The sequence below is a fragment of the Maylandia zebra genome, linkage group LG15, assembly GCF_041146795.1.
Source record: "Maylandia zebra isolate NMK-2024a linkage group LG15, Mzebra_GT3a, whole genome shotgun sequence".
NCBI classification, from domain to species: domain Eukaryota; kingdom Metazoa; phylum Chordata; class Actinopteri; order Cichliformes; family Cichlidae; genus Maylandia; species Maylandia zebra.
In genome coordinates this window covers 41760877-42028956 of record NC_135181.1, presented here as the reverse complement: position 1 = coordinate 42028956, position 268080 = coordinate 41760877, and the positions used below count along the sequence as shown (strand labels likewise).

The 268080-nt window shown below is 43.1% G+C and overlaps 4 protein-coding genes, 1 long non-coding RNA gene and 1 pseudogene across 16 annotated transcripts; 3 read left to right on the top strand and 3 right to left on the bottom strand.

Annotated features, from left to right (window-relative positions):
* Nucleotides 1-52321: 52321 nt before the first annotated feature.
* Nucleotides 52322-109344, bottom strand: LOC143412737 (interferon-induced very large GTPase 1-like). Of its 7 annotated transcripts, none has more exons than XM_076874505.1 (13): nucleotides 109162-109340; nucleotides 108004-108170; nucleotides 107398-107543; nucleotides 106820-106994; nucleotides 103784-105946; nucleotides 101860-101915; nucleotides 98817-98902; nucleotides 78356-78387; nucleotides 75675-78263; nucleotides 55631-55709; nucleotides 55380-55475; nucleotides 53940-54173; nucleotides 52322-53608 (listed from the first exon to the last, which is right to left on the bottom strand). In XM_076874505.1, the coding sequence occupies exons 7-13, from the start codon at nucleotides 98884-98886 to the stop codon at nucleotides 53364-53366; spliced, it is 3345 nt and encodes a 1114-aa protein (XP_076730620.1). In that variant the 5' UTR covers nucleotides 98887-98902; nucleotides 101860-101915; nucleotides 103784-105946; nucleotides 106820-106994; nucleotides 107398-107543; nucleotides 108004-108170; nucleotides 109162-109340; the 3' UTR covers nucleotides 52322-53363. The 7 variants fall into 7 exon arrangements, 6 of the variants coding, with proteins under 6 accessions (XP_076730620.1, XP_076730621.1, XP_076730622.1 ...); XM_076874506.1 differs by lacking the exon at nucleotides 109162-109340 and adding an exon at nucleotides 108587-109139; XM_076874507.1 differs by lacking the exon at nucleotides 109162-109340 and adding an exon at nucleotides 108626-109139 and having other exon boundaries at nucleotides 107411-107543.
* Nucleotides 109345-110097: 753 nt separating this feature from the next.
* LOC143412739 (uncharacterized) lies at nucleotides 110098-114502 on the top strand. Its single transcript, XR_013093282.1, has 4 exons — nucleotides 110098-110257; nucleotides 110544-110623; nucleotides 111066-111176; nucleotides 113186-114502. It is a non-coding gene; the product is annotated as an uncharacterized LOC143412739 (long non-coding RNA).
* A 16585-nt stretch (nucleotides 114503-131087) lies between these two features.
* Nucleotides 131088-163363, bottom strand: LOC143412736 (interferon-induced protein 44-like). Its single transcript, XM_076874503.1, has 9 exons — nucleotides 163255-163363; nucleotides 161637-161666; nucleotides 161289-161306; nucleotides 161151-161184; nucleotides 133597-133798; nucleotides 133045-133203; nucleotides 132450-132618; nucleotides 131824-131924; nucleotides 131088-131744 (listed from the first exon to the last, which is right to left on the bottom strand). Exons 1-9 carry the CDS (start codon nucleotides 163256-163258, stop codon nucleotides 131583-131585), a joined length of 879 nt encoding a protein of 292 aa, XP_076730618.1. The 5' UTR covers nucleotides 163259-163363; the 3' UTR covers nucleotides 131088-131582.
* A 226-nt stretch (nucleotides 163364-163589) lies between these two features.
* LOC143412735 (interferon-induced very large GTPase 1-like) lies at nucleotides 163590-233325 on the top strand. 3 transcript variants are annotated; one of them, XM_076874500.1, is made up of 8 exons: nucleotides 163590-163658; nucleotides 166588-166673; nucleotides 222991-223022; nucleotides 223114-225702; nucleotides 230696-230765; nucleotides 230919-231014; nucleotides 232335-232568; nucleotides 232775-233325. In XM_076874500.1, exons 2-8 carry the CDS (start codon nucleotides 166604-166606, stop codon nucleotides 233005-233007), a joined length of 3324 nt encoding a protein of 1107 aa, XP_076730615.1. In that variant the 5' UTR covers nucleotides 163590-163658; nucleotides 166588-166603; the 3' UTR covers nucleotides 233008-233325. The 3 variants fall into 3 exon arrangements, with proteins under 3 accessions (XP_076730615.1, XP_076730617.1, XP_076730616.1); XM_076874501.1 differs by lacking the exon at nucleotides 163590-163658 and adding an exon at nucleotides 163678-165164; XM_076874502.1 differs by lacking the exon at nucleotides 166588-166673 and having other exon boundaries at nucleotides 163641-163658.
* LOC143412752 (uncharacterized) lies at nucleotides 193092-194287 on the bottom strand (annotated as a pseudogene).
* Nucleotides 233326-239569: 6244 nt separating the features above from the next.
* LOC143412738 (uncharacterized) lies at nucleotides 239570-258106 on the top strand. Of its 4 annotated transcripts, XM_076874511.1 has the most exons (4): nucleotides 239570-239671; nucleotides 247935-248011; nucleotides 248983-249202; nucleotides 255238-258106. In XM_076874511.1, exon 4 carries the CDS (start codon nucleotides 255529-255531, stop codon nucleotides 257089-257091), a length of 1563 nt encoding a protein of 520 aa, XP_076730626.1. In that variant the 5' UTR covers nucleotides 239570-239671; nucleotides 247935-248011; nucleotides 248983-249202; nucleotides 255238-255528; the 3' UTR covers nucleotides 257092-258106. The 4 variants fall into 4 exon arrangements, 3 of the variants coding, with proteins under 3 accessions (XP_076730626.1, XP_076730627.1, XP_076730625.1); XR_013093281.1 differs by lacking the exons at nucleotides 239570-239671; nucleotides 247935-248011 and having other exon boundaries at nucleotides 248597-249202; nucleotides 255238-257366; nucleotides 257413-258106; XM_076874512.1 differs by lacking the exons at nucleotides 239570-239671; nucleotides 248983-249202.
* The last annotated feature ends 9974 nt before the right edge of the window (nucleotides 258107-268080 follow it).

The following is a 268080-nucleotide window of genomic DNA, read 5'->3' as shown; positions in this document are numbered from 1 at the left end:
TAGTTAATACGTCATTTTTTCTTAACATAATTGGTGATATAGGTTACAAGCAAGTCTGGCGCTGAACAGAAATTGTTGCGCTATGCTCCTTTGTTTATTGTGCACAAATAGTGAATTGTCCTGACACAATATTGTGTTTCGCTTCTGTTATTATGGTACATTGACAAAAACATATACTTTTATTCACAGGATAAAACAGATTTTTTTTGTATCACTAATTGCCCAGTATGATTACAGCATACAATATTATTGTCACTGCTACATTTCTGTAATGCGTACCAGAAATTATTTCCACTACTAATTAATTACCGTTGAGCTTAAAGGTCCTATTAATAAACGGTTAACGAATGTGTATTTATGAAGACGATTTGTGAGACTGGTGAACTTACTTTTGTTTGTACGATGGTCTTTTGTTCTACACAGTGCATTTCAAGGTCCTGTACCCATTCGTCGGTAAACTGTACCTGGGCTTGTTGCAGTGACCTGAAGTTACTAAAAACTTCATGAGTGTATGCACTCACTCCAAGAACCGTATAATTATAAATATGAGCGTGGTAAAAGTTGGGCAGCACGCTAACGTCTTTTGTCCACTCTGTGTGCTCGTAAGGGTCTAACCCTTTCACTCGTTTGATTTTTTCCTCGTATCTTTTCTTTGGCTTTTCATCAAGTCTGTCTTTGTACAGACCGGCATTGTTGTCCTTCGTTTTGTACATAACTTTTTTGGGGGACAAAGAAAAAGCAAGAAGGTATTGGAACCGGAGAATGAACGTTTTGCGGTGCTGCAAATGCTTGCGTTTGAATGCATTGCTTTGATTGTTTTGCCACGAGTACCCGGCATGCAATGCGCGAAAGTCACGTGGTCTGTCAATCTCTATACACACTCAACGAAAGGCTCCAGCCTGTCTCTCTCAACCACCCAGGTTAGGAGGGAACTGAGGAGGATTAAAGCCAAGAAGCCAGCGGGCCCAGATGGCATCAGCTCAAGGGTCGTCAGGTCCTGCGCGGACCAACTGTGTGGGGTGATGGACCACATTTTCAACCTGAGGCTGAGGAGAGTCCCACAGCTCTGGAAAATCTCCTGTGTTGTACCAGTGCCAAAGACTTCACGCCCCAAAGACCTCAACAGCTATAGGCTGGTGGCTCTGACATCCAACCCGATGAAGACCCTGGAGCGGCTGGTCCTGGCTCAGCTTCGGCACCTGGTGAGCTCATCATTGGACCCACTTCAATTTGCCTACCAGCCTGGCATTGGAGCGGATGATGCCGTCATTCACCTCCTACATCGTTCCCTCACTCACCTGGAGACTGCTGGGAGCACTTTGAGAATTATGTACTGTATTAAAACACATTGCCTTTGACACTTTGACTACGATGACCTGGATGACTGAGAACCTTCACAGACGTGTTTATTAAACCCACTTCAAATCAAGCTCACTGGGTATAGCAGAATAGCAGGTATGCGGTGACTGGCCATCCTGGGGGAAAATTGCCCCAATCCCACTGTTCTTTTGTTTTCAAAAAAGGAGGAACCGCTAGAGGCCTACAGTGACTCACACATGCAGGAATTTAACGAACTATGAAGAAAGAAATGGGAAACGAATCTGCAACGGTGAGCTGTTTTGATTTGGGGGGAGTTTTCAAGCGGACCAGAAAAAGGGAAAACCTCAAAAAAATGACGCCTAAATTATGGATTGTCGTGGGAAGGACTTTTCTGTCCTTGGGAAGCACTCTTCTGTCCTTGGGTTTATGGTTTTTAGCACTTTGTACCGAAGCAAAGGCTGCAGAGGGGACGCCCGGCTGCAATGGGTGGTGAGCTCAGCAAAGCGGCTACAGAAGCCGTGGGGAGGTTGTGTCCCTGGAGGTGGTCTGGGTGAAAACTCCAAATGGGTGAAGTATGTGTTGTGTAAGAGAAAGATGTTGACAGGGATAAGAGTTTTTTTGTTTGTTTGTTTGTAGTTTTTTTTAACCCTTGTATGGTGTTTGGGTCTGTGAGACCCGTTTTCAGTTTTTTTCAAAAGAAAAATTAAACAATTAATTATTTTTTCAACCTGAAATTCATTGGCTTTGGCTTATTTTCTGTGAAGAACATAAATCCGAACTAATTTTCAATGACCTCATACTGTACCTCCCCCCCACGCATTTACATTACATACAAGGTGTTCGGGTCCACTGGACCCAGGTCTAGTAAAAGTGTTGAAAGTGTAGGTCCTGTGTTCCCACACTCTGTCTTCCTCCTTTCTGGTGCTGCTGATAGTGTTTTCTTCCCCTCCTGCTCCGCACAAAGTTGCAACATTGTTGAAAATTCAACTATCAACACCGTCTGCTCTTACATTCCCACACATTTTACCCTCTTTCTTGAGGGATCCAAATTTTATTTTCTCATACCCTGTCCCACCTGCAAATTAGGGGCATAATACTATAAATAAGATTTTGCCAGTGTGGTTCTCTATCACTACTGATCAAGATGGCAAAAGATTATCTGCTGCGAGGGCCATCCAATTGATTTTGGAAGAGAGAGGGGCTTCGGATGATGATGTTGGCTGATGATGTTGGCAAAGAGGTTTCAGAATATTTCACATTTCTGAAAATTCAGAGTCTGACAGTGACTTTGAAGAAGAGGATGAGGTTGAGCACCATTTAGTAACAAAACGAAGACGAGTACCCCATCTGCAGCCAGCTCCAGGACCAGAACAAGCCCACCAGACAGCAAGTGAAGAAATATGGATGTCAATAACTGGTGAAATTGAATGGTCTTCTTGCCCAAGAAATGAGCCACCCTGCAGAGCTGTTACTGTGATAAGCCAGGGCCAACACGGCTGGCAGTTACTCATGTGCAGGACATCAAGTCTTCATTTGAGCTTTTCATCCCAGATTCCATCCAGAAAATTATGCTGGATTGCAGTAATCTAGAAAGGAAGGTGTGTTTTTGGAGAGAGGTGGAAGGAGATGAACCAAATTCATCTAAGAACCCCAAAGGCCTACTTTGGAGTTCTTATCCTTACGGGAATTTTCAGGTCCAAAGGGGAATCCACAGAATCCCTGTGGTATGAAGAAACCGGCAAGAACCTTTCCGTGCATCAATGTCTCTGGAAAACTTCCACAAAATTTCCAGGATTATCCGTTTTGATAACCGAGACGACAGACCAGCTCGACGGCAGAGAGACAAGCAAGCTTCCATCAGGACAGTGTGGGATAAGTGTTTGCACCACCACCCCCTGTTTTACAACCCTGGGCCTAATGTCACCATTGATGAGCAGCTGATGCCTGTCATGGTCCTGGGCCATGTTGGCCCAGTATTCTTAGTTTTTGTGTGTTTTGTATTTTGTTCCCTATTTATGCCTTGGTTCCTAGGTTATTTAGTTAAGATGTTCCTTATTTGGTTACCTCCTGTGTATCTGTGAGCCCTCGTCTCTCCTTGTGTTTTATTCCATGTTTTCCCCAGCCCGTTATGTCTGTGTTCTCCCCGTGCTCTCTCTCCTCCTGTCTGAACCTCCGTGTACTTCTTGTTTTACTTTGACAGTCTCTCGTCAGTATGCGTCATGTTGTGTTCACACCTGCCCTGTCTCGTTATGGTTATCTGTGTCAGCTGTGTTCCCCGTGTGTTCCCACTTCCCTCGTTAACCCTCTGTGTATTTCTGTCTGCATCTCCCTCAGTTCGGTGTCGCGTTCTCCCTCATGACTGTGTGCCCCTCCGTGTGTTTCCTCGTAAGTCCGTTCCTTAGTACTTCCCAGTTTAGTTTCATGTTACTTTGTATCACTGTTATCTTTTGTCATCTTTTGTCAGCAATAAAGCTGTATTTTGAGTTCAGTTCAGTTTTCCCGTGAGTTTACATTTGGGTCCTATTTCCTGCCTGCCACACAGCCAGTACATGACAGAAGAACGCGACCACGACATGGACCCAGCAACTCACAACCCCTCCGCTGAGCTCCGTGAGGATTTAATCTACACAGTGGAGTATCACTGTCAGGAGTGGGTAGCGCTGCCAGGGGAAGAGTATCGGGAGACTGTAGCCATCCGTTTACAGAGGATGGTGTCTGGACTCCCATGGCTATTCGGCACGCTACACCCCCACATCCAGGACTTCCTCGTCTCCACCGTAGGCATTTGCCCGGAGCTGCCTCTCCAGTATGAAGGGTCGGAGCATGTTCAGCCCGGTCCGCTGGAGGATTCGCGGCCCGGCTCGTCTCCTCCCCCTTCCCGGAGAAAACGGCGTTCACGTCGCCGGCGTTCCCGAGCAGCGGAGCAGCTTTCATCCTTTGGTGAGAGTGATCGTGTTTCTCACATTCCGCTTGAGCGTTCAGGTCCCAGGCTCCCTGACATTGCATCCTCTGTGAGTAAGACTGTGCTTCCCTCCGTGGACTTTGTTAAGCCTGAATCCGTAGATTGTGACTCAGCAGATTTAAAGTTTCAGGATTTCGAGGCAGTTAACTCAATAGCTTCTGTTTCTGTGCCTGTTGGTCCTCTGAGTAAACCCAGTGTTTATGAGTGAGCAAGTGACTCTTCTGTTCTGCCTAAACCTGGTAATATGGAGACGATTAGCCATGTAGCTATTTAGAGTGACTGTCTTACCTGCTCACCTGCTCTGTCACCAGAAATCCATGACAGTAACCAAATGGGCTCGGTTAAGTGTTGTGTTCCACGGTCTGACCATTTGAACTCTGTGCACCAGGCATCTAGCTCAGTCTCCGCAAATAATGTTCAGAAAGCGCCTCACGAAACAACTTTTTGTGTTGTTTCCTATGGGACTGCCACTCAAACCCGGGATGGTGCTGCACCTCAGCTGGTAAATGTAAATGGCAACATAGTTAAACCAGCTAAAAGGTTTGGACTGAGTGCTTCAGGACTTCTGACTCAGGTTGAGGTTTGTGTTCCGCAGTCGTTCATATGTAAACCAGCTCACCATGCCTGTGTGCCAGTCCCTGTTAACACTGAGTTTACACCTCTGGACTGTGCAGCCCACCAGCCAGTTCATTCTGAGTTGGTCAGTGAAAATATACCTGCTTTTGTAATCACCCATTCTGAGCTGAGGGTTACTGACCCAGAGTTTGCTAAGTCTGAATCCCTCCCTATAATGACTGTTTTAAAGGCTGCTAATTATGACATGGACAACTTGTGTACAGCAGAGTTGCTAGAACCAGCCCACCGTAAGTCGTGGTTTGCTGACACTATGTTTAACTCCACTAACTTGGTTCACCCAGTGACTGTTACTGTTCCTGTGCTTCGCTCTCCACCTCCAGTTCCTCTACCCAGGGCAGCGCGGGCCCAGCTTTCCCTTGCACCCGTATCAGCTCCTCGGGTGAGGGTGGCTGAGGTCCAGCTGGTCCCTGCTTCTGTCCCCAGCCTGGCAGAGGCTCCGTTCATCCCGGCACCCATACCTGCTCCTCGGGTGGGGTTGATGGACACCCAGCCATTGCCTGCAACTGTTCCGGTTCCCCGGGTGAGGTCAGCCGTGACCCTGCCGACTCCTGCACCTGTCTCAGTTCCTCGGGTGGGAGCGGCAGAGGTCCAGCTAGCTCCTGCACCTACACCGGCCCCCAGGGTAAAGGCAGCCAGAGCCCAGCTCGTACCTGCACCCGTATCTGTTCCTCGGGTGGGGACAGCTGGTGTTCGGCCAGGCCCAGCACCCGTTCCTGTTCCTCGGAGGAGAGCAGCCAAGAGTCAGTCACCTGTTCAGTCACCAGTTCAACTACCTGCTGTTCCACCATCACTACAACCACAACTACAACTTGCACTTCTGTCCATAGCACAGTCATTAGCTCAGTTATCAGCCCAGTCCCTGTTTGGTCACCAGCTCAGTCTCTAGTTCAGTTAGCTCAGTCACCAGCCGAGTTAATAGCTCAGCAACCCGTTCAGACACTGCCAACCTCAGCTGGAAGCCTTTGTGAGCTTTCTCTGCCAGCTGAGGACTGCGTGGTGCTGACAAACTTTGGACAGACTGTTTGCCCTGCACAGCCCCAACCGTTGCATCCCAAGCCGACTGCGTGCCCTGTGCAGCTACAGTTAGCGTCCCCTCAGCCAGAAGTCTCTACACCTGCTGGCTCTGCATCTGTTCTCGCTGGGGGTTCAGGCGAACCTCTCCAGCCTCTCCTCGTCTCCGCTGGGGGTTCAGGGGAACCTCTCCAGCCTCTCCTCGTCTCCGCTGGCGGCTCTGGTCAGCCCGGCCAGCACCTCCTCGTCTCCGCTGGCGGCTCTGGTCAGCCCGGCCAGCACCTCCTCGTCTCCGCTGGCGGCTCAGGTCAGCCCGGCCAGCACCTCCTCGTCTCCGCTGGCGGCTCAGGTCAGCCCGGCTAGCACCTCCTCATCTCCGCTGGAGGGTCCGAGGGGCCTGTTCAGCCATTGCTTGGTCCGGCCTCTGCATCAGCTGCACCCACGACCGGTCCGGCCTCTGCATTGCCTTCAACGTCGCCTGGTCCAGCGTCAGCCTCGGCTTCAGCTTCGCCTGGTCCGGCCCCCGCTTCGGCTTCAACTTCGCCTGGTCCGGCCCCCGCTTCAGCTTCGCCTGGTCCGGCCCCCACATCGCCTTCGCCTGGTCCGGCTCCGTCACCTGTGGCTGCCACGCCACCGTCTGGTCCTGCCTCGTCTGGTCCTGCCTCGTCTGGTCCTGTGCCCACCAAGCCTCAACCAGTACGCCCGACGCTCTGTAGCCGCCGCCGTCTTCCACGCAGCCGGCCCCCGGACCCGCTCTGTTGCCGCCGCCGTCTTCCATGCGGCCGGCCTCCAGATCTGTTCTGTCGCCACTGCCACTTTTCACGTGGCCTGCCCCGGAAACGCTGAACTGTGTACTTTTGTGCTGTCGCCCCCCGGGTTGACCTTCTGGCCTCTTTGGACATTTGCCTCCCTGTTTTGAACTCTTTTTGTGTATTGGTGGACTCAGTTTTGTTCTTGTGCTCCTTGTCTTTTGTTTGGTTTGGTTCCCTCCATCCTGGTCCCCCGGGGGGGGGGGGGGGGGGGGTGGTGATGTCATGGTCCTGGGCCATGTTGGCCCAGTATTTTTAGTTTTTGTGTGTTTTGTATTTTGTTCCCTATTTATGCCTTGGTTCCTAGGTTATTTAGTTAAGATGTTCCTTATTTGGTTACCTCCTGTGTATCTGTGAGCCCTCGTCTCTCCTTGTGTTTTATTCCATGTTTTCCCCAGCCCGTTATGTCTGTGTTCTCCCCGTGCTCTCTCTCCTCCTGTCTGAACCTCAGTGTACTTCCTGTTTTACTTTGACAGTCTCTCGTCAGTATGCGTCATGTTGTGTTCACTCCTGCCCTGTCTCGTTATGGTTATCTGTGTCAGCTTTGTTCCCCGTGTGTTCCCACTTCCCTCGTTAACCCTCTGTGTATTTCTGTCTGCGTCTCCATCTGTTCGGTGTCGCGTTCTCCCTCATGACTGTGTGCCCCTCCGTGTGTTTCCTCGTAAGTCCGTTCCTTAGTACTTCCCAGTTTAGTTTCATGTTACTTTGTATCGCTGTTATCTTTTGTTAGCAATAAAGCTGTATTTTGAGTTCAGTCCTGTTTTCCCGTGAGTTTGCGTTTGGGTCCTATTTCCTGCCTGCCACACAGCCAGTACATGACAATGCCATTTAGTTGTGAAACATATTGCTTCACGTGTAAACGTGTTGTGTATTTCCACTCACTCCACTTGATTATAACTGATTTTTTTTTCTAACATTTTATAAAAAAAAGAAAAAAAAACAAAAAAACGAGAAGCATATTAATTCATAAATGTGATCTATCAAAGGTAAAGGGAAAAAATTAACCATGTTTGCTGTTCATATGGCTTGTAATTGGGATGAAGTAAACATCTGTTGAGTACTTGAACATAAAATTGTTTGATAGTGTTAATTTGGAAAGCCAAAACTCTAGCGGGTCCACCAGACCCATGAACACTGGCTGAGTAACAAAAATATGAACACCACACACGGGCTAAGTTGTTGCTGGTTTTGTTGTTTTTTTGTTTTCTGTTTTGGATGGACCACTGGGAGGGAAACCTCAGGATTACGACGCCTGATTTCAGGACTGTTGTGGGAAGGACTCTGTCCTTAGTTTATGGTGTTTAACACTTTTGCACCACAAGGAAAAGGCTGGACAGCGAACGCGCTTGTCCACAAAGCTGAGGTCAGCAGTACGCCACCTCCGGGTGGTCCGGGCAAATCCAGGTTTTGATTGCATGATATTTTTTTTCTCTTTCAGAAATATGGGAAAGAATACATGCAGTATGGAGTATGTAGAAACTGAGGAATGCAGTAAAGAGAAGTGTGTGTGTGTGTGTGAGAAGTGCTGTTGGTGTGTGTATAACCGAGAGTGATGGAAAGAGATGTGTTAAAATGTGGATAGAAGAATAAGAGATGGAAAGTGTTAATGAGCAGTGATGAAAATTATATTAAACAAATGTTTTAGTGTGTTTGTACAGGTGGCTATGGAACTGGATCGACGTCCTGCACAAGCACAGCGGCCGGAGCAAAATGTTAGATTAACATAATTGGAACCACACCCAGCCCGTGTTTTGGCTGAATATTACACAGCTTCACTCCATGTACACCTTACATGGAAGAACAAGCTTCGAGGACAATCAATCTCTCCCTGAAGACAAAAGTTCGAGAGCAACAACGTCGACTTCAAGAGTCAACAAGGTGAACCGAACGCAACACTGCCCTAAACCCTAAACCTTAAAGGGTTCAGCAGCATGTACAAATACCATGGGTGGATGGAAGTATGCGCTCCCAATCAGAAGCTGGGAGGTTCGCCAGTGACATCACTGTGTGTGAATGGACTTGAGAAGACTGTCTGAGTTTCACATTTGCCATACTGGGAGCTGGAATGGCAAAGGAAGCGACTGAAAAGAGTGAAAAACAAAAGGCAAAGCTGAAGAAGAACGGCCCACTGGGCCCCTGACACGCCACAACTGTGAACTGCTGCAGATGTGGGAGAGAGACAGAAGCTGTGAGAAGTGGAGAGAAGAGAGCATGGAGGAAAAATGAAGGCTGTTGTTAATGTGAGAACACATGAAAATTGGGTTGGAAAACTGTGGCCGGCTGCTTGTGGAGGTTTGATAAAAAGTCCGTAGATCGCAACAAGGGTAAAAGTAAAACACACACAAACACACGTAAACAGAGAAATGTGAAGGAAAGGCAGTTCTAAGGACATGCCCTGCTGAATCTGCAGCTCCACTGCACACACAGCCATTAAACCTGCCTACTAACACACACACATGCAATGAAGATCAGCTTGTTATCTGTCATCAGTGTTAAAATTGTGTAAATTTAACAGACACTTGTTATCAAACGCTGAGTGTATCCACTGCTGACAATTAACTCTCTAGGTTGCAGGACAAGAGTTTAACTTTTGTGAAGGGGAAAAAAAAAAAGAGATTCTGGTTTGACCAACCAGTGATCAGAAAATAAATTTAGTTGTTAATATAGTAAATTGTGAAATGCTTTCTGCTTGATTGGTGCAGCACAAGTAATTTACTGTATGAAGGAAATTCTCTTTTGTGATAATATTTTGAACATGCATTTCTGTTGTCCTGTCAACTTAGTGATATGCAAATTAGTTGATTGTTACTAGATCAGGGAAGGATGACTGGATTATAAAACAGGTGAATAAGATTTAGCAGAGGGTTGAGTTTCCTGTTTCTGATGTATGGGTGAAGCTTGCACCCAGATATGCACTGTATACATGAGAACAAACTTGTTTGTGACATACATGACAACATATCACATGTTTTATGTTGGGGGGAAAAATTAAATAAAATTAGGTCTGTGAAAATGAAAAATAAGTTAAAAAAAAAAAAGAAAAAAGAAAGCACAGACCTGGGGAAGAAATTCACATTCCAGTGATAAAATGTTGATATGAAGTGTTTAGGAAGTGTTTAATGGTGAACATTAGTGTTGTGTGAACTGTGCAGCTGCTAATAAAAAAGGGGGCACATTTCTCTGTGTATTTAGCAGGTGGAACTATGTTGGTTGGCCCCAGATTTTCCAGAATTGTGTGATATTCTGAAGCACTTGTTGGCAACCGGTAAATATTATGTGGGGAAAATCATCAAAGGTAAGTGACTCTTAAGTCTGATTTGAGACCATGTAAGCATCAGTTATTAATTAAAGCCAGAATCAGTGACTGCAGATCTGCATGGCAGGTTCTATTCCCTACAGCATGTTGTTTCACCTGAAGGCAAAACTTTTCCTGTGATTTTTCCGGCAGATTTTGGGGTTTTGTTTTAGTACCAGGCTGATTCTGCCAGTTAGGTTTGGGTCATTTTCTTTTTCTAAGAGAAAGACGGGGTTTTGGGTTTGTTTTTTTTTAACACTTAGACATGTCTGGAACTATGCCTAATATGGTTTTTTTTCGTAAGAGTGCACTTAGGAAAAAACCTGCCAGATATCGCCCCTCTGGGGGCAATATTTTGTGTGTTGATGACTTAAAAGCAGGCCTGCAAGATTGGGAGTAAAAGCACTATAAAATACCTTAATTGAGAGCAAATATAAGGTGAGCTTCTCTAGATTACAATTGGCTTCTGAGGAAATTCCCCTACTTAGGACGCTGACCATATTAGATGGTAAATCCTGTGTTTAAAAGGATTGTAGCGATTCAATCCATTTCAAAAGCAATAAGAATTACTTTTGTTTTTGGAACGACGAAATATTGCTGTCAGTGGACATTTAAATTCGTGCGCGGTTTTCCACTATCAGCAATGATCGTAATGAATGCATGTGACTAGATGAATGCATGTGATTGGTATAAATGCAAATGCAGAGGACTGTGGCTGGACTGATGATGTGGACTAAATGTGTCTGACTTGAAATTGAGAAGACGGTAACTATTTTAGGATTATTCGCTTCTAATGCCTAATCCAAATCCCTAACCCTAACAAACCTGAGGAGTGTAGACGACCACACTCACAAGATGACGACAGGGTGGATGCATCTATGCGTTTGTTTTGTCTGTTTTTAAAGGAGTGGAAAGATGACAGCAACATCCTAGGTTGCGTGCTGATTTAACCTTTTAAATGCCACTTTCTGTGTCTGTGAATTTACCAGCGGAGTGTTATTTGTGACCTAGTATTGCCAAATGCAGAGGTCACTGTGAGAATTGTGTATACGCCTGCACAGCGCTAACATTTACATTCTCTTTTCTACAGCAGAGGGTTAATCATGTGATCTGATTCTGTGATTTATAGGACATACAACAGGTTAATTTTTTTTCTCACAGGATTACTGGGTTTATGTGTGAAGGGAAGTGTGATTACAGGTTATATGTTGGTTATGCAATTACACTATATTGTTGAGAAAATGTTGGAGAACATGTGAAAACAGTGTCAAACATACTGTGTTTGAAACCAGTATTACTTTTTTTTACAGCAGAGTGTTAAGTTTATGATCTTTTTGCAGCACCTCTGGAATCTGTTGATCCAGGACTGACCTCCAGGATGCTTCATATGTTTTGCTAATGTTTGTTTCTCTCTAAGAGTGCTTGTGAAGGATTCACCACAGACAGACAAGTGATGTTAGAGTAGAGGTGCAGTGATTGAGTGACATTTTTAGTGTTGGGCTCATTATCTGTCATGTAACGCTGTGCGGCAGGCAGGAGTTGGACCCAAAATGCAGGACTCACAGACTCGGGGGAATAAACTCAAAGCGCAGCTTTATTGGCTGGTAGAACAAACATACAAACTAAACTAAACTGGGAAACCACAAACTGAGAATTCATAGAGAGACACAGGGAGATCCACGCAGCATGAGGGAGAACGCGACACAGAACTGAGGGAGACGCAGACATAAATACACAGAGGGTTAACGAGGGAAGTGGGAGCACACGGGAAACACAGGTGACACTGATAATCATAACAAGACACGGCAGGAGTGAACACCACACTGATGGGAGACGGGCAAAGTAAAACAGGAAGTACACGGAGGTTCAGACAGGAGGAGAGAGAGAGCACGGGGAGAACACAGACATAACGGGCTGGGGAAAACATAGAATAAAACACGAGGAGAGACGAGGGCTCACAGTTACACAGGGGCACACAGGGGGTAAGAGTCATGAAGGGAAAACACTTAGGGAACAACACAACAGGACAACTCAGGAAACATGGCCTAAATAAGGAATGAAATACAGAAATACAAGAAACTAGGAATACTAGGCCAACATGGCCCAGGACCATGACATTATCTGATTACTGTTGAGCTCATAGTGATGAAAAGTGTGAGTGACATTGCTTAAGGAATGTCACTGGTTACAGTAATGTTGAATAAACACATGGGATGATCCATGTCTGGGGCGAATTATAGCAATAATTGTGGTTTGATGATTTGAGAAAACCTGCACATGATACTTGTCTTTGATGCTGAATACTTTATTACTCTTATGATCTACAATTGTTTGCAAGTGTGAAGTTTGATTTACCTTCCAGATCTTGTCGTGTGTATGCAGGCTCCTGGCGGAGCCAGGTGTTAAGCAAACTTAATATGCAAACCACACTGACATCTTTTATTGCAGGTTTACAGATCTACTCCGGAGGAGACGCCCTGATGTTGCATTGGAATTGATCTAACTAACCTTTTTCTTTAATAAAGGAGCCTAGTTCTGATGAGTTGACTCAAGGGAGTGTCCATGCGTCAAGAGGAGGAATTCCAGGTTTAACATGAAACAATGCTTTCTTTGTTTTCCATGAGTTTTTCATGACGATTTTCTCCATGGCTTTTTACTGTGACTTGTGGGATTAACATGTTATGGACAGGTATTAAACCTCTACAGGTGGTACACCCATGTTCAGATGAGGGTTTGAAAACCTATAAGTGAACTTCACTAAACTGAAAGGAAAACTGTGGATTGATGTTGGTTGATATGTTTTCCAAATGGTTAGATGTTTTCCTTCCAGTAAGGAGATACAGGTGCAGTGGCCAGAGTATTGCTGGAAGAAATCATCCCAAGGGTGGAATCTCCAGACTAAGATTGCTGATCAGAAGTCTTCAGAGACCCAGCGAGAACTAGGAAACACTCATGGCATAGCTGACAGCCCATGCAGTGGTTGAGGTCAAAGGTCGTGCGGTTTGGGGACCTACTAGTCATTATGAGAAGATTCCAGTACCACAGCAAAAACCATAAAGCTGCATTGGAACGAGCGGGTGAGGGGTGAAAAGAGCGCCCTCCTCCAACAAGAGCGTGCCAAGCTCCAACTCAGCGACTGCAGAGCGAGTCTCTGTGCCACCCAAGAGGGATCAGCGAATGAATGCGGATGACACCTGATTAAACAATCAGGCAGTTTTGCCTGAAGTAGTTCAGTGTGTTTTTGTGTTAAGGGGGTCGTTGGTGTGACATTTCTAATCATCTTATAAATGATATGCATTTACAAGACTCTCTGAACATCACAAACTCTATTAGAGTCCTGAGCCTGACTAGAAGTGACTGGAGTAGTTATAGTATGCAAGTTTTACAGCAACCTAACTAATAATTGTGCATATTTTGTAGGGTAGCTAGACTGATTTTCTAGTATGTCAGTTCCTGATGGGTAAGTGCATTAGGTCCTTATTGTCTGAGTAAACATAGTAACAACAGTTGTGAGTTCTTTTGACATGTGTACTCAGCTTTGACACATTGTTTGACACCGTAAAGACAGAATTTTGAGTTCATCACATTTTATTGAGGGATTTTGATAGGCCTCGAACATGCTGGAAGCACCTAAAGAATGAGGTTGTTCTTCCAGAGTTAAGTGTGGTTGTTTTGGTTTCCCCAGTCACTCATGTGGGGACAGTAAAGATAATTGTAAATGCCTTTGAGAGGGTTTACACCGTCTAAATGGGTCGATTGCCCTACAATAGTAAAGAGTACAGTGCACTGCATAGATAGGGAGGAAAAATCGATCTCTTTGCTGAAAATGTAGCTCAGAAGTGTTTGATATATGTTGGCTGTGTGGAAATTCATGGCTACTTCTTGGTTTTACCCCAGACTTTGGGAAGCACTAACATTGAAGTTAGTTTATGTTTGTGGTATTCACTTACCTATAGGTACAAATATAGTCACTGTCCTTTATGGCGAACATCTGGACAGGGCAAAGTAAATGGCACAAAGGAGTGTGTGTGATGTTTGATGAGGCATGTGTGCCTCAATCCCTAATAACACTGGGGATGAGGGTCTTTTGCAGAAACATTTAACAAACTGGGAAACATGGGTTGATGAATTTAATGATAAAGTGGAAAATATATCACACACTGAAAGATTTCCTTATCTAAACAGCAGGGTTCTTACGAAAGAGCAGCTTGATGCAACTAAGGTTGAACTTTTCTTTTGCAGAAGAACAACGAAGGCTGTTTCATTTCTGTATATGGTCTCATATTATGTTTTCTTTTATGACTGCCATCCTTTGGAGAAAGGGTAGAGATTCAGATGGAGCGAAGATGACCATAAAGTGTGAATTTGTTGGGTTTTTTTTTACTTCTAATTATAGGGAACATGCACATTATGGAATTTCTTTGAGTACACAATTGTGCTGATGTTATATTCAGTAGTTAGAAAAGAAATCCCCATGTTTTTATGTGATTCTTAATTGTGGTATCACAAAGGGTGGGAATGTGGTGGCAGATTTCTTTTGTCATATATTAATCACATATTTAATTATATCACATTAGTTATAGTAATATCACTTTCTCACTTTACTATAGTAAGAGCACTCCTGCCACTACTTTACATGCATGTGGAAAGTTAACACAGTGAGGCCATTGTAATCAATCAATCAATCAATCAATCAATCAATCAATCAATCAATCAATCAATCAATCAATCTTTATTCATAAAGCACTTTTCATACAAAAAAAATGTAGCACAAAGTGCTTTACATGGTTAAAAGCAGCCCACCCACCCCACCCCACCCTCCAACTCACTCCCCACACTCTCATTAACATAAACAATGTGAATACACGCATATCCCCCCCCCACCACACGCACACTTAAAGAGTAAAATTGGGCTGGGTACGCATGAGCCAAGTGAGGAAACACTATAACAGGGAGCCGTCTGCACCGGGAGCCGGTCACAGACCGCAGCCTCCGGGCTGGGCACACAGCAGGAGGGAGGCAAAGGAGCCCCCCAGCCAGGCTGAGAGGACCCCAGAGCCCCAGCAGCCATGGTCGATAACAGCCCCGGTGCAGAGAGCGCCCTCTGAGGAAACACTGGAGATATGACACAATAGGATATTTACAGGGTAAAATAAATAAGAACGGGATACAATATAAATATAAATATAAATAGAGTAAGAAGATTAAAAAATGAATAAGAATAAAATCAAAAAATACTAGGTAAATCCTAAATTAATAATAGAATAACAGGATAGAATAAATAAGCATAAAATAAATAAACGCTAAGTAAAAGCTAAATTAAAAAGGTGGGTCTTGAGCCTGTTCTTAAAAACATGTACGTTCTCTGCGGCCCTGAGCTCCTCCGGCAGGCTGTTCCACAGATGAGGACCATACCACTGAAAAGCTGCCGCTCCGTGAGTATGTGTCCTGACTTTAGGGACAATCAAAAGGCCAGTACCAGAGGACCTCAGGGTCCGCGAGGGTTCATATGGTAAAAGCAGATCTGAGAGATAAGAAGGCATTAAGACATTTAAAAACCAATAAAAGACTTTAAAATCGATCCTGAAACACACGGGGAGCCAATGCAGCAATTCTAAAACCGGTGTAATGTGGGCCCGCCCTCTGGTCTTCGTCCACACACGAGCTGCCGAGTTTTGTAAAAGTTGTAAAGTTGAAATATTCTTCTTAGGAAGACCAGAGAGCAGGGCAGTAATCAATGCGACTGGTAATAAAAGCATGCATCAGCATCTCCGTGTTAGCCCGAGAGAGAACAGGGCGGACTCTGGCTATATTTTTTAGATGATAAAATCCAATTTTGGTTACATGTTTAATATGTGGGATAAAACCAAGCTCAGAGTCAAAAATAACACCCAGGTTTTTCACTTGTAGCGAAGGACATAGTGAAAATGCCTCTAATTTAGACAAGAGTTTCTCTCTCTGAGCCTCAGGACCGATGATTAAAACTTCAGTTTTGTCCTGGTTAAGCTGTAAAAAGTTTTCTGACATCCAAGATCTTATATCTAAAATATGGTTAAAAAGAGCATCCATTGGTCTGGTGTCATCAGGAGACACGGAGATGTACAGCTGCGTGTCATCAGCGTAACTGTGAAAGTTCACTCCATGCCTCCTGATGACACCGCCGAGAGGGAGCATATACAAATTAAAAAGTACAGGGCCTAGAACCGACCCTTGAGGCACACCACATGTCATTTTATGGATCTTAGAGGAGCATGTATCCATACTCACCATAAAAGTTCTGTCTGAGAGATAGGAAGTGAACCAGTTGTGTACAGCACCAGAGAGGCCCACCATGTGTTTCAGTCTGTTTAAAAGAACAGCGTGGTCTACTGTATCAAAGGCTGCGCTTAGATCCAGTAGCACCAGGACTGAGAGCTTTTGGGCGTCCCAGTTACATCTAAGATCATTTAAAACCTTTAGGAGAGCCGTCTCTGTGCTGTGGTTCACCCTAAATCCAGACTGGAATATCTCCAGGATCTGTCTATCATTCAAAAAGTCATTAATCTGAGTAAAAACAAGTTTTTCTAAGATTTTACTTAAAAATGGTGAGTTGGATACAGGTCTGTAGTTATTAAAATCATTACAATCCAAATTGCTCTTCTTCAGAAGGGGCCTCACCACCGCCGTTTTAAAGGCAGCAGGGAAGACACCCAACTGAAGAGAGCAATTCATCATGTATAAAAGCTCAGCTTCAAAAAATCCATAAAGTGTTTTAAGGAGTGAAGAGGGGATTGGATCTAAAAGACATGTGGTGGGTCTCACTGTGGAGAAAACTTTCTTAAGGTTCTCAGCATTAACCAGGACAAAGCTGTCCAGTGTCTCCTCAGGTACAATCGAGCCCTCAGATGTGTTTAAAATCATATCGCGATTAGATAAAATATCAGATCTGATGGCGCTGATCTTTCCCCTGAAGTGGTCTGCAAACTGCTCACAGAGTGAGTCTGTGGGCTTCTTTGGGAGCTGTTAAAATCAGGGTTAAATAAATGATCTATGGTGGAAAAGAGGACCTTGGGATTATTTTTGTTATTATTGATTATTTTGGCGAAGTATGAATTTCTTGAATTCCTTAATGTATTATTATAAATTTTAAGTTGCTCGCAAAATATTTGACGGTTGATAGTATTTTTATTTTTCCTCCATCTCCTTTCTGCTGCCCTGCATTTTCTTTTGAGTTTTTTGACTTCTTCGTTTCTCCAGGGTGATGCATGTTTTACGTTAATCTTTTTGGTGGTGAGTGGAGCAACGGAGTCAATGCTTTTCTTCAGTTTGCTGTTAAAATGATTAAAAATCAAATCACAGGGTGCAGGTTGAGACGACCAGGCCCCCAGCTGCCACACCACTTCCACCCGCCCCCAGCACTGGCACACTAACACTCAGGGAGCATCAAGTGAGGTGTGTTCTAAGGTCAGTGAATCCCAGGAAGGCGGCAGGTCCTGATGGAATACATGGAAAGGTTCTCAGAGCATGTGCTGACGAACTGACCGGAGTCTTCACTAAAATCTTCAACCTTTCCTTGTCATTAAACACCGTCCCGCCCTGCCTCAAAACCTCCACCATCATCCCCATCGCCAAGAAGACAGCTGTGGCCAGCCCAAATGACTACAGGCCTGTTGCACTTACGCCTGTAGTGATGAAGTGCTTTGAGAGACTGGTCTGTCAGCACATCAGGGCCGGTCTGCCTCCCACTCTGGACCCCCACCAATTTGCCTACAGGACAAATCGATCCACCGAGGACACTATCACCATAGCGCTCCACACTGCGCTGAGTCACCTGGAGCACCGAGGAAGCTATGTGAGAATGCTCTTCCTGGACTTTAGCTCAGCATTCAATCATATCATCCCGGAGATCCTGGTCCAGAAACTGTCTCACCTGGGACTCTCCACCCCCATCTGCCTCTGGATCAAGGACTTCCTGACAAATAGACCACAGTCTGTCAGACTCGGCCCCCTCGGCCCCCACCGGTCCAGCACCATCACACTCAGCACCGGGTCTCCACAAGGATGTGTTTTGAGTCCCCTCCTGTTTACGCTCTACACATCCGACTGCTCCCCTACCCATCTCTCAAACACCATCATAAAGTTCGCGGATGACACCACAGTGGTTGGACTCATCTCAAGGGGGGATGAGTCGGACTACAGAGATGAGGTCAACAGACTGACTGAGTGGTGTTCAGTTAACAACCTCCAACTGAACACCACGAAAACTAAAGAACTTATCTTGGACTTCAGGAAGGGCAGAGCAGACCCGGCCCCACTCTACATCCACGGGAACTGTGTGGAGAGGGTACACTCCATGAGGTTTCTGGGCATGCAGATCTCTGATGACCTCTCCTGGACTGCAAATACCACGGCGGTGGTTAAAAAGGCCCAGCAGCGTCTCGACTTTCTGAGAGTGCTCAGGAGGAACAACCTGGAGGAGAGGCTGCTGGTGACATTTTACAGAGCCACCATAGAGAGCATCCTAACATACGGCATAACAACATGGTATGCAGGGTGCTCAGCTGCGGACAGGAAAGTACTGCAGAGGGTCATCAACACAGCCCAGAAGATCACTGGCTGCTCTCTGCCCAGCCTGGAGGTCACTGCAAACTCTCGGTACCTCAGCAGAGCTGGCAATATCATCAAGGACCACTCTCACCCCAGCAACCAACTGTTTGAACTATTACCGTCAGGCCGACGGTACAGGTCACATAAAACCAGGACAAACAGATTCAGGGATAGCTTCTTTCCCAGAGCTATCACCGTAGTAAATAAGCACAAAAACAATTGAACCTATTCCATACCGTCACTGTCATTATATTATGCTGCTATTCATACTGTCATTATATTATGCTGCTATCCTGTACATATTGTACATACTATTGTTTGAATACTTACGATTGGTTTTTTTTTTGTACTTTTTATATTTTACATTTATATTTATTATTGAAACTTGCACCAAGGGAGTGGTACTCCAATTTCGTTGTACTCTGTACAATGACAATAAAGGCTATTCTATAAAGGCTATTCTAGGTAAAATCACAGGGGAGCATTCGTCTAAAACCCTGGTAAAATTTGCAGCCACTTCAGAGGTTAGATAACGCCTCCTCACAGTTCGCACCGAGGTCTCCCGATGAATAAAACCGGTGATGTTAAAAAACACACAGTAGTGGTCAGAGACAGCCAAGTCAACAACAGAGGACACACTGGTGCTGTCAGAGTAATGGCAGATATTAAACAGATAGTGAGGCTCCTTCTGCTTATCAGGGATGTAAATCCTTAGGTGAAGGCTAAGCAAAAAACAAGGTCATAATTCTCTCTGTGTGGGAGGAGGTATAGCCCCCCCCCCCCGAGAGGGGCCAACATATAAGAGTTTGAGGAATGTTCTTTGTCTGTGTCTCTGTATATAAGATGTAAAGGCGGCGGCCACAATGCAGAGATGGTCCTGGTGTTTCACTGGGATGCTCTCTCCACATTGCAGTGTGTTTCCATCCATCCATTCGCTTCCGCTTATCCTTTTCAGGGTCGCGGGGGGCGCTGGAGCCTATCCCAGCTGTCATAGGGCGAGAGGCAGGGTACACCCTGGACAGGTCGCCAGGCCAACACACAGGGACAAACAACCATTCGCACTCACATTCATTCGCACATTCACACCTAGTGGCAATTTGGATTACCCAATTAACCTATCCCCACTAACTGCATGTCTTTGGACGGTGGGAGGAAGCCGGAGTACCCGGAGGGAACCCACGCAAACACAGGGAGAACATGCAAACTCCACACAGAAAGACCCCGGCCTGATGGTGGAATTGAACTCAGGACCTTCTTGCTGTGCGGCAACAGTGCTAACCACCGTGCCACTGTGCTGCCTGCAAATCAGTGTGTTTATTAAACCCAAATTGAGGGTTTTGTTAGTTAATTTATGTCACAGTAAATTGGATTGTGTGTGAAGTAGCTCAACAGTCTAAATCATTAAACAGTGATCTGATGTACAGGGTGGGCCATTTATATGGATACACCGTAATAAAATGGGAATGGTTGGTGATATTAAAGTCCTGTTTGTGGCACATTAGTATATGTGAGAGGGCAAACTCCTCAAGATGGGTGGTGACCATGGTGGCCATTTAGAAGTCAGCCATCTTGGATACAACTTTTGTTTTTTCAATAGGAAGAGGGCCATGTGACACATCAAACTTATTGGTAATGTCACAAGAAAAACAATGGTGTGCTTGGTTTCAACGTAACTTTATTATTTCATGAGTTATTTACAAGTTTCTCTTTGTTCACAGCCATTGACATCTCGAAGAGGTTAACACGTGAGGAGTGGATCGAAATTTTGTTGATATCTGGTGAACGCAATAACTGGGTCATTGCAGCAGATTTAAATGCAAGACACCCTACGAGACCACCCATATCCCATGCTACAGTTAGAAAACTACAGGGAGTGCAGAATTATTAGGCAAATGAGTATTTTGTCCACATCATCCTCTTCATGCATGCTGTCTTACTCCAAGCTGTAAAGGCTCGAAAGCCTACTACCAATTAAGCATATTAGGTGATGTGCATCTTTGTAATGAGAAGGGGTGTGGTCTAATGACATCAACACCCTATATCAGGTGTGCATAATTATTAGGCAACGTCCTTTCCTTTGGCAAAATGGGTCAAAAGAAGGACTTGACAGGCTCAGAAATGTCAAAAATAGTGAGATATCTTGCAGAGGGATGCAGCAGTCTCAAAATTGCAAAGCTTCTGAAGCGTGATCATCGAACAATCAAGTGTTTCATTCAAAATAGTCAACAGGGTCGCAAGAAGCGTGTGGAAAAACCAAGGCGCAAAATAACTGCCCATGAACTAAGAAAAGTCAAGCGTCCATCTAGGTACCCTCCAGGGGCAAGGGTACCTAGACCCGGTTCGTAGAGTACGCTTGGGGAGTGTGATCGTGTGTACAGCGTCTCTTCATGTCTGTCTCCACGTTGGTTGAGTGTGGAGTAAGTGCATATGAGAGCATGAGGGTGGGAATGGATGTTTGTATCTGTGTGTGTCTGTATGTCTGTGTCTATATGTCAGGTTGGGTATCAGACGCCACCTCTCTGGGGACATCTCAGGCCCTCCAAGGTTTGGAGGTCTATCTCCCCCCAGCACCACTTCCCCTGCCAGTGGCGGACTCCCTCAGACATCGGTGCGTTGGTGGTTCTTTGTGTCTGGGGATGGGCATCCAGGTACACACCGGCTCACTCCTTGGCGGCCGCTTATCACGGCCTGGAGCCTGGGGCTCGCTCGGGCCACTTCGGAGGTGGGGTGCCCCCGGCCTCTCGGCCTGGGGCTCGGTCACTCAGGCACAGCTGGCTGCCAGCGGAACTCACGGGCGCGTCACTGCAACCCCCCTGGCTTCTGCTCCGCGGCTGCTGAGTGAACCCTCATCTGGGACTCTCCTCAGCTCTTTCTGGGACAGTGGCGCGGCTGCCCCTCTGTTAGTCTTCCTTGGTCTCTTGTGTTCTGGGGGCCTCTGGATGTCTGGAGTTTTGATCTCCTCCATACCTGCTTCATGCCCTGGAGGACGGGGCTGTGGCCCCCCCACACCCTCTAGCAGATCATTACATGAAGGAACCTTTAAAAAAAAACAAAAAAAACAAGAGCGTCCATGCTCACAGGTGTACACACGGGTGATCACACCCACAAACTACACCCTTTTTGGCTCCTACCTCAAAGCACACTGTGTTCTGTTGATCTTATGAGCTGCACAATAATGTTTAATATTTAGTATTTACTGTCATATTCCCATATATCATTGTGATGTTGTTTATTCTATTACTCTTGTTCTCTTCTGCTTGTTTTCTTTTTTCTTTCTCAACAGGTGATCCAGGTGATCGATATATGCATTTTTTTTTTCCTGCCCATTCTGTTGGTTTTTGTTTTTTGCCCTTCTCCCCGTCCCTCTTCTCAGCTGTTTCTCTTCCCCTCTTTCTTTCTCCCCTTCTTTCCCCCAGTCAACTCTGTCCCATATTCAGCAAGTGAAAATAAAATAAACAATAAAAGTTGAATCAAATGGACCATTATGGCAAGGCTGGGATGGTCAATTTGGTAAAGTAAATCCGTTGGGCATCTTTCTTTGCCTTTAGACAATAATTCTGATGGCAAAAGAGCCAAACGAGACAGGCAAAAAAAAAAAGAAAAAAAAAAGAGAAAAGTCAAGTGTGCAGCTGCCAAGATGCCACTTGCCACCAGTTTGGCCATATTTCAGAGCTGCAACATCACTGGAGTGCCCAAAAGCACAAGGTGTGCAATACTCAGAGACATGGCCAAGGTAAGAAAGGCTGAAAGACGACCACCACTGAACAAGACACACAAGCTGAAACGTCAAGACTGGGCCAAGAAATATCTCAAGACTGGTTTTTCTAAGGTTTTATGGACTGATGAAATGAGAGTGAGTCTTGATGGGCCAGATGGATGGGCCCGTGGCTGGATTGGTAAAGGGCAGAGAGCTCCAGTCCGACTCAGACGCCAGCAAGGTGGAGGTGGAGTACTGGTTTGGGCTGGTATCATCAAAGATGAGCTTGTGGGGCCTTTTCGGGTTGAGGATGGAGTCAAGCTCAACTCCCAGTCCTACTGCCAGTTCCTGGAAGACACCTTCTTCAAGCAGTGGTACAGGAAGAAGTCTGCATCCTTCAAGAAAAACATGATTTTCATGCAGGACAATGCTCCATCACACGCGTCCAAGTACTCCACAGCGTGGCTGGCAAGAAAGGGTATAAAAGAAGAAAAACTAATGACATGGCCACCTTGTTCACCTGATCTGAACCCCATTGAGAACCTGTGGTCCATCATCAAATGTGAGATTTACAAGGAGGGAAAACAGTACACCTCTCTGAACAGTGTCTGGGAGGCTGTGGTTGCTGCTGCACGCAATGTTGATGGTGAACAGATCAAAACACTGACAGAATCCATGGATGGCAGGCTTTTGAGTGTCCTTACAAAGAAAGGTGGCTATATTGGTCGCTGATTTGTTTTTTGTTTTGTTTTTGAATGTCAGAAATGTATATTTGTGAATGTGGAGATGTTATATTGGTGTCACTGGTAAAAATAAATAATTGAAATGGGTATATATTTGTTTTTTGTTAAGTTGCCTAATAATTCTGCACAGTAATAGTCACCTGCACACACAGATATCCCCCTAAAATAGCTAAAACTAAAAACAAACTAAAAACTACTTCCAAAAAACATTCAGCTTTGATATTAATGAGTTTTTTGGGTTCATTGAGAACATGGTTGTTGTTCAATAATAACATTATTCCTCAAAAATACAACTTGCCTAATAATTCTGCACTCCCTGTACTTGCTAAGTTTCGTGAAACTGGTTCAGTGTTGGATTTGCCAAAATGTGGATGCAATAAAACTGTCACTAATGAAGAAACATCAGTGGCTGTCCTAGCATCATTCAGCAATGACATGCGGCATAGCACTCGCCGCATGTCACTGGAGAGTGGCATTAGTTGAACATCCCTTCGGCGGATATTAGCTACTCACAAATGGCACCCTTACAAACTCCAGCTACTGCAGCATCTCAATGAGGATGACACAGATCGGCACACAGAATTTGCAGAACAAAAATTGGAACAGGACCCTCAGTTCACGCAGAAGATTTTGTTCAGTGATGAGGCAAAATTTTATGTGAATGGTGAAGTTAACAAACAAAACCACCGCTATTGGTCTGACACTAACCCACATTGGTTGGATCCCTCCAAGACTGTTGGAACAACAAAAGTGATGGTTTGGTGTGGTATATGGGGTACAACGATAGTGGGTCCATTCTTCATCAATGGAAACCTCAAGGCCTCTGGATATTTGAAATTGCTACATGATGATGTGTTTCCCTCTTTATGCACTGAAGCTGGCGCGTTCCCTGAGTTTTTCCAGCAAGATGGTGCACCACCACATTATGGGTGCCAGGTCCGAGCATTCCTAGATGAACAGTTTCCTGGAAAGTTGATTGGTCATTGTAGGCCAGTTGAATGGCCCACAAGGTCTCCTGATCTGACCCCCTTAGACTTTTATCTTTGGGGTCATCTGAAGGCAATTGTCCATGGTGTGAAGATACGAGATGTTGTGGAACAGGGAAATTATTTTACTGCTATTGTTAAATAATTATCATCATTACCATTGCATTAATAATATAATCTGTAGTTTATATTGCATTCAGAGGTTGAACAGTGTGTGTCTTTCAGAAAGGCTAAAAGTCACAGGCTGACAGGAAACTGCAGGCTTGCAGAAAGTTTGCAGAAGTGAAAGCAGAGTCTTAAGTTATTTTGAGGAGCAGGCTAGACGAGGCTATTTGAATTACTAGGTTATTCAAATTGATCATTGCTTTAACAAACAGATAGCTTTAAGAAGGCCTTAAGGTTTTTATGCATACAGGTATTATATTAACCTTGTATTCCAGGTGCAGTTATAACTATTTTATACACAATGCATATCTGTGCTTATTTTGAGTTAATGTTCAGTTCTTTAAGGGTCTTAAGCTTCACTGGTGAGAGTGTCCAGATGATCCATGCTGAGGGAAAACTAGAACATAGAAGGATTGCAATACATGCTTACAAAACACTTATATCAGGTCATTTTATATTAAGCTTTTAGTAGAGGTTCTTGATTAAAACATTTATTCAACATAGTACATGTAGTTTCAGTTAGGTTATTGTACCTAAGGATGAGCCTCTGTTCTGGTAAAAGGTCAGAAGTGCGAGAGGTGACATAGAGGCTGAGTGAGGTCAACACACACACACACACACACACATTAGTTAGACTCATTTATAGGTGAGAGATTAGTCATGTCTGGTTGTAACTGCGAAATTGTCTCGGTAAAAGAGGAACCGTTCCTTGTTGTCTCGGCAAGAAAGAGGAACAATTCACTTTAAGACAAGAACAGAAAGGTAGACAGGAAGTGCCGGCCATGAAAATAGAAGATGATGTTCTTTCGAACTGTGTTAAAAGTCATTGTGGTTTTGATTTGACGTATGTATAAAATGTATCTGTGACGTATGAAGGGGCGTCATTAATTCAAACCCTGATGCTATAAAAATCTGTGTATGCTTTGAGTAAGTCGAAGATCAGTTCCTGTCTGCGAACAGGGTTGGCTTCCCACGCGTGCATTCGTTAAAATCATTGTTTGACCAAGATCTTCTGGACCATGGGTGTTTGTACTCTCCTTCCTCAATTTTTGAACCTTAACATTTTGGGGGCTCGTCCGGTGGTTGAGGAGGGAGAATTGGAGGTGTAGACGGAGAAATTCGGTGGTCTGAGGTGGTCTGACGGGCAGACATGAGTGCCAGTGGTCGAAGTGAGTGGGCATAAGCCGGCTTATCCAAAGGTAAGGCACTACCTGTTGAATTATTTCCAAAGTGTGCCAAATTGGATATGATAAAATTTAAGTCTACTCACTGAAATTACTGGTGGATGTCTGTTTTGATTTTGATGAAAAATCTCATGAGTAGAAGCAGTAGAGTCTTCTAAGAAGAAAGAAATGAAAGCAGTTAGAGTCTGCTAACAAGAAAGAAATGAAAGCAGTTTGAGTCTGCTAAGAAAGACTGGGTTGAAGTCCCAAAGAAATTGAGTTAGAGTCTCAAGTAGTTTGGTAGGGAATTTGGTCATTTTGTGGGTTAAAGTCCCGGTTGGTCATTAGGTCAGACCTTTGTTGGTCATTTTGTGGGTTAGAGTCCCCATTGTCCATCAGGGTAGATCTGCCTCAGTCATACACTTGTTTTGGGTGTTGATTGTTGTTTCAAAGTATTATAAATTATTCTAGAACGGCAGTTAGAGTCTGCTAGGAAGCGCAGAGCCCGGAGGTTATGCTCCCTCCTTGTCGTGGACGCGCGACATTGACCTCTCGGCGAAGAGGGATAGTTCAGTGTGGCTTAACTGTGGGGTACAGGGCATCCTGGAATTAAGCTAGGAGTTAGAGTCTCCTTACCGTTTGGAACGGTAGTCTGCACTTTTTTGGCCAGCAGAAACCGGGTTTCGGGCGTGAAACCTTAACTTAAAACTTCGGGGAAAGCCTTGGCTGTGTAATGCCAAAAATAGAGCTTCAGGCAAAGTTTGGGTTGGTTAACGCTTATAAATTTATTTAGGAAATAGAAATCGGGCCACGGTCCGGGACCGAGACTGGTTAATTGGTCGCAAAAAACTCAGGGAGTTTATCGGTTGGACCGTTATGTTAAATTTGTCGAAATTCGGTAGGTGTTAAAAGGCCTAAAATCTGTGCAGTTGTAAATATAAGACGTCTTTGTAATATAAAATAAGAGAGTTTGGTGTCAGAGGAGGCTGTGTGTCGAGTCAGTAATGCACTGACTGCCTGCTGCTATTTTTAGACGGAGTGTGTGTGAGTGTGAAAATGCAAATGAGTAAGTAGTGAACTGTTTAAACCATAGCTGGTTTTAAAAAATACTGCTGCAAACATTGTTGAATGTGTGTTTAAGATGCCATTTATGTTTATTAGAGGACTATAAATAAAGTTTTGAGTTGCCGTAGTGGATGTATAGTAATTGACTGAGTTTGGATGTAGATATATAAACATATTGAGCGCACTGTATATACTTAAGATTAACATATTACTTTCAGTAGCAACTTCTCTCCAGCAATAGTTGCTGGTGTGTTTTATTTTTTCAATTACTTGTGTGTGCGGTGAGAATTAATGGAGGTTTCAATTTTTCGTTTGTTTGTTTTTGACTTGCTCTTTCTGATTATGACAAGCATGTCTAAAATACTCTTAGGAAAGCGTGTTTTGAGTATATTCCTGAACTCCTGTCACAGTTTAAGTGTGAATGCTGTGAGTAGTAGGCTTTGAGGGATTGGGTGCGATGGGTACAAAATAATAAATAATAATAACACTATGAAAGTTGATAGTAGAGTGAGTGCAAGAGGAAGTGTGAGAGGAAAAGGCGGTGTGTGTGAGACGATTCCTGAAGTCTGAAGGAGCTCTGCTGAGCACGCTGAAGACTGTGATGTGAATGCTGACAAATGCAAAGAATTTAGTATATTTAAAAGAGTGTGTGCGTGAAAGAGGGGGTATTGTTTTTACATGAAGGTTTAGGAGAACTAAAGTAGAACGTCACAAACAAACAGATAAAAAAAGTAAAATGAAGAGAGAAAATAACTGACAATTACATTAATGAATAGAAAACACACATACACAAAGTGCCATATGTGAAATTATTCTAGGAAAGAATCAGAAGTGAGATAGTTTAATATAAGATGCAATGAAGGAAGCAGCTTACACTCCTTTAATTTCCAGAGCCAGTGTGTTCCCTCCCCTCATAGCACCCCTGCCCACTTGGCCCCCGTATCAGGCGAGTATGGAAGGCTGGATAGCCCATGACGGGTAAGATCCCACCTCGAAACCCTGGGACAACCTAAGGCAGGCACAGTCACGATTACTCGGCCTCACTCAGTCCCTGTGAGCTCAGACTCACTTGTGAGATGAAGTGAAGAAGACGGGACCTCAAGGGTAAAGCCGCTGGGCTGAGGAAGAGGGGGAAAGTGGCAAGTGGAGCCCTAACTTCTGGCTGAGGACAAGGAATGCTGTTATTCAAGGTGGGAAATCAGAATTTGGGTTAGCAAATTTGGGAAGGAGTCTGACACACTGCAAAAGCAACATATGCAAATTCACATACACAAACAGAAAATGCATTAACCTTATAAAGACAAGACAAGCTCATGATGATTAATGCATAGACACAGATTAAACCTGGCTTAGAACACAAAGATACGCAATGAAGATCAGCTTGCTACTTGTATGTGTGGTAGAATGGTGTGAATGGTTAATAGAATACACTTGGGTTTGAAGCTGAGGAAAGGGAGTTATGAAAACAAAAAGTGATTAAAGTAGTTTTAGAAAAGAGTGACTTAGGAGTGCCCTGGTACTAAGTGATCAACAGTAGTGATCACTGTAGAAAGAAATAAAATAATTTAATAAGGTGGTAATGTTTAAACATATGTTTCTCTTGTTACAGCAACTCATTGAGATATGACTCAGTATGCAAATTAGCTGAAGTGAGTGGTGACGAAGAAGCTTCCTGTGTGTGTGTGACTGAGGCTTTCAGGAGAGGAAGCATAGCAGAGAAGAGAAGTGCAGATTTGGATAGGAAATTTATAGTTTAGTGATTATATGTTGTCGTAAGGGGGTTATGTTTTATGTTGAATCTAAGTATGTTAAGGTGCATAAAGGGAGTGATTGTTGTGTGCAAATTGTGTGGTTTTAATGAGACTTTCTGTGTATTGAGGAGGTGAAATTATGTGAGTTGACCTGCGAGTGTCAGGACCCTGGTGGCAAAACTTTTGTGTTTAAGGTTGTTGAGGTTGTTGTGGTGATGGGTTGATTCTGTCAGTTAGGTTCGGGTTGTTGTTGTTTTTGTTTTTAATAGAGGGAGTTTTAGGAAACATGGACATGTCTGAAAGGGGCCCATTATTTTGTAACAGTGCACTTAAAGAAAACCTGTCAGGTGATTTTGTTTTGTGTTTTGTGAGCTAATAATCAGCTCTATTTTTTCTCATTTCTGTTCTAAGCAGGCCTGCAACAGCACTGACAAATTCTCGGGGAGAGCAAATATAAGGTGGGCTTTCCAGATTACAACTGGCCGAGGAGAAAGCTACCTGTGGGGACTGATCAGGTCGTAAGTCCCTGTTTAAAAGGATTGTAGCGAGTCAATCCAGTCCAAAAGCATAAAGAAATATTTTCCTATGGAAAATAAAAAAATGACTGAGCTCATTTTGCTGAGGGTGGAGAATCTGACGCGGGAAGCTCCACTATTAGCAAAAAATATGGTGTGACTGCATGTGAGTGAATGTGTGTGACTGGATGAAGGTGGGGATGCATAAATGTGGACAAACAATTGGCTTTTACCAGAGAAAATTTCTGTTTTGGTGACTGGGGTTAGATTATGGTATTATAGTATATTGTTGGGAGAATGCCAAATGTTAAAGGGGAAAAATTTTCTGATATAACTCAGTTACCATTAATTGAAGAAACACATGACTGATAATTGTTCTGTTTTAAGTTTATTTTTAAGACATAGATTGGATCATGAGTGGGGAAAACTGAGCATTTTAAGTTTTGTATAGTATTGTGACACATGAAATGTGTCAAAATAAAGGGGGAATTTAGGGTTTAATTGTTTAATAATTTAGGATCATTTTAGGACTTTTTTGGTTCTTATTATGCGTAATTAGGTTTGGGGGTTTGTTGGTCATTTGGGTATGGTAAAACTGAAACTGTTATTTTTATGTTAAGGTTAAAGGATTAAAGTGAACTGAATCCTGTTTAGAAGATACAATGCCGGTTTTTCAATGCTGTGAATAAATCTTAGAGGGAAAATTAGTGAGGGTTGAAGGAGGAAAACAGGTTTGATTTCTTTTTGATGTCTAGAAGAAGTGGTTATAATGTAGGCTTACACATACAGATATTACATAGATTTATTTTTAGGATAAAGGGGAGAGCTGATAAGTAGAAATGATTTTTATACATATTGCATTTTGTGCCTTTAAAGGAGTTGTGGCTCAATTCGTCTCTTGAGGGTCACGAGCCTTTGGCTAGCGCTATGATTAGCCAATCTACTGTGAGGATGATATGAGTTATTAAAGGATTGCACGCGCTTACAGACACAGAGTCCAGAAACACACATGACAGTATTGATTCCAGGCAAAAGGCCTTAAATTTATTTAGCTTTTAACTGAACTTAAAGAAGGACCAAAGAGGAAGGAAAGCATATATTTTGGTTAAGTCTGATAAAGTAGAATTAGAAGGTATTGTTACATTAAAAGGAGCAAAATGAAATAAAAAGGCTATACCAAAAACAGGTTATAACATAGAAAATGTGAGGTTAAAATGAAGTTAGTGTTAACACACAGGAGTTGTTTCAAGGCAGCATTTAGCTATGATGAAATTTATGCAGGAGTAATTGCTTATATGCTTAAACTTAATTGATTAAAGTGGTTGTTTTCTTTTGGAGCTTTTAGTAGAATAGGCGCTTATAATGATTTTCTTGTTAAAAAGGTGGCTTTAGGTCAGAGTAGAGGAACTTGCAGCAGCGACAAGTCGTGTACAGGATGTTGATGATCAGATAAGGGGAAATAGAGCAAGCAACCGGACGTGAAAGCAGCGCTTTAAGAATTTCAAAGTAATGAGTAACATTGAAGAATATATATAAATACAAGTCAATAAGTTAAGAACATAATTAGGATAAGGCTTTTGATTAAAGAGTCCCAAATAGGATAAGTTAGGGAGGTGCAGGAAAAGGTGTTTTGTTTCCTTTGCAGAAGATCTCGGCGACCACAGGGGGGTGAGGATCCTGGAGGCCCGAGGCCTGATGGACCACAAGGGAGGGACCGAGGAAACCTAAGCTTACACACGGAGTGTTCTCGAAGGGGAGCTGGTGTTTATTACCGGACCAATTAGATGACATGAGGTTGTCTGATTTGCTGAGCCAGGACACAATGTATTGCGACCTCTGGTGTTCCAGAGGTCGAGAGAGGGAATGTGAAGCAGGGAAATTATTTTACTGCTATTGTTAAATAATTATCATCATTACCATTGCATTAATAATATAATCTGTAGTTTATATTGCATTCAGAGGTTGAACAGTGTGTGTCTTTCAGAAAGGCTACAAGTCACAGGCTGACAGGAAACTGCAGGCTTGCAGAAAGTTTGCAGAAGTGAAAGCAGAGTCTTAAGTTATTTTGAGGTGCAGGCTAGACGAGGCTATTTGAATTACTAGGTTATTCAAATTGATCATTGCTTTAACAAAGTAACAGATAGCTTTAAGAAGGCCTTAAGGTTTTTATGCATACAGGTATTATATTGACCTTGTATTCCAGGTGCAGTTATAACTATTTTATACACAATGCATATCTGTGCTTATTTTGAGTTAATGTTCAGTTCTTTAAGGGTCTTAAGCTTCACTGGTGAGAGTGTCCAGATGATCCATGCTGAGGGAAAACTAGAACATAGAAGGATTGCAATACATGCTTACAAAACACTTATATCAGGTCATTTTATATTAAGCTTTTAGTAGAGGTTCTTGATTAAAACATTTATTCAACATAGTACATGTAGTTTCAGTTAGGTTATTGTACCTAAGGATGAGCCTCTGTTCTGGTAAAAGGTCAGAAGTGCGAGAGGTGACATAGAGGCTGAGTGAGGTCAACACACACACACACACACACACATTAGTTAGACTCATTTATAGGTGAGAGATTAGTCATGTCTGGTTGTAACTGCGAAATTGTCTCGGTAAAAGAGGAACCGTTCCTTGTTGTCTCGGCAAGAAAGAGGAACAATTCACTTTAAGACAAGAACAGAAAGGTAGACAGGAAGTGCCGGCCATGAAAATAGAAGATGATGTTCTTTCGAACTGTGTTAAAAGTCATTGTGGTTTTGATTTGACGTATGTATAAAATGTATCTGTGACGTATGAAGGGGCGTCATTAATTCAAACCCTGATGCTATAAAAATCTGTGTAAGTCGAAGATCAGTTCCTGTCTGCGAACAGGGTTGGCTTCCCACGCGTGTATTCATTAAAATCATTGTTTGACCAAGATCTTCTGGACCATGGGTGTTTGTACTCTCCTTCCTCAATTTTTGAACCTTAACACCTGAAACTACGGATACTGGATGCCTGTGCTGGCATTTCACCTGTGGTGTTGCTATCAGTGTGTGAAGAGTGGGAGAAGAGGGTTGCATTGACAATCCAACACAATGGGAAACACATTGAACACATTTTATAAGTGGTCAGTAACTTGTAAATAACGCATGAAATAATAAAGTTACATTGAAACCAAGCACACCATTGTTTCTCTTGTGACATTACCAATAAGTTTGATGTGTCACATGGCCCTCTTCCTATTGAAAAAACAAAAGTTGTATCCAAGATGGCCGACTTCTAAATGGCCACCATGGTCACCACCCATCTTGAGGAGTTTGCCCCCTCACATATACTAATGTGCCACAAACAGGACTTTAATATCACCAACCATTCCCATTTTATTACGGTGTATCCATATAAATGGCCCACCCTGTACATCAGATCACTGTTTAATGATTTAGACTGTTGAGCTACTTCACACACAATCCAATTTACTGTGACATAACTTTGCAGGCAGCACAGTGGCACGGTGGTTAGCACTGTTGCCGCACAGCAAGAAGGTCCTGAGTTCAATTCCACCATCAGGCCGGGGTCTTTCTGTGTGGAGTTTGCATGTTCTCCCTGTGTTTGCGTGGGTTCCCTCCGGGTACTCCGGCTTCCTCCCACCGTCCAAAGACATGCAGTTAGTGGGGATAGGTTAATTGGATAATCCAAATTGTCACTAGGTGTGAATGTGCGAATGAATGTGAGTGCGAATGGTTGTTTGTCCCTGTGTGTTGGCCCTGCGACAGACTGGCGACCTGTCCAGGGTGTACCCTGCCTCTCGCCCTATGACAGCTGGGATAGGCTCCCGCGACCCTGAAAAGGATAAGCAGAAGCGAATGGATGGATGGAAACACACTGCAATGTGGAGAGAGCATCCCAGTGAAACACCAGGACCATCTCTGCATTGTGGCCGCCGCCTTTACATCTTATATACAGAGACACAGACAAAGAACATTCCTCAAACTCTTATATGTTGGCCCCTCTCGGGGGGGGGGGGGGGCTATACCTCCTCCCGCACAGAGAGAATTATGACCTTGTTTTTTGCTTAGCCTTCACCTAAGGATTTACATCCCTGATAAGCAGAAGGAGCCTCACTATCTGTTTAATATCTGCCATTACTCTGACAGCACCAGTGTGTCCTCTGTTGTTGACTTGGCTGTCTCTGACCACTACTGTGTGTTTTTTAACATCACCGGTTTTATTCATCGGGAGACCTCGGTGCGAACTGTGAGGAGGCGTTATCTAACCTCTGAAGTGGCTGCAAATTTTACCAGGGTTTTAGACGAATGCTCCCCTGTGATTTTACCTAGAATAGCCTTTATAGAATAGCCTTTATTGTCATTGTACAGAGTACAACGAAATTGGAGTACCACTCCCTTGGTGCAAGTTTCAATAATAAATATAAATGTAAAATATAAAAAGTACAAAAAAAAAACCAATCGTAAGTATTCAAACAATAGTATGTACAATATGTACAGGATAGCAGCATAATATAATGACAGTATGAATAGCAGCATAATATAATGACAGTGACGGTATGGAATAGGTTCAATTGTTTTTGTGCTTATTTACTACGGTGATAGCTCTGGGAAAGAAGCTATCCCTGAATCTGTTTGTCCTGGTTTTATGTGACCTGTACCGTCGGCCTGACGGTAATAGTTCAAACAGTTGGTTGCTGGGGTGAGAGTGGTCCTTGATGATATTGCCAGCTCTGCTGAGGTACCGAGAGTTTGCAGTGACCTCCAGGCTGGGCAGAGAGCAGCCAGTGATCTTCTGGGCTGTGTTGATGACCCTCTGCAGTACTTTCCTGTCCGCAGCTGAGCACCCTGCATACCATGTTGTTATGCCGTATGTTAGGATGCTCTCTATGGTGGCTCTGTAAAATGTCACCAGCAGCCTCTCCTCCAGGTTGTTCCTCCTGAGCACTCTCAGAAAGTCGAGACGCTGCTGGGCCTTTTTAACCACCGCCGTGGTATTTGCAGTCCAGGAGAGGTCATCAGAGATCTGCATGCCCAGAAACCTCATGGAGTGTACCCTCTCCACACAGTTCCCGTGGATGTAGAGTGGGGCCGGGTCTGCTCTGCCCTTCCTGAAGTCCAAGATAAGTTCTTTAGTTTTCGTGGTGTTCAGTTGGAGGTTGTTAACTGAACACCACTCAGTCAGTCTGTTGACCTCATCTCTGTAGTCCGACTCATCCCCCCTTGAGATGAGTCCAACCACTGTGGTGTCATCCGCGAACTTTATGATGGTGTTTGAGAGATGGGTAGGGGAGCAGTCGGATGTGTAGAGCGTAAACAGGAGGGGACTCAAAACACATCCTTGTGGAGACCCGGTGCTGAGTGTGATGGTGCTGGACCGGTGGGGGCCGAGGGGGCCGAGTCTGACAGACTGTGGTCTATTTGTCAGGAAGTCCTTGATCCAGAGGCAGATGGGGGTGGAGAGTCCCAGGTGAGACAGTTTCTGGACCAGGATCTCCGGGATGATATGATTGAATGCTGAGCTAAAGTCCAGGAAGAGCATTCTCACATAGCTTCCTCGGTGCTCCAGGTGACTCAGCGCAGTGTGGAGCGCTATGGTGATAGTGTCCTCGGTGGATCGATTTGTCCTGTAGGCAAATTGGTGGGGGTCCAGAGTGGGAGGCAGACCGGCCCTGATGTGCTGACAGACCAGTCTCTCAAAGCACTTCATCACTACAGGCGTAAGTGCAACAGGCCTGTAGTCATTTGGGCTGGCCACAGCTGTCTTCTTGGCGATGGGGATGATGGTGGAGGTTTTGAGGCAGGGCGGGACGGTGTTTGATGACAAGGAAAGGTTGAAGATTTTAGTGAAGACTCCGGTCAGTTCGTCAGCACATGCTCTGAGAACCTTTCCATGTATTCCATCAGGACCTGCCGCCTTCCTGGGATTCACTGACCTTAGAACACACCTCACTTGATGCTCCCTGAGTGTTAGTGTGCCAGTGCTGGGGGCGGGTGGAAGTGGTGTGGCAGCTGGGGGCCTGGTCGTCTCAACCTGCACCCTGTGATTTGATTTTTAATCATTTTAACAGCAAACTGAAGAAAAGCATTGACTCCGTTGCTCCACTCACCACCAAAAAGATTAACGTAAAACATGCATCACCCTGGAGAAACGAAGAAGTCAAAAAACTCAAAAGAAAATGCAGGGCAGCAGAAAGGAGATGGAGGAAAAATAAAAATACTATCAACCGTCAAATATTTTGCGAGCAACTTAAAATTTATAATAATACATTAAGGAATTCAAGAAATTCATACTTCGCCAAAATAATCAATAATAACAAAAATAATCCCAAGGTCCTCTTTTCCACCATAGATCATTTATTTAACCCTGATTTTAACAGCTCCCAAAGAAGCCCACAGACTCACTCTGTGAGCAGTTTGCAGACCACTTCAGGGGAAAGATCAGCGCCATCAGATCTGATATTTTATCTAATCGCGATATGATTTTAAACACATCTGAGGGCTCGATTGTACCTGAGGAGACACTGGACAGCTTTGTCCTGGTTAATGCTGAGAACCTTAAGAAAGTTTTCTCCACAGTGAGACCCACCACATGTCTTTTAGATCCAATCCCCTCTTCACTCCTTAAAACACTTTATGGATTTTTTGAAGCTGAGCTTTTATACATGATGAATTGCTCTCTTCAGTTGGGTGTCTTCCCTGCTGCCTTTAAAATGGCGGTGGTGAGGCCCCTTCTGAAGAAGAGCAATTTGGATTGTAATGATTTTAATAACTACAGACCTGTATCCAACTCACCATTTTTAAGTAAAATCTTAGAAAAACTTGTTTTTACTCAGATTAATGACTTTTTGAATGATAGACAGATCCTGGAGATATTCCAGTCTGGATTTAGGGTGAACCACAGCACAGAGACGGCTCTCCTAAAGGTTTTAAATGATCTTAGATGTAACTGGGACGCCCAAAAGCTCTCAGTCCTGGTGCTACTGGATCTAAGCGCAGCCTTTGATACAGTAGACCACGCTGTTCTTTTAAACAGACTGAAACACATGGTGGGCCTCTCTGGTGCTGTACACAACTGGTTCACTTCCTATCTCTCAGACAGAACTTTTATGGTGAGTATGGATACATGCTCCTCTAAGATCCATAAAATGACATGTGGTGTGCCTCAAGGGTCGGTTCTAGGCCCTGTACTTTTTAATTTGTATATGCTCCCTCTCGGCGGTGTCATCAGGAGGCATGGAGTGAACTTTCACAGTTACGCTGATGACACGCAGCTGTACATCTCCGTGTCTCCTGATGACACCAGACCAATGGATGCTCTTTTTAACCATATTTTAGATATAAGATCTTGGATGTCAGAAAACTTTTTACAGCTTAACCAGGACAAAACTGAAGTTTTAATCATCGGTCCTGAGGCTCAGAGAGAGAAACTCTTGTCTAAATTAGAGGCATTTTCACTATGTCCTTCGCTACAAGTGAAAAACCTGGGTGTTATTTTTGACTCTGAGCTTGGTTTTATCCCACATATTAAACATGTAACCAAAATTGGATTTTATCATCTAAAAAATATAGCCAGAGTCCGCCCTGTTCTCTCTCGGGCTAACACGGAGATGCTGATGCATGCTTTTATTACCAGTCGCATTGATTACTGCCCTGCTCTCTGGTCTTCCTAAGAAGAATATTTCAACTTTACAACTTTTACAAAACTCGGCAGCTCGTGTGTGGACGAAGACCAGAGGGCGGGCCCACATTACACCGGTTTTAGAATTGCTGCATTGGCTCCCCGTGTGTTTCAGGATCGATTTTAAAGTCTTTTATTGGTTTTTAAATGTCTTAATGCCTTCTTATCTCTCAGATCTGCTTTTACCATATGAACCCTCGCGGACCCTGAGGTCCTCTGGTACTGGCCTTTTGATTGTCCCTAAAGTCAGGACACATACTCACGGAGCGGCAGCTTTTCAGTGGTATGGTCCTCGTCTGTGGAACAGCCTGCCGGAGGAGCTCAGGGCCGCAGAGAACGTACATGTTTTTAAGAACAGGCTCAAGACCCACCTTTTTAATTTAGCTTTTACTTAGCGTTTATTTATTTTATGCTTATTTATTCTATCCTGTTATTCTATTATTAATTTAGGATTTACCTAGTATTTTTTGATTTTATTCTTATTCATTTTTTAATCTTCTTACTCTATTTATATTTATATTTATATTGTATCCCGTTCTTATTTATTTTACCCTGTAAATATCCTATTGTGTCATATCTCCAGTGTTTCCTCAGAGGGCGCTCTCTGCACCGGGGCTGTTATCGACCATGGCTGCTGGGGCTCTGGGGTCCTCTCAGCCTGGCTGGGGGGCTCCTTTGCCTCCCTCCTGCTGTGTGCCCAGCCCGGAGGCTGCGGTCTGTGACCGGCTCCCGGTGCAGACGGCTCCCTGTTATAGTGTTTCCTCACTTGGCTCATGCGTACCCAGCCCAATTTTACTCTTTAAGTGTGCGTGTGGTGGGGGGGGGGATATGCGTGTATTCACATTGTTTATGTTAATGAGAGTGTGGGGAGTGAGTTGGAGGGTGGGGTGGGGTGGGTGGGCTGCTTTTAACCATGTAAAGCACTTTGTGCTACATTTTTTTTGTATGAAAAGTGCTTTATGAATAAAGATTGATTGATTGATTGATTGATTGATTGATTGATTGATTGATTGATTGATTGATTACAATGGCCTCACTGTGTTAACTTTCCACATGCATGTAAAGTAGTGGCAGGAGTGCTCTTACTATAGTAAAGTGAGAAAGTGATATTACTATAACTAATGTGATATAATTAAATATGTGATTAATATATGACAAAAGAAATCTGCCACCACATTCCCACCCTTTGTGATACCACAATTAAGAATCACATAAAAACATGGGGATTTCTTTTCTAACTACTGAATATAACATCAGCACAATTGTGTACTCAAAGAAATTCCATAATGTGCATGTTCCCTATAATTAGAAGTAAAAAAAAACCCAACAAATTCACACTTTATGGTCATCTTCGCTCCATCTGAATCTCTACCCTTTCTCCAAAGGATGGCAGTCATAAAAGAAAACATAATATGAGACCATATACAGAAATGAAACAGCCTTCGTTGTTCTTCTGCAAAAGAAAAGTTCAACCTTAGTTGCATCAAGCTGCTCTTTCGTAAGAACCCTGCTGTTTAGATAAGGAAATCTTTCAGTGTGTGATATATTTTCCACTTTATCATTAAATTCATCAACCCATGTTTCCCAGTTTGTTAAATGTTTCTGCAAAAGACCCTCATCCCCAGTGTTATTAGGGATTGAGGCACACATGCCTCATCAAACATCACACACACTCCTTTGTGCCATTTACTTTGCCCTGTCCAGATGTTCGCCATAAAGGACAGTGACTATATTTGTACCTATAGGTAAGTGAATACCACAAACATAAACTAACTTCAATGTTAGTGCTTCCCAAAGTCTGGGGTAAAACCAAGAAGTAGCCATGAATTTCCACACAGCCAACATATATCAAACACTTCTGAGCTACATTTTCAGCAAAGAGATCGATTTTTCCTCCCTATCTATGCAGTGCACTGTACTCTTTACTATTGTAGGGCAATCGACCCATTTAGACGGTGTAAACCCTCTCAAAGGCATTTACAATTATCTTTACTGTCCCCACATGAGTGACTGGGGAAACCAAAACAACCACACTTAACTCTGGAAGAACAACCTCATTCTTTAGGTGCTTCCAGCATGTTCGAGGCCTATCAAAATCCCTCAATAAAATGCGATGAACTCAAAATTCTGTCTTTACGGTGTCAAACAATGTGTCAAAGCTGAGTACACATGTCAAAAGAACTCACAACTGTTGTTACTATGTTTACTCAGACAATAAGGACCTAATGCACTTACCCATCAGGAACTGACATACTAGAAAATCAGTCTAGCTACCCTACAAAATATGCACAATTATTAGTTAGGTTGCTGTAAAACTTGCATACTATAACTACTCCAGTCACTTCTAGTCAGGCTCAGGACTCTAATAGAGTTTGTGATGTTCAGAGAGTCTTGTAAATGCATATCATTTATAAGATGATTAGAAATGTCACACCAACGACCCCCTTAACACAAAAACACACTGAACTACTTCAGGCAAAACTGCCTGATTGTTTAATCAGGTGTCATCCGCATTCATTCGCTGATCCCTCTTGGGTGGCACAGAGACTCGCTCTGCAGTCGCTGAGTTGGAGCTTGGCACGCTCTTGTTGGAGGAGGGCGCTCTTTTCACCCCTCACCCGCTCGTTCCAATGCAGCTTTATGGTTTTTGCTGTGGTACTGGAATCTTCTCATAATGACTAGTAGGTCCCCAAACCGCACGACCTTTGACCTCAACCACTGCATGGGCTGTCAGCTATGCCATGAGTGTTTCCTAGTTCTCGCTGGGTCTCTGAAGACTTCTGATCAGCAATCTTAGTCTGGAGATTCCACCCTTGGGATGATTTCTTCCAGCAATACTCTGGCCACTGCACCTGTATCTCCTTACTGGAAGGAAAACATCTAACCATTTGGAAAACATATCAACCAACATCAATCCACAGTTTTCCTTTCAGTTTAGTGAAGTTCACTTATAGGTTTTCAAACCCTCATCTGAACATGGGTGTACCACCTGTAGAGGTTTAATACCTGTCCATAACATGTTAATCCCACAAGTCACAGTAAAAAGCCATGGAGAAAATCGTCATGAAAAACTCATGGAAAACAAAGAAAGCATTGTTTCATGTTAAACCTGGAATTCCTCCTCTTGACGCATAGACACTCCCTTGAGTCAACTCATCAGAACTAGGCTCCTTTATTAAAGAAAAAGGTTAGATCTGTAAACCTGCAAACCTGCAATAAAAGATGTCAGTGTGGTTTGCATATTAAGTTTGCTTAACACCTGGCTCCGCCAGGAGCCTGCATACACACAACAAGATCTGGAAGGTAAATCAAACTTCACACTTGCAAACAATTGTAGATCATAAGAGTAATAAAGTATTCAGCATCAAAGACAAGTATCATGTGCAGGTTTTCTCAAATCATCAAACCACAATTATTGCTATAATTCGCCCCAGACATGGATCATCCCATGTGTTTATTCAACATTACTGTAACCAGTGACATTCCTTAAGCAATGTCACTCACACTTTTCATCACTATGAGCTCAACAGTAATCAGATAATGTCATGGTCCTGGGCCATGTTGGCCTAGTATTCCTAGTTTCTTGTATTTCTGTATTTCATTCCTTATTTAGGCCATGTTTCCTGAGTTGTCCTGTTGTGTTGTTCCCTAAGTGTTTTCCCTTCATGACTCTTACCCCCTGTGTGCCCCTGTGTAACTGTGAGCCCTCGTCTCTCCTCGTGTTTTATTCTATGTTTTCCCCAGCCCGTTATGTCTGTGTTCTCCCCGTGCTCTCTCTCTCCTCCTGTCTGAACCTCCGTGTACTTCCTGTTTTACTTTGCCCGTCTCCCATCAGTGTGGTGTTCACTCCTGCCGTGTCTTGTTATGATTATCAGTGTCACCTGTGTTTCCCGTGTGCTCCCACTTCCCTCGTTAACCCTCTGTGTATTTATGTCTGCGTCTCCCTCAGTTCTGTGTCGCGTTCTCCCTCATGCTGCGTGGATCTCCCTGTGTCTCTCTATGAATTCTCAGTTTGTGGTTTCCCAGTTTAGTTTAGTTTGTATGTTTGTTCTACCAGCCAATAAAGCTGCGCTTTGAGTTTATTCCCCCGAGTCTGTGAGTCCTGCATTTTGGGTCCAACTCCTGCCTGCCGCACAGCGTTACATGACAGATAATGAGCCCAACACTAAAAATGTCACTCAATCACTGCACCTCTACTCTAACATCACTTGTCTGTCTGTGGTGAATCCTTCACAAGCATTCTTAGAGAGAAACAAACATTAGCAAAACATATGAAGCATCCTGGAGGTCAGTCCTGGATCAACAGATTCCAGAGGTGCTGCAAAAAGATCATAAACTTAACACTCTGCTGTAAAAAAAAGTAATACTGGTTTCAAACACAGTATGTTTGACACTGTTTTCACATGTTCTCCAACATTTTCTCAACAATATAGTGTAATTGCATGACCAACATATAACCTGTAATCACACTTCCCTTCACACATAAACCCAGTAATCCTGTGAGAAAAAAAAATTAACCTGTTGTATGTCCTATAAATCACAGAATCAGATCACATGATTAACCCTCTGCTGTAGAAAAGAGAATGTAAATGTTAGCGCTGTGCAGGCGTATACACAATTCTCACAGTGACCTCTGCATTTGGCAATACTAGGTCACAAATAACACTCCGCTGGTAAATTCACAGACACAGAAAGTGGCATTTAAAAGGTTAAATCAGCACGCAACCTAGGATGTTGCTGTCATCTTTCCACTCCTTTAAAAACAGACAAAACAAACGCATAGATGCATCCACCCTGTCGTCATCTTGTGAGTGTGGTCGTCTACACTCCTCAGGTTTGTTAGGGTTAGGGATTTGGATTAGGCATTAGAAGCGAATAATCCTAAAATAGTTACCGTCTTCTCAATTTCAAGTCAGACACATTTAGTCCACATCATCAGTCCAGCCACAGTCCTCTGCATTTGCATTTATACCAATCACATGCATTCATCTAGTCACATGCATTCATTACGATCATTGCTGATAGTGGAAAACCGCGCACGAATTTAAATGTCCACTGACAGCAATATTTTGTCGTTCCAAAAACAAAAGTAATTCTTATTGCTTTTGAAATGGATTGAATCGCTACAATCCTTTTAAACACAGGATTTACCATCTAATATGGTCAGCGTCCTAAGTAGGGGAATTTCCTCAGAAGCCAATTGTAATCTAGAGAAGCTCACCTTATATTTGCTCTCAATTAAGGTATTTTATAGTGCTTTTACTCCCAATCTTGCAGGCCTGCTTTTAAGTCATCAACACACAAAATATTGCCCCCAGAGGGGCGATATCTGGCAGGTTTTTTCCTAAGTGCACTCTTACGAAAAAAAAAACCATATTAGGCATAGTTCCAGACATGTCTAAGTGTTAAAAAAAAACAAACCCAAAACCCAGTCTTTCTCTTAGAAAAAGAAAATGACCCAAACCTAACTGGCAGAATCAGCCTGGTACTAAAACAAAACCCCAAAATCTGCCGGAAAAATCACAGGAAAAGTTTTGCCTTCAGGTGAAACAACATGCTGTAGGGAATAGAATCAGAATCAGAATCAGAATCAGAATGGGTTTATTGCCAGATGTTGAGGTTTACAACATTAGGAATTTGCTGCGGTGCTTGAGTGGAAACAATAAGAATTAAAAGTGCTATGTAGAAAGAAAGATATGTGCATGAGATATACATGAGATATATACATGAGAATAAGAATTAAGAGTGCTACGTAGAAGGATATATACATGAGTGCAGGTGGTGATCAGTGCCAGACATGAGATGATGCAGTGACACAGCGTAGGGTCATGTGTGAGTGGCGGGGACAGTCATGTGGTTATTGTTCATGTGTCCAACAGCAGAGGGGAAGAAACTGTTCTTGTGGCGAGAGGTTCTGGTGCGAATGGACCGGAGCCTCCTGCCTGAGGGGAGCAGGTCAAACAGACTGTGTCCAGGGTGAGAAGGGTCAGCTGAGATCCGGGCTGCACGCCGCAGTGTCCTGGAGGTGTACAGGTCCTGCAGAGATGGGAGTCTGCAGCCAATCACCTTCTCAGCAGAGCGCACAACACGCTGCAGTCTCTGTTTGTCCCTGATAGTGGCTCCAGCGTACCACACGGTGATGGAGGAGGTGAGGATGGACTCGATGATTGCAGTGTAGAATTGCATCATCGTCCGTGTTGGCAGGTTGAATTTCTTCAGCTGCCTCAGGAAGTACATCCTCTGCTGGGCTTTCTTGATGACGGAGGTGATGGTGGGCTCCCACTTCAGGTCCCGGGTGATGGTGGTACCCAGGAAGCGGAATGAGTCCACACAGGTGATGGGGGTGTCAGTCAGGATGATGGGGGGGAGTGGGGCTGTGTGCTTCCTGAAGTCCACAATAATCTCCACTGTCTTCTGGGCATTCAGCACCAGGTTGTTGTGGCTGCACCAGGACACCAGACGTTCAACCTCCCTCCTGTAGGCAGACTCATCCCCGTCAGAGATGAGCCCAATGACGGTGGTGTCATCTGCGAACTTGATTAGCTTGACAGACTGGTGGGTGGAGGTGCAGCAGTTGGTGTACAGGGAGAAGAGCAGAGGAGAAAGAGCACAGCCCTGAGGGGAGCCGGTGCTGATGGTCCGGGAGTCCGAGACATTCTTCCCCAGCCACACGTGCTGCTTCCTGTCCGTCAGGAAGTCAGTGATCCACCGGCAGATGGGATCAGGCACATTCATCTGGGAAAGCTTGCCTCGGAGATGGTCTGGAAGGATGGTGTTGAAGGCAGAGCTGAAGTCCACAAACAGGATCCTGGCGTAGGTTCCTGGGGAGTCCAGATGCTGCAGGATGAAGTGTAGGGCCATGTTGATGGCGTCGTCTACAGACCTGTTGGCTCTATATGCAAACTGCAGGGGGTCCAGGAGGGGGGCCGTGAGGGTCTTGAGATGGGAGAGAACTAGGCGCTCAAATGACTTCATGACCACAGATGTCAGAGCCACGGGTCTGTAGTCATTTAGTCCAGTGATCCTAGGTTTCTTGGGGACAGGGATTATGGTAGAGGACTTGAAGCAGGCAGGCACATGACATGCCTGCAGTGAGGAGTTGAAGATGCCAGAAAACACTGGGGCCAGCTCGTTTGCACAGTGTCTGAGGGTGGCAGGAGACACACCGTCTGGGCCGGGAGCTTTCCGAGCATTCAGATTCTTAAACTGCTTCCTCACATCTGCTTCATGAATATGAAGAGTTGTGGTCGGAGGAGGTGGTGTGAAATCCTCTTTTGTGTGGGGTGAGGAGGGGGGTGTTGTAGGTGAACAGTTTGAAGGTGGTGATGGCTCTATGGAGGGGGGAGAGGTGGGGGAATGAGTGTCCAAAGTGCCTCTATTGTTGGGGTCGTTGGAGGTGTGAAGGCTGCCTGATGGCTCGTCAAAACGACAGTAGAAGTCGTTGAGGGTGTTGGCTAAGAGCAAGTCATCAGTGGAGTGGGGGGTTTTAGGCTTGTAGTTTGTAATATTCCTAAAACCTTTCCACACAGAGGCCGAGTCATTCTCTGAGATCTGCTGCTGCATCTTCCTTAGTGAACTTGTACTTGGCCTCTCTGTAGCAGTCCCTGTCTCCGCTTCTGAACGCCTTACTCTTTTCCAGCCACAGCTTTTTGAGTTTAGGGGTAAACCAGGGTTTGTCATTGTTATAACTCACCCTGGTGCGTGATGGCACAATGCTGTCCTCACAGAAGTGGATATAGGAGGTGACAGTGTCCGTAAACTCGTCCAAGCTGTTAGAAGCAGCCTTCAATGTGTCCCAGTCTGTGGTCTCCAAACACGTGCGAAGCTCCTCCACAGCCTCGTTGCTCCACAGTTTTTTGGTCCTCACGACAGGTTTGGAGAGCTTCAGCCTCTGTCTGTACGCGGGGATTAGGTGGATCATGACGTGATCAGAAAGTCCGAGTGAAGCGCGCGGCACCGCGCGATAGGCCCCGCTGATCGTGCTGTAGCAGTGGTCCAATGTCCTCTCCTCTCTGGTCGGGCATTTAATATACTGTTTGTATTTCGGAAGCTCATGGCTCAGATTGGCTTTGTTAAAGTCCCCAAGAGCAATGATGAGAGAGTCCGGGTATGTCCGCTCCGTGTGGAGAATCTGCTCTGCGAGTGCGCACTGAGCTGCTCGCGCATCCGCGTCTGGCGGGATGTAAGCAGCGGCCAGGATGAATGAAGCAAACTCCCGCGGAGAATAAAACGGTTTGCAGTGAATAAAAAGATATTCCAGAGAGGGAGAGCAGTGCTGAGCAATCACTGTTACATCTGTGCACCAGCCACTATTGATGTAGAAGCAGACACCTCCACCTTTGGTTTTACCGGAGAGAGCGGCCTGCCGGTCCGCGCACAGCAGATGAAAGCCCTCCAGCTTGAGCGCGCAGTCCGGGATGTCCTCACTGAGCCACAACTCCGTAAAACATAAGACACAGGAGGAGGCAAAGTCTCTGTTCATGCTTCTCATCAGGGCCAGTTCGTCTATCTTATTCCAGAGTGAGCGTACATTAGAAAGGAAGATCCCAGGAAGGGCCGTTCTCAGTCCGCGTTTCCTCAAACGCACGAGTACGCCGGCTCACTTACCTCTCTTTCGACGTCTCACTTTCCTGATCAGAGTCAGCAGTAAATCTGCCGCAGATGCGACAAATATTGGAAATAAATCCACAGGCGTTGTAGTCCTGCAGTTAAGGAGCTCTTCTCTGGTGTAAGAATATCCAGAGGAGTGCCCAGACACAGAAGAAATGCACAAAAACAAGACAAAAGTAACGCACTGAAGCACCAGGGCATCCATACGCGGCGCCATCTTGGATAAAGATAGAACCTGCCATGCAGATCTGCAGTCACTGATTCTGGCTTTAATTAATAACTGATGCTTACATGGTCTCAAATCAGACTTAAGAGTCACTTACCTTTGATGATTTTCCCCACATAATATTTACCGGTTGCCAACAAGTGCTTCAGAATATCACACAATTCTGGAAAATCTGGGGCCAACCAACATAGTTCCACCTGCTAAATACACAGAGAAATGTGCCCCCTTTTTTATTAGCAGCTGCACAGTTCACACAACACTAATGTTCACCATTAAACACTTCCTAAACACTTCATATCAACATTTTATCACTGGAATGTGAATTTCTTCCCCAGGTCTGTGCTTTCTTTTTTCTTTTTTTTTTTAACTTATTTTTCATTTTCACAGACCTAATTTTATTTAATTTTTCCCCCCAACATAAAACATGTGATATGTTGTCATGTATGTCACAAACAAGTTTGTTCTCATGTATACAGTGCATATCTGGGTGCAAGCTTCACCCATACATCAGAAACAGGAAACTCAACCCTCTGCTAAATCTTATTCACCTGTTTTATAATCCAGTCATCCTTCCCTGATCTAGTAACAATCAACTAATTTGCATATCACTAAGTTGACAGGACAACAGAAATGCATGTTCAAAATATTATCACAAAAGAGAATTTCCTTCATACAGTAAATTACTTGTGCTGCACCAATCAAGCAGAAAGCATTTCACAATTTACTATATTAACAACTAAATTTATTTTCTGATCACTGGTTGGTCAAACCAGAATCTCTTTTTTTTTTTCCCTTCACAAAAGTTAAACTCTTGTCCTGCAACCTAGAGAGTTAATTGTCAGCAGTGGATACACTCAGCGTTTGATAACAAGTGTCTGTTAAATTTACACAATTTTAACACTGATGACAGATAACAAGCTGATCTTCATTGCATGTGTGTGTGTTAGTAGGCAGGTTTAATGGCTGTGTGTGCAGTGGAGCTGCAGATTCAGCAGGGCATGTCCTTAGAACTGCCTTTCCTTCACATTTCTCTGTTTACGTGTGTTTGTGTGTGTTTTACTTTTACCCTTGTTGCGATCTACGGACTTTTTATCAAACCTCCACAAGCAGCCGGCCACAGTTTTCCAACCCAATTTTCATGTGTTCTCACATTAACAACAGCCTTCATTTTTCCTCCATGCTCTCTTCTCTCCACTTCTCACAGCTTCTGTCTCTCTCCCACATCTGCAGCAGTTCACAGTTGTGGCGTGTCAGGGGCCCAGTGGGCCGTTCTTCTTCAGCTTTGCCTTTTGTTTTTCACTCTTTTCAGTCGCTTCCTTTGCCATTCCAGCTCCCAGTATGGCAAATGTGAAACTCAGACAGTCTTCTCAAGTCCATTCACACACAGTGATGTCACTGGCGAACCTCCCAGCTTCTGATTGGGAGCGCATACTTCCATCCACCCATGGTATTTGTACATGCTGCTGAACCCTTTAAGGTTTAGGGTTTAGGGCAGTGTTGCGTTCGGTTCACCTTGTTGACTCTTGAAGTCGACGTTGTTGCTCTCGAACTTTTGTCTTCAGGGAGAGATTGATTGTCCTCGAAGCTTGTTCTTCCATGTAAGGTGTACATGGAGTGAAGCTGTGTAATATTCAGCCAAAACACGGGCTGGGTGTGGTTCCAATTATGTTAATCTAACATTTTGCTCCGGCCGCTGTGCTTGTGCAGGACGTCGATCCAGTTCCATAGCCACCTGTACAAACACACTAAAACATTTGTTTAATATAATTTTCATCACTGCTCATTAACACTTTCCATCTCTTATTCTTCTATCCACATTTTAACACATCTCTTTCCATCACTCTCGGTTATACACACACCAACAGCACTTCTCACACACACACACTTCTCTTTACTGCATTCCTCAGTTTCTACATACTCCATACTGCATGTATTCTTTCCCATATTTCTGAAAGAGAAAAAAAATATCATGCAATCAAAACCTGGATTTGCCCGGACCACCCGGAGGTGGCGTACTGCTGACCTCAGCTTTGTGGACAAGCGCGTTCGCTGTCCAGCCTTTTCCTTGTGGTGCAAAAGTGTTAAACACCATAAACTAAGGACAGAGTCCTTCCCACAACAGTCCTGAAATCAGGCGTCGTAATCCTGAGGTTTCCCTCCCAGTGGTCCATCCAAAACAGAAAACAAAAAAACAACAAAACCAGCAACAACTTAGCCCGTGTGTGGTGTTCATATTTTTGTTACTCAGCCAGTGTTCATGGGTCTGGTGGACCCGCTAGAGTTTTGGCTTTCCAAATTAACACTATCAAACAATTTTATGTTCAAGTACTCAACAGATGTTTACTTCATCCCAATTACAAGCCATATGAACAGCAAACATGGTTAATTTTTTCCCTTTACCTTTGATAGATCACATTTATGAATTAATATGCTTCTCGTTTTTTTGTTTTTTTTTCTTTTTTTTATAAAATGTTAGAAAAAAAAATCAGTTATAATCAAGTGGAGTGAGTGGAAATACACAACACGTTTACACGTGAAGCAATATGTTTCACAACTAAATGGCATCAGCTGCTCATCAATGGTGACATTAGGCCCAGGGTTGTAAAACAGGGGGAGGTGGTGCAAACACTTATCCCACACTGTCCTGATGGCAGCTAGCTTGTCTCTCTGCCGTCGAGCTGGTCTGTCGTCTCGGTTATCAAAACGGATAATCCTGGAAATTTTGTGGAAGTTTTCCAGAGACATTGATGCACGGAAAGGTTCTTGCCGGTTTCTGCATCCCACAGGGATTCTGTGGATTCCCCTTTGGACCTGAAAATTCCCGTAAGGATAAGAACTCCAAAGTAGGCCTTTGGGGTTCTTAGATGAATTTGGTCCATCTCCTTCCACCTCTTTCCAAAAACACACCTTCCTTCTAGATTACTGCAATCCAGCATAATTTTCTGGATGGAATCTGGGATGAAAAGCTCAAATGAAGACTTGATGTCCTGCACATGAGTAACTGCCAGCCGTGTTGGCCCCAGCTCTGCAGGGTGGCTCATTTCTTAGGCAAGAAGACCATTCAATTTCACCAGTTATTGACATCCATATTTCTTCACTTGCTGTCTGGTGGGCTTGTTCTGGTCCTGGAGCTGGCTGCAGATGGGGTACTCATCTTCGTTTTGTTACTAAATGGTGCTCAACCTCATCCTCTTCTTCAAAGTCACTGTCAGACTCTGAATTTTCAGAAATGTGAAATATTCTGAAACCTCTTTGTCAACATCATCATCCGAAGCCCCTCTCTCTTCCAAAATCAATTGGATGGCCCTCGCAGCAGATAATCTTTTGCCATCTTGATCAGTAGTGATAGAGAACCACACTGGCAAAGTCTTATTTATAGTATTATGCCCCTAATTTGCAGGAGGGACAGGGTATGAGAAAATAAAATTTGGATCCCTCAAGAAAGAGGGTAAAATGTGTGGGAATGTCAGAGCAGACGGTGTTGATAGTTGAATTTTCAACAATGTTGCAACTTTGTGCGGGAGCAGGAGGGGAAGAAAACACTATCAGCAGCACCAGAAAGGAGGAAGACAGAGTATGGGAACACAGGACCTACACTTTCAACACTTTTATTAGACCTGGGTCCAGTGGACCCGAACACCTTGTATGTAATGTAAATGCGTGGGGGGAGGTACAGTATGAGGTCATTGAAAATTAGTTCGGATTTATGTTCTTCACAGAAAATAAGCCAAAGCCAATGAATTTCAGGTTGAAAAAATAATTAATTGTTTAATTTTTCTTTTGAAAAACACTGAAAACGGGTCTCACAGACCCAAACACCATACAAGGGTTAAAAAAAACTACAAACAAACAAACAAAAAAACTCTTATCCCTGTCAACATCTTTCTCTTACACAACACATACTTCACCCATTTGGAGTTTTCACCCAGACCACCTCCAGGGACACAACCTCCCCACGGCTCCTGTAGCCGCTTTGCTGAGCTCACCACCCATTGCAGCCGGGCGTCCCCTCTGCAGCCTTTGCTTCGGTACAAAGTGCTAAAAACCATAAACCCAAGGACAGAAGAGTGCTTCCCAAGGACAGAAAAGTCCTTCCCACGACAATCCATAATTTAGGCGTCATTTTTTTGAGGTTTTCCCTTTTTCTGGTCCGCTTGAAAACTCCCCCCAAATCAAAACAGCTCACCGTTGCAGATTCGTTTCCCATTTCTTTCCTCATAGTTCGTTAAATTCCTGCATGTGTGAGTCACTGTAGGCCTCTAGCGGTTCCTCCTTTTTTGAAAACAAAAGAACAGTGGGATTGGGGCAATTTTCCCCCAGGATGGCCAGTCACCGCATACCTGCTATTCTGCTATACCCAGTGAGCTTGATTTGAAGTGGGTTTAATAAACACGTCTGTGAAGGTTCTCAGTCATCCAGGTCATCGTAGTCAAAGTGTCAAAGGCAATGTGTTTTAATACAGTACATAATTCTCAAAGTGCTCCCAGCAGTCTCCAGGTGAGTGAGGGAACGATGTAGGAGGTGAATGACGGCATCATCCGCTCCAATGCCAGGCTGGTAGGCAAATTGAAGTGGGTCCAATGATGAGCTCACCAGGTGCCGAAGCTGAGCCAGGACCAGCCGCTCCAGGGTCTTCATCGGGTTGGATGTCAGAGCCACCAGCCTATAGCTGTTGAGGTCTTTGGGGCGTGAAGTCTTTGGCACTGGTACAACACAGGAGATTTTCCAGAGCTGTGGGACTCTCCTCAGCCTCAGGTTGAAAATGTGGTCCATCACCCCACACAGTTGGTCCGCGCAGGACCTGACGACCCTTGAGCTGATGCCATCTGGGCCCGCTGGCTTCTTGGCTTTAATCCTCCTCAGTTCCCTCCTAACCTGGGTGGTTGAGAGAGACAGGCTGGAGCCTTTCGTTGAGTGTGTATAGAGATTGACAGACCACGTGACTTTCGCGCATTGCATGCCGGGTACTCGTGGCAAAACAATCAAAGCAATGCATTCAAACGCAAGCATTTGCAGCACCGCAAAACGTTCATTCTCCGGTTCCAATACCTTCTTGCTTTTTCTTTGTCCCCCAAAAAAGTTATGTACAAAACGAAGGACAACAATGCCGGTCTGTACAAAGACAGACTTGATGAAAAGCCAAAGAAAAGATACGAGGAAAAAATCAAACGAGTGAAAGGGTTAGACCCTTACGAGCACACAGAGTGGACAAAAGACGTTAGCGTGCTGCCCAACTTTTACCACGCTCATATTTATAATTATACGGTTCTTGGAGTGAGTGCATACACTCATGAAGTTTTTAGTAACTTCAGGTCACTGCAACAAGCCCAGGTACAGTTTACCGACGAATGGGTACAGGACCTTGAAATGCACTGTGTAGAACAAAAGACCATCGTACAAACAAAAGTAAGTTCACCAGTCTCACAAATCGTCTTCATAAATACACATTCGTTAACCGTTTATTAATAGGACCTTTAAGCTCAACGGTAATTAATTAGTAGTGGAAATAATTTCTGGTACGCATTACAGAAATGTAGCAGTGACAATAATATTGTATGCTGTAATCATACTGGGCAATTAGTGATACAAAAAAAATCTGTTTTATCCTGTGAATAAAAGTATATGTTTTTGTCAATGTACCATAATAACAGAAGCGAAACACAATATTGTGTCAGGACAATTCACTATTTGTGCACAATAAACAAAGGAGCATAGCGCAACAATTTCTGTTCAGCGCCAGACTTGCTTGTAACCTATATCACCAATTATGTTAAGAAAAAATGACGTATTAACTACTACAAAACACTTACCTTTGTGGAAATGCTTGGAGCAGACTAACATGTGAGCTGGAGTGTTCTGGGACGTTATATTTAGTCTTCGAATGGCTGCAATCCAGGCCATCCGTCGCCTCTTTGTTACTTCGGAAACATAGCTTGAACAGTTTCTCTTCAATGACGTAATCCGATAACAACCGATCTCTTTACCCGTCGGCTTCCCGTGGCTGTCATGTGACCAGCTATTGCACTTAATAATAAAACAGCTTGTGTTTATTTTTATCGCTGTGTACTGTAATTTCAATTGAAAGCCTGCGTGCACTAGTACCTCTTGCCACGAGTTCCCAGAATACTTTGCGGTTTTACCCCTGTATGACGTCACATTTTCAATCTCTATTGGATGGTGTTGTTGGGGATGGGGAGGAGTGAGCAGGGTCAGTAGAGGAGGTGTGAAGTGTCTGAGGTGTCAGAGGTGGAACAGCAGCAGCAGGGGTGGGTGTGTCCGCAGCCGATGTTGGAGAGTGCCTCATGGATGAATCAAATCAAAGAGGACAAAATGTATTTTTTAGGTCTCAGCCGTTATTATGTGTAATAAAACGCATTTATTACTACATAAGTGCAAAGTACAGGCACCAATAGCTGTTGGCACAGATCTTAGCTTTGTTGCTCCAACATTTTCTATCACAAGTCAGTGCTAAAAAAGTGTGAAAAATACAACTTTTAATGAAATTTCAGATTAAAATTTTTGGAGAGAAAATTATTTAAATCACAAATAACAGAAAACCTCATGTTTTAGTTAGTGTGGTCTGAATATGTAAACCCTAAAATACATGTAAATATTGACATGTTATAGTAATAACAGTGGGACACCATGTATTGTAATTAAAATGAAAATTTCTTAAAATATTACACTACAAAGTCCTTCCATTGTACTCATTGCTAGGAATATTTATGTATTCTACAAATATCCTTCTTTTTTTTGCAAAATTTATATTTAATTTTAAAATATTATATTCACCAAATAAACTAATTAAACGCACTGGCTTTAATATACCAAAGATTGTCCGATAACAACTCTGGTTCTCTTAGTTTTTTATTATTGCCTGTTTAAGCTACCACTGATATTCAATCAGGCAATATATTTCTATAGAGTTTTGACTTTAATGCAATACATAAGCAGAATAAGAGAGACAATTTAAATCAATAGCTCTGGTGCTCTTAAGTGTTTAAGCTACGACTTATACTTATGCTTATACTCACCTAAAACACTTTCATTGTTTTGTCTGCTACTTAAATCCACAAACATAAGTAGAACATGAACAACAAAGACATCTGACATTTAGCAATGTTTGGATTTAATAAGCCATCAAAAACAATAAACAGACATAAATGGTCTATTAAACTTCAGGAACTTTTTCGGGGACAGTCAGAGGTCCTGTGTGGGGACTTTGCTGCTACAGATTATAAATTCAGGCTTTGTGTATTTGCCCATCAGTCAATGGATGTCACAAAAAGCCCCTACTTTATGTAAATTGCTAAACACGTTACAAAATTGCAATGTCAAATTGCTTCAGTCCAGCAAAGGCAATACCAAAGATCTATTTAACTCAGTATAACAAAAGACAAAGAACAAAAAGACAGAATGAGACAACTCAAATCACCATCAGATTCAATACTGCATCACTCTATGTAGTCAAAAAGATTCAGTAAACTTCTGTTTACAACAGCTGTAATACAAGCAACTCTCCTTTCTTCTTTTTTCGACACCTTATTAAAGATTGCCGTCATAATTAAGGTAATGTAATATTAGTAATGTCATATAGGTTATATTTATCTATTTGCAATAAGCCACACAAGTTTCATGTAAAGCTCTAATACTTTGGTGCTAGATTAGAACACAGTGGATATCATAACCAATGATTTGCTACACCTAGCACTGCACACTGTATCAAAAGGTGACATAACAATTTGAAAGCATGCAAGACTTTTTGCAGTGGATTTTTTAAACTGAGTATTCCCCTCAAACAAATGGCCATAATTTCCTAACCATAGGTGCTAGGACGGTCATTCTTAGACCGTTTTGTTCAGAAGAGATGGGGGACACTGATATTATATGTTTCTGATTTCTTAACTGTTGTGTGTTTCTCCAAATCATTTATTTAAAATAAGACACCTAAGGGGGTCAGAGGGCTGGGTCAGAGGGCCCGGTGGCGCCAGTGTCCGGCAGCCTCACCTCTGTCAGTGCGCCGCAGTGCATCTGTGGCTACAATGTAGCTTGCCATCACCAGTGTGTGAATGGGTGGATGACTGAATGTAGTGTAAAGCGCTTTGGGGTCCATAGGGACTAAGTCAAGCGCTATACAAATACAGGCCATTTACCATTTAAAAAAATTACTCCATGCATATTTACTGTGTTTGTATAACTCGTTCTGTATCTCTTTGACAGCCCATTCGTTTCTGTCACACTTCAGTAATCCATGCTGACTGTCATGGAAGAAAACATGAACCTCCAGTTTAACGGTTGGATAATTTTCAGCCCAGTTTCTTCCTCCAGTTGAGTACTCAACATTGCGTGTATGATGCATTAGGACCAGAATGGCAGGTTTTTCACTGGATGACACTGAAAAAAGGAGATAAAAGACAAAGTTTATGAATTTATTTCTTGGAAAATGGAGCTGAAAACACCGTTCTGCTTAACACACGCATGTATTACATGTTCAGTTCATTTTATGACTTCGTTTTCAAGTTCAGAATTTCAGTAAACAACAATAAAATTTTCCTAAAGGGGAGACAGACTTCTAGACAGAGGAAGATGTCCAGCTGGAAACAGACTGAGAAACAGTGAGAAGAACATCTACAGAAGCAGAGGTCAGTTTGCACATAGAAGTAAATCTTCCTGCAGAGTCCACAGTGAACGTTGTTCCTTCAAGAAACTAAAATCACATTATTACCTTCCTCTCTACTCAGCGCTGCCGCCACATCTGATCCAATACGGGCTGTGATTGGACAGAAAACAATGATGATGTCACAGTCCTGTGGGCTGGTGATCTGAACCTCCAGTAACGCTGAGTTCACTTGTTCCAGTATGGATGCATGAGCATGAAAGGTCTCACCAGTAACAACAGTGCAGACCTTCGCTGTGCATCGAATCCATGAACGTGATGAAGATGACCTGTGTTTATTTGCTAAGAAAAACAATAAAAATTCAGGGTAATTTATCACTGAATAAATATTCAGGAACATGATGAAAAAACCCTGATATCTGACCCTGGGATCTGCAGGGTTTTACATTTTTGGACTTTTAAATTTTGTTCATTAATAAATATCCTCTATTTGATTTTTAGTTTGATGCTTTATATTATTATCCATTAATTTTCTTTCCAGTTGTTTGTATTAAAGTTTCTTCTTTCTGTGTTTCCTGTTTCGTCCTGTGCCATATGCCAGTATGTTAAGCTTATTCTTGCGTCTGCATTTGCTGGTTTAGTTATTGCTTTACACTTCCTGTTTCAATTCATTAGTTGTTTATCTCCTGTGCTTTGAGTTTAGTTTTAGTTCTCCTCCTGTGTCATTGTCTTTGAATATTATCATCTGCATCATTTTGCCATGCTGTGTCCATCCATCCATGTTCTTCTGTTTATACCAGATTTATTAGGTTCAGGTGGCGTGTGGGAGATCACGCATACATTGGGAGAACATAGAGACTCCACCCAGAAAGGCCCTGGCCAGATGGTGGAGTCAAACCCAGGACCTTCCTGCTGTGAGGCAACAGTGCTAAACGTCACGCTGCGTCCACTTCTCCTAGTTACTCTCATATGTACAAATAAATAGTAAATGCACTAGTTCCTGTATAGCACTTTTCTACTCTAACTGAGCACTCAAAGTGTTTTTTTAGATCTTGCGTCATTCACACAAACACTTTTTTCTTCATAAGTGCCTTATCTCTAATATTCATGCTCCAATTGATGCATCTGAGAGCAACTTTGGTTTTAGTATCTTACCCAAGGATATTTGGCATGCAGACTGGAACAGACAGGGATCAAACCACCAACCTTCTTAATAGCAGGTGACCTGGTCGACCTCCAACCAGTGCTGTCTTTCCTGATAAACCTAATTACAACTGTCTTTTTGTTAAATCCTGCCAGCCTTTTGTATCTTAAACTTTATTTGCAAAATTTCATTTAGGATTTAAGATTTATCCTTAATTACGTATTGTGACACCACTAATGTGTTGCTGTTTTTCCTTCAACAAACAGTTTCATTTTCTCACAATTTGAGTGAAACACGGTGCCATCAGCTAAATGTACCCAACGTTTCAAAAGTAAATATTCATATTTTGGAATATTTGTGCTAGAATGTTAATGGTAACTTCATAATGGTCAAACTTTGATCACCTTCGCAGGATTGGTCCAGTTCATCCATAAAAAGACTGCAGACCATCAGTAGTTCTTTCTGGCTAACTGACTTTTGCTTCAGCAAACCTTCAACATCTACAAAGAAAACACACACAGACAGAACATTACACGTGTTAAACACACACACACACACAAACACACAAATATATATTAACAGTATTTGTAAAATAAATTGGAAAAGTGTTTTTAAAGTGTTTTTCAAGTCATTAAATGTGAGTAGCTGTACATACACTGCTGACTTTCTGGTGTTGCATGCCTCAGTCTTTTAAGGACTTCCTGTTTTTTCTCTTCGATCACTTGTCCAACCATCTGCATTTAAAACACATGAAAACATAAACATGAATTTTTTAAAAACAATTTTCATGGCTCTTGAGCTCACAGCTCATTCAAGGCCACCCGCGTCGACCAAAGACTGTTGACTTTTGTCTAACCGGGTGAAGGGACACTTTCTCTCGGTTGAACACAGAACACACACACACACTCACACAAACAGATACACGTGTTCCCCATGTGATGTTTGTGTAATGTATGTATAGTCGGAAGGGAAAGATGGCGCTGGCACGGCTGGCAGCCTTAACCCAATTATCAATCAATCAATCAATTAGTCAATCAATTCAGAAACAAGCAGAAACCTCTTGCAGCAGTGCAAGTCGTTTGGCGGAGTCTTTCTTTTTTGTTTATCATTTTATAGGTAAAGTTTGATCGTGCTTGAGAGTTGTGATGCTCGACCCTGGCTGATCCTTCTTACACTTTCAGTACGAACTGCAGATCGGTTTTATTCTCTAAGATTTCTGATGATAAAACTTTGGAGGTAACACTGAATACACAAAGACTAAAGTGTTTTTAAACATTTAAATCCTTTATTACAAAGTTATTATGGCAGCATGACATAATTTGATAGAACATATAAGGGCTGTTATCATGTTATTAGGAAAGAATGGGTAAATTTGTGACAGTGGCAGTAAACCTTGAATTTAAACTTCATATGAACATAAACTAAAATTCATTGTTCTTGAATAATTAGAATTTTAAAGTTCGTGTATTTAGACACGTACAAAAGAAAAGACTTGCCAATTTCAGATGTCATTTACTTTCAACAAACACACAGTTATTCGTCTTTCAAGAGTTATTTGTCCAAATATTCATTAGTTAATAAATTGTAAAGTGCAGCGTCTCAGTGGAAAACAAGTTTCTTCAATTAAATGTAACCAGAAACAAAAGGGTAAAACCACACACAGCTCTGTTTGCTTCACTCGCACATGTCCAGACACTTGGACGCATGCTCAATCATCCAGGTAAGGAAATCCCCAAAGGTTGATTCTCTTCATCTGGACATAGCGTTTTCAGTGGGAGAAATGTTTCATGTGACTTCTTCAGTGTCAGCTGACTGCAGATTTTTCCAACCTTATAAACAGTACATTTGCATAATGACTAAAACTAGCCCACTAGTTATGTCTGTGAAGGTTCTTAGTCATCCAGGTCATCGTAGTTTAAGGAGCTTGGAAAGAAAAGCATCTGGACTGCTTTAAGTTTTCTTGAAGGTGTTTCACCTTTCAGCTTCTTCAGTTCTAAGAGCAGTTCTGGATTGCTCTCAGAGCTATTTTAAAGGGAGAGTGCCTAGCCACTGGTACAGATATGTTGATGACACCTGGGTCAAAATCAAAACCCAGGAAGTAGAATCCTTCACTGCTCACATCAGCGCTATGGATAAAAACATAGTCATGTGACTGCATGGCCACATCTCATGGCCATGAGTTCACCAGGGAAGACACAGAGGATAACTGTTTGCTATTCCTGGACTGTGCAATGCACATTGAAGGGAATGGAAACCTCAACAATTAGGTTTACCTGAGGCCCACACAAATAGACTAGTACCTCCTCTTTGACTCCCACCACCATCTGGAACACAAACTTTGAGTAATCAGGACCCTACAACACCTCGCAGAAAATGTTCTCTCTAAGCCTGAAGGGAAAAAGAGGGAAGACACAGATGTAAAGGAGGCTCTTAAAACATGTGGATATCAAGTTTAGCAAGTCAGCAAAGATGCACAGAAAAGAAGATCAGACACCAGCCAGGGGGGATCAGAAAGACAAACACAACAACACTGTCATCCTGTTATTGCTGGTTTATCAGAAAAACTCAGGGGAGTCTTCTCCAAGCATGACATCTCAGTGTACTTCAGACCCAGCCACACACTCATACTGTCACTTCTAGCAGGGCAAGCCGTGTGGGTTTTAATACCAAAAATGAAGGTAGCTGCTGAAGTGAGTGAGCTTTATTAATATAATAAGAGAAACAAACAGGAACGTTTTGTTAGAACAATAAACTTTTAACGTTATAATGTGATATAGCTCTATTTTTCTTTTGCCTGGGTGGCAGCTCTACGTTTACGTACTCAGATGAGCTTGTCAAAGTTCTACAAGTTGTGCCTCCATCTCTTGTGTCCAGATCACACGCTGCACTGCCGTGCTGCTCCACCTTTTCACTTTCATTTCTGTGCGTGCGCAGTGTGAGAGGCTGCGTTGAGGGGCAACAGGATTTCAAACAGGTTTGATTATCTTGCGACCATACGATTGATGATTGGGAGCTGGTCGTGAGGTGTTTAACTGCTTTTCGTTACCCCATGTGTACTACACGATGCGCACACAATTAAGGGAAAACTCCGGCCGATCCCCAAAACGGTTGCGCGACTGAAAAATCGGCTCAAAATGGGCCAAAAATTGCACAGTGTATGCCCAGCTTTTGGAGGCTAGCTCCAAACAAACATCCGCAGCTTGGCAGTGTATACAGCACTATAATGACCTGACCTAATTCTTTTGAAAACCATACATCTTTCCACAGGTCTCCACTTCATCAGACATCACCTAGACACAGAGCTGGATGAGGCCAGCACAAACAGCAGCCTAACCGACGAAGATCATGGATCCATGGGGTCAGGAAAGCCAGAAGCAGGGGAGCTGGAGAGGTACCATCCATCCATCCATCCATCCATCTTCATCCGCTTTATCCGAGGCCGGGTCGCGGGGGCTGCAGCCTAAGCAAAGAGGCCCAGACCTCCCTCTCCCCAGCCACCTCCTCCAGCTTATCCGGGGGAATACCAAGGCGTTCCCAGGCCAGCCGAGAGATATAATCTCTCCAGCGTGTCCTGGGTCTGCCCCGGGGCCTCCTCCTGGTGGGACATGCCTGGAACACCTCACCCAGGAGGCGCCCAGGGGGCATCCTTGTCAGATGCCCGAACCACCTCAGCTGGCTCCTTTCGATGTGGAGCAGCAGCTGCTCTACTCTGAGCCCCTCCCGGATGGCCGAACTTCTCACCCTATCTCTAAGGGAGAGGCCAGCCACCCTTTGGAGGAAGCTCATTTCTGCCGCTTGTATCCGCGATCTCGTTCTTTCGGTCACTACCCACAGCTCGTGGCCATAGGTGAGGGTAGGGACGTAGATCGACCGGTAAATTGAGAGCTTCGCTTTTACACTCAGCTCCCTCTTCACCACGACGGACCGGTGCAGCGTCTGCATTACTGCAGCTGCAGCCCCAATCCGTCTGTCGATCTCCGGCTCCCTTCTCCCATCACTCGCGAACAAGACCCCGAGATACTTGAACTCCTCCACTTGGGGCAGGAACTCATCCCCGACCCGGAGTGGGCACTCCACCCTTTTCTGGCTGAGAACCATGGCCTCAGATTTGGAGGTGCTGATCCTCATTCCCGCTGCTTCACACTCAGCTGTGAACCGTTCCAGTGCGAGCTGGAGGCCCTCACCCGATGAAGCCAACAGAACCACATCATCTGCAAAAATCAGAGATGAGATTCTGAGACCACCAAAGCGAAAGCCCTCCGCCACTTGGCTGCGCCTAGAAATCCTGTCCATAAAAATTATGAACAGAACCGGAGACAAAGGGCAGCCCTGGCGGAGCCCATCACCCACCGGAAACGAGTCCGACTTATTGCCGGCAATGCGAACCAAGCTCTTGCAACGGTTGTATAGGGATCGAATGGCCCGTAGCAATGGGCCAGACACCCCATACTCCCGCAACACCTCCCACAGGACACCCCGAGGGACACAGTCGAATGCCTTCTCCAAGTCCACAAAACACATGTAGACTGGTTGGGCAAACTCCCATGCACCCTCAAGTATCCTCGAGAGGATAAAGAGTTGGTCCAGTGTTCCGCGACCAGGATGAAAACCGCATTGTTCCTCCTGTATCCGAGGTTCGACTAGCGGACGAACTCTCCTTTCCAGCACCCTGGCATAGACTTTCCCAGGGAGGCTGAGGAGTGTGATCCCCCTGTAGTTGGAACACACCCTCCGGTCCCCCTTCTTAAAGATGGGGACCACCACCCCGGTCTCATGTCCACAGGTACTGCCCCTGATCTCCATGCAACATTGCAGAGGCGTGTCAACCAGGACAGCCCTACAACATCCAGAGCCTTCAGGAACTCGGGGCGGACCTCATCAACACCAGGGGCTCTGCCACCAAGGAGTTGTTTAACTGCCTCAGTGACCTCGCCCCCGGAAATTGGCGGGTCATTCCCCTCATCCCCAGACTCTGCTTCCTCCTCTGAAGACGTGTCAGTGGGATTAAGGAGGTCCTCGAAGTATTCCTTCCACCGCCTGACAATTTTCTCAGTTGACGTCAGCAGCGCTCCGCCAGCACTATACACAGTGCAGGTAGAGAACCGCTTTCCCCTCCTGAGACGCCTGACGGTTTGCCAAAATCTCTTCGAGGCAGTCCGAAAGTCTTTTTCCATGGCCTCTCTGAACTCCTCCCACACCCGAGTTTTTGCTTCAGCCACTGCCCGAGCCGCATTCCGCTTGGTCTGTCGATACCTGTCGGCTGCCTCCGGAGTCCCACAGGCTAACCAAGCCCGATAGGACTGTCCCACAGGCTAACCAAGCCCGATAGGACTCCTTCTTCAGCCTGGTGGCTCCCTTCACCTCTGGTGTCCACCATTTGGTTCGGGGATTACCACCACGGCAGGCACCAACCACCTTGCGGCCGCAGCTCAATGCAGCAGCTTCGGCAATGGAGACGCTGAACATGGTCCATTCGGACTCAATGTCTCCAGTCTCCCTCGGAATGCTGTTGAAGCTCTGCCGGAGGTGTGCGTTGAAGATCTTGCGGACTGGGGCCTCTGCTAGAAGGACCGGTTACGAATCAATCAGAAGTTTGTGTTCTAGCAGACCTATGGAGGGAGCTCTGTGCGGTCTGCACCAGTTTTTGTATATAGTTTTTTCCTCCCCTGTCCCCTCCCTTGCAGACATATCTCTATGCAAAGTTAAAATTCCAGTAGCACTAGTGAAACATTGCAGTACTTGGCAGGGGTATGGTGGCCTTATATTTTACTACACATTGACGTTCCTCTCTTGCTATCTTCACATTGGGACCATTCTTGGGCACTTGCCGTACCGATGCTACCATTGATTATTCTGTCACTTAACGTTAATGGTCTTAACTCCGCTATTAAGCGGACACGTGTCCTTGAGTACCTAAACCGTAAAAAGGCTGACATTGCTTTAATCCAAGAAACACATCTGAAACAAGGTGATGTGGCACGTTTTCAAAACAAACACTACAAACTAATAGCTTCGTCCTCAGCCCCAAATAAAACCAAGGGTGTCTGTATCTTGCTGAAGAGAAAATTCGACCTTACTACCAGGTATAACACGAGTGATGAAAACGGCCGGCTGGCACTTGTAACTGGCAGTATCTTAAACCATAAACTGGTATTCGTATCTGTATACTGTCCAAATGAGCCAGACAGGGACTTTTTTACTTATATTGCCAATACACTATTAGAATACAATGATTATTCCATAGTGTTGGGTGGAGACTTCAATGCTGTCGTCAACCCCGTTTTAGATAAATCTCATCCAGATGCAGTAGCTAATCTCTCATCTTCTCTGTTGAATACACTTATAAAAGATCTTAATCTCATCGACCTTTGGCGGATGCAGAATTTCGACATTAGGGATTATACATTCTTTTCTAATAGACATAAGACATTCTCTAGGATAGATTACGTTTTTGTTAGTCCTTCCTTAGTTTCAGGTGATACATCTATTTCTATTCAGCCAATCTTGATATCGGATCATTCAGCTTTGTTATGCTCTGTCGATCTGCCCAATTTAAAGAATAGGGCCCCCAGGTGGCGCTTTAATACGTCCCTATTAACTAACTCTACCTTTCTCAGCCTGCTTAAGCTCCAGCTGAAGGAATTTTTAGATATCAACGCTAATGAGGATATCGACCCACAAGTCTTATGGGAGACTACAAAATGTTTCATTCGTGGCTTTTCCATCTCATTCTCCTCCATGTTGGCAAAAACAAAACTTGCTCAGGTGTCCAATCTAGAAAATCAGATGGAATCTTTACAGAATCTGCAAAAACTTATTCACTAGAAGAAGAATATGATGCAATAACCTTGTCCAAAGCAGAGTTCATCTTGCATAGAACTAGACAGAAGTACTATTTCGAATCAGAGCGTCCTAGTCATTTGTTGGCACTTATGCTTAAAGAATGTGAAACAAGGGCACATATTCCAGCTATAACAGCTGCAAACGGTAAAATTACGACAAATCCTCAGTCCATTAACACCACTTTCTCGTCATTTTTTGTAAATCTGTATTATAAAGACACATCTCCTGGATGCACTGGTACGCATCTTCAGTGATGTATCCTAGGGTCATCAGGTGTTTCGGGTCTCACAACATCATACACCCTCGCCCAGGCGACCCAGCCGGGGGTGATCAAGCCCCGACTTGCGTACCAGTAGCTACCCACGGATCAGCCCTCTTGATCCACAGCCACCTTGTGGCTTTCTCTGCCGCTTCACTCACAGCCTGGATGGCCCTCTTCTTGGCTGGCCGGAGTGATGTTTTTACAATGTTCTGAGGGAACTTTAGTTGTTTACCCAGGTCAGCCTGTAGCTGCCAATCAGAGGCTGTGTTGAGGAGGCCAGTTGTCAAATGTGGGCGCACCTGGGGTTTCTCTCCAGCCTTAATAAAAGAGATTGCCTTCCTCGGAGCATGATGATGCTTGCTGGTGCTGATTGCTGAGGCAATCTTTTCAGCAACTACTCTGAGCACCTGGTCGTGCCGCCAACAATACCGACCATCGGCCAGGGCCCTTGGGCAGCTGCTAAGGAGGTGTTCTAGGGTCCCTCTTCCAGAGCACAGGGAACAGGCAGGTGTCTCGCTCTTTCCCCACAGATGGAGGTTTGCTGGGCTTGGCAGAGTGTCATATACTGCCTGCACTAGGAATCGGATCCGGTGGAAGTCTGCCTGCATGATGTTTGCCCAGGTGACCTTGCGCTGCAAGGTGCTCTCCCACCTTGTCCATGCTCCCTGCCGCTTAAGGCCTACAGCTCTACTTACTCGCTCCTCCTCCACACCTGCTCGGACCTCTTCCTGGAGTAGCTGGCGTCTCTCCTTTCCCTGTGCCCTGCTGACCTGGGCCTTTGGGACATACCCCAAGCCTGCTCCCCCTGTTGCTAAGACCCCCATCAGTGTTTTCTGCCTTAGGCGTGACTCCGCCACCTCAACTGCCTTCTCAGCCTTCCACTTTCTTCCTGTCCTTACCTCAATACCTGCTAATGCCACCTTGCAGTCTTTTGAATCTCTGTACTGTAGGGCTTCTCGTGTGCGAGCCACCTTGAACTCTTCTGTGAGACCACTGAAGGGTAACTGCACGCTGTTGCTTGTCCCATACAAGGCAGCGCTGGTGAGACTGCGGGGAAGTCCCAGCCACTTACGAAGAAAGCCACTGATCTTTCTTTCAAGGGATTCCACAGTAGTTATTGGAACTGTATAGACAAGCAAGGGCCACAGGATTCGGGGCAGGATTGAATGCTGGTAGATCCAGGCTTTAAATCTTCCAGGCAGGCTGGACTTATCCACCTTAATAAGCCACGCTCCCAGCTCCTCATTTGCCTTCTGAATAGCAGTAGAGTCTTACAGGCTGGAGTCAAAGAGTTTCCCCAAGCTCTTAACTGGTTGTTCCGTTATGGATGGAATAATGGTTCCTGAAATTGAGAACCGGAACTTGTCCGTCACCTTGCCCTTCTTCAGTACCATCGATCTTGACTTGGAAGGTTTAAAACTCATCCTTGCCCATGAGATGAGTCTCTCAAGACCTTGCAAGATCCACCTACACCCGGGAACTGATGATGTTGTAATGGTGAGGTCATCCATATAGGCTCTGATAGGGGGCTGACGAACACCTGACCTTGTTAACGGCCCTCTGCACTCCACCTCCGCAGCCTTTACCACCATGTTCATTGCCAGGGCAAAGAGCGTAACTGAGATGGTACAGCCTGTTATTATACCTTTCCCGAGTCGGTGCCAGTCTGAAGTAACTGCCTTAGAAGTGACCCTAAGCCTGAAATTGGCGTAATAGTCCAGGATCAGGTCCTTGATCTTGCTGGGAACATGGTGGAGGTGTAAAGCATGCTCAACCAGTTTGTGTGGGATCGACCCATACGCATTAGTCAGGTCCAGCCACAATACAGCTAGGTCGCCTCTGTTCTCATGGGCTTCTCTTATAAGGTGTGTAACTACACCAGTGTGCTCTAGGCAACCAGGAACTCCTGGGATCCCCCCCTTCTGAACTGATGGATCAATGTAATTGTTTCTAAGGAGAAACTCGGTCAATCTCCGGGAGACAACGCTAAAAAACACCTTCCCCTCCACGCTCAATAGCGAGATGCTCCGAAACTGGTTTATGTTTTTCGAATCCTCCTCTTTGGGAATCCACACTCCCTCTGCGCACCTCCACTGATCAGCAACTCTCCCTCTCCGCCATATCACCTTTAAGATCTTCCACAGGTGGCGAAGCAGCTCTGGGCAGCGCTTATAGACAAGGTAGGGTACGCCACTGGGACCTGGGGAGGATGCTGAGCGGGCTGCTTTGATGACCTCACACACCTCCTTCAAACTTGGCTCCGTCAACTTGAACTCTGCTGATGGTGGGGCAGGGTTGATGAGAGCTTTGTTTGGTCCCAAATCTTGTTCCCTCAATGGGTCACTCATTGTCTCATGAAGGAAGTTATTCACCTCCTCTGCTGAGCACTCCAACTGCCCACTTCGCTTAACCCCAAGCAATTGTTTGGAAAAGCGAAAGGGATCAGCAATAAAAGCTGCATGTTTCCTGGCTCTCTCTCTTCCTCGCCTCCTGTGCCATTCTGCTCTACGGAGGGTAATCAACTTCTTCCGCAAGATGTTATGCAGTTCCTCTAAAGCTTGCTTCTCCTCCGCATCAGCGTTCTTGAACTGCTTCTTAAGGCTCCTGAGCTCCTGGCGTAGTTGATGAATCTTCATGGCCCTGCGGTTCATGGTGTAAGGGGTCTTGTTGTTACACTTCTCGATCAGGCCGAACCTTTCTGAGGCGTAGCTGACTATGATGGTGGTCATTGTTTTAAGCCTGCTGTCGGCATCTCTTTTGGCCACAGCTTGTATGATGTTGGAGACATCCTCATCAAACTTCTGCCACTCGCTCCGGCTGCTGGCTGGGGGCCACTTAATCCGCTGTTGTGGAACTACACTGCTTGGATTGGAAGAGTCCAGTGCATGGAGGGACTGGGCTCTGTGGGGTGCCTCCTGGCCGGGCTCCTCCTGCGTCTCACCAGGTTCAGGACCTGTGCGTTGCACCTCACTCTCCCGCTCCAAACATTTCATTCTAGCCTGGTGGACCTTTAGGCCATGCTGGTTCTTACACAGCTTGCCGCAGATACATGTCTTACTCGTAGTCCTTTCCATTGCGTTGGTCGTTAACCTTAAGTCCGTCCGATTGTATAAATCAGATATCAATTTTAAGGATACTATCTGTAATAGCTTTCTTGAAAATCTGGATCTACCTCATATTCCACAAGCAGATCAGGATGAGCTAGAGGCCCCATTAACTCTAGATGAGCTGCATAGAGCGCTGAAAGACCTTAACAAAGGTAAATCACCTGGTTTGGATGGCCTTCCGCCAGAACTATTTCTAGAACTTTGGGATACAATAGGCTCGCTCATGCTCGGCTCATTTAATTTTGCAATCCGGAACGGGTCTTTCCATAGAGACCAGAAAACAGCACTTATTACCCTTCTCTTAAAAAAGGGAAAGGACCCTCTTGAGTGCTCTAGTTTCAGACCGATATCTCTGCTCACAACTGATCTCAAAGTATTTGCAAAAGCTCTCGCATTGCGCTTGGAAAGAGTTATCCATGTTTTGGTCAATGCAGACCAGACAGGATTTATCCGAGGGCGGCTTGCATCTGATAACATAAGACGGCTGTTGCACATCATAGATGCCGCTAACAGCTATCAAAATCCATGTGCAGTATTTTCACTTGATGCAGAAAAAGCCTTTGATAGGCTAGAGTGGGACTATATGTGGATGGTATTGAACCACTTTGGGTTTAAGCAGAAATTTGTTGCTATGATTCAAACACTATATCACTCACCTCTTGCTAGTGTCTTAACAGGGGACCTGGTCTCTCCCCCTTTCACGCTGCAGCGTGGAACGAGGCAGGGTTGCCCTCTCTCTCCTCTCCTGTTCTGCCTCTCTCTAGAGCCCCTAGCACAAGCCATCAGACAGTCCACAATTTCTCCCATAAGAATTGGTGGTCAAGATCATATCATATCTCTATATGCGGATGATATTATTCTGTTTTTGGACAACTATGAGACGTCCATCCATCCATTAATTAAAAACTTTGACCATTTCGGCTCTCTATCTGGCTACAAAATAAACTGGTCGAAATCTGCTCTGATGCCTTTGAACATTAAAGCTACGAAAGTTTCCTTACCCGGTTGTGTTCAGATCAAAAGCACTTTTACTTATCTGGGTATTTCAATTCATAATAGTATTCCAAAGATAATCAAGGACAATTTTACTACTATGCTAAATAAGATCAAATCCGATTTTCAAAGATGGGACAATTTAAAAACTTTGCTTCAGGGTAAAATCAACACAGTAAAGATGAACATACTGCCACGGCTTAATTTCCTTTTTTTTTATGTTGCCACTCTCTCCTCTAACTTATTTTAAAGACATACACTCTGCGGTGTCTAAATTTATTTGGAATGGCAAAAGGCCTAGGATACGTTTGTCAACATTGCAGCGGCCCAAATTGTTTGGTGGCCTGGCAGTGCCAAACTTCGAGTTTTTTTACTGGTCGTTCCAAATCAGGGCGCTTAGTACGTGGGTCAACCCAGAGGCTACTACTGCGTGGAAAATGATCGAATCCGCCAAGGCAGCACCGCATAGACTGCAAGATCTTCTGTTTGCTAATGTTCCCGCCAATACGCTCTACAACAACAACAAATTCAGACCTATTATTGCCAACTCTATACAGGTATGGAGGAAAATAGAAAGGCGGCTGGGTGCTCCAGTTAAATTTTGTAAAAGCTCACCACTCTGGCATAATTTAAAGTTACTATGTGGCAGCCGACCATTTGTTCAACCCTCTTGGTTCTCACTCGGGATAAACCTTTTTGATGATCTATTCAACGCCCAAGGCCTCTGCTCATTTCAGGACTTAAGGACACGTTTTTCTCTTCCTGCATCTTCTTACTTTGTGTATGTTACAGGAAAAATGATTCTATGTTTCTTTACCTTCTTTTAAATGTACAAAGATTCCCTTTGTCTATGGTTAGATTAGTTTAGAATTATCCTTTTAGACTTTCCCAGCGAAGACATATTGTTTTGGGACATATTGTTTTAGATTGTTTTATCTCTCACAGCTTTCTCCCAGCTCTCTGCTGACGAGACTAGCGCCACATATGGAGTTGTTTATTTTATGTTTATTATTTTCTTATCCTGTTCTCACTGTCTTTCCTATAAAAAGTGCCAAGCCTCTGTTCACGGTGTGAGTTGTTCTTGCAGCTCACCCGTGTGCACGTTAAAGCATAAAAAGTAACCTTGTCTCATTGTGTCTTTATTTCTCCTGAGTCTTTAACAGAGTTTTCCCCCAACATTTCTTGGTCCTTCGGAGCCGGAGCGCCTCCATCGTGTCCCATCTCCGTGACCAGTCCACGTTGTTCGCCTGTCGACAGCTCACACACCAGGTGTGTGGTAAAAGACCAAGAGCGTTAAATTCGAGTCTTGGCCAACGTCTTAGAAAGCGACCCACGGTGGTGGGGCCCGATCGAGGTGGACCAGACCCGGCAACACTGACCAGGTAGATACAGACACACTGACACAATTTTGCGTAAAAGCGTATTTTGAATTCAGGGAATTTAAAATAGCGGAAGTAGCTCGTCGACTGGTAGCTTGGAGCTCGTCGACTGGAAGCTCCCCACTTCTGTGGGTTAGGTTTGGAGCTCTGGGTAGCTCCCCCAGCTGGGTCTAGACTGGGTCTAGGGAGTAAGTAGCTCTGGGAGCTCCCCTTATCATAAGGGTTCCGGTCGCGCGCGCGTCGAAGCTGTGAATGTGAATGTGTGTGTATTGTTTTAATTAACGGAGCAAGCTGAATTTTCACGGTCCAATAAGAGACTGAGCTGCTCCTACTGTGTTTTTCTTTTACTGCTGTTCACTGACGTGCTGGTGAGTTGAGAGAACGGTCGAGTTCCGTCTCGTAAAGTTCACACCGCTTTCGGAACTAGTCCGAAAGTCGAAGGGCGTGTGAGCAACCACTCTCGTCTCTAATACCAGCGAAGGTGATAGCAGCTGTATCGTGTATATATTACTTAAACAAAAATAAGTAAATACATAAATAAGATGGGTAATCAAGCAAGTGAAATTAAAACTCACTCCTGCTGACGAGCAGTGGTGAGAAAAGAAAAGTCCAGACGCCGGACAAAAACAGAGAGAGATTTAAGAAAACAAAATATAAACAGTCAGAAGAATAGAACTCAACTGCCAGTTTAGTAAAACCAGAAGACGAGACACTGTGCAGTGCCCACAATCCTTTTAGTAAACCATCACTCATTCCTGCAGCCGCATCTGCAGCAACACCCATATCAGGAAGAACATAATAATCCCTTATTAAGTGAAAACTAGAGATCAAAGTAGTTTGAAGTAGTTTAAAAGGGTTGAAAACAGACCCCACTGAGTAGATATAAATATAAAAAGTACGAAATAAAGATAAACAAAGGGAAAATTACAGTAGAAATTATCTTTAGAGTATTTGAAATTAATAATAGCAAGGATAACAACCTGTAAAGTGATATTAACAATGAAACACAGTTGGCATGATGACCATGCCCAGCATGTATAAAATGAATATAAAGCAAATAATTCACACGAAAATATTTTAATAAAATAAATAAGGTATATTAAGGCTGTGCCACTGTTCAGCCAAGGACAGTGTGTGAAAAGGTAACTGTCTCCACCTTGGGAAAATGGTGATAACTGCAGATCACCTGAAGCCCTTGATGGATACAAAATAAAATATAAATAATACATTATAATAGAACTGCCTGGTCCGCCATGCAACAGAGAGAACAAATGTGACCGCAGATTGGATGAATTCTAAATTATCTGTTTGCTGAATAAGATGATCCTAACTATCAAATTGGCTCAGTAGTAGTATAGTGGTACACACTGATAAAATATTATAATATGCTATTGCTGTTATATAAGACAGAGGATAATATTAACAATGACATAATATTAATATGAAGAGGCACCTTAATCGGTTATGATGTGAGGTGGATAATTGTTAAGCAGTAGTCTGCATCAAGCTTAAAGTTTGCTGAAACTCAGTGTAATGACATGTGAGAAAAAGACAATACAGAGAATAACCAAACTAATGAAGTGCATAGAGGCACTTGACCAGCTTGAAACTTATCATTCTAGAATGACACATTGCTGAGATATAGAGCACACCTATAATAACAACCAATAAGCAAAACCCTGTAGACAACAGCTAAAACTACAGGATTGAGAAGCTGAATTAAATATGTAGACACTGCTAAGCTGATGAGCATGTTACACATTTTCTTTTCTTTTTATTTATTTGTTTCTTTTAGAGCAGAAGCTGCTGTAACACACCCAAAGAAAGACTCTAGGTCTGACCAACCGTTTCAGTCATGGGCAAAAAGATGACAGTCAATAAAATTCTAAAAGATAATTTATTGACGGAAAATATATCAAGAGATAAAAGATAAAACAGTCCAGTGTCCCACTTATGAATTGTATAAAAACACACAGTCCCAAGGCCAGAGCCAGCTATGCCACACGGCCAAGTTGCACTCCACATGTTGCCTTTAACAGGGTTAGAAGTTGTCCTTGGAGACCCACCACCCTGCAAGCATATAGTCAGTGGTCACTCAAGCCTCTGCAACCCTGTTGCCTTTAGGCTGTGGCATATAATAGGCCCTGGACTGCACAGAGAGACAAAACGACACACTTAATATAAAATTCATAGCGCAAAACCCATCCATCCCAAACATATCTGATTTCATCACATTACATACCTGCACAGAGAGACAAAACGACACAGCAGTGTTTGTAGTGTGGGCTATAAGTAGACCAGTGTATCAGTGCAATCAAGTACACCTGCCTCTAATTAGTCCAACCTCATTCCAGCCATTGGCTCACCAAAAATGTGACACACACAAAACCACTCCCAACCCAGTGCAACTTCACACAATAATATGGAGCTGAATTAACACAGGCACATTAGTCTACCATGTTACAAGCTGCATGCTATTAAAAGCCAACATATGCAGACTTCTGCCTTGTTCGGGTGGCAGCATTTTTTCTTTTTTCTTTTGTGTCCTGACACGTTTATGTTTTTGTTTTTGTTTGATTATTTTGTTGGTTTTGGAAACGAATTTAAACGAACTTGTGACAATACTTGAGAGTCACAGTGACACATAGTGATTAGGCATATGATTGAAAAATGCCTAGGTTTAGAGCTGTGAGCTATGAGCTGTGAGCAATGCAAAGTTAATATATATATATATATATATATATATATATATATATATATATATATATATATGTATAAATGGGAAACAACCCTACCTTGAAAGTTTGAAATGTGTGAGATCCACGAATTGTTTGAAAAACTAGAAATTATTTAAAACTGCCTTAAGTGAAAATGTAGTGTTGCATCTATTCTCCCAAACCAAGACAAAAAAAGAAGAAGCATTCTGTAACTTAGAAATAAGGCTGACGTGTTGACAACAGACTAAAACACTAATTCGCAGGTGGCTATCAGGAACAGAGAGGCGAGCAAAGTCACAAACACCAAGGCTGCAGACAGCCACGCAGAAACAGCAGATAACATAGAGACAACGCCTGCTAGAACCGTGGAGAGGAAGGTCACTTCACACGAGATTGTAGGAGTAGGCCACAGAGAAATAATGCAAAACAGTTTTGAGGCAGCCACTTAAGAACTTACAGTTTTCAAAGGACAAATTAGTTGTAAAGTCAGCATTCAGGCCACACAACTGTACAACAATTAACTGCCCCTTTAGAACTAGTACATACAGCAAGTGGCCGCAGGTGCTTTATTAAATGCATATGACCCGTCGTGTCCAGTAAATTTGCTAGGTAGAGACGCTCTGACAAAACTTAAGATAGCAGTCATGCCATTCTTTTCTGGTATTACACCTGAGTGCATGCTAAATGACACCCGCCACATCCACTTTCCAGAAACCGACCGAGTATCACAACATTCTGAGATTTAAACAAACTCCAGGCCCAGATCCACCTTATGATCAGCAAGTGTGGAAGCTAGGAGAACAGCATTTGACCTTACAGCACAGGCCGAAATTGTGTAGGTTACGCAGTAACCACAGATAGTAAAATAATAGAAGCAAAACCACTTTCTTCTTCATGTTCTGCACAGAGCGCTGAGCTGATAGCTGTGATACGCGAAAGCTAAATACACAAAGACAAACTAATAAACATACATACAGACAGCCAGTATGTTTTCTCTGCTGTGCATCATTTTGCAAAAATTTGGCAAAACAGAGGAATGATTACACCAACCGGAAAACCGGTTCAGCATGCTAACCTCTTACAACGCCTACTGACTCTTTCATTACTACAGGCAACAATTTTGCTGACAGAGCAGCAAAATAGGCGGCACAAATGAGAAACATCACATTGATGGCAGTAAACACACATCAGATTCCACTGGATGTGTTGAAAAATGAACAAAAAACAGCAAGCACAGCAGAGCGGGCAAAATGGCTAAAACATGGTGCAGTTCTGAAAAACGACTTAATGATGCGTTATGGCAAGCCAGTGTTGCCAAAATCCCTCCACAAAACGGCCGCATTTGTCAACGGGGGGACTGACCAGTATTGTCAACTCTCATTTCTACAGTGGTTATAGATGTATTCTCAAAGTGGCCAGAAATCTACCCAGTGAAAAAGGCAGATGAAATGTCAGTAGCAAAATGTATGTCTAAGTTGTAGGAAAATAAAGAGATGATTGTAAATAACGAAGAATGTAATGATGTCTATCAAGTGTCTTGCAGATTACAGCCCGGTGACTGGGTTCTGATCAAGGTGCTCCAAAGGAAAAACTGGAGCGCACCCAGGTGGGAGGGACCACATCAGGTTCTCCTCACCACGCCCACCGCTTGCAAAATTGCGGAACGACCATCCTGGATCCATCAGAAGTGAAGCCATCTAAACTCAGCCGACACAGGCTCGCCCAATTGTTGTGATCTCGCCCGGTGGAGGGGTCAGCCTTCCTGGCCGGGGGGTCTACTCACGACAGGAGGGTGTGTCCTGTCGTCATGAGGTGGTGGCTCCTAATAACTGCAGCGGCCCTGACCCTGGCCGGGCTCCTCATCTTTGCTTCCGTGAGGGACAACAAGTCACGCTATATGAAGAAAAGGCAGACACTGTATGACAAAGGAAAGTACACCAAGTTTCCCCATGGCTACGCCACTAATTTCTGGTGGCAGTTTATGAACACTACAGCTCACTTGAATAATAAAACTGACTGCTATGCATGTACCCATATGCCCCTATCCTCGCAGACGTCTGGCCTGTGGCCGTACAGCATACCTGAAGATCGCAGTTGGTGCCTGTTGGGCCTGGCAACACATCCAGGCTACGGTACTCTTTGGTCCAAGGCCAACTACAGCATCCCAGCAAAAGCAACCTGGAGGTCATCATCACCCACAAATGTGAACTGTTCCGGACAGACCAACCTGCTGACCTGGCCCCAAGTCTCAGACCCACTGCCTGATGTAATTCTACTGAACAAGCTGAAGGCAGCGCAACTGCCAGTATGTGTGATGAACAATGGATCGCGGGCAGTGGGGGAGCTGCCTACTCACCTATCTACCGGATGCCACTACAAACAAAGACTCAGTACCAGACAGGATGTGCACGGACGGCACCAAGCAGTAAAGGAACCAGAGTTTCGCATCTGAGGAGGAGTGAAACTCTTACAGAGCTTGATCCCCGGCATTGGAGCTGCCGAGGTGCGGGATCATGTGGAGATCAACCAATATGCTCTGCTACGACACATCAACTTTGCCAAAGACCCTGGGACCGGCTTTAGCAGGAGAACAGAAGGCCATCAGAACGATGGTGCTGCAGAACAGACTGACACTAGACCTGCTAACAGCATCACAAGGAGGAGTTTGTAAGCGGAGACATTTATGAAGCTTTGCAGAATTTGACCATTCTGCAGAAATATGTCACTGACCACACATCTGGAGCAGCTACACCGCCATGTCTAAGAGTAATGATTTCAAAGATGATAACAACTACAATGACTGCTTATGTTGCCGTGCCTCAAGAAGAACAGCATCCCGTTGCAATTCTGTTAGAGGAGAACTTGTAATAGCTACTAATAAATGACGTGGTGATTAAAAATGACGGAGCTCACGGGCGCGTCACTGCAACTCCCCCTGACTTCTGCTCCGCGGCTGCTGGGCGAGCCCTCATCTGGGACTCTCCTCAGCTCTTACTGGAACAGTGGCGCGGCTGCCCCTCTGTTGGTCTTCCATGGTCTCTTGTGTTCTGGGGGCCTCTGGATGTCTGGAGTTTTGATCTCCTCCATACCCGCTTCACACCCTGGAGGACGGGGCTGTGGCCCCCCCACACTCCCTAGCAGATCATTACATGGAGAAACCTTTGGAATGCAAGCATGCTGATCCACACATGGATATTCACAGACGCGGACTAAAGCTTTCTTGGCTGCTGCCTCAAAGCACACTGTGCGCTGTCTATCTTGCGTGCTGCACAATATCGTTTATTATTTAGTAAATATTGATATCTATGACTAGCTAGTTTATTGTGATGGTGCTTTGTTTTCTCTATTATTATGTTGCTCTTTGTTGTTTGCTGTCTCCTCTGTTTGTTTTTTTTGTTTGTTTTTTTTTTTTCTCCATACAGGTGACCCAGGAGTTCTTTTTTTTTTTTTTCTCTCTCTCTTCCCCCCCCCCTTCTCACCGTCTCTTCTCCCCTTTGGTTTTCTTTCTTTCTCTCCCCCTCTTTCTCTCATTCATTCCCCCTGTCCTATTTATTAAAAAAAAAAAAAAATGACAAAGGATGAACTGAAGCTCTGCCATCACGTAATGTCGCATACTGCTGTTTCTGATGTCATTTAAAAAAAAAAAAAAAAAAAAAAAAAAAAAAATGACTTGTCAAGTGATCATGCACTGATTAACACATTAGTAGTTATACAGGTACAACATGAGGTTTATATTCTTTTCTTTTTATTATTTTATTTTTGTAGTTTTAGTTTTATTGTTTTCTCTTGATTATTCCTTTTGTTATTTCATTTACCATGCTTTTCTTTGTTCTTTTTATTATTTTATTATTTGTTTTATTCTTTAGACCACATGATTTACATTTCTGCTATGCTGACATTTTGAAAATTAAAAATTGCTTAAGATACTTAATAAATAACCTTCACAGACAATTGTTGTATACATTTAAAATAAGTTAAAACAGGAGGGAATGTTACAGGAAAAATGATTCTATGTTTCTTTACCTTCTTTTAAATGTACAAAGATGCCCTTTGTCTATGGTTAGATTAGTTTAGAATTATCCTTTTAGACTTTCCCAGCGAAGACATATTGTTTTGGGACATATTGTTTTAGATTGTTTTATCTCTCACAGCTTTCTCCCAGCTCTCTGCTGACGAGACTAGCGCCACATATGGAGTTGTTTATTTTATCTGTTTATTATTTTCTTATCCTGTTCTCACTGTCTTTCCTATAAAAAGTGCCAAGCCTCTGTTCACGGTGTGAGTTGTTCTTGCAGCTCACCCGTGTGCACGTTAAAGCATAAAAAGTAACCTTGTCTCATTGTGTCTTTATTTCTCCTGAGTCTTTAACAGAGTTTTCCCCCAACAGTGTATCTGCAGCTCAGATCAGCTTTAAAAGCATATGGTGTCCCCTGGGATTCTCCTCTTCCCTCTCATCCCATGTTGGACTGGATCCTGCCTAAATCTGGCAGACCCTCTGTTTCCAAAATCTACAACAAATTAGCCGAACATGGTATGAAGTCCCTGCCCACTGAATCTATTTGGGTCAGGGAACTGGGAGAACTACAGGTTAATATAGACTGGGATACAGTTTGGTCTAATCTGAGTTTGACTTCTAAGAACCTGGCACATCAATTAATTCATTTCAAAACCATACACAGAACATACATTACACCCTATAGGAGGTTCCAGATGAAACTACAGGCTACGTATCACTGTCACATCTGCAATGATTCATCACCTGGCACGTTTTTGCACATGTTTTGGGACTGTCCTGTGGTATCCAATTTTTGGGTCTTTGTGAACTCTGTGTTATCTGAGATACTGGAAGTTTTTTATGTTCCCAATCCTGGTCTTTGTCTCCTTAATGATACCTCTGAAATCTCCTTAAAACAAATGCAATGAAAAATGTTGTTCGCTGGATTCACATCTGCAAAGAAGACTATTACAAAGCAATGGTTCTGTCCTGACATTTGTATGGAATCATTCTGGAGGCGATGTCTTATCCGTGTTATTGGTTTTGAACATACCACAGCAAAATTAAATAAAGCTCGACCCACGACTGTTGACGCTTGGAAAATCTTCTCATCCAGAGTTATCTCCTGGAAGAGGCAATAATTGGTTTTAACTTTGTGTTTTTGTGTCTTTTCTTTGCTGTCCCTATGCCTTGTTTGCTAATGTTTGCTTTGCTACTGCAGTTTAGAGTTGTGCTGTATATGTCTGTACCTACCCCCCCCCCCCCAACCCCGTTTTAAATCAATAAAATGTTGATCACAAAAAAAAAAAAAAAACAATGCTTTTAACTGACTTTTTTAAAATTTAATTTCATTCCCACATTTCTTCATAGCTTTTACTAATTTCCTTAGAAAAAAGAACTTACCACTGCCTCGGTAGATTCTTTCAGAAGGGTGGTCCACACGTTCTCAACATTGGTTCTGAGCTGTGAGAGAGTGATCACACCAGACTGAAGAGAGAGGATGGTGTCCTTCACTTCTTGGAGGCTCTCACTGTAATCTGGATTTGGAGGACCCATGGGTGAACTGCTCTCCCAAAGCTGGGCACAGTATTTCACATCATTCTGCACATCAAATTCAGTGACATCACTGAAGCACTCTGCATCACAAAGCTCCTCTCTGGCTGCTAATTTGGTCATGTGGTCCAGTTGTTCCTGCAGGCATCTCATTCTATCCATCTTGTTCTGTGGTACAACATCTGTAACATTGTGGTAAGCAAACACACATCTGGGAGAAAGCTGGGCTTTCTTCAGCCTCATGAAAGCCTGAACAACAATCTGCAGAATGCCTTGATTCATCAATAGATTATCGCCAAAGAGGTTGATCAGCGTCAGGTTTCCCAGACCAACAACAAATGTGGCCAGTTTGTCGTCATGGTGATGAGTTGTGTTACTGTCCATAGCTTGCAGTCCTTCGGTGTGGACTACTAGAACATAGTCAGACTTTAAGTCCTTTTTCATCTCCTCTGAGAATTTGATCAGCTGCATGAAGGCACCCTTGGTGCACCTGTCAGCACTCACTGCAGACTGCAGTCCAAACATGGCATTCAGCATGGTAGATTTCCCACTGCTCTGTAGGCCCAAAACTGACAACACAAAAACTTTCTGGTCCCCCAGTGTCTTCATGACTTCCTCTAAAAGACTCGAGATCCATTTTAAAGGCAGGTGACCTGCATCACCATCCATTAGTTCCACTGGGTGTCCTGATATCATCAGCTGTGCAGCCAGCTTTGGGTATTCACACCAGCCAGTGGGTCTGCTCTCTCTCTCTGTTGTACTTGTTTGGGCTTCGTAGATCTGTCCCATTTCTCTGAAGATGTGCTCCAAGCCAAAGGATGCAGACTGCAGTTTTTTGACCAAGCTTACAAGCTCCGTTTGTTTCATTAATAAAGGACCTGACTTGTCACATTTGACCTCAGACCACTTGTCATCAAAACTCTGGAGAAGAGAAGAAATATTCTCTGTGGAGAGGTCATCCATGAAGATCTGAGTCCATTTCAGGAAATAATCTCTGTCTTTTGGTGGCAGTTCCCACAGGTTTTTAATGAACAGCTCAATCAGTTTACTGCAGGAAGCAGCAGGTTGTTTTTGACATATACCCATCAGTTGCTGCTGATTTTTCTGCTGCTTTTCAGCAGCAGGAACTGATAGACACTGATGGCGCAGACAGGCTTGGAAGGGGAGGAATTTATCTTTGGTCTCTGAGATATCCACGTTATCCTTTTTGATCATATCTACTATTTCCAAAGCAGCAGATCTGCCTTTCTGACAGGCTAGGTCACTTTCATCCACTCTGACTCCAGGGAGCTCAGCCATGCTTTCAAGCTGGAATAATGGTTTTGAGCTGGAAACTTCTAGAGAAGATAAAATTTCTCTAATGATCTTTGTCAGTTCTTCAGATACATCTGACTGGTGTCTGCATTTGAGGCCCATTTTGTGTTTTCCCTCTTTTGTCATTGCAGCATCACCACTTTCATCTTCAATCAGACAAATGAGAGGCTTATGAGACTGAGAGAGGGTGGATATAAGTGATTTACTTTCTTCATCATTTTGAAGAGATGGAACAAGAAAAATGTTGATGGAGGATCTTTCAATCAGTATATCACACTGTGTTTTATAGTTCAGAGCATCACCGTGTAGATTACAAAAAGCAATGCAATCACTGAATGCATCAGTGGGTTTCCCAGCAGGGCAGTACCAGGCTATCTCTGCCACACCATCCATCAGGTGGCGAGCCCTGGTGCTTCCTGGGCAGTTTCTGTGGAAGAAGGTGCTGTGACGGTTGTTGATCAAAGCGTTCAACAGCTGAGATTTAGACACTGACGGAGAACCCAGGCGGAAAAAGGACACCAAGGGTGTCTGAGCTTTGCAAACCGAAATACTCTTCATGTTGACGATGCGTGAGCCATCTTGGATCTGAGTCACCTTCCAGGGTTTTCTTATTTGTCTGAAAGTCCACAGAGGACACTGAATCTCCTTTGTGACTGGGTCAGGGACCAGCAAAGGTAAGGCATACTGACACTGAGAGAGCTTTGTGACCATCATCTGTTTAAGGAAGTTGTCTGAGCAGTGAAACACTGCCATCTGAACATCCATTGGATGCACATGAGACTGTTCTGTGTCCACACTGGAATTCAAAAAAGTTTCCCATTCACTGTTTTCTTTTTCAATGATGTGAGTTATTGTCCCCTCAGGGCTGTCTTGTCTTACGGGAATATATCTAGCTCTGTAGTCCAACATCATAAGCCTGTGGAGAAATACATGAGCCAGATTTTTCTCAGATGAGACATGATGCTCTGTCACAGATGGACGGATTTGAAGCAAGTCTTCTGGTGACAGCTTCTGTTGATGTTGTTTCTGAATTGTTAGGGTTGGAAGGTGAAGTCTATGAAGCAGTGCCTCAATTGGTCTTTGACATGACCTCTTCTTTTTAATTTCATCAGAAATCTTTACTGACTGCAAGAAAAAAGCAAGTAAACACACAGTATGTTAAGAAGTGATACTGTCACAGAAATAGTAAGATCTTTCGCCAATTTGAAATTTCCTACCCTCTTTCCACTCATATCCTTCTCTGAGGGACCTGGAATATAAAAGAGAGATCATGTGACTGAGTGAACCAGAAAAACAACATTCAACCCCCTACAGGTGAAATTAATGACTTAGTTACAATGCAACTTCATAACTGAGCCAGTGGTTAGCAAGGATCATTCTAAATGTAAAGAAGTGCTTATTGTTTCTGCTGCTTGTGAGTCAAAAGAAAGATCTAACAGACAGTGATTATGTGGAACATACAGGACATCAATCTGTTTATTATTATTATTATTATTATACTATTATTTTATATAGCAGCTTTCTAGACAAAAGATCACAAAGTGCTTGAATTCGGAAATAACAACGTATAGGACAAAAACTGACAAAAACTTAACCAAATGCAATTCTAAAAAGATTAGTTTTTAGTTGTTTTTTAAAAGAGACTACATCTCTAATCTTAAGCTCAGAGGGAGAGAGTTCCACAGTCTGGGGGCCACAGTGGCAAATACTTTCTCCCTTAGTTCTGTGTCCTGTGTCTCTGTCAAGAATGTACTTGATAATGAGGGTGGGAATCTGCAGTGATGCCCCCCTGAAGCCTGGAGGCAGACAGAGATGGAACAAGGACAACTGCACCATCCGCAGCCCCCAAGAGCACTGAAGACCCAAGGCCACACATCTCTATGACATCTGCGAGTCAACACAAGCAGGAAAAGAAGGGAGGCCCCAGATGCTCAGGAACTCAGTTTTAGGGTCAAAGTGAGTTCAAAAGTTTTACTGATGATTGTTCCCAGCTGTCGTCAGTAAAAATGATCAACCCTCTCGAAACTCTTAACACCCTTAGAGACCAAGGGACCACCCTTTTTAAGACCAAGATGGCAGCGAGTGCATCACGCGAAGGTCTGCATGTCTTCAGATATTATTCCTGCTCATTTCAGGTCTATTCATTCAGAACAGCTTTGCTTTTACATCTTTAACCTGACAAGAGCTTTTGGATTTAGGATTACACAACTTCGACTACTTTATCAGCAACCTTCCATTCATCCCGGAAATAAGAAGAACACCCGACGATTTGCAGGCTGCTCGGCCGACAGGAAGTGCTCGAAGATGGTGCAGGGACAATAAAGAAAGGCGTGGGAAACGCAGAGGGCTAACAGCTAAGCTAAGGCTAACACTGCACCGGCTTTCTTTACCCAGCATTTTCCTTGCTAAATTGAAATATCTGGTGAATAAAATGGATGAGTTACAACTGTGGATCACTGGCAACAGGATATTTATGGATTGTAATGTCATGATACTAATGGAAACATGGCTGCACAGCGGAATAGCAGACAATGCTATCGAGCTAGTTGGATGCCACACTCTCCGGGCAGAAAGAACAGCAGGTGATTCTGTGCATTTATGTAAACAAGGCTTGGTGTACAAACCCTGTCATTGTTGGAAAGTACTGTTCAGCTGACCTAGAGTATCTCATAGTTAAGTGTAGACTGTTCTATCTGCCGAGGGAGTTCACCTCCACCATAATAACAGCTGCCTATATCCCATCAAATGCTAATGATAAGCTTGCTATGAACGAACCCCATGCAGCCATTAGCAAACAACAATCTGCACACCCTGAGACTGCATTTATTGTAGCGGGTGACTTCAACCACTCCAATCTAAAGACAGTATTACCTAAATTTCATCAACATGCCTCCTGCCACACCTGAGGGGATAAAACCCTGGACCATGTGTATACAAAGATTCTTGGAGCCTACATTGCAACACCTCTGCCCCATCTGGGAGAGTCTGATCACCTTTCTTTGTTTCTCACCCCCAAGTACTCACCGCTCATCAAGAGTGTGAAACCATCAGTCAAGACAATCAAAGTGTGGTCAGCGGGAGTAGATTCTGTATTCCAGGACAGGTTTAAAAACACAGACTGGAGCATGTTTACCTCTCAGGTCACATTTGGCTCTCACGTCCAGGGCAGAACTGAAGAGGCCAACAGTACGTCCAGGGGCATCTGCCTTACAGAAACCTGGTTGCAGCCGGATGATTATGTTAGTTTAAATGAATCAACACCCCCGAGTCATTCAAACTACCAGAAATCTCGAAGCACAGGCCGAGGGGCAGCAATTTTTCACACCAGCCTATTAAAGACCAAGCGAAAGACCAAGACAGACTTTTAATTCATTTGAAAGCCTGATGCTTAGCCTTGTCCACCCCAGCTGTAAAACTCAGAAACCAGTCTTACTTGTTACCATTTATTGTCCACCTGGGCCTTACACAGAGTTTCTGTCTGATTTCTCAGAATTTTTATCTGATTTAGTTCTGAGCTCAGATAAAATAATTATTGTGGGTGATTTTAACATCCATGTAGATGCTAAAAATGACAGCCTCAACATGGCATTTAATCTGTTATTAGACTCAACTGGCTTCTCTCAAAATGTAAAAGAATCCACCCACCACTTTAATCAAACTCTAGATCTTGTTTTAACATATGGCATAGAAACTGAACATTTAACAGTGTTTCCTGAAAACCCTCTCCTGTCTGATCATTTCCTGATAACATTTACATTTACAATAAGTGATTACACAGCAGTGGAGAGTAGACTTTACCACAGTAGATGTCTTTCTGAAAGCGCTGTAACTAAGTTTAAGAATATAATCCACCCACTGTTATCATCTTCAATGCCCTGTACCAACATAGAGCAGAGCAGCTACCTGATCGCTACTCTAACAGAGGTCGATCATCTTGTTAATAATTTTACCTCCTCACTACGTACGACTCTGGATACTGTAGCTCCGGTGAAAACTAAAGCGTCAAATCAGAAGTACCTGGCTCCGTGGTATAATTCTCAAACACGTAGCCTAAAGCAGATAACTCGTAAGCTGGAGAGGAAATAGTTTGCTGCTTTATAAGAAAGCCCTCCGCGAAGCCAGAACATCTTACTATTCATCACTGATTGAAGAAAATAAGAACAACCCCAGGTTTCTCTTCAGCACTGTAGCCAGGCTGACAAACAGTCAGAGCTCTATTGAGCCAACCATCCCTTTAACGTTAACTAGTAATGACTTCATGAACTTCTTCACAAATAAAATTTTAATCATTAGAGAAAAAATTACCAATAATCATCCCACAAATGTAACATTATCTACATCTACTTACAGTACCACTGATATTCATTTAGACTCTTTTTCTCCAATTGATCTTTCTGAGTTAACTTCAATAATTACTTCCTCCAAACCATCAACGTGTCTTTTAGACCCCATTCCTACAAAACTGCTAAAAGAAGTCCTGCTATTAATTAATGCTTCAATCTTAAATCTGATCAGCCTATCTCTAATAATCGGCTATGTATCACAGGCCTTCAAGCTGGCTGTAGTTAAACCTTTACTTAAAAAGCCATCCCTAGACCCAGCAGTCTTAGCTAATTATAGGCCAATTTCCAACCTGGCTAGAATGTAGCATGCCATCGCCAGTGTGTGAATGTGTGTGTGAATGGGTAGATGACTGGATGTGTAAAGCACTTTGGGGTCCTTACGGACTAGTAAAGCACTATAAAATACAGGCCATTTACCATTTACCATTTGAAAGAGTAGTTGTGAAATAGCTAATAGATCATCTGCAGAGGAATGGCTTATTTGAAGAGTTTCAGCCAGGTTTCAGAGCTCATCACAGCACAGTAACAGCTTTAGTGAAAGTTACAAATGATCGTCTTATGGCCTCTGACAGTGGACTCGTCCTTCTGCTTGTCCTGCTAGACCTTAGTGCAGAGTTCGATACTGTTGATCATAATATTCTATTAGCGCGATTAGAGCACTCTTTAGGTATTACAGGTACTGCGCTGCAGAGGTTTGTATCATATCAATCTAATAGACTCCAATTTGTGCATGTAAATGGAGAGTCCTCTTCACACACTGAGGTTAATTATGGAGTTCCACAGGGTTCAGTGCTAGGACCAATTCTGTTTACATTATACATGCTTCCCTTAGGCAGTATGATTAGAGGACATGGCATGCATTTTCACTGCTATGCAGATGACACCCAGCTCTATCTGTCCATGAAGCCAGATAACACACACCAATTAGTTAAACTGCAGGAATGTCTTAAAGACATAAAGACCTGGATGGCCGCTAACTTTCTGCTTCTTAATTCAGATCAAACTGAGGTTATTGTACTCGGCCCTGAAAATCTTAGAAATATGGTATCTAACCAGATTCTGGGTTGCATTACCTTGGCCTCCAGTAACACTGTGAGGAACCTTGGAGTCATTTTTGACCAGGACATGTCCTTCAACGCACATATTAAACAAATATGTAAGACTGCTTTCTTCCATTTGTGCAACATCTCTAAAATTAGAAATATCCTGTCTCAGAGTGATGCTGACAAACTAGTTCATGCATTTATTACTTCCAGGCTGGACTACTTTAATTCATTATTATCATGTTGTCCTAAAACCTCCCTGAAAAGCCTTCAGTTAATCCAAAATGCTGCAGCAAGAGTACTGACAGGGACTAGAAAGAGAGAACATACTTCTCCAGTTTTGGCTTCCCTTCATTGGCTTCCTGTTAAATCCAGAATTGAATTCAAAATCCTGCTCCTCACATACAAGGTCTTAAATAATCAGGTCCCATCTTATCTTAATGACCTTGTAGTAGCATATCACCCTATTAGAGCACTTCGCTCTTGCACTGCAGGCTTACTTGTTGTTCCTAGAGTATTTAAAAGTAGAATGGGAGGCAGAGCCTTCATTTTCAGGCCCCTCTTCTGTGGAACCAGCTTCCTGTTTGGATTCGGGAGACAGACACTATCTCTACTTTTAAGATTAGGCTTAAGACTTTCCTTTTTGGCAAACTATATAGTTAGGGCTGGACCAGGTGACCCTGAATCCTCCCTTAGTTATGCTGCAATAGACGTAGGCTGCCGGGATTCCCATGATGCATTGAGTTTTTCCTTTCCAGTCACCTTTCTCACTCACTATGTGTTAATAGACCTCTGTGCATTGAATCATATCTGTTATTAATCTCTGTCTCTCTTCCACAGCATGATGTTATCCTGTTTTCCTTCTCTCACCCCAACCTGTGGCAGCAGATGGCCGCCCCTCCCTGAGCCTGGTCCTGCCGGAGGTTTCTTCCTGCTAAAAGGGAGTTTTTCCTTCCCACTTCCGCCAAGTGCTTGCTCATAGGGGGTCATATGATTGTTGGGTTTTTCTCTGTACCTATAAAGCGCCTTGAGTCGACTTTTGTTGTGATTTGGCGCTATATAAATAAAATTGAATTGAATTGAATTGAATCAAATTACTTTGTAATATTGCTGTCTATTTTCTTGATATTTATTTTTAATCACATCTGTCATTTTTGGATATTTATTATTTGATGATCTATGGTCTAGTCTGTTTTTGTTTTTGTTTTTCTTAATGTGACTGTACTAGAGAAACCGTAACCCACATAATTTTTCTAAAGGATTAATAAAGTATTCTGATTCTTCTGAATTCTATTACCATCTCCTTGGTCTTGGCTGTGTTCAGGTGTTAATTGTTGTTGTCACACATTTGCTTCAGATTCTGAAGATCTCTGTAGGCTGAATCGTTGTTGTCGATCAATCCATAATAGTCCGTATAGTCCCTAATGCAGGTCACAGGGCTGTCGATTTCCTCTCTTTAGTCATCACAGATCACCTCCCACACAGTAGACTCAAAACAGTCCTTCAGACTGTGTGAAAACTAGAGTGCTGTAACATCCGGGGCAGCAAAGGGAGGTGAGGGACACAACACAGGCACCCTGCTGTGATCACCCACCTTTCCCTTCTCCCCCACGGCCCTCAATGTCTAACTTGCAGATAAAATTAAGGGGCAAATAGCACCTGGTATCAGATATTAAAATAGTACCTGCTCAACAGGGGTTCCAACCAATCCAAGCAGGTACTAAAATGTGACATCATCAGACTGCATGCCACCAATTGGCAGGTCAGCGACATCACTCGATGAGTCATCACAACGTCTCGTTCAAGAAAAATCAAAACGCCATTTTTGAAACTCTGCTACGAGGGAAATGGCTACCAAAAACAATACTGTGGTCCCTGAATCTGACGAAAATTCACAGACTGAGGAGCCAGTATATCGTTGCTTCGGCATCCAGCTTAGTTGTAGTGTTTGTGTCGCTGCTCAACAGCATTGCTGTGACAACAACCAGATGGTACTTGATTGTATAGAAAACCAATTGATTTGAGTCATGGAGATCCGTAGAGAGTTGAACCAAAACAGATATTAATGGAAAAGGGGCTTATGGTAAATGGCCTGTATTTATATAGCGCTTTACTAGTCCCTAAGAACCCCAAAGCGCTTTACATATCCAGTCATCCACCCATTCACACACACACACTCACACACTGGTGATGGCAAGCTACATTGTAGCCACAGCCACCCTGGGGCGCACTGACAGAGGCGAGGCTGCCGGACACTGGCGCCACCGGGCCCTCTGACCACCACCAGTAGGCAACGGGTGAAGTGTCTTGCCCAAGGACACAACGACCGAGACTGTCCAAGCCGGGGCTCGAACCGGCAACCTTCCGATTACAAGGGGAACTCCCAACTCTTGAGCCACGATCGCCCCTTATGTGTGTGGCGATATGACAAGAGCGCAATTAAAAATGTTTACCCACTTTTTTGAGTACACATGCTCAACTTGCCATTAACAAAAATAAATTATATGAATAAAAGTACTGATTCATCTAAAAATTATTGCTACAGGTGCTGCATAGCCAGCCAAACCCCTGCATGATGCCAGGGGATGTTTGGAGCTCTGCAGCTACTGAGTTTGCAGAACATCGATGGTTTGAATGCACTGTGGACTTCAGCACTTACTGACTCCACTGACACCTGAACCCTAACCTTATATCCTCTGACACTTCATGGCTGAGTTGCTGTGGTTAAGGTCCATCCATTGTTATCCAGTGTAGGATAACACAGCATGTCTTAAAGCTAACATCATCTCAAACTGGTTTCTTGATGCTGACAGTAAGTTCACTGCACTCAGACGATCTCCACAGTCCCAGTCCAACAGAGCACCCTTGGGATGTGGTGGAGTGGGACATTCTCAACATGGATGCAGCAGCTGTGTGATGATGTCATGATTATGTCATGTCGACATGGACCACATTCCCTGAGGAATACTTCCAGCAGCTTGTTGAATCTGAGCCAAAGAGGTAAGGCAGCTCTGAAGGAAAAACAGCATCTAACCCTGAACTAGTGAGGTAGACAGAGGACAGAAAGCACAAAAAATTATTTATCTGCAAATGCAAAGTCAACATTTGAACATTATTTAATTGCTGGATCCTGCAAAACAAATGCAGAAAAATGGGCAGGCAGAGAGCATTCTGATTGCACAATAATATTTATCCGTCAGTGTATTCTTAACTTTTAACTATTTTTATACTAGTCTTTCAAATTTTTTTTTCACTTTCCTCTAGTTATTCTACTTTCTACCTCTTAGATATATCATACGAGATGGATGGTTCACTTTTTAAAACTTCTGGAACCAGCTCCTTTGTCTATCGGAGAGCAGTGCTCCTGGCACTAAAGACAAAGACACAGACTGGCATGCGACACAACATCCCGGCCTAGCTAAAGAGGAGCTACAGAGGGTGCAAGGCTGGAGCGAGGAAAGCGGATCAAGGGACGTAATTCAAACCATCAATCCAGTCACTGATAATGGGCAATGTGAACTTGCTACATAATAAGTTTGATGAACTGTCTGCTCTGAACAACCACCGACTCTACCGTGAGTGCAGTTTGTTTATCTTCATGGAGACGTTGCTAACCAAGCTAACGCCGGAGGCTAACGTAGACCTATGCGGTTTCACATCGGTGAGAGCTGATAGGGACACACAAACCAGCGGAAAAAGCAGAGGTGGGGGACTCATTGTCTACGTTAACAAGAGATAATGTAACTATTCTGTACATCCTACACAGAGCCCACTCACACCTGGACAAGGAAAAAGGCACAGTCAGGAACCTGTTCCTAGACTTTTCTAGTGCCATTAACACAATCCAGCCCTGTTTGCTCCAGGAAAAACTGAACAGGATGCATGTGGGCCCCTGCCTGGTTGCTTGGATCTCCAACTACCTCACTGAAAGACCACAGTACTTCAGGCTAGATAAGAAGGACTCATCTAGGCTGGAGAAACAAATCAGGAAGGCTGGCTCTGTGGTCGGCTTGAAGCTGGACGCTCTGGTGACAGTGGCAGAGAAAAGGAAACGAAAGAACCTGCTAGACATTATGGACAATGTCCAGCAGTTTCTGGACATTGTCCATAATGTCCAGAAACTGCATCCTCTGCACACGGTCGTAAACAACTAGATGACTCTGTTCAGCAACAGGTTGCTTCTTTTTATATATATATATATATATATATATATATTTTTTTTTTTAATATTCAACTGTGCAATAGACTGTGCAATAATAACTGTGTGATGGACTCATAATAGTTATAATGTGCAATTCACTGGTATTCCTATTTATCCCTATTATATATTCTGTTTTTATATATGTCTCTGTATTTATATGTGTGTACATGTGCATACAGTGGGGCAAAAAAGTATTTAGTCAGCCACTGATTGTGTAAGTTCCCCCACTTAAAATGATGACAGAGGTCAGTAATTTGCACCAGAGGTACACTTTAACTGTGAGAGACAGAATGTGAAAAAAAAATCCATGAATTCACATGGTAGGATTTGTAAAGAATTTATTCGTAAATTAGGGTGGAAAATAAGTATTTGGTCACCTCAAACAAGGAAAATCTCTGGCTCTCACAGACCTGTAACGTCTTCTGTAAGAAGCTTTTCTGTCCCCCACTCGTTACCTGTATGAATGGCACCTGTTTGAACTCATCATCTGTATAAAAGACACCTGTCCACAGCCTCAAACAGTCAGACTCCAAACTCCGCCATGGCCAAGACCAAAGAGCTTTCGAAGGACACCAGGAAAAGTATTGTAGACCTGCACCAGACTGGGAAGAGTGAATCTACAATAGGCAAGCAGCTTGGTGTGAAAAAATCAACTGTGGGAGCAATCATCAGAAAATGGAAGACATACAAGACCACTGATAATCTCCCTCGATCTGGGGCTCCACGCAAGATCTCATCCCGTGGGGTCAAAATGATCATGAGAACGGTGAGCAAAGATCCCAGAACCACACGGGGGGACCTGGTGAATGACCTGCAGAGAGCTGGGACCAAAGTAACAAAGGTCACCATCAGTAACACACTAAAACGGCAGGGAATCAAATCCCGCAGTGCCAGACGTGTTTCGCTGCTGAAGCCAGTGCATGTCCAGGCCCGTCTGAAGTTTGCCAGAGAGCACATGGATGATACAGCAGAGGATTGGGAGAATGTCATGTGGTCAGATGAAACCAAAGTAGAACTTTTTGGTATAAACTCAACTCGTCGTGTTTGGAGGAAGAAGAATACTGAGTTGCATCCCAAGAACACCATACCTACTGTGACGCATGGGGGTGGAAACATCATGCTATGGGGCTGTTTTTCTGCCAAGGGGACAGGACGACTGATCCGTGTTAAGGACAGAATGAATGGGGCCATGTATCGTGAGATTTTGAGCCAAAACCTCCTTCCATCAGTGAGAACTTTGAAGATGAAACGAGGCTGGGTCTTCCAACATGACAATGATCCAAAACACACCGCCCGGGCAACAAAGGAGTGGCTCCGTAAGAAGCATTTGAAAGTCCTGGAGTGGCCTAGCCAGTCTCCAGACCTCAACCCCATAGAAAATCTGTGGCGGGAGTTGAAAGTCCGTGTTGCTCAGCGACAGCCCCAAAACATCACTGCTCTCGAGAAGATCTGCATGGAGGAATGGGCCAAAATACCAGCTACTGTGTGTGCAAACCTGGTAAAGACCTATAGTAAACGTTTGACCTCTGTTATTGCCAACAAAGGTTATGTTACAAAGTATTGAGTTGTATTTTTGTTATTGACCAAATACTTATTTTCCACCCTGATTTACGAATAAATTCTTTACAAATCCTACCATGTGGATTCATGGATTTTTTTTTCACATTCTGTCTCTCACAGTTGAAGTGTACCTCTGGTGCAAATTACTGACCTCTGTCATCATTTTAGGTGGGGGAACTTGCACAATCGGTGGCTGACTAAATACTTTTTTGCCCCACTGTATATGGTATATTTCTGCTCATATTCTGCAACTTCTGTCGGTGCTGTGCTACTGCAAACTGATTTTCCCGGAGGAACCCACCCAAGGGATGAATAAAGTTTTATCTAATCTAATCTCTAATCTAGAAATATGTGGTCCTTTGTTTGAAACATTTCAGCTCATAAATAAGGTCAGCTGCTGTAGGAGATGGACACAAAATTCTGACACTATGCTTAAAACTATAACTCAGCCAGACTGAAAAACAGGAAGTTTAGTGCAGAGCTGCAGAGGCATATTAAAAAAATACAGGAAACCAGACAGAAAAAGCGGAACTAGTAACAGAGGAGTTGTTTTTATCAAAACTATGAGTGACATGTAAAGGACCAAAATAACACCTATATGGTAAATGGACTGGTTCTTATATAGCGCTTTTCTACTCTGAGCACTCAAAGCAAATACAACTAATTCATTCACCCAATCACACCCATTCACACAGGCACTTCTTCTAAGTTTAAGTGCTGAGTAGGGATGGGTATCGTTTAGGTTTTATCCGATACCGGTGCCAAATCGGTACTTTTGAAACGGTGCCGGTGCTCAAACGGTGCTCAAACCGGTGCTTAAAGAATGGAGAACACAAAATTGGTCCAAAAACCTCTCATGTTCAGCTGTTTTTTGTAAAAAGATAACAATGTTAGCCTTTTCTGCAGCTATGGGGCATATATGGTATCACTCTTGGCTGGAAGCAGTGCTTAAACAATGGAAAAAACACAAACTTTGTCCAAAAACCTCTCATGTTTAACTGTTTTCCACTTTTTCTTTGGTCATTTTAGCCTTTTTGGCCAGGGTGAAGGGAGTATCTGCCATCAAACAAGAGGACAGCCGCATGTAGCTATGATGATGTTTGCTAGTTCACCTTACATGCATTAATGTAATAACGTGGTTAGCCTACTCAACGTAAATTACACACGAACAACATTAAGCAACTCACGCAGAGAAGAACGGCTGCTGCTGCCATCATCATCCTCATCATTTCTGCTACACTGGCAGGGCTAGGGGCCAGGACTCTCCTCTTCGTGTTTTTGGGGGATGTTGCATAACAGGCAACCCACCCACAGTAGATGTGCTCGGTGTGAGGTCTCGCAGCAAGCTATCAAATACGGCGCATTTCTGGGCTTTTAAAAAAAACGCTATGCGTCGCGAGGTGTTTCATCGGATTCGAGGTGTTACTTCCTTTGACAGTATCACAGTATCAGCTTAAAGCACTTGTTGCAGGCTGCTGAGTTTGCATATTTTGCTGTGAAGTACAGCCAGACTTTTGACCGCTTCGCCTTGGACATTTTTAATCTGTAGCTCTGCTCTAACAGAACGTACGTACCTGGACCCGCCTACTATCCTCGGAAACGTAAAATGATTGGCTAGATCACAGCTCAGGAAAAAAAAAGCACCGAAATAAAGCACCGAAATGTGCGCTGCTTTTCGGTCTGGTTACTACCGTTTATGTCAGAACCGGTGCCATCATGGCACCGGACACCGGTACCCATCCCTAGTGCTGAGTATCTAACATTCATACACATTCACACTCCGATGAATGAATCGGAGAGCAACATGGGGTTAGTATCTTGCAGCAAAAATTTCTGGCACAACTTCACCTGCTTCCAAGGTACATGGAGAGGATGAAAGAATTCACAAAGCAGGAACTCCAGCAACACTTGAGGGAAGATGAAAAACTTTGATAAAAATGATCTAATAATTTAGTATCTTGCCAAGGATATTTGGCATGCAGACTGGAGCAGCCTGGGATCGAACCACCGACCTTCTGGTTAGTGGCTGATCTGCTCTGCCACCTGAGATACAGCCACCCCAACATATGAGACACATTTTTGGGTTCTAATGCTAGAGATTTGCAAAATGGCTTTGGGCTGTGTGGGCCTCTCTCTTCCGGAAGATGATTAAATAAAAATTATAAATATTTTGATTAACTGAGTCGTGTTCTCTCTATTCAGTAAAAGAATGACAAGAACTAGATTTAATAAGATCTTGAGCTAAAAGCTGCAATTCTAATTGGCTGTATCTGTATAAACAAAAAGGCCAGCTGAACAACAAACCATTTACATACCTTCCCACTGTGAAATTTTCCTACACCCCTCGCATCAAACTTAAATTAATGTGAAAGCAGATTTTGCATTAGTGAACCTGGTCAATGGTGTTTTATAGCAAAGCAAAACAGTTTTATTCAGCTTAGATTTTATTTTTCCCCTTGGTCATCTGCACCCTGCAGTCTGTGAACCACCAGAATATACACAACAGAACCCACACGAAGTCTCAGCACACACAACACAAGTTCATGCTTTGGTAAATCCTGCGCGGTGGTTATACAATGTCAGTTCTGAAAACGATGGCAGCAACAAGTCATTCCTCCACGTACCCACAAACTTCCGATGTTCCTGTAAATACAATATGCAAAACTACAAATTAAACCATTTCCACACAATCATGGAAATAAATTATATATATTATAATATATTATCAGTGTTGGGAAGGTTACTTTTAAAATGTATTCCATTACAGAATACATGCCCCAAAATATATTCTGTAACGTATTCCGTTACGTTACTCAATGAGAGTAACGTATTCTGAATACTTTGGATTACTTAATATATTATCATGCTTTTTACAACTACGTGAATGGACTATTGCTGTGATTTATTACTGTTACTGAAGGTCCGCGACTCGGAACTGTAGTAAAGGGACCTCTGGCTACTACGGCGGGTTCCGTGTCGGGCTCGTAGCCGAAAAATAGCTTTACTTTGTTGTCTGGGTCAAGTTTGAGACTGAGAGAGGCGTTGAAAGGCTTCTCCAACGGAACTTATTGTTTCGGAGGAAAACACGAACACAGTGTACAGTCGAGTCTTAATAGCGTACTTACAACTGGGCTCGTCAGGCTCTCTTCTTTGCTGCAGTGGTTATTATATTTACATGCTTCCAGCTCCCGTTACTGCTCGATGACAACTCGTACTTTTCCACTCCCCTTTTTCTCCCTCCTCGCGCTCACAGACACATAACGAGTATGGCAATCCATTCTCCCTGGAGCACGGACTACACTGCCCATGAGGCTACATACTTTAGAGCTATACCTGTAGCATTCTGCTTATTAGCTTAGCACAACAACAACAACAAAAAGGCGCTCTCTCACCCAGGAAACACGCAGAGAGAGAGCGTCACCCTGTAAACATGGCAACCGTAATGCTGCCGGCTGGAACAACAGAACGTAGCTATCAAACAAAACCCAAACAGTCCTGACCCGCCAAAACATGAAGCAGGAAAGTACTGCCGTGTAATCCATTTATTTCAACAAAGTAACTGTATTCTAAATACCACCTTTTTAAACGGTAACTGTAACGGAATACAGTTACTCATATTTTGTATTTTAAATACGTAACGGCGGTACATGTATTCCGTTACTCCCCAACACTGTATATTATACAGCTGATCAGGCAAGAAGGTCATCCAGGAAGAAAAAAAAACACATGATTTGTCTGTAATGATTCATCGAGTATTTTAAATAATTTGATTGTAAAAAATTCTGGATACAAATTCTTTGCTTCGATGCGCTGTTTAATGCATGTGATTCTAGTGTCCAAAACAGCAGTGCTGTTCCTACAAGCATCATTAACCCTTTACTGGGAAAAAGCTAGCGGAAGTACTTTATCAAAGCAACTGATCAACAAGAAGAAGAAAAAGTCAAAAGCAACCTTTGTAGTTGCTCCATCCACTGCCATTTTACACAGAGAAAAATCTGCAGTAACTGTCCAGAAGTTGTATTAAAATATGGATATGAAGTGTTAACTTGGTCTGATAGCCTCAGTCTTTTAATTATTCAGCTTGCTGAGGCAGCCATGGAAGCAAACAGGGGTGAGTCTAAAGGGGGGCATGGTGTGTACTAGACCATATTTATTTCAACAACAACTTTATTTATATAGCACATTTAAAAACCAGTGGTATACCAAAGTGCTTAACATACAAAAGGGTCAGATGTAGCTAATACAGAAAGATGGAGGCCATGGCAAAGATACATATACAGGGATAATAGAACGGTATGTGTAAAAGATAAAAGAGTCAAGAAAAATTAAAAAAATAATTAAAAATAGTTAAGCATAGAACGAAAGTAGCAAAAAGCATTAAACTAACTTAACAAACATGCATTAACTGGTAGAAAAGACGAGGTTAAATAAAAAGGTTTTTAACCGCAATTTGAAGGATTGAATGGAATCGGACTCAGGGATAGCAATGGGGAGGTTATTCCACAGATTGGGCGCAGCCAAGGCAAACGCGCGGTCACCTCTAGTCTTCAGCCGGGATCTCAGCTCTAGCAAAAGTGACTGGGAAGATGATCTTAGTACTCTAGCAGGGGTGTATAATCAAAGTAGTTCAATGACGTAACTTGGCGTTATATCGTTAATAGTTCTAAAGGATGAGCAGCAGGATTTTCAACTGAATACGGTACTTAACGGGAAGCCAATCCAGGTCGGCAAGGACATGGGTAATAGAGACACGTCGCCCGGTACCAGTAAGGAGACAAGCTGCCGCATTCTGAACAATTTGTAGTCTATGGAGAAGAGTAGAGTTAAGACCAAAGTAAATGGAGTTGCAGTAATCCAACCTAGATGTCACAAAGGCGTGGATAAGCTTTTCCAGGTCCCTGTGCGGACATAATGTCTGTACTTGCAAATAAGACGCAATTGATGGAAGCAAGATTTCACATCTATCTATCCATACATGGTTCTACCATATCAAAGGCCGAAGATAGATCTAGTAGGAGCAGGACTGCAGAGAGTCCAGACTCAGCAATCAGGAGGAGATCATTGAGGACTCGGAGCAACGCCGGTTCAGTGCTATAACAGGGTTTGTATACAGACTGAAATTTATCATTAATGGCATTCGCATCCAAATGTAGCTGGAGTGAAAGAACGATCCTCTCCAGGATTTTGGACAGGAATGGAAGCTTAGAAATTGGCCTACAGTTCACAAAATCATTATGATCAAGGTTCCTTTTTTAAAGAACAAGCTGGGCAACAGCGTGTTCAAAGGCTAAAGGAACAGAGCCAAAAAGTAGGGATAAATTCATTAAAGATAAGATGCTGGATCCAATTCCGCCAAAGCAATCCTTATCCCACATAGCAAAATTGGTATGGCCCAGATCTGGCCCATACAATGTGCTTACACATGGCCCACATACTGCAAAGAATGACGGCCCTTTGGTGGCCCAGATTTGGTTTGCCAAAGGTGGCCGACACATGGGCCAGAACAAGGCCAGTTGCAGACACACTGCTGGCCCTGTGCTGGCCCAGAACAGTTTCAGGCCCCAGATGTCAGACTAATGTGTACCTTAATTAAGGCATGTAATAACAACATGTGCACAACAGTGCAAAAGTAACATGACGAAACTGTTCCGACAGTGAATGGACTGATTCTTACACAGCGTTTTTCAACTCTCCCAGATTACTCAAAGTGCTTTATACAACATGGCACACACTTTCTCTTAACTGAGTGCTTCCTAACAACATTCATACACATTCACACTCTTGACATGCAGAATGGAGGAACCAGAGATTGAAACACTAACCTTCCAATCCACAGGTGACCTGCTCTACCACCTGAGCTACAGCCATCCAATGTGAAAGATGAGTAAACCCTCACTAGGTTTTGGATAAAGTGTACACTCACAAACCTGTCAAGCCTGCATTTGAAATGTTGGCTACCTTAGCAGTATAGTATTGCAACATGACATTTGGGTCTTCTAACTAAAATAGGAAAATAGAAACAAATAGTGCCATTATTGCCAGACCTGGCCCACATCTGGTTGACATGATGATGATGATGATGATGATGATATACCTTTATTAGTCCCACACGGGGAAATTTCATGTTAAGGCTGCCGACCTATTGCACGCAATGGCGGCGCCATCTTACCCTCCGACCATACATACATTACACAAACATCACATGGGGAAGACAGGTCAGAGGGGTATAACATGGAAAAGCAGAACATGAGGAAAGATAAGGAGAAAAAAAATAACTCCCCCCAGACTGAGCTCCAACAGGGAGATCAGTTTGAGAACAGAAAAAGAACACCTCTGCACATAGCACATGAAAAAACTCTTAATACACCAAAAAAACACATGACAAGCAACAGGGATGGGTAAAGGGTGAGAGACAGCCAATGTAGACGGTACATCTGGGCCTGCAGCCTATGCGCTGGTCTCCTTGATCCACCGTCAGCATTGGAAGGGAATAAGCGTCGAAGGCATTTGGAGGGGGGAGGGGGGATGAGTGTACATCTGCATGTGTATATATGTTTGTGTGCGTGTGTGTGTGTATGTGTTCAGAGTTCAGCTGAGATAGTGTCCTTCGCCCTGCCAGGCTAAGTAAACAGTCTTCCAGCCAACCCAGGTGGCCTTGCATAGAATGGGAAGAACAGTCTCAACACAGTCCATTATCAGGGTGTTTTGTTCAGCTCCAGCCTTGAGACTGCAGCTGGCGCCGAAGGGGTATCCGCATGAAGTGATGGTGGTTTTTACTTTAGTGCGAACAACTCATATGAATTTCAAAGCTGTTCTAACAGTCCAACACTGGTCTCTCAATCTCCCGTTGGAGAGCCGTGCGCTTCTCCATGAAGTTATCAAACTTACGTTCCGTGATGTTGTCATTTCTTGTGCTCAAAGAGCAGGTTCTGAGCACTCACGACCGCAGTGCGCTTCCCAAGATGTGATCCAATTTCCGCTCAGAGGTGTTATTCCGAGCGAGCCCCTCCAGATGTAATCCAGTTTGCACTCAGAGGTCTTGTTCTGAGTATTCACGGCAGCCGTGCGGTTCTCCAAGATCTTATCCGTGCTGCACTCAATGAGCCCATTTGAGAAAGTCACGCCTCGTCCCATCGTTTCAATCCCAGCGGGCAGCCCTGTGGGGGTTTGAACAGCCGGTTCCGCTTCCTTAATTTTTTGATAAGCCAGGGCCAAGCCAGCTCCGATCAGCAAGACATACACCCTTCCATAACACTGATCGGTCAGAAGTGCCAGCTTGATGCCGGATCCCGGCCAGACCTGTTTTCTATGGGCCTGGGCCACATAAACCAAATCACAATCGAGTCAGATCTGACATGCCATCTCATAGACAGTGCCATCAGCAGTGCCGGCTTGATACCAGATCCGGGCCAGACCTGCTTGCTATGTGGGTAGCTATACGAGATGGAAGGATATCGTAGGAAGGAGAGGTATTCTTTGATTGTTCAATAAGTTGCTTTAGAATATGGAGTGACACAGGCTCAAACTGTTGGAATGATGATGAAGCGAGGACTTAAGATATGAAACTTTATCAATAACGTGAGTTAGAAATTGTTTGCAGAGAGCAGGAGAGTACGCCAGTGGCATTTACAGGACAGGGGTTAACCAATGAATTGAAAATATTGAACAGGGGTCGGGGATTGTGACCATTAGCAAGAGTAATTTTAGGTAGGAGGGAAGCTTTTGCCACTTTAGCAGCGATTTGAAATGGCAATCGACTGGCACGCAGGATATCATAAGAAACCTGGAGTGTCTTTTTTCCATCTTCTTTCATCGCAGCGGCACACACGTCGGGAGGCACGTGTAGAATCATTTAGCCAACATCGGGAAAAGGATCTAGGTCACTTCATTTAAATAGGGGCAACAGTATTGAGGACAGAGGAGCATGTGAAAAAAAAGGTGCTGGCGAAGTCATCAACCGTGGAATAAAGTCATCAAGGTTTTTTTAGATGTTAAAGGTTGACAGACATAAACTCTGTCACAACGGGACTGAACGGACTCACGCACAGGCTCTAGGTCTTGAAAGCACAAGAGTCTTTATTATGATACACCAGGTGATTATTACAAAAGTGAGGGGAAAGCCGGGCTCCGGGGGTACACACACGAATGGGAAAGACGCCGATAGTCACACACACACACACACACACTCCGTCCACTCCTCTTCACACTCCACTCACTCGGGTAACACAGGTGTTGGTCCAGGGAATCTGTATACAGAGACACGAAGGGATAGTAAGGCAAATCGCTGTGAAAACACTCTAGAAGTAATTGAGCTGGGGTTACACTGACGAGGGTCGGCAACGGTCCAGTGACGAGAAACACAGAGCTGCCATCTTATAAAGGAGCTGGATCACTCGTGATGAGCCACAGGTGCGTGGGCCAAGGGCAGGAGCCCACAGGCAGTGTTGGGAAGGTTACTTTTAAAATGTATTCCATTACAGAATACATGCCCCAAAATGTATTCTGTAACGTATTCCAATACGTTACTCAATGACAGTAACGTATTCTGAATACTTTGGATTACTTAATATATTATCATGCTTTTTACAACAACGTGAATGTACTATTGCTGTGTGATTTATTACTATTACTGAAGGTCCGCGACTCCGAACTGTAGTAAAGGGACCTCTGACTAATACGGCGGGGTCCCTGTCAGCTCGTAGCCGAAAAATAGCTTTACTTTGTTGTCTGGGTCAAGTTTGAGACAGAGAGAGGCGTTGAAAGGCTGCTCCAAAGGAACTTATTGTTTTCGGAGGAAAACACGAACACGGTGTACAGTCGAGTCTTAATAGCGTACTTACAACTGGGCTCGTCAGGCACTCTTCTTGGCTGCAGTGGTTATTATTATATTTACATGCTTCCAGCTCCCGTTTTTCCTCGATGACAACTTGTACCTTTCCACTCCCCTTTTTCTCCCTCCTCGCACTCACAGACACATAACGTGTATGGCAGTCCATTCTCCCTGCAACACGGACTACACTGCCTATGATGCTACATTCTTTAGGGCTATGCTTGTAGCATTATGCCTGTTAGCTTAGCACAACAACAACAACGAAAAGGCGCTCTCTCACCCAGGAAACACACAGTCGCAGAGAGAGAGAGAGCGTCGCCCTGTAACCATGGCAACCGTAACGCTGCCGCCTGGAACAAAAGAACGTAGCTGTCAAACAAAACCCAAACAGTCCTGACCCGCAACAATATGAAACAGGCAAGTACCGCAGTGTAATCCATTTATTTCAACAAGGTAACTGTATTGTAAATACCACCTTTTTAAACGGTAACTGTAACGGAATACAGTTACTCATATTTTGTATTTTAAATACGTAACGGCGGTACATGTATTCCGTTACTCCCCAACACTGCCCACAGGTGAGCTCCACCCAGGCAGAGGGAGGAGGGAAAGAGGGGAAGGGAGAGAGCAGGAACAAAAAAAAGAATACAAAAACATATGTAGCCATACTCAGCCGACCGGGTAGGCACAGGGACCCTGACAAACTCACTCATTCACTGCACACTTAAACAGAAAGAAAAACATATACAAAACATATAAAACCTTCCAGTAAGACAGAGTAAAGAATAATTTTTCATGCCTTTGTTTAGATTGCATGATAATTTATTTTATTTTAGTTTGACTCAACTTGAGAGTATTTATATACTTTTCCATTTAAGAAAATGTTTCCTTTGTATTTAAATGCCATCTTAAATTTAAATTTTAAGGGGTTTTTTTTTGTTTTGTTTGTTTGATAAATGAAGCAGATGGTGGATGAAACAAAAACTAAAAACACTGCAATTCTTTTCTTTTAATTTTTTTCTCCTGTCCTGTCTGGCAGTGTAGCAATCAGAATTACTGCCTGGAGGCCAAAAAGTCCACAGAGTTTCTTTCCCAAGTGGACCATTACTTGATGGTCTTTTTTTTTTTTTTAAAGAAACTTATTAGTATTTTTTATTTTGAGTTATTACAACTACAACAGACAAGACTGGGGAAGGAAAAGAAGAAGAAAAAAGAGAGAGAAGTGGGAGAGAAAGGTAACAGAAGGAGAAAATATGCTTCAACACATACTGAACAAAAACCAATACAGCAGGGAATTCAGGGCAACAACCAACATAGCATAAGTAACTGAAAATAATAAAGAAAATTTTACTGACCAGCACACAGTATTAACGATAGATGACATGTTTAGAGGCATCAGCCGAACAAGACAGTGCACATTTGTGAGTATCTGTTTGTACACCACTGTGGATGATGGTGCTTGTGTTCATAAGGTTTAAGTATCTAACAGTGAGTGTGGAGGGCCACAGGCCTGTCCCCCAGGACATGAAGCATGCATGGAGGAGACCTGGGCCCCAGACATCCAAAGGCCCCCCCCAGAGCACAAGAGCCCGACAGAGCCAAGGGGGCCAGGCCCCGCCAAGCAGCCACAGGATGAATAGCAGTGTTTGATTTACTAACCCCATGCCATTCGTGGATGACTGATTTGTTACCTCAAATTACCTTTATTCTCAGCTTTGATTTCAGGCACTCCTCCAGATTCTGCTGCTGTGGTGTTACATGGGTGCTCCATATTATCTGCTCCTCATCTTTACAAATGGTTGACATGGAAGTAAAAAAACAAACCAAAAAAAAACACATTTCAAGTGTAAGTAGAGATATGAAATGGAAATGTGCTTTAAACGTAGCTGAAAACAGGCTAGAAGTAATAAATGCATGAACTAGTTTTTCAGCATCATTTCTAATTTTAGAGATGTTGCACAAATGGAAGAAAGCAGTCCAACATATTTGTTTAATATGTGCATTGAAGGACACATCCTGTGATGAAGTCTATTCCCCACTGCTGTGTAATCAATTATTGTAAATTTAAATGTTATCAGGAAATGATCAGACAAGAGAGGGTTCTCATGAAATACTTTTAAATGTTCAGTTTCTATGCCATGTGTTAAAACAAAATGTAGAGTGTGATTAAGGTGGTGGGTGGGTTCTTTTACATTTTGAGAGAAGCCAATTGAGTTTAATAACAGATTAAATGCCATGTTGAGACTGTCATTTTTAGCATTTACATGAATGTTAAAATCATCCACAATAATTATTTTATTTGAGCTGAGCACTAAATCAAATAAAAAGTCTGAGAAATCAGACAGAAACTCTGTGTAAGGCCCAGGTGGATGATAGATGATAACAAATAACACTGGCTTTTGAGTTTTACAGCTAGGGTTGACAAGGCTAAGCATCAAGCTTTCAAATGAATTAAAAGTCTGTCTTGGTTTTTGGTTGATTGATAGGCTGGTGTGAAAAATTGCTGCCACACCGCCCCCTCGGCCTGTGCATCGAGGTTTCTGATGATTAGAATACCTCGGGGGTGTTGATTCATTTAAACTAACATAATTATCCTGCTGTAACCATATTTCTGTAAGGCAGAGTAAATTGATCTGTTGATCAATTATTAAATCATGTACTAACAGAGACTTGGAGGAGAGAGACCTAATGGTTAATAATCCACATTTCATTGTTTTACTCCTTGGGGGGATAACAGGAGGAGAGAAGCTGCAGAGAGGCGTGTAAGACTGCAACTCTGCTTCCTAGTCCCAACTCTGGATAGATTTTGGGGGTTTTAATAATTTGTGTAGTTTTAGTGACCTCCAATTGACTTAACTGGGTGTCATTACTGCAGACGTGAATTATAATTTTACTGAATTTACATTTACCCTTAGCCAGCAGTTTTAAATTTCCATCAATATCACCTGCTCTGGCCCCTAAATGACAATTGACTATGGTTGCTGGTGTCTCTAGCTTCACGTCTCAGAAGAAAATAGTCAGTTAGCAGCGACCGGGGCCTACGCTACCTTCGGCTTCACCAGCTACAGGGGCCTGGCAAGCTACAGGTGTATCAAGGGTGCGAAGCCGCGTCTCCAATTCAGTAATTCTGGCCTCCAGAGCTGCAAATATGATACATTTATTACCTGTATCCTTAGTGCTAAAGGAGGCCGAGGAGTAACTAAACATCTGACAAAACAAGGAGGAATGTCATGGTGGGCTGTGTGGCAGGCAGGCAGGCAGGAAAAAGGACCCAAAATACAGGATTCTCGGAGACAGGACTTAAACTCAAAGCGCAGCTTTTTTTTCTAGAAAAATCTTCACAAAATAAAGCTCACAAAAAACAATACAAAAACTCTGAACAGGAGCGCTAGTACACTGGACCACAAAAAACCCACACAGCATGAAGAGAGTACGACGCGACAGAGAGCACAGGAAAACACAGGGCTTATTTACACAGGGGAGTAATCAGGGAATGAGAAACAGGAGGGAGACACAGCTGGGAGAAATTAGGCTAATGAGACAAGGGAGAAATAAAACTGAACACACTGACATGAGACATGAGCATTCACAGTAAAAAGGAAACAAGAAACAATTCACAAAGACGTGGACTGAGAAACATGGACTTTACACAGAGGGACACATGGGCAGAGAAGACTAAGCACAGAACTAAACCTATACTAAACATGAGGACAAGAGAACAAAACCTAAACCAGAATAATAACAATAATCAACACAGGATAGGGACAGGTGAAGAGGCCAATGCTGCTAGCAAGTCGGCTACAAGCTAAGCTAAGCTAGCAAAACAGTAAAGACACAGTGAGTGAATACTTTGTCAATAAATGTGGGAGTGAGTACACAGAAAGTATGCTTCGAATGTAGCACGTGAAGGTTTTACTATAAAAAAGAAGTTATCTAAAAGTCTTTAATTAAATTGCTATGCTGATAACCTACTCAAACACACCACTGTGTGTTGGAACAGGAACACGACGTGATACTCTACCGCAGAAAGAGCGAGAACACTTCATAAAGTGTTCTCACTTTAAGTAGAAAAACAGCCCTCTGGCTGCGCTTGAACTTGTGTGTTCTATGTACTTAAAGCATAAGATGAAACGTTCCTGTGAAACGACAGATCATCTCAACTTTATCTGCACATACCTGTTCACTCTGCCAGCTGTTTAATGCCTGCTGCTGATTTAGGAAATACTTCTTGCAGTCACAGCTATTGCCATATGTTGGCCTTCAGATAAAATGTAGGTTTTTGGCGTTTCCATATTGGCTTCATTTTACAACCAATGTCCATGTTTTATGCTGTCTACAGTGGTGATCAAGACAGTTAACAGTGAGTCTACAAAAATTGCTCACATCAAATAAAACACTAAAATTATGTTGAGGCTCATTTTATTCTGACAAACTGATGTTTTAATCCTCTTAGAAATAAAATGACATCTTCAGTGGACTAAAATATTTACACCACAAAGTCAAACTGATGGTAAATGGTAAATGGACTAGTTCTTATAGCGCTTTTCCACTCTTCTGAGCACTCAAAGCGCAGATGGGCACTCTGACGCCACCTATTGGTGAGGAGTGATAACCATTTTACCATCCTCTACAACGGCTAACATAAAGGCTTTAAACTAACCCTCTACAGACAGAAATAATCAGACAGCATGTAGGTTCATATACAGCTAGTACAGAACTTTACCGTGAGATCAGAAATATTTACCTGCAGTCTTCAGAAGCTCTTTTTGCAGTTTCTGGACCGCTGGTCTTTTTCTTCTTCTGTTGAAAGAAGACACTCAAACTGCTTCCTTTTATAAAGGAACCCCACCCCACCCCCACACACATCGACCACGTGATTTACAGTAAATCCCCGTACTTCTCAGCAGCACTGTTCACTTTCACTTTCAGTGTGTGTGTGTGTGTGTGTGTGTGTGTGTGTGTGTGTGTGTGTGTGTGTGTGTGTGTGAGAGAGAGAGAGAGAGAGAGAGAGAGAGAGAGAGAGAGAGAGAGAGAGAGAGAGAGAGAGAGAGAGAGAGAGAGAGATATTTGCAGTTTTCTCCTCACTCTCTGACTCAACTTCATAGGACAGTTTTGCTGTCTAAAGTTTTAACTACTACCACAGGACAATGGGTAAGTCAGACTCAGTTGCTTCTGTTATTCTGTCTGGAAAAACAGTTATCCACACAAAACTCTGTCCCAGCCAGCTACAGCACCATGGTCTTGGAGGAACGTTGCCTCGTTTCACTGTGTACTGTACCACTGCACATAGTTGGAATGACAATAAAGCCACTTGCTGTGTGAAATAGTGTCAAAATTGAGATGTGGTGATATAAAGATGCTAGGGACACTTAAAGTAATAAGGAACAACTTTCTTGAGTGACCAAAGCATTTTGGCTTGTGGCTTTCATCACGGTCACTGCAAAATGTCAAACAGTTTGTGAATAAATAAAAAAACAGGAAAGTGAAAAAATTCAAGTGGACCAATCACACCTTCACAAATAAACAAGCTGACCAAGTAACATTTAACGAGGTGGTACTAGCTAATTGGTTGTTTAGGCCACAGCCCAAATGGATTCTGGACTGAACCACTACAGATTAAAATGGATTTAAAAAAAAACAAAACAAATTCCCCACATCTCTAAAAGTAAAAAATGCAAATGTATATATATATATATATATATATATTAGGGGTGCAACGATATTCGTATCGATATTGAACCGTTCGATACAGTGCTTTCGGTTCGGTACGCATATGTATCGAACAATACAAAATTTGTAATGAATCTGCGTTCGACTACTCCGCCTAGGCTGCACTGTCGAGCGCAGATCCACTTAACGCTCAACACAGACAGCATCGTCAGAAGGAAGAGCGCAGGGCAAGCTAGCGAGACAGAAGTTAAGCTCTCCTTGCAACATGGCAAATTGAACCTACCAAAATCTATCTCTGCTTTAAATGTCAAATTTATTTACACTGAGTGTGACTAAACATCACAGCACAGTCACACTTCCTCTGTTAAAGAGGATCAAACAGTGGCAGATGTGTGAGGAACATTTTCTGCAGCACAGTCTGATGAAGACACCCACACAGACTGTTAGTCTGATGTGATGATGTGAGGAGAACAAACCTGCACACTCTATTTTAAAGGCTCTGAGCTGGATGTTGGAGACTTTGTTGTTGCTTTGGAGTCTTTATCAAACACCAGACGTCAGAGAAAAAACAAGTCTTTGTGTGTTCTCCGCAGAAACACGCTAACAAACAAAGAACAGTTGCTCTGTGACAAAGAGGAAACCTCAGAGATGATGAGCTCACCTGAAACCCTGGCTGATTTTGACCCACACATTTTCACACCTTGGCTCATGTGATTAGGTAGAATGTCTGTGAAGGTTCTCAGTCATCCAGGTCATCGTAGACTAAGGAGCTTGGAAAGAAAAGCATCTGGACATCAGGAGGTCCTTTGTCCCTCTTTGGGGGGAAACTCCCACTAGGTTTAAATCTGGGACTCCCCACCAATTGGACCCTTAGAACTGAAGAAGCTTCTCGGATGAGAGGTGAAACGTCTTCAAGCAACCTAAAGAAGTCCAGACGCTTTTCTTTCCAATCTCCTTAAAAAACCTCAGAGACTGGAATGAATCAAAGTTGCACTTACTCAGCTTCTTCCCATGAACTTCTTCCATCTGCAACTTTCAGCTGTTTGGACCAGGTCTGTGTAGAAACAGAGAAATTCCTCTGCTTCTTCTCCGTCACCAGTCCTCTGTGTCTGCAGGCTGCGTCACATTAAACACTTCACACCATCAAAGAGTCTTATGATCTGGCTCACAGGTCAAAGATCAGCTACCACACTCTGATATATAACCCACAATGTTTATAGCAATTCGCTAATAATTTTCAAAAGAGTACAGCCTGAATGTGGGTGTGTCTGCAAGCTTAAACAATTTAAAAATTAAACACTTCAAACAAACTATAAAAGAGTCTGAATCTGCAGCTCACAGGTCAAAGATCAGCTGCTACTCTCTCATGTGACTTTAGATCATCGTACCTTCAACAAATGTGCATCATCATCTTGATCTTTTCACTCTGTACACATTTCACTTGTACTTGTGCTCATGATTGAATATATTATCCAGCAGTTACATAAACTTAACTCTATTCATCATATTCCTTCATTTCTGCTGCGTATCAGTGTTCAACAGTTTTTCCACTGCATTCCATAGCTTTATTTTCCAGTCAGCATACGTGACCACTGTATTTCAGATGTTGTAAATAACAGAAGTCATCAATTGGGAATGGTTGGTTATCTCCTGTAGTTGTGTATTAGCTAGCTTTAAGCTCCAGCTAATACACTGTTAGCTAAAATTGAATGTTTTAATTCCTTCAATTTCTCAAATATTCCTTCAGTTTATGCATAGATAGGGGGTGAGGTAAGTTCAGAGTTTGAAATAATGTACCTAAGATACATGAAATTTTTGACACTCTTTAACTTGTTTTTTCTGAAATGAATGAGATTCTCCTGTTGCATCAGTTCTATCCCCATCTAATCAACAAGTGGGGCAGACTTCTCTTTGCCCCCATTTGTTTGACTTCCTGCATACATGTAATATTGTGTCCCAGTCACTTCCATTGTGTAACACAATTGACAAATTTGGTTTAGCATTTTCAGGTTCTAACGTCGATGGTCCCTTAGTCAGAACTTGTGACATTTTGTCTCCATTGGTATGTATCTCACTAAGAAACTGTACATCCACCACAGCAATAAACTCACACTTCTAGCCACAGTTGTGCTGGGAAACTGAAGTCCCGGGTTTTAATTGCACCTTAGAACACACATGCATCAACACTACTATGAGCGGGTGGAGGGAGGTTTGGAGTCTTCTCTCACCCCCGTTCTCTGCGGCCTGCTGGAGCGGGGGGGCTAGGAGGAGTTGGCCGTCCGGCTGCGGTCTGGGGTGTGGGGCCTCCCTGCTGCTGCAGAGTCGGGGCGGTCTGCCTCTCCCCACCGCAGGGAAAAGGGTAACACCACCTGGGTCTGGGTGCGGTTCCCCCCTCCAGGGGCAAGGGTACCTAGACCCGGTTTGTAGAGTACGCTTGGGGAGTGTGATCGTGTATACAGCGTCTCTTTATGTCTGTCTCCACGTCGGTTGAGTGTGAAGTGCACATGAGAGCATGAGGGTGGGAATGGATGTTTGTGTCTGTGTGTGCCTGTATGTTTGTGTCTATATGTCAGGTTGGGTATCAGACGCCACCTCTCTGGGGACATCTCGGGCCTTCCAAGGTTTGGAGGCCTATCTCCACCCACCACCACTTCCCCTGCCGGTGGCGGACTCCCTCAGGTGTCGGTGCGTTGGTGGTTCTTTGTATCTGGGGGTGGGCGTCCGGGTACACACCGGCTCACTCCTTGGCGGCCGCTTATTGGGGCTCGCTCGGGCCATTTCGGAGGTGGGGTGCCCCCGGCCTCTCGGCCTGGGGCTCGGTCACTCAGGCACAGCTGGCTGCCGGCGGAGCTCACGGGCACGTCACTGCAACTCCCCCTGGCTTCTGCTCCGCGGCTGCTGAATGAGCCCTCATCTGGGACTCTCCTTAGCTCTTACTGGGACAGTGGCGCAGCTGCCCCTCTGTGGGTCTTCCTTGGTCTCTTGTGTTCTGGGGGCCTCTGGATGTCTGGAGTCTTGATCTCCTCCATACCTGCTTGATACCATAAAGGACAGGGCTGTGGCTCCCCACACTCCCTAGCAGATCATTACATGGAGAAACCTTTGGAATGCAAGCATGCTGATCCACACAGGTCCCACAGTTATGTCTGTCCCGTTTGCAACTGAAAATAAAATAAATTCATAATTATAATAAAGGTCAATCAAATGGACCAATATGGCAAGGCCATGATGATCCACTTGGTAAAATAAATCCGCTTGGCATCTTTCTTGGCCTCAAGACAACAATTCTGATGGTTATAGATCCAAACGGGACAAAAAAAAAAAAATCATCGTTTGACTTGACCCGGCCGGACCAGTGTTGTTATTGTGGTTTTTTCTCTTGTCTCCATCCCCAATATTTGAACCTTAACAATATGCAAGTGTATATTTAACACAAGTATGTATGTTTTTCTGTGCCTCAGTGCTTTCTGTCTAATATTTATACTCTGATGAACACATCAGAGTGCAACCTCTGGGGTTAGTATCATGTCCATACTCTGACCTGCAGACTGGAGAAGCCAGGGATCAAGCCACCAACCCTCTAATTAATACATGGCCTTCTCTATCTCTTGTGCTACAGCCACTACTAGACCATATTTAATGCAAATGTTTACGTTTTAAAAAAATTTCTGTTTATATCAGTTAAATTTTAGAGCTGCCGTGACTGAAATCCAAAAACTTTCCAGAATGAATCCCAGATCTGTCTCAAGTTACACCAGAGTTTTAACTTCAGGGCCTATTTCAGGAAGCCGGTTTAGTGCAAACTCTGAGTAAGTATACCCTGAGTTAACGAAAACTCTGGGTTTACGGTTTCACAAAGCGAGTTTAGATTAATCCTGAGTGAGTTACTATGACGACACACTCCGTGAAGCTAACCTGCCCCCTAGCAGGTTTACTTCAACTAACCCTGACGTTCTCTGCCTCTGTGTCGGAAACCTGACTGTAGAAAGTGTCAGACATGGCGTGCCCCTTCCTTAATGGTGAAAAGTATTTACCTCTGTATCATCTCCAGTGTGATGGACGCTGACTCCTGATACTCAAGGTTGAAAACGTAGTATGACGCAAAGAAGACAGCAAGGGTGCTGGTAAAGTCATGCATCTGCTCAGGCTCATAAAATACCTTGCCCTCCAAACTGATCATCCAGCGGCTTGCAGACATGAAATTATTCCCTAAAAACAGACAAGAGTCCAATAAGACAATGTGCTCACCCTTACAAATAAGGTTTCCACAAGAATGCTGGATAGCAGGCCTCACACTGTAAAAAAAAAATAGAATCCACACGGTTTGCTGCTGTTTCTCTTATTATTTATTATGTCATGAAAATTATGATCAATTACAGGAAAAAACTGCCTAATGTTTTGGCATTTTGGCCTGTGCTGAAATGTTAGGCTGTTTTTTTTTCCTGTTGGTCATTGTGTATAATAAGAGAAACAGCAGCAAACTCTGTGTATTCTATTTTTATACAATATAAAACAGACAAACCCCTGTTAAGTAAGTTGTTGTGGGTACAAATACCACAATAATTACATAGATTTTTTACAAAAATATTACAAGAGGAAACTATTTATTTACCGAGCGCTATTACCCTTGGTGTGATGGGTAAGGTCATCTCTCTCTCAACAGACATCTTGGTGGAAAAAGCCTTTAAACACAAACACTGAGGCTACATCACACTGTCAGCGCAGCCAGCAAGGGCAGGAGGACAGCAATGTACCACACTGGGCGGGAAAAGACAGAGAGACAATTGTTAATTTAACGTTGCATTTATTTAACCCTTGAAAAATATATTTACATAAGTAAATAAAAGAAAAAAAACACACAACCCATCTTTTCGAGAATAATTCAACTAATTGCTCTTTTGACCAACCTAACACAGACGTTACATGGTTTTCCTATGAAAAAGACCCTGGAAGACGTTGTATTAAAGGAAAAAAAAAAACATACTCCCCTTCCCACTTAAAAAATTAATAAATATTAAACTTAGGTTGGAGTTCCTCGCGCCACCAACCTAATGTCACATTAACTTTTTAATGTTGTGTACTGCAGCTCACACAAAATTAAATAAAGCAGGCTAACCTACATGAGCAAGCTCAAAACTGGATAAGATTGTTTTAGCAGTCTCTAAATTTCCAAAAAAGAAGTTGTCTTTCTTTATTCTCATTAAATGTGTATTTTTACCTGCTGCTTAGTCAAACTCTCTAAGTTTGTGCAGCTTCCCCGCTTGAAAGGGATTGATGCATCTACCATAGGTGTTTAACTGGGTTTCACTCAATGACCAGGCAGATCTTTTGTTTTTCCTTTTCTTTAATCTTCTTTTCGGCCACAGTCAGCCATAGGTGAAAACCCTTTAAATACAAACCAAAAAACCCAAATACAAATTATGTTTGTTATCACACATCTGCAAATATTGTAAACAATCCCAAACACATTTTCTTTTTTTTCCTTTTTTTTTAAACACATCAATGCAGTGCATAAGCTTTGTAGTACAATATTTGCTTGAGTATTTTTAAATGCTCAAATTACGTAATTCACTAACAATTGTACATACACCTTGAGAAATACTGCTTTCTATTAAAGTGCTAAATTAAATAATCAATCTGCATTAGAACTTGAGCAGTAACAATAGTATTTATAACCAGCTTCTCTTAACCATATGCAAGCATTAACAGTCTTCCATATGCAGACCAACAATAAACAATGTTTACGAGCGGCAGTGCTAATGCTACATGCTAGCGGCAGCCGCGATTCTTTAGCAACTCACTTCAAAGTCTTTTACCATAGTCAGCAACCATTCCCTTACCGGCTGCCTCCCTGGCTTTGTAGATACTTCAGTTCCACACAATATTCATGTTGGCGACAACTTATTGAAGGAATTATACTGGGCTTTTCCCGAAAGTGGCACCTTCCTATTGCTTCCCAGTTCGCCTTTCTTTTTCTTCCCGACAGAAACCCAGACACAAGATTAGTTCCGCCCTCCAGTCTGTCACGTTTACGTTTTCCCTCAGGGCTTCACCTCCTACTCGGTTTGACTTGACAGTCATAGAACAGAAGCGCAGGAGGACAATGCACCACACTCGGCGGGGAAAAAAAAGACAAAGACTGTCGTTGCGCCTGTGTTCCTCGCCCCTCCCCGTGTAAAATATATATCTAAATATATATTCAAATAAGAAAAGAAAAAAAAACACACACAACCTATTTTTTCCAGAATAATTCAGCTAATGTGCTATTTCGACCAAGCTAACACCGATTTTAAGCCCTCCCACACACACACAAACTATACATGCTCTTAAGAATTAATAAACGAATATGTTAGGGTAGGAGAGTCCTTTGCATTACCTTATGATGTCCCGTTTGCAGTTTCCACACAGAGGTCCAACAATAACAGGTGCAAAATCTTTTGTCCTCTCGAGAATATCGTAAGAGTGAAGAGTTAACGAAGTTGGCCTTTCCTCTCCTGTCAATCACTGGATCACAGGTCATGTCAGTCAGGATATGGAGTGGTGGTTGGTAGAGGTAGGTGGGTAGGCGGGGCCAGCATGCATTCAGTGTGTGTTTCACTACGTTGGGTTGACTAGTTCCCAGAAGAGTTCTGTACATGTTGCACGTTCAGTAAATGAGCAATTCAGTTACTGCTCGACTGAGAAGCCTCCGCCAAATTATTACAATATTCTCCACTGACTGAAGTTCGCCTTTGGCAACGCAGTGGCAAGCATTTGCAGCAGCTGTGCATGTGCATACAACTGCATGCAGCAGATTAGATGATCAGAATTCCTTACACACAGGCAAGTCCCGTAAAAAGTCAAAACCATAATACTTTCACTGGTATCATACTGACAAATGGCATAGGTTGGAGGAAAATCTGGAAATTGTTGGCAGTGAAAGAGTTAAAATGTAATGCACTATTGCAACCAACCACTGAAAGAGTACAAAATACACAAACAGTATGATCATTCAAATCACATTGTGCTGCCACTGCTGGGGTGCGGTAGCTCCACCACCCCACTAGGGGGAGGAAGCGGGTTTGTGTATTCAAGTTTCTCTAGTAAAGGAAAAGTTCATGGAGTCTGGCCAAGTTGATACCAGCACACAAAATATTAGCTCTGAAGTTGGCTGTACTGGAGCATGAGAATATGCTTGTGTAACGATGTAAAAGAATGAATATGGTTTTGTTGTTGTTAAATTCCTGTTAAACTTGGGATCGCAACCATGGGTTTATTTTGGAACTTTTATTTTGAAAATCCGCAGCGGAAGTCTGCTACTGGTAAACGGGCTACCCCCCTGCCTATCGTTAGGAGCAATGAAGCTTTCGCTGTGGTAAGTCCTCTCCGTCCGCTCTCACAGAGCATGAGTTTAAAACATATTTTTTAAATCCTCATCCAGAGAGTTTTATTCACACAGCGCTGGAAAGAGAAGCTGACCAGGGGTTACACTTGTAAGTACGATTATATTCTGTGTTCATGTTAAGCATGTGATGTAAAATGGGTTGTTGACTCTCATATTTGAAGCCGGCATGTTAGCTGCATTGCCGATGCTAATTCATTGTGTGTTAGCATCAAGCTAGCGGGATTTGGAGTTAACATGTTTTCATTTATTTGTCTTGGTTATACCAGCTATAGTTCAAGTTGCTAAGTCTTCAGTCTGTATTTTGTAATGTGAGAAATATATTATGTTCCAGATGTATGTTTTAATATGTTTTTCTTATGTCTCTCCTTTTGAAGAACTGTTTATCTATCTGCCAAACTGGAACGTACAGGGAGGGCCGAACACACATAATACAGTAGCTGCTAATGTGTTAACGGTAGGTATAACTACTATCGCAATTTTGTTTTAAAAAATACAGTAAGTAAATGTAAATAACCTTAATATACCCATAATGCAAAGCAATAATTAACTGTAGAAATGTTTTCAGGTAAGTTACTGGGCATTTTGTGGTATTTTACTGTGGAAAAAATACAGCAAAGGTTAACAGTGCACATTGTGAAAAAATTTCGTACTGTAGTTCTTTAAATCGGTTACAAACATAGATTTTAGATGGAAGGAGCAGGATTTTGTCCCATGCTTGTATATCTATTTCACATTTAAGCAGCGTCCCCCAAGATTTTCTCAATTATGGCAGTTTATCCACAATTAGGGCATAAATTTATTACAACTGGAGAGACATGCTGACTGCATTACAGATTTACAATGTGGGAAATATAATATAACATAACATAACATAACTCTCACCTCTGTATTGAAAGAAATGAAGCTCAACAGAAGTCCTGGCCTTGGAACTAGATGAAGCTGTCTGTCACGGCGGGGTGCACACCCGATGTGGAAACAGGACCCAAAGCAGATGATGACGAGGAGTAGTAAGTTTAAACAGAAAAGTGATCCTTTATTGAGATGACGGCAGGGAAAACCAAGAAACCAAAGCAAACTGTCAAAAACACTACGAAACAAAACACTAAGAGGTACTAAGACCTATAACTATAACTGTGGAAAACAGGCAAAGACGAAAACTAAGGCTAAGGTCAAAATAATAGAACCAGGCTAGATAGGGCAGAATGAACAGACGACCCAACAATGGCATGCAGAAAACAAAGGGCTTGAATATATAGATGACTTAATGAGGTTAAAATTGAACATATGTTATTCTGACAATGTGTTCTTCGTTCATATTCTGTCCTGTTATCCCTAATCACCCTAATGACAGGACATAAACATAATGTCCTGTCATTAGGGTGATTATATTTGGAGAGCATTTTCTCATTATCATTATAACAGCTGGGATCATTACGCCAAAATAAACAAATTACACATCCCACCGCAGTCAATTATGGGATGCATAATGTAGTCTGGCTGTGTATATGTATGTATGTATGTATCTAGTATAGATAAGAGGGCACTGTTGCCCAAAGGTAATGACTCATAATCAGAATCAGAATCAGAATGGGTTTATTGCCAGATGTTGAGGTTTACAACATTAGGAAATTGCTGCGGTGCTTCAGTGCAGACAATAAGAATTAAAGTGCTATGTAGAAAGAAAGATATGTGCATGAGATATACATGAGATATATACATGAGAATAAGAATTATGAGTGCTACGTAGAAAGATATATACATGAGTGCAGGTGGTGATCAGTGCCAAACATGAAATGATGAAGTGACACAGCGTAGGGTCATGTGTTAGTGGCGGGGACAATCATGTGGTAATTGTTCATGTGTCCAACAGCAGAGGGGAAGAAACTGTTCTTATGGCGAGAGGTTCTGGTGCGAATGGACCGGAGCCTCCTGCCTGAGGGGAGCAGGTCAAACAGACTGTGTCCAGGGTGAGAAGGGTCAGCTGAGATCCGGGCTGCACGCCGCAGTGTCCTGGAGGTGTACAGGTCCTGCAGAGATGGGAGTCTGCAGCCAATCACCTTCTCAGCAGAGCGCACAACACGCTGCAGTCTCTGTTTGTCCCTGATAGTGGCTCCATATTATATGCATTACAACACTGAGTCCTTCCAGTGACGTGCATTTGATGTCATTATGCTTGGTGTTGATAGAAATACTGAAATCTCTCTAAGTGAAATATTATTGTGTCCCGGGTTATTATGCTTGAATAATTGCTCTGCGTCAGAACAACCAGCTGCTGCGAATGCAGCAGTAAAGAAAATATGTGTTTTTCCTTCAGTCCGATGGAGGATAAATCTTAGAAAGAGTAAAAAGCAGTTGAACGATAATTTGAAGAAAGAAAATCCAGATTCTACCAGTTTCAGGCTTTGATTTGCTCAGGGGCAGTTGACAGCAGATCGACAGGGCCTGGCTTCAGACGCGGTCAGCGTGAAGCAGAGGCTCGTGTTGGAGGGGCGGGCTGAGTCCGTTTGAAGTGTGTCTGTGTAAAAATAGCCGCTGCAGCCGTTTTGCGCGCCCTGGCCAGGCATACCAACCTTGGAACCAGGTGTACCTCCAGCCAGCTCGCAGGAGGGATCATGGGAAACAGTTTAGTTGCACATGGCACATCCAGGGCACAGCTACCTGCTGCACGTGCTTATCATCTCACCCACAGATGTGGGTGTGATGTGAACAGATGTTCACTGTGATATGTAAGACAGACATACAGTATCATAATATCGCAGCCTGTTTGCATTAAAACTCTCCTCTCACTGTCATTGGTTTAGCTTGAGGTTTTCAAACTGATAAGAAATAAATATACTGCTGTGATATAAGACAGACATACAGTGAGTGAGTCAGCCAAATACATAAAATTAAACATGGCTGATGTTATTCCAGGTACACACGTACCACAGACTTTTTAGGCATGTGTGAAAAGAGGTGTGCTCACTTCAGTCAATCAATCATACTATGTGTATTCTTCCCTTCGCTTCCCTCCAAGACATCTACAGGAAGCGGTGCCTGAGGAAAGCGGGGAGGATCATCAAGGACTCCACCCCAGCCATAAACTGTTCAGACTGCTTCCATCAGGAAGGAGGTTCTGCAGCATCCGGTCCCGTACCAGCAGACTGAGAGACAGCTTCTTCCACCAGGCCATCAGACTGCTGAACACGTCATAGACACCTCAGCTTCACTACTGGAACTTCAACATTATGCACTCCACACTGTATATAAATGCCACTTGTTTTGCACATATTCAACTCTGTATATTCTATATATTTTATTATTATTATTATTATTTTTTATTATTTTTATTTATCTATTTTTTACTATTTAATTTGTAAAAATGTGTATACACACACACACACACACAGGAAAATATTTAGTATACACATCCAGAAATGCATACACTATTATATATTGTACATACAGTGGGGCAAAAAAGTATTTAGTCAGCCACCGATTGTGCCCCCACTTAAAATGATGGCAGAGGTCAGTAATTCGCACCAGAGGTACACTTCAACTGTGAGAGACAGAATGTGAAAAAAAAATCCATGAATCCACATGGTAGGATTTGTAAAGAATTTATTCGTAAATCAGGGTGGAAAATAAGTATTTGGTCAATAACAAAAATACAACTCAATACTTTGTAACATAACCTTTGTTGGCAATAACAGAGGTCAAACGTTTACTATAGGTCTTTACCAGGTTTGTACACACAGTAGCTGGTATTTTGGCCCATTCCTCCATGCAGATCTTCTCGAGAGCAAGCTCTTTGGTCTTGGCCATGGCGGAGTTTGGAGTCTGACTGTTTGAGGCTGTGGACAGGTGTCTTTTATACAGATGATGAGTTCAAACAGGTGCCATTCATACAGGTAACGAGTGGGGGACAGAAAAGCTTCTTACAGAAGACGTTACAGGTCTGTGAGAGCCAGAGATTTTCCTTGTTTGAGGTGACCAAATACTTATTTTCCACCCTAATTTACGAATAAATTCTTTACAAATCCTACCATGTGGATTCATGGATTTTTTTTCACATTCTGTCTCTCACAGTTGAAGTGTACCTCTGGTGCAAATTACTGACCTCTGTCATCATTTTAAGTGGGGGAACTTGCACAATCGGTGGCTGACTAAATACTTTTTTGCCCCACTGTATATTTATTAGTTTCAGGTTGGCCATTCTTGTATTTTGCTCGTTTGTGTTGTTGTGTTTGCACATCTCTGTTGCTTGTGGGGTTCGCACACAAGAATTTCACTCGCATGTGCTGTGCCAGTGTGCCTGCACATGTGATGTGACAATAAAAGTGATTTGATTTGATTTGATTATTCTTTGACAGACAACAGAGCACCAATCAGGCTCTCCAGGGAATCCCAACAGTCAACAGGACCCTTCACCATCATACATCCCTCTTGCTGTAGGCTGTAGAATAGATCTGTAGCTTGGTCTCAAGAGCCGAACAAGAAATATTGTCATCAGTTATAGTCATGGTTGAATTGGGCTATAGCCTCTGTCCAGGTCCACCTAAAGCAACAGGTAAATCTCATCTCATTGTTATTCTTTCATCATTGCACATGCTCACATAGTTTTCATCCTGGATTTTAACTGCTGATGAGTACTTAGTAACCATCAGTAACTCCCTTTCACACATAAAGAAAGGTGTCGGAATAACATACACGTTGAACCACAGACACATAAGGAACAATAGTCATTGCATCTTCAACACGACTAGTACCAGCTACAAGTTGTATTCAGTTGTATTATTTTTGTGTTATTTTCTCCCACAAATTTGCACATTTTTATTTTTGAAGAATTTGTGTTTTTGTAAGTTTTCTATTGCTAAAATCAGGTCAGTATCTGCAAATCTGAATTCAAGAATAAAGAATGACCAGAAACTCTGTGGTCAGGTATTCCAGATTTGCACACAGGTACTATAAACCTGAAGAAGGCCAGGCTACTGCTATGCAGAAGGGAACTGTAAGGACCTGATGGGAAAGGAGCAGTGTTAGACAAACAGCAGTCTGGTATCCAGGTTACACTAAAGGAAAGGGGTCGACAGGGACTGAGAGGCCCTGTTGTTAGAGGATGACTTCAAGTAGATCCTTTTGTTGAAGAGGATTACCCTTATTTCATTCCTGACCGATAACTACACTTATTATATTCCCGCAAATCACACGCATGCAGTTCTGCATGGTAGTGAAACCAAAGCACGTGCAAGGTTTCTGTGTCACAAAGACGCACATTTCAATAACAGACAGCTGCATGCCAAGGTGCTTCGGTGAAAACAAACACTCTGTGCCTTTCTGTTGGCGGAATCAAATTTACCTTGGATGGCAGCTGTTTAACTGGCGTCAACTTTACCACTTTTGTCACGAAAATCTTCAACATGGCTCAAAAAGAATACAAGTAGCAGCATTCTCCGCCTGCCTCTTTCTTGTATATGTGTCTGAAAGCCAGTGTTTGACTGTGTGAAGAGGCGAAAGGCCTACTGGTGGAAGGGGTGGACCTAGAGTGTGGAGTGTCTAGTATTCTCAGGGAATTTAAAGACGACTTCTTCAATTAGTTAGTATGTTTGGTATCAACAGTTTGGCCTCTGTATTTTTTATTTAAATGAGAGGAGACAGAGAGGTTAATGACAGCACTCTGACTTTGTTAAACAATAACTCAAGTCTGGAACCGAATAGTTTTCACTTAAATTCAATTCTGACAACATAGCACCAAATCACAACAGTTGCCTCAAGGTGCTTTATATGGTAAGGTAAAAGCCCTATAAAGACAAACCCTCAACAATCAAGCAAACACCTGTATGAGTGAATACCTGGCAACAGTGGGTATTGACAGTGGGAAGAAAGAAACCTTTTTAAACAGGAAGAAACCTCCACCAGCAAAAACCAGGCCGAGGGAGGGCAGCCATCTGCTTTTCCAAAATAAAGTGATGTAGAAAAGTTAGGAATAGGAAAGCGTAAAAAGGCTGAGGCTTTCAAATTGTACATGAGCTGTCTAATGTCCATACAGAGCATTTTGGCTTTAAATGAAAAAAGCTTAGTCGGTGGCTGAGCTTCAGCTCATCTTTATTGTCTAAACGTGACCAAGAAACAGAAAGTTTATTTGTTAGTAGTGGATAAACTTTATCATTTAACAACAGGTGTATGTTAAGTTTCACTGCTTTAACCTTGCGCATTTGTAGGTGAGTTATCTCAACTTTTTTCTCAAACAAGGCATCTCTCTCTCTCTCTCTCTCTCTCTCTCTCTCTCTCTCTCTCTCTCTCTCCATGCGGCGTACCAGGCGGCCTCTGCTGGTCGCGCGCCATAGAGCCTGCGTGAAAACGCAGGTATTTCAACTAGGAGGATCGGGTAATGCCATTAGGGCCGCCCACGACAGGGGTAATGCCATTAGGGCCGCCCACGACGGGGGTGCGTTTTTAAAACGCCCCCCTGTGGCTGTATATTTTTTTACAGCGTGAGGAAAGCTTTGGCGTCGAGGCGCTTGTTTCCGCTTAACCCTTGTGCGCCCGCCTGTTCTCGGGGCGTGGGTCGTGGTGACCCCCCGAGGTGTGTGTGTGTGTGTGTGTGTGTGTGTGTGATGATGATGATGATGAGTGTGTGTGTGTGTGTGTGTGATGATGATGATGATCCTGATGATGGTGGTGGTGGCGATGGGGGGTCTTGGTAACCCCCTGGGGGGGGGGATATGTGTGTTTTATGATGATTAGGGTGGGGGTCCTAGCGACCCCCTCGGGCATATGTGATGATGATGATGATGATGATGATGATAGGTTTGGGGTCACTAGGACCCCCCCCGGGGGGGGGGCATATGTGATGATGATGATGATGATAGGTTTGGGGTCACTAGGACCCCCCCGGGGGGGCATATGTGATGATGATGATGATGATGATGATGATGATGATGATGATGATGATAGGTTTGGGGTCACTAGGACCCCCCGGGGGCATATATTGTGTGATGATGATGATGATGATGATGATGATGATGATGATGATAGGGTGGGGTGGGGTGGGGGTGGGTCGCTAGGGGACCACCGTTGGGGCGCTTGTGTTATCACGGCGTCGGTGGCGTCCGGGGAGCGGCGTCGCGGGAAGAAGAAGAAGAAGCGGCGCAGTTGGGACAGTACGTGACGGCGCAGTTTGTACACACGTGCGCTCGGCACTCGCGGCACAGGATCTTGGTCTTGACGTCTTTGCTCCTGGGACACACGCGGCACCTGCGCCTCTTGACCGGAGAGGAGTCGCGTGGCGTAGCGTTGTTGTTAGAGGCTGCCTCGGCGGTAGCGCCTCGGGCCGCGACTCTGCCTCCTCCTCCTCCTCCTCCTCCTCCTCCCGGTCCTCGCGCTAAAGCCGCCCTGGCTTCGAGCATGGGGCGCGCGAGCGCTTTGCCCAGTCGCTCGAGGAAGAGCCGTCGTCTGTTGAGCTTGCCCGGCATCCAGTCGGGGTGAATTTCCCTCCACAGCACGAACGCGTTGTAGGCCGCCACGTCGACCATGTTGTGGAAAAGGGCCACGGGCCACCTGCGGGTCTTTCTCCTGCAGCTGTACGTGCTCACGACCTTGTCCAGGTTGTCCACTCCTCCCTTGGTGCGGTTGTAATGCAGCACCAAGGGCGGTTTCGCGCCGCTTCTGTTGCTGCTGCCGCCGCTGCTGTTGCTGCTGCTGTTGCTGATGCGGCGGCTAGGCCGGGGCTCGGGGCCGGAGCGATGGTGGTAATAACGAGGAGCTGTGGTGAGGAGCAGCACGTTCTTGTTCTTCTTGGCCACGTAGGAGAGGATGATTGTGTCGGGCCCTCCTCCTCCTCCTCCTCCTCCTTCTCGTCCTCCTCTTCCTCCCCCTCGTCCCGCGGAGCCGCTGAGTACCACGGATTCGACGGAGCCCACGGCCCTGCCCTTGACGCAGCGCAGCTCTCTGGGGATCTCGGGTCTGTTCGACCGCAGAGTGCCCAGCACGGTGTGGCCTCTCTCGCGATAGAGCCTATCGGCGAGCTCGCGCGAGGTGAAAAAGTTGTCGCACGTGACGTTGCGTCCCGGAGTCAGTCCCACGGTGAGGTCCACGACCACTCGAGTGGCCAGGTGCTTTTCGGGAGGGCCGCGCTTGTCGGGCTTGCCGGTGTAGACTTGCATCTTCCACGCGTAGCACGCCACCCATATCTTGATCCCGTACCTGGCCGGCTTGCTGGGCATGTACTGTCTGAACGGACACCGTCCTGATGGATGGATGGAGAGAGAGAGATGTGGGAAAGTGTGGGGGGAGATTGGGGCAGAAACGCAAGGAGAAGACATTCAATTCAATTCAATTTTATTTATATAGCGCCAAATCACAACAAAAGTCGCCTCAAGGCGCTTCATAGATACAAAGACATAAAGAGTCATAGACTTCATAGCTTCATAGACATAAAGACATAAAGAGTCATAGACTTCATAGCTTCATAGCTTCATAGACATAAAGAGTCATGCGAAAGCAGCACAAACGCGGAACCCAACACGAGTATGCAACAGAGCAGCGAGCTAGCCCGTTTTCGTCATTCCCGCTCCTATTCCTCCTCTCTTCCCCCAGTCACACACACACACACACACACACACACCACATAGTACGTACGTACCTCTGAACGGCACCAGTCTCTCGTCGACGGTGACCTCCGGTCCCGGGCGGTACATGGCGGGCAACCTCGCGCACCACTCGTCCCACACGGCTCTGATGGGGGCCAGTTTGTCGTAGCAGCTATCGCCCTCGCCGCCCTCGCCTTCGCCTCGCCCGGCCCTTCTGGTCTCCCTGTCGTCGAAGCGCAGCGCGCTCGAGTAGGCTCGAAAGGTCTTGAGCGGCATCGTGGCTCTGAACACGGACCTGCCGCTCTCGGCGTCCCACAGGCTCTCGCAGGCCTCTCCCCGGGACCTGTACACGCCGGCGAGCACGAGCAGCCCCAGGTAGGCTCGGAACTCGACGCGGCCCATGGGCTTCCATCCGTCGATGGCGGGCCTGCGCCTGCCCGCTTCCAGGTTGGTCATGGCGATCACCGAGTCCTCTATCTCCGGCGGGAAGTAGGCCATGAACGCGGAGGCCTCGTCTCGCGCCGCCGCCACGGCCTCTTCGGTGGGGCCTCGTCCCGGCGGGTCGAGGTCGTCGTCTTCTTCTTCTAATTCTAATTCTTCTTCTTCTAATTCTTCTTCTTCTTCTTCTTCTTCATAGTCTTTGTCTTCTTCATCGTCATCGTTATAATCATCAGCGAGGACGTCTTCTTCTTCTTCTTCTTCTTCATCATCATTGGCGAGGATGTCTTCTTTTTCTTCTTCTTCTTCTTCTTCATAGTCTTTGTCTTTGTCTTCTTCTTCTTCTTCTTTTTCTTCTTCTTCTTCTTCTTCTTCTCTTTCTTCTTCTTCATAGTCTTTGTCTTCTTCTTTTTCTTCTTCTTCATCATCATCATCATCATCATCATCGGCGAGGACGTCTTCTTCTTCTTCTTCTTCCTCTTCTTCTTCCTCTTCTTCTTCATAGTCTTTGTCTTCTTCGTCATCGTCGTAGTCGTAATCGTCGGCTACATCAGCGTCGCGAGTTTCACCGACAGCGCCGCCGCCGCGATCGCGCCCAGGATCATGAACGCCACCTGCAGCGCGGCCGGCGTCGTCCTCTTGCCAAATCTCCCGAGTCCCCCGCCCCGGTGGGTAGGTGCCTGCTTCTTCTTCCTCTCCCTCTCGGCGGTTCGGCTCGCCTTGCGAGCCGCCGTCCTGGCAGAGTTGCGACGCCATTTCGTAACCGCGATCATCTTCCTCGCAACTACCCACCCTATCGTTTTCGTCCTCCTGATCCTCCGAGTGGCTCTCCTCCTCCTCGTCTGCGAGCGTTCGGGCCGTCGGGTCGTCGTTGTCGTCCCCCTCGGCCTCTTGCTCCTCTTCCTTGCTCTCGTCCTCCTCCAAGTTCTCCTGTAGCTGCTGCTGCTGCTGCTGCTGCTGCTGCTGCCGCTGCTGCCGCTGCTGCCGCTGCTCTTGGTCTTCCTCGACCCCTAGCCCTCGATAGCGAAACGTGGCCGGTCGCAACAACGGAGCCACCGGAGCCGACCACGCAGCGTACGCCAAATGCGATGGCGATGGCGACGGTGATGGTGAGCGGGAGGAGGAGGAGGAGGACACCGCTGGCGATTGCGATCCGCCTGTACCGACCTTAGTGCTCTTTGGCTCCCACGGTCTAGTGCGTGACATTATCTTCTTCTTCTTCTTCTTCTTCTTCTTCTGCTTTCGCCGAGGTGTTTCTCGACCACCTTTTTACAAGACTTTATCTCTCTCTCTCTCTCTCTCTCTCCAATCCCATCCCATCCCATCCCCATCCCATCCCCTCGGGGGGGGGGGATCTCGCGACCCCAACCTCCTCCCTCCCTCGGCGGGGGACCCGCATCCCCCGAGCCCGCCATCCCATCCCATCCCCATCCCCTCGGGGGGGATCTCGCGACCCCAACCTCCTCCCTCCCTCCGCGGGGGACCCGCATCCCCCGACCCCGCCATCCCATCCCATCCCATCCTATCCCATCGGGGGGATCTCGCGACCCCAACCTCCTCCCTCCCTCCCTCCGCGGGGGACCCGCATCCCCCGACCCCGCCGCTCTCCCCCTGGCGGGTGCATCAGGGTTAAAGACAAGAGACAGACAAAGAGAAAACAAGTACGTGAAATAGGACGGGATGTCAAACCAAGTAGGGGGTGCCATAAAAACAAAGAGAAAATGAAGAGAAATATAAAGATAGAAAAACAAATAAGAGAAGAAGAAAAACAAATAAGAGAAACAGAAAAACAAATAAGAGAAGAAGAAAAACAAATAAGAGAAGCAGAAAAACAAATAACAGAAACAGAAAAACAAGTAAGAGAAAGAGAGAAACAGAAAAACAAGTGAGAAACTAAGAAAGAAAGTTTTAAGGAAACACAAACAGAAAACCTAAAAGTGGGAGGAGACAACACAAGTATAAAAGCCAAGAGAGGCACACAGAGAACAAACAGACAGAAACATATTGGGCCAGCCTGAGGAAGGCGAAAATACGCCGAAACGTCGCGAAGGCCCAATAAAGTGCACTGAACCCAAGATATGGGTAATTTTTTGAACCAGGGCAGGGACACCACCACCCAGCCCCATCGATGGCCCGTGCACGCCAGGCTACCAGCTTGCTGGTGGCCTGTTCCTTACTCAACACCTAACCAGCCAGTGCCTCGTGGGGTTGGGGGTGCCCCTGCCCTCTAACGAATCCTAACCCTAACCAGGGGGGTCCCTATAAAAAATATAAAAAACAAAAAAACAAGTAAGACAAGAAAGACAAGAGAGTCAAAGAAAAGCAGAGAGAAAGACATAAAGTCACGTAAAAACAGAAAAAAAGAAGCCACGTATAACAAACATAGAAAGAGAAGTTGAAAACAAAGAAAAGAACATGAACAACAAAGGACGGGATGTCAAACCAAGCAGGGGGTGCCATAAAAACAAAAAGAGAACTTAAAGACAAGAGACAGACAAAGAGAAAACAAGTACGTGAAATAGGACGGGATGTCAAACCAAGTAGGGGGTGCCATAAAAACAAAGAGAAAATGAAGAGAAATATAAAGATAGAAAAACAAATAAGAGAAGAAGAAAAACAAATAAGAGAAACAGAAAAACAAATAAGAGAAGAAGAAAAACAAATAAGAGAAGCAGAAAAACAAATAACAGAAACAGAAAAACAAGTAAGAGAAAGAGAGAAACAGAAAAACAAGTGAGAAACTAAGAAAGAAAGTTTTAAGGAAACACAAACAGAAAACCTAAAAGTGGGAGGAGACAACACAAGTATAAAAGCCAAGAGAGGCACACAGAGAACAAACAGACAGAAACATATTGGGCCAGCCTGAGGAAGGCGAAAATACGCCGAAACGTCGCGAAGGCCCAATAAAGTGCACTGAACCCAAGATATGGGTAATTTTTTGAACCAGGGCAGGGACACCACCACCCAGCCCCATCGATGGCCCGTGCACGCCAGGCTACCAGCTTGCTGGTAGCCTGTTCCTTACTCAACACCTGGCCCGTGCACGCCCTGTTCCTCCTTCGGGAGGGACAGGTTCTTTTTCTTCAACCCTAACCAGCCAGTGCCTCGCTCCGGTTGGTCTTGCAGTCTCACTCCTAGTTAAAGCTCAATCTAGCATCTATGCCCTACCCCAGTCATTTAACCTAACCCTAACCAATTTGTTTATCTCAAATTACCCAACCTAAATTTGGATTTTGGCCCTATTGTATATACCCCCTGATCTAATCTGGCCCTAAACAACCTGAAATTTGGATACTTTAATTCTACTTCTTTCCTGGAAATGAAATCTTAAACCTTACCCCAGTACTGGATCTGAAGCCCGAGTAATCCTAACCCCAGCTGAAACCTAAAGCCTAACCCAACGTCACATCTCCTTTCTAAATTTACTCCCCAAGTCGGGTTGAGTCCTCCCCAAGCAGGGTTGAGAGAGTAGTATTAAAGCCAAGTCGGCATTGTAGTAGCCCAAAATTCGGAAGAGAAAGAGGACAGATGTAGACCAAAAGGAAGGGTAATGGGCAGAGGACAGGAGAGGGAAAGAAAAGGATGATGAAAAGGGAAACGTCAAAGGGGAAAGAGGAAAAGACTGGAAAAGAAGAAAGGAAGAAAAAAGGAAAAATGAGAGCCAAAAAGTCTGGCAGAATTGGAAAAAAGCAATAAGCTAAAAAAGATATTATAAGAAAGCCACAGAAAGCCAAGGAGGCGGGATCAGAGGGAGAGTATAAATAGGAGCCTCAAATACAGAGCTCTTCAGTATGCCCTCGCCTGAGGAAGAAGCAACACCTTCGAAACGTCGCGACAAGGGCATACTCATTTAATTTTTTCAATTTTACGTTAGTTTGTTGTTTTAGTTTGTTATTTTGGGGGATTTTATTTCATGTTTTGATTCATGTTTTATTGATTTTCCTTAAAAACTCAAATCAGAGATACATCAAAACTAAATGAAAAAACCACACAGAAAACAAATTGGGATGGAAAATACTTTATTGGAAATGAGCCAAAGTAACGGACACGGACAATGAGAACCTGTAAAAAACAAATACTTACCTTTTGAAATTTAAAACAAAAACCGTACTTACCTGAAAAGAAAAAACCTGTAAAAGAAATACTTACCTTGAAAATAAAAAATACTTATGGAGGTAGAGGGATGTGAGGCTGTGGACCATCGGGGTTGATGGCCCGTGCACGCCCTGTTCCTCCTTCGGGAGGGACAGGTTCTTTTTCTTCAACCCTAACCAGCCAGTGCCTCGCTCCGGTTGGTCTTTGGGTCTCACTCCTAGTTAAAGCTCAATCTAGCATCTATGCCCTACCCCAGTCATTTGTCCTAACCCTAACCAATTTGTTTATCTCAAATTACCCACCCTAAATTTGGATTTTAGCCCTATTGTATATACCCCCTGATCTAATCTGGCCCTAAACAATTTGAAATTTTGATCCTTAACTCTACTTCTTTCCTGGAAATTAAATCTTAAACCTTACCCAAGTACTGGATCTGAAGCCCAAGTAATCCTAATCCCAGCTGAAACCTAAAGCCTAACCCAAAGTCACATCTCCTTTCTAAATTTACTCCCCAAGTCGGGTTGAGTCCTCCCCAAGCAGGGTTGAGAGTGTAGTATTAAAGCCAAGTCGGCATTGTAGTAGCCCAAAATTCGGAAGAGAAAGAGGTCAGATGTAGGCCAAAAGGAAGGGTAAAGGGCAGAGGTCAAGAGAAGGGAAGAAAAGGATGATGAAAAAGGAAAAGTCAAAGGGGAAAGAGGAGAAGACTGGAAAGGAAGAAAGAAAGAAAAAAGGAAAAATGAGAGCCAAAAAGTCTGGCAGAATTGGAAAAAAGCAAACAGCTAAAAAAAGATATTACAAGAAAGCCAAAGAAAGCCAAGGAGGCGGGATCAGAGGGGAGAGTATAAATAGGAGCCTCAAACCCAGTGCTCTTCAGTATGCCCTCGCCTGAGGAAGAAGAAACAACTTCGAAACGTCGCGACAAGGGCATACTCATTTAATTTTTTCAACTTTACGTTAGTTTGTTATTTTAGTTTGTTATTTTTGGGGGATTTTATTTCATGTTTTAATTCATGTTTTATTGATTTTCCTTAACAACTCAAATTAGAGAGAACTCAAAACAAAATTAAAAACCACACAGAAAACAAATTGGGATTGAAAACACTTTATTGGAAACAAGCCAAAGTAACGGAAAAATTGGGAACCTGCAAAAAAAGAATACCTACCTTTGCAAACCTGTAAAAAAAGAAATATTGGAAACAAGCCAAAGTAACGGAAAAATTGGGAACCTGCAAAAAAAGAATACCTACCTTTACAAACCTGTAAAAAAAGAAATACTTACCTTTCAAATTAAAAATCAATTATGGAGGTAGAGGGATGTGAGGCTGCGGACCATCGGGGTTGATGGCCCGTGCACGCCCTGTTCCTCCTTCGGGAGGGACAGGTTCTTTTCTTCAACCCTAACCCTAAACAAAGAGAGAAAAAGAAGTAAAGACAAAGAGAAACAAAGAAAAAAGGAAACACAGAAAGAAAGCAAAGTGAAAAGACAAGTAAAGTCATGAAAAAAGAAAAAGAGAAAACCCAAGAAGTGGGAGGAGCAAAGCAACAGTATAAAAGCCAAGACGGCACACAACACAGATACACTGAGCTCGGCCTGAGGAAGGCGAATATACGCCGAAACGTCGCGAAGAGCTCAGTAGATGCGCATAAACCCAAGATGGGCAATTTTTTGAACTGGGGCAGGGGTACCACTATCCTGTCCCACGGTGGAGAGTGCATCTCAGGGAACCGGCGATTGCTGGTTCCCTGATCTTTTTTCAACACCCTATCCAGCCAGGTCCTCGTGGGATGGGAGGTGCCCCTGCCCTATCCAACTATCCTAACCCTAACCAGGGGGGAACCTTTAAAAGTCAAAGAAGTGTAAAACAAAAGACAAGAAAGTCACGTAGAAAGAAACAAAGCCAGAAAATAAGAGAAAAACAAAGAATAACGTACACCAAATAACGGAAAGGATTTAAAGGAAGGGGGTGCCATAAACACAAATAGAGTGAACAAAGGACGGGATGTCAAAAAAGACAGGGGGTGCCATTAAGAGAAAAATAGAAAGAAAGCAAAGTGAAAAGACAAGTGAGTCACGTAAAAAGAAAAAGAGAGAACCCAAGAAAGGGAAAACAAATAGAGAAAAAGACCAGTAAGTCACGTAAAAAGAAAAAGAGAGAACCCAAGAAAGGGAAAACAAAAAAGCAAAGTGAAAAGACAAGTAAGTCACGTAAAAAGAAAAAGAGGAAACCCAAGAAAGGGAAAACAAAGAGAGAAAAAGAAGTAAAGACAAAGAGAAACAAAGAAAAAAGGAAACACAGAAAGAAAGCAAAGTGAAAAGACAAGTAAAGTCATGAAAAAAGAAAAAGAGAAAACCCAAGAAGTGGGAGGAGCAAAGCAACAGTATAAAAGCCAAGATGGCACACAACACAGATACACTGAGCTCGGCCTGAGGAAGGCGAATATACGCCGAAACGTCGCGAAGAGCTCAGTAGATGCGCATAAACCCAAGATGGGCAATTTTTTGAACTGGGGCAGGGGTACCACTATCCTGTCCCACGGTGGAGAGTGCATCTCAGGGAACCGGCGATTGCTGGTTCCCTGATCTTTTTTCAACACCCTAACCCCACTCCTCTCTTCTCGCCTAACCCTAACCCTACTTAACCCCCTAAATTCATTGGCACCCAGAAAGAATTAAAAATCCACAAAGGATATGAATAAATAAATAAATGTCACTTAAAAAGCCTGCCTGCAAGGGAATAAAAGACCACATGGGACACAGAGAAAAGGGATAAAAACTTTATTAAGAACAGAGAGATAAAAATTAAAATTCATTGAGCTCCAGCCTGAGGAAGGCGTTACAGACGCCGAAACGTCGCGAAGAAGAGCTCAACAAAAACATTTATGGCCTACTAAACTCCCGTGATGGGCAATTTTTTTGAACAATTATCTTGGTGGGGGCACCATCCCCCGTTCCACGAAGGACCGTGCACTTGTGGGTCTCCAGCATTGCTGGGGCCCCAGTCCTTTCTCAAATCCTAACTCGCCTGTGCCTCGTGGGATGGGTGGTGCCCTTTACCTTCTTTTCCTAGCCACCAGGTGAGACCACGTAACGGAAGTCGGACCCTGGTCTCTCAGGGGTCGGTCTCTTGGTTGGGGAGTCCCCCAATGCACACATTGGTGAGACCTAGGATTGGAAATTGGTCCTGGAAGGGGACCCGTGATGCCTATTGGCGAGACCTAGATTTGGAAATTGGTCTCTGGAAGGGATCCGTGATGCCAGTGTGTGAGGAGGCGGTTCTTCCTGCTTGGGGCTGTACCCCTCAGCGAAGGGGCCCCACGATGCCTGTTGGCCACACAGTAAACCCCAATTGGGTACAAGTTAAATTTCATAACTTAATTTTTGGTGGGTAGGCAGAAGGGAGAGGACCCTGGCCCAGGGGTCTTGCCCTAAACATAACCACTCCTCTCTTCTCGCCTAACCCTAACCCTACTTAACCCCCTAAATTCATTGGCACCCAGAAAGAATTAAAAAATCCACAAAGGATATGAATAAATAAATAAATGTCACTTAAAAAGCCTGCCTGCAAGGGAATAAAAGACCACACGGGACACAGAGAAAAGGGATAAAAACTTTATTAAGAACAGAGAGATAAAAATTAAAATTCATTGAGCTCCAGCCTGAGGAAGGCGTTACAGACGCCGAAACGTCGCGAAGAAGAGCTCAACAAAAACATTTATGGCCTACTAAACTCCCGTGATGGGCAATTTTTTGAACAATTATCTTGGTGGGGGCACCATCCCCCGTTCCACGAAGGACCGTGCACTTGTGGGTCTCCAGCATTGCTGGGGCCCCAGTCCTTTCTCAAATCCTAACCCTAACCCTAACCCTAATTGATGACACACTCCAAGGCGTGATCAACCTTGGGAGGGCCTTCCTTGGAGGAGGATGTCTAGTGATAATGGCCGAAACATCCAATGATTCCAGGGTCCACTACTGATGATGTGTCCTTAAATATTACCTTAAAAAGAATTAAAATACACAATAATGTCAATTTAATGGGACAATAAAAAGATAATACAATAAAATAAGGATTATAATAAAGAGGGAAAAGCCCTGGGGGACCTTGCCGCCCGGGATGGGGGCAGGTATGGACAGTGCATTGGAGCCCGGCCCCCTTCGGGGACCGGTCTCCCAACTTTATCTTCCCCTAACCATGGGGGGGTCCCCAAAAACAAAAAACGAAGACAAGAAGTCACGTACAATAGAAAAACAAGTAGAAAAAGAAAAAGACAAGAAGTCAGAAAAAGAAAAAGACAAGTAGTCACGTATAAGAAAGAAAGATAAGCAGAAAAAGAAAAAGACAAGAAGTCACGTACAAGAAAGAAAGATAAGCAGAAACAGAAAAAGACAAGAAGTCACGTACAAGAGAGAAAGGTAAAGAAACCGAGTAAGAAAAAACAAAGACAATAATGTAAACAAACACACGGAAAGGATTTAAAGGAAGGGGGTGCCATAAACAAAAATACAGTGAACAAAGGACGGGATGTCAAAAAAGACAGGGGGTGCCATAAAAAGATAAAGAGAACCACAGAAAAACAAGAGAACCACAGAAAAACAAGAAAAAACAAGTGGAAAACAAAGAGAAAAATAGTAAGAAAACTAAAGATATGAAAGACAAGAAGTCACGTAAAATAGAAAGACAAGCAGAAAAAGAAAAAGACAAGAAGTCAGAAAAAGAAAAAGACAAGTAGTCACGTACAAGAAAGAAAGATAAACAGAAAAAGAAAAAGACAAGAAGTCAACTTAAAAAACCCAAGTGGGAGGAGCTAACAAAAGTATAAAAGGCCAAGGGAGGCAAACAGAAAACAGAAAGACAGACAAGACACACTGGGTCGGCCTGAAGAAGGCAAAAACATGCCGAAACGTCGCGAACGGCCCAGTGAATGCTAAAATGTGCACTAAAACCCTAGATAAGGGCAATTTTTTGAACCACGGCAGGGACACCACCACCCGGCCCCATCGATGGCCCGTGCACCTCAGGCTACCAGCTTGCTGGTGGCCTGATTCTTTTCTAACACCTAACTGTTACCCCGACTCCTGAAATCCTATCCTTATACTTCAGTGCTACCTTAGTAAACTTCACCCTAATTATTGTGAACATTTTAAATTATTAATACCATACTTGGCTGGTGTAAAACTAAATCAATAAATAGATCCTGGGCACATACTTCAGTGTCACTAAAATAAATTTAATCCCAGTTATTATGAACATTTTAAATCATTAATGCCATATTTGGCTAGGGTACAACTAATCTAGAAAAAAAAATAGATTAATAAATAAATAGGTAAATATGTATGTATGTATGAAATGTAACGAAATCAAAGTTTCATCACTCTTCTCTCCCCTCTGTCTGGCCTTCTCTTGGGGGCAGGGGGGAGGATGAGTGACAGCCCGATCCGGCGGGGAGGGGACCCTGCCAGACTGGTGGACCCCTCCTGGCTCTTCCTTCTCCTCTCTCTCTCTCTCTCTCTCTCTCTCTCTCTCTCTCTCTCCCTCCCTCTTTCTCACCTCTTTTTTAGATTTAATTTAACTTAATCCCAGTTATTATGAACATTTTAAATCATTAACGCCATACTTGACCGGTGTAAAGCTACACTAATGAATGGAAACAAAGAAACAAAAATACAAAATGTAACAGAGCCAGGAGGCCACTTCTGAGGAACGTGGGATTTTACCTATATATATGACTATATGTATACATAGCAGGCCATTGAAACTAAATACTTTAATATGACATTGATTTTTGACATCTTATGCTGGGTACAGTTAATATTATACTACACCAAGGGACGTTTCACCTCCCTCGTGGTTACTTCTTCCCTCCGTATGTTTTGTTCATACTGGGGAATGAAGAAGATGGCGTTGTGGTCAGACTTCCCAAAAGCCGGATGTGAGACAGCTTTGTAGCCCTGCTTGTATGGCGTCTAGCAGTGGTCCAAAATTCGATCCCCCCTCGTCGGACACGAGACATGCTGGTAAAAGTTCGGAATGACTTGTCCAAGGTTCGCTTCATTAAAGTCTCCTGTTACAATGAGGGCTGAGCCCGGGTCCTTGTTGTGAAGCGAACTCAGCACATCATGTAGTTCGGACAAAGCCATACCTGTGTCCGCTTGGGGTGGGATGTAGACTGCCGTGGCGATGACCTAGGTGAACTCATGGGGCAGATAGAAAGGGCGACACTTAATGCTCAGGTATTCCAGATGTAGCGAGCAGCCGCTGGAAAGAGTAGAAATGCTCCTGGCATCACACCACTTTCTGTTTACCATGAAACACACTCCTCCACCTTTGTTTTTATTTGACTCTGCTGTTCTGTCCGCGCGGAGCACAAAGAATGAATCCAACAGAGTTACGGCCTGGTCCGGCACGGTGGGGGTCAGCCATGTCTCCATGAAGCACAGAATGTTGCAGTCCCTCATGTCATGTTGGAAAGTGACTCTTGCTCTTAGGTCATCGAGCTTGTTCTCCAGGGATTGTACGTTGGCCAGTAGGATGCTGGGCAGTGGTGCGCGATGCGCCTGCTGTCTCAGTCTGTTCTGAACGCCAGCACGTTTCCCCCAGCGCTTCCTTGTTCTACGCCTTGGATGAGTGGCCCGTCCTTTGTTGTTCTCTGCGCCACACAGGAAGCTAGGCTGGCATATCAACAACTAACTAATCAACTCCAGTCAACACATCATCATCTAACTTAACAACACAGGTATTTACCTCCTTTTGGTCAGGACTCTTTTTCTTTTGATCAACAATTAAAAAATGGTGTCTGTCTGCCTCTTTTCATGTCAAGTGTCTCCACAATTCAACTGGCCAGCATTTAGTTAGCACACACGACTGCACAAACGAATTTACAGCAAATAGTGAAGGTTTGGTAGAGAAAGCCAGTTGGGTAATACCAAGTATTCGGCAAATGAGGAGGGGGTTAGAAAGAACAGTTTCTTTCACATATGCACTGATAAACACAGTTCCAACCCCCATTCCAATGATTCCCTCTATGAAGCACAGTCGGTATGAAGCACCCATAATTTTTGTTGTAAATGTACAATGGCAATAAAGGGCTACTCTAGTCTTTTATTCTAGAGCACTTCACTCTCGCACTGCATACTTACTTGTTGTTCCTAGAGTATTAAAAGGTAGAATGGGAGGCAGAGCCTTCAGTTTTCAGGCCCCTCTTCTGTGGAACCAGCTTCCAGTTGGATTCAGGAAACAAACACCATCTCTGCTTTTAAGATTAGGCTTTAAACGTTCCTTTTTGCTAAAGCATACAGTTAGTGCTGGATCCTCCCTTAGTTATGCTGCAATAGGTGTAGGCTGCTGTGGGATTCCCATGATGCACTGGGTGTTTCTTCTTCATTGTGTTCATCCACCTCTCTGTCATTTATCCTGTCTTCCTTCTGTCTCCCCAACCAGTCACAGCAGATGGCTGCCCCACCCTGAGCCTGGTTCTGCCGGAGGTTTCTTCCTGCTAAAAGGAACTTTTTCCTTCCCCTTGTTGCCAAAGGGCTTGCTCATAAGGGGTCATATAATTGCAGTTTTCTGGGCTTTTTTGGTATTATTGTAGAGTCTTTACCTTACAATATAAAGCACCTTTAGTGAACTGTTGTTGTGATTTTCTATAAAAATAAAACTGAATTGAGTTGAGTTGAATCCCACACAGGATGAAGTTCTAGGCAGGAAACTTCATGCTGTGAGGTTATATTGCTAACCCCTGGACCACCACGCCATCCGTAGTGAAGCAGAGAATGATTAGAGACAGCAACACTAGACAAATCATGGTACACGCAAGTAAAAAGGCTTACATACAGTTTATTATATGTTCATTGTCCCATATCATGTAACAAGTGTGAAATCACAAGTCAGTGGTACAGGTTGTTAAAAGAGATGCTTAAAAATACCAGCACCATTCATAATAAGACATCATGTACTAATGAATGAAAATGGGTCATCAGATATCAGACGCTCAAGTCTCCAATTGCAAATGTCAGACTTCCTTTCCATCTTATTCTCATAATTTGCTCTGTCAGAATTGTGTACAAGGTTGTTTTTATAGGACTTTATTATAAATTATTTAACTTATATATTAGGTGAACTGTGGTTGTCCCTGCTCTATGTTTTATCTGATTGCATGTCTGTTTTCAGTCTCTTTTTCCACATATCATATTTTTTTTAGAAAGAGTGAAGAATACAGTGAAGGTTTGAGGTGGGATTTATGAGGACTTTATGGTTTTTCTCATCTTTCTCCTCTACCTGGATGCATGCCTGGTCCCAAACTTTTTAAGATTTACGATTTCTCAATGAAATCGTCTCCAAAGTCTATTATGCGTCTGAGCACGCTCAGAATCAGCGTGTCAACATCCTCGTTCAGGTCAATTTCATGGCTGTAGTTTTTCACAGGAAAGATGCAGTTCATCGGGATTCCCACATCAGAGCTGAATTCTTCCATCTGAGCATTAAAGAAACACCGCATCGTGTTCAGGTTTTCTACTCTATCATCACGTTTCTGTACAAACTCATATACTCACCTTCTTCTTCAAATATTTGCTCTTATACACATTCCTGAGGTTCTTTTCAGTTTCTGTACAGGCATCATCGATTTTGGTGATGATCATCATGTGAGGAATCTCTGCAGAAAGAAACAGTGAGTCGCTCCATGAAAATCTTTTTTCCCCCGCTTCCTCCCTGCTGTCCGTTTTGAGGCTTCAAACATGGTTAAAAAATAAATGATTAGTATGTTTGTGATGTGTGATATTGCTTTAAAATTATTGGTTTTGTATGAGTGTTTTTGAGTAATACACTAACAAATGTTTCACATAGCTCAGGCTAATATGTTGCCAACCATGAGGTTTACAAGGAGACTTCTAGTTAATGACGCTGAAGAGATTCGTGTATGCATCATTCCCATAACTTTATCTTATTTTCAACTCCGTGGTCTACCACACTCACACAGCTATCACTAAACTCAGGACATGCCATGTTGGCCTGAACATTGACCAAAACATTTGACTTAATGTTTAAGGTTAGGGTTCGCTTTCCATAACTGGCCAAGAAACCTTTTCTTAAATCTCATAAAAATTCTTTGTCCTGTCCAGATTTGTGAGTGGACAGATAAGAGCTGCTGCTCTGTGAGAACTCCCTGATGAGTTCTTACCAAGTTCACTGGCCATCTGTCTGACTCTGTACATCTTCTGCAGAACTGATTGCTTAATTTCTGATGCGTTGGCAGAAAGCAGACAGACCACAATATGAGCTTTCTCGTCTGCAGAAGGGGTCCGGTTGTAGTCGGGATCCTTTTCTGACAGTGGTGCGATTGGATTGAACTAGTAAAAAAAAACCCATTGAAAATCAGTTGTTTTTAGGATCTTTAACAGTTAATACAGGAGTCTAAGGAGCTTGTAAAGAAAAGCGTCTGGACTTCTTTAAGTTGCTTGAAGGCATTTCACCTCTCATCCGAGAAGCTTCTTCAGTTCAGAAGCTTCGCGGATGAGAGGTGAAACGTCTTCAAGCAACTTAAAGAAGTCCAGATGCTTTTCTTTACAAGCTCCTTAGACTACGATGACCTGGATGACTCAGAACCTTCACAGACAGTTAATACAGGAGATGATCTGTCTCATTGCTCCTGATATTTGCCGTTACAGATAGAAGCTGTTCATTCATCTTATTTATACTTTGATTGTAAAAGTTGTGCGTTTATGATGCTGAGTTTAACTGTGAGAGGTAGTTGGATAAGAGTGTTACAGATGTACCACGTGACCCTCCTTCACGTGTCCCATCATGGCCAGTTTGATGTCATCAGGAAGAACACCAGAGTTAGTCCCCTCCTCTAGACCCATGATGTCATTGAAGACCACAGGGTAAGTTGTAGCTGAGCTTCCTCGTCCTTCTTTTATTTTATGAGTTTGATACTGAGACAGAAAAGAAGAGACATTGGTTTATTGACAGTGAAGTCTTACATGTCCCTCCCTCATATTTCAGCCGTTTTCTCCTGTTGTCTCTCCCTCTTTTTGTCTAAGAATCTCAGTCACTTCTTCCCAACCTACCTACACCCTCATGATGTCCTAACTTTGTGTTCTGTTACTGTTTCCTGCTTAATGGTCTTTCTTCAGGTCTCCCCCATGTCACTTCCTGTCTTTGTGTGTTTCCCAGCCTTTTTTGGAGTTTTCTGTCACTCTCCTTATTTTCACTTCAGCAATTAGGTGGTCCCTTTTGTTCAGAATATGATTCATTATTGTTTAGAGCAACACAAGTGAATCAACAGTTTGAAGAAGCAGTGAGCTGAAGCTTTGAAGTTTTCTTACCTTTGCGGTGAAACTTCTGTCAGAGGTCATTGCACTGGCTGCAGCAGGAATTGCAATTCTGCCTTGCAGGATGCTGCTGACAGAGTTGATGAAGCTGGACTTTCCAGATCCAACCGGTCCGTACACAAGAACTCGGAGGTGTTTAATGCTATTGTTTTCAGGCTTGTACCCCTGCACATACTGAAGATCCCCCTGGTTATTTCTGTCAAAAGAACAAAATAATCTGCTGTAACTTTCTGGATTTTATATTTGGTGTTTTAAGATGCCAAAGTGTGGTTTGTGACTCAGCTGCAGGGGAAGGATGGACCACATCTAAATTTTCATAGCAAAACATTTTCACCTACTTCCAAGGTGCATGGAGAAGACAAAGATTTGATAATGTGAAGAGTCCAGTGACACTTAAATAGGGAACAGCTCTATTAGGTGACCACAGTGTTTTGGATTGCAGCTTTCATCAGGGTCATTGCAAAATGGCTAACAGTTTGTGTTTAAATTAAAAAATATGTATATATTTTTGTTTTTGCTCATTTGCATTTTTTACTTTTAGAGATGTGGGGAATTTGTTTTTTATCCCTTTGGTTCAGTCCAGAATCTATTTGGGCTGTGGCCTAAACAACCAATTAGCTAGTACCACCTCGTTAAATGTTACTTGGTCAGCTTGTTTATTTGTGAAGGTGTGATTGGTCCACTTGGATTTTCTTCACTTTCCTGTTTTTTTATTTATTCACAAACTGTTTGACATTTTGCAGTGACCGTGATGAAAGCCACAAGCCAAAATGCTTTGGTCACTCAATAAAGCTGTTCCCTATTACTTTAAGTGTCCCTGGCATCTTTATATCACCACGTCTCAATTTTGACACTATTTCACACAGCAAGTGGCTTTATTGTCATTCCAACTATGTGCAGTGGTACAGTACACAGTGAAACGAGACAACGTTCCTCCAAGACCATGGTGCTGTAGCTGGCCGGGACAGAGTTCTGTGTGGATAACTGTTTTTCCAAACAGAATAATGGAAACAATGTTGGCATGTGCCAAGAAGAGAAATAAAACCGGTGTCAACTACAATGAAGTGCATCAAGACTTCAAGAGCCGTCTGGTAAAACATGCTCTGCAGTGCTCTGCTGAAGCTCCTGACAGTTAACACTGAAACAGCTATATTGGCTTTTTTCTTTGCTGCAAAAGGAAGAGAGGAGTAACTGTAAATACTAGAGAGCGAAAAGTGTGCCTATGCCGCTGCCAATGAGTGCAGTTTGCCATTCATACGGCTACAGGGAGCAAAACGCAGTAGAGCAGCCATTCTTCACCATACACTACGCTAAAAATAAACACCGCTTGCACCTCACAGATGACAGCTTACAGTCTTACATAAAGATGAAGTGACTTCGTACAGCCCCGATTTGCAGATGCTGTGCGCAGAGGTTCACAAGCAGAAGTCCCATTGTACCACGGTAGACATGGTGATGTTTGCATTAACACGCTTTTTAGCATTTCTTTATTGACCCACACAGCCGGCTGTAGCTTTTCAACTCACAGCCCGACACACCAACACAACAGCTGAGAGAGCACAGACTTTAAGCCGGAGAGGCGTGATTGCAGATGCCGCTCAGGTGGGTCCGCCTCCCCTGCAGTGGCACTGCAAACCACGCCCCGCCACACACATCAAACACGTAAAATAAATATTTATCCAGATATTTTGCAAATATTTTTTTTATATATATTTTTTAGCAGCATAGTGCTTTTTGCCAAATATTTTTAAAATTCAGGTCAAGGTGCAAATCAAAGTAAACTGTATTTTGATCGCTCCTATATGCAGCGCAGCATACAGAGAGATGAGAGGACAAGGCTGCAGGTACATCACAACCAAACAACTAATAAATAGAAATAAATAGAAATAAAAGAAGTAATATAATAAATATATGCTTAAGTCTCAAGGGATCAAGACAAGGTACAATTTAGAATGTACCATTTAAATTTGGAGTGGTTTAAAGTAAACAGTGTAGCGGAATGATTTTCCTGGGAGTAAAGAAATGTTTTGCATGCACCTTTTTGTTTTTTGTTATTTTTACACAGCGTTCTGATTGACTGACAATGATCTACGGCCAATTTCATACATTATTATAAAAAATTTGGTTATAAGATCCACACAATTGTTTAATAAAAGCTAGATATTTTAAATGAAAATAAGAAAGAAAAGTATTTATTTGCACCCACCTTTCCCTGTTAATTCCCTACCTGGCCCCCTGGCAAAGATTTTGCTAGATCCACCCCTGCACAGTTACCAGCTGTCAGCTACTTAGAAAAGGATCCTGGTGTTATTTGGCTCTCAGAAACAGTTCATAACTTCCCTTCAACTCATTCATGCCACCTAAAAAGTAAACCTGTTTCTCCATCACCTGTTCAGCTCTGATGATTCAGTAAGGACATCTCCGGATTTCATCTTCATGTTTCCATCTCACCATGATATTGAAACAGACAGCTTTTACAGCTGTGGCTCCAGCAAACATAAGCTGCTACTACAAAGTAATATTAAATAAATTCTAACTACAGCTCATCAAACTTAAATGTGCTGCTGTTGTTTAGCGCGACATCCGCTGGTTTCCTCTTTCTGGCGCAAAGTGGAAGACAAAAAACATGAGAGAAAAGCCGATCAGCTTATCATTGATCAGTTTCATGATTGAAGTAGCAACAGGCGAGAGAGGGGGAGGGAATGAGAGGAGAACTGGCAACTTTGCAGCGTAACGACAGAATAACTCTAGCTTTGTGTCTTTTTTTCCATTCTAGCTGAAGTATGGCACAAACTGTGTTCCTTTTCAGCTCAATACGAAATGCGTAATATTTTCTCTGAATGTGAGACAATTCCGTTTGTATGGGACGGTTGGCAACTCTCCTAACTAACCTTATGAACAAAATAAAGTTCACTATAGGTTACGTCAAAGCACGCTCCCAGCTGTATAGAAACTACGTCATTGCTAGCTAGCACGCAGTACGAGTTATTGTAACTGATTGTAAAAAGTCAGCACAACGAAAATAAACTACACCCAAACTTGGTTTATATCTGACCCAGATAAACTGCAGGTCATAACTTCTTACCTGAAATTCAGTTCACCTGACACTCGGACTGGCGGCCGCCTCGGATCTCTCTTTCTCCCGCATGTCCTTTCTCTCATACACCGGTGGCTGGCCTCTGTTGGAGCTCCGCGTTAGCCACCACCAAACAACAACTGAGTTATTTTTTTCCACATCGACCAGCATCTGGACAATCCACCACCTTTCACTGTTTATACCGTTATTAAAAAAAATTAAAATAAAAAAATCACCAGCCCATATAAACGAAAAATAAGTCCAGCTATGACCTTGAGTCGAAAAGACATCCCGAAGGTGAGGTCTTCTCATCAGCCAGCCTGGGCTAGCTAGCTAGCTAGCTGTCTAGCTCTTTGCAGGCACCGAAAACATTAGAGCTAATATGGGATGTCTTGGTAACACGAGCAGATATATGAAGTTTACATCTGGCCAATCCACCACCTTTCACTGTTTATACCGTTACTAAAATGAATAAATAAATCATCAGCCCATATAAACGAAAAATTAGTCCAGCTGTGACCCCGAGTCTTTGCGGAAGACCGGGGGATGAAATGAGAGTGAACCGCCCTCACTGTCAGGCAGCCCGGGTCGCTTGTCAGCCAAGCCGCGCTAGCTAGCTAGGGGGCTAGCTGTCAGGCAGCACCAATGTTGTCAGAGCACTGTTGCTAATATGGGATGTCTTGGTAAAACAAGCAGATATTTGAAGTTTACACCGCTACATTCTCGCCTGAAAATATCTAAAAAGTTTATTTTGTGACCAAGAAACAGTAATAAGAGCAATATGAAAAGTAAGTGACAGCACCCATTGCTCCGAATTGTGGGATATGGTGTTTTCCACCAAGCATACACCCTTTCAACTACTCCTGGCATACCACTAGAGAGAGCCAACACAACACAAATGAAGTTTGAAATTCGTTTCAATGGGACCAAAAGATGGAGCGAACACACCACAAATGAAGCCTTCCCATTCATTTCAATGGGCAAAAACTTGCATTAAAATATTCATATTTGAAAAACTATAGAAGTAATAAACACCAAAAGCCATAGCACACCATTCCTGATCCAGCCACCCAAAATGATATAACATATATGAAGCTTGTCTCAAAACTGCGGGGTGAGTTACACTGCAAAATTTCAGGCGGAAACTGAAGAATAACTAGAAAAGATGCATTTCCTGTGAAAATGCTGTGTGGATGCTTTAATGGTGAAGCTATCTGCTGAAAATGGCTGAAAAAGATGAAAAGTTGCAAAAATTGTATGGCGGTGAAGAAACTAAAAATTCTGCAGAAAACAGGAGAAGAAGCATAGATTTTTGCTGAAAAGTGGTACAAAGCAAAAAATTCTACTGAAAAGAGGTAAAGAAGCTGAATTTTTTACTGAAAAGAAATGTTGCCATGAGCAGAATTTGAACCTAGCCCTCCTGGTTTAAAGGAAGTTACTCATCTCACTGAGCCAAACTCATTTTCCCAAACAAAGAGGTGGAGAGACTGACAATTCTGCTGAAATGAGCATAAGCTGCTGCGAATTGTGCAGATAAGAGGTGAAAAGGATGAAAATTCTGCAGAAAAGAGGTGAATCAGCAGAATCTCTGCAGAAAAGAGGTAAAGAAGCAGAAAATTCTGCTGAAAAGAGGTGACTCAGCAGAATTTCTACTGAAAAGTGGAAAGGAAGCAGAGCGTTGCACTGAAAAGAGGTGAATCAGCAGAATTTCTACTGAAAAGAGGTTTTTGCTGAAAAAAACTGAAAGAGTTGGAATTTGTGCTGAAAAGGGATGAAGAAGCTAAAATCTGTGTTGAAAAGAGTTTAAAAAATTGAACTGTGAACTGAAAATATTATTGCCACAAGCGGGATTTGAACCCTGGCCTCCCGCTCTGAGAACGGCTGCTCATCTCACTGAGCTAAAACACAGCTCAACCCTGCAAGGAAAATCAGTGACCCCACTGATAATCTGGAAGAAATGGGCAAAAAATATTGCATAAAAAATTCAATATCTCAAAAAGTATAGAGGTTATGAGCACCAAAAGTCATAGCAATAATTAGCAGATAGAGCAGAATTTTTTCAAGTTTGAATGGTGCAAATAGCATGAACACTGAGGGAGTAGTTAAGCGGCAAAAAATGTACGGAAGCAACCAGAATAATAAAGAACTAGAAAAATTTGCATTTCCTGTGAAAATGCAGTGTGGATGCTTTAAGCTGAAGCTGTCTGCTGAAAAAAGCTGAAAAAGCTTAATTTGTGTTGAAAAGAGTTAAAAAAGTTTAACTGTTAACTGAAAGAAATGTTGACATAAGTGGGATTTGAACCCGGGCCTCCCAGTCTGAGAACGGATTCTCATCTCACTGAGCTAAAACACAGCTCAACCTGGCGAGCAGAAATAAGTGACCACATTGATAATGTGTTCCATTCATTTCAATGGGCAAAAATATTGCAAAAAAAAATTCAATATCTCAAAAAGTATAGAAGATATGAGCACCAAAAGATATAGCACGCATTAGCAAAAATAGCAGAATAGTTTAAAATTTGAACGGTGAAAATCGGCTGAAAATTGTGGAAGTAGTTAAGTGCCAAATTCTACGGAGCAACTAGAATAAAGTAAAGACTAGAAAAATTTGCATTTCCTGTGAAAATGCTGTGTGGATGCCTTAACGCTGAAGATGTCGGCTGAAAAAAGCTGAAAAAGTTGAATGAAGAAAAAAACAAACAAAAAAAAAAAAAAAGTTGCCCTGAGCAGGATTCGAACCTGGCCCTCCTGAGCTAATGGCAGCTATTTAGCTCGCTGAGCCAAACTCATTCGCACAAAGAAGGGGTGGAGAGACTGACAATTGTGCTTAAATGAGCAGAAGAGGCTGAGAATTGTGCTGATAAGAGGTGAAAAGGCTGAAGACTTTGCAGAAAAGAGGTGAATCAGCAGAATTCTGCTGAAAAGAGGTTAATCAGCAGAATTTCTGCTGAAAAGAGTTTTTTCTGAAAACAGCTGAGATTTGTACTGATAAGAGGTGAAAAGGCTGAAAACTTTTTAGAAAAGAGATGAATCAGCAGAATTTCTGCTGAAAAGAGTTGCTGATTAGAGTTCAATTAGCAGAATTTTTTTGCTGATTTTTGCTGAAAAAGAGCTGAAAAAGTTTGGATTTGTGCTGAAAAGGGGTTAAAAAAACTGAAAATTTTGCTGAAAAGGGGTGAAAAAAATGAAATTTGTGTTGAAAAGAGTTTAAAAAAAGTTTAACTGTTAAGTGAAAGAAATGTTGCCATAAGCTGGATTTGAACCCAGGCCTCCCAGTCTGAGAACGGATGCTTATCTCACTGAGCTAAAACACAGCTCAGCCCATCATGCAAAATCAGTGACCACATTGATAATGTGTTCCATTCATTTCAATGGTCAAAAGTCATAACACACATCAGCAGGAATAGCAGAATTTTTTAAAGTTTAAACATAGTATTTCTGCTAAAACTTAGTATTTATACTAAATAATATTTTTTTCCTGCCAAATCATAGCATTTGTGCTGGAACACAGAAAGTTCCACCAAATCATACAATTTGTACTAAAACATTATTTATGATTTAGCAGAAACATTGGGACTTGGTAGAAATACTATGATTTACATGAAATACTTTGACTTAGCACAAATACTATGATTTGGCTCAAATACTATAACTATCCTCGGTCAGAAGGAGAGGCTGACATCCAGGGATTAGATTACCACAGGTGGAGTTTATTGCGGTCAGATGGATGGTACAGGGAGGTATGGCATACAGTAGGAGGATGTGGAGAGGTGATATGGTGTGGTTTCTATGATTAAGAACAGGGTATGCATTACAACATGCATACAGATTAAAGATTAAGAAAACTGGTAACAAATTCCTCCACTACAAATCAGTCTGATGCCACTTTTTACAGGGTTCCCGTTTACTAAGGCACTACCCAAAAGGCGCCACAAGAGGGCACTCCAACACAAGAGATGACCTATTTACACTGATGCACTTAGTAAACAGCCCCTACTTAGCCACTACATAATACAGTGATATTACAGTATACAAATTCACACAAATACTATGATTTGGCAGAAATACTATGACTGAGTAGTAATACTATAATATAACAGATTTCCTAAAAAAAACTATTAAATTGCAGTAATTCTATGACTTGGCAGAGATACTACGTTTTAGCACAAATACTATAACAACGCAGAAATACTATGACTTAGTAGTAATACTATAACATAACAGTTCAATGTTCTTGCACAAATACCACAATATGGCAGAAATACTATGTTTTAGCAAAAATACTGTGATTTGGTGTAAATACTACGATTTGGCACACATACTATATTCCGCAGATACACTATAACATAACAGATATTCTACGACTTAGTAGTAATACTATAACATAACAGAATTATTAATTGGGCACAAATACCACGATTTGGCACAAATACTATGATTTGGCAATAATACTGCATTTTAACACAACTACTGAGATTTGATTGAAATACTATGATTTAGAAGAAATACTATTACTCAATACAAATACGATGCTTTGCGACAAATACTATGTTTTGGTTCCAATACTATGATGTTCAACAAATACTATGATTTGGCACAAGAACTATGATTTAGTACAAATACTATGATTTGGCAGAAATACTATGCCTTAGTAGTAATACTATAACATAAGAGATATACTATGGTTTTGCAGACATACTATGTTTTTGCACAAATACCATGATTTGGCACAAATGCTATGATTTAGCAGAAATACTATGATTGGGTACAAATACTATGATTTGGCAATAATACTGCGTTTTAACAACAACTACTGAAATTTGATTGAAATACTATGATTTAGAAGAAATACTATGACTCCATACAAATACGATGCTTTGGCACAAATACTATGATTTGGCAGAAATACTATGACTTAGTAGTAATACTATAACATAACAGATTTCCTAAAAAAAACTATGAAATTGCAGTAATTCTATGACTTGGCAGAGATACTACGTTTTAGTACAAATACTATAACAATGCAGAAATACTATGACTTAGTAGTAATACTATAACATAACAGTTCAATGTTCTTGCACAAATACCACAATATGGCAGAAATACTATGTTTTACCACAAATACTGTGATTTGGTATAAATACTGCGATTTGGCACACATACTATGATTTGGCAGAAATACTATGCCTTAGTAGTAATACTATAACATAAGAGATATACTATGGTTTTGCAGACATACTATGTTTTTGCACAAATACCATGATTTGGCACAAATGCTATGATTTAGCAGAAATACTATGATTGGGTATAAATACTATGATTTGGCACAAGTACTATGATTTAGTACAAATACTATGATTGGGCAGAAGTACCATGTTTCAGTACAAATACTATGATTTGGCAGGAATACTCTGGTTTAGCAGAAATACTATGTTTTAACATAAATACTATCTTTTGGTAGAAATTCCTGCTAAAAGGTACTATTTCTGCGTTTTAGCAGAAATACTGTAATTTGGCATAAATACTATAATTTGGGATAAATACTATGATTTGGCACATATAATATATTCAGCACATATATTATAAAATAACAGAAATATTTGGCCCCAAAACCATGATTTTGCACAAATACCATGATTTTGCAAAAATACTATGAATTGGCAGAAATACTATGATTTAGCAGAAGTACTAAGATGTAGTAGAAGTACTTTGCTTTAGCAGAAATACTATGATTGAGGAGTAATACCTAAACATAGGAGAAATATTGATACACAGACACACATACACAGACAGTAAAGGGAACAGGAGCTGTGGAGAGTCTGGGCTTGGTATATGTAGGTCAGTTAAATTAGCTGCACCTGCTGTAGTCAGCCCTTACACACACAGACACAGACACAGAGAGAGGTGTGAGTTTTCTTCAGTGTATTTCTGACATTCAGGATTCCACTCGAACAAATGGCCATAATTTCCTAACCGTAGAGGCTAGAACGGTCATTCAGGCATCGTTTTATTCAGAAGAGATGGGGGAATCTTCAGGTCTTCATAATTCAGAGATAAAACATAAATTATTAAAGATATATGACTTGTAATACACTGTAACTGAGTAGAGGCGAAGCAAAAACTGCCTTGACTTGCGCTCAAACAACCTTTGGTAACTCTAAATCTATATGGAGCATCAAAATCATTCTTTCACCGTAAGAAACAGCAGGCTTTGGTGAACAGTCATGGAAATTTTCAGGGCTCTGTGGAAATCCATCAAAAAGATATGACGAGAGAAAAAAGTGGTTCATTTCCAGAGATTGAAATCTGATGAAATCTGAGCGAGGGACAAATTTCCTACCCTCAAACAAGTCCAACTCATTTCAGAACGGTAATAGGTGAGAAAGAAATTCTTGAATTGTGAGTGTCAGGAGTGTCTGAACATATACGGGGACAAGCCTCATGTCTTAACTTCGCTTCGTTAAGGAGATATGACAATTTGAAAATGCCTCTCATTAGAGAAATCCAGCGGTGATTTTGAACAAACTCTCCATTGAGTTTATATGGAGAGTTTTCTGACTTTGTGTTACTCTGAGGAGATTTGCAAAATATCTATAAATCCCACAACAATGATAGTGACATTTCCTGAAAGCCAGCAAAAATACCTACGTTTTGATGTATAATTTGTGGAAGTTGAGTGAAAATTGAGCAAGTAGCAAACAGTTGTTCGGACATGAAGAGAAGACTGCAAAACCTTCAGTGTCACACTGGAAGCCAAGATCATAGCAACCATAACAACGCATGTATTTTGTGAAAAATCACAATTTTGCAACTGAAAACTTTAAAAGGCATAAAAGTAAAACGGTAAAAGATTTGAAAAAGCTGAATCATACATGAATAGCCCAATAATTTGTGAACATTTTAAAGTTTGAATGGTTTTTCTAGGCCAAAGTATGAGGAAGTAGTTAAGTTTCAAAAACAAGCAAGATTTAGCAGAATTGCGGAAGTTTTCCATTCATTTCAATGGGACAAATTAAAGGAAAAAAAGCTTAATATTTTAAAAAGTATAATAGCAAAAAATAGCAAAAGTCATAGCCCGCATTAGCAGAAGAAGCAGAATAGTTTAAAATTTGAACGGCGAAAATCGGATGAAAATTGTGGGACTAGTTAAGTGCTGAAAAACGTAAAAAAATTGGCAACTAGAATAATAACTAGAAAAAAAAATTGCATTTCCTTTGAAAATGCTGTGTGGATGCCTTAACGTTGAAGATGTCGGCTGAAAAAAGCTGAAAAAGTTGAAAAAACAAAAAACATTGCCCTGAGCAGGATTTGAACCTGGCCCTTCTGGTCTAAAATCAGCGTTTCACCTCACTGCACCAAACTCATTCACATAAAGAAGAGTTGGAGAGACTGACAATTCTGGTGAAATTAGCAGAAGCTGCTTAGAATTGTTCTGATAAGAGGTGAAAAGGCTAAACATTTGGCAGAAAAGAGGTGAATCAGAAGAATTTCTTCTGAAAAGAGGTAAAGAAGCAAAAAGATGAGCTGAAAAGAGGTGTAGAAGCAGAAGTGCTTGCTGATGATGGCTGTATGTGTAATGACACACTGGAGAGTGTCAAGAAAGCAGAGCGCATGCAATCAAGGAACATGTGTAGCAACTGTCACAGGTAGGATTCGAACCTCGGCTACTGGGTCTCACGGCAGATGCCCTACCTCCTGAGCCAAATGACTTCTGGTCACAAGCAAAGATATGATGAGAGGGAAAATGTGCACTGTGGAGCAGAAGCTCAAATTAGCAGAAAAGAGGTGAAGAGGAAGAACGTTGTTGTGAAATGAGGTGGAAAAAAACTGAAATTTGTGCTTAAAACAAGTGAAAAAGCTGAACTCTGAAATCCTGCTAAAACAGAAGAAGAGGCTGATATTTTTCAGCTACTCATTGAGCCACACTGGTTCTCACGTAACTGAAAAAAGGTGGAAAAGCTTAAAATTCTAATGAAAACAGCAGAAGAGGCTGAGATTTGTGCTGATAAGAGGTGAAAATGTTGAACCAATCAGAGGTACTGCTTCTGTCTGCTTCATCAGGCTGTGTACTTGTATGTATTTCTGCCATAGACTGTTAACAAGAATCTGAGGTCCATATTACAAAAGCTGCTAAAATCATAAAACTTTGCAGAATTGTAATAAATTATCAATATGAATTACCGGTCTGTGATAGTGTATAAATTTGTAGTGAAAAAAAAAATAAGTTGAACAAGGTGGGATTGAACCCACGACCTTTGGTCTGAATATCCGTGTCATTACCAATCACGCCACCTCTGAGGGGGCGGGCGCCTTGAAAAAAAGGGTGATGAGGAGTCAGAATTAGATTGCGGTGAGAGGTGAAAAACGCCGTTTTTTGGAGTTACAAAACGTCGTGTAACTCAAAAACTAGGTGGGATAGAAGCATAATTCTTGGACTGGGTGAATCAGCAGACTTTGGTGTACTTTGACTGCGATGTACATAGCTCTTTGTATCTCCGTCGCGGAGATATGACGAGAGAAGAAACGGTTACTGATTGAGCCAAACTGGTTCTCACGTAACTGAAAAAAGGTGGAAAAGCTTAAAATTCTAATGAAAACAGCAGAAGAGGCTGAGATTTGTGCTGATAAGAGGTGAAAATGCTGAACCAATCAGAGGTACTGCTTCTGTCTGCTTCATCAGGCTGTGTACTTGTATGTATTTCTGCCATAGACTGTTAACAAGAATCTGAGGTCCATATTAGAAAAGCTGCTAAAATCATAAAACTTTGCAAAATTGTAATAAATTATCAATATGAATTACCGGTCTGTGATAGTGTATAAATTTGTAGTTAAAAAAAACATGTGGGCCAAGGTGGAATCGAACCCACGAACTTTGGTCTGAAGAGCCGTGTCATTACCAATCGCGCCACCTGGAAAGGGGGCGGGGCGCCTGAAAAAATGGGTGATGAGCAGTCAGAATTAGATCGCGGAGAGAGGCGAAAAAACGCCGTTTTTTGGAGTTACAAAACGTCGTGTAACTCAAAAACTAGGTGGGATAGAAGCATAATTCTTGCACTGGGTGAATCAGCGGACTTTGGTGTACTTTGACTGCGATTTACATAGCTCTTTGTATCTCCGTCGCGGAAATATGACGAGAGAAGAAACGGCTTCATTTTCGGAGTTTGAAAAATGAGACGAGGACAGATTTCCACCCCTCAAACAAGTCTAACTCATCTCAGAACGGTAATAGGTGAGAAAATAATTCTTGAATTGTGAGCGTCAGGAGTGTCTGAAGATATACGGGGACAAGCCTCATGTCTTAACTTTGCTTCGTTAAGGAGATATGACGATTTGAAAATGCCTTCAGTTTCAGTATTTCAGCTCTGAGCTTCACAACCTCCCCATAGACTTTGAATGGGGAGTTTTTAGACCTTGTGTCACTTCGAGGCAAATTGTGAAAAAACCGTAACTCGCACAATAATTATAGTGACACTGTCTTAAAGCCAGCAAAAATACCTACGTTTTGATGTATAATTTGTGGAAGTTGAGTGGCAATTGAGCGAGTAGCAAGAAGTTGTTCAGACATGAAGAGAAAATTCAGAACGGACGAGTGTGCACTGGGAGTTAATTGCATAGCAACCATAGCAACGCATGTATTTTCTGAAAAATCACAATTTTGCAACTGAAGACTTAAAGAGAGATAAGATGAAAACGGTAGAAGATCTGAAAAAGCTGAATCACACAGGAATAGCCCAATCATTTGAGAACGTTTTAAAGTTTGAATGGAGTTTCTAGGTGAAAGTATGAGGAAGTAGTTAAGTTTCAAAGACAAGAAAGTTTTAGCAGAATTGTGGAAGTTTTCCATTCATTTCAATGGGACAAATTAAAGGAAAAAAGTGTAATATTTTAAAAAGTATAATAGTAATAAACACCAAAAGTCATAGCCCGCATTAGCAGAAAGAGCAGAACAGTTTAGAGTTTGAACGGAGAAAATCGGCTGAAAACTGAGGGAGTAGTTGAGTGCCAAAAAGTGTACGGAAGCAACTAGTAAATAGTGGAATAAAGAATAAAGAGAAACAGGAACTCAATAGTGTGGATGCTTAAAGCATCCACACAACTAGAAAAATTTGCATTTCCTGCGAAAATGCAGTGTGGATGCTTTAAGCTGAAGCTGTCTGCAAAAACTAGCTGAAAAAGCTGAAAAGTTGCAGAAATTGTAAAAGCTTTGCAGAAGCAAAGGAACTTTGCTAAAATGGAATAACTTAGCAGAACTGCAATATCTTAGAGGAAACATAATACTTGGCAGAAATACAATAGCATAGCAGAACTTAGGAGAAAAATTGTAACTTACCAGAAGCATGATAACTTCTCAAAAATACAAGAATTTAGGAGAAATAGTATAAGATAACAGAAAGAATATATTTAGCCAAAAATTCTTAAACATTACGGAAACACTATGATTTAGAAAAATAGTACAACATAGCAGAAATACTGTGTTTTACCAGAGACACTGTCAAATACTATCATTTGACAGAAATACTATCATTTGGCAGAAATACTGTTTCAGCACAAATATTATAACATTTATATAGCAGAAGTGCTGTATTTAGAAAGAAAAATATAATATAGTAGAAATACTATGATTTAGCAGAAATATTGTAATTAGCAGATATACTGTAACATGACAGAAATTCCTCCACTTAGTAGTAATACTATAAAATAAGACAAATGTTATGATTTGGCACAAAAACCATGATTTGGCAGAAATACTATGATTTAGCAGAAATACTATGATTGAGCAGAAGTACTAAGATGTAGTAAAAGTACTTTGATTTAACAGAAATACAATTATGGAGGAGTAATACTTTAAAATGGGAGAAATATTGATACACACACACACATACACAGAGCGTAAAGGGAACAGTATTTGTGCCATGGAGTGTTAACAAGAATGTGAGGTCCATATTAGAAAAGCTGGTAAAATCATAAAAGTTTGCAGAATTGTAATAAATGATGAATATGAATTACTGGTCTGTGACAGTGTATTAATTTGTAGGGAAAAAAACATGTTGACCAAGGTGGAATCGAACCCACGACCTTTGGTTTGCAGACCCGTGTCATTACCAACTGCGCCACTGGGAAAGAGAGCAGGTGCTTGGAAAAACAGGGTGATGAGCAGTCAGAATTAGATTGCGGTGAGAGGCGGAAAACACCATTTTTTGCAGTTACAAAACGTTGTGTAACTCAAAAACTAGGTGGACTAGAATCATAATTCTTGTACTGGGTGAATCAGTGGACTTTGGTGTACTTTGACTGCGATTTTCATTGCTCTATGTACATCCGTCGCTGAGATATGACGAGAGAGGAAACGGAAGACCTCAGATATGATTGGCTGGCTGGGAAGCCGTGCAGGCCCTGATATGTATATTTCAATGTCTCAGTCCTCACAGAGGATTGGCTGCCCGGGGACCTGGCAGAAATATATGGAAATAGTATGATTAAGCATAAATACTACATTTATCAGAAATACTATATTAAGCACAAATGCTATAAAAAGCAGAAATAGTATATTAAGCACAAATCTTATGAAATAGCAGAAATAGTATGATTTAGCACAATAGTAATAACTTAAACAGAAAAAATGGAAAAGCAAAATGGACAGCTGAAAAAATGCTGAAAAAATGCTGAGGTTCCCTCAAATATACTTGTTAAATGAAAAAATTGGCAAAAAAAATATAACAGCCACACAATCACAAATATGTACACATAAGGAAACACACATGCACAGAGAGACACACACACAAGATCCAGTTCAGTCAACCAGTCTAAATATATTGAATTTTAATCTTACAATGAGATCATCCCATAAAGAGGCTCTCTCTCTCTCTCTCTCTCTCTGTCACACACACACACACACACACACACACACACACACACACACACACACACACAAGATCCAATTCAGTCAACCAGTCTAAATATATTGAATTTGAATCTTACAATGAGATCATCCCATAAAAAGTCTCTCTCTCTCTCTCTCTGTCTGTCACACACACACACACACACACACACACACACACACACACACACACACACACACAGGAAGAGATAAGTAAGTTTCTAGGTCAGCCTGGGAGCTGCTGAATTTGAATCCACCAATCAGAGAGGCTATTTACGTTTTCCCGCCAAAACAGGTGCATCTGTTTACACACGCAGCACAGAGACATAGACCTGCTTCTTTCAGTCTATTTTTCATAGTGAGGACTCCCCTCAAACAAATGACTATAATTTCCTAACCGTAGGGGCTAGAGCGGTCATTCTTACACCATTCTGTTCAGAAGAGATGGGGGAATCTTCCAGTGTTGACAATTTATCATTAAAATATGAATTATTAAAGATATTTGACTTCTAATGCACCATAACTGAGTAGAGCGAAGCAAAAACTGCCTTGACTTGCCCTTAAGCAACACTTTCTAACTCTAAATCTATTTGGAGTATCGATATCATTCTTTCACCGTAAGAGACAGCAGGCTTTGGTGAACAGTCATGGAAATTTTCAGGTCTCTGTGGAAATCCAACAAAAAGTTATGACGAGAGAAAAAAGTGGTTCATTTCCAGAGTTTGAAATCTGAAGAAATCTGTGCGACGGACGAATTTCCTACCCTCAAACAAGTCCAATTCATTTCAGAACGGTAATAGGTGAGAAAGAAATTCTTGAATTGTGAGCGTCAGGAGTGTCTGAAGATATACTGGGACAAGCCTCATGTCTTAACTTTGCTTCGTTAAGGAGATATGACGATTCGAATATGCCTCTCATTACAGAAATCCAGCGGTGATTTTGAACAAACTCTCCATTGACTTTATATGGAGAGTTTTGAGACCTTGTGTTGGTCTGAGGAGATTTGATGAAATTCTATAAATCCCACAACAATGATAGTGACATTTTCTGAAAGCCAGCAAAAATACCTACGTTTTGATGTATAATTTGTGGAAGTTGAGTGAAAGTTGAGCAAGTAGCAAACAGTTGTTCGGACTTGAAGAGAAGACTGCAAAAGCTTCAGTGTCACACTGGAAGCCAAGAGCATAGCAACCATAACAACGCATGTATTTTGTGAAAAATCACAATTTTGCAACTCAAAGCTTTAAGAGGCATACAAGTAAAACAGTAAAAGATTTGAAAAAGCTGAATCATACCTGAATAGCCCAATAATTTGTGAACATTTTAAAATTTGAATGGTTGTTCTAGGTGAAAGTATGAGGAAGTAGTTAAGTTTCAAAAACAAGCAAAATTTAGCAGAATTTTGGAAGTTTCCCATTCATTTAAATGGGACAAATTAAAGGAAAAAAGCTTAATATTTTAAAAAGTATAATAGCAAAAAATAGCAAAAGTCATAGCCGGAATAAGCAGAAATAGCAGAATAGTTTAAAATTTGAACGGTGAAAATCGGCTGAAAATTGTGGAAGTAGTTAAAGTCCAAAAAGCGTACGGAAGCAACTTGAAGATGAACTAGAAAAATTTGCATTTCCTGCGAAAATGCTGTGTGGATGCCTTAACGCTGAAGATGTCTGCTGAAAAAAGCTGAAAAAGTTGAAAAAAAAAAAAAAAAAAAAACATTGCCCTGAGCAGGATTTGAACCTGGCCCTTCTGGTCTAAAGGCGGCAATTCACCTCACTGCACCAAACTCATTCACACAAAGAAGAGGTGGAGAGAGTGACAATTGTGGTGAAATTAGCAGAAGCTGCTTAGAATTGTGCTGATAAGAGGTGAAAAAGCTAAACATTTGGCAGAAAAGAGGTGAATCAGAAGAATTTCTGCTGAAAAGAGGCAAAGAAGCAAAAAGATGAGCTGAAAAGAGGTGTAGAAGCAGAAGTACTTGCTGAAGATGGCTGTATGTGTAATGACACACTGGAGAGCAGTGACACACAAGAAAGCAGAGCGCATGCAAGCAGGGAACATGTGTAGCAACTGTCACAGGTAGGATTCAAACCTCTGCCACCGGGTCTCACGGCAGATGCCCTACCCTCTGAGCCATATGAGTTCTGGTCACAAGCAAAGATATGATGAGAGGGACAATGTGCACTGTGGAGCAGAAGCTCAAATTAGCAGAAAAGAGGTGAAGAGGAAGAACTTTGTTGTGAAATGAGGTAAAGAAACTGAAATTTGTGCTTAAAACAAGTGAAAAAGCTGAACTCTGAAATCCTGCTAAAACAGCAGAAGAGGCTGACATTTTTCAGCTACTCATTGAGCCAAACTGGTTCTCACGTAACTGAAAAAAGGTGGAAAAGCTTACAATTCTAATGAAAACAGCAGAAGAGGCTGAGATTTGTGCTGATAAGAGGTGAAAATGCTGAACCAATCAGAGGTACTGCTTCTGTCTGCTTCATCAGGCTGTGTACTTGTATGTATTTCTGCCATAGACTGTTAACAAGAATGTGAGGTCCATATTAGAAAAGCTGCTAAAATCATAAAACTTTGCAGAATTGTAATAAATTATCAATATGAATTACCGGTCTGTGATAGTGTATAAATTTGTACTCAAAAACTAGGTGGGATAGAAGCATAATTCTTGCACTGGGTGAATCAGCGGACTTTGGTGTACTTTGACTACGATTTACATAGCTCTTTGTATCTCCATCGCGGAGACATGACGAGAGAAGAAATGGCTTAATTTTCGGAGTTTGAAAAATGAGAGGAGGACAGATTTCCACCCCTCAAACATGTTTTTGCAGAAACACTGTAATTCCGCTTAAATAGTATGAAATAGCAGTAATACTATGATTTGGCAGAAATACTACTTTTTAGCACAAATACTATTGTACAGAATGGTGTACGTCAGTTTAATGCTGGGTGGTGCTGCAATAGTAACTATCCTCGGTCAGAAGGAGAGGCTGATATCCAGGGATTAGATTACCACAGGTGGAGTTTATTGGCGGTCAGATGGATGGTACAGGGAGGCATGGCATACAGTAGGAGGATGTGGAGAGGTGATATGGTGTGGTTTCTATGATTAAGAACACTGGCAACAAATTCCTCCACTACAAATCAGTCTGATACCACTTCTTACAGGGTTCACGTTTACTAAGGCACTACCCAAAAGGCGCCACAAGAGGGCACTCCAACACAAGAGATGACCTATTTACACTGTAAACACCCCCTACTTAGCCACTACATACTACAGTGATATTACAGTATACAAATTCACACAAATACTATGATTTGGCAGAAATACTATGACTTAGTAGTAATACTATAACATAACAGTTCAATGTTCTTGCACAAATACCACAATATGGCAGAAATACTATGTTTTAGCATAAATACTGTGATTTGGTATAAATACTACGATTTGGCACACATACTATATTCCGCAGATACACTATAACATAACAGATATTCTACGACTTAGTAGTAATACTATAACATAACAGAATTATTAATTGGGCACAAATACCACAATTTGGCAAAAATACTATGATTGGGTACAAATACTATGATTTGGCAATAATACTGCATTTTAACACAACTACTGAGATTTGATTGAAATACTATGATTTTGAAGAAATACTATTACTCCATACAAATACGATGCTTTGGGACAAATACTATGTTTGGGTTCCAATACTATGATGTGCAACAAATACTATGATTTGGCACAAGTACTATGATTTAGTACAAATACTATGATTTGGCAGAAATACTATGCCTTAGTAGTAATACTATAACATAAGAGATATACTATGGTTTTGCAGAGAAACCAAGTTTTCTGCACAAATACCATGATTTGGAACAAATGCTATGATTTAGCAGAAATACTAAGATTGGGTACAAATACTATGATTTGGCAATAATACTGCGTTTTAACAACAACTACTGAGATTTGATTGAAATACTATGACTCCATACAAATACGATGCTTTGGCACAAATACTATGATTTGGCAGAAATACTATGACTTAGTAGTAATACTATAACATAACATATTTCCTAAAAAAAAGTATGAAATTGCAGTAATTCTATGACTTGGCAGAGATACTACGTTTTAGTACAAATACTATAACAACGCAGAAATACTATGACTTAGTAGTAATACTATAACATAACAGTTCAATGTTCTTGCACAAATGCCACAATATGGCAGAAATACTATGTTTTAGCACAAATACTGTGATTTGGTATAAATACTACGATTTGGCACAAATACTATATTCCGCAGATACACTATAACATAACAGATATTCTACAACTTAGTAGTAATACTATAACATAACAGAATTATTAATTGGGCACAAATACCACAATTTGGCAAAAATACTATGATTTGGCACAAATACAATGACTTGGCAAAAATACTATGATTGGGTACAAATACTATGATTTGGCAATAATACTGCATTTTAACACAACTACTGAGATTTGATTGAAATACTATGATTTTGAAGAAATACTATTACTCCATACAAATACGATGCTTTGGGACAAATACTATGTTTTGGTTCCAATACTATGATGTGCAACAAATACTATGATTTGGCACAAGTACTATGATTTAGTACAAATACTATGATTTGGCAGAAATACTATGCCTTAGTAGTAATACTATAACATAAGGGATATACTATGGTTTTGCAGACATACTATGTTTTTGCACAAATACCATGATTTGGCACAAATGCTATGATTTACTAGAAATACTATGAATGGGTACAAATACTATGATTTTGCAATAATACTGCGTTTTAACAACAACTACTGAGATTTGATTGAAATACTATGATTTAGAAGAAATACTATGACTCCATACAAATACGATGCTTTGGCACAAATACTATGATTTGGCACAAGTACTATCATTTAGTACAAATAATGTGATTGGGCAGAAGTACTATGTTTCAGTACAAATACTATGATTTGGCAGGAATACTCTGATTTAGCAGAAATACTATGTTTTAACATAAATACTATCTTTTGGCAGAAATTCCTGCTAAAAAGGACTATTTCTGCTTTTTAGCAGAGATACTGTAATTTGGCATAAATACTATAATTTGGTATAAATACTGTGATTTGGCACATATAATATATTCAGCACATATACTATAACATAACAGAAATATTATGATTTGGCCCCAAAACCATGATTTTGCACAAATACCATGATTTGGCAAATATACTATGATTTTTCAAAAAAATACTATGATTTAGCAGAAGTACTAAGATGTAGTAGAAGTACTTTGCTTTAGCAGAAATACTATGATTGAGGAGTAATACCTAAACATAGGAGAAATATTGATACACAGACACACATACACAGACAGTAAAGGGAACAGGAGCTGTTGAGAGTCTGGGCTTGGTATATGTAGGTCAGTTAAATTAGCTGCACCTGCTGTAGTCAGCCCTTACACACGCAGACACAGAGAGAGGTGTGAGTTTTCTTCAGTGTATTTCTGACATTCAGGATTCCCCTCGAACAAATGGCCATAATTTCCTAACCGTAGAGGCTAGAACGGTCATTCAGACATTGTTTTGTTCAGAAGAGATGGGGGAATCTTCAGGTCTTCATAATTCAGAGATAAAATATAAATTATTAAAGATATATGACTTGTAATACACTAACTGAGTAGAGGCGAAGCAAAAACTGCCTTGACTTGCTCTCAAACAACCTTTGGTAACTCTAAATCTATATGGAGCATCAAAATCATTCTTTCACCGTAAGAAACAGCAGGCTTTGGTGTACAGTCATGGAAATTTTCAGGGCTCTGTGGAAATCCATCAAAAAGATATGATGAGAGAAAAAAGTGACTCATTTCCAGAATTTGAAATCTGATGAAATCTGAGCGAGGGACAAATTTCCTACCCTCAAACAAGTCTAACTCATCTCAGAACGGTAATAGGTGAGAAAATAATTCTTGAATTGTGAGCATCAGGAGTGTCTGAAGATATACCGGGACAAGCCTCATGTCTTAACTTCGCTTCGTTAAGAAGATATGACAATTTGAAAATGCCTCTCATTAGAGAAAACCAGCGGTGATTTTGAACAAACTCTCCATTGAGTTTATATGGAGAGTTTTCTGACTTTGTGTTACTCTGAGGAGATTTGCAAAATAACTATGAGTCCCACAACAATGATAGGGACATTTTCTGAAAGCCAGCAAAAATACCTACGTTTTGGTGTATAATCTGTGGGGCTTGAGTGGAAATTGAGCGAGTAGCAAGAAGTTGTTTGGACATGAAGAGAAAATTCAAACAGTTTCACTGTCCCCTCTGAGTTAATTGCATAGCAACCATAGCAACGCATGTATTTTCTGAAAAATCACAATTTTGCAACTGAAGACTTAAAGAGAGATAAGATGAAAACAGTAGAAGATCTGAAAAAGCTGAATCACACAGGAATAGCCCAATCATTTGAGAACGTTTTAAAGTTTGAATGGAGTTTCTAGGTGAAAGTATGAGGCAGTAGTTAAGTTTCAAAGACAAGAAAGTTTTAGCAGAATTGTGGAAGTTTCCCATTCATTTCAATGGGACAAATTAAAGGAAAAAAGTGTAATATTTTAAAAAGTATAATAGTAATAAACACCAAAAGTCATAGCCGGCATAAGCAGAAAGAGCAGAACAGTTTAGAGTTTGAACGGTGAAAATAGCACAAAAATTGTGGAAGTAGATCCACGGCGAAAAGTGTACGGAAACACCCGGAATAATAAAGAATAAAGAGAAACAGGAACTCAATAGTGTGGATGCCTATTAAGGCATCCACACAATAATAACTAGAAAAATTTGCATTTCCTGCGAAAATGCAGTGTGGATGCCTTAACGGCTGAAGATATCTGCTGAAAAAATCTGAAAAAGTTGAAACAAAAAAAAAAAAAAAAAAGATGCCCTGAGCAGGATTCGAACCTGGCCCTCCTGATCAAAGGGCAGCTATTTAGCTCACTGAGCCAAACACTTTCTCACAAAGAAAAGGTGGAGAGATTGACAATTGTGCTAGCAGAATTTGGGCAAAAAAAAGGGGTGAAAATTCTGCTGAAAAGAGTTCCATCAGCAGAATTTCTGCTGAAAAGAGGTGAATGAGCAGAATTCTGCTGAAAAGAGTTTTTTTCTGAAAACAGCAGAAAAAACTGAAAATTTTGCTGAAAAGAGTTGAATGAGCAGAATTCTGCTGAAAAGAGGTTTTTGCTGAAAAAGAGCTGATAAAGTTTGGATTTGTGCTGAAAAGGGGTTAAAAAAACTGAAAATTTTGCTGAAAAGGGGTGAATAAAATGAAATTTGTGTTGAAAAGAGTTTAAAAAAAGTTTAACTGTTAAGTGAAAGAAATGTTGCCATAAGCTGGATTTGAACCCAGGCCTCCCAGTCTGAGAACGGATGCTTATCTCACTGAGGTAAAGCACAGCTCAGCCCATCATGCAAAATCAGTGACCACATTGATAATGTGTTCCATTCATTTCAATGGTCAAAAGTCATAACACACATCAGCAGAAATAGCAGAATTTTTTAAAGTTTAAACATAGCATTTCTGCTAAAACTTAGTATTTATACTAAATAATATTTTTTTCCTGCCAAATCATAGCATTTGTGCTGGAACACAGAAAGTTCCACCAAATCATACAATTTGTACTAAAACATTATTTATGATTTAGCAGAAACATTGGGACTTGGTAGAAATACTATGATACTTTGACTTAGCAGAAGTACTACAATCTAGGAAAAAAGTACTAAAGCATAGCAGAAATTCTATCATTGAGCAGAATTACTAGGATTTAGAAGAAATACTAAGATTTGGCACAAACACTGATGTGGCTCAAGAACCTTTATTGTGCAGTTATACTATGATTTGGAAGAAATACTATACTTTGGCACAAATACTATGATTTGGAAGAAATACTATGTTTTAGCACAAATACTATGATTTGGCTCAAATACTATAACTATCCTTGGTCAGAAGGAGAGGCTGACATCCAGGGATTAGATTACCACAGGTGGAGTTTATTGCGGTCAGATGGATGGTACAGGGAGGTATGGCATACAGTAGGAGGATGTGGAGAGGTGATATGGTGTGGTTTCTATGATTAAGAACAGGGTATGCATTACAACATGCATACAGATTAAAGATTAAGAAAACTGGTAACAAATTCCTCCACTACAAATCAGTCTGATGCCACTTTTTACAGGGTTCCCGTTTACTAAGGCACTACCCAAAAGGCGCCACAAGAGGGCACTCCAACACAAGAGATGACCTATTTACACTGATGCACTTAGTAAACAGCCCCTACTTAGCCACTACATAATACAGTGATATTACAGTATACAAATTCACACGAATACTATGATTTGGCAGAAATACTATGACTGAGTAGTAATACTATAACATAACAGATTTCCTAAAAAAAACTATTAAATTGCAGTAATTCTATGACTTGGCAGAGATACTACGTTTTAGCACAAATACTATAACAACGCAGAAATACTATGACTTAGTAGTAATACTATAACATAACAGTTCAATGTTCTTGCACAAATACCACAATATGGCAGAAATACTATGTTTTAGCACAAATACTGTGATTTGGTATAAATACTATGATTTGGCACACATACTATATTCCGCAGATACACTATAACATAACAGATATGCTACAACTTAGTAGTAATACTATAACATAACAGAATTATTATTTGGGCACAAATACCACGATTTGGCAAAAATACTATGATTGGGTACAAATACTATGATTTGGCAATAATACTGCATTTTAACACAACTACTGAGATTTAATTGAAATACTATGATTTAGAAGAAATACTATTACTCCATACAAATACGATACTTTGGGACAAATACTATGTTTTGGTTCTAATACTATGATGTGCAACAAATACTATGATTTGGCACAAGTACTATGATTTAGTACAAATACTATGATTTGGCAGAAATACTATGACTTAGTAGTAATACTATGACATAAAAGATATACTATGGTTTTGCAGACATACTATGATTTTGCACAAATACCATGATTTGGCACAAATGCTATGATTTAGCAGAAATACTATGATTGGGTACAAATACTATGATTTGGCAATAATACTGCGTTTTAACAACAACTACTGAGATTTGATTGAAATACTATGATTTAGAAGAAATACTATGACTCCATACAAATACGATGCTTTGGCACAAATACTGTGATTTGGCAGAAATACTATGACTTAGTAGTAATACTATAACATAACAGATTTCCTAAAAAAAACTATGAAATTGCAGTAATTCTATGACTTGGCAGAGATACTACGTTTTAGTACAAATACTATAACAATGCAGAAATACTATGACTTAGTAGTAATACTATAACATAACAGTTCAATGTTCTTGCACAAATACCACAATATGGCAGAAATACTATGTTTTACCACAAATACTGTGATTTGGTATAAATACTGCGATTTGGCAAACATACTATGATTTGGCAGAAATACTATGCCTTAGTAGTAATACTATAACATAAGAGATATACTATGGTTTTGCAGACATGATTTAAAAGAAATACTATTACTCCATACAAATACGATGCTTTGGGACAAATACTATGTTTTGGTTCCAATACTATGATGTGCAACAAATACTATGATTTGGCACAAGTACTATGATTTAGTACAAATACTATGATTTGGCAGAAATACTATGCCTTAGTAGAAATACTATAACATAAGGGATAAACTATGGTTTTGCAGACATACTATGTCTTTGCACAAATACCATGATTTGGCACAAATGCTATGATTTAGCAGAAATACTATGAATGGGTACAAATACTATGATTTTGCAATAATACTGCGTTTTAACAACAACTACTGAGATTTGATTGAAATAGTATGATTTAGAAGAAATACTATGACTCCATACAAATACGATGCTTTGGCACAAATACTATGATTTGGCACAAGTACTATCATTTAGTACAAATAATATGATTGGGCAGAAGTACTATGTTTCAGTACAAATACTATGATTTGGCAGGAATACTCTGATTTAGCAGAAATACTATGTTTTAACATAAATACTATCTTTTGGCAGAAATTCCTGCTAAAAAGGACTATTTCTGCTTTTTAGCAGAAATACTGTAATTTGGCATAAACACTATAATTTGGTATAAATACTGTGATTTGGCACATATAATATATTCAGCACATATATTATAAAATAACAGAAATATTATGATTTGGCCCCAAAACCATGATTTTGCACAAATACCATGATTTTTGCAAAAATACTATGATTTAGCAAAAATACTATGATTTAGCAGAAATACTATGATTTGGCAAAAGTACTAAGATGTAGTAGAAGTACTTTGCTTTAGCAGAAATACTATGATTGAGGAGTAATACCTAAACATAGGAGAAATATTGATACACAGACACACATACACAGACAGTAAAGGGAACAGGAGCTGTTGAGAGTCTGGGCTTGGTATATGTAGGTCAGTTAAATTAGCTGCACCTGCTGTAGTCAGCCCTTACACACACAGAGACAGAGAGAGGTGTGAGTTTTCTTCAGTGTATTTCTGACATTCAGGATTCCCCTCGAACAAATGGCCATAATTTCCTAACCGTAGAGGCTAGAACGGTCATTCAGACATGGTTTTGTTCAGAAGAGATGGGGGAATCTTCAGGTCTTCTTAATTCAGAGATAAAATATAAATTATTAAAGCTATATGACTTGTAATACACTGTAACTGTGTAGAGGCGAAGCAAAAACTGCCTTGACTTGCTCTCAAACAACCTTTGGTAACTCTAAATCTATATGGAGCATCAAAATCATTCTTTCACCGTAAGAAACAGCAGGCTTTGGTGAACAGTCATGGAAATTTTCAGGGCTCTGTGGAAATCCATCGAAAAGATATGATGAGAGAAAAAAGTGCCTCATTTCCAGAATTTGAAATCTGATGAAATCTGAGCGAGGGACAAATTTCCACCCCTCAATCAAGTCTAACTCATCTCAGAACGGTAATAGGTGAGAAAATAATTCTTGAATTGTGAGCATCAGGAGTGTCTGAAGATATACAGGGACAAGCCTTATGTCTTAACTTTGCTTCGTTAAGGAGATATGACAATTTGAAAATGCCTCTCATTACAGAAATCCAGCGGTGATTTTGAACAAACTCTCCATTGAGTTTATATGGAGAGTTTTCACACTTTGTGTTACTCTGAGGAGATTTGCAAAATATCTATGAGTCCCACAACAATGATAGGGGCATTTTCTGAAAGCCAGCAAAAATACCTACGTTTTGATGTATAATTTGTGGTGCTTGAGTGGAAATTGAGCGAGTAGCAAGAAGTTGTTTGGACATGAAGAGAAAATTCAAACAGTTTCACTGTCCCCTCTGAGTTAATTGCATAGCAACCATAGCAACGCATGTATTTTCTGAAAAATCACAATTTTGCCACTGAAGACTTAAAGAGAGATAAGATGAAAACGGTAGAAGATCTGAAAAAGCTGAATCACACAGGAATAGCCCAATAATTTGAGAACGTTTTAAAGTTTGAATGGAGTTTCTAGGTGAAAGTATGAGGCAGTAGTTAAGTTTCAAAGACAAGAAAGTTTTAGCAGAATTGTGGAAGTTTCCCATTCATTTCAATGGGACAAATTAAAGGAAAAAAATGTAATATTTTAAACTAGTAAATAGTGGAATAAAGAATAAAGAGAAACAGGAACTCAATAGTGTGGATGCCTAAGGCATCCACACAATAAAGAGAAACAGGATCTCAATAGTGTGGATGCCCTTTGAGGCATCCACACAATAATAATAATAATAAATCCGAGCAATAGTAATAAGTGTGCCTTTTGGCATAGGCACACTTAATAATAATAATAATAATAATAAATCCGAGAAACAGTAATAAGTGTGCCATTTGGCATAGGCACACTTAATAAAGAGAAACAGGAACTCAATAGTGTGGATGCCCATTGAGGGCATCCACACAATAAAGAATAAAGAGAAACAGGAACTCAATAGTGTGGATGCCCATTGAGGGCATCCACACAATAATATAGTGGAATAAAGAATAAAGAGAAACAGGATCTCAATAGTGTGGATGCCTTGAGGGCATCCACACAATAAATCCAACGAATAGTAACAACTGTGCCTCTTGGCATAGGCACACTTAATAATAAATCAGACGAATAGTAATAAGTGTGCCTCTTGGCATAGGCACACTTAATAATAATAAATCCGACGAATAGTAATAAGTGTGCCTCTTGGCATAGGCACACTTAATAAATCCGACGAATAATAATAAGTGTGCCTCTTGGCATAGGCACACTTAATAATGAATCCGAGGAATAGTAATAAGTGTGCCTCTTGGCATAGGCACACTTAATAATAATAAATCTGACGAATAGTAATAAGTGTGTCTTTTGGCATAGGCACACTTAATTAACTGATCCTCAGCTGGTTCCAGTTGCTCACTAATAATGTGTTCAGATATGTGTGAAAGGAAACTCACCCCCAGGAAACTGTCCTCCACGGTTCAACCAGAGCTGAAGAGAAGATGAAAGAAATAAGAGACAAAATCATTATCATCATGCAGTCAGAACAATGATGGTATTTTATGTGAATAATGTTCACAAATCGTGCAACTCACTGGGAGAGGGTGGGGGCTCTTTAGGACAGAGAAAAACATTTAGTCAACGTACATGAAACACATTCAAGACAAGTCTATGTTAAGGGTTGATGTTCATGAAACACATGCCAGAATAAATAAAGTCAAGCTCAGAGGTTCAAAAAGCACAGATCTGCACATTTCAGCATCAGTGGTACAAAAACAAAACAAAACAAAGCTCATTTACTTATGTAAACCATCCTAATTAAAGACAAATGAAACAAATAGTCTGAATTCCATTTGTTTGATTGTTTGCAAAATAAAAGAAACGCTGTATGTATAACATTCAGACTGAGAAAACATCACTTCAGTCTGCTGTGTGTCACTTACCAAAAGAAGAAGAAGAAGAAGAACCACCCCCTAAAGAGGAAAAAGTCAGATGGTCAAACGATTCAGTTCAATTCAATGCATTCTTAATTTACATAGCCCCCAAATTACAACAGTGGTTGCGTCATGACACTTTGTATAGTAAGGTAAAGACACTACAATAAAGTCTTTCAACATGAATGGACCTGATTGCTGTTTATTGTCACGGCCTGGGGGTTCAGCTGGTCGCTGATCAGCTGTCTCTCCCTCTTTCTCTCTAGTCCTCTCTCTCTCTCTCTCTCTTCCTCTCTTTCGCCAGGGCTGAACTCATTATGGGTTCACGCCCTTGGCCCACACCCTCGGAGGAAGAAACACCTGTGCCTCATCAGTGTGGTATATAAGATGGGAAGCAACGGCTGTTCTTCGCTGGATCGTTGTGAGAATCGCGTCAGTGAAAGTCGAATGTCCTAGCAAGTATTTTCCCGTGCAGTGTGTGTTTAGCATCTAACAAGCGTCTCTTTGTGTACAGATTCCCTGGACTGTTTCCCTGGTGTGCGAGTGGATTCGTGTTTGGATTGTGTTGAGAGAGACGAGCGTGTTCCCCTGGATTTTCCCCGGAGCCCTGCCCCCCCTCACCTTTTGTACATAGCACTGCCCCGCACCCTTGTAAATAGCACTGCCCCATATCTGTGTATATACACTCATTGGACATTGTTCTTTAATAAATTCTCTTGTGTGCATCATCCCCGGAGTCCAGCGCGTGAGTCCACCTTGTACGTTGTGACATTTATAAAGAAACAGTCTGTCACGGTTAGCCAGGCAAACCTTGTGGAATTATTAAAGGACCCAAGATGCAGCACAACTGAGGTGAGGAAGCTTTATTTATGGAGCATGCACATACAACAAAGGCGAGGGTGGCGAAAACAGAACAGAGAGAACCTAAACTGGGAAAACTAAGTAAAAACAAACCTGAAAACAGAGATGCAGAGAGATGCAGGGAGACACAGAAAATGATGCAGAATGACGCAGAGTGTGAACACAGAATGACGGACGGTGATTACGCAGACAAACCAGCAACTAACAGAGGCAGACACAAGGCTTAAATACACAGTATATGGAGTAATCAGACATAACGGGACAGGGGAAATGTAATTTGAACACACTGAGATCAGACACGGACCTTCAAAGTAAAACAGGAAACACACACACACACACAAATAAGCGCAAAGACATAGAATAAGAGACGCAGGCTTAAAACAGAGACCTGACTACACTAGAGGGGATACACAGGCAGGGATGACACCAAACAGAGGGTGCACTGGGAAACCAAAACACAAAGAGTCATAATACATAAAAGTATCAAAAGTAAAAGTACAAAAACCAAAAACACTGGGTCACCGACCCAGGACCGTGACACAATCAACCTAATTACATTAAATATTTCCATAAATTTATCATGAAATTATTTTCACTTGTTTGAGTTGAAATGTCTGTGGTGTACTACAGATAAATAAATACTGGAAGTTTAACTACCACTGCTGATGGTCCCAGAATTGCCAGCGTCAGCAGAAGAAGTTAATCTGCAGTTTATGACAAATTCAACTGAAAAGTGGAAAAAAATACACAAAAATGCCTGACTTACCCATTGTCCTGTGGTAGCAGTTAAAACGTTAAACAGCAAAACTGTCCTATGAAGTTGAGTCAGAGAGTGAGGAGAAAACTGCAAATCTACAAAATCTCTCTCTCTCTCTCTTTCTCTCTCTCTCTCTCTCTCTCTCTCTCTCTCTCTCTCTCTCACACACACACACACACACACACACACACACACACACACACACACACCACGTGTCTCACACACACACTGAAAGTGAAAGTGAACAGTGCTGCTGAGAAGTACGGGGATTTACTGTAAATCACGTGGTCGATGTGTGTGGGGGTGGGGTGGGGTTCCTTTATAAAAGGAAGCAGTTTGAGTGTCTTCTTTCAACAGAAGAAGAAAAAGACCAGCGGTCCAGAAACTGCAAAAAGAGCTTCTGAAGACTGCAGGTAAATATTTCTGATCTCACGGTAAAGTTCTGTACTAGCTGTATATGAACCTACATGCTGTCTGATTATTTCTGTCTGTAGAGGGTTAGTTTAAAGCCTTTATGTTAGCCGTTGTAGAGGATGGTAAAATGGTTATCACTCCTCACCAATAGGTGGCGTCAGAGTGCCCATCAGTTTGACTTTGTGGTGTAAATATTTTAGTCCACTGAAGATGTCATTTTATTTCTCAGAGGATTAAAACATCAGTTTGTCAGAATAAAATGAGCCTCAACATAATTTTAGTGTTTTATTTGATGTGAGCAATTTTTGTAGACTCACTGTTAACTGTCTTGATCACCACTGTAGACAGCATAAAACATGGACATTGGTTGTAAAATGAAGCCAATATGGAAACGCCAAAAACCTACATTTTATCTGAAGGCCAACATATGGCAATAGCTGTGACTGCAAGAAGTATTTCCTAAATCAGCAGCAGGCATTAAACAGCTGGCAGAGTGAACAGGTATGTGCAGATAAAGTTGAGATGATCTGTCGTTTCACAGGAACGTTTCATCTTATGCTTTAAGTACATAGAACACACAAGTTCAAGCGCAGCCAGAGGGCTGTTTTTCTACTTAAAGTGAGAACACTTTATGAAGTGTTCTCGCTCTTTCTGCGGTAGAGTATCACGTCGTGTTCCTGTTCCAACACACAGTGGTGTGTTTGAGTAGGTTATCAGCATAGCAATTTAATTAAAGACTTTTAGATAACTTCTTTTTTATAGTAAAACCTTCACGTGCTACATTCGAAGCATACTTTCTGTGTACTCACTCCCACATTTATTGACAAAGTATTCACTCACTGTGTCTTTACTGTTTTGCTAGCTTAGCTTAGCTTGTAGCCGACTTGCTAGCAGCATTGGCCTCTTCACCTGTCCCTATCCTGTGTTGATTATTGTTATTATTCTGGTTTAGGTTTTGTTCTCTTGTCCTCATGTTTAGTATAGGTTTAGTTCTGTGCTTAGTCTTCTTGTGTCCCTCTGTGTAAAGTCCATGTTTCTTAGTCCGTGTCTTTGTGAATTGTTTCTGGCTTCCTGTTTTACTTTGAAAGTTCATCTTTCATGTCAGTGTGTTCAGTTTTACTTCTCCCTTGTCTCGTTAGCCTAATTTCTCCCAGCTGTGTCTCCCTCCTGTTTTTTATTCCCTGATTACTCCCCTGTGTATGTAAGCCCTGTGTTTTCTGTGCTGTCTTTTGCGTCGTGCCCTCTTCATGCTGTGTGTTTTTTGTGGTCCAGTGTACTAGCGCTCCTGTTCAGAGTTTTTGTATTGTTTTTTTCCAAGTTTTATTTTGTGAAATTTTTTCCAGAAATAAAAGCTGCTCTTTGAGTTTAAGTCCTGTCTCCGAGAATCCTGTATTTTGGGTGCTTTTTCCTGCCTGGCTGCCTGCCACACAGCCCACCATGACATTCCTCCTCGTTTTGTCAGATGTTTAGTTACTCCTCGGCCTCCTTTAGCACTAAGGATACAGGTAATAAATGTATCATATTTGCAGCTCTGGAGGCCAGAATTACTGAATTGGAGACGCGGCTTCGCACCCTTGATACACCTGTAGCTTGCCAGGCCCCTGTAGCTGGTGAAGCCGAAGGTAGCGTAGGCCCCGGTCACTGCTAACTGACGAATTTCTTCTGAGACATGTGAAGCTAGAGACACCAGCAACCATAGTCAATTGTCATTTAGGGGCCAGAGCAGGTGATATTGATGGAAATTTAAAACTGCTGGCTAAGGGTAAATGTAAATTCAGTAAAATTATAATTCACGTCTGCAGTAATGACACCCAGTTAAGTCATTTGGAGGTCACTAAAACCTCACAAATTTATTAAACCCCCCAAAATGTGACTATCCAGATTTGGGACGAGGAAGCAGAGTTGCAGTCTTACACGCCTCTCTGCAGCTTCTCTCCTCCTGTTATCCCCCCAAGGAGTAAAACAATGAAATGTGGATTATTAAATATTAGGTCTCTCTCCTCCAAGTCTCTGTTAGTACATGATTTAATAATTGATCAACAAATCAATTTATTCTGCCTTACAGAAATCTGGTAACAGCAGGATAATTATGTTAGTTTAAATGAATCAAAACCTCCGAGTTATTCTAATCATCAGAAATCTCGATGCACAGGCCGAGGGGGCGGTGTGGCAGCAATTTTTCACACCAGCCTATCAATCAACCAAAAACCAAGACAGACTTTTAATTCATTTGAAAGCTTGATGCTTAGCCTTGTCAACCCTAGCTGTAAAACTCAAAAGCCAGTGTTATTTGTTATCATCTATCATCCACCTGAGCCTTACAAAGAGTTTCTGTCTGATTTCTCAGACTTTTTATTTGATTTAGTGCTCAGCTCAAATAAAATAATTATTGTGGATGATTTTAACATTCATGTAAATGCTAAAAATGACAGTCTCAACATGGCATTTAATCTGATATTAAACTCAATTGGCTTCTCTCAAAATGTAAAAGAACCCACCCACCACCTTAATCACACTCTACATTTTCTTTTAACACATGGCATAGAAACTGAACATTTAAAAGTATTTCATGAGAACCCTCTCTTGTCTGATCATTTCCTGATACCATTTAAATTTACAATAATTGATTACACAGCAGTGGGGAATAGACTTAATCAGAGGATGTGTCCTTCAATGCAAATATTAAACAAATATGTTGGACAGCTTTCTTCCATCTGAGACAGGATATTTCTAATTTTAGAGATGTTGCATCTCTAAAATTAGAAATATCCTGTCTCAGATGCTGAAAAACTAGTTCATGAATTTATTATTTCTAGCCTGTTTTCAGCTACATTTACAGCACATTTCCATTTCATATCTCTACTTACACTTGAAATGTGTTTTTTGTTTTGTTTTGTTTTTTTACTTCCATGTCAACCATTTGTAAAGATGAGGAGCAGATAATATGGGGGACCCATGTAACAACACAGCAGCAGAATCTGGAGGAGTGCCTGAAGTCAAAGCTGAGAATAAAGGTAATTTGAGGTAACAAATCAGTCATCCACGAATGGCATGTGGTTAGTAAATCAAACACTGCTATTCATCCTGTGGCTGCTTGGCGGGGTCTGGCCCCCCTGGCTCTGTCGGGCTCTTGTGCTCTGGGGGGGCCTTTGGATGTCTGGGGCCCAGGTCTCCTCCATGCATGCTTCATGTCCTGGGGGACAGGCCTGTGGCCCTCCACACTCACTGTTAGATACTTAAATGGAGAAACCTTATGAACACAAGCACCGTCATCCACAGTGGTGTACAAACAGATACTCACAAATTTGCACTGTCTTGGTCGGCTGGTGCCTCTAAACATGTCATGTTTTGTTAATAATGTGTGCTGCTCAGTAAAATTTTATCTTTATTATGTTCAGTTACTTATGCATATGTTTGTTGTTGCCGTGAATTCCCTGCTGTGTTGGGTTTTGTTCAGCATGTGTTGAAGCAGATTTTCTCCTTCTGTTAGCATTCTCTCCCACTTCTCTCTCTTTTTTCTTCTTTTTTTCCTTCCCCAGTCTTGTCTGTTGTGGTTGTAAAAACTCAAAATAAAAAATACTAATAAGTGTCTGTAAAAAACAAAAACAAAATATCACCGTCAAGTAATGGTCCACTTGGGAAAGAAACTCTGTTGCGGACTTTTTGGCCTCCAGGCAGCAATTCTTTTTTTTTTTTGTTTCGTAATTGAAGTCTATTTGTTTTTAACATTTAACCACATGAAAACAAAAGCAAAACAACAACAGAAAAAAAAAGAAAAAAAAGAAGAAAGAAAAGACAGCTTCCAATTCCATGGTTAATTCACCTTTGCATTTTGGGTCTATCTTCAATACTCACTAACTATCAGTACACACAAAAAAAGGACAATAAAATCAAATTCTTAAGTTATTCCGTTACTGAGTGCCTACACAAACATACAACGCAGCAAGCATAAAATTTAACTAAAGATAATTGCCCTGGCCAAATAAATTCCAGCCATCTCAGCCGAAAACACGTCCCCATGTTTTGTCAAAACCCTCCCTGTCATCATTAATCCTACCCAAGAATTTTTCATACGACACCATTTTCAGCATATTTTCTTTCCACCTATTATATTCTGGAAGAGATTGTTCCCTCCATACACTCAGAATAACTCGGGCCACTACAATCACCCCCACCTTTATAACCACAAAGTCATATTTTGAAACCCCAGGTAACACTGACCGATCCCCTAATAAGCACAGTCTTGGTGACAAGGGTATTATCAAACCAATCCACCTTCCTATTTTGTCCAATACTTTTTGCCAAAAGGGATAAACTTTCCCACATTCCCAAATAGCATGCATAAACGTCCCTGGATCTGAACTACATTTCCAGCATATATTACTGGGACTGATTCCCATTCTATAAAGTTTGGACGGAGTGAAGTACCATCTGTGTATTAATTTGTACTGAGTAAATTTACCCCTGGCCTCTCTTATATACACTCAACAAAAATATAAACGCAACACCTTTGTTACTGCTCCCATTCCCCATGGGATGGACGTAGAGACCTCAAATTCATTCCAGATACACAATATAACCATCCCTCCCAAACAGTGGTCACAAATCAGTCCAAATGTGTGGTAGTGGGCACATCTGCCATATTGAGATAATCCATCCCACCTCACAGGTGTGCCACATCAGGATGCTGATCTGACATCATGAGTAGTGCACAGGTGTACCTCAGACTGCCCACAACAAAAGGCCACCCTGGAATGTGCAGTTTTTTGCGCTATTGGGGGTCTGGGGACCCAGAACCGGTCAGTATCTGGTGTGACCACCATTTGCCTCATGCAGTGCAACACATCGTCGCATGGAGTCTATCAGATTGTCAATTGTGGCCTGTGGAATGTTGGTCCACTCCACTTCAATGGCTGTGCGAGGTTGTTGGATATTCGTGGGAACTGGTACATGCTGTCGTATACGCCGGTCAAGCACATCCCGAACATGCTCAATGGGTGACATGTCCGGTGAGTATGCTGGCCATGCAAGAACTGGGACATTCTCAGCTGCCATCTGCCCTGAACAATGTGAACCATGATTCATCCGTGAAGCGCACACCTCTCCAACGTGCCAGACGCCATCGAATGTGAGCATTTGCCCACACAAGTCTGTTACGGCGATGAGCTGGAGTCAGGTCAAGACCCCGATGAGGATGGCGGGCATGCAGTTTAGCGTCCCTGAGACGGTTTCTGACAGTTTGTGCAGAAATTGTTTGGTTGTGCAAACCAATTGTTCCAGCAGCTGTCTGGGTGGCTGGTCTCAGACGATCTTGGAGGTGAACCTGCTGGATGTGGAGGTCCTGGGCTGGTGTGGTTACACGAGGTCTACGGTTGTGAGGCTGGTTGGATGTGCTGCCATATTCTCTGAAACGCCTGTGGAGACGGCTTATTGTTGAGAAATGAACATTCAATGCACGGGCGACAGATCTGGTTGACATTCCTGCTGTCAGCATGCCAATTGCTGTCATGGTCCTGGGCCATGTGGGCCCAGTATTCTTAGTTTTCATGTATTTTTGTATTTTGTTCTTTATTTAGGCCATGCTTCCTGGGTTGATCTGTTACGTTGTTCCTTATGTGTTTTCCCTTCGTGACTCTTACCCCCTGTGTGCCCCTCTGGGTATTTATGAGCCCTCGTCTCTCTTTGTGCTTTATTCTATGTTTTCCCCAGCCCGTTATGTCTGCGTTCTCCCCGTGCTCTCTCTCCTCCTGTTTGAACCTCTGTGTACTTCCTGCTTTACTTTGCCCATCTCCCATCAGTGTTACGTTCACTCCTGCCGTGTCTTGTTATGATTATCAGTGTCACCTGTGTTCCCCGTGTGCATCCACTTCCCCTGATCATCCCTCATGTGTATTTAGTCTCTGTGTTTCGTACAGTCTGTGTCGCGTTGTCTGTGTTCCCACCCTCCGTGTTTCCATGCCCGGTCTATTGTATTCCAAGTCATAGCCTTACCTTAGTTTATTCCCAGTTTAGGTTTCTGTTTAGTTATTGCTCTTGTGCTGCCCTTATTCTGTTTTGCTTCGTTTGTATTCATCAGCCACAATAAAAGGCTCGCTTTTGTTTAAGTTCACTTCCTTATCACTCGTGTCTGCACCTGAGTCCTCCACGCACTCTCCACTCGGTCCGTCACAGCGGACCGTGACAGTTGCACGCTCCCTCATTGCTTGTGGCATCTGTGGTATTTTGCTGTGAGACAAAACTGCACATTCCAGGGTGGCCTTTTGTTGTGGGCAGTCTGAGGTACACCTGTGCACTACTCATGATGTCAGATCAGCATCCTGATGTGGCACACCTGTGAGGTGGGATGGATTATCTCAATATAGCAGATGTGCCCACTACCACACATTTGGACTGATTTGTGACCACTGTTTGGGAGGGATGGTTATATTGTGTATCTGGAATGAATTTGAGGTCTCTACGTCCATCCCATGGGGAATGGGAGCAGTAACAAAGGTGTTGCGTTTATATTTTTGTTGAGTGTATGTATCAGAGAATGACAAAATTCTACACCAATCTTCTTTAGAAATTGCACAACTCAAATCTCTCTGCCATATAATCCTCAAGTTTTCACATATTTCACATATTTTTTGGATTGTTAAACAGTTTGTAGAAAACAGCTGCTCTATGTGCTGTACTGGACAATTCTAAAAACTCCATCACCATATTTGTGCTTTGAGTAAATTTTCCTTCGGTAATACAATCCCTTATTTGTAAATATTTCCAAAAATTATTTTCTCTTATCAAACCATATTTTTGGATTATTTCAGCAAATGACATAAACACTCCCCCTGAGTAAAGATCACTTATCCTGTGTATGCCTTTGTCAAGCCATTCCTCCCAGAACACAGATTTTCTCCCAATCTGTACAGCAGTGTTGTTCCATAGCGAGGTATAAGGTTGTCTTAAATGAGACGCTCCACACATCTTGTGCACCTCTACCCAGACAGCTTTAGAATACCCGAGCACTGGGTTATTATGAAAGTCTTGTCCATTAATTGCTGAGCTCTGTGAGAGAACATCCAAGGGTGTAAAAGGGCTCACTAGTTCCTGTTCGATCTTCATCCAGCTCAGCTCAGAGTCCGAACCTGTCCAGTGCTTGGCCAGTCTTGACATTTCAAAAGCTAAATTATACAACTTCACATTTGGGAGGGCCATTCCCCAATGTCTTTAGAGGCCCACATTTTCTTTATATTCACTCTTGGCTTCTTGTTATTCCACAAAAAATCTTTAATTACCTTCTCAAATTGACTAAATATGTGTAAAGGAATTCTTACAGGTAACATCATGGAAACATAATTGAACTGTGGGGCCACCATCATTTTAATTACATTAATTTTACCCCATAGTGTAAGATTCAATTTACCCCATTTATCCAGATTTGTTTTCATCTTTAGGAGGAGAGGTTCCATATTTGAAAGCATAATATCCTCCAGTTTGGAGTTTAATAATATTCCTAAATACTTAAAATTGAATGGAGTAATGCATCTAGAATGACATGATGCTGATAGTGGCATGCCTTCCGATTTGTACCAGTTTATCTTATAACCTGACAACCTTGAAAATGACTCAACACATGCGAGTAGCGCTGGTAGAGACTGCATGGGATCCGTTAATACTGCTAAGATGTCATCAGCATATAGAAATAACTTGTGCTCCATACCCCCTGCATGAACACCTCTGATATCCCTGTTAGCTCGAATAGCTAAGGCCAGTGGGTCCAGAAATATTGTGAAAAGCAGCGGGGACAAAGAACACCCCTGCCGGGTCCCACGAGTGAGATGAAAAAACTCTGACACCAATCCATTTGTCAAAACTGCTGCTCTTGGACTTGCATATACAGTTTTAACCCAATTACAAAATCCAGGCCCAAACCCGAACCTTGCAAGGGTTGTCATAAGGAAGCCCCATTCTACCCAGTCAAAAGCCTTCTCAGCATCCAGCGAGAAGGTCGCAACTGGGGCTAGACTAGATTTGCTTTTGTGTATGAGATGAAGAAGTCTTCTAATGTTATCACCCGAAGACCTATTCCTAATAAAAACCAACCTGATCACCGTTGATGATATCTGGTACTATTCTTAGTTAGTGTATTGTCTGTCTTGTCTTAATGTTGGTTTAAAATGGAGCACTGTAACAAAAAATAATTTCCCCCAGGGATCAATAAAGTATTCTGATTCTGATTCTGATTAATATTTGATCCAAGCGGAAGGCCAAAACCTTTGTCAAAATTTTGCTATCGACGCCTAAAAGGCTTACTGGCCGGTAATTTGATGGGTCCGATAGATCCCTATCCTTTTTAGGAATAAGGGAGATTAGTGCCTCATTAAATGTACTCGGTAAGGAGCCTATTTCTAGTGCCTCAAGATAAACTTTATGCAAGACTGGAGCTAAAATATCAATATATTTCTTATAATACTCAATCGAGAAGGCATCCAAGCCTGTCGATTTCCCATCTTTCATTAATGAGATCGCAGCTCTGACCTCTTCTTCAGTTATAGACGCATCCAGTCTTGTTTTCAGGCAGAGTAGGTAATTGTAGACCTGAGAAAAATGTCTTCACCTCCCCCTCATTAAGTGCACCAGCAGAGGTATACAAATCTTGATAAAATGATTTGAAAATTGAATTTATTTCTTTTGATGAGGTTACCACTTGGCTGTCTTTCTTAATCATAGATATATTATTTAAATTCTCGTGCTGCTTCAGTTGCCTTGCCAATAGTCTACCAGTCTTTTCGCCACCTTCATAAAATTTTGTCTTAAGCCTAAATAAGGCATATTCTGCCTTTTTGTTATAAATGTCATTCAGCTGGTATTTTAATTTACATATAGTCTGGTATTTATAATTTGAGTATTGTCTCGCTAAATCCTTCTCCAATTCTCGTATTTCTTTATCTAAGGTTTTTTCCCATTCTAGATCACTTTTCTTAACTTTTGTTGCATATGCAATCATCTTCCCTCTTATATATGCTTTAGACACTTCCCAAACTGTGGCTACTTTATCCGTGGAACCCATATTGATTTCGAAGAAAATTTTAAGATCCTTTGTTAACTCCTCACTAAAACTTTTGTTCTGCAACAACATCGTGTTGAGCCTCCAGCGACCCCTCTTTGTTCTATCTGTGTTTAAATCAATCTGGAACTCAACTGTGGCATGATCACTAATGGCAATGGCACCAATCTCACAGTCTACTGAATCGACCAAAGACTTTGATATTAAGGCGAAATCTATCCTTGAATATGTTTTATGACAATTGGAGTAAAATGTATATTCCCTTGAACTTGAAGGATTAACTAACCTCCAAATGTCTACTAGGCACAGATCCTCTGTCAGTAAATGAACAGCCTCTCTGTCCCTGGGTGTAGACTTACCCCTGGGTTTGCTCTTATCAATTATCCCATCCATCACCTGGTTGAAATCTCCGGCCAATATTACCTGCCCCTCACGATCCCCTATTATCTTGTTAATTCTGTGAAAAAAGTCTGGCTCTTCTTTATTAGGTGCATAAATATTACACAAAACTGTTCGAACCCCATTAATTAAAGCTTCCAAGCATATAATGCGCTCTTCTTTATCATTATATTTTTTCAACAACACGAAGCTTAATTTTCTATTAATAAGGATCAAAACACCATTTTGTTTACTTGAATATGAACTATGAAAAATGGAGCCCACCCAGTCTCGTTTAAACTTTTTTGCCTCTTCTTCCCCAGCAATGTGGGATTCCTGAATAAAGGCTATATCTGTGTTTTTAGATTTTAAGTATGTTAGAACCTTCCTCCTTTTAATTGGGTCCCCACATCCTTTTATGTTCCACGACATTATTTTAGTATACCTGTTCAACGCTTTCTAATAGAAATGGGGTAAGGACATGCCTTGTGCGCTTTACAACACAACACAAATATATACATAGGCACTTAATATTACAAAACCCATCTGGTCCTATCAAACTAGCTGTCTTAAAAAAAAAAAACCCGAACAAAATGAACACCCTTCTTTGCATAACAACCCAGAACAACGTTGCTAAGCGCCCCCTCCCTCCCCTCCTACCCAATCCTAACTAACTTTAGCTTGAGATACTAAACTGTCCTTTGTCCATGAGACAGGCTAATCGTCCAACAGCAGCACAGCCGCCGCAGCCCCGTTGTGCCCATTGTGTATTTGTTACCTTATTTTAAAAGTCACATACACTTCTCCGATCTGTTACATTATGTCCGCACTCCTCTAAGTCGACTCCTGCAGAAATTTCTCGGCCTCGTTTCCGTCTTTGAATACTTTCTTTTGTCAGTTCCACATAAAAATGAGCATTGCAGGATACACCAGCCTATGCTTCACTTGCAGCTCTCGGAGACGCTTCTTCACCGGGTTGAATGCCTTCCTCTTCTCTGCCAGCTCTCTTGTAACAACTTCAAAGAAGGAAAGCTTGGCGCCTTGCCAGTCGACTCTACACTTCTCTCTGGCCACCCGTAGTACTTTCTCCCTAGCAGATGAACGTAGAAAGCGGACATGTGTTGCCCTGGGAGGCTCGTTAGATTCCGGCATTGGTACAGGGGAACGATGCGCACGTTCAATTTCAAATTCACTTGCAGAAAGCTCAAGTGCTTTTGCCAGAATCTCCGTCACATATTTGTCCACGTTCCCGGGTTCCTCCACACCTTCTTTAAGTCCAATAATCCGTACGTTGTTTCTCCTACTATGGTTTTCAAGGTCCTCCACTCGTGACCACAGCCCCTCCAACCTTTTCTGGAATTTGTCCACTTTTGCCTCGGTAAGCACACTGGCATCTTCCATGTCTGACATGCGTTGTTCCGCCTCTCCTAACCTCACTTTTATATCTTCTACCGAATCTTTTAGTTCTTTAGTGGCTTCTTTAATAGTGGTGACATCTTTTGCTACGACCTGAAGAGTAGCATTCATTTTCTTAATTTCCTCAAAAATGTCCTTTTTGCTCTCACTCCCCATTCATTCCTCCACTGCGGCATCAGATGTAGGTGTATTTTCGGGCGGCTCCGGAGCAAAACTAGAGCTAGCTTGCTTCTTCCTCGTGGTAGCTCCCTTAAAAAAGTTTGCTTTGTTATTACCTGCCATTTTCCAAAGACGGTAATTCTTAAAAAACTTCAAAGTCGACAAGGGGTGTCCAATTTATGACTACAGCTGGAGTGTATGTTTCCAAATTCAGAACATTAATCAACAGGCTTTAGGAGCGCCTCTAGTGTGCGGCCATCTTCCTCGGCGGTCCCACGTGACTCCCTCCAGGCAGCAATTCTGATTGCTACACTGTCAGACAGGACAGGAGAAAAAAAATTAAAAGAAAATAAATTGCAGTGTTTTTTGTTTGTTTGTTTCATCCACCATCTGCTTCATTTATCAAACAAACAAAACAAAAAACAAACCCCTTAAAATTTACATTTAAGATGGCATTTAAATACAAAGGAAACATTTTAAATGGAAAAGTATATAAATACTCTCACGTTGAGTCAAAGTAAAATAAAATAAATTATCATGCAATCTAAACAAAGGCATGAAAAAATATTCTTTACTCTGTCTTCCTGGAAGGTTTTATAAGTTTTGTATATGTTTTTCTTTCTGTTTAAGTGTGCAGTGAATGAGTGAGTTTGTGTCTGTGAATCTTTAACATCTGAAAAAGCCTTGATGACTTCATCCCATGGTCGATGACTTCGCCAGCACCTTTTTTAGACATGCTCCTCTGTCCTCAATACTGTTGCCCCTATTTAAATGAAGTGACCTAGATCCTTTTCCTGATGTTGGCTAAATGATTCTACACATGCCTCGCGACATGTGTGCCGCTGCGATGAAAGAAGATGGAAAAAGGACACTCCAGGTTTCTTATGATATCCTGTTTGCCAGCCGGTTGCAGTTTCAAATTGCTGCTAAAATGGCAAAAGCTTCCCTCCTACCTAAGATTACTCTTGCTAATGGTCACAATCCCCAACCCCTATTCAATATTTTCAATTCATTGGTTAACCCCTGTCCCGAAATCCCACTGGTGTCCTCTCCTGCTCTCTGTGAACAATTTCTAACTCACGTTATTGATAAAGTTTCATATCTTAAGTCCTCGCTTTCTTTAGTATGGAGTTTTGTTCCCACCCCCGGTTGTTCATCATCATTCCAACAGTTTGAGCCTGTGTCACTCCATATTCTCAAGCAACTTATTGAACAATCAAAGAATACCTCTCCTTCCTACGATATCCTTCCATCTGGTATAGCTACCCACATAGCAAGCAGGTCTGGCCCAGATCTGGTATCAAGCCGGCACTGCTGGCTGACTTCTGGCATGATAAGTCCCAGGGCTGGCACAGATGGCACTGTCTATGAGATGGCATGCCACATCTGACTTGATTGTGGTTTGGTTTATGTGGCCCAGGCCCATAGAAAACAGGTCTGGCCGGGATCCGGCATCAAGCTGGCACTTCTGACTGATCGGTGTTATGGAAGGGTGTATGTCAACCAGATGTGGGCCAGGGCCCTATTTCAGGAAGCCGGTTTAGTGCAAACTCTGAGTAAGTATACCCTGAGTTAACAAAAACTCTGGGTTTTCGGTTTCACAAAGCGAGTTTAGATTAATCCTGAGTGAGTTACTATGACGACACACTCCGTGAAGCTAACCTGCCCCCTACCAGGTTTACTTCAACTAACCCTGACATTCTCCGCCTCTGTGTCGGAAACCTGACTGTAGGAAGTGTCAGACATGGCGTGCCCCTTCCTTGAAGAGCCAGTAGATGTTGAAGCCCAAATTCTCCGCAGAGCTCTCCGCCGGGAGAGAGTGATTAGAGCGCGTTTGGACATTTTATCATTTCCTGATGATTTTCAGTGTAAACGTCACCGTTTGTCAGCACAATCTATAAGTCATTTGAATAACATCCTCAGGCCTAATATTGCTCATAAGACACATCGTGGACATTCTCTCAGTTCTGTACATATTATTTGTATTGCACTTCGGTTTTTTGCGAACGGGAGCTTTCTGTATAATATTGGTGACGCTGAGCACGTTTCCAAGGCTACCGTCTGTCGGGCAGTCAGGAATGTTACAGTTGCACTGAAACGTCTCCTGTACTCGTTTGTGGTGTTCCCATTATCACAAATGTGGAAGCCAACTGCTCAGCCTCTGTGGGTGGTGGTGGTGGTGGAGGACCCCCACCTGTTTTTCGGGCCTCCGCTTTTTTTCTAGTGGCCATAACGGGTCACATTTGAGCGTACAGAGTAAGCAAATATGTACTTGTAATGTGCTCAGATAATTTCAATAAGTGCTTACAGAAAGAAAGTTAATGTAGCCTCTAACTGCAATTGATTTACATCGGACAAACAGACCAAGCACTATGGCTCATAATACAATTTCACCTTACCTGTTTGGACTATATTTTTATATTTCATTTTTACTTGCTGCCAGAAACGTTTGGGGCCTGTTGGGTTGCACCTGCGCTCACATCACGTCACAAAATAAAATGTATAAAATAAAAAATAAAATATAATAAATAACATGTTAAATGGGTGGAAATCCCTAGATCAATGTTTAAATTAACACTCACGCATTGACTCTGTCGGCTATGTTTTGCCATGCATGCTCCCTTTCTTTTGCAGCTGAGGCTGTGTTACTTTTTTTCTGCAAAATTTGCATGTTATCGGCATATGCTGCCATCAGAATTTCGGCCTCAAGCGGTGTAAAATACATTGACCGCGCCTTCTTTCCCTCCGTCTCCATGGTGACTCGCTTAATCTGTGCTCCACTGATCAGGGCTTTATGTATCCTCGTGCGCGCGCTTAACTTGGGGTTAAAGCAACTCCGCGTTGATTGAACTACTTGTTATCAGCCTTTCTGAAACCGAATATTCCGAGTTGGACAGTCCGGGGTTACTCAACCCTGAGTATCGTTTTTCACTCTAAGTTTTCTAAACCGGCTTCCTGAAATAGGGCCCAGGTCTGGCAATGATGGCACTATTTGTTTCTATTTTCCTATTTTAGTTAGAAGACCCAAATGCCATGTTGCAATACTATACTGCTAAGGTAGCCAATGTTTCAAATGCAGGCTTTTTGGTCAGCAGCTCACTGCCGAGTGACATTTCAGACACTGAGATTCACCCTATAGCTGTCAGCGATCATGCTCCTGTATCTCTAACACTAATGCACAAGAATAATACTATGCCAAGTAAAAACTGGAGATTTAATACATCACTGCTTAAAGATGAAGACTTTATTAAATATTTTAAAAAAGAATGGACTCTATATTTAGAGTATAATGACACTCCCGGAACATCAGCTTCTGTTCTATGGGAAACAGGAAAATCTGTGATGAGAGGTAAAATAATTTCTTTCTCATCACATAAAAAGAAAGAAGAAAACAAAAATATTCAGGAATTAGAAAAAAACCATCAAATCCCTAGAAGAAGCCTACATGTCCCACCAAGATCAGGAAACGTTGAACAAAATACGCAAAACAAAACTAGAATTAAATGAGATAATTGATAATGAAACAGAATTCTTAGTACAAAGACTATGCTTACAAAATTATGAACATGGTAATAAATCCGGTCAATTTCTAGCAAACCAGCTAAAAATAAATAAAGAAAAAACAACTATATGTTCTGTTCAAGATTTATCTGGGAACACAATATATGAACCGAAACAAATAAACAACATTTTAAGGGATTTCTATAAAATCCCTGAAAATAAACACATCTAAAAAGGAAATTGATCAGTTTTTGGACAACATTACTCTTCCAAAATTATTAGACACTCAAGCAATGGCACTGGATTAACCACTGACACCAGGTGAACTCCAGGAAGCCCTGATAAGTATGCCCAATAATAAGGCTCCAGGTCCAGACGGCTTTCCTGCAGAATTCTACAAAGAATTCTGGACGATTCTAGCACCAGTTTTTTACAGAACGTTGTTGGAAATCAAAGAAAAGGGCAGACTTCCATCAAATATGAATTCTGCAAACATTAATCTCCTGCTAAAACCAGGCAAAGACCCTGTATATCCCTCAAGCTATCGTCCAATATCCCTTTTAAATGTGGACTTTAAAATAATCTGCAAAGCTCTCTCAAAGAGATTAGAGAAAATAACCCCCCTCTTAATTCATCCTGACCAAACTGGTTTCATAAAAGTTAGGCACTCATCAACAAATACACATAGTGTATTACTTAATTACTTACTTAATTTGATAGACTACTCATACAATAAAAACCTTGAAACTACAGTATTTTCTTTAGATGCAGAAAAAGCATTTGACAGAGTTAACTGGAAATTTCTGTTTGCAACTTTACACAAATTTGGTTTTGGAACCTCTTTCATTAACTGGTTAAAAATATTATACAATTCCCCACAGCTTGTGTCAAAACAAATGACCAAACATCCTCCAGCTTCTCTCTCTTGAGGGGCACCAGGCAGGGATGCCCACTCTCCCCTTCACTGTTTGCAATTTTTATTGAACCACTAGCAGCAGCAATTAGACAGGCTACAACAATTAAGGGCATGTGTTGTGGGCCTGTCCTATTTGGTTCTTTAGCCATCAGAATTGTTTTCTGAAGACCAACAAGGATACCCAATGGTTTTACTTTGCCAAATGGATCATCGTGGCATTGCCGTATTGGTCCATTTGATCGATCTTTGTTTTTATTATTTATTATATTTTATTTTCAGATGTTACAGACGGGACAGACATGAGTGAGGGATAGGAAAGGGAGAGAGAAAGATGAAGGAAAAGAAAAACAGAAGGGGAGAGGGACAGTGAGAAAGGGGGGGAGAAAAAAAATCTCCTGGATCACCTGTTGAGAGAAGAAGAATAGAAAACAAGCAAAAAAAAAACCAAAAAAAAAACCAACTAAAGCAACATACTAGACATAACACCATCGCATTAATCTAACTAAGTGTAAACAGCAGTAAATACTAAATATTCAATGTTGTTGTGCAGCACGCAGGACAGACAGCGCACAATGTGCTTTGAAGTAGCAGCCAAGAAAGGTGTAATTTAAGTCTACGAGCAGTGGACATCCGTGTGCACACCTGTGTGGATCAGCGCGCTTGTATTCAAATGGTTTCCACATGTAATGGTCTGCAAGAGGATGTAGCGAGCCATAGCCCCGTCCCCCAGGGCATGAAGCAGGCATGGAGGAGATCCAGGCCCCAGACATCCAGAGGCCCCAGAGTGTGAGAGCCCAAGGAGGACCACCGGAGGGGCATCCGTGCCACCCTCATGGGAAGGGCTGAGGATCCCCAGAAGAGGCGTCACCCTCGAAGCTAGAGGGGGCTGCACCGGCATGCCCGCCGGCTCTGCCGGCAGCCAGCTGTGCCAGAGTGAACCGAGCTGCAGGCCCAGAGGCCGGAGGCCCGAGGGCCCCCCGCACCCCGGAGGAGGCCTGACCGAGCAACAGGCGCCAGGCCCCGCCAAGTAGCCACCGGGAGTGAGCCGGTACATACCTGAGTGCCCAGCCCTGGACACCAAGAACCACCAATGCACCGACCCCTGAGGGCATCAGTGACCGGCAGGGAGTGTGGTGAGGGGAGATAGGCCTTGGAGGGCCTGGGAGTTCCCAGAGAGGTGGAGTCTAAGACCCGACCTGACATATAGACACAGACAAACAGGCACACACAGACACAAACATGCATTCCCACCCTCATGCACAAATATACAAACACTCAGCACTCACCCAACGTAAGGATTGACATAAATGGACATGTACACACAATCACACTCCCCAAACATACTCTATACCCCGGGTCCTTCCATAATTCTTCTTCTACACCACTGCAATCGGGAAATATATAATATTTAGGTATTAATGGTTCTCCCAAGCTTGCAGATCTGACTAAATTAAACCATATCCCACTTTTAAAGAAAGTAGAAGGAGATCTTGATGAACCTTGGCTAGATGTAGAACAAGCACTTTGCAATAATCTAGAGATTTCAGACCTACCATTTATCAGCTCAAACATCCAACAACATGAATGCTTCAAAAGCGCCAGCATCAGCTCTTCTCTGACAGCATGGTGGGAGTTTCTAAAATTGACGGAGTCTTCATTAATCCCATGCAAATGTACACCTATCTGGAACAACACTGACATATTACAAAACAATAATATGATAAACTTTCCAGATTGGAGTGGTAAAGGAATGAAATACTTAGAACATATATTAGAAGGAACAGAATTTATTCCATTTGACAGACTAGTTACACAATATAGGATCAACAAGAAAAGATTTATAGAATATCAACAAATTAAATCCATAGTAAAAAAGAAATTTAAACCAGGTCAAGTTGAACTAGAAACACCGCCAAGTGTGGTTCAATTTCTTACTCTTAAAACCCCCAAATTACTCTCCAAAATATACAGAATGCTTTCTAAAACGGATGAATCAATATCACTTCCTATTGCAAAATGGGAAGCGGATTTATCAGTTAACTTAGACCAAAACTTCTGGTCTCAGTTATGCTTAAAAACCTTTCATTTAATTAGAAATCCCAGTCTTCAATTAATTCAATACAAAATATTACATAGAGTGCACTATACAGGTCATCGGATGTTCAAGATGGGCTTTACGTCTACCAACAACTGTTCACACTGCCAAACCAATTCAACGGACAATTATATGCACGCTCTTTGGTTCTGTCCACCAGTTCAGAAGTTTTGGCGCGAGATATGTGAAGACTTATCGAAGTGTCTGAAATGTAACATTCCAACTTCCCCTTTAGTGTGTTTGTTGGGCAGCTTAGATAATGTCACTTGAGAAAAAATTATAGCCCATATGGTTTTCACTGCCCTATGCATAGCCAAGAAAACAGTCTTCATGAACTGGAAAAAATAAAAATAATCTTAAGTCTAACCAATGTAGAAATTATCTATTAGATTACATTAATCTTAATACAGCCTCTGCCACCACATCAGATCAATTGCTCTGGGCTCATTTGATCAGCTCCATCACCTAGTGGGGGTGGGGGGTCATAGTTTAGTCCCACCTTCGCTGTTGTGATTGGCGTGGGGGTAGGGACAGGCTTAGGGTGTCGGGGATTCCCCAGGAGCATCTTCCTTGGAGGACTCAACCCGGGGTTTCGGTCATGGCCTATTAAGGGCTCTGTTGTCTCTTAGGTGACGGTTTCCTCGTGGCTGCGTGCAGCGGGGCTGGGGGGGGGGGGGGGGGGGGGGGGGTGTCTGTGCTGACAGACGCGGGTTACTGACCTGGTAGCCTGGCTGCCCCTGGGTGGGTCCGGGAAGGGCGTGGGGTTCTAGGGGTGCTCCGTCTCTGGGCTGGGGCCGTGGCTGGGCCTTGGGGGTTTGGGTCTTAGTTGGTGTGTTGCCGGGGTTGTGGGCGGGTGGGTGTATGGGGGCCCAGCCCTGGTACAGGGTGCCGCCAGTGCATCGAGCCACCTGGGGGGCTCTTCAACTGGTGGGGGAGGTTGTTACATCTTGCAGGAGGTCTCCTCTCTTCAGGAACTCACTCTGCAGGAGGGGGAGATATAGGAGAGGTGGAGGAAGATCTCAGCCTGGGCGTCTATTGTCTTGTGTAGTCTGGAAGATGAGTGGATGACGGGGTGGGTGCAGTTTTCTCTGTGGTGGGGTCGGGTGGGCTGTCCCGAGCTCTGTGGGGCCAGGCGGCACTGCCGAACTGGGCCCCAGTCCAGATGGGCCTAGGCCCCCTTTCCCTGGCGGGTTGAAGAGTATGGGGTGCCTACGATCGTGGCGATCGTGGCTCAAGAGTTGGGAGTTCGCCTTGTAATCGGAAGGTTGCCGGTTCAAGCCCCGGCTCGGACAGTCTCGGTCGTTGTGTCCTTGGGCAAGACACTTCACCCGTTGCCTACTGGTGGTGGTCAGAGGGCCCGGTGGCGCCAGTGTCCGGCAGCCTCACCTCTGTCAGTGCGCCCCAGGGTGGCTGTGGCTACAATGTAGCTTGCCATCACCAGTGTGTGAATGTGTGTGTGAATGGGTGGATGACTGGATATGTAAAGCGCTTTGGGGTCCTTAGGGACTAGTAAAAGCGCTATATAAATACAGGCCATTTACCATTTACCATTTACTGGGGTCAGCAGGGGAGCTGGCCCCAGGGAGGGGTCACTTGCCCCAGCTGCCTCCCTCTTCCTGCTCCACAATCACCCCTCACATGCAGGGCCTTGGGGTAAAGGTGTGTCACCAGGGTGCAGGGGAGGCATCCCCTCCCCCCCCCCCCCCGTCCCCCCGTCCCCTTCTGGCTGCCTGTGCCTCAATTTTATCCCATAACTTAGACATTCACATTACTCACACTCTCATAACACATACATATAGGACCTTGGGGGTGGGCAGGCTGCACGGAATCCAAATTACCATCAGGGTGTACACCTCACCCCTGGCGTCGTTGCCCACCTCTCAACTTTAAATACATGTAGACATTGAGGGCTATGAGGAGGGGCTATGCGCTTACCTGCTGCTCTCTGGCAGGTAGTTCCATGCCCTCCTGGGTTTTAAATGCACCTTAGAACACATATGCATCAACACTACATATGAGCGGGCTGAGGGAGGTTTGGAGTCTTCACACACCCCCGTTCTCTGCAGCCTGCTGGAGCGGGGGGGCTACGAGGAGGAGTTGGCCGTCCGATTGGGGTCTGGAATATGGGGCCTGCCTGCTGCTGCCGAGTCGGGGCAGTCTGCTTCTCTCCACCCCAGGGAAAAGGGTAACACTACCTGGGTCTGGGTGCAGTTCCCCCCTCCAGGGGCAAGGGTACCTAGACCCTGGGGTATAGAGTACGCTTGGGGAGTGTGATTGTGTGTACAGTGTCTCTTTGTGTCTGTCTCCACGTTGGGTGAGTGTTGAGTAATTGCATATGAGAGCATGAGGGTGGGAATGGATGTCTGTATCTGTGTGTGCCTGTATGTCTGTGTCTATATGTCAGGTTGGGTATCAGACGCCACCTCTCTGGGGACATCTCAGGCCCTCCAAGGTATGGAGGCCTATCTCCCCCACCACTTCCCCTGCCAGTGGCAGACATCCTCAGACATCGGTGCATTGGTGGTTCTTTATGTCCGGGGGTGGGCGTCCAGGTACACACCGGCTCACTCCTTAGTGGCTGCTTGTCAGAGCCTGGAGCCTTGGGCTCGCCCGGGCCACTTCGGGGGTGGGGTGCCCTCAGCCTCTTGGCCTCGGAGCTCACGGGCACGTCACTTCAACCCCCACTGGCTTCTGCTCTGCGGCTGCTGAGTGACCCCTCATCTGGGGCTCTCCTCAGCTCTTTCTGGGATAGTGGCACAGCTGCCCCTCTGTTGGTCTCCTTGGTCTCTTGTGTTCTGGGGGCCTCTGGATGTCTGGAGTCTTGATCTCCTCCATACCTGCTTCATGCCCTGGAGGACGGGGTTGTGACTCCCCACACCCTCTAGCAGATCATTACATGAAGGAACCTTTTAATACAAGCACGCTCATGCTCACAGGTGTACACACGAGTGCTCACACACACAAACTACACCTTTTTTGGCTCCTACCTCAAAGCACACTGTGCGCTGTCGATCTTAAGTCCATCCATGCATCTTCATCCGCTTTATCCGAGGCCAGGTCGCGGGGGCAGCAGCCTAAGCAAAGAGGCCCAGACCTCCCTCTCCCCAGCCACCTCCTCTAGCTTATCCGGGGGAATACCAAGGCGTTCCCAGGCCAGCCAAGAGATATAATCTCTCCAGCGTGTCCTGGGTCTGCCCCGGGGCCTCCTCCCAGTGGGACATGCCTGGAACACCTCACCCAGGAGGCGCCCAGGGGGCATCCTTGTCAGATGCCCGAACCACCTCAGCTGGCTCCTTTCGATGTGGAGCAGCAGCTGCTCTACTCTGAGCCCCTCCCGGATGGCCGAACTTCTCACCCTATCTCTAAGGGAGAGGCCAGCCACCCTTCGGAGGAAGCTCATTTCTGCCGCTTGTATCCGCGATCTCGTTCTTTCGGTCACTACCCACAGCTCGTGGCCATAGGTGAGGGTAGGGACGTAGATCGACCGGTAAATTGAGAGCTTCGCTTTTACACTCAGCTCCCTCTTCACCACGACGGACCGGTGCAGCGTCCGCATTACTGCAGCTGCAGCCCCAATCCGTCTGTCGATCTCCGGCTTCCTTCTCCCATCACTCGCGAACAAGACCCCGAGATACTTGAACTCCTCCACTTGGGGCAGGAACTCATCCCCGACCCGGAGTGGGCACTGCACCCTTTTCCGGCTGAGAACCATGGCCTCAGATTTGGAGGTGCTGATCCTCATTCCCGCTGCTTCACACTCGGCTGCAAACCGTTCCAGTGCGAGCTGGAGGCCCTCACCCGATGAAGCCAACAGAACCACATCATCTGCAAAAATCAGAGATGAGATTCTGAGGCCACCAAAGCGAAAGCCCTCCGCCACTTGGCTGCGCCTAGAAATCCTGTCCATAAAAATTATGAACAGAACCGGAGACAAAGGGCAGCCCTGGCGGAGCCCATCACCCACCGGGAACGAGTCCGACTTATTGCCGGCAATGCGAACCAAGCTCTTGCAATGGTTGTATAGGGATCGAATGGCCCGTAGCAATGGGCCAGACACCCCATACTCCCGCAACACCTCCCACAGGACACCCCGAGGGACACGGTCGAATGCCTTCTCCAAGTCCACAAAACACATGTAGACTGGTTGGGCAAACTCCCATGCACCCTCAAGTATCCTCGAGAGGATAAAGAGCTGGTCCAGTGTTCCGCGACCAGGACGAAAACCGCATTGTTCCTCCTGTATCCGAGGTTCGACTAGCGGACGAACTCTCCTTTCCAGCACCCTGGCATAGACTTTCCCCGGGAGGCTGAGGAGTGTGATCCCCCTGTAATTGGAACACACCCTCCGGTCCCCCTTCTTAAAGATGGGGACCACCACCCCGGTCTGCCAGTCCACAGGTACTGCCCCTGATCTCCACGCAACATTGCAGAGGCGTGTCAACCAGGACAGCCCTACAACGTCCAGAGCCTTCAGGAACTCGGGGCGGACCTCATCAACACCAGGGGCTCTGCCACCAAGGAGTTGTTTAACTGCCTCAGTGACCTCGCCCCCGGAAATTGGCGGGTCATTCCCCTCATCCCCAGACTCTGCTTCCTCCTTGGAAGACGTGCCAGTGGGATTAAGGAGGTCCTCGAAGTATTCCTTCCACCGCCTGACAATTTTCTCAGTCGACGTCAGCAGCGCTCCGCCAGCACTATACACAGTGCAGGTAGAGCACCGCTTTCCCCTCCTGAGACGCCTGACGGTTTGCCAGAATCTCTTCGAGGCAGTCCGAAAGTCTTTTTCCATGGCCTCTCCGAACTCCTCCCACACCCGAGTTTTTGCTTCAGCCACTGCCCGAGCCGCATTCCGCTTGGCCTGTCGATACCTGTCGGCTGCCTCCGGAGTCCCACAGGCTAACTAAGCCCGATAGGACTCCTTCTTCAGCCTGGTGGCTCCCTTCACCTCTGGTGTCCACCATTTGGTTCGGGGATTACCACCACGGCAGGCACCAACCACCTTGCGGCCGCAGCTCAATGCAGCAGCTTCGGCAATGGAGACGCTGAACATGGTCCATTCGGACTCAATGTCCCCAGTCTCCCTCGGAATGCTGTTGAAGCTCTGCCGGAGGTGTGCGTTGAAGATCTCGCGGACTGGGGCCTCTGCTAGACGTTCCCAGCACACCCTCACTACGCGTTTAGGTGCACCAGGTCTGTCCAGCGTCCTCCCCCGCCACTTGATCCAACTCACCACCAGGTGGTGATCAGTTGACAGCTCAGCCCCTCTCTTTACCCGAGTGTCCAGAACATATGGTCGCAGGTCTGGTGATACGATTACAAAATCGATCATCGACCTACGGCCTAGAGCGTCCTGGTGCCACGTGCACTTATGGACACTCTTATGTTCGAACAGGGTGTTCGTTATGGCCAAACTGTGATTAGCACAGAAGTCCAATAACAAAGCACCGCTCGGGTTCAGATCAGGGAGGCCGTTCCTCCCAATCACGCCCCTCCAGGTCTCGCTGTCGTTACCCACGTGAGCATTGAAGTCTCCCAGCAGGACAACAGAGTCTCCAGGTGGAGCACCTTCCAGCACCCCCCCCAGGGACTCTAAGAAGGCTGGGTACTCTGAACTGCCACTCGGCGCATAAGCGCAGATGACAGTCAGGACCCGTTCCCCGACCCTAAGGCGCAGGGAACAAACCCTCTCGTCCACCGGGAAAAACCCCAACGTACCGGCAGCAAGCCGAGGGGATATTAGAATACCCACCCCAGCCCGCCGCCTCTCACCAGGGGCAGCTCCAGACTGAGACAGAGTCCAGCCCCTCTCCAGGAGACTGGTTCCAGAGCCCAAGCCATGCGTAGAGGTGAGCCCGACTATATCTAGCCGGTACCTCTCAACCTCACGCACTAACTCAGGCTCCTTCCCCACCAGAGAGGTGACATTCCATGTCCCTATTGCCAGTCTTGGCAGCCGGGGGTCAGTCCGCCAGGGCCTCCGCTCCTGGCCGCCACCCGGCACACAATGCACCCGACCCCTATGGCGCCTCCTGCAGGTGGTGGGCCTGCGGGAGGATGGGCCCATGTCTCCTCTTCGGGCTGTGCCCGGCCGGGCCCCATGGACTAAGGCCCGGCCACCAGACGCTCGCCCTCGGGCACCCTCCCCGGGCCTGGCTCCAGGGCGGGGCCCCGGTAACCCTATCCCAGGCAGGGTAAACTGTTCCCTCGATATCCTTTTCATAAGGGTCTTCTGAATCGCTCTTTGTCTGGTCCCTCACCCAGGACCAATTTGCCATGGGAGACCCTACCAGGGGGCAAAAGCCCCCAGACAACATAGCCCCTGGGATCCCTGGGACACACAAACCCCTCCACCACGATAAGGTAGCGATTCAAGGAGGAGATCTTAAGTGCTGCACAATAATGTTTAATATTTAGTATTTACTCTTATATTCCCACAGATCATCGTGATGTTGTTTATTATGTTGCTCTTTTTTTTCTTCTGCTTGTTTTCTCTTTTTTCTTTCTCAACAGGTGATCCAGGTGATTGATATATGTATTTTTTGTCTGCTTATTTTGTTGGTTTTTGGTTTTTGCCCTTTATCCCCGTCCCTCTTCCCTGCTGTTTTTCTTTCCCTCTTTCTTTCTCCCCTTTCTTTTCCCCAGTCAAATCTGTCCCGTATTTAGCAAGTGAAAATAAAATAAACAATAAAAGGTGAATCAAATAGACCATTACGGCAAGGCTGGGATGGTCCATTTGGTAAAATAAATCCGTTGGGCATCTTTCTTCGCCTTTAGATAATAATTCTGATGGCAAAGAGCCAAACGAGACAGGCAAAAAAAAAAAAAATCAAATGCAGGCTTGACAGGTTTGTGAGTGTACACTTTATCCAGAACCTAGTGAGGGTCTACTCATCATTGCAAGTGGGTGGCTGTAGCTCAGGCAGTAGAGCAGCTCACCTATTGATCGGAAGGTTAGTGGTTCGATCCCTGGTTCCTCCATTCTGCATGTCAGGAGTGTGAATGTGTATGAATTTAGTTAGGAAGCACTTCGTTAAGAGAAAGTGTGTGATTGTGTGAATTTGCCATGTTGTATAAAGCACTTTGAGTAATCTGGGAGAGTTGAAAAACACTGTCTAAGAATCAGTCCATTCACTGTCTGAACAGTTTCGTCATGTTACTTTGCACTATTATGCACATGTTGTTATTATATGGCTTAATTAAGGTACACATTAGGCTGACATCTGGGGCCAGAGCTGAAACTGTTCTGGGCCAGCACAGGGCCAGCAGTGTGTCTGCAACTCGCCTTGTGCTGGCCCATGTGTCGGCCACCTTTGGCAAACCAGATCTGGGCCACCAAAGGGCCATCATTCTTTTCGGTATGTGGGCCATGTGTAAGCACATTGTGTGGGCCAGATCTGGGCGCAGTGTTGGGAAGGTTACTTTTAAAATGTATTCCATTACAGAATACAGAATACATGCCCCAAAATGTATTCTGTAACGTATTCCATTACGTTACTCAATGACAGTAACGTATTCTGAATACTTTGGATTACTTAATATATTATCATGCTTTTTACAACAACGTGAATGTACTATTGCTGTGTGACTTATTACTATTACTGAAGGTCCGCGACTCCGAACTGTAGTAAAGGGACCTCTGACTAATACGGTGGGGTCCCTGTCGGCTCGTAGCCAAAAAATAGCTCTACTTTGTTGTGTGGGTCAACTTTTCTTGCGAGAGACAGAGAGAGGCGTTGAAAGGCTGCTCCAACGGAACTTATTGTTTCGGAGGAAAACACGAACACGGTGTACAGTCGAGTCTTAATAGCTTACTTACAACTGGGCTCGTCAGGCTCTCTTCTTGGCTGCAGTGGCTATTATTATATTTACATGCTTCCAGCTCCCGTTTTTCCTCGATGACAACTCGTACCTTTCCACTCCCCTTTTTCTCCCTCCTCGCGCTCACGGACACGGACTACACTGCCCATGATGCTACATTCTTTAGAGCTATGCTTGTAGCATTCTGCCTGTTAGCTTAGCACAACAACAACAACAACAGCGAAAAGGCGCTCTCTCAACCAGGAAACACACAGTCGCAGAGAGAGAGTGAGAGCGTTGCCCTGTAACCATGGCAACCGTAACGCTGCCGCCTGGAACAACAGAACGTAGCTGTCAAACAAAACCCAAACAGTCCTGACCCGCGACAATATGAAACAGGAAAGTACCGCAGTGTAATCCATTTATTTCAACAAAGTAACTGTATTCTGAATACCACCTTTTTAAACGGTAACTGTAACGGAATACAGTTACTCATATTTTGTATTTTAAATACGTAACGGCGGTACATGTATTCCGTTACTCCCCAACACTGTCTGGGCGATACCAATTTTGCTATGTGGGATAAGGATTGCTTTGGCATAATTGGATCCAGCATCTTATCTTTAATGAATTTATCCCTACTTTTTGGCTCTGTTCCTTTAGCCTTTGAACACGCTGTTGTCCAGCTTGTTCTTTAAAAAAGGAACCTTGATCATAACGATTTTGTGAACTATAGGCCGATTTCTAAGCTTCCATTCCTGTCCAAAATCCTCGAGAGGATCGTTCTTTCACAACTCCAGCTGCATTTGGATGTGAATGCCATTGATGATAAATTTCAGTCTGTTTACAAACCCTGTTATAGCACTGAAACGGCGTTACTCCGAGTCCTCAATGATCTCCTCCTGATTGTTGACTCTGGATGCTCCGCAGTCCTGGCCGTACTAGATCTATCTTCGGTCTTTGATATGGTAGATCGTAGAACCCTATTAGCAAGGTTTGAACACACAGTAGGCATTAGAAGCACCGCCTTAGATTGGTTTAAGTCATACCTTTCTAATAGGTCTTTCTCTGTCAATTTGGGACCTTATTTTTCCTCTCCTGCACCTGTCTCCTGCCTCAAGGATCTGTCCTTGGTCCCCTGCTCTTCTCACTGTATAAGCTTCCCTTAGCGCAATCTTTGAAAAGTACAACATTGCACATCATTGTTATGCCGATGACATACAGATCTATTTCGAATTAACTAATGATCCTGCCATGTCTTTGCACGGTTTTCGTGAGTGTATGCGTGAGGTCAAAGATTGGCTCTCAGGTCTCTCTTATCCTAAATGACAGGAAAACCGAAATCATCATATTTGACAGAATTATCCCTCGTGGCCAACTCTGTGACCCCTTTGGTTCCTTTGCCAGTTTTCTTCCTGACACGGTTAGTGACCTGGGTGTGTTTTTGCACAGCTCTTTGAAATTCGACAAAAAGGTGTCTTCTGTTGTTAAATCTTGCTTCCATCAATTGTGTCTTATTTGCAAGGCCAGACATTATGTCCCGTACAGGGACCTGGAAAAGCTTATCCACGCCTTTGTGACATCTACGTTGGATTACTGCAACTCCCTTTACTTTGGTCTTAACGCTACTCTTCTCCATAGACTCCAAATTGTTCAGAATGCGGCAACTCGTCTCCTTACTGGTACCGGGCGACTTGTCTCTATTACCCCGTCCTTGCCGACCTGATTGGCTTCCCGTTAAGTACCGTATTCAATTGAAAATCCTGCTGCTCATCCTTTAGAACTATTAACAATATAGCGCCAAGTTACCTCATTGAACTACTTAGATCATACACCGCTGCCAGAGTACAGTCATGGCCAAAAGTTTTGAGAATTACATAAATATTGGAAATTTTAAAAAGTTGCTGCTTAAGTTTTTTTAATAGCAATTTGCATATACTCCAGAATGTTATGTGATCAGATGAATTGCATAGTCCTTCTTTGCCATGAAAATTAACTTAATCCACAGAACACAGAACCTCTTAGAAAATAAAATAGGAAACATAATGAAACGCAGACATGACTACATGAACTTGACAACATAACAGACATGAAACACATGAAGGGCAAGGGAGACTTAACAGGGGTTGGAAGACACAAGGGGAATCTAATAACAAAGAACTATAACAACCTAGGCATGATAAAAAAATGAACTTAGAAAACCTGAAGGGCTTAAACATAAACCATAAACTAAAACTCAAAAACGCTGGGTCAAAAGACCCAGGATGGTGACAGCAGCCATCATTGCGTTGCATAAAAATGGCTTCACAGGCAAGGATATTGTGGCTACTAAGATTGCACCTAAATCAACAATTTATAGGATCATCAAGAACTTCAAGGAAAGAGGTTCAATTCTTGTTAAGAAGGCTTTAGGGCATCCAAGAAAGTCCAGCAAGCGCCAGGATCGTCTCCTAAAGAGGATTCAGCTGCGGGATCGGAGTGCCACCAGTGCAGAGCTTTCTCAGGATTGGCAGGAGGCAGGTGTGAGCGCATCTCCATGCACAGTGAGGCAAAGACTTTTGGATGATGGCCTGGTGTCAAGAAGGACAGCAAAGAAGCCACTTCTCTCCAAAAAAACCATCAGGGACAGATTGATCTTCTGCAGAAATTATGGTCAATGGACTGCTGGGGCAAAGTCATTTTCTCTGGTGAAGCCTTTTTCCGATTGTTTGGAGCATCTGGAAAAAGGCTTGTCGTAGAAGAAAAGGTGATCGCTACCATCAGTCCTGTGTCATGCCAACAGTAAAGCATCCTGAAACCATTCTTGTGTGGGGTTGCTTCTCATCCAAGGGAGTGGGCTCACTCACAATTTTGCCCCAAAACACAGCCATGAATAAAGAATGGTACCAAAACACCCTCCAACAGCAACTTCTTCCAACAATCCAACAACAGTTTAGTGAAGAACGATGCATTTTCCAGCATGATGGAGCACCGTTCCATAAGGCAAAAGTGATAACTAAGTGGCTCGGGGACGTATCTGTGAATGTTGCCAGATCTTCATTGTAGAAGGCATTCCACTGTGTGTTCAATGCAGTCCTGCAGAACTAGTAAATTAAATATTTTAAAGATATATCTTTAAAATGATTTAATTAGTTTTTAGATTATTTGCCTTGATTTGATCCTTAGAATAAGTGTTTTATGCCTATTTTCAGATTTAATTTCTTCAACATTTTGCTTAGAACAAGTGGTTAAAGCTTATTTTAGGTTTCAGTTGCCATGATTGGTTGCCTAGAATAAGTGTGTAAAGCTTATTTTAAGATTTAACTATCTATTGTTCCCTAGAATAAGTAGTTAAAGCTTATTTTAAGTTTCAATGTTCTGATTTGTTGCCTGGAATAAGTGTAAAAGACTTATTTTTAGCTTTATTTAAATCTAGATATTGTTCTTATTTCAAGAAATCTTAATAAGAAAAAAACACCCCACTGGCAGATAATTTCACTTGTTTTAAGCAAATCTTCACCAAAAATAAGTGTATTTATCTAGAATTAAGGAGGTGGGTTTTTGCAGTGTGCTGTCGGGAGGGGGGGCAAACGCGGGCCAGGTGGTGATGGTCCTCTTTATGGGTTTTTTTAGGGGAGTGTATGCTGGGGTAAGGAGCAGAGAGAGGTGGTCTGACTTGCCCAGGTGGGGGAGGGGTTCAGCTCTGTAAGCGTGCTTGATGTTGGAATAGGGCTTTGGAGTTGACGTCACGCCGCAGTGCATTGTGGGATTGCGGCGCCATGTCAGTAGGCCAGAAAGCAAAACAAGCGCACAGTGTTGGATTCGGGACTGTCAGAACCATGCTCAAAATCAGCGCAAAAGACAAATGGCTGTATCGCGACCAATTGTGCCCAGACGCCAAGAGACGGTACTTTGAAAAAATTGCGTGCATCTTTGTTACGGGCGCCAACCACTGTGACCTCGTTGTGTGGACACAGAGAGACCTTGCTGTGATTCGCGTCTTCCCTGCTGTGGATTTCTGGAAACTGCGCTTAAAGCAAGCACAAGACTTCTTTCGTAAAGTGTACCTTCCTGAACTTGTTGGAAAATACTTCTCGAAACAATGTGCTGCTCTAAATAGCCTGTAATGTTTCATGTTGTCCAAAAAAACAGCTTTAAGAATACTCAACAGGAGCAAGTGTCATTTGGCCCTGGTTTGACAACAACACTGGGGCACATATTAACAAAAACACAGCAAACCTTAACGATCTTATCAAAAAGTGTTGTGTCTTCAGCCTCACATGATAAGAGTAATCGGATTGGCATTGTAGTGTGTAACATTTTGAACTTGTTGCACAAACTACCTATTACTCGCTCAACATGAATTCTCAGGTGGGCAATTGCTCTCGTTTGTTCAACGTCCGTTGCATCAAGTTGACAGTAGCCTTTTGTGAAAGCTGGAATCTTGACCTCCGCACACATCATTCCTACAGCATCTCTGATGTCAACGCCTCTGTCAGCCAATACTACGTCCCCTGGTAACAGCTTTTGAAGAATGCCACATCTCTCTGTGATGTGTTTATCTGATGCACGACCCCCCCCATCCCCTGGAAATGAAAGAAATAGCTCCATGGGGTGTAATCCCGATGAGGTATTTTATGGTGTGTGTACCCTTGTAATGAGAGTATGTTTGTGCGCGTGCCTTTAAATTAGATGGTCTTTCTGTTCGAATCTCAAAACAGTCAACAATCATGGCTACTCGTTTTCCAAAAGTTTCAGTAAACTGTGGAGGCATTGTCGCCTGCAGACAGTGCCTATCAGGCCAGTGCACCAGTGCTCCAAAGCGGGCATACAAAACATCAATGGTATCGGTGAAGACAGAAGACAGTGTTTTGTGGGACACATCAAATAGATGACAAAGATGCTGGACTGGAAGATCAAGTCTCAGACGCATTAGTGTGAGTAAGAGCATTTGGAAACCTGTCAGTTTCTTCGATATTGGCAGGAAATCTTTGACAGTGTTGAAGAGGGACATTAAGACAGCATAACAATGTAGTCCAGTGTAATATCTTACTTTTTCGGTATCGTCCTTTAAGAAAGTTTCATTCAGCTCTGTCTTTTGCAACTGTGCTCGAAGCAGTCTGTTCTCCTCCAACAGCCGGTTTATTTCTGCTCTGCCCTGTTGACTCCACACACAATCCTTCGTCTGCCCTTCAGCTTCCGTGACGCTGTCACTCCCATCACCACTGTCCACATTTGCAGCTGGTACGTCAACCTCCACTTGTCCAACACAACTGCTGTCCACTGCCTCCATCACATGGTTATTTTGTTGTTGTTCTTCTGTCAGACCTTCATCGATCATCAAGCCTGTAAGATAAAAATAGTGCATAGACATAAGGTTAATGTACACCAATATTCCAATGACAGGTGTGTGATTCATCTTTAAGTTATGTGCGGATTAGTGTACCATAAGAGCAATTTAGTATTTTTTTCGAGGGGGGGGGTGCTTACCTGCAGTGGGTGCTCTTTTTCGCTTCCGTTGCATACACCTTGCGTGCCGGTCCGAGTCTGACACAGGTTTGTAGTCGTGCCCCATGTGCAGTCTTGGTGCCCAGTCTGGATTCGTTACATCCATTTCATATGCTGGTTTGCCTGCAATAATGCCAAATCAAAAGCTACTCAGTCGACATGACGTGGTTCTGCAGCATCACACATTAGCATGTTTTATCTCATTATCTATGATCGCAGCGCATTGAAAAAAAACACTAAAAGCCTTTTAATAGTGATATTAATTAATTTAGAACTCACCGGAGAGAAAATGCCGCGAGCAAACCAACAAAAAGCTGGGGATTGCACGGAACTCGATATCCGCTCGTCTCACCGCTGCAATCCATGCCTGGCGTCTTTGTTTGGTGATATTGGATACATGGGATCTCTCACGTTGCCGCCAGGATGGAAAACGATGAAAAGATAGCCCATTATCCAGTTTCTTGCCTTCACGATCGTGAGATCTAACGTTGCAACCGACTACACAACACGTACGAACCATAGCTGAAGCTGTATCCTTTGTCTGGCCTACTGTCATGGCAGCGGGGGGCGTGGCCCGCTCCAACGCCCTATACACATGATCCATGTGTATTCCAACCTGCACTGTTTTCCCCTCTTGTTGGGCATTTTACATGCTGGTAAAATTTTGGTAAAACAAATCTTGAGATTTGTCTTATTATTAAAGTCCCCTGCTATGATGTTGATGCCATTAGGGTGGGCACACTGGTGAGAAGTGATGGCATTCAGCAGCAGAGAGAGAGCTGTGTTCACGTTAGTGTCTGGTGCTATATAGACTGCCGTGACTATTACAGCACTTAGCTTGCTGGCCAAGAAAAAGGCTCTCCTGACCTGAACTCCAGGTCAGGAGATCAGTGTCTGTCCAAAAGAGCACTGTTGTTACACTAATCTTCATGCACGTAGTTGGAGAGCCCCCCACCTCTGTTCTTCCCAGAGTCACTGTTTCTGTCTCATCCGTTTAGTATGCGGGCTGCTAGCTGCACCGCAGCATACGGGTTTTGTGTACGTAACCAAGTCTCTGTGATAATAAGCACGCAGCAGTCCCGAACATAACAATTTCAAGTTAGCTGTATATCCAAATTGTCTGTCATGTGTACCATGGATCTGACGTTTGTAAGGTAGATGCTCGGCAGTGGAGGTCTAAGTGGCTGCTTCCTCAGCCTAGCCAGTAGTCCAGCCCTGCAACCTCACTTTTGCTTCCTCTCTCTTCGCCGTCGGCATTTCCTGTCCGATCGGAAAACAATCCACGGAGATCCCGGTGGTCTCGTTATCCTGTCTGGAATGTGTGTGTGATGAAAGTCGCTGGAGATATTCATCTTCGTTTGGAAACCAATGTCCAATATCTCCAGAAAACTGTAACGTCCAGTTGTGTAAGTAGATGCTTGTACAATGTATGATAAGCACACTAGACATACAAAAAGGCACAAATAGGGAGAGTTGCTGTAAGCCACTGCATCTGTGCGGGCCACCATCTTGTTTTCCCTGAGCATTCTCAACAGCATGACTCTCTCAATAGACTGTTGAGAGAGGGGTCCGAGGTGCTGTTCTTGATGTTGTGGCCTGTGATGGTTTTCACACCATTCCAGAACTCCCTCATATTGTTCCTCTCCATCTTCGGCTCCACCGTCCTCCTGTAGGTGTCTTTTGCTTCCCTCAGGCAGCATTTCACCTCCCGCTGTGCTTTCATCTCCTCCTTCACTTTGCTCCTGAAGGTCTTCTTCTTCATGTTGAGGAGAGCTTTGACTTCCTGTGTTACCCACGGTTTGTTATTAAGAAGAATAGAATAGCTTTTTTATTGTCACTGTTACAAGAACAATGAAAGGCTGTTTGGCATCTCTCCATGTGTGTAAAGTACACAATAGCAAAAGTGTTTACACAATAACAGACAAATTTACATTTACAAAAGAAAGATATGTACAAGTTATACATACACCTGCAAAACATAGACACATATATGAATATATACATATATGCATCCGTACATACATGCACACACATATTTCCACATACACGCTTACATCTATATACATACACATACATGCCATCTAACTAGCAGGTGCATTGAGAGGTGCAGTGTGGTCAGTGATATTGCACGTTGAGTGTGTGTGTGTGTGCGGGGGGGGGGGGGGCGATGATATTGCACACTGGGTGGGGGGGGGGTGCTGTTGGAACTATGCTAAATAAGGTTTTAATAAATACAGTTTAAAGAGGTAGGGGTGTTGGTTGCATTGAAGTATAAACAGACATACGATTTATAAATAAGGTGTAATGTCCATGAGTGTTGGCAGTGCAGTTATTCTCCATTCAGGGTGGAGGTAGGGCATGTCAAGTCAAGTCAAGTCAAGTTGGCTTTATTGTCACTTCAACCATATACAGTTTAACAGTACACAGTGAGGCGAAACAACGTTCCTCCAGGAACCAAGGTGCTACATGCAACATAAATTTACAACATAATTTAACAGAAAACTCTAAACTAGCTAACTAAGAGGCCTAGTTAGCTGGCTAGCAGAGACAAGACAGACTGACCTAACATAAATTACAACATAAATTAACAAAAAACTATCTAACTATCTAAGGATGACTTTTTTTTTTTTTGTTATCAGACAGCAGACAACAAAGTGCACGTGCAAATGTGCAAACAAGAGCAGCAAGTGACAGCAAGAGCAGCAAGTGACAATAAGGTTTTGTGATGATGAGTTGAGGTAGTGGAGGAACAGTAAACATTCCTTAGTGTAGCAGCAAAAAATTAGGAAGTGCAGAAGTTAGTGCAGAAAGTCCAGTAATAATATTGTGCAAAAGAGCATTTACAGGTTGGTGTGTGCGATGGTTTGGTGGTGTAGGTCAGTGTGTTTGCTAGGGATGGGTACCGGTGTCCGGTGCCATGATGGCACCGGTTCTGACATAAACGGTAGTAACCAGACCGAAAAGCAGCACACATTTCGGTGCTTTATTTCGGTGCTTTTTTTCCTGAGCTGTGATACACTTCTAGCCAATCATTTTACGTTTCGGAGGATAGTAGGAGGGTCCAGGTAGTACATTCTTTTAGAGCAGAGCTACAGATTAAAAATGCCCAAGGCCAAGCGGTCAAAAGTCTGGCTGTACTTCACAGCAAAATATGCAAACTCAGCAGCCTGCAACAAGTGCTTTAAGCTGATACTGTCAAAGGAGGTAACACCTCAAATCCGATGAAACACCTGGCGACGCATAGCGGGGTTTTTTTTTAAAGCCAAGAAATGCGCCGTATTTGATAGCTTGCTGCGAGACCTCACACCGAGCGCATCTATTGCGGGTGTGGTGCCTGTTATCGGACCCGGATTTAGCAACATCCCCAAAAACCCGAAGAGGAGAGTCCTGGCCCCTAGCCCTGCCAGTGTAGCAGAAATGATGAGGATGATGACGGCAGCAGCAGCCGTTCTTCTCTGCGTGAGTAGCTTAATGTTGTTCGTGTGTAATTTACGTTGAGTAGGCTAACCACGTTATTACATTAATGCTGTAAGGTGAACTAGCAAACATCATCATAGCTACATGCTGCTGTCTTCTTGTTTGATGGCAGATACTCCCTTCACCCTGGCCAAAAAGGCTAAAATGACCAAAGAAAAAGAGGGAAACAGCTGAACATGAGAGGTTTTTGGATAAAGTTTGTGTTTTTTCCATTGTTTAAGCACTGCTTCCAGCCAAGAGTGATACCATATATGCCCCATAGCTGCAGAAAAGGCTAACATTGTTATCTTTTTACAAAAACCAGCTGAACATGAGAGGTTTTTGGACCAATTTTGTGTTCTCCATTCTTTAAGCACCGGTTTGAGCACCGTTTGAGCACCGGCACCGTTTCAAAAGTACCGATTTGGCACCGGTATCGGATAAAACCTAAACGATACCCATCCCTAGTGTTTGCGCTTGTGTTGGTTAGTCAGTCCAGTCTCAATGTTTTGAGGTAGTTGAGTTAAGCTGAGTGATAATGTTAGTGTGTGTGTGCGTGTGCGTGTTTATCAGTCAGTCCCTTTTTGCTGAGGAGACGGATGGCTTGTGGAAAAAAGCTGTTGCACAGTCTGGATGTGTGTGCCCGAATGCTTCGGTACCTTTTTCCAGATGGCAGGAGTGTGAAGAGTGTGTGAGAGGGGTGTGTCCAATCAGCCACAATGCTGGTGGCTTTGCGAATGCATCGTGTGGTGTAGATGTCCTCAATAGAGGGGAGAGAGACCCCGATGATCTTCTCTGCTGTTCCCACTATCCGCTGTAGGGTCTTGCGGTCTGATATGGCACAGTTCCCAAACCAGACAGTGATGCAGCCGCTCAGGATGCTCTCGATAGTTCCTCTATAGAAGGTGGTCAGGATCGGTGGTGGAAGCCGGGCCTTTCTCAGTCTTCTCAGAAAGAAGAGACGCTGTTGGGCTTTCTTGTGCAGGGAGCTGGCGTTGGGGGACCAGCCGAGGTCCTTCTCCAGGTGGACGCCCAGGAATTTGGTGCTGTCGACGATCTCCACAGAGGAGCCGTTGATGCTCAGCGGTGAGTGGTCGCCTCGTGTCCTCCTAAAGTCAACAACCATCTCTTTTGTTTTGTCAACATTCAGAGACAGGTTGTTGTCTTTACACCAGTCCGTTAGTCTCTGCACTTCCTCTCTGTAAGCTGACTCGTCGTTCTTGCTAATGAGACCCACCACGGTCGTGTCATCAGCGAACTTAATGATGTGATTTGAACTGTGTGTTGCTACACAGTCATGAGTCAGCAGTGTGAACAGCAGAGGACTGAGCACACAGCCTTGTGGGGCCCCAGTGCTCAGTGTGGTGGTGCTGGAGGTGCAGTTCCCGATCCGTACTGACTGAGGCCTTCCGGTCAGAAAGTCCAGGATCCAGTTGCAGAGGGAGGTGTTCAGGCCCAACAGGCTCAGCTTTCCGATCAGTTGTTGGGGGATGATCGTGTTGAATGCTGAGATCTATGAAATCTATGTACAGCATTCGGACGTGTGAGTCCTTCTTGTCCAAGTGTGTCAGGGCAAGATGGATTGCAGTGGAGATGACGTCGTCTGTTGAGCGGTTATGGCGGTATGCAAATTGCAGTGGGTCCAGTGAGGGGGGCAGCAGGGTCTTGATGTGTCTCATGACGAGCCGTTCGAAGCACTTCATGATGGTGGGTGTAAGTGCAACAGGACGGTAGTCGTTGAGACAGGACACAGAAGACTTCTTGGGCACGGGGACGATGGTGGTGGCCTTGAGGCACGTGGGAACGACGGCACTGCTCAGAGAGATGTTGAAGATGTCGGTGAGAACATCTGCTAGCTCATCAGCACATTCTCTGAGCACTCTGCCTGGGATGTTGTCTGGTCCAGCAGCTTTACGTGGATTGACTCTGCGTAGAGTTTTCCTCACCTCAGCTGTAGTGAGACACATGACCTGGTCGTTTGGAGGAGGGGTGGTCTTCCTCGCCGCCACGTCGTTCTGCCTGTCGAACCGAGCGTAGAAGTTGTTCAGTGCATCTGGGAGGGAGCCGTCACTGTCACAGGCAGGTGATGTCGTCCTGTAGTTAGCGATGGCTTGTAAGCCCTGCCACATGCGTCGTGTGTCGCCGCTGTCCTTGAAGTGGTTGTGGATTCTCTGGGCGTGTGCGCGCTTCGCCTCTCTGATGGCCCGAGAAAGTTCGGCCCTAGCTCTTCTAAGCGCCACCTTATCTCCCTCTTTGAAGGCAGAGTCTCGGGTCCTTAGAAGTGCACGCACTTCCGCAGTAATCCACAGTTTCTGGTTGGGTCGTGAGATGATGGTCTTGGAGACAGTGACGTCATCGGTGCACTTGTTGATGTAGCTGGACACTGATGACGTGTACTCCTCCAAGTCAGTGAAGTCGCCGTAAGTTGCAGCCTCCCTAAACATGTTCCAGTCAGTGCTCTCGAAACAGTCCTGAAGAGCAGAGATGGCTCCTGCTGGCCAGGTTTTCACCTGCTTCAGAACCGGTTTTGATCGCCTGACGAGTGGTCTGTATGCTGGAATTAGCATAACAGAGATGTGGTCTGAGTAGCCGATGTGGGGGCGGGGCTCTGCCCGATATGCGCCGGGGATGTTTGTGTAAACAAGATCCAGCGTGTTTTCCCCTCTCGTTGCAAAGTCCACATACTGATGGAATCTAGGAAGCACTGACTTGAGGTTTGCATGGTTGAAATCTCCAGCAACAATAAACAGTCCATCCGGGTGTGTATTTTGCAGTTCACTGATCTTTGTATACAGTTCCCATTGCGCTTCCTTAGCATTAGCGCTAGGTGGAATGTACACTCCGATAATGAAAACAGTGGTGAATTCCCGTGGTAAATAAAAAGGTCTGCATCTAACAGTCACAAACTCCACCAGCGATGAGCAATAACTAGAAACTAGCACAGAGTTCTTGCACCATTTCTCGTTTGACAGCCTGTGGGTAAAAACTTCTGTTGAGTCTTTGACCTGATGGACCTGTAGCGCTTACCAGAGGGAAGGGGGGAAAAGTGAGTGTCCAGGGTGTGAGGGGTCTTTAATGATGATGCTGGCTTTCTGCTAAAGTCTGCCAGTATAGCTGTCTCTGAGGGGGGTTAGTGAAGTGCCGATTGCCTGCTCTGCTGCCCTCACCACCCGCTGCAGTTTCCTCCTGTCCTCCGTGGTGCAGCAGTTGAACCAGAGTGTGCAGCAGTAAGTCAGAAGGCTCTCGATGGTGGAGCGGTAGAAGTTTACTAGCAGTCTTTGGGGTAATTGAGCCTGACGTAGTTTCCTGAGGGAGTACAGCCTTTGTTGTGCTTTCCCTACCTGGTGGGAGGTGTTTGTGGACCAGCTAAGGTCGGTCGAGATGTGGACTCCATCCATCCATCCATCCATTTTCATCCGCTTTATCCGAGGCCGGGTCGCGGGGGCAGCAGCCTAAGCAAAGAGGCCCAGACCTCCCTCTCCCCAGCCACCTCCTCCAGCTTATCCGGGGGAATACCAAGGCGTTCCCAGGCCAGCCGAGAGATATAATCTCTCCAGCGTGTCCTGGGTCTGCCCCGGGGCCTCCTCCCGGTGGGACATGCCTCGAACACCTCACCCAGGAGGCGCCCAGGGGGCATCCTTGTCAGATGCCCGAACCACCTCAGCTGACTCCTTTCGATGTGGAGCAGCAGCGGCTCTACTCTGAGCCCCTCCCGGATGGCCGAACTTCTCACCCTATCTCTAAGGGAGAGGCCAGCCACCCTTCGGAGGAAGCTCATTTCTGCCGCTTGTATCCGCGATCTCGTTCTTTCGGTCACTACCCACAGCTCGTGGCCATAGGTGAGGGTAGGGACGTAGATCGACCGGTAAATTGAGAGCTTCGCTTTTACACTCAGCTCCCTCTTCACCACGACGGACCGGTGCAGCGTCCGCATTACTGCAGCTGCAGCCCCAATCCGTCTGTCGATCTCCGGCTCCCTTCTCCCATCACTCGCGAACAAGACCCCGAGATACTTGAACTCCTCCACTTGGGGCAGGAACTCATCCCCGACCCGGAGTGGGCACTCCACCCTTTTCCGGCTGAGAACCATGGCCTCAGATTTGGAGGTGCTGATCCTCATTCCCGCTGCTTCACACTCGGTTGCGAACCGCTCCAGTGCGAGCTGGAGGCCCTCACCCGATGAAGCCAACAGAACCACATCATCCGCAAAAATCAGAGATGAGATTCTGAGGCCACCAAAGCGAAAGCCCTCCGCCCCTAGGCTGCGCCTAGAAATCCTGTCCATAAAAATTATGAACAGAACCGGAGACAAAGGGCAGCCCTGGCGGAGCCCATCACCCACCGGGAACGAGTCCGACTTATTGCCGGCAATGCGAACCAAGCTCTTGCAACGGTTGTATAGGGATCGAATGGCCCGTAGCAATGGGCCAGACACCCCATACTCCCGCAGCACCTCCCACAGGACACCCCGAGGGACACGGTCGAATGCCTTCTCCAAGTCCACAAAACACATGTAGACTGGTTGGGCAAACTCCCATGCACCCTCAAGTATCCTCGAGAGGATAAAGAGCTGGTCCAGTGTTCCGATGTGGACTCCGAGGAACTTAAAACTTTCTACCCTTTCTACTTCCTCCCCATCAATGTAGAGGGTAGAGTGCTCAGATCGCTTTGTTCTTCTGAAGTGGATTACCATCTCCTTGGTCTTGGCTGTGTTCAGATGCAGGTTGTTTTCGTCACACCATTGCTTCAGATGCTGAACCTCCTCTCTGTAGGCTGAATCATCATTGTTGTTGATCAGTCCTATGACAGTGGTGTAATCAGCAAATCTTATAATGGTGTTACTGGTGTGGATTGGTGAACAGTCATGGGTGAAAAGTGAGTATAAGAGGGGACTGAGGACACACCCCTGTGGGACACCCACATTCAGAGTGAGGGTGGAGGAGGTGTGCTTTCCCATTCTGACGTTCTGGGGTCTGTTGCTCAGGAAGTCCAGTATCCAGGTGCACGGTGCGCTGCTGAGTCCTAAGTTGCTTAGTTTATTAACCAGTTTGTGGGGTTGAACTGTACTGAAGGCAGAGCCGAAGTCCACAAACAACATTCTATGGCATCCTCTGTCGACCTGTTTGCCCTGTATGCAAACTGGTGTGGATCGAGGGATGGCAGCTTAAATGTATGGCATGATGAGCAGTTCAAAACATTTGGCAATTATGGGTATTAAAGCAACTGGACGATAGTCATTCAAGCAGCTCACTGTGTTCTTCTCGGGCACTGGAATGATGGTGGCTGACTTAAGGCAGGATGGTAATACAGACTGTAGCAGTGAGAGGTTGAAGATGGTGGTGAAAACCTCTGCTAGTTGGTCTGCACATGCTTTAAGCACTCTACCAGCTACACTGTCAGGACCAGCTGCTTTCTTCGCGTTGACTCTTCGCAGTGTGGCTCTGACCTGATGCTGCTCAAGCTGGATGGGAGCGTCGTCCCTCTCTGTAACGGCAGGATGGGTGATGGTGTTCCTGTTTTCTTGGTCAAAGCGGGCGAAGAAATGGTTTAGGGTGTCAGGTAAGATTATGTCTGGGGAGCTGGTTTGTGTGCAACTGTCTTTGTAGCCAGTGAGTGTCTTGATCCCCTGCCACATGATTCTGGAGTTGTTTGTGTTAAAGTGTTCCTCGATGTGCTGTTTGTATTTGCGCTTGGCTTCTTTTATGCCTTTAACCAGAGATTGCCGTGCTTCTTTGTAGACTTGTTGGTCTCCTGATTTGAAGGCACTGTCACGTGCTCTTAGTAGGGCTCTCACCTCACTGTTGAGCCATTGGTTCTGGTTCGGGAACACTTTAAAAGTCTTTGTTGTTGTTACACTCTCAGTACAGAAGCTGATGTATGAGAGTACGGCAGATGTGTGGCCCTCCAAGTCTGATCCTTCTGCAAATACACTCCAATTGGTGTTATCAAAACAGTCTTGTAGGGCCGTGGTGGCTTCCGCGGTCCACACTCTTAGGCTGTGTCCCATTTCAGGGTCTGCACGCTCGAAGTACGCATTTTAAGTGTGATTACGTCCCTGCCACGCGACGACGGCTGTCCCAATTCGAAGTGTACTTCAAATGCATACTCCAAATGCGCCGTCGATTTCCCCAAATATCAAGTGTGGTCCGGTGCACGCTTCGTGGTCCCATATATCCCACAATTCATCGCGCGGCGGTGGGTGTGGATAATTACGGAAAAATACAGCAGAAGGGAGCGGCCGAAGAGTGAACTGTCAAAAGAAAGTACTGATTATGATGTCACTTATTTATGTGCGAGTGTTTAATAACGAAGAACATTAAAACATTACTGTTGGCCACATGTCGGCAAAGTTATGTGACATTAGTGATGTTTGTACTTTCAGCATTAACTTGGTTTTAAAGCCTTTACTTCTACACACACACACACACACACACACACACACACGTGTGATATATATATATATATACTATCACACTATGTGTGATATATATATATATATATATATATATAGACCGAATTTCCCAGAGGAACCCACCCGTGGGATTAATAAAGTTTTATCTTATCTTAGATATATATATATAGATATATATAGATATATAGAAATAACACCCAGCACGCCCCTACCACGGGGACCACTGTTACCTTCACCCTCCACATCCTCTCGAGCTCTTCTCTGAGCCCTTGGTATTTCTCCAGCTTCTCATGTTCCTTCTTCCTGATATTGCTGTCATTCGGAACCGCTACATCGATCACTACGGCCATCTTCTTCTGTTTGTCTACCACCACTATGTCCGGTTGGTTAACCACCACCATTTTGTTCGTCTGTATCTGGAAGTCCCACAGGATCTTAGCTCGGTCATTCTCCACCACCCTTGGGTGCATCTCCCATTTTGACCTCGGGACTTCCAGGTTATACTCGGCACAGATGTTCCTGTACACTATGCCGGCCACTTGGTTATGGCATTCCATGTATGCCTTGCCTGCTAGCATCTTGCACCCTGCTGTTATGTGCTGGATTGTCTCTGGGGCATCTTTACACAGCCTGCACCTGGGGTCTTGCCTGGTGTGATAGACCCCAGCCTCTATGGATCTTGTACTCAGAGCTTGTTCTTGTGCTGCCATGATTAGTGCCTCTGTGCTGTCTTTCAGTCCAGCTTTGTCCAGCCACTGGTAGGATTTCTGGATATCAACCACCTCCTCTATCTGCCGGTGGTACATACCGTGCAGGACCCTGTCCTTCCATGATGGTTCCTCGTCTCCCTCCTCTTTCTTGGGTTTCTGCTGCCTGAGGTATTCACTGAGCACTCGGTCAGTTGGGGCCATCTTCCCAATGTATTCTTGGATGTTCGTTGTCTCATCCTGGACTGTGGTGCTGACACTCACAGTCCCCGGCCCCCTTCCTTCCGCTTAGCGTACAGCCTCAGGGTGCTGGACTTGGGGTGAAACCCTCCATGCATGGTAAGGAGCTTTCTTGTCTTTATGTCAGTGGCTTCTATCTCCTCCTTTGGCCAGCCTATTACCCCAGCAGGGTACCTGATCATGGGCAGGGCGTAGGTGTTGATGGCCCGGATCTTGTTCTTACCGTTCAGCTGACTCCTCAGGACTTGCCTGACCCTCTGCAGGTACTTGGTGGTTGCAGCCTTTCTAGCGGCCTCTTCATGGTTCCCATTCGCCTGCGGGATCCCCAGGTACTTGTAACTGTCCTCTATGTCTGCAATGTTGCCTTCTGGTAGTTCAATCCCCTTAGTTCTGACTACCTTTCCTCTCTTTGTTACCATCTGACTACACTTCTCCAGTCCGAACGACATTCCAATGTCATTGCTGTATAGCCTGGTAGTGTGGATCAGTGAATCGATGTCTCGTTCACTCTTGGCATACAGCTTGATGTCATCCATGTACAGGAGGTGGCTGACAACTGCTCCATTCCATAGTCGGTATCCGTAGCCAGTCTTGTTAATGATCTCACTGAGGGGGTTCAGGCCTATGCAGAACAGCAGTGGGGACAGAGCATCTCCTTGGTAGATCCCGCACTTCATGATGACTTGTGCTATGGGCTTGGAGTTGGCCTCTAGTGTTGTACGCCACATCCCCATTGAGTTCCTGATGAAGGCTCTTAGGGTCCTGTTGATTTTGTACAATTCTAAGCATTCCAGTATCCAGCTGTGGGGCATTGAGTCATAGGCCTTCTTGTAATCAATCCAGGCAGTGCACAGGTTGGTCAGTCTGGTCTTGCAGTCTCAGCTGACTGTTCTGTCTACCAGTAGCTGGTGTTTTGCGCCTCTGGTATTCTTGCCAATCCCTTTCTGTGCCCCACTCATGTATTGACCCATGTGCCTGTTCATCTTAGACGATATGAGGCCTGACAAGAGCTTCCATGTAGTACTGAGGCCCCTTCTTGGGGTCCTTGGGGATCAGGACCGTTCGACCTTCGGTTAGCCATTCCGGGTGTCTCTCGTTAACTAGCAGCTGGTTCATTTGTGCTGCCAGACGCTCGTGGAGTGCAGTCAGCTTCTTCAGCCAGTAGGTGTGAACCATGTCGGGCCCTGGTGCTGTCCAACTCTTCATACTGGAGACCCTTTCTTGGATATCTGCCACTGTGATGGTTACTGGAACCTGTTCAGGGAGGTCGCTATGGTCTGCCCTCAGATCCACTAGCCACTGAGCATTGCCGTTATGGGTTGCGTCCTTCTGCCATATGCTCTTCCAGTATTGCTCCGTCTCCGGCCTTGGTGGTGCTGTTCTCTTATTGTTCCCTTGCCACTGAGAGAACACCTTTGCTGGTTCTGTGGAGAACAGCTGGTTTATTCTCCTGCCTTCTATCTCTCTGGTGTACCTCCTCAAGCGGCTGGCTAAGGCTGTGAGTCTTTGCTTGGCAGTTTCCAAGGCCTCAGGTATGGACAGTTTGCTGTATATATATATATATATATATATATATATATATATATATATATATATATATATATATATCATAATAATCTGACAATACATATAATATTGGCCATATTATATTTACATTACCACATTGAGATGATTTTAGTCTCATGAACAACATTAGCTAATTGTTATTTACTAACTAATGTTAAAATGACTGTTCAGTAAAGAAATGAAGCCCAACAATCATGTTTTACAGTCCTGTGGTCTCAGCCTCAGATACTCAACTAATCAAAGTGATGTCATGACAAAAATGAATGACCAACAAAACTTTTTTTCTGCTTCATTTCTGTCAATCAAAGCTGTATGTAACATTTCTCGCGGTTAGTATCATGGTTGCTAGACAACCTGAACAGCACAACGAAGGCTAGACCGTCCCATTTCACAAGCCTCTCACTTCCGCACTTCTCGTACTTATAGAATCAGAATCAGAATCAGAATACTTTATTGATCCCTGGGGGAAATTATTTTTTGTTACAGTGCTCCATTTTAAACCAACATTAAGACAAGACAGACAATACACTAACTAAGAATAGTACAATATATACATATATATACATACATAAGTCACTCATAAATAAATAGTTGGAAAAGAAACATGTGTAGCTGTAGTAGCAAACAGTGTGTTAAGTGGATGTGTTGTACAGGGAGATGGCCACAGGCAGGAATGATTTCCTGTGTCGTTCAGTGGTGCTTTTTGGTAATCTCAGTCTCTCACTGAACGTGCTCCTGTGACTGACCAGCATGTCATGGAGTGGGTGGGAGGTGTTATCCAACATTGTCTTTATCTTGGACAGCATCCGCCTCTCCGACACCACCTTGAGGGAGTCCAGCTCCATCCCCACAACATTGCTGGCCTTACGGATTAGTTTATTAAGTCTGCTGGCATCTGCGACCCTCAGCCTGCTCCCCCAGCATGCAACAGCATAGAGGATCGCACTGGCCACAACAGACTCATAGAAAATCCTCAGCATTTTCTGGCAGATGTTGAAGGACCTCAGTCGCCTCAAGAAATAGAGACGACTCTGGCCCTTCCTGTAAAGTGCTGTGGTGTTTTTAGCCCAGTCCAGTTTATTGTCAATGTGTACTCCAAGGTATTTATAGTCCTCCACAATGTCAACACTGACCCCCTGGATTGAAACAGGGGTCAAGTGTTTCCTGGTCTTCCTGAAGTCCACGATCAGTTCCTTGGTCTTTGCCACGTTGAGCTGCAGATGATTCTGCTCACACCACGTGACAAAGGAGTCGACCACAGCCCGGTACTCTGTCTCATCATCCCTGCTGATGCATCCAACCACCGCAGAGTCATCAGAAAACTTCTGAAGATGGCAGGTCTCTGTGCAGTGGCTGAAGTCTGTGGTGTAGAGGGTGAAGAGGAAGGGGGAGAGGACAGTTCCCTGTGGTGCCCCTGTGTTGCTGATCACCTTGTCAGACACACACTGTGGGAGACGTACATATTGTGGTCTTCCTGTCAGGTAATCAACAATCCAGGACACCAGAGAAGCATCCACCTGCATCGCTGCTAACTTATCACCCAGGAGGGTCGGCCTGATGGTGTTGAAAGCACTGGAAAAGTCAAAAAACATGACCCTCACAGTGCTCGCCGGCTGGTCCAGATGGGTGTAGACACGATTGAGCAGGTAGATGATGGCGTCCTCAGTTCCGAGACGAGGCTGATAAGCGAACTGAAGGGGATCCAGGTGTGGTCTTACTATGTTACAGTGCGTACTATAGTACGCACTGTACGTAGTACGCGTAGTGTGCGTACTTCAAGCGTGCAGACCCTGAATTGGGACACAGCCTTACTGTTTTTTCAGATGGGTTTTGTCTTTGAATTAGAGGTTTATAAGCAGGGATCAAGGACAGAAAGAGATCATCAGAGAGTCCGAGATGAGGCAGGGGGGTGGCCTTGTAAGCATCTGGGATGTTGGTGTAGACCTGGTCTAGTGTGTTGTTTTCCCTCGTCGGAAAGCTCACGTTTTTAAAGAATCCAGGCAGGACAGATTTCAGGTTTGCATGGTTAAAATCTCCTGCCACAATCACAGCGCAGTCCGGGTGCGTTGTTAGCTGTTTATTAATGGAGCGCTGGAGTAGCTCCATGGCTGACTTAGCATTAGCTTGCAGCGGCACATAAACTGCTATTATTGTGATCACTGTGAGCTCTCTCGACAAGTAGAAGGGTCTACACTGAACCATCATGTATTCTATATCCGGGCAGCAGTGGACGACTTTAACTGTGTTGTTGGTGCACCAGTTATTGTTTACAAACACTAGCAGACCTCCTCCGCGTTTCTTACCGGACTCTTTGTTCCTGTCCACTGTGGAGCAGGGAAATTATTTTACTGCTATTGTTAAATAATTATCATCATCACCATTGCATTAATAATATAATTTACAGTATTGATATTGTATTCAGAGGTTTAAACGGTGTGTGTGTCTTTCAGAAAGACTAAGTTGCAGGAGTTGACAGGAAGTTGCAGAGAGTTTGCAGAAGTGAAAGCAGAGTCTAAGTTATTCTGAGGAACAGGTTAGACGAGGCTATTTGAATTACTAGGTTATTCAAATTGTCTGTTATACTTTTATATTCTTTTATTAAGCTTTTAGTAGAAGTTCTTGATTAAAACATTTATTCAATATAGTACATATAGTTTCAGTTAGGTTATTACACATAAGGATGAGCCTCTGGTATGGTAAAAGGTCAGAAGTGCAACGGGTGAATTGAGAGAGCATTTGAGGACGACATAGACACACACACACTTAGTTATAGAGAATCATTTATAGGTGGAAGTTTAATCATGTTTTGCTTGGGGTTGCAAAAGAGCAGTTTGTCGCAGAACTGCTGCTGAGGTGTCAAGATGACAAGCGAGCATCCGGCAGTGACAGGAAGTACCGGCCATGAAGATAGAAGACAATGTTCTTTTAAACTGTGTTAAAAGTCATTGTGGTTTTGATTTGACGTATGTATATATTCTGTCTGTGATGTATGAAGGGGCGTCATTAATTCAAACCCTGATGCTATAAAAATCTGTGTATGCTTTGATTAAGTCGAAGATTAATTCCTGTCTGCGTACAGAGTGGTCTTCCCACGCGTGTATTCATTAAAATCAGTTGTTTGACAGATCTTCTGGACCAATGGTTGTTTGTACTCTCCTTCCTCAATTATGTGAGCCTTAACACCATTCTGAACTTAGCCTGGCCCGCTAGCTCAATCGCAGTGTCTGGGGTAAAAGAGTCCAGCAGAGTCTCTGTGATGATCATAACACAGTAATCCAAACAGCGTGAGGTGATCCGCAGTCGTAGCTCATCCATCTTGTTATTTAGTGACCGTGAGTTGGTGAGGACGAGACTCGGAATAGCCAGTCCATGTGGGTTGGCATGTAGCCTAGCTTTCAGCCCCGCTCTCTTCCCTCTTTTCTGTTTCCTGTGCCTCCATCGCCTACGCCACTTCAGCGGTGGGATGGTAAAATTAGAGTCGGTGACCCTCCGGATCTCAGGGGGAATTGAGTCCCAGTCATTGTCAGCGAAGGTGTGCAGGTTTTTGTGGTTTAGAACTGCAAGCAGTTCACTTTTACTGTACTGCATATGTGCTCCTGCATATCGGAGTAAAAGTGAAACAAAAATACACAAAATAAAAAGAAAACCGCTAAGTTGAGGAGAGCGCCGGGCCATTGCGACTGCTCGCGCCGCCATCTCAGAAAAGTGGGTATTAGGGTAACACCGTACCATCTTGGCAGGGGCAACCGCATCCACACAAAAGTTGAGATAGTCAGTCAGACAGTGTGTCACCCCCTCTATGTCCTCGCCATGTGGGCTCAGAAGCACATCCCAGTCTGTGGTGTCATAACAGTCTTTCAGAGCTTCCTCCTTTTCTGGGATGGGGTCCATCTCCTAATGGAGCGTGTTGTGAGAGGCTGCCTTTGGACGAGGGGTGTGTACTGTGGCTGTAAGTAGACCATGTGGGACAATTCACAAACTGGTGAAAAGCAGCCAGAGTAGAATCCAGTGTGGTATGATTGAAGTCTCCAGATATAATAATGAAAGCCTTGGGGTGTTGTGTCTGCAGTCTTGCTGTAACTGTGTGTATTTCCTCACAGGCAGCTTTTACATTGGCCCTCGGAGGGATGTCAACACACACACAAATCACATGACTGAACTCTCGAGGTAGATAATATGGCCGGGGGTCTATAGGTGGTTTGTGGTGTGCTTTATGTTCATGCCAGTTTGCTGCTCTTTCGGGGCAGTATCTGCTCACCGACACCACAAAAAAGGAGGGTGTCAATGTGTTCACATGTGTCTTTGTCTTTCTGCGTGCCACTAGTGGGTGGGTGAAAGTGGGTAAACGGATTTTATTTGATCACATATACACTATATAATCATATAATCATGTATGCTTGTACACACCGGATATCCACACGGAATATGCACACTGGAGTATATTATATAATGGAATTACCATGCTAAGCAGCTAACTCATGTAATTAAAATGTATAACACCTATGTACAGCGGGATGGACTGAGTTCAGTAGGGTGACAGCTGTGGGGAAGAAGCTGTTCCTAAACCTGCTGGTTTTAGTCTGTAGGGTCTTGTAGTGTCTTCACACTCTGTAGTGGCTTCAAGAAAAAGAGGCGCCGATGGGCCGTATTGACCAGGCTGGAGATGTTAACCAGGTGTTGACCAGGACAGATTCTCAGAGATGTGGGACCCATAGTATTTGAAGCTGGAGAGCTGTTCAACAGCTGTGCCATTTATGTAGATGGGGGCATGTGTGTCTCTCTTCTCTCTCCTAAAGTCCACAATGAGTGCTTTGATTTTGCTGGTATTCAGGAGCAGGTTGTTGTCACTGCATCACACAGCTCTGTGCTTTACCTGTTCCCTGTAGCCAGGCTCATCGTTGTCACTGATGAGACCATGAAGAGCCCTGCAAGCTGCTCAGCACATGCTCGAAGAACACATCTTGGAATGCCGTCAGGGCCAGCAGTTCTGCGAGCATTGATACTGCTCAGTGCATTATGGACATCTATGGTGGTAAGATTGAGGATGTGGCAGTCATCAGAGGGTAGGATTTTGGGAGACTTTCCCTTGTCCTTGTCAAAACAAGCATAAAAGTCATTTAGCTCACTGAGGAAGGACACGTTCATGGCTGTCTGTGTGGAATCGCTGGGCTGGGTAGTCAGAGATGGCCTGAATGCCCAGCCATAAGTGTCGTGGGTCAGAGTTGAAAACGTGCTCCTCCACCTTCAGCTTCTAGCTGTGCTTGGCCTTCTTGATGCCTGTCTTCAGTTCTGCCCTGGACGTACTGTTGGCCTGAGCGTCCCCTGTTCTTAAGGCATTGGTACGTGCCTTTAGTAGAAGCCACACTTCCTTGTTCATCCATGGTTTTTGATTGGGGTACATTGTAATCTGATTTTCTGTGATAACATTGTTAATTGTGGTGTTGATGTATTCCAGTGCTGAGTGCGTGTAATGTGAGAGCCACAGGTGGCCTGAGAGGTAAACATGCTCCAGTCTGTGTTTTTAAACCTGTCCTAGAGTACAGAATCTACTAACGCTGGCCACACTTTGATTGTCTTCACTGATGGTTTCACACTCTTGATGAGCGGTGAATACTTGGGGGTGAGAAACAAAGAAAGGTCATCAGACTGTCCCAGATGGGGCAGAGGTGTTGCAATGTAGGCTCCAAGAATCTTTGTATACACATGGTCCAGGGTTTTATCCCCTCAGGTGTGGCAGGAGGCATGTTGATGAAATTTAGGTAATAGTGTCTTTAGATTGGAGTGGTTGAAGTCACCTGCTACAATAAATGCAGCCTCAGGGTGTGCAGATTGTTGTTTGCTAATGGCTGCATGGAGTTGGTTCATAGCAAGATTGTCATTTGCATTCGGTGGGATATATGCAGCTGTTATTATGGTGGACGTGAACTCCCTCGACAGATAGAACCGTCTACACTTAACCATGAGATACTCTAGGTCAGCTGAACTTGATAGCATTGTCTGCTATTCCGCTGTGCAGCCATGTTTCCATTAGTATAATGACATTACAATCCATAAATATCCTGTTGCCAGTGATCCACAGTTGTAAGTCATCCATTTTATTCACCAGTGACTGCAATTTAGCGAGGAAAATGCTGGGTAAAGAAAGCCGGTGCAGTGTTAGCCTTAGCTTAGCTGTTAGCCCTCTGCGTTTCCGCCGCCTTTGTTTATGGTCCCTGTGCCATCTTTGAGCACTTCCTGTCAACCGAGCAGCCTGCAAAGCGCCGGGTGTTCTTCTTATTTCCGGGATGAGTGGAAGGTTGCTGATAAAACAGTCGAAGTTGTGTAATCCGAAATCCAAAAGCTCTTGTCAGGTTAAAGATGTAAAAGAGAAGCTGTTCTGAACAAACAGACCCGAAATGAGCAGGAATAACATCTCAAGAGATGCAGACCTTCGCTTGATGCACGCGCTGCCATCTTGGTCTTAAATGCGTAGTTGGCAAGATGGCGCCAGTGTGTTTGGCACACTGTCTACCGCTCTTTTTTATCTGTCTGATTATATTGTTTTTAGCTAATGTTGTGCAACATATCAGTTCAATACTGTCCTATGATCGCCAGACAGTATTAAAAATAGGCTCATCCACCAAAGTTTCAGTTCGTTTTGGTAAAGATAGCCCAGGTTTCTCTGCCTCCCTACCTGGAACCAATAATATCATGCTGGCATTCCCTACCACCGCCACCAGATATGCGGACGCGACGCAGGAGACGGGGTACCCGTGGAGGTCACCTCGTTAAGCTGAGAATCTGAATTTCTTACCTTCCTGATGATCTTCGCTCCGTTCGTCAATATTTTCCACAAATCTTGGTGCCATCGCGTGCTCTGGATTCTGTGGATTCCTGGTTGGTTCCCATTGACGGCTCCACCGGGAGTAGCCCTCCTAAATCCTTCCCTCTTTGGCATCTGCGTTGGAGGGGAATGGACCGATCAAACCTTCAACCGGTGGATCTGGTTGTCACTGTACTGGCAGTGACAACCTGATCCACCTGTAAAATCATAATTCACGTCGACAGTAATGACACCCGGTTACGCCAATCAGACTTTGCCAAAACAATGTTGGACTCTGTAGTTTTCTCTGGTCCCCTCCCCAATCAGACCAGGAGTGACATGTTTAGCCGCATGTTCTCCTTAAATTGCTGGCTGTCTGAGTGGTGTCCAAGAAACGATGTGGGCTTCATAGATAATTGGCAAACCTTCTGGAGGAAACCTGGTCTTGTTAGGAGAGACGGCATCCATCCCACTTTGGATGGATGCAGCTCTCATTTCTAGAAATATGGACAAATTTATTAAACCCCCCAAAATATGACTATCCAGAGTTGGGACCAGGTAGCAGAGTTGCAGTCTTACACGCCTCTCTGCAGCTTCTCTCCTCCTGCTACCTCCCCCAAAAACCCATCTCCATTGAGACTGTGTCAGCTCCCAAACAGACAAAAAACAAACTAAAAACCAGCAATAAACTACTTAAACATAAATAATCACAAAGAAAGAACAATACAGTATCCACATCTGAACCCAAGAGTAAAACAGTGAAATGTGGATTATTAAATATTAGGTCTCTCTCCTCCAAGTCTCTGTTAGTACATGACTTAATAATTGATGAACAAATCGATTTATTCTGCCTTACAGAAACCTGGTTGCAGCAGGATGATTATGTTAGTTTTAATGAATCAACACCCCCGAGTCATTCCAACTACCAGAAATCTCGAAGCACAGGCCGAGGGGGCGGTGGGGCAGCAATTTTTCACACCAGCCTATTAATTAACAAAAGACCAAGACAGACATTTAATTCATTTGAAAGCTTGATGCTTAGCCTTGTCAACCCTAGCTGTAAAACTCAGAAACCAGTCTTATTTGTTATCATGTATCGTCCACGTGGGCCTTACACAGAGTTTCTCTCTGATTTCTCAGACTTTATATCTGATTTACTTCTCAGCTCAGATAAAATAATTATTGTGGGTGATTTTAACATCCATGTAGATGCTAAAAATGACAGCCTCAACATGGCATTTAATCTGTTATTAGACTCAATTGGCAAATGTAAAAGGCAACTCTCAAAATGTAAAAGAACCCACCCACCACTTTAATCACACTCTACATTTTGTTTTAACATATGGCATATGTCCAAAATATTCACATTTTGGACAGAGAGGGCAGATGGTTTGAAAGGGGAGTGAAAGAAGCCATCTATGTCCACTGTGAGCGACCATCTCTGAACAGAGGCGGTGGTTTACGACACCAACTGTCTGCCATCTATAATCCAGTTTTGAGTTCCCTCCCCAGACGCCTTAACGCCCACTCACATCCTGGGCCATCTGACCTCAGGAATTCGCATGATAAGGTGGGGCAAGGTTTCACAATGAGCTCACCAGAAACCATGGCTCATTGTGACCAAAACCGAATTTCACACCTTGGCTCAGGTGATTAGAGGATCATCAGGGGGTCCTTTTGTCCCTCTTTGGGGGGATACTCCCACTAGGTTTAAATCTGGGACTCCCCACCATTTGACCTTAGAACTGAAGAAGCTTCTCGGGTGAGAGGTGAAACGTCTTCAAGCAACTTAAAGAAGTCCAGACGCTTTTGTTTGCAAGCTCTTTTGACTACGATGACCCGGATGACTGAGAACCTTCACAGACATATGGCATAGAAACTGAACATTTAACAGTGTTTCCTGAAAACCCTCTCCTGTCTGATCATTTTGTGATAACATTTACAATAATTGATTACACAGCAGTGGAGAGTAGACTTTATCAAAGTAGATGTCTTTCTGAAAGAGCTGTAACTAAGTTTAGGAATATAATCCACCCACTGTTATCATCTTCAATGCTCATAGAGAAGAGCAGCTACCTGAACGCTACGCCAACAGAGGTCGATTATCTTGTTAATAATTTCACCTCCTCACTACGTACGACTCTGGATACTGTAGCTCCTGTGAAAACTAAGGCCTCAAATCAGAAGTACCTGACTCCGTGGTATAATTCTCAAACACGTAGCCTAAAGCAGATGACTCGTAATCTGGAGAGGAAATGGCGTGTCACAAATTTAGAGGATCAACTTTTAGCCTGTAGAAATAATTTGCTGCTTTATAAGAAAGCCCTCCGCAAAGCCAGAACATCTTACTATTCGTCACTGATTGAAGAAAATAAGAACAACCCTAGGTTTCTCTTCAGCACTGTAGCCAGGCTGACAAAAAGTCAGAGCTCTATTGAGCCAACCATCCCTTTAACGTTAACTAGTAATGACTTCATAAACTTCTTCACGAATAAAATTTTTATCATTAGAGAAAAAAATACCAATAATCATCCCACAGATGTAATATTATCTACAGCTACTTTTAGTACCATTGATGTTAAGTTAGACTCTTTTTCTCCAATTGATCTTTCTGAGTTAACTTCAATAATCACTTCCTCCAAACAGATCATCTGCAGAGGAATGGCTTATTTGAGGAGTTTCAGTCAGGTTTCAGAGCTCATCACAGCACAGAAACAGCTTTACTGAAGGTTACAAATGATCTTCTTATGGCCTCTGACAGTGGACTCATCTCTGTGCTTATTCTGCTAGACCTTAGTGCAGCGTTCAATACTGTTTACCATAATATCCTATTAGAGCGATTAGAACATCAGAATCAGAAAGGGTTTTATTGCCAAATGTTGAGCAGGTTTACAACATTAGGAAATTGCTGCGGTGCTTCAGTGCAAACATACTGTCATAAATTACGTTTAAATAGACATGAAAATAAAAATAAGAATAAGAATTAAAAGTGCTAAGTAGATAAACATGCTGTAGGTATTACAGGTACTGCACTGCAGTGGTTTGTATCATATCTATCTAATAGACTCCAATTTGTGCATGTAAATGGAGAGTCCTCTTCACACACTGAGGTTAATTATGGTGTTCCACAGGGTTCAGTGCTAGGACCAATTCTGCTTACATTATACAAATTCAAATTCAAATTTTTATTTGTCACGTACACAGTCATACACAGTACGATATGCAGTGAAATGCTTAGACAACTGCTCGTGACCTAAAGAAAAAACAAGGAAAAAGCTATGAATAAGATAGGAAATAAATATGAAAAATTAAAAAGTGTAAATTTAACTAGGAATAGGGATGGGTATCGAAAACCGGTTCTTGTTGAGAACCGGTTCCCACTGTTTCAATTCCTTGGAATCGTTTGCCATTTTTGCAAACGATTCCCTTATCGATTCCAGTCACCCTGAATGACGTCACCACGTTGCGGAGTGTCATTTACCTGGCAGGAAACATGGCGGCTCAAACGCTAAAAAGTTTGGTTATACTTTACAAGAACGGATGACAACAGGGCAACTTGCAATACTTGCAAAGTAGATACTTCATTTAAGGGAGGAAACACTACGAATATGCAAAAGCATTTGCTCACAAAACACGCGATGACCTTAAATGAATGTCGTGTTTTTAATTCCGCTCCGGACTCGTGAATCTCAACCCAGCAGCAGCGGTAACGTTTGCACGTCCTCTCCCGTTAATGCGGCAGGTAAATAATCAACTAACAGTGCATATTATGTTAGCGCGATCTGCCTTATCTGCCATTACTGCCATTACTGTGCGTTTAGGTGACCATGATGAGAGAGACAGACAGAGTCTGGCTGGCGCTCGCTGGCAGTTCTCGCTGCAGTCTACCGGTAGCGTCTCCTTTCAAGCCAGGATAGACTAATGTTACCGAGCAGTGACTAAGTTTGTGGTCAAAGGCTTGCACCCATTTGCCACAGCAGATGCCCCCGATTTTCGGTAAGTGAATGTGTTTAATTGTAGGCAGGGATATTACTGGATATTCTTGTGTAATTGCTACAGAATAATTTATGTTATACTTTGTTATTGCTACAGAAGAATATTTATTTTATTATTTTACATTTACAATTTTTTTCCCCGGGGTCCCTGTGACACCACATTGAAGAGCCATAGGCTGGATCTCTTAAGATCTCACTGCTGGGTTTGTAAGGCCATGTTACTCCTAAATTTCTATCTTGTTCAAAGAGAAGATATAAAACAAAGTTCTAAGCTAATCGACCTTAGTGTTCTCCTTTTTTAAAAAGAATCGATAAGAGAATCAATAAAGAATCGAATCGTTAAACAGAATCGAAAATGGAATCGGAATCGTGAAAATCTTATCAATACCCATCCCTAACTAGGAACGAATAAAATATAAAAAATTAAGGTTAAAAATGAAATAACTGTACAATGAAGGGTAAATTTAACTGGGAAAGATTAAGATAAAATATATAAATTAAAGTGTAAAATAAAATAACTGTACAACAAAATACACAATACACAGTATAGAACTATATAAGAATGTATGAAGAAATATAAATAAATAAATAAATATATATATATACACACAATAACAGCAGCTGTACAAGTATTAACTGGAAATGAAGAATGTAGTGACCAGTGTTGTGCAATCCACATTATGTCTTGTGCAGTGCAAATATGCTTAAAGTGATTTAAGTGATGAAGTGAAAACAATGTCCAGAATGTCCAGTGTGTGTGTAAGAACTATATGTGTGGGTCAGTACTGTGTGGTGGTGTGATTGAGAGACTGTATCGCCTGCGGGAAGATGCTCCTCAGTCTCTCTGTGTTGGTCTTCAGGGAGCGGAATCGCTTTCCTGACCTCAACAGAGAGAACAGTCTGTTGTTGGGATGGCTGAGGTCCTTCACGATCTTCCTGGCCTCGGTCCAGCACCGCCTGCTGTAGATTGAGTGCAGGTCAGGGAGCTCGGAGCGGATGGTGCGCTCAGCTGATCGCACAACCCTCTGTAGAGCTCGTCTGTCCTGCATGGTGCTGTTCCCGAACCAGGTTAAGATGTTTCCCATCAGGATGCTCTCTATGGTGCACGAGTAAAAGTTCCTGAGCACCTTGGAGGGCAGTTAGAAGTCTCTCAAGCGTCTGAGGTGGTAGAGACGCTGACGGGCCTTTTTCACCACGGTGTTGATGTGACAGGACCATGACAGGTCCTGCGTGATGTGAACTCCGAGGTATTTGAAGCTGTCCACTCTCTCCACTGGGCACTCGTTGATGACAGGGGTCTGGTAGTTCCTCTCCTGCTTAGTGCTGAAGTCCACTATCAGCTCCTTTGTCTTACTGATGTTTAGAAGGAGGTTGTTCCTCTGGCACCAGTTCTCCAGATTCCTAATCTCCTTCAGGTAGGCCGTCTCGTTGTTATCAGAGATCAAGCCCACCACGACGGTGTCGTCAGCAAACTTAGTGATGGTGGTGGAGCTGGTAGTGGCCACACAGTCATATGTGTACAGAAAGTAAAGCAGGGGGCTCAGAACACACCCCTGGGGGGCTCCAGTGCTGAGAGTGAGAGACATGTCCGCCCATCCTTACTGCCTGTGGTCTGCCAGTTAGGAAGTTGGAGATCCACTGACACATAGATGAGCTGAGTCCCACATGCTCCAGCTTGGTGGTGAGTGTGGAGGGAATTATGGTATTAAATGCAGAGCTGTAGTCTATGAAGAGCATTTTAACATAATTCCCCCTTCTAGTGTCCAAGTGAGTGAGTATGTATGCTTCCCTTAGGCAGTATCATTAGAAGACATAGCATACATTTTCACTGCTATGCAGATGACACAGAGCTCTATCTATCCATGAAGCCAGGTAACACACACCAATTAGTTAAAATGCAGGAATGTCTTAAAAACATAAAGACCTGGATGGCCACTAACTTTCTGCTTCTTAATTCAGATCAAACTGAGGTTATTGTACTCGGCCCTAAAAATCTTAGAAATATGGTATCTAACCAGATTCTTACTCGGGATGGCATTACCTTGGCCTCCAGTAATGCTGTGAGGAACCTTGGAGTCATTTTTGACCAAGATATGTCCTTCAATGCACATATTAAACAAATATGTAAGACTGCGTTCTTCCATTTGCGCAACATCTCTAAAGTTAGAAATATCCTGTCTCCTAGTGATGCTGAAAAACTAGTTCATGCATTTATTACTTCCAGGCTGGACTACTGCAATTCATTATTATTAGGATCTCCAAAAAAACTCGCTGAAAAGCCTTCAGTTAATCCAAAATGCTGCAGCAAGAGTGCTGACAGGGACTAGAAAGAGAGAGCATATTTCTCCTGTTTTGGCTTCCCTTCATTGGCTTCCTGTTAAATCCAGAATTGAATTCAAAATCCTGCTCCTTACATACAAGGTCTTATATAATCAGGCCGCATCTTATCCTAATGACCTTGTAGTACCATATCACCCTATTAGAGCACTTCGCTCTCACACTGCAGGCCTACTTGTTGTTCCTAGAGTAATTAAAAGTAGAATGGGAGGCAGAGCCTTCAGTTTTCAGGCCCCTCTTCTGTGGAACTAGTTTCCAGTTTGGATTCGGGAGACAGACACTATCTCTACTTTTAAGATTAGGCTTAAAACTTTCCTTTTTGCTAAAGCATATAGTTAGGGCTGGACCAGATGACCCTGAATCCTCCCTTAGTTATGCTGCAATAGACATAGGCTGCCGGGGATTCCCATGATGCATTGAGTTTTTCCTTTCCAGTCACCTTTCTCACTCACTATGTGTTAACAGACCTCTCTGCATCGAATCATATCTGTTATTAATCTCTGTCTCTCTTCCACAGCATGTCTTTATCCTGTTTTCCTTCTCTCACCCCAACCGGTCGCAGCAGATGGCCGCCCCTCCCTGAGCCTGGTTCTGCTGGAGGTTTCTTCCTGTTAAAAGGGAGTTTTTCCACATCAAACTTAACTTACACCATTGTTTTTCTTGTGACATTACCAATAAGTTTGATGTGTCACATGGCCCTCTTCCTATTGAAAAAACAAAAGTTGTATCCAAGATGGCTGACTTCTAAATGGCCACCATGGTCACCACCCATCTTGAGGAGTTTGCCCCCTCACATATACTAATGTGCCACAAACAGGACGTTAATATCACCAACCATTCCCATTTTATTACGGTGTATCCATATAAATGGCCCACCCTGTAGATATGTCTGCTGCATTCGACACAATGGATCACGACCTGCTGATCTCTCGATTACAGCATTGTGTGGGCATTTCTGGCTAAGCACTCCTGTGGATAAAATCATACCTCTCAAACAGGAGCTTCTCTTTTAAGTTGGGTTCATCATCGTCCTCTGTGACATGGGGTGTACTACAGAGATCTATTCTTGGGCCATTACTGTTTTCGTTGTATCGCCTGCCACTGGGTGCAATCTTTTGAAAACACAAAGTCTCATTTCATCTATATACTGATGATTGCCAGCTTTATTTACCTTTCAGTCATTCTGATAGCGTCCCATTTACACTCCTGCTTGATTGCCTTAGCGATGTTAAGTCATGGATGGCTCTAAACTTTTTAAATTTTAATAAAAGTAAAACAGAAGCAATTCTGTTCATTCCGAATCGTTCCTCTGATACCCCTGATGTTGACCTTGCTGTTTTGACCCCTTACGCCAAGAGCTCGATCACCAATCTTGGGGTAAAAATCGACTGCACTTTTTTTTGATGGCCACATGAATAGGGTGGTTAAAATATCATTTTATCACCTTAGGCATCTGTTCAAGGTCAAACCTTTTCTTTCAAGGTGTGATTTGGAGACTGTTATCCATGCTTTTATAACCTCACGCTTGGATTACTGCAACTCCCTTTTAATAGGGGTTGGACTGGGCACTCTGACATGTCTGCAACTAGTACAGAATGCTGCGGCACAGTTTATAACTGGTAGAAGGAAATTTGAGCACATTACTCCAGTTCTGGCCTCCCTACACTGGCTTCCAATTGAATTACGATTCGTTTTAAAGTCCTTTTATTGGTTTTTAAATCCTTAAATGGACTGGCACCTGCATATTTGTCTGATTTGCTGAAGCCCTATGTCCTCACCCGTTCGCTCTGGACAACTGAGCAGCTGTTGCTCTCAGTCCCCAAATCATGCCTGAAACTGAGAGGAGACCGAACGTTCTCTATCATGGCTCTAAAGCTTTGGAATAACCTTCCTCTTCACATTAGGCAATCGACTTCAGTGTTTTTAAATCTTGATTAAAAACGTATTTTTATTCGCTGGCCTTTGACTCAGTGGGTAACTGACTTGTATTTACTTTTATTGTTATTACTATAGTTATTTTTTATCGTATTTATTATTCTTACTGTATCTCTTATATTTCTGGTCTCTTGGTCTCTAAGGGTGGTAAGAGTTTTATAATAATAATCATAATCTATACTTTATTCATCCCCATGGGGAAATTCCTTTCTGCATTTAACCCATTCACTCAGTGAAGCAGTGGGCAGCCATTGGGCGCCTGGGGTTTGGGGTTCAAGAGGGTCGATCATTATTACTGACGAAAGCTGGGACAATAATCATTAAAACTTTTGAACTCACTTTGACCTAAAACTGAGTTCCTGAGCATCTGGGGCCTCCCTTCTTTTCCTGCTTGTGTTGGCTTGTGGATGTCACCAAGATGTGTGGCCTTGGGTCTCCAGTGCTCTTGGGGGCTGTGGGTGGTGCAGTTGTCCTTGTTCCATCTCTGTCTGCCTCCAGGCCTCTGGGGGGCATCACTGCAGATTCCCACCCTCACTATCAAGTACATTCTTGACAGAGACAAAGGACACAGAACTAAGGGAGAGAGCATTTGCCACTGTGGCCCCGGACTGTGGAACTCTCTCCCTCTGAGCTTAAGATCGGAGATGTAGTCTCTTTTAAAAAACAACTAAAAACTCATCTTTTTAGATTTGCATTTGGTTAACTTTTTGTCTGTTTTTGTTTTATACCTTGTTATTTCTGAGTCAAGCACTTTGTGATCTTTTGTCTAGAAAGGTGCTATATAAATAAAATTTTACTTATTTACTTACACATGTCTTAATTTGGCAGTAATGAATAATAATATATAAATAATATGTAAACCCATTGATGTCCTGTATGTTCCACATAATCACTGTCTGTTAGATCTTTCTCTTGACTCACAAGCGGCAGAAACAATAAGCACTTCTTTACATTTAGAATGATCCTTGCTAACCACTGGCTCAGTTATGAAGTTGCATTGTAACTAAGTCATTAATTTCACCTGTAGGGGGTTGAATGTTGTTTTTCTGGTTCACTCAGTCACATGATCTCTCTTTTATATTCCAGGTCCCTCAGAGAAGGATATGAGTGGAAAGAGGGTAGGAAATTGAAATTGGCGAAAGATCTTACTATTTCTGTGACAGTATCACTTCTTCACATACTGTGTGTCTACTTGCTTTTTTCTTGCAGTCAGTAAAGATTTCTGATGAAATTAAAAAGAAGAGGTCATGTCAAAGACCAATTGAGGCACTGCTTCATAGACTTCACCTTCCAACCCTAACAATTCAGAAAACACATCAACAGAAGCTGTCACCAGAAGACTTGCTTCAAATCCGTCCATCTGTGACAGAGCATCATGTCTCATCTGAGAAAAATCTGGCTCATGTATTTCTCCACAGGCTTATGATGTTGGACTACAGAGCTAGATATATTCCCATAAGACAAGACAGCCCTGAGGAGACAATAACTCACATCACTGAAAAAGAAAACAGTGACTGGGAAACTTTTTTGAATTCCAGTGTGGACACAGAACAGTCTCATGTGCATCCAATGGATGTTCAGATGGCAGTGTTTCACTGCTCAGACAACTTCCTTAAACAGATGATGGTTACAAAGCTCTCTCAGTGTCAGTATGCCTTACCTTTGCTGGTCCCTGACCCAGTCACAAAGGAGATTCAGTGTCCTCTGTGGACTTTCAGACAAATAAGAAAACCCTGGAAGGTGACTCAGATCCAAGATGGCTCACGCATCGTCAACATGAAGAGTATTCCTGTTTGCAAAGCTCAGACACCCTTGGTGTCCTTTTTCCGCCTGGGTTCTCCGTCAGTGTCTAAATCTCAGCTGTTGAACGCTTTGATCAACGACCGTCACAGCACCTTCTTCCACAGAAACTGCCCAGGAAGCACCAGGGCTCGCCACCTGATGGATGGTGTGGCAGAGATAGCCTGGTACTGCCCTGCTGGGAAACCCACTGATGCATTCAGTGATTGCATTGCTTTTTGTAATCTACACGGTGATGCTCTGAAATATAAAACACAGTGTGATATACTGATTGAAAGATCCTCCATCAACATTTTTCTTGTTCCATCTCTTCAAAATGATGAAGAAAGTAAATCACTTATATCCACCCTCTTTCAGTCTCATAAGCCTCTCATTTGTCTGATTGAAGATGAAAGCGGCGATGCTGCAATGACAAAAAAGGGAAAACACAAAATGGGCCTCAAATGCAGACACCGGTCAGATGTATCTGAAGAACTGACAAAGATCATTAGAGAAATTTTATCTTCTCTAGAAGTTTCCAGCTCAAAACCATTATTCCAGCTTGAAAGCATGGCTGAGCTCCCTGGAGTCAGAGTGGATGAAAGTGACCTAGCCTGTCAGAAAGGCAGATCTGCTGCTTTGGAAATAGTAGATATGATCAAAAAGGATAACGTGGATATCTCAGTGACCAAAGATAAATTCCTCCCCTTCCAAGCCTGTCTGCGCCATCAGTGTCTATCAGTTCCTGCCGCTGAAAAGCAGCAGAAAAATCAGCAGCAACTGATGGGTATATGTCAAAAACAACCTGCTGCTTCCTGCAGTAAACTGATGGAGCTGTTCATTAAAAACCTGTGGGAACTGCCACCAAAAGACAGAGATTATTTCCTGAAATGGACTCAGATCTTCATGGATGACCTCTCCACAGAGAATATTTCTTCTCTTCTCCAGAGTTTTGATGACAAGTGGTCTGAGGTCAAATGTGACAAGTCAGGTCCTTTATTAATGAAACAAACGGAGCTTGTAAGCTTGGTCAAAAAACTGCAATCTGCATCCTTTGGCTTGGAGCACATCTTCAGAGAAATGGGACAGATCTACGAAGCCCAAACAAGTACAACAGAGAGAGAGAGCAGACCCACTGGCTGGTGTGAATACCCAAAGCTGGCTGCACAGCTGATGATATCAGGACACCCAGTGGAACTAATGGATGGTGATGCAGGTCACCTGCCTTTAAAATGGATCTCAAGTCTTTTAGAGGAAGTCATGAAGACACTGGGGGACCAGAAAGTTTTTGTGTTGTCAGTTTTGGGCCTACAGAGCAGTGGGAAATCTACCATGCTGAATGCCATGTTTGGACTGCAGTCTGCAGTGAGTGCTGACAGGTGCACCAAGGGTGCCTTCATGCAGCTGATCAAATTCTCAGAGGAGATGAAAAAGGACTTAAAGTCTGACTATGTTCTAGTAGTCCACACCGAAGGACTGCAAGCTATGGACAGTAACACAACTCATCACCATGACGACAAACTGGCCACATTTGTTGTTGGTCTGGGAAACCTGACGCTGATCAACCTCTTTGGCGATAATCTATTGATGAATCAAGGCATTCTGCAGATTGTTGTTCAGGCTTTCATGAGGCTGAAGAAAGCCCAGCTTTCTCCCAGATGTGTGTTTGCTTACCACAATGTTACAGATGTTGTACCACAGAACAAGATGGATAGAATGAGATGCCTGCAGGAACAACTGGACCACATGACCAAATTAGCAGCCAGAGAGGAGCTTTGTGATGCAGAGTGCTTCAGTGATGTCACTGAATTTGATGTACAGAATGATGTGAAATACTGTGCCCAGCTTTGGGAGAGCAGTTCACCCATGGGTCCTCCAAATCCAAATTACAGTGAGAGCCTCCAAGAAGTGAAGGACACCATCCTCTCTCTTCAGTCTGGTGTGATCACTGTCTCACAGCTCAGAACCAATGTTGAGAACGTGTGGACCACCCTTCTGAAAGAATCTACCAAGGCAGTGGTAAGTTCTTTTTTCTAAGGAAATTAGTAAAAGCTATGAAGAAATGTGGGAATGAAATTAAATTTTTAAAAAGTCAGTTAAAAGCATTTTCTTGAATACCTCTACAAAACCCCCAAAACACTGTGGTCACTGAGTGTTGCCTTTTCTGGGCTTCTTCAAGGAAGAACAGTGGGTTTGGAAATAAGGCCTGTTTCACTTCGTGTAGTCTTCAATGATTATTGGGTTTGCTGTTATTGTATTTCAGCTGTTTGAGGACAAAAATCCCTGAACATCATGTTCCTATGTCTTTTAGAGCTGTTAAATAGTGGTTCCGTATAACACTTCCACTAATTCTGGTTCTTTGTGACAGTGTCAATAAAGTACATACAATACAAAATTATGAGTACAGTCAGATTGGACGGCCTCAGGTTTTGTAGAAGAACCTGATTAATAAAACCTCAAAATGGGAATAAACACTAATTTTCTTTGTCTTGCTAAGTCCTGCTTTTATTATTGATGGCAAATCATTGAATGCCATGCTAACCATTTTGTGGAAGGCTGAGGATTCTGGCTGCAGCCACCGCACCTTGCTGTTTCCAGGTCCAAGCAAACGGACGATTCTCCCCAGTCAGCTGACAGGCTCAGAACCGCCGGCGATAATCCTCCTTTCCAGCACTGCTCGGCTCACGTCCGCGAAGCTGCTCCTCGAGGTCACTGGTCGACTCAGGGCCGCCGTCTGAGCCTCCCCCGAAAGTAGAGGAAGCAGTCGCGGAGCTCACTTCGCCTGCTGCCACTGGCATTCTTACGCCGTGGCTCAAAAAGTCTACAAAAAAACTTGGGGGTCGTCCCCGTCCCCCATTTGCACCAGGAACTGCAAAGGCTGGGCGGGTGGCGGAGCATGTGTGTCTGACATTCCAACTTTGCTGGATTTCAACACCACTTGTGGAATGCACTCCACATACGCATTGTTTTATGCTATGGTACGTGAGACAACCCATAATGTGGTCAGTGCCGGTCTCAGCCTTTCCAAAAACCATCTCCTCTCATCTCCCGCCCCACTAAAAATTGAAAATATACAATAAGACTTTCATAAACAACTTCTCTGATATTTTTCGGTGGGATTGTGCCCAACTATGATCATGATCTTATTGTTGGAGATTTTAATATACATGTGTGTTGTCCTGATATACCACTGGTAAAGGACTTTTTAAGCCTTATTGACTTTTCTAACCTAGTACAGTCCGTGCCTGACTCTACACATGAGCATGTACACACACTGGATCTTCTTCTTTCATATGGTCTGCCTGTCACTAACCTGGAGATCTGTGACTCTGTACTCTCAGATCATATGCCTTTGTTATTCAGTGTTGGTTTTACACATACTGCAGTTAAATCTCGCACTGCCACTCAGTGCTGTTAGGCCATTAACCCCTCCATTGCTGCGCAGTTTTCTGCTGCTTTTCAGCTTGGTGGCACATTCAGCCTTTGCCTCCTCTGATACAGAAGAGCTTAATTCCTGGTTTTATTCTTAGTGTCAAATCATCTTGGAATCTGTGGCTCCATTAAAAACCAGGCAGCCTAAGGCCAAACCTGAGCCTTGGTTAATGACAGAACTAAGAGGGAATGTCATCGAGCACAATGCAGATGGACAAAGGATAAACTGCAAGTGTCTTATCAAATTCTAAAAGACTGTTGACATCACTACCAGAACACTGTCAAAGAGGCAAAGAAGGAACATTTTGCAAATACTATTTCTTCCAACAGTCATAACCCACATGTGTTATTTTACACCACTGACTCTGTTCTTAATACTCCACCAAATGTCTGTTTGGACATTTCTCCTGATATGTGCATTAATTTTAAAAGCTTTTTATTGAAAAGATTGTCACCACTAGGGCTCTGACTCCGTCCCTCGCACTGCTGATTTTACTCTCTCCTGTGGTTCCTGCAAATTTCCAACATGCACTGCTAAATAAACTTGGCTTTGATCACACCATCCAAGCTGCCTTTACTTTCCAAGGTTTTAGAGAAAAATGTTTTTCATCAGCTAAAATATTTTCTATGAAATCCTTTAGGATTTCAATCAGGTTTTAAAACCCTGCATAGCACAGAATCTGCATTATTAAGGGTCTTTAATGACATCCTTCTGTCATGTGATTCTGGTAACCATGTCGTTCTGGTCTTGCTCGACCTAACTGGTGCCTTTGACACAGTAGACCACAATATTCTAATATCTTAATTAAATGCTCAAGTGGGTATTGATGACACTGCACTTAATTGGTTTAGGTCTTATTTGGCAAACAGAACTTTCTCTGTTAGCCTTCTCAGTTCTTAATCATCTTCTGCTTCTCTCTCATGTGGCGACCCACGGGGCTCAATTTTAGGGCCACTGCTCTTTTTACTGTATTTATTGCCTCTTTGTTCCATCCTTAGAAAGCATCAGATTTATTTTGATTGTTATGCTGATAACTGCCAAATGTATTTGCCACTGAAGCAGAAGGATGGCATCCCCATAAAACCTCTCTTGACATGTCTAGATGACATTAAATCTTGGATGGCTTTAAACTTTTTAAATTTGAATGAAAAGAAAACAGAAGTGTTGGTGTTTGGACCCAGTTGTCCCTGTGAGTCCTCCTCTGTTGATTTAGGACCCCTGGAAGTTTATTTTAAACCTGTTGTTATTGACCTTGGTTTTAAGTGGGACAGTGATTTTAAATTGGAGAGCCAAAATAGAGCAGTGGTGAAGTCCAGTTTTTATCAAGGCGACTGGCAAGAGCATAATCTTTTGTTTCTAGGCAGCACTTTGAAACAGTGATCCATGCTTTTATTTCTTCCCATCTGGATGACTGTAACTCACTTTATGTGGGGGTCAGTCAGTTGTTGCTCTCACATCTGCAGCTGGTTCAAAATGCTGCTGCACGACTGCTCACAGTAACTCATAAAAGAGAGCATATAACCCGTGTTCTGGCCTCACTGCACTGGCTGCCTGTGTCTTTTAGAGTTCATTTTAAAATGTTATGTTCGTTATGTCTTATGCTCCTAAATGATGGAATAACTTGCCCTTGCACCTTAGAGAGGCCCCTTCACTCTCCACTTTTAAAACACGTTTTAAAAACCTTTTTTATTCTTTGGCTTTTGACCTCAGTGAGACTTAGTTTCTCTTGTAATTAAATTAGTTATCAACAATTATTTTACTTTTTTCTTTAATTTAGCTTTTATTTATATCTTATGGAATTTCATTATTTAGTTCCAATGTACTGCACTTTGCACCAGCTGTGGTTGTTTTATAGTGCTTTATAAATGAAGATGATGATGATGAAAATGCCTTTTCTTTCTAAAGTCATGGAAAAAGTTGTCCTTCTTGTAAATCAAAATGCCATTAGTGAAGTATTTCAGTCTGGTTTTAAAGTGCACTATACCACTGAAACTGCTCTTTTAATAGTTTTAAATGACCTTTTAAATTTTACTGACTCACTTACTGACCCATTTTAATATTATTAGACCCCAATGCTGCCTTTGATACTGTAGATAATAGGATTTTTATCTATCAGCTTGTGCGCTTTGTTGGAACCAAAACGGATGGCTTAAATCTTACCTGTCTAACAGAAGTTTACCTGTCATATTGGGGGATAAGTCTTCCTTAAAAACCTCACTTTCTTGTGGGGTCCCCCAGGGGTCCATTCTGGGCCCAGTCCTTATTTTCAATTTACTCATTTTGATAAAAAAATAAAATAAAACACGGCATCTCATTTCATTGTTATGCAGATGACTCACAGATTGACCTGCCACGGAAACATAAATCTGTGAGTCCTCTAAAGGTTGTACTAGATTGTTTGGGATGTTAAGGCATGGATACCCTTAAACTTTCTTAATTTAAATGAACAGAAAATAGAGGTCATTATATTTAGTCCCTATGACCGCTACAATTGTGGCCCCTTAGACATTCATAAAAAACACTTTGCAATGAATTTAGGATTTATTTTTGAAGCAAACTAACATTTGATAAACAGATCAATGCTGTCACCAAACCTAGTTTCTTTCATCTCCTGCTACTTGCAAAAGTGTAGGTTATCCTCTGTGTCAGAGACTTCGAGGGTGCTATCAGTGTCTTCCCTAAAAGTTGATTCTGTTTATCTGGACGTAACGAGAAACATTTTGTCACTCATCCAAGTGACTTAAGAACCTTATGAACAGTACATTTGCATAATGACTGAAACTAGCACTACTGTAGGAACAATGGGCTGGGAGGTCAGTTCCTTGGTCATTAATATGCAAATTCTCTAAGACCATTGATCAACAACCATTGATCAAGCTCACTGATCAAAGACCACTGATCAAAAACCACGAGTACCATTCACAAAGAGTGGGGCAATGGCGAAAGATGTACTCGTAAGCCCCCTGCTCGATTCAGAGATGGTCTTTCCATTTTCACATAAATGGCCTCCTTGACTCCCCACTCAAACCAGTGTTCCTCCCTGTCCAGAATGTGTACATCCTCATCTTTGACAGAGTGTTCACAGTGGACACAAAACTGCAGTCAGCTGACACTGAAGAAGTCACTTGGATGAGTGACGAAACATTTCTCCCACTGAAAACGCTATGTCCAGATGAACAGAATGAACGTTTGGGGATTTCCTTAGCTGGATGATTGAGCATTAATTTACCCATTCTTTCCTAATAACATGATTACAGTCCTTATATGTTCTAACAAATTATGTCATGCTGCCCTAATAACATTTTAACATTTAAATCCTTTATTACAAACACTATAGTCTTTGTGTATTCAGTGTTACCTCCAAAGTTTTATCATCAGAAATCTTATAGAATAAACCCGATCTGCAGTTTGTACTTAATGTATAAAAAGGATCATCTAGGGTCGAGCATCACGACTCTCAAGCATGATCTAACTTTACCTATAAAATGATTAAAAAAAAAACTCCACCAAACTACCTGCACTGCTGCAAGAGGTTTCTGCTTGTTTCTGAATTCATGTTTTTATGTGTTTTGAATGCAGACAGCTGGACAAGAGAAAAAACAGGAAATCCTTAAAAACCTGAGGCATGCAACACCAGAAAGTCAGCAGTGTATGTACAGCTACTCACATTTAATGACTTGAAAAACACTTTAAAAACACTTTTCCAATTTATTTTACAAATACTGTTAATATATATTTGTGTGTTTGTGTGTGTGTGTGTTTAACACGTGTAATGTTCTGTCTGTGTGTGTTTTCTTTGTAGATGTTGAAGGTTTGCTGAAGCAAAAGTCTGTTAGCCAGAAAGAACTACTGATGGTCTGCAGTCTTTTTATGGATGAACTGGGCCAATCCTGCGAAGGTGATCAAAGTTTGACCATTATGACGTTACCATTAACATTCTAGCACAAATATTCCAAAATATGAATATTTACTTTTGAAACGTTGGGTACATTTAGCTGATGGCACCGTGTTTCACTCAAATTATGAGAAAATTAAACTGTTTGTTCAAGGAAAAACAGCAACACATTAGTGGTGTCACAATACGTAATTAAGGATAAATCTTAAATCCTAAATGAAATTTTGCAAATAAAGTTTAAGATACAAAAGGCTGGCAGGATTTAACAAAAAGACAGTTGTAATTAGGTTTATCAGGAAAGACAGCACTGGTTGGATGTCGACCAGGTCACCTGCTATTAAGAAGATTGGGGGTTTGATCCCTGTCTGTTCCAGTCTGCATGCCAAATATCCTTGGACAAGATACTAATACCAGAGTTGCTCTCAGATGCATCAATTGGAGCATGAATATTAGAGATAAGGCACTTATGAAGAAAAAAGTGTTTGTGTGAATGACTCAAGATCTATAAAACGCTTTGAGTGCCCAGTTGGAGTAGAAAAGTGCTATACAGGAACTAGAGCATTTACTATTTATTTGTAAATATGAGAGTAACTAGGAGAAGTGGACGCAGCGTGACTGTTAACACTGTTGCCTCACAGCAGGAAGGTCCTGGGTTTGACTCCACCATCTGGCCAGGGCCTTTCTGGGTGGAGTCTCTATGTTCTCCCAATGTATGCGTGATCTCCCACACGCCACCTGAACCTAATAAATCTGGTATAAACAGAAGAACATGGATGGATGGACACAGCATGGCAAAATGATGCAGATGATAATATTCAAAGACAATGACACAGGAGGAGAACTAAAACTAAACTCAAAGCACAGGAGATAAACAACTAATGAATTGAAACAGGAAGTGTAAAGCAATAACTAAACCAGCAAATGCAGACGCAAGAATAAGCTTAACATACTGGCATATGGCACAGGACGAAACAGGAAACACAGAAAGAAGAAACTTTAATACAAACATGTCTGTGAAGGTTCTCAGTCATCCAGGTCATCGTAGTCTAAGGAGCTTGGAAAGAAAAGCGTCTGGACTTCTTAAAGAAATCCAGACGCTTTTCTTTCCAAGCTCCTTAGACATTTAATACAAACAATTGGAAAGAAAATTAATGAATAATAATATAAAAAATCAAACAGAGGATATTTAATAACGAACAAAATTTAAAAGTCCAAAAATGTAAAACCCTGCAGAACCCAGGGTCAGATATCAGGGTTTTATCATCATGTTCCTAAATATTTAATCAGTGATAAATTACCCTGAATCTTTATTATTTTTCTTAGCAAATAAACGCAGGTCATCTTCATCACGTTCATGGATTCGATGCACAGCGAAGGTCTGCACTGTTGTTACTGGTGAGACCTTTCGTGCTCATGCATCCATACTGGAACAAGTGAACTCAGCGTCACTGGAGGTTCAGATCACCAGCCCACAGGACTGTGACATCATCATGGTCTTCTGTCCAATCACAGCTCGTATTGGATCAGATGTGGCGGCAGCGCTGAGTAGAGAAGAAGGTAATAATTTGATTTTAGTTTCTTGAAGGAAGAATGTTCACTGTGGACTCTGCAGGAAGATTTACTTCTATGTGCAAACTGACCTCTGCGAGGTCCTAAAATGAACTGAACATGTAATACATGTATGCGTTGAGCCGAACCGTGTTTTCAGCTCCATGTTCCAAGAAATAAATTCATAAACTTGGTCTTTTATCTCCTTTTTTCAGTGTCATCCAGTGAAAAACCTGCCATTCTGGTCCTGATGCATCACACACGCAATGTTCAGTACTCAACTGGAGGAAGAAACTGGGCTGAAAATTATCCAACTGTTAAACTGGAGGTTCATGTTTTCTTCCATGACAGTCAGCATGGATTACTGAAGTGTAAAAGAAATGAACAGGCTGTCAAAGACATACAGAAAGCATTATACAAACAGGGTAAATCTAGATGGCGCATGTGAGTTTTGTTGTTTCATATAAATGATTAGGAGAAACACAACGGTTAGAAATCAGAAACACATAATATCTGTATCTTTATCATGGATGTTCACCTGTAAACATGTGATGGCCTGTAGTCTTGTCTTTGAAACACACCTTTGGTGTAAAGACACACACACACACACACACACACACACACACACACACACACACACACACACACACACACACACACACACACACACCAGTAGGGCTACTGGTGCCATCACATTTGATTTAGTCAAAAACCAAAAGATGTTACCATGTTGTTATTAATTAAACTATTTTGCTGTTTAACCACATTTTTTGTCTTTTTTTTTTTAAATAAAATACTCTTTTGTCACATCTGTGAAGGTTCTCAGTCATCCAGGTCATGGTAGTCTAAGGAGCTTGGAAATAAAAGTGTCTGGACTTCTTTAAGTTGCTTGAAGACGTTTCACCTCTCATCCGAGATGCTTCTTCAGTTCTAAGGTCAAATGGTGGAGAGTCCCAGATTTAAACTCAGTGGGAGTTTCCCCCCAAAGAGGGACAAAGGACCCCCTGATGATCCTCTGCCTAATCAAATGAGCCAAGGTGTGAAAATGGGTGTTGGTCACAATGAGCCATGGTTTCGGGTGAGCTCATTGTGAAACCTTGCCCCACTCTATCATGTCATTTCCTGATGTCAAATGGCCCAGGATGTGAGTGGGTGTTAAGCTGTCTAGGAAGGGAACTCAAAACTGGATTATAGATGGCAGACAGTTGGTGTCGTAAGCTACCGCCTCTGTTCAAAGATGGTCACTCACAGTGGACAAAATGGCTTCTTTCACTCCTCTTTCAAACCATCTGTCCTCTCTGTCCAAAATGTGAACATTGTCATCCTCAAAAGAGTGTCCTTTGTCCTTTAGATGCAGATTGACTGCTGAGTCTTGTCTGAGCATTACGGCCACCGTAGTCAGGAGCCTCGCAGAGTAATCTGGGTCCTAAACTCCATCCTGTTCTGGTCCCAAAGTCAAAAGAGCTAATTTATTAGCAGTTAGCAGGAACTTAGCTCGCTAGTTTCTCCCTAAACCTGATATATCATGTTCTGACAGAGATTTTTGAAAAGAAGAAAATGTACAGCTCTGCTATAAATTCGAACATAAATGAAGACAGAAAACTAAACACCAGTGATGTTACTGAAGTTGGGCTAGCTGGTATATAATCATGTGCTATGTGATCGCTAGCGACACAGCTATGTTAACATAACATAAACATAGTGAAGCTGGAGGATGAACGCTAACATTTTTCCACTCGATAAAAGTTAACGTGAGGGTTCCCGATGGTTAGGGACAAATGCAATCACACGGCAGGATGCTGTAAATGGACCAAACTTCAGTCAGCAAAACAATAATCTATCCACAATAGAAGGTTAGTTATTAATATACTGCAACAACATGGGAATAGAGCAGCTGCCAGAAAATGTAACACAACTTCCGGCGCCCCCCGTGTGCAGCAGCCTGTTATAGCAGCTCTGCTCATTCTGAGTTTCTTTCTTTCTTTCTGTCTTTCTTTCTTTCTTTCTTTCTTTCTTATCTTTTTTCTCGTAATTTTTTTTTTATAACTAACGTATTAGTAATTAGACTCTGCAACCATGTTCTACCGTTTTGTGCTAGTCCTGGTCGTTTTTCTCAGTTTATTTCTACTTTTTTCACCCGTGTCTGGGGACCCAGAGCAGAGATCCTTTGTTTACAGTAAGGATCAGCTGTTAGCGCTGCGTCCTGCAGCGGTACTGCCGGCGGACAGACCCGACATTCCCAGCGAGCTGAGGAGGAAAAGACGGGGGTGTCGTGCTGGGAAGGAGCGCCGTCGCCCGAGAAGGAGACGTTATCGACCATCTCTTCCTTCTGTAATTATTGGAAACGTAAGATCTTTGCCCAATAAGATGGATGAGCTCACGTCGCTAACCTGGTCACAGAGGGAGTACAGGCAATGTAGCATCATGATGCTAACGGAGTCGTGGCTAACATCGCTAACTCCGGACACGAGTGTGACACTACCGGGATTCCAGCTGCTGCGAGTGGACAGGACCAGAGACAGCGGCAAGAGGAAAGGAGGGGGACTGGCAGTTTTTGTGAACGACAGATGGTGTAACCCTGGGCACATCACTGTAAAAGAGCAACTCTGCAGCAGAGACATTGAGCTGTTAGCCGTTAGCATGCGTCCGTACTACCTGCCCCGGGAGTTCTCGCATGTTATCGCGATAACAGCGTATGTCCCCCCCTCGGCCAACGCGGATGCAGCCTGTGACTCTCTCCACTCTGTGGTCAGCAGACTGCAAACACAATCACCGAGAGCCCTTCTCATAATATCAGGGGACTTCAATCATGCCTCACTGGACTCCACACTGCCCACCTTCACCCAGTATGTGACCTGCCCAACCAGAGTCAATAAAACACTGGACTTACTGCATGCCAATGCAGAAGAGGCATACAGTTCATCACCTCTCCCTCCCCTGGGCAGATCTGATCACAACCTGGTGCACCTTGTCCCTGTGTATGAGCCCTTAGTGCGCAGGGAGCCACCAGCCACCCGCACAGTACAGAGATGGTCGGAGGAGAGCGAGGAGGCTCTTAAGGATTGTTTTGAGTCGACTGTGTGGGAGGTGATTTGTGATGATCACGGAGAGGACATCGACAGCCTTACTACATGCATTACTGACTATATAAATTTCTGTGTCGATAACACCGTACCTACCAGGACTGTACGGTGTTTCTCCAACAACAAACCTTGGATTACCCCAGAAATTAAAACCGTCATCAAGCAGAAGAGGAGGGCCTTCAAATCCAGAGATAAAGAGGAGTTGAAAAGGGTGCAGAGAGAGCTGAGGGGACTGATAAGGAATGGGAAGGACAGCTACAGGGAGAAGATGGAGAACCAGCTTCAACAAAACAACGCTGGTGAAGTCTGGAGAGGCCTCAGAACCATCTCGGGCCACAAACAGCAGAACTCTCTGCCTGGGAGGGATGTGAGATGGGCAAATGAACTGAATCATTTCTTCAACAGATTTGATTCAGCCATGAGGCAGTCTGCAACATCGGCTGCAGACTCACCCACCCCCACTGCTGCTGTTCCACCTCTGACACCTCAGACTCTTCACACCTCCTCTATTCACCCTGCTCACTCCTCCCCACCCCCAACAACAGCATCCAATACACACTCAACACAAGGCTCCAGCCTGTCTCTCTCAACCACCCAGGTTAGGAGGGAACTGAGGAGGATTAATGGCAAGAAGGCAGCGGGCCCAGATGGCATCAGCTCGAGGGTCGTCAGGTCCTGCGCAGACCAACTGTGTGGGGTGATGGAGCACATCTTCCTCCTTCTGAAGTCAAGAACTGGTAGTTGACTTCAGAAGGAGGAAGTCCGAGTTGCAGCCTGTCAGCATCAACGGGGAGTGCGTGGAAAGGGTCTCCAGTTTCAAGTTTCTGGGTGTGCACATAGACACAGACCTCCAATGGAGCTCTAACACCTCTGCGGTCTTAAAGAAGGCCCAACAGCGTCTCCACTTTCTGAGAATCCTCAGAAAAATGGACCTGAAGAAGGAGCTGCTGACCGTCTTCTACCGCTGCTCCATTGAAAGTGTGCTGACATATTGCATCGGTGTGTGGTTCTCCAGCTGCACCACAGCACACAGAAAGGCACTCCAGAGGGTCATCAACATGGCCCAAAAAATCATTGGACATCCTCTTCCCTCCCTGAAGGACCTGTACAGCACTCGCTGTCTCAAGAGGGCACGCAGCATCCTACGGGACTGCACACACCCAGGACACCGGGTGTTTAAGCTGCTGCCGTCTGGCAGGAGGTTCAGGCTGCTGAGGTCCCAAACAAATAGACTCAAGGACAGCTTTTACAACAGGGCAATAGCCCTGATCAATGTAAATAGCTGACCTGACTGGATACCTCCCTGGACTTTTTAGGGGGAGGTAACAATGTTTAAAACGATAACAATAATATTTATATTTATAACAAGGTGCAATAATAATTAATGTGCAATAATAACAGTGTGCAATACACATACACTTATTCTTCTTTTTTATACTAAGTTAATATACTGTGTTGTGTTGTTTGTTACGTTGTGATGTGTCATATCGTGTCGTGTTGTGTTATATGTAGTGCCGACGTAGGACAGTTTTTCCAATTTCATTGTACTACTGTACTATGTATGACTGTGCAATGACAATAAAGAGTTATCTTATCTTATCTTATCTTATCTTCAACCTGAGCCTGAGGTTGGGAAGAGTCCCACAGCTCTGGAAAACCTCCTGTGTTGTACCAGTGCCAAAGACTTCACGCCCCAAGGACCTCAACAGCTACAGGCCGGTGGCTCTGACATCCCACCTGATGAAGACCCTGGAGCGGTTGGTCCTGGCTCAGCTTCGGCGCCTAATAAGCTCATCACTGGACCCACTTCAGTTTGCCTACCAGCCTGGCATTGGAGCGGATGATGCCGTCATTCACCTCCTACATCGTTCCCTCGCTCACCTGGAGACCGCTGGGAGCACTGTGAGAATCATGTTCTTTGATTTCTCCAGTGCCTTCAACACCATTCTTCCCTCGGTTCTAAAGGACAAGCTGGTGAACTCTGGAGTGGACCATCACCTCACTACCTGGATTTTGGACTACCTCACCGACCGACCACAGTATGTTAGGACTCAGGGCTGTGTGTCAGACAGGGTCGTCTGCAGTACGGGGGCCCCACAGGGAACGGTTCTGGCTCCGTTCCTCTTCACCATCTACACTGCAGACTTCTCCCACAATTCCACCCAGTGCTTCCTGCAGAAGTTCTCTGATGACTCTGCAATAGTCGGCCTCATCACTGATGGAGACGACAAGGAGTACAGAGGACTTACCCAAGACTTTGTGGACTGGTGCCAGCTGAACTACCTCCAGATCAACGCCAGTAAAACCAAGGAACTGGTGGTAGACTTCCGCAGGCACAAACATTCTCCACTGCAACCACTGAACATCCAAGGTATGGACATTGAGGCTGTGGACAGCTACAGGTACCTTGGTGTTCATCTGAACAACAGACTGGACTGGACTCATAACTCAGACGCCCTCTACAGGAAAGGGCAGAGCAGGCTGTACCTGCTGCGGAGACTCAGGTCTTTTGGAGTGGAGGGCCCACTCCTGAAGACCTTCTATGACTCTGTGGTGGCTTCTGCTATCTTTTATGGTGTGGTCTGCTGGGGCGGCAGCATCTCTGCCGGGGACAGGAAGAGACTGAACAGGGTGATCCGAAGGGCCAGCTCTGTTCTAGGATGCCCTCTGGACCCAGTGGAGGTGGTGAGTGACAGGAGAATGGTGGCTAAGCTGTCATCACTGTTGGACAACATCTCCCACCCCATGCAGGAGACTGTGACAGCACTGAGCAGCTCCTTCAGTGGGAGACTGCAGCACCCACGGTGTGGGACGGAGAGATTTCGCAGGTCTTTCCTCCCCACTGCTGTCAGACTCCACAACAAAGACTTTAACTGATGAAACACACACATCCACACATATGCAATAATACTAAGTGCAATAATCTTTTCTGTCATCATTGTATTTTTACTCAGTTGTATATAGCATTTGTATTTGTATTCTATTTTTATCTTATTGTATATTTATTTTATTTTATTCTATTCTGTACAGTTGTGTACTGTATTTATTCTTATTGTATCCTAATTTTTGCCTCATAACTTTTGCACTGTCCACTTCCTGCTGTGACACAACAAATTTCCCACGTGTGGGACTAATAAAGGTTATCTTATCTTATCTTATCTTATTAACGAATCAATGGTACAGAAGTGGAGGAAACCAGAAGAATGAGATGAGTAAAGTTTGACTTGTCTAACTGTTTTGTTTAGCTTAATGTGCCTTTAATCCGGTGTACTTTATGTATGAAAACAGACCCGTTCATCGACAGTGTACTTTACAATCTGGTATGGTTTATGGTCTGAAAAATATGGTATATGTCAAAACAATTTATATTCGACAGACTTAAACAAAGTTAATATCTAACTGAAATAATCATCTCCAGAAAATACATGAATGCAGTTTTTTTTAAATGTAACAGCTGTCATCTTCAACTAATTGTCAAAATTCAACAAATGTGCATTCAAACAGAAAAACATTTACATTTCAGCAAATATAGCATCCAAGTTACACAATTTTTTACCTTGGGTTCAAATACAGCTTAATAGAATCAAAGCTTGTCATTATATATACAGGGTGGGCCATTTATATGGATACACCATAATAAAATGGGAATGGCTGGTGATATTAAAGTCCTGTTTGTGCCACATTAGTATATGTTAATGGGCAAACTCCTCAAGATGGGTGGTGACCATGGTGGCCATTTAGAAGTCGGCCATCTTGGATACAACTTTTGTTTTTTCAATAGGAAGAGGGCCATGTGACACATCAAACTTATTGGTAATGTCACAAGAAAAACAATGGTGTGCTTGGTTTCAATGTAAATTTATTCTTTCATCAGTTAGGGAGAGGAAAAGTGTTCCGGTCCCCGAAGGGACGCGGAGGTGCACGGTCCTTCCCTTGGGCCCTCCCGCTACTCCACTGCCTGTTACGGCCACCAGGCACCAGGCGCCGTGCCCGGTACCATACAGGGATTCAATCCTGGTCCTCATCCAGGTAGACCATTTTTTGTTGTTTTGTTGTGTTGTTTTGTCTTGTCTGTGATGAAGCCTTTGTTATCTAATAATAAAGTTTTTTGTGGATGATGCAGCCTTTGGTATTATAGTATAATAAAATTGGTTTGTTTGTTATTTATGACTGTAGGTATGAATGATAATGTATCTGATTGATAGTGCCAAAAAAGAAGAAAAATGAAAAGAAATAAAAAAAAAGTGGCTTTTTTAAGGAAAATAAAATTAATTTATTTTTAACAAATTCAAATTAGGCCAATTGGTAGTGTGCCCGGGACAACATTTCGACCCCTCAGGGTCTTCTTCAGGCCATGTCACACACTGTACAAACTGAAAAAGTGGCTGCTGTTAGGGTTAGAGGGGTTAGGAATAGGGTTAGGTATAAGGCAAAGTTTGATTTAGTTAACTTTATTAAAGTTCTTATTGCATGGTCCCAGGGGCCGCTGGACCATCCCGATTTCTCCTTTGCAATCCCTTTTGAACTTAACTGTTCCTCTTCTCCTTTTCCTCCATGGTCTTCTTCTGATATACTGTCTTCGAGCACTGTGAATGACTAGTTCATATATAAAATGAATGTGGATATTCAGCTCCTGAGCTTCGCGGGAAGAGTGGTGGATATAAGATAATAAAATAACACTATATAATAAAAATCCTAAATAAATAACTAAAAAAATGACTAAGAATATTATATTAAAACCAGAGCGACAGACAGATTCCTCATTAAATTTGTGGAGGGGATTTGGCCCCCACAAGACACTGGGTGTTTTTAGTGTTTTGTTTTGTGCTCTTAAGAACTGTGAGGTCATTTATTGTTAGTAATCAGTACCCACACAAGTCTTTGTTAGTTTTAAAAGTGACACTCATATTTATTTACAAACTCTTTAGTGTTCATGCAGTCAGTGTCAGAGGAAACTGTCCTGTCCCTTCGATATCAATTACTTTTCTATTTTAAATTAAATGTTTAAAATTAAATTAAAAATATTTCCACCACTGAATAGACCTGGGGTTTTTTTTGTGACAAATTATTACAGTTTATTGGAATGAGAAAGACAAACACTGCTCCTTCTCAATTCTCTAATGCCACCTATTATTTGGGCACCACTGAACCTCCATAAAGTTTGCATGTGGTGTTAAAATCTCTCAAGGTCTACAGTAGGGCAAAAAAGTGTTTAGTCAGCCACCGATTGTGCAAGTTCCCCCACTTAAAATGATGACAGAGGTCAGTAATTTGCACCAGAGGTACACTTCAACTGTGAGAGACAGAATGTGAAAAAAAAATCCATGAATCCACATGGTAGGATTTGTAAAGAATTTATTCGTAAATCAGGGTGGAAAATAAGTATTTGGTCAGTAACAAAAATACAACTCACTACTTTGTAACATAACCTTTGTTGGCAATAACAGAGGTCAAACGTTTACTATAGGTCTTTACCAGGTTTGCACACACAGTAGCTGGTATTTTGGCCCATTCCTCCATGCAGATCTTCTCGAGAGCAGTGATGTTTTGGGGCTGTCGCCGAGCAACACGGACTTTCAACTCCCGCCACAGATTTTCTATGGGGTTGAGGTCTGGAGACTGGCTAGGCCACTCCAGGACTTTCAAATGCTTCTTACGGAGCCACTCCTTTGTTGCCCGGGCGGTGTGTTTTGGATCATTGTCATGTTGGAAGACCCAGCCTCGTTTCATCTTCAAAGTTCTCACTGATGGAAGGAGGTTTTGGCTCAAAATCTCACGATACATGGCCCCATTCATTCTGTCCTTAACACGGATCAGTCGTCCTGTCCCCTTGGCAGAAAAAATGCCCCATAGCATGATGTTTCCACCCCCATGCTTCACAGGGGGTATGGTGTTCTTGGGATGCAACTCAGTATTCTCCTTCCTCCAAACACGACGAGTTGAGTTTATACCAAAAAGTCCTACTTTGGTTTCATCTGACCACATGACATTCTCCCAATCCTCTGCTGTGTCATCCATGTGCTCTCTGGCAAACTTCAGACGGGCCTGGACATGCACTGGCTTCAACAGCGGAACACGTCTGGCACTGCGGGATTTGATTCCCTGCCGTTTTAGTGTGTTACTGATGGTGACCTTTGTTACTTTGGTCCCAGCTCTCTGCAGGTCATTCACCAGGTCCCCCCGTGTGGTTCTGGGATCTTTGCTCACCGTTCTCATGATCATTGTGACCCCACGGGATGAGATCTTGCGTGGAGCCCCAGATCGTGGGAGATTATCAGTGGTCTTGTATGTCTTCCATTTTCTGATGATTGCTCCCACAGTTGATTTTTTCACACCAAGCTGCTTGCCTATTGTAGATTCACTCTTCCCAGTCTGGTGCAGGTCTACCATACTTTTCCTGGTGTCCTTCGAAAGCTCTTTGGTCTTGGCCATGGAGGAGTTTGGAGTCTGACTGTTTGAGGCTGTGGACAGGTGTCTTTTATACAGATGATGAGTTCAAACAGGTGCCATTCATACAGGTAACGAGTGGGGGACAGAAAAGGTTCTTACAGAAGACGTTACAGGTCTGTGAGAGCCAGAGATTTTCCTTGTTTGAGGTGACCAAATACTTATTTTCCACCCTGATTTACGAATAAATTCTTTACAAATCTTACCATGTGGATTCATGGATTTTTTTTTCACATTCTGTCTCTCACAGTTGAAGTGTACCTCTGGTGCAAATTACTGACCTCTGTCATCATTTTAAGTGGGGGAACATGCACAATCGATGGCTGACTAAATACTTTTTTGCCCCACTGTATACTGACTTCCCTCCTTCCTACACCTGTTTCTAAAAAATAAAAAACACAGAATTTCTAGAAAATAAAAGCCAAGTTAATACACTGAATATTCCATCCACTTGTCAGACATAAAAGGGCTTAAAAAAACATATTCATTATATCTTGTCTACCTACAGTATACCTTAAGAACCATAAAAAACATAAAAACATACACATGTGACATTCAAAACAACTTCATTAAAATAATAGGATGACAGAATACTTTCAAGTGGGGACGTTAAGGCCTGTCGGCTCAAGTCCCCAATCTGTCCATCCATCCTCCTCTGCTGACCGCCAAACCATCCTTGGTGGGCTGTGTGCTTCAAAATGAAAAGTTTAGAGGGGTGCACAGTCCGTGCTCCCAAAAGCAAACCAGGCGTACCCACTACTGACTTGGATACTGCAGCCGATGGAAATTATATGAATTAAAATTAATAGTTTTAAGGAGGAGACCGAGCTCGATTCCGAAGGGGGGCGGGCTCCAAAGCCCACCCCCCAGCTCCTGGTGCTGATGTAATATTAATCCCAGCTAACGTCTAGTTGTAGACCGTCGCAGCATGCTGAGAATATCATCTTCGCTGTCTCCTCCGTCCAGTGGATTCCATTGGCTGCAGTATGAAAATATTGCTGATGGATACATGATAAGTGGTTGTAGTGACTATCTATGAAGTTATTGAGTATTGTCAAGTTTTGTTTTTGAAGTACAGTCAGTGAGTCTGTGAGATGTATTTTTGCCACAAAGATGTCCGCATTTGGGAACACGGACTGCGCACCCCGAACCACCATGCGTAACTGTTTGATTGATGTTTTATGTGGATCTTGATCTCTGTTATTAAAGCCTATTGCCAGCACCACCAGCCCTGTTTCCACAAACTTAGGCGCCATCTCAAAAAGTTTATAAAAATGATAAAAGCTAGCTCCTGGGTAGCTGTCCATTTGAATGTGAGGACTTTTGAATGTCGGAATTCTACTCAAATTCGAGTCACCCAGAAAAATTACTGGTTTAATCGCCCGGATTTTCCAATCTTGTAATTTTCTGCTCCTTCGTGCCCGGTGAGTCTGTGGTGTGCTCCACGCCTCTACAACGCCACCCCCTCCGGCACGGCTTTCTCTCGTACGCACGTCCGACCCTGCGGCCTATGATCCTTCATATGCGACTACATGGATGTCACCCTCACTATTGCTGTCGCTCAGATCAAAATTGCAAGTGAAATTAAGGAAGAGGGGATCGGAGCGGTCCAGCGAATCGCCGTATGCCGCACTTTCCCGTTGTTTCGGGATGTCTCTCATCATTTCCCCTTCGGTCTTATCACCTGTTTCACTGCGTTTTAGCAGTTCAGGCCGTTTACGCTGGTTAGCTGCAGGTCGGCCTAGATCGTGCGGTGAAGAGCTCTCCGTTGAGTCGGGTGGGAGGCGTGAGCGTGGAGGAGCCGAGCGAGGCGTCGGTCCTTTGGGAGTCGAAGGCAATCGTATTGGACCCGCCATTGTCCCACGACGTGCCGAAAAGGAAGCAGGTGACGAGGTGGGTACACTCTCTATCCCCTCATCCAAATCTACAGCCACATTGGAGCGTAAAAGTTTGAGATGGGCCGGTTTCTCCCTTCCCACAGTCCTCACCCCTCCCTCATACACTTCTTCCCTCCCACCCCGCTGAGGCGGGGTGCGGGCATCCCTCCCTGACGCTTCTTGCTGTCCTGCGCTTCCTCGACTAGCGTTTTCCACTTACCCAGAAAAAGTGTATTTTTTGGAACAAAATTTAATTTTCCGGATGCCTTAGTTGGCAGTGCAGGAAATTGTTCCTCATCATTCACATCTATTTCTGGCGCTTTAGCCGCTATCTCCTCCCCACCCTCTTCATTCTCAACCCGTGAATGCCCACACTCCAGCCGTCCCTCACCCTCTTCTCCCGAAACAAAAAAGGATTCCACAATTGTTAACGTGGAAAGTTTTAAACAGGCCCCATATCTCCTCCCCGCCCACCCCTTTGCAATATCGAGTGACACCTTGTTATGTTTGTCGTATTTCAAAGACTGTATTACAGTTTCATAATGTTCATACAAAATCTTTAAATTGTTTTTCATCCAGGAGTCAGTATTGTGCGCTATTCGCGCTTTTACCTCGTCATTTGGTGCTGCCGGTTTGATAAAGTCAGAAAGTCTGGTGGCCTGCCGTGCCATGCCCGCGGATAAATGCCCGTTTCCAAAGCTTCTTTAACCCTTTACAGCCGATCGGGGCGGGCATGCTCTGTTTTGCGTAACTATTTTTAAATCCTGGTAGCTCTGCAACCACGTAAGCTAGCGCAATAATTTTTTTTGCATATGAAACTGGAGGAGTTGTACTTACATCTTATGCCATCAGCTTGTCCTAGGTCACAGTTTCCTTCCACATATAGCTTTGCAAAAACTGCATAAAAATCACTTGCAGCAACAAAAACATGATATTCCAGAAACACGCTTCGCCGATCCGATCAGCTGTTTGTAACACTTCCTACGTCCATCAGCGCGAACTATCACATGACCGCATGACCTGCCCGAAACCGGAAGTGACGTCATTTTGCGGAAATGTAGTTTTTTTTACCATCGTGGCCTCATGAGCTTATACTTGTGTTTTTAAAAGTTATGTTTGACTTCATGACTTTCTGTGTCGTTTCTGGGATGCTTAAGACTCATATTGCACTGCTGGAAATAGTTTATTTTGATGCATATGCTGTTTTTTTGCAAATTTGCACTATAATATTTATTTCCGTTTTTCCTGCAGTATATAAAAATTGGTGTATTTCAAAAATAAAACTATGAAGACACTTAAAATAAATTTCCTGTGGTGGGAAACTAGTTTGTGCAACTTTTTTGTATTTACAGTTTTGAGGGATAAGCCTCTTAAATTTCTCTAACAAGAAATATATGTTAAAAAAACAAAAACGATTTTCAATTTTTTTGTAGTTTATTGCACTTTTTTGCAATTTATGTAATTACTATGCACCTAATGCAGACATATTATTAAAGTTTCGGCTATAATGGTTGTATTGATGTATAGCAACTTGAAATGCTCCCAAAAATGGCTCCACAGCATGTAAAAATATAATATAAGCTCTGGCGGACTTGGTTCTATGGTAGGTCTTAAAGGGTTTTAATGATGCTTCTATGATGTACAGCTTGAATCAGCCTAAAAGCATTTTTAGCGCACTGTCTCGTATCGGCATCGGGTGCATGGTTTAATTTAGCAGGTAATCCACCAGTCTCCCGATTCCCAAACCGTCTCACCACAGGCCTATCTGGCCTTCCCGGTATCTCAATTTGCCCCGGCCCCACCGGCCCCACCTTCCGCGCTCCCTGGCCAGTCTGCATTGGGCTTCTCCCCTTACCCAATTCCTTAAAATTATACAAATTACCGGGGAGCTCACCTTTGTTTTCCTGCGGTCCCCGCGGCTTTCTCCGGCATTGTGGGAACAACCAGGTGTCATATTCCACCTCTTGTCGTTGCTCCTCCGCTGATGCTGTACAGCGCGCCATCATTCCAGACAGTGGTTCTCCTCCTGCTCCTCTCACACAAAGTCTGTTTGTAATGAGGCTTGGAAACACAGTTAATTCGCACCCGCGGCCGGAGCGGCCCGCACAGGAAAAACCAGGTGTTTTTTTAAAAATTAAAGGGGCTCCCCTCAACAATCCCTAAAAAATGGGATTTAAAAAATTAAAAAAGTACTTGTTGTAAATTAAAAAATGGGTCTAAAAGAGGGCAAAAATGCCCATAAACTGGGATAACTGGTTAGTTTCTGTTTTCTCCCGCTGGTCTTACTGGGTCCCTGACGTTTCGCGGTGAGTACCGCTTCTTCAGAGGGAAAAACGCGAGTGGGGCCAAGAGGGAGCAGGGCAAACATAAACTCTTTTCCGGGAGACACCCACCTGCGTGGGCCTACCTTCCGATAGGTCACCACGAGGTCACATGGGGTTATCACTCCAGTTATCACTGGTGCATTCATGAGCACCTAGCCTCCTGTCCATTCATAAAAAACATAAACATGTAAACAAGTGTACACTCTATTGTTAAATAAAAAATCCCCAACATTATAACTATACCATAATACACAATAAAACCATCAATTGTCTAAAATTTGTAAACAAAAGACCTAAATTAAAATCAAATGTGACCTTTATTAAAATAATAAAACCAGCTGAATTAAATCAATGGCAAAAATAAGACCTACATTAAAACCAATAAGAACCCACAATTATGACCTTCATTAAAATAATAAAAGTAGCTCGATTAAACCAATGGTAAAACAAACCCTATATTAAAACCAATGAGTAAAATAAATAAAATAAGTAAAAAAATAAAAGAAGGAGGGAGGAGGACACCGCCCTCAGTGGAAAGCTGGTCTGGCAGTCAGCGAAGGATACTGATATTAAAAAAAATTATTAGTTTACATTGTTGAAATATGCTTAAGCTTTATCCATCCCCTGTTGGGCTTAAGATCCCCACTTGACCTCAGAGGTCACCCCTCATACGGGTCATTATCTATCCCAAAAATGCTCTTAATTGTATCCTCTGTCAATGTATTATTGAAACTCTTGAAACATCTTGATTTAAGCTCTGTGCAGCCCCTTTTACATAAAATTAGAGTACCCCTCCCCATAATTCCCCATTTGAGTTAGAGGCCCCGAAAACAGGTTTATACCCCTACCCTCTTCTGGTTGAAGTTAGGGCTCTTATCCCCACAGGTTAAGGATAGGGTAAAGTACCTCAGTCAGGGTTAGGGAGGTTAGGGGGGTTAGGTATTTAGAGCTTTTGGTTTAGTTTATTTTGTCTTAAACTTTGTTGCACGGTCCTAGGTATCGGCTGCACCATCCTCTTTTTCCTTTTTTGGCTCCTCTTCTCGACGGCATCCTCCTCTTCTTCAGCCTCCCTTGTACATCCTTTTTTTTAATGTATTGGGGGTTTTTTTGTTTTTTGTTTTTTTGTTTTGTTTCTTGCTTTCTTTTTTTTTTCTCTTTTTTTCTCTCTTTTTTAAGTCGTGAATTTTTGGGAATTTTTCTCCCTAATTTCCTTTGGGATTAATAAAGTATTCTGATTCTGATTCTGATTTTGTAAATGACCTATTTGCTTTTGCCCCCTCCAAGAAAATATGCTTCACTTCAAGCTATTTAACTAAAATACAGTTAAATAGCTTGAACACAGCTTTAAAGACAGCTTAGAACTTTAAAGCAACAAGACAGCTCAATGTTCCTGTTTGGAAAAAAAAACTGCAGGATGGAAAGCTGTGAATCTTTTTATACATTAACATTGATTGACAGGATTAACAAGTTCAGAACTTTCCATCTGTAAAACAAACCTGTGGACTCAGCACAAACAAAGAGCAGATTAGAAAGGTCGTCCAAACATTGCTTTGGACACTGTTTAGCCTGTTGAAGGGACTGTTTCCTGTCGGCCAGTGTACTCTTCCTGTCCTCACCGCAAGTGACACTGAACTTCCTCTGCAGCAGGAAACCGGGCCCACTTTGTCTGGGCAAGTGGTGGAGCAGATCGCCCGGAGGGACGCGCTCTTCAGCTATGACTGGTATGTTGCTGTTAGGCTAATATCTTTTTTTTTTCTTTGCCTGTCCCATTTGGTTCTTTAGCCATCAGAATTGTTTTCTGAAGACCAACAAGGATACCCAATGGATTTACTTTGCCAAATGGATCATCGTGGCATTGCCGTATTGGTCCATTTGATCGACCTTTGTTTTTATTATTTATTATATTTTATTTTCAGATGTTACAGACGGGACAGACATGAGTGAAGGATAGGAAAGGGAGAGAGAAAGAGGAAGGAAAAGAAAACAGAAGGGGAGAGGGACAGTGAGAAAGGGGGGGAGAAAAAAAATCTCCTGGATCACCTGTTGAGAGAAGAAGAATAGAAAACAAGCAAAAAAAACCAAAAAAACCCAAAAAAAACTAAAGCAACACACTAGACATAACACTGTCAAGAAAAACATGTTATTTTAATCTCATATCATATCATTTACATCCACTGTTATTATTTCATCATTACTTCATTAGTCTGTATCAGTTTTATCATTAAATATTATCATGTATCATTTGAATTAACATTTAAATAGATCAGTTAGAAACCACCAGCATGGCTGTGGTTCCAGGCTGTTACAGGAAAAATGATTCTATGTTTCTTTACCTTCTTTTAAATGTACAAAGATGCCTTTTGTCTGCCCTTTGCCTATGGTTAGATTAGTTTAGAATAATCTTTTTAGACTTTCTCAGCAAAGACATACTGTTTTGGGACATATTGTTTTAGATTGTTTTATCTCTCACAGCCTTCTCCCAGCTCTCTGCTGACGAGACTAGCGCCACATATGGAGTTGTTTATTTTATTTGTTTTGTATTTTCTTATCCTGTTCTCACTGTCTTTCCTATAAAAATTACCAAGCCACTGTGCATGGTGTGAGTTGTTCTTAGCAGCTCACCCGTGTACACGTTTGATAAAGAAAGTAACTTTGTCTCATTGTGTCTTTATTTCTCCTGGGTCTTTTACAGAGTTTTCCCCCAACATTTCTTGGTCCTTCGGAGCCGGAGCGCCTCCATCGTGTCCCATCTCCGTGACCAGTCCACGTTGCTCGTCTGTCGACAGCCCACATACTAGGTGTGTGGTCAAAGACCAAGGGCGTTAAATTCGAGTCTTGGCCAACGTTCTTAGAAAGCGACCCACGGTGGTGGGGCCCGATCGAGGTGGACCAGACCCGGCGACACCGACCAGGTAGATACAGACACACTGACACAATCTTGCGTAAAATCGTATTTTAAATTCAGGGAATTTAAAATAGCGAAAGTAGCTCGTCGAGACTGGAAGCTCCCCACTTCTGTGGGTTTAAAGTAGCTCGTCGGCTGGTAGCTTGGAGCTCGTCGACTGGAAGCTCCCCACTCTTGTGGGTTAGGTTTGGAGCTCTGAGTAGCTCCCCCAGCTGGGTCAAGGGAATAAGTAGCTCGTCTACAGAAAGACTGGCAGCTCCCCTTATTATAAGGGTTCCGATCGCGCGAATAAGTGTGAATGTGAATGTATGTGTGTATTGTTGTAACTAACGGAGCAAGCTGACTTTTCACGGTCCAATAAGAGACTGAGCCGCTCCTACTGTGTTTTTCTTTCACTGCTGTTCGCTGAAGTGCTGGTGGTTTGGGAGAACGGTCGAGTTCCGCCTCGTAAAGTTCACACCGCTTTTGGAAATAGTCCGAAAGTAGAAGGGCGTGTGAGCAACCACTCTCATTCCTCATATCAGCGAAGGTGGATAGCAGCTGTATTGCCAGTGTATAAATAAATAAATAAAAATAAATAACTAAATAAATACATAAGTAAGATACACTAAATAATAAAAATTGAAAAATGGGGAATAAAACCTCTAAACCTGTTGCCAATAATGGGCAGTATACACAAAAGTTTATTAATGACGAACAGTGGATAGAAAATAAATATCCAGGTGCAGGAAAAATCAGCGCAAGGAGATGGCGTAATCCTAAAAAGACGTCATGTCCTGGGTGGGAGGGTACGTGCAGCCCCGCAGCTTTAACACAGCTCAAAGATAGCTTATTAAAGGAAATAAGTGCAACCACAAATCTTAGAAAGAAAGGAAAGCGCACAAATGAATTAACTTTCCTAGATGCATGGAAAAAAGAGCAACAGAGACGTGCTGAGAATAGAGAAAAGAGACAGAATAAAAAACAAAAGCAAAGCTGTGAAGTGCCTGAAGCAACGGCTGCAGCCCCTCCCCCCTATGTTACTGCCTCTGCATCAACTCCCAAGCAAACAGACAAAGATGCAGCTGTGAATAACCCTTACGGTTCAGTGCAGGCAGATTTAGCTAAAATGTCATTAACACATGCACCTGAAGCAGATATAGGGGAAGATCATGTAGGCAGGGAAATATGGCCTGACCCCCCAAGCCCCCCAGGAGTATTTCCATTAATAAGTTCACCTAACCCCAGATATGGTCAGCCGATTGGACCTATGGGGCATCAAGACGCACACCCCACAATTCTTGTGTTTAGACCATGGTCACATGAGGATCGCAAAAATGTTCTTAAAGATGTCCCGCCCCTGCATGACGGTTTTGACATATGGAAGAGAGCAGTTGAAGCAATTAGGACTCAGTGGTATTTAAACGGTCATGAAATGTACCAGGTACTTCAAGATCTTTTAGGTTTGAAGTTTGGCTCAGTGAAAGGCTCTTTCACTGGGGGGGCAATTAATAATCCTTTAGATTCTTTAGTGGTCGGCAACGGACCACAACCCCTGCGTGCAGGTGACCCTGAATTAGAAGGCCAACTACATAATTTCTATGAACGTGTGAAACTACAGCTGGCCCCCAAGCCAAACTACAATAAAATAGGAGAGATAAAACAGAAAGAAAATGAAACTGCATCAGACTTTTTAGACCGCCTGCGCCCAGTTTTTAGGCAGCATTCAGGTTTAGATTATGCCGATGGCGATGCAACGCCATTCCAGCAGCAATTAAAAAATGCGTTTCTAAATGGCCTGCTCCCACCAATCAGAGCACATGTAGAGAAACATTGGGTCACAATGAACACTGGCAACCTGCCAGATGCCCTGTTACATGCTGAGCACGCCACAAAAGTGCACAAACAGAAAAATAAGGCTGACGTCTTCACCATAGATTCAGAGACAGGTTTCCTTGCATTTTCGGGAGGCTATCAGAGGCAGAGAGGGAAGCAAAGTAATCGACAGCAAGGCCGCAGACACAGAAACAGGGACAGCAGATATGAAAGAGACAATGCCTGTTTCAACTGTGGAAAACGAGGTCACTTTGAACGGGAGTGCAGAAGTAAGCCACAGACACATAATAGTAGGAGGAACAATGACAGGCAAAACAGTGGCGAATCTATAGAGAACAATGACATGTGACTAGAAAACACACAAGACATGAACATTGATGAGGGAGGGGAAGTTTTTAACATAGAACAATTGCTATTAGGGTCAGAATACAAACCAATGCTGCTAATTCATGTGAACGGGCAACCAATCCAAATGTTGTGTGACACCGGAGCATGTAAAACGGTTCTAAGGCAGCCGCCTAAAAACTTACAGTACTCAAAAGACACATTAGTTGTGAAGTCAGCCACAGGCCACACTACTGTACAACAACTAACTGCCCCGTTAGAACTAATGCATACCGAAAGTGGCCGCAGGTGCTTCATTAAATGCATATATGACCCGTCATGCCCAGTAAACCTACTAGGAAGAGACGCTCTGACAGAACTCAAGATAGGCGTGGTACCGGAAGAGAATGGCATGATTGCTGAATGCATGCTAAATGACAACACTCCAGAGCCAGATAGCATTAACACGGCACACAGCAGCAACGTGTGTCTCTCTCAAGGCTACGGTGTCCCACATTATTACTGGACTCTTGAGTTGCCCGAGCTCACAAAACTACACAATGTGGCCCGCAAATATACACCCCCCACATCCTATTTCCAGAAACCCACTGACTATCACAACACGTTGAGATTTAAACAAACTCCAGGCCCAGACCCACTTTACGATCAGCAAGTGTGGAAGCTAGGACAACAGAGTTTGACTTTACAACACCTGTATGTCACAAAGTCGGGAAATGCAGTGTGCTCAGTAATCCAATCAGCAGCCGTGAAGGCTTTGAACCGCATGCCTAAGCCACACGTGTCTGTAGCGCATGACTATCATTCAGACTGGAAGGATTTAGGAAATGTGTTAGCCAGGGTTGAAGCAGACACTTATGAAAAAACGGAAGACACTCATGAAGGCTGGCTGCAAGGCCGCCGGACGGGGTGTTTCCGATACACACTGGGTTGGTTGGTCGCAGTCAGGCCCGCTGTACACCTAGCCGATGCCGCTGAAACACATGCACAATTAACTGAATGACATCAGGCAGCACTAGCTCAGCTGCCTAAAACTCTCTGGTCTACAGGCCCTGCTGATGTAGGCCTTATAAAAAATGCAGATGAAGTAAGAGTAAAACCTCTCTCAAAACACAGACCACTGATATCTCAATACCCTCTCACTACTGAGGCTAGACATGGCATTCGCCCAGTGATAGCAGACATGGAAAAGGCAGGAATTTTAATAAAAACAAAGACAGCCACCTGTAACACTCCTATCTTTCCTGTTAAAAAAGCTATCACGGGTGCATACCGTCTAGTACATGACCTGAGAGCTATAAACGAAGTGACTGAACAAATCCCACCTGTGGTTGCTAATCCACACACTATTTTAAATCAGGTCACACCGAACGAACAGTGGTTCTCAGTAATCGACCTTTCAAACGCCTTTTTCTCAGTTCCACTACATCCAGACTCACAGCCCTTGTTTGGCTTCACCTTTGAGGGTCAGAGGTACACATACACTCGTTTGCCCCAGGGTTTCCAGAATAGCCCAACCCTCTATGCAGAAGCACTGAAGAAGTCAATGTCTAGCTGTAAGCTCCCACAGCTAGGTCAATACTTGCTGTATGTAGATGACATTTTAATAACCGGTCACACACAGCAAGCGTGCAAAGACAACACACTTGCTGTGCTACAGCATTTGGCTGAACAGGGCCACAAAGTCTCAAAACACAAACTGCAGCTGTGGAGTGATAACGTTACATATCTCGGACACACACTCACAGGCCAGGGCAAAACACTGCTGGGAACCAGAAAGCTGGCAGTGCAAAACACACCCAAACCTAAAACAAAACAACAGATGATGAGTTTTTTAGGTTTGTGTAATTTCTGTAGAGCTTGGATTCCAGAGTATGCACTAACAGTTCAGCCACTCCAAGACATGATTTATGGCAAAAACCTCGCTTTGCGCGACACAATAACGTGGACGGTAGAGGCAGACGCAGCATTTACTAACCTAAAGGTGGTTTTACAAACAAATGTAGTCCTGGCCCTGCCTGATTATGACAAGCCTTTCGTGCTGCATGTTGATGGGGGGGCCGGCTACATGAAGGCAGTTCTGACACAGGCTTTTGGTGACAAACAGCGCCCTTTAGCATTCTACTCGTGTAAATTAGACGCTGTAGTTTCGGGCCTGCCGACTTGCGTCCAAAGCTGTGCAGCGGCCACAGAAGCAGTAAAGAAGTCAGCAGACATTGTCTTAGGGCACAAACTAGTTGTCAAGGTCCCGCATGCTGTCACATCTATACTGCTGCAAGCCAATCTCTCTTACCTGACTCATGCCAGACAGCTATCGTATGTAGGCATTTTACTATCACAGTCTCACATCACACTGGAAAAATGTGGCACACTGAATCCAGGGACTCTAGTGAGCACACCAGCTGATGGAGATGTGCACAACTGCCATGCAGAATTAGACAAAGACACCAAACCCCGCCCTGACATCCATGCTGAGCCACAAGCTGGCTTTACTGATGTCTTTGTGGACGGATCGGCCTCTAAAGACAACACAGGCCGTAATTGTGTAGGTTACGCAGTAACCACAGACAGTAGAATAATAGAAGCAAAACCACTTTCTTCTTCATATTCTGCACAGAGCGCTGAGCTGATAGCTGTTATTCGTGCATGTGAAATCCACAAAGATAAACCAATAAACATTTATACAGACAGCCAGTATGTTTTCTCTGCTGTGCATCATTTCGCAAAGCTCTGGCAAAACAGAGGAATGATTACATCAACCGGTAAACCAGTCCAGCATGCAAGCCTCTTACAACGCCTGCTGACTGTAATACATTTACCACAACATCTCGCATTGTGTAAATGTGCAGCACACTGATGGCTCTTTTATTACTACAGGCAACAATTTTGCTGACAGAGCCGCAAAACAGGCGGCACAAAAAACAAACATGACATTGATGGCAGTAAACACACATCAGATTCCACTGGATGTGTTGCAAAGTGAACAAAAAGCAGCAAGCACAGCAGAGCAGGCAAAATGGCTAAAACACGGTGCAGTTCTGACAAACGATTTAATGATGTGTTATGGCAAGCCAGTGTTGCCAAAATCGCTCCACAAAATGGCGGCATTAGTGACTCATGGCTGTACGCATTTGTCATCGGGGGGAATGACCTGTATTGTCAACACTCATTTTTACACTGTAAATTTTGAAACTTCAGCAAAACAATTTGTCAGAACGTGCATGACGTGTCAAAAATATAATGCTCAGGGTAACCTGCGACCACAAAGAGGCCGTTTTCCAACTCCGCCTCATCCTTTTCACACAATTCATATGGATTTTATTGAACTAAGCGAATGTCAAGGGTCAAAATACGCCCTAGTGGTTATAGACGTGTTCTCAAAGTGGCCGGAAATCTATCCAGTGAAAAAGGCAGATGCAATTTCAGTAGCAAAGTGCCTGTGCAATCACTTCATACCCACATATGGCATCCCAGCTTTGATACGGTCAGACAACGGCACTCATTTTGTAAATGATGTCATCACTAAGGTCTCTGAAGCACTCGGTTTCAGCATAAAACACCACTGTGCTTATCACCCTCAGAGCGCAGGCCTTGTAGAGAGAACTAACGGCACTATAAAACAAAGGCTCAGGAAATGCATGGCAGAAACAGGAAGGCCGTGGCCTGAATGTTTGGGTTTAGTGAAAATGTGGATGCGCTTAACACAAGGCTCCCATAAACTAACTCCATTTGAAATCATTCATGGCAGGCCGTTTCCACTGCCTATTACCAGTCAACCAATAGACAAAGCAATCAGAGAAAACACATTAGCAGAGTGGATGTCTAAGCTGTTAGAAAACAAAGAGATCGTTGTACATAATCAACAACCTGATGATGTTTCTCCAGTGTCTTGCAGGCTAAAGCCCGGTGACTGGGTTCTGATCAAGGTGCTCCAAAGGAAAAACTGGAGCACACCCAGGTGGGAGGGGCCATACCAAGTCCTCCTCACTACACCGACCGCTTGCAAAATTGCGGAACGACCATCCTGGATCCATCAGAGTCACTGCAGGCGAGTAAGTGAAGCCATCTAAACTCAGTCGACACAGGCTCGCCCAATTGTTGTGATCTCGCCCGGTGGAGGGAACAGCCTTTCTGGCCGGGGGGTCTACTCACGACAGGAGGGTGTGTCCTGTTGTCATGAGGTGGTGGCTCCTAATAACTGCAGCGGCCCTGACCCTGGCCGGGCTCCTCACCTTTGCTTCCATGAGGGACAACAAGTCACGCTACATGGAGAAAAGGCAGACACTGTATGACAAAGGAAAGTACACCAAGTTTCCCCATGGCTACGCCACTAACTTCTGGTGGCAGTTTATGAACACTACAGCTCACTTGAATAACAAAACTGACTGCTATGCATGTACCCATATGCCCCTATCCTCGCAGACGTCTGGCCTGTGGCCGTACAGCATACCTGAAGATCGCAGTTGGTGCCTGTTGGGCCTGGCAACACATCCAGGCTACGGTACTCTTTGGTCCAAAGCCAACTACAGCATCCCAGCGAAAGCAACCTGGAGGTCATCATCACTCACAAATGTGAACTGTTCCGGACAGACCTACCTACTGACCTGGCCCCAAGTCTCAGACCCACTGCCTGATGTAATTCTACTGAACAAACTGAACGCATCACAACTGCCAGTATGTGTGATGAACAATGGATCGCGGGCAGTGGGGGAGCTGCCTACTCACCTATGTAAGTCCATATACACTTTCTGCCCACCAAGGAACGAGAGGAAGTGTATGACCTGTTCAATCAACGCCACCTGTGCCAGTAACACGACGCTGATGGGCCTAAACTGTCGCCCCGACTACAGCTACCGAATGCCACTAAAAACAAAGACTCAGTACCAGACAGGATGTGCACGGACGGCACCCAGCAGCAGAGGAACTAGAGTTTTGGCTGACTGGTACTTCCTATGTGGCAACAAGGCTTATCTGTCACTCCCTGAAGGTTGGGGAGGTCTGTGCGCCCTGGTGGAATTATCAGATCACGTTTTCTTCATGCAAAGTGTTGCACATCACCCAAGCAGCCGGCAGAGACGTGAAGTGGACATCGCCTCCCCCAATTCTTTCGGCATTACCGTGGACACTGGAGTGCCGGGAGAGTTTCGCATCTGGGGAGGAGGAGTGAAATTCTTACAGAGCTTGATCCCCGGCATCGGAGTTGCCGAGGTGCGAGATCATGTGGAAATCAACCGATATGCTCTGCTACGACACATCAACTTGACTAAGACCCTGGGAACCGCCTTAGCAGGAGAACAGCAGGCCATCAGAACGATGGTGCTGCAGAACAGACTGACACTAGACCTGCTAACAGCATCACAAGGAGGAGTTTGCAAGCTGATCGGGGAAACATGTTGCACTTTTATCCCTGATGGATACGAAACTGGAGGAGACATTTATGAAGCTTTGCAGAATTTGACCGCTCTGCAAAAATATGTCACTGAACACACACCTGGAGCAGCTACAGCACAAAGCTGGCTGGACTGGCTGTTCAGCGGTTCATGGCTGGCTGCTGTAGCAAAGCCATTTTTCCTTCTAGGTCTCATCTTGATAGCACTGCTCATATTAGTGTTGTGTGTGTTGCCATGCCTAAGAGTAATGATTTCACAGATGATAACAACTACAATGACTGCTTATGTTGCCGTGCCTGAAGAAGAACAACATCCCGTTGCAATTCTGTTAGAGGAGAACTTGTACTAGCTGCTAATAAATGACGTGGTGATTAAAAATGACTTGTCAAGTGATCATGCACTGATTAAAACATTAGTAGGTTGTGCAAGTTTTCATGCTTTTATTTTTTTTGAAGTCTTGACTTTTAAACAAAGTTTTTCATTTTGAATATAACGTTTTCATGCTTTTATTTTATTTTTTGAAGTCTTCAGTTTTAAACATAAAGTTTCCATTTTAAATATGAAGTTTTCATTAGTTTACACATAAAGTTTTCAATTTAAGGTTTGCATCATTTTAAGTATAAGGTTTTCATCCTTGTATTTTTTTGAAGTTTTCATTTTATAATATGAGGTTTTCATCCTTGTATTTTTTGAAGTTTTCATTTTACATATTAGGTTTTCATCATTTTTAAATATAAAGTTTTCATTTTACTTTTCATCCTTTTATTTTTGTAAGTTTTCGTTTTAAAATATAAGGTTTTTATCCTTTATTTTTTGTAGTTTTATTATTTTTTCTTGTTTATTTCACTTGTTATTTCATTTACTCTGATTTTCATTTACTATGTTTTTCTTTTTATTATTTTCTTTTGTTTTATTCTTTAGACCAAATGACTGCCATTTCTGCTATGCTGACATTTTGAAGATTTTGGAAATTAAAAATTGCCTAAGATACTTAATAAATAATTTTCATAGACAATTGTTGTATACATTTAAAATAAGTTAAACAGGAGGGAATGTTACAGGAAAAATGATTCTATGTTTCTTTACCTTCTTTTAAATGTACAAAGATGCCTTTTGTCTGCCCTTTGCCTATGGTTAGATTAGTTTAGAATAATCTTTTTAGACTTTCTCAGCAAAGACATACTGTTTTGGGACATATTGTTTTAGATTGTTTTATCTCTCACAGCCTTCTCCCAGCTCTCTGCTGACGAGACTAGCGCCACATATGGAGTTGTTTATTTTATTTGTTTTGTATTTTCTTATCCTGTTCTCACTGTCTTTCCTATAAAAATTACCAAGCCACTGTGCATGGTGTGAGTTGTTCTTAGCAGCTCACCCGTGTACAGTGGCTTGGGTTTCTGAAGTATGGGGAAGGTTTTACCAGGGCACCAAGTTTTAGAGTTGGTATTTTTTCATCTATCAGAGAAAGAATATTCGGTGACAAGTCCTAAGACCCGGGCTTCTTTTTATTTAATTTTGTTTTAAAGCTTTACTTTTGATTTTTGATTTATATTTTGAACAGTGCACTGATTTTTGTTTCTGAATCTTTTCTTTAAGCAGATCTGCACATCGGAAATTACAAGCATTACACGTCGGCGAGAAAATTGTTGCAAGTGAGTTTCTCCACATTAAAATGGGCTCTGGAGGAAACCACTTATGGGGACAATTATAAAGTGAGAGTCCCTGCCTAAGAAGGATTCAGCGAGGTATTCCGATCTAAAGTTCTTGTTTTTCTTTTTGAAATGACGTCATTTTGCTGAGGGCGGAAATCTAAATGCGGCGATGGTTTCCACTATCAGCAAAGAATGAATGAATGAATGGATGAAAGACTGGAAATAAAACAAACGGACTGACTGGTAAACGCTGACAAGACTTGACCATGACTCAAGGTTAACCTCCACCTAGATAGGACAAAAGGGTGGATGAATTTATGTGTGTTTCTTTTTACAGGAGCAGAAAGATGACAGCGATATCTGAGGTTGCATGACGATTTAACTTTTAAATGCTACTTTCTGTGTTTGTGAAAGTGTGTACACACCTGCGCAGCGTTAACATTTGCATTTTCTTCTCTACAGCTGACGCCTAACCCGAGATGGTCAAAATGTGTTTTGCTAATGTTTGTTTTGGCATGTGGAGGATTCAGTAGAAAACAGACAAGGGACCTGAGAGAACAAATAAGAGATGCAGTTTCTACGGAACAGTGTAATATGGCGCTTATAGGGATAAAACGAGTGGAGTGACATTGCTTAAGGGAAGTCACTGATTAAATTGGGGATAAAATAAATTGCGGCAATAAGAGTGATTTAATGATTTGGGAAATCCTGAACATGATACTTGTCTGTTGTGCTGAATACTTTAGTTAAATGAGTTAAATGAGCTTAACATGTAACTGCTGACTGATGTTCTTACACAAGCTTACAGGTTGGCAGGAGATTGTTTTAGAGAGAATGTGTAACGTTCTTATACAGGTCTCAGTAGGGAGTCAACCTGTGGGAGGAGGCCAGGAAGGCCCAAGAGGAGGCGGCCCCGGAAGAGAGCTTACTCGAGATAAGCTCCACCGTCACGCGCCAAGCATCAATTCATTCCAGGCTCTAGTCTAAAGTAATTGATAGTTTAAAGGAAGCGTAATAGTTTTGTACGTTTTTTACTTTTATACTCATAACCTTATATTCTTATCACGAAGTTTAAAGTAAAAGTGAAAAGAGCCTGGGTACAGTGATCATGAAACTGTGGGAAAATTGGAAAATAACGGGGGTGTTGGGGTTGATAAGTGTTATAACGTGTTTGTTTGTTTGGAGACAAATCCTGGTGGAGGTTGGACTCGCAAGCGAGCCCAAGAGGAGGAGTTGTCAAGAAAAACATGTTATTTTAATCTCATATCATATCATTTACATCCACTGTTATTATTTCATCATTACTTCATTAGTCTGTATCAGTTTTATCATTAAATATTATCATGTATCATTTGAATTAACATTTAAATAGATCAGTTAGAAACCACCAGCATGGCTGTGGTTCCAGGCGGACCAGGGTCACATCAGGACAGTTGAACTCTTTTTAGCCTGGAGCTACACTTTCACAAAACTGCACAACTCATGTACACAATTGGTTAGATTCCCAGAAACATGAGTGGAGACATCTGGAATCAGTCTGGGAACGGGCTTGTTGTTCTTAGCCATAGAAGGACACAGAAGGAGAGAGGGGAATTCTTCTGGAATTCTTCTGACGTCATAATGACTATAAAGCTTTCTGTCTTTGTGCAGACGAAGAAGAAGTCCGGCTCTTCCCACACTGTATTACTGTGTGTTTTAATAAGATAATTTATTGACCCACTATGGACTTTCAGTCGTATGTCTCTTCCTCAAATTTGAACCGCGACATTTTGGTGCCGAAACCCGGTTTGAGGAGGGACAAATGGAGTTTGGCTGAGGTCTAGTGGTGTCAGACGGACAGCCAGGAGGTCGACTGAGTGATGGGCCCCGAAATAGGAGGTAAGCACCGCCTGTTGATTGATGTCCAAAGGTGCTGAATTGGAAATTAAGCTAAATTGAATGTTCACTCAGTAGAGCTTCTGGTGTCTGTCCATAGTGATTTTGGGGTAATTAGTGTTAAAAGCAGGGAATATTGGACTGACTAAATTTATTGCTGTTTATTTTGGGAGCGAATTTTGAGTTAAGAGGTTATGTGTTTAAGTCAATACGGTGTGTGTTTAAGGTGATGTGGGTTGACTGGGGAGGCCAGCCAGCCAAGCAGTAGTTTAGGGTTTTCGGTCGGATTGATCAGCAGAACGCGGTTCGGGCGTCGAAATAACTGCGGGCTATCACCCCGCAGTGATGCTTATAATATGCTTGAATAAATTGTTTTAGGACTGGGGCGTGGCCCCTAAGAGCGCAGTTGCTCAGCATGTAGCGGCGACCCCTGACGGTGGACGCATCGTCAGGTTAAAAGCTGGGGTGGTGCCCCGGGGAATTCGGGCTCCCCTTAAAAACTAAAGTGGTCAAGGGGATCACTTTCCTTACTGCGCTATTTTGATTGACAGGGTGCGACCCGGCTGCGACTATCTAACGTCGGGGACTTGTGAACTTTAAGTAAAGCCAAAAGCGTGAACGGTGATATTTCACGCGGCTGGTGGAGCTCCTTGTTGCCTGGCGGGAAGCAATTATAAATTAAGTAGGGCTTAGGAATCTGACCGCTCTCGGGAGGGCTTTCCCGAAGCGTGTATTGATCAGCAAGGCGCGTCCCTGGGCTGAAAGATGCTTTTAAATTAGTCGAAAAACTTAGGAATACCGGTATAGAAATAAAGAAGATAAGCTGTTCTGGCATATGGTGTTTTCGTACGTTTATATGGGCCCGTGTGTGTGTGTGTGTGTGTAAATAGACTGTAAATTACTTGTATAAACTGTCTGTTGAATTTCTCCTGTGTGGTTGCAGAGTGAAAAAAGGAAAACTCTTTCTTTTCTCTCTCTGAGAGGAGGAGAGGGGGCTCTGTGTGTGTGAGGAGAGAAAGAGAGAGGAGGGGGCAGCCCATGTGCCCATGGAGTAGTGAAGAAAATAGGGAAAACTGTTTTTCTCTATTTGTTTATATAAATAAAGTGTGAATCAGCTGTGTAAATTGCATATGTTGATTATAACTGCGTGTGCTGTAAAAAGATTTAATACAGAAGTTGTGGTGTGTGAGAATTTGTGAAGTGTATGAGAGTCGCGGCCACGCGCTCTGTGTCTGTGGGGCAGAAAAAAGAAAAGCGAGTCTCTCTCTCTGTCTCAAGCAGCGGCAAAGGTGGGGGCTGTGAGTGTGTGTGTGTGACAGGAAGTTTGCATGCCCATATAAGGAGAGAGATGAGTTAAACTCTTGCCACATGAAGTGAATGGAGGTTTTAAGAAAAGAAATGAAAAGGATATTAATCGTATGTTTTAGTGTGTCAATACAGGTTACAAATAGATAAAGGTGGACTTCTCTCAACCTGGAATTTTGAGTACGGCGCCAAAACCGGTAGAGTAGCATAATTGGGAGAAAACAGGCCAGATTTTGGCTTAAAATTTTACAGCTTGACCTCCCACTTGTCGCCATCCTGAGAAGAAGCTCAAAGGACAGTTAATCTCCTGATGAAGACCAACAGAACATCGAAGAATTTACAAGCAGCCAAAAGACAGTGCAACTGAACTGTTAACACTGAAACCAAACTGACGGGACCAGCAGCATGGAAGATGGGAACATGCACTGTGAATTACAGGCTGGGCAGTTGAACGGTGGGAAAGCACTGGAAACTGATTGTCAGATTTGCCATGCTTGGAGTAATCTTGAAAGAGACGACTGAGAGGATCAACAGTGAAGAAGAAACCACGTGATGAAACATGCACGGTGGACTGCAGGCTGGTAAGAACAGTGTGACATGACAGTTTAAAGCCACTGAATGTGATATTTTGCCAGGCTGGGACTTAATCCGGAAGGAAAATACTGAAGAGAAACAGAGAAGAAACGGACTGTGTTTGCTGGAGAATTCAAGACAACCAAAGGACACTGAGAGAAGAGGACAGGGACCAGTGAGAGGTGAAGCCGGACGAGTTCGACTGCAAGAATACAGGGTATAATTAGATTGAAACGAAAGCCTGAACTCATGATGGTGTTTAGAGATGTCCACCAGAAAACTAAAGAGGTAAACAAAAGAAGGTAAAATGAAGAAAGAAAATAACTGACAATTACATGAAGGAATGGAAAACACACATACACAAAGTGTTACATGTGAAATTATACTCTTATAAAGAATCAGAAGTGAGATCGTTTTGAATTAAGAAATCAGTGAAACGATGCATGAATTAAACCTGATTATAACATACAGAGGCAATGAAGAGAGCAGCTTACACTCACTGAACATGAACAAAAATACATAGGAAAAGCAATGAAGACCTGCTTACACTTATACACATGACATAAGCTGGTGTTTCTGACCAGAGAGAGGGAAACTGGTAGTTTAATACTCATGATAATAATAAAATGTCTCAGGTGTGTTTCTTCAGGTGCAAAACAGACCTGGATCGATTCTCCACGTGCAGCGGTCGGAAGAAAGTTATAGGTCAACATGATTGAATATGTTAAGGCAAGTTTCTGGTTGAATTGTCCACAAGCGTCATGTCTCCATAAACCTGACAAGTGGGCCCTAACTTGTGGCTGAGGACCAGGAATGCTGTTAATAAGGTGGGAACTTAAAGTTTTGGTTAGCAAATTTGGGGAAAGAAAACTGACGGCTTAAGTGGAGAAATGTGCAGGAGTCTGAAATACTGCAAAAGCAACATACGCAAAATCACATACACAAGCAGAAAATGCATTAACCTTGCAAGGACATGCTCATAAAGATTAATGCATAGACATTAATTAAACCTGGCTAAGAACACAAACATACGCAATGAAGAACAGCTTGCTGTTTGTATAAGTGATAGAATGGTGTGAGTGCTTAATAAAAAACATTTGAGTATGTTGAATCTTGTATGTTAAAGTGCATAAAGGGGGTGATTGTTGTGTGCAAATTGTGTGGTTTTAACGAGACTTTCGGTGTATTGAGGAGGTGAAATTATGTGAGTTGACCCGGGAGTGTCAGGATTGCAGTGGCAATATTTGTGTGTTTAAGGTTGTTGAGGTTGTGGTGATGGGTTGATTCTGTCAGTGTGGTTCGGGTTGTTGTTGTTTTTGTGTTTAATAGAGGGAGTTTTAGGAAACATGGACATTTCTGAGAGGGGCCCATTATTTTTGTAACAGTGCACTTAGAGAAAACCTGTCAGGTGATTTTGTTTTGTGTTTATGAGCTAATAATCAGCTCTCTTTTTCTCATTGTTGTTCTAAGCAGGCCTGCAACAGTGAATAACAGCGCTGACAAATTCTCGGGAACAGCAAATATAAGGTGGGCTTTCCAGATTACAACTGGCCAAGGGGAAAGCTACCTGTGGGGATCTGATCAGGTCGTCAGTCCCTGTCTAAAAGGATTGTAGCGATTCAATCCAGTCCAAAACATACGCAGGAGTAATTGCTTATATGCTTAAACTCAATTGATTAAAGTGGAAATGGGGTTTTGTTTCCTTTGCAGAAGATCTCTGGACCGCAAGAGAGGGTCAGAGCGAGGACACAATGTATTGCGACCTCTGGTGTTCCAGAGGGTGAGAGAGGGAGTGTGGAGCAGGGAAATTATTTTACTGCTATTGCGAAATAATAATCATCATCACCATTGCATTAATAATATAATTTACAGCATAGATATTGCATTCGGAGGTTTAAACAATGTGTGTCTTTCAGAAAGACTAAGTTGCATTCTTTTACTAAGCTCTTAGTAGAGGTTCTTGAGTAAAACATTTATTCAGGAGGATGAGCCTCTGGTCTGGTAGAAGGTCAGAAGGGCAACGGGTGAATTGAGAGAACATTTGAGGATGACACACACGCATGCAATGAAGTAATGAAATTCATTAGGATTAGCTCATTAGGATCAAACATAATTTTAAGTAGGTAATACTGTTACCACCATCCTGTTTGGTTTATTGAGTGGGTTGAGAACCGATATATAGATGACTGAATTAGTACAGTTTTGGGGGAACATGATAGCAGGAGTGAACAGAATCCTGCAGCCAGAGTTTAAATGAGTGAAACTGGCAGAGTTTCGTTTTGTTTATTTTGGGTTTCTGAAGTATGGGGAAGGTTTTACCAGGGCACCAAGTTTTAGAGTTGGTATTTTTTCATCTATCAGAGAAAGAATATTCGGTGACAAGTCCTAAGACCCGGGCTTCTTTTTATTTAATTTTGTTTTAAAGCTTTACTTTTGATTTTTGATTTATATTTTGAACAGTGCACTGATTTTTGTTTCTGAATCTTTTCTTTAAGCAGATCTGCACATCGGAAATTACAAGCATTACACGTCGGCGAGAAAATTGTTGCAAGTGAGTTTCTCCACATTAAAATGGGCTCTGGAGGAAACCACTTATGGGGACAATTATAAAGTGAGAGTCCCTGCCTAAGAAGGATTCAGCGAGGTATTCCGATCTAAAGTTCTTGTTTTTCTTTTTGAAATGACGTCATTTTGCTGAGGGCGGAAATCTAAATGCGGCGATGGTTTCCACTATCAGCAAAGAATGAATGAATGAATGGATGAAAGACTGGAAATAAAACAAACGGACTGACTGGTAAACGCTGACAAGACTTGACCATGACTCAAGGTTAACCTCCACCTAGATAGGACAAAAGGGTGGATGAATTTATGTGTGTTTCTTTTTACAGGAGCAGAAAGATGACAGCGATATCTGAGGTTGCATGACGATTTAACTTTTAAATGCTACTTTCTGTGTTTGTGAAAGTGTGTACACACCTGCGCAGCGTTAACATTTGCATTTTCTTCTCTACAGCTGACGCCTAACCCGAGATGGTCAAAATGTGTTTTGCTAATGTTTGTTTTGGCATGTGGAGGATTCAGTAGAAAACAGACAAGGGACCTGAGAGAACAAATAAGAGATGCAGTTTCTACGGAACAGTGTAATATGGCGCTTATAGGGATAAAACGAGTGGAGTGACATTGCTTAAGGGAAGTCACTGATTAAATTGGGGATAAAATAAATTGCGGCAATAAGAGTGATTTAATGATTTGGGAAATCCTGAACATGATACTTGTCTGTTGTGCTGAATACTTTAGTTAAATGAGTTAAATGAGCTTAACATGTAACTGCTGACTGATGTTCTTACACAAGCTTACAGGTTGGCAGGAGATTGTTTTAGAGAGAATGTGTAACGTTCTTATACAGGTCTCAGTAGGGAGTCAACCTGTGGGAGGAGGCCAGGAAGGCCCAAGAGGAGGCAGCCCCGGAAGAGAGCTTACTCGAGATAAGCTCCACCGTCACGCGCCAAGCATCAATTCATTCCAGGCTCTAGTCTAAAGTAATTGATAGTTTAAAGGAAGCGTAATAGTTTTGTACGTTTTTTACTTTTATACTCATAACCTTATATTCTTATCACAAAGTTTAAAGTAAAAGTGAAAAGAGCCTGGGTACAGTGATCATGAAACTGTGGGAAAATTGGAAAATAACGGGGGTGTTGGGGTTGATAAGTGTTATAACGTGTTTGTTTGTTTGGAGACAAATCCTGGTGGAGGTTGGACTCGCAAGCGAGCCCAAGAGGAGGAGTTGTCAAGAAAAACATGTTATTTTAATCTCATATCATATCATTTACATCCACTGTTATTATTTCATCATTACTTCATTAGTCTGTATCAGTTTTATCATTAAATATTATCATGTATCATTTGAATTAACATTTAAATAGATCAGTTAGAAACCACCAGCATGGCTGTGGTTCCAGGCGGACCAGGGTCACATCAGGACAGTTGAACTCTTTTTAGCCTGGAGCTACACTTTCACAAAACTGCACAACTCATGTACACAATTGGTTAGATTCCCAGAAACATGAGTGGAGACATCTGGAATCAGTCTGGGAACGGGCTTGTTGTTCTTAGCCATAGAAGGACACAGAAGGAGAGAGGGGAATTCTTCTGGAATTCTTCTGACGTCATAATGACTATAAAGCTTTCTGTCTTTGTGCAGACGAAGAAGAAGTCCGGCTCTTCCCACACTGTATTACTGTGTGTTTTAATAAGATAATTTATTGACCCACTATGGACTTTCAGTCGTATGTCTCTTCCTCAAATTCGAACCGCGACAACACCATCGCATTAATCTAGCTAAGTGTAAACAGCAGTAAATACTAAATATTCAATGTTGTTGTGCAGCACGCAGGACAGACAGCGCACAATGTGCTTTGAAGTAGCAGCCAAGAAAGGTGTAATTTAAGTCTACGAGCAGTGAACATCCGTGTGCACACCTGTGTGGATCAGTGCGCTTGTATTCAAATGGTTTCCACATGTAATGGTCTGCAAGAGGATGTAGCGAGCCATAGCCCCGTTTTTAATGTATTGTTAATTTTAATCCGTTACCCCAATACTTTAATCCCCACAATCCCCTGTAATCTCCAAGAAGGTATGGTTAAAATGCACACTACACTGTCACTCATATTCAGAAACACTAGTAGTCCCAATGCCATAAGTCTCATATCACTCTCTGGAGGAGATTCAGCCTCCCAGAGAAAAAGATTTTTATCATTTTAATTTTCTTTTATATATCAAACAATAATTTCCAAACCCATGCAATTAGTAGTCACAATAAGACTGTTGCGGCTCTTCCAACCAATGGTCACGGCAGGCTAAACATGAGGACACCGATGACGCGCAACAATTAACGCACAAAACACTTCTGTATCATTTGCTTCTTTATTTCCACATGCAACTGTCCAAACCACAAATCAGCACATGGGATCAACTGTCAAACAAACGCACAGACTGCACAAGCAAATAACTGCAACTTACGAATAAATGCACTAGCTACTATGCCAAAATTACAAACTGGTCTATGGCAGCAATTAGTGCACAACTATACAAAGACCATCAAGTTACAGTCCAAATATCTCACAATCATTCAAGCTGATTGTGATAATAGTACAATCATGTTGCGCTATGTTGCGGTCAACAGAAAGTTTCGCCTCGTGCTCACCCTACCTTCTGCTCATCACATCAGGTGCTGTGAACAAGTGAGTGCAACCACATTTATCTTATACCACACCCATGAGACACGCCCCACACCCATTTCAAACAGAAATAACTCATATGGCTCCTACATACCGGCCCCTAATTATTTTAGAGCAATAATTACCTCACACTTACCATGTAGGAGACATACTGATAAACATGATCAATCCTTTATCAAAACATTCAAAGATACAAATTTAATTCAAAATAAACAAATACACATCAATACAAATACACATTTGGAAAAAAGTCAATTTTCACGAGTCTTCTGCTTCCTGCAGAAGACACACTTTGGTGATCGGCCTGTCAAACCAACCAGTCTTTGTTTTGACACGAACCCGACGTACAAGTCCTTTACTGTCAGAAATTGCTTCCACAATCCTCCCAGTCACCCAAGAGTTACGAGGCGCAGAATCATCGACAACGATAACCACATCCCCAGGAATGAAGTTCCGTCCGATTCTCTGCCACTTCTGACGCTCTTGAAGCTGGGGCAGGTACTCCTTAACCCAGCGCTTCCAGAACAGGTCAGACATGTACTGTACTTGCCTCCATCGACGTCGTCCATACACATCCCCCTTCTGAAACACTCCTGGTGGTATCAATGGCTTGGTCTTAAGCAACAACAGATGGTTAGGAGTCAAGGCCTCCAAATCATTAGGATCAGTAGAGGCTTTAGTTATTGGTCTACTGTT

Excerpts from the sequence above, each read along its gene's own strand:
- LOC143412738 (XM_076874511.1), top strand. The coding sequence starts at position 255,529 with ATGAGGTGGTGGCTCCTAATAACTGCAGCGGCCCTGACCCTGGCCGGG.
- LOC143412735 (XM_076874500.1), top strand. The coding sequence starts at position 166,604 with ATGGGGGACCCATGTAACAACACAGCAGCAGAATCTGGAGGAGTGCCT. Across the intron at positions 166,674-222,990 it reads AGTCAAAGCTGAGAATAAAG|GTCCCTCAGAGAAGGATATG; the intron begins GTAATTTGAGGT and ends TTTATATTCCAG. Across the intron at positions 225,703-230,695 it reads AAGAATCTACCAAGGCAGTG|ACAGCTGGACAAGAGAAAAA; the intron begins GTAAGTTCTTTT and ends TTTTGAATGCAG.
- LOC143412736 (XM_076874503.1), bottom strand. Across the intron at positions 133,799-161,150 it reads TGGAGGACAGTTTCCTGGGG|AAATAACCAGGGGGATCTTC; the intron begins GTGAGTTTCCTT and ends TTCTTTTGACAG. Across the intron at positions 132,619-133,044 it reads ACGTGAAGGAGGGTCACGTG|TTCAATCCAATCGCACCACT; the intron begins GTACATCTGTAA and ends TTTTTTTACTAG.
- LOC143412737 (XM_076874509.1), bottom strand. The coding sequence starts at position 98,886 with ATGGAGCACCCATGTAACACCACAGCAGCAGAATCTGGAGGAGTGCCT. Across the intron at positions 78,388-98,816 it reads AATCAAAGCTGAGAATAAAG|GTCCCTCAGAGAAGGATATG; the intron begins GTAATTTGAGGT and ends TTTATATTCCAG. Across the intron at positions 78,264-78,355 it reads AGGATATGAGTGGAAAGAGG|TCAGTAAAGATTTCTGATGA; the intron begins GTAGGAAATTTC and ends TTTTTCTTGCAG.